The sequence below is a fragment of the Suncus etruscus genome, chromosome 1, assembly GCF_024139225.1.
Source record: "Suncus etruscus isolate mSunEtr1 chromosome 1, mSunEtr1.pri.cur, whole genome shotgun sequence".
Taxonomy (NCBI): Eukaryota; Metazoa; Chordata; class Mammalia; order Eulipotyphla; family Soricidae; genus Suncus; species Suncus etruscus.
This window is the reverse complement of record NC_064848.1, coordinates 193,335,686-193,540,206: the sequence shown is the minus strand read 5'-3', so window position 1 is coordinate 193,540,206 and position 204,521 is coordinate 193,335,686. Positions and strand designations below refer to the sequence as shown.

Sequence of the window (204,521 nt, the reverse complement as noted above, 5' to 3'; positions counted from 1 at the left end):
CCTGAGCACCACTGGGTTTGGCCAAAAAATAAAAATTCAAAGATGAGAGAGTAGTAACCCACTAATATGCCAAAACAAGCCCCTTATAACCTCTTGAGTTCATCTTTAGAATTAAAATGAGAAAACTAAAGCAGAGATTCTTTAAGAGATCATGCTAGTGAAAGCCTTAATACAATCAGATTTATACCATGACCTTGAATCTGTTGTTTATTCAAGACAGTATCCTTTGACTTTTAAAAATATTTAACCATAAACAGGATACAAGCTCTCTGCTTCAAATTTCCAGTAGTTCGAGTCACCAGTAGACTTACTGAGAATTATTGGGTTTAGGATATTGTAAAATTTTAGCTCTCAAAAGGAGATGAATTCTCTCCTGAGTTTATCATAATATAGGTTGCTAACTTTCAGGAATGCCACAATTTTAAAGATCTAATTATGCATAATAAGATGGGAATTTTTGGAACTTCATGATAACAGTTAAAGTCTTAAATTTGTGTATCTCCTCTAATATAATGTATTGAAATTTTAGAGAAGCTTAGATGTTAACATTTTATTAAGTGCCAATGTCAAAATATAACAAATTATAATTTCTTATGAATGACAGGCCTACAGATGTTATTTTCAACTATTGGATGAAGGACAAACTTACCAACTGGTTGGTTACTTGCATTTGTTAGTCAAACTGTGAAAATAAGGTGGATTACAGAAGGTATGGGGGAAATAGTAGCCTGTAGACTCAGTAATTTTCTATCATACACTGTTAATCTGTTCATTTGAACCTGGATTAGATACTATTATAAATTAAGTCAAGTCAGACTTGGCTTAGGTATTGGGTGCCAGAGGTATTTAACAAAAATTTCCAAAGGTGGGGCCCAAGTGATACAGCACAGCGAGTGGGGTGCTTGCCTTGCACGTGGCAGAACCCTCAGCTCAGGAGTAAGCCCTGAGCACAGCCAGGTGTCACAAAAAAAGTTATTTTTAATTCCCTAAGGCTAGTCTAACATATACTTTATTATCCTTTAATTTTGTCATTTTTAGTTTTAGCTTCTTTTACTTTTTTAATTGGCAAATCATAAACCAGCTACTTAACGATATCATATATATAATTTCATAGACCTTTCAACCTGAACTCTCATAATGACTACGGAAATCTCAGAAGCTCAGAAGATGATTTGCTGGTGCATATTTAGTTACATCTTTGCTGTAGGAGTTTCTTTCCTGTGCCAGGGAGCCTCTTTCTGGTACTGCCTTTAAGAACAAGGGGAGAAAGGACAGTGGCAGGAGGCACACCGAGGCTGCGGCTGACAGTCCATCTGTTTGCAAAGTCATTTAGGTATCTGAAGCCTTATTCCCACCCCATAACTTTTTTTCCCATGGAATGGGGATCAAAACAACCAGAACATGACATATATAAATATATATTTTTTTTTGTCTTCAAATTTCAGGAGTTACCTTAAAGAAAAATAAAATACTAAGATCTTTGACATCATTTTTTCTCTTTGACCTTTTCTCCTGTACATACACAAACACACACATACATTTGTGCTCCGAAGTGTGATTTGACATTGGATTAACCCTCTCCCCTTGGAAATGATTCTTAACTCTGGGATTTTAGAAGGTTGGACATATTTTTTCAAGATAACAATGGTACTTAAAATAATGAAAGGTGGTCCCTACTTTTTCTGTATTACATTAATCTTTTTTTTTATTTTTTCAAGAACTACAAGTAACATTTGAACCATGCTGCTGTTGTACCTTAAACAAAAACTCAGTGATAACCAGTATTTAGTCTATTAAAAATGCTCTTTTTGAAGAAACAAGTTTGAACGTCTCTGATTAGCCAGAGTATATAGCATGAGTCTTCACTGAGAGTTGAGGACCTGTTTTCTTTGTGAAAACCTGCAGAATTGCAAGTGTGTGTGTGTGATGTGTGTGTGTTCTGTTTGCATTGAAACAATGTAATTTTTGTCTTCTTTTTGCTTTTCCTGACTTATTTCAGAAATTGTACAGTCTTGGGAGGGTTCTTGTTAATATTTTTGCAATTCATTAAAGGATATGAAAAATCCAAATAAATTACTTTTGAAAGCAGTTTATAATCAAGTTGTTAAAAGCTCTGTCCGAGCAGTGCCATCTGTAGTTTTATTATCTAAGGCACAGCAAAACTTGCAAAAGCTGAAAGATTACAGTTTTGTTTTCCAAGAAGTTAGGTGACCAAAAAAAGGGAGGGCCGGAGAGATAGCATGGAGGTAAGGCATTTGCCTTGCATGCAGAAGGTCCGTGGTTCAAATCCTGGCATCCCATATGGTCCCCCGAGCCTGCCAGAAGCGATTTCTGAGCATAGAGTCAGGAGTAATCCCTGAGCGCTGCCGGGGTGTGACCCCCCCAAAAAAAAGGGGGGGCGGAGTGATAGCGCAATGGTAGGCGTTTTCCTTGCACACAGCTGACCCTGGGTGGACCTCAGTTCGATCCTCGCCATCCCATATAATTCCCCGAGTCAGAATTGATTTCTGAATGGATAGCCAGGAGTCGCCCCTCCCTGAGCGTCACCAGCTGTGGTCCAAAAACAAAACCAAGATGTGACAAGATGTCAGGTGAATATTTCTTTTTGTTGTTGTTGTTTTTGTTTTTGTTTTTTTGGGCCACACCCGGTGATGCTCAGGGGTTACTCCTGGCTATGCTCTCAGAAGTCGCTCCTGGCTTGGGGGACCATATGGGAAACTGGGGGATCAAACCGCCCTCCATCCAAGGCTAGCGCAGGCAAGGCAGGCACCTTACCTCTAGCGCCACTGCCCGGCCCTTTTTTTTTTTTTTAAGACCCTCTCATACATCTTTTAAATGCATTACTTTTTCAGTCTTTTGAAATTTAAAATATTGTGTTGGGATGTTTCTGTTTTTGTTTCTTGGGCCATACTCAGGACTTATTTCTGGCTCTGCTCAGCTATCAATTCCTGGTGGTGTCTGGGAAACCATATCAGGTGCCAGGGTTCAAACCTGGGTCACTGTAGTGCATGACAAGCTCCTTGCCACTACAATATTGTTTTGGCCCTGGAATTCAAAATATTGTTATCAGATTGGTAATATTTCCAGTTCTGGACTATGCAATGATCACTTGTGGTGGAACTTGTGGAGTCATATGGGATGCCAGGAATTAAATCCAAGTTGGTTGTATGCAAGACAAGTGTCCTACCTGTTGTACACGCTGCCCTTTTTGGGGGGTTGGGGGCACACCTACCTGCATTTAGTTTATTACTGATTCTGTGCTCAGGAATTACTCATGGCATGTTTGGGGACCATGTGGGATACTGGGGATTGAATCTGAGTCAACCACGTGCAAAGCAAATGCCTTCACTGTGCTATTGCTCTGGCTCTTAAATGTTTTTGGTTGGTTGGTTTTGGTTTTGGAGTCACACTCGGCGTCGGCGCTCAGTATTTCCTCCTGGCAGGCTCGGAGGACCATATGGGATGCCAGGATTCGAACTACTGTAACCTCCTAGGTTAGTGGCTTGCAAGGCAAACAAACCCCTACCGCTGTGCTATCTCTCCGGCCCCCCTACATTTTTTTTTTAATTGGAAGGGTGCAGTGATAGGACAGTGGGTAAGGAAGGCACTTGCCTTGCATGCATTGACCTGGGTGCAATCCCAGCAATACCTTATGGCTCCCCAAGCACTGCCAGGAGTGATTCCTAATTTCAGAATCGGAAATTGCCCCCTGAACATCACCAAGTGTGCCCTGAAGAAACTTTAATTTTTTTCAAACTATAAAAGCCCCTTGTCAGCAGCTGCTACATTGCAAGTTAATAGTGATTTCTGAAATTTCTTTAAAAATAAAATGAACCTGAGGCTGGAGAGATGGCATGGAGGTAAGGTGTTTGCCTTGCATGCAGAAGGACGGTGATTCGAATCCCGGCATCCCATATGGTCCCCCAGAGCGCTGCGGGTGTGACCTAAAATCAAAATAAATAAAAAATGAACCGGGGCCAGTGGTGCAAGATGTTTGCCTTGCACACAGCTGAATTGGGTCAGTCCCTGGCGTCCTGTATGGTCCCCCTGAGCCTGCAGGAGTGATATCTGAGCACAGAGCCAGGAGTAACCCCTGAGCAAACCAGATGTGACCAAAAAATAAAATAAAATAAAAATCAAGATCTAGGGGCCAGAGAGATAGCATGAAGGTAGGGCATTTGCCTTGCATGCAGAATGACAGTGGTTCGAATCCTGGCATCCCATATGTTCTTTAAACTCTGCCAGGAATGATTTTTGAGTGCAGAGCTAGGAGTAACCCCTGAGTGCTGCCAGATGTGACCCCCCCCCTCAAATTAAGATCTATAGTTTTTGGTTTTTGGGCCACACCCATTTGAAGCTCAGGGCTATGCGCTCAGAAATCACCCCTGGCTTGGGGGGACCATATGGGACACGGGGGGATCAAACCGTGGTCCATCCGCTTGCAAGACAGACACCTAACCTATAGCGCCACCTTCCCAGCCCCAAGATCTATAGTTTATTCTAGTTTAGAAGCTTAGAAAATGTGTTGTGAGACCAGACAGTTAGTACAGCAGATAAGGCACTTTCCTTCCACACAGTTAACCCAGGTTCAATCCCCAGCATCTCATATGTTCTGAGCACTGCCAAGAATGATTCCTAAGTAGAACCAGAAGTAATCCTGAGCATTGCCAGATGTGCTCCTCCCCAAAAAAGAATAAAACATACTTAATTTCTTTTTATTTTATTTTATTTTTGTTTTGTTTTGTTTGTTTTTGGGTCACACCCTGCAGCGCTCAGGAGTTACTACTGGCTTTGCACTCAGAAATAGCTCCTGGCGGGGCCGGAGAGATAGCACAGCGGTAGGCAGTTGAGACGCAGAACAAAGTGGTTCAAATCCCAGCATCCCATATGGTCCCCTGAGCCTGCCAGGAGCGATTTCTGAGCATAGAGCCAGGAGGAACCCCTGAGTGCTGCCGGGTGTGACCTAAAAACAAAACAAAACAAAACAAAAAAAGAAGAAAAAAAGAAATAGCTCCTGGCAGGTGGGTGGGGAGGCTATATGGGATGCTGAGATTCGAACCACTGTCCGTCCTGTGTTGGTCTCCTGCAAGGCAGATGCCTACCGCTGTACTATCACTCCGGCTCCATTTTAATTCTCTCTCTCTCAGTCACTCCCAGGCAGTCGATCCAGTTGGTGTCCCTGGATGCCCATGAGGCCCCACCCAGCAGCTGGGTTCCACAGGCTGCTTTGAGCCTTGCAGCACCAGGTCCTGACATCCTAGGGCCTCTGCAGCCTCCAGCCCTGCAGCCCTCGAAGCCTTTGGCCTCTGCACATGTGGTTCCCTGAATTCAGATCCAGGTGTGACTAGTGGGTGCAACATCCTCCCCCCAAAAAATGTTTGTTTGTTTTGTGATTTTGTGGTCACCCCCAGCAGTGCTCAAGTATTAATCCTTACTACTCAGAGGTCTGACCATATACAGGGCACTCAAGAGCAGCACCTGAACTATCTTCTCTCTCTCTCTCTCTCTCTCTCTCTCTCTCTCTCTCTCTCTCTCTCTCTCTCTCTCTCTCTCCTCTCTCTCTCCCTCCTTTCTCTCTCCCTCTCTCCCTCCCTCCCTCCCTCTCCCTCTCCCTCTCCCTCTCTCTCTCTCTCTCTCTCTCTCTCTCTCTCTCTCTCTCTCTCTCTCTCTCTCTCTCTCTCTCTCTCTCTCTGTTATACCCAGTGGCGCTCAGAAATCACCACTGTCAATTAGTCCTGGTTTGGGCGCATGCAAGGCAAATGCCCCTACCACTGTGCTATCTCTACAATGGACTGTAATGTTTGTTACAAACAAAATAAAAGAGGGCTAGAGAGATAGAATGGAAGTAGGGCATTTGCCTTTCATGCAGAAGGACGGTGGTTCGAATCCCGGCATCCCATAAGGTCCCCCGAGTCTGCCAGAAGCAATTTCTGAGCATAGAGCTAGGAGTAACCCCTGAGCGCTGCCAGATGTGACCTAAAAAAACAAAAACAAAAAAAACAACTAAAGGGGCCCGAGTGATAGTACAGCAGGTAGGATGTTTGCCTGGCATACAGCCAATACAGCCAACTGGGGTTTTAGGGTTTCATACACACATTCCATATGGACTACCAAACACAGTAGGAATGATTCCTGAGTGTCAAGCTAAGTAACAACTCCTCCCCACCAAAAAAAGGGCAAAGACAGATTTGGAGAGAACTCACAAAACAAAACAACAAAAAAAAGAAGAGAAAAATATAGTTCAGTGGGTTTTTTTGTTTGTTTTTGTTTTATTTTTGATTTTGGGTCACACCCAGCTGCGTTCAGGTTCCTCCTGGCTCTCCAATCAGAAATCGCTCCTTGCAGGCTGGGAGGACCATATGGGATGCTGGGATTCGAACCACCGTCCTTCTGAATGCAAGGCAAAAAACGCCCTACCTCCATGCTATATCTCCAGCTCCTGTACAGTCTTTTTATCTCTCTCCTTTATTTTTTCTGGCCATACCCATTGGCACTCAGGGGTTACTCATGTCTGGCTCTGCGCTCAGAAATTACTCCTGGCAGCCTCTGGGACCATATGTGATGCCTGATATAGAATCCAGATTGACTGCATGCAATGCAAACTTCTTACCTACTCTGGCCCCTTTTCCTTTTTATTTTATTTTTTATTTATTTATTTATTTATTTTTGGTTTTTAGGCCACACTTGGCATTGCTCGGGGGTTACTCCTGGCTGTCTGCTCAGAAATAGCTCCTAGCAGGCCCGGGGGACCATATGGGACACCGGGATTTGAACCAACCACCTTTGGTCCTGGATCGGCTGCTTGCAAGGCAAACGTCACTGTGCTATCTCTCCAGACCCATCCTTTTTATTTATTTTTTTTATTTTATTTTTTTTTTTTTGGTTTTTGGGTCACACCTGGCAGTGCTCAGGGGTTATTCCTGGCTCCAGGCTCAGAAATTGCTCCTGGCAGGCACAGGGGACCATATGGGGCGCCGGGATTCGAACCGATGACCTCCTGCATGAAAGGCAAACGCCTTACCTCCATGCTATCTCTCCGGCCCCCCTTTTTATTTTTTTTACCTTATTTTTCCTTTCCCTTTTTTTTGGAGGGGGAAACCTGCACTCAGCAATGCTCAGGGATTTCTGGCTCTGCACTCAGAAATTACTCCTGATGGGATCAGAACCATATGAGATGCAGGAGATCAAACCTGGGTCAGCAGTGTGCAAGGAAAAAGTACTATGACTCCAACCCCATGTAGTTTACTTTTTTTTGGAGGGGGGTCACATCCAGTGACACTCAGAGGTTACTCCTGGCTCTATGCTCAGAAATCGCTCCTGGAAGATTTGTAATCCACTTTGGTCAAAATAAAAATTATTTAAAAAAAAAAAGAAATCGGGGCCCGGAGAGATAGCACAGCGCGTTTGCCTTGCAAGCAGCCGATCCAGGACCAAAGGTGGTTGGTTCGAATCCCAGTGTCCCATATGGTCCCCCGTGCCTGCCAGGACCTATTTCTGAGCAGACAGCCAGGAGTAACCCCTGAGCAACATCGGGTGTGACCCAAAAACCAAAAACCAAAAAAAAAAAAAAAAAAAAAAAAGAAAGAAAAAGAAATCGCTCCTGGCAACTACGGGGAACCATATGGGATGGCAGGATTCGAACCACCGTCTGTCCTGGATTGGCTGTGTGCAAGGCAAATGCCCTACCGATGTGCTATCTTTCCAGCCCCTGTAGATTACTTTTTGTTGTTGTTATTGTTGTTGTTGTTTTGGGGGCACACCCAGCAGCACTCGGGTTACTCCTGGTCGCTCAGAAACCGCTCCTGGCAGGCTTAGGGGACCATATGACATGCTGGGACTCGAGCCACCATCCTACTGAATGCAACCCTACATCCATGCTATCTCTCCGGCCCTGTAGTTTACTTTTTGAAATAGCAGTACTTCCTTTTAAATCTGTGTTCGGGGATCATACCGACCCCTGCTCAGGAAATCATATGTGCTGCTGGGAATCAGGTTAACAGCGTGCCAGGCATGCACCTTACTCTTGTCGTATCTCTCCAGTTGTAATTATATATTTTAGTTAACTATCACAAAAATCTTAGAAAATAGGAACCAGAGAGATAGCGCAGCAGTAGGGTGTTTGCCTTGCAAGCGGCCAACCCAGGACCAAAGGTGATTGGAATCCCGGCATTCTATATGGTCCCCCGTGCCTGCCAGGAGTGATTTCTGAGCAGATAGCCAGAAGTAACCCCCTAGTGTAGCCGGGTGTGGCTCAAAAACAAAACAAAACAAAACTTAGAAAATAAATACTATATTTGTTTATGGGACACACCTAGCAGTGCTCAAGGCTTACTCCTGGTTCTGTCCTCAGGAATCACTCCTGCAGGCTTAGGGAACCCTATGGGGTCTTGGGATTGAACTTGGGTCCACTGCATACGAGACAAAAACCCTTCCTTTTGTACCATGGCTCCAGCCCCTACTATTTTTGTTATTGTTGCCACTTGGGGGGGGGCCACACCTAATGGTGCTCAGGGCTTACCTCTAGCTCTGTGCTCAGGAATCATTCCTGGTGGGCTCAGGTGATCTGGAGATCAAATCTGGGTTATCTGTGTGCAAGGCAAGTTCCCCACACAAAATACTATTTCTCTGGCCCCAATTGTTGTCCCATTTTTAGATATTAGAAATAATGATCATTTTTGGGGGGTTTCTTTTTTTTGGGGGGGGCCACACCCCTCGGTGCTCAGGGGTTACTCCTGGCAATCTGCTCAGAAATGGCTCCTGGCAGGCACGGGGGACTATATGGGACGCCTGGATTCAAACCAACCACCTTAGGTCCTGGGTCGGCAAATGCCGCTGTGCTATCTCTCCGGCCCCAGAAGTAATAATCTTAACACTGGACAAGAACTGAGTGGTGAAAGGGAATAGTCATATGGGTATATACATGGCACCCTTTCATCCAAAACAGTGCAAACCGAGCCGGAGAAATAGCATGGAGGTAGGGCATTTGCCTTGGTGGTTGGAATCCCGGCATCCCATATGGTCCCCAGAGCCTGCCAGGAGAGATTTCTGAGCCTAGAGCCAGGAGTAACCCCTGAGCACTGCTGGGTGTGACCCAAAAACCAAAAACCAAAAACAGTGCAAACCACAGTGTCAGAAAGAAGAGGAGAGAGAGAGAGAGAGAGAGAGAGAGAGAGAGAGAGAGAGAGAGAGAGAGAGAGAGAGAGAGAGAGAGAGAGAGAGAGAGAGAGACAGAGAGAGAGAAGTTTGTTTGCCCCCAAGAAGGGAGGGAGAACGGGACAATAGTGGCAGAAACTGTGCACTTGGTGAAGGGTGGTGTAAACTGTATGACTGAAACTCAACCATAAACAATTTTTTTTTTTTGGTTTTTTAGGCCACACCCGACGTTGCTCAGGGGTTACTCCTGGCTGTCTGTTTAGAAATAGCTCCTGGCAGGCACAGGGGACCATATGGGACACCGGGATTCGAACCAACCACCTCTGGTCCTGGATCGGCTGCTTGCAAGACAAACGCCACTGTGCTATCTCTCCGGGCCCATGAACAATTTTTTAATCACAGTGCTTAAATAAAATAGTTATTAAATATTAAATATTTAAATATTAACAATACCAAATAATGGGGCCGCAGAGATGGCATGGAGGTTAGGAGGTTAAGGCGTTTGCCTTGCATACAGAAGATCGGTGGTTCGAATCCTGGCAACCCATATGGTCCCCCGAGCCTGCCAAAAGCGATATCTGAGCGTAGAGCCAGGAGGAATCCCTGAGTACTGTCCGATGTAACCCAAAAACAAACAAACAAACAAAAAAATAGAGAGAGGGGCCAGAGAGAGAGCATGGAAATAAAGCATTTGCCTTTCATGCAGAAGGACAATGGTTCAAATCCTGGCATCCCACATGGTCCCCCGAGCCTGCCAGGAGTGATTTCTTTTTTTTTTTTTTTTTTTGGTTTTTGGGTCACACCCGCCGGTGCTCAGGGATTACTCCTGGTTGTCTGCTCAGAAATAGCTCCTGGCAGGCACGGGGGACCATATGGGACACCGGGATTCGAACCAACCTCCTTTGGTCCTGGATCGGCTGCTTGCAAGGCAAACGCTGCTGTGCTATCTCTCCGGGCCCCAGGAGTGATTTCTTTTTTTTTTTTTTTTTTTTTTTTTTTTGTGGTTTTTGGGTCACACCCGGCAGTGCTCAGGGGTTATTTCTGGCTCCAGGCTCAGAAATTGCTCCTGGCAGGCACAGGGGACCATATGGGGCGCCGGGATTCGAACCGATGACCTCCTGCATGAAAGGCAAACGCCTTACCTCCATGCTATCTCTCCGGCCCCAGGAGTGATTTCTGAGCATAGAGCCAGGAGTAACTCCTGAGCTCAGCCAAGTGTGACCCAAAAAAAGCCAAAAAAAAAAAATTTTTTTTTTGTTTGTTTTTGAGCCATGGCAGAACTCGGGTTACTGCTGGTTGTGCACTCAGAAATAGCTCCTGGCAGACTCTGGGAACCATGTGGGATTTCGAGAATCGAACCCAGGTCTGTCCTGGACTGGCCAAGTTTAAGGCAAAAGCCCTACCTCTGTGCTATCACTTGGCCCCTAATGACTCCCTCTAAACTTGGTTATGTCTGTCATAAACAGAAGATCCTGTCACTAACCAGGCTTCCTTCAGAGTAAGGTTCAACATAGTAGAAATCAAAGTAGGGGGGAAAAAGGATCACAACTGAAGAGTGCTTTGTGGAAATAATAGCAAAATTGTTAAACCCAGTAGATTTATTTATTTATTTATTTATTTATTTATTTATTTATTTATTTTTATTTATTTATTTTTTGTATTTTGGGGTCACCCCCTGCAGTGCTCAGGGGTTACTCCTGGCTCTATGCTCAGAAATTGTTCCTTGCAGGCTCGGGGGACCATATGGGATACCGGGATTCGAACCACCATCCTTCTGCATGCAAGGCAAATGCCTTACCTCCATGCTATCTCTCTGGCCCCTATTTATTTTTATTTTTTAATTTAATTTAATTTTGTTTTGTTTTTGGGTCACACCCGGCAGTGCTCAGGGATTACTCCTGGCTCTATGTTTAGAAATCGCTCCTGGCAGGCTCGGGGGAACATTTGGGATGCTGGGATTCGAACCACTGTCCTTCTGCATGCAAGGCAAACACCCTACCTCCATTCTATCTCTCTAGCCCCAGATAGGCATGATTAATTTCTGCTCTAATTTTTTTTTGGGCCACACCCGGCATTGCTCAGGGGTTACTCCTGGCTGTCTGCTCAGAAATAGCTCCTGGCAGGCATGGGGGACCATATGGGACACCGGGATTCGAACCAACCACCTTTGGTCCTGGATCGGCTGCTTGCAAGGCAAATGCCACTGTGCTATCTCCCCGGGCCCTCTAAAATATATATATACATATATATATATATATATATATATATATATATATATATATATATATATATATATTTTATCATTTTCTTCCTCCTACTTCTTTGGGTCTTATTTGTTTTTCTGATTTTTCAATATGTAAAGTTAGATTATTAATTGTAACTTTTTTCTCATTTTCTCCTGAAGGCTTGCATTCTATAAACTTTTCCTATGTCACATATGTTTTGAAAGTTTCTGTTTCCACTATTTTCTTTTTCTTTTTTTTTCTTTTCTTTTTTTTTTGGCTTTTGAGTCACACCTGGTAGCACTCAAAGGTTACTCCTGGCTCTACCAGAAGTGACTTCTGGCAGGCTCAGGAGACCATATGGGATGCTGCGATTTGAACTGGGCCCGTCCTGGTTCCAGAGAAATAGTACAGTGGGTAGGGTGCTTATCTTGTATGTGACTGACCTACGGTTATTTTGTTTTTGTTTTTTTGTTTTTTGGGCCACATCTGGTTACTATTTAACAAGCTACACATCTTGATTTTTTGTTTGTTTGTTTTTTGTGTTTTGGGCCCCACCTGGTGACGCTCATGGGGTTACTCCTGCCTATGCACTCAGAAATCACTCCTGGCTTGGGGGACCAAATGGGACATTGGAGGATCGAACCGTGGTCCGTCCTAGGCTAGTGCGGGCAAAGCAGACACCTTACCACTCAAGCCACCACCCCGGCCCCTGACCTGAGTTTAATCCTCAGCATCACATATAATTTATTCTGAGTTTGCCAGAAATAATTCCTGAGCACAGAGCCAATAAACAAAATATTATTTTATTATTTTTCTTTTTGGGAATAAGTGATACTCTATTTTCAGATTTACAATGTACTTCACAGCTTTTTGTTATTCCTATTTGCATAAGACATATGCTATATATATTTATTTATATTTATTCCAACTCTTTTTTTTTTTTTTTTGGTTTTTGGGTCACACCCGGCAGTGCTCAAGGGTTACTCCTGGCTCCATGCTCAGAAATCGCTCCTGGCAGGCTCGGGGGACCATATGGGATGCTGGGATTCGAACCATCGTCCTTCAGAAAGCAAGGCAAATCCCCTACCTCCATGCTATCTCTCCGTCCCCCCCCCTTTTTTTTTTTTTTGGTTTTGGGAACACACCTGGTGGGCACTCAGGGGTAACTTATGGCTCTGTGCTCAGAAATCACTCCTGGCCATCATGGAAACCATATGGGATGCCAGGATTCAAATCACCATTGGTCTTGAGTTGGCCACTTGCAAGGCAAATGCCCTACCACTGTGCTATCTCTCCAGCCCCTTATTCCAACTCCTTTTTTTTGTTTTTGTTTTTGTTTTTGTTTTTGGGTCACACCCGGCATTGCTCAGGGGTTACTCCTGGCTGTCTGCTCAGAAATAACTCCTGGCAGGCACGGGGGACCATATGGGACACCGGGATTCAAACCAACCACCTTTGGTCCTGGATCGGCTGCTTGCAAGGCAAACGCCGCTTTGCTATCTCTCCGGGGCCCCCTTATTCCAACTCTTACTTAAATGTCTCGTTGTTTACTTTTTTTTGTTGTTGTTGACAACCATGGTGTTTAGGGCTTAGTCCTGGTAGGGATCAGGGGCCATATGGGATATCTGGGAATTGAACCTAGGTCAGCTGTGTGCAAGGCAGGCAAACACCTTACCTATTCTACTACCTTTGAGAATAAAGTTGTAAATCTTTCTGGTTCTCTCTGGTCTGCTCCCTTCACTCTTGTTCTTGTTGCTTTGTAACTCCTAAGTACAGGACAACCAGGGCCATCTCCAGAGGTTCTAGGCCTCCAGGGCATGCAAGACATACTTACTGGGCCAGAGCCATAGCACAGTGGTAGGGTGTTTGCCTTGCATGTGGCTGACCTGGGACAGACCTAGGTTCCATTCCTGGCATCCGATATGGTCCCCAGAGCCTGTTAGGAGTGATTTCTGAGCGTAGAGCCAGGAGCAGCCCCTGAGTATGGCTGGGTGTGACCCAAACGCTAAACTAAAAAAAAAAAAAAAAGACATTCTTACAGACCACATAATTGTTTTCCAAGCCCCAAGAATCCCTGTTCTTTAGTCACAGAGGCATCAGACAGAGATGAGGGCAAAAGGCAGGATCTCAGCATATACCATGGGTCAATGAAGGGTAAGAAATATGGGAATGTTGCACTGGTGATGGGTGGTGTTCTTTACATGACTGAAACCCAAACACAATCATGTATGTAATCAAGGTGTTTAAATAAAAAAAAAAATATATGATTCCTGGGCCCGGAGAGATAGCACAGTGGCGTTTGCCTTGCAAGCAGCCGATCCAGGACCAAAGGTGGTTGGTTCAAATCCCGGTGTCCCATATGGTCCCTCGTGCCTGCCAGGAGCTATTTCTGAGCAGACAGCCAGGAGTAACCCCTGAGCACCGCTGGATGTGGCCCAAAAAAACCAAACAAACAAACAAAAAAAGAAATATGATTCCTTTTTTTGGGGGGAGGGGGCACAACCAGCTGTGCTCAGGTTTTGCTCCTGGCTCTGTGCTCAACAATCATTTCTGGGGCCGGAGAGATAGCATGGAGGTAAGGCGTTTGCCTTTTATGCAGGTCATCGGTTTGAATCCCAGCATCCCATATGGTCCTCCGTGCTTGCCAGGAGCAATTTCTGAGCATGGAGCCAGGAGTAACCCCTGAGTACTGCTGGGTGAGACCCAAAAAACACACACACCAAAAAGAAAAAATAATTTCTGGTGTGTTGGGGTTAGGGGTACCACATGCAAGTGCCCTTTCAGCTATACTAGCTCATTCTTTTCTGGGAGGACACACCCTGCAGTACTCAGGAGTTACTCTTGGCTCTGCATTCAGGATTCACTCCTGGTAGTGCTTGGGGGGCTATATGGGATGCTAGGGATTGATCCCAGGTAAGCTGCGAGAAAGGCAAACAAATGTCCTGCTTGCTGTGCCATTTCTTCAGCCCCTGTACTAGCTCCTTCTTTACTTGAAGAATCTTTTCCTGATACTTTCTATCTTCCTTTCACTGGTTGTTGTTCTTTTTTTTTTTTTTTGGTTTTTGGTTTTTGGGCCACACCCAGTTACGCCAAGGGGTTACTCCTGGCTATGCACTCAGAAATCGTTCCTGGCTTCGGAGACCGTATGAGATGCTGGGGGATCGAAACACGGTCTGTCCTGGGTCAGAATGTGCAAGGCAGATGCTCTACCGCTTACTCCACCGCTCTGGCCCTTGTTTTTATTTTTTTTAATTTTCTGGGGGGAATTTATCCTTCAGTACTTTATCCATTACTGTGTTTCTGTGGAGAACCTCACATCTTCCCTCTCACTGACTGTTCTCCCCTCTCCTTAGTGGCCACTCCTTTTGTTTCTGGGACATCTCCACCTGCCCTTCCTACTGGTTTCTGGAAAGAAACCTATAAACACACACACACACACACACACACACACACACACACACACAACTAAGATTCCTCCAATCTGCAAGTCAGTTCCACTTTGCATGAACTACCATCTTGTCTGTCCTCATTCTGCGGCCTTGGACATCCTTAAAAATTGAAATAAGTGGGGATGGAGAGATAGCACAGCGGTAAGGCATTTGCCTGAGACGCAGAAGGACGGTGGTTCGAATCCTGGCATCCATATGGTTCCAGAGCCTGCAGGAGCGATTTCTGAGCATAGAGCAGGAGTAACCCCTGATCGCTGCCGGGTGTGACTCAAAAACCAAAGAAAAAAATTGAAATAAGTTAAATAAAAAAACAAACAACTGTCATCTTGAAGAGTAGGACCAAAATCAGAAGTTTGACAAGGATTTGCAGAGAAATGTTGAAATCTCTCTCCCACCTGGTCCACTAGGCGGAAGCTACTCCCAGAAGCTCCCAGGGATTTCCTTCTCCCCTGAACTGCAATTTCAGACCCTTCCCTGCTGGTCAACCCCCCTGCCCTTTCTTCCTCAGCACCCCCCTGAAGCTTATTTCTGACTGACTCTGGAGTCATTAGACTTTGCCATTCTAGTTACTTTTTTTTTTTTTTTTTTTTTTTAGTTTTTGGGTCACACCCTGCGGCGCTCAGGGTTTTACTCCTGGCTCTGCGCTCAGAAATCATTCTTGGCAGGTTGGGGGAACCATCTGGGATGCTGGGATTCAAACCAATCAATGTTGGACCTGGGTAGGCCGTTTGCAAGGCAAATGCCCTACCTCTGTGCTATCTCTCAGGCCCCTAGACATGTGTCATTCTAGTCCCATAGTAACAAAATCTCCTTCAGTGGCCTTTCAGGCCTTGAGTTAGTCGCTTTCTACATGAGCCAGGAGAGGGGGAATGAGAGAGGTCCGGGGTGAAGGAGAGGTGGATCAGTGGTGTGTGTGTGTGTGTGTGTGTGTGTGTGTGTGTGTGTGTGTAAAGGTTCAGAAGTGTCAGGCCACCGGGTGTGTGGTGTGTGTGTCTGTTTGTGTGTAACTTAGGCAGAGGTTTAGAAGTGGCAGGCCAGCAGTGTGTGTGTGTGTGTGTGTGTGTAACTTGGCCAGAGATTTTAAAAGTGTCAGGCCAGCGGTTTGTGTGCGCGCGTGTGTGTAAAGGTTCAGAAGTGTCAGGCCAGCGGGTGTGTGTGTGTGTGTGTGTAACTTGGTCAGAAGTGGCAGGCCAGTGGAAAGCCCTGAGACAAGGGGAGTGAGAGGGGCCCGGGGTGAAGGAAGGAGGATCATCGGTGTGTGTGTGTGAGTGTGTGTGTGTATATATATGTGTGTGTATATGTGTGTGTGTGTGTGTGTGTGTGTGTGTGTGTGTGTGTGTGTGTGTGTAACTTGACAGATTCAGAAGTGTCAGGCGGGTGGGGAAGCCCTGAGAGACTTCTCATTCTTCCCATCTCGGGCTTCCCCTACCAGACCTCTGAACCCATTCCACCTCTTCCTTTCCCGGGCAAAGAGACACAGAGATGGTGAGAAAAAGAGACCCAAGAGTCAGGGAGGGAGAGAGGGAGAGACTTGAGGCACCAGCATCCCTCCCTCTCTCTCTCCCTCCCTCCCTCCCTCATCCCTCCGGTTTCCCCCACCTCACCCCGGAGTCCCGCCTCCCGCCGGGACGGACAGGCCGAGCAGCCAATAGAGTCGGCGCTGGCATCCGGAAGAGCCAATGAGAGGCCGAGGAGGGCGGACGTTGCCCCGCCCCCACGCTAGGCTTGGTTGAGCCGTGCAGGTAAGAAGTCGGGGCCGGGGGAGCCGCGGCGGTGGGCGCCGGTGCCCGGGGCTGGGGCTGGGGCTGGGGGGCGCGGCGGGCGGCGGGCGTTCGGGGGCGCGGGCCGGGGAGGCGGGGCGAGGATGGCGGTGAGGACGGGGCGGCGGGCCGGGATGCCGGCGCCCGGCGGAGGGCCGGGGACCGGGGAGCGGGCGCCGCCGAGGGCCCTGGACGCGGCGGGGCTGAGGGGCGCGCGTGGTGGGCAAAGCGGGGCGACCCCTGGGCCGGCGCCCCACTTTCCCCGGGCCTGGGCCGCGGGGGTCCGCCGGCACCCCGAGCGTCAGCGGGGCTGCGGAGCCGGCCTGGGCCGACGCCGGGCGCCAGGCCGATGGGACCGAGGTGGGACGGACCGGGAGAGGAGCGAGAAGACGGGCAGCGGCATCCCGGGGGGCGGCGGGGGGCGACGGCCTTTTGGGGGGCGTCCCCGCGCCTCAGCCCCGCACCCGAACAATGGGCCCGGGCCGGCCGAAGGAGTCTGGTCTCCCCGGTGCGGGAGTCGGGGTAGGTCTGATGAAGACTTGGGGGGCCCAGTGGGGAGGGACGGAGGGAGAGCGGGACTCGGGGGGTCTCTCTGCAGCCTCGACTTGGGCTCCGGGGGGGTCCCTCCTCAGGAGCCCCCCCAGATCCACCCGGGCCAGAGTAGTTCGAGACGCCCCTTTTGGTTCCGACGACGCTCGGGAAAGTGATGCCAAGTCTCCAGGCTGGGCTGGGCTGGGTTGACAGGCGCCTCGCGGGGGGCAGAGCCTCTCCTCTGGGGTCTCCTTGCCACTCCTTTTGGGGGACCCCAGGGGGGCAACGGCGCTGGATCCAGCAGCGTCGAGGGTGCTGCTGTTGCTGCTGCTGCTGCTGCTTCTTGTCCCGTTCGGGCCAGCCTCCATTTTAAGGGCAGCAGTAACTGGTTCAGCTGGAATTTCATTCAGGCCCTCGGTTCTCCAGGCCACTTCATCCCAGCCCCTTGCCACCAGGCCGACCTGCACCCCTGCACCCCCAACTCCCGCCTGGCCTGTGACTGTGGCTGCCCGCTGTACTTTGAAATATCTTCCCCCATCTCCACTAGAGCCTGGGCTTCTATTGGGCTTCTAGCACCTCAGTCAAGCAAGACAGCCTAGAAGAGAGCTTATTTCTTCTCTTGGGCATTCGACTGGGAAACTGAAGTTGAATCCAATTTAGGGGCTCCGGGAACCATCAGCCTGGTTCTGATTTAGTACCCCAAAGTTCATGTGGCAAGAACCTTTTTTATTTATTTTTTTCCTTTCCTCAACAGCAAACACCACTTTTCAATAGTTTCGAAAGCACCCTAGGTGCTTTCTTTCTGGGGGACTTTGTTTTCTAATTATATGAGACGCAATTTTTATAATACTTAGCCCCCCCCCATTTTATTTTTTTGGGTTTTGGTTTTTGGGTTACACCCGGTTGCACTCAGGGTCTACTCCTGGCTCTAAGCTCAGAAATCGCTCTTGGCAGGCTCGGGGGATCATATGGGATGCTGGGATTCCAACCACCATCCTTCTGCATGCAAGGCAAACACCCTACTTTCATGTTATCTCTCTGGCTCCACTTAGCCCACGTTTCATGGAAACTATATTTTTGCGTATTTATGAATATATGTCCCGAAAGGCACCCGTGCTTAGTACATCTTTTAGAACAATGAGGCGATAGTACTTGAAATGTTTGTGGGAATAGTTTAAATTGCTTACTCTTGATTATTTTTTTAAAATCTGAGTGAAAGTTTTCTCTTTCAGATACAGTTTTGAAACAAATTTCCTACTGACTCCTACTTGGTGATCTACTGGAATTACTAAGAACTCCCTTCTTCATTTCTGAAAATTTCTGAACTACTCCTGACACTATGAATGCTTTCTGGATGCTTCTCAAGGTAAGAGGTTCAGTTTTTACCATGAAAGGCCTCTTTTTATGTCTTTTCCTTTTTTTTTTTTTTTTTTTTTTTTTTTTTTTTTTTTGGTTTTTGGGCCACACCCGGTAACGCTCAGGGGTTACTCCTGGCTATGCGCTCAGAAGTCGCTCCTGGCTTGGGGGACCATATGGGACGCCGGGGGATCGAACCGCGGTCCGTCTCCTAGGCTAGCGCAGGTAAGGCAGGCACCTTACCTCCAGCGCCACCGCCCGGCCCCATGTCTTTTCCTTTTAAACAGAATATTCTAATTCTTGGACTTGCAGTTTGGCAGCCCTTTGCCCGACGTTCATTGCCCTTCAAAAATTAGTGTTTTGCTTCCTACCATTGATCCCTTGTCATTATGTGGCTGTGTGACCACTGTTTCTGGCTACTGGCTCTAATGGGGCACTTGCTTTCCATGTGGCTGACACAGGTTTGATCTTTGGCTCCCCCTAGATCCTCTGAGTCCTACAGGAGTGATCCCTGAGTGGACCCAGAGGAGTTAGCCCTGAGCACTACTGAGTGCTCACAAAAAGGGAAGTTCTGAAATTAACTTCCTTTATTGTGATGATGATTATAATTTTATCATTTTGAGGGGAGCTCCCTAGCTGTGTCCAGGGTTCTAGCTATCACTGCTGGTCAATGCTAGGATCCAGGATATGTTGTTACTTCAGTGCTTCAGTGCCGCACAGGCATGCTGGGAGCCCCCAAGCCGAACCTGACAATGCTGTGGAGGCTATGTGGATTGAACTCTGCTCGACTGATCCCCACACTCACTACTATCTCCTTGGCTCCTGTCTTTGATTTTGGTGGGGGGATCACACCCTGTTGGACAGGGTTACTATTTCCATCTCATTATTCAGGGGTCATGTGACCCTGGGGTAGAACCCAGGGCTCCAGCACATGAAATCTCCCCACCCTGTGCTTGTTATTTTAGTTTTGAAATTATAATAACTCAGCGATTGGGTATTTGGCTCAGTGATACGGTGTTAGCTTTGCATGCAGAAGACCTGAGTTTAATCCAATGGTCCTCAAACTAAGGCCCACGGTCCATATATTGTATTTGTTCCCGTTTTGTTTCTTCACTTATAAGATATATGCAGTATGCATAGGAATTAGTTTATAGGTTTTTTTTTTTTTTGTGTTTTTTTTTTTTTTTGTTTTGTTTTTGGGCCACACCTGGTAACGCTCAGGGGTTACTCCTGGCTATGTGCTCAGAAGTTGCTCCTGGCTTGGGGGACCATATGGGACACCAGGGGATCAAACCACGGTCCGTCCAAGGCTAGCGCAGGCAAGGCAGGCACCTTACCTTTAGCGCCACCGCCCGGCCCCATAGTTTATAGTTTTTATTTTTACTATAGTCAGGCCTTCCAACTGTCTGAGGGACAGTGAACTGGTCCCTGTTTTAAAAGTTTGAGGACCACTGGTTTAATCCTTGACTTCATTTAAAAAAAAAAAAATCGGGCTGGAGTCGTAGCACAGTGGTAGGGCATTTGCCTTACACACTGCTGACCCAGGACGGATGTGGGTTTGATCCCTGGCATCCCATATGGTCCCCTAAGCCAGGAGTGATTTGGAGCACAGAGCTAGGAGTAACCCTTGAGTGTCAACAGGTGTGAGGCCCCACCTCAAAATAAAACCCCAAAAAATAAAATAAAAAAATAAAGCTCACATGGTTGTAAAGTTCGGTTGCAGTCCCAGTGGAATGGATGGATTGGCAATTCAGGCATCCAGGGCCATTTTCAAACAGGTGCTTAGAGTCATAGGTACTAGGGTGTGGCCCACTCAGTAGCTGATTCATGTGTTACAAAAGATGTGTCATTAACCGTTTGTTTACTCTGAAACTTCATGTAGTATATTAGGATATTATAAGACCTGCTGGTTTACTGGAAGCTGCTCCCAAGGCTTTTGTTTGTTTTATTGTGAGACCTTCTAAGGCAGGGGTCTCAAACTCAATTTACCTGGGGGCTGCAGGAGGCAAAGTCGGGGTGATCCTTGAATGCAAAGTCAGTACTAAGCCTTGAACATTGGGGGGTGTGACCCAAACAACTAAAACAAAGCAAAACAAAGATTCCTCTAGGGCAGGGCCACAAAATGTTGTACGGAGGGCCGAGGGCCGTTTGCGACCCGAGGGCCTCGAGTTTGAGACCAAGCCCAGCTAGAAGTCTAGAACCTTCCAGAAATTCCCAGCCCTGCAGCCATACTGGTAGTGGTTTAGTGTGAGAGCCTGAGGATGCTGTGCTATTAGAGGTCTGTAGGATTGAGGGATTACCTGGCTCCTGTTCCCACCTCCTCCAGCAGTGCTCAGGGAGTTCCAGGACCATCCTTAGGTACTCATGTGGTGCTGGGGATAGAACTGGTGTCAGCCACATGTACTGAACACTGCTCTGAACAGCTTCTGAACATTTTGTTCCCTGCTCCAGTTCCAAAGTCTTTGCAGGAAAATTTTCGCTATTTTTCTCAACAGATAGCACTTCATGTTAAATTTCACCTCACATGGGGCCGGAGAGATATCACAGCAGCGATAGAGCATTTGCCTTGCAAGCAGCCGACCAAGGACCAACGGTGGTTCGAATCCTGGCATCCCATGTGGTCTCCTGTGCCTACCAGGAGCGATTTCTGAGCACAGAGCCAGAAGTAACCCCTGAGCTCTGCCGGGTGTGGCCCCCCCCAAAAAAATTTTTCACCTCACATGATAAGCCTCTTTTGTGCACTGAGGACAGATTGATTTTTAGATAAAAAAAATTTTTTTTTTTTTTTTGGGTGGGAGTACTTAATGGCCTCCCCTTATAGTGCCCAGGAGCTTTCCTGACTTTGTGCTCTGGAATGGCCACTATCAGGACTCAGTGAAACACTGGTCAAGGGATCGGACCAGGTTGGCGACTTGCAAAGCAAATGTCTTATACCCTGTATTGTCTCTCTGGCCCCAGAAAAATCTCAAGGGTTTTTTTTGTCTAGTTGGTTTGGTTTTAGGGCCATATTCAGCAATGTCCAGGGCTTAGTCCTTATTCTATTCTCAGGGATCACTCTTGGCAGTCTTGGGGGACCATATGAGGTGCTGAGGATTGAACCGGAATCAGGTACATGCAAGGCGATTGCCCTGCCTGCTGTACTATCCCTTTGGCCCCCAGAAAAGCAAAAACAAAAAAAAACCCAAAAACAAAAAACTCTTTTTTGTTTGTTTTTTTTGGGGCGTCACACCCGGCAGCACTCAGGGGTTACTCCTGGCTTTTTTTTTTTAATGTAGTCACCTTGGCTTTAATGTTGAGTCACAGATACTAGAAATATCAACACCTGTTTCTTAAGGCGTATGTGACATTTAATATATTACCTCTAGGTCTGGGATGTGACTCAGTAGTAGGTAGAACACTTAAGTGACTCAAACTGACTTAGGTGGCTTAGGTCCTGAGTTTGATCCCCGTCACTGATGAGGTTTTGCCCCTGAGTCTCAAAGCTGGAGTTTTTTTTTTTTTTTGTCACACCTGGCAGTGCTCAGGGGTTATTCCTGGCTCTGTGCTCAGAAATCGCTCCTGGTAGGCTCGGGGGACCATATGGAATGGTGGAATTTGAACCACTGTCCTTTTGCGTTTAAGGCAAATGCCTTACCGCTATGCTATCTCTCCGGTCCCCAAAGCTGGAGTTTTTTTTTATAGGTCAGGGAGTTCCACTGTGATCTCCAGAATTTTACTCAAGACTTGTGGCATGGCAGAACTTCAAAGTGGCAGTCACTTCTGTGCCTTGCAAGTCTCACCACCTGTCAAGAGCCTCAGTGTATAGTCAGTTGACGGGGGAGTTCATGTTAAGTTTCTTTTTATTACTTAAACACTGTTGTTTATAAAGTTATTGGAATTGGGGGGCTGGAGAGATAGCATGGGGGTAAAGTGTTTGCCTTTCATGCAGGAGGTCATCGGTTCGAATCCCAGCGTCCCATATGGTCCCCTGTGCCTGCCAGGAGCAATTTCTGAGCCTGGAGCCAGGAATAACCCCTGAACACTGCCGGGTGTGACCCAAAAACCACAAAAAAAAAAAAAAAAAAAGTTATTGGAATTGGAATCAAAGAGATAAAATTGTGATTCAGGCTCAAGGGACCATATGGGATGCCGAGATTTGAACCATGGTCCATCCTGGATTGCTGCATGCAAGGCAAAGGCCCTACTGCTGTGTTATCTCTCCAGCCCCTTTCTTTTATTTATTTATTTATATATTTATTTATTTATATTTAATTTTCTCTCTCTTTTTTTATTTTTGGTTTTTTGGGTCACACCTGGCAGTGCTCAGGGATTACTCTTGGCTCTGTGCTCAGAAATTGCTCCTGGCAGTTTCCTGGGAAACCATATGGGATGCCGGGATTTGAATTACCATCCATCCTGGATCAGCTGCATGCAAGGCAAACGCCCTACCTGCTGTGCTATCTCTTCGGCCTCTATTTATTTTTCCTTTATAAATTAAATTTTTTTTTTGTTTTTTGGTTTTTGGGTCAGACCCGGCAGTGCTCAGGGGTTACTTTTGGTTCTATGCTCAGAAATTGCTTCTGGCAGGCTCGGAGGACCATATGGGATGCCTGGATTCAAACCATTGTCCTTCTGCATGCAAAGCAAAAGCCCTACCTCCATGCTATCTCTTGCCCCTAAACTTCTTTTTTTATTTCTTTTTCTAAACACCGTGATTACACTAGTGCAACATTCCCACCACCAATGCCCCCTAACTCCCTCATTCCTACTCCCTACCTGTTTTCGAGACAGGCATTCTACTTCTACTCATTAATATTGTCATGGTAGTTGTTAGTATAGTTACTTTTCTTTTTTTTTTTTTTTTTGGATTTTGGGCCACACCCAGTGACACTCAGGGATTACTCCTGGCTAAGTGCTCCTGGTTTGGGGGACCATATGGGAAGCTGGGGGAATTGAACTGCAGTTCGTCCTAGGCTAGCATGTGCAAGGCAGACTCTGACTATGACTTACGCCACCGCTCCGGCCCCAATGTAGTTATTTTTCTTTTTTTTTCTTTTTGGTTTTTGGCTCACACCTGGCAGCACTTAGGGATTACTCCTGGCTCTATGCTCAGAAATCGCTTCTGGCAGGCTATGGGGACCATATGGGATTCCAGGATTCGAACCATTGACCCTCTGCACGCAAGGCAAACACTTTATCTCCATGCTATCTCTCTGGCCCCTGGTGTAGTTATTTTTCTAACTGCACTCACCACTCTTTGTGGTAAGCTTCATCTTTCTTTTCTTTCTTTTTTCTTTTTTTTGTTTTTGGGCCACATCCAGCGGTACTCAGGGGTTACTCCTGGCTATCTGCTCAGAAATAGCTCCTGGCAGGCACAGGGGACCATATGGGACACCGGATTCGAACCAACCACCTTACGTCCTGGGTCGGCTGCTTGCAAGGCAAGCACCACTGTGCTATCTCTCCAGGCCCTAAATCTCAATTTTTTGAAACCAAAAAGCAAAGATTTTGCAGAATTAAATTTTTTTTTTTTTTGGTTTTTGGGCCACAGCCGGCAGTGCTCAGGGGTTACTCCTGGCTCCACGCTCAGAAATCTCTCCTGGCAGGCTCAGGGGACCATATGGGATGCCAGGATTTGAACCACCGTCCTTCTGCATGTAAGGCAAACACTCTACCTCCATGCTATCTCTCTGGCCCCCTCTTTTATTTTTTTATTTTTTTATTTTTTTGGTTTTTGGGCCACACCCGTTTGACGCTCAGGGGTTACTCCTGGCTATGTGCTCAGAAATCGCCCCTGGCTTGGGGGGACCATATGGGACACCGGGGGATCGAACCGCGGTCCGTTCCTTGGTAGCGCTTACAAGGCAGACACCTTATCTCCAGCGCCACCTTCCCGGCCCGCCCCTCTTTTATTTTTTAAAAATTAAATCACTGAGATTCAGAGTTAAAAACTTTTTGATAAGCGGAGCCGGAGAGATAGCATGGAGGGTCACACCCGGCAGCACTCAGGGGTTACTCCTGGCTCTATGATCAGAAATCGCCCCTGGCAGGCACGGGGGACCATATGGGATGCTGGGATTCAAACCACTGTCCTTCTGCATGAAAGGCAAACACCTTACCTCCATGCTATCTCTTCAGCCCCCTACCTGTGCATTTAGTATGTGTACAATTGTAGGTAAATCAATTAATTAATAGAATTTTTTTTTGGCCATACGTGCCACTCTTAGAACTTACTCCTGGTTCTGTGATCAGGGGCCATTCCTAGTGGGGCTTGGGGACCATATGGGGTTCTGGGAACCATATGGGGTGCCAGGTATCTACCTTGGGTTGGTTCTGTGTACAAGGCAGAGGATCAAGTTTTGTAGTATCCCTCTAGCTCCTAAAGCTCAAAGGTTTGTTTGTTTTCTGGTTTTGGGGCCACACCTGGTGGTATTCACGTGTTGGTCCCAGCTTTACACTAAGAAATTACTCCTGGCAGTACTTGGGGGTGGACATATGGGGTGGGGAGGGTGTGGGGTTGGCCATGTGCAAGGCAAGTACCTTACCTACTTTACTATTTTTTTTAGCCCTTAAGTTTCTTTTTTTTTTTCTTTGGTTTTTGGGCCACGCCCGGTGATGCTCAGGGGTTACTCCTGGCTGTCTGCTCAGAAATAGCTCCTGGCAGGCACAGGGGACCATATGGGACACCGGGATTCGAACCAACCACCTTAGGTTCTGGATCTGCTGCTTGCAAGGCAAGCACCGCTGTGCTATCTCTCCGGCCCCGCCCCTAAGTTTCAAAGTTTTTTACTCCTGGTTTTGAATTCAGGATCTCTCCTGCTGAGTTTAGGGGACCATATGGGGTCCCAGGAGTCAAACTTGTATGCAATACAAGTGCCCTATCCACTATATTATCTACTCCAGTCCTCTGTCTTGGTTTTATTTATATTTATATTTATTTATTTTTTGTTTTTATTTATTTTTTGGGGGGGGCACATCCGTTTGATGCTCAGGGGTTACTCCTGGCTATGTGCTCAGAAATCACCCCTGGCGTCCTATGCTAGCGCTTGCAAGGCAGATACCTTACCTCTAGCGCCACCTTCCTGGCCCCTATTTTTATTATTTTTTTTTTTTTTTTTTTTTTTTTTTTTTTTTTTTTTGGTTTTTGGGCCACACCCGGTAACGCTCAGGGGTTACTCCTGGCTATGCGCTCAGAAGTCGCTCCTGGCTTGGGGAACCATATGGGACGCCGGGGGATCGAACCGCGGTCCGTCTCCTAGGCTAGCGCAGGTAAGGCAGGCACCTTACCTCCAGCGCCACCGCCCGGCCCTATTTTTATTATTTTTATTTTTTTGGTTTTTGGGTCACACCTGGTGGCGCTCAGAGGTTGCTCCTGGCTCTACGCTCAGAAATTGCTCCTGGCAGGCTCGGGGGATCATATGGGATGCCGGGATTCGAACCACCATCCTTCTGCATGCAAGGCAAACACACTGCCTCCATGCTATCTCTCCAGTCCCTATTTTTTATTTTATTTTATTTTATTTTATTTTATTTTATTTTATTTTGTTTTGTTTACATTTTTTGGCCACACTTGGTGACACTCAGGGGTTATTCCTAGCTAGGCGCTCAGAAATTTCTCCTGGCTTGAGGGACCATATGGGATGCCAGGGGATCGAACTGTGGTCCGTCCTAGGCTAGTGCGCACAAGGCAGACACCTTATGCCCTGCACCATCACTTCGGCCCTTTATTTATTTATTTATTTTGGTTTTTTGGGTCACACTCGGCAGCACTCAGGGGTTACTCCTGACTCTGTGCTCAGAAATTGCTCCTGGCAGGCACGGGGGTGAGCGGTGGGCACCATATGGGTTGCAAGGATTCGAACCACCATCCGTCCTGGAACAGCTGCGTGCAAGACAAATGCCCTTCTGCTGTACTATCTCTCCAGCCCCTATATTTTTTATTTTTGGTTTTGGTGTTAGACCTGGCAATGTTCAGGTGTTTTCCTTGGCTCTGCACTCAGGAATCAGTCTTGGCAGTGTTTGGGGGGACCATATGGGATGCTGGAGATAAACCCTGGTTGACCACATGTAAGTCAAGCACCCTATTCACTGTGCTATCACTCTGGCCCTGTCTTTTTTTTTTTCTTTTTGGACCACACCCGGTGATGCTCAAGGGTTCCTTCTGACTGTGCGCTCAGAAATTGTTCCTGGCTTGGGGGACGCCATTCTGTCCTAGGTTAGCTGCGTGCAAGGCAAACACCCTACCGCTTGTGACACCGCTCAGGCCCCTACTTGTGATATGTTTAAACCTAGTTCATAATTTAATAAGTGGTACTCTCAGATGGGAGTGAATACAGTAGTAAAAGAATAAAATAATCATTTGAAATTAAAAGCATCTCACAGTGGGGGGTCCTCTTTTAGAAGTTAAAGTAATTGCTTTGCTTATAAAGCCCCCTGGACACCCCACACCCCCTATGGTTTTGACTTTCAGGTTCTAGGGGGCCCAAGGTTCAGGGAAGATTTATCCCCTCTGGGACACCCTGCACTTGTCTGCTGCTCTCACACTGCACCTATTTCCTCGCCTTCACCATCACTGTCACTTGGCTTCTCTCCCAAGTTTGCAGCCTCACAGTCCTTGTAAGCCCTAGTTCCTTTTTTTTTTTTAAAGTAAAACCAGGTTGTTTTTTTTGGGGGGGATTTGGGTCACACCCGGCCGCGCTCAGGGGTTACTCCTGGCTTTACGCTCAGAAGCCGCTCCTGGCAGGCTCAGGGGACCATGTGGGATGCCGGGATTCGAACCACTGACCTTCTGCGTGCAAGGCAAAGACTTTACCTCCATGCTATCTCTCCGGCCCCAGTAAAAACAGGTGGTATTTGGAGGTTCTGCAGAAGGGGAAGGAGAGGAGGGGAGGAGAGAGCTTCACATCTCAGGACAGGAGATACAGACGTGTGCATGGACTGCTGACACATGTGTGCCAGCCCTTGTCTTTAGCTTCTAAACTTAAGCTTTTGTTTTGTCTTTTTCCTGGGGGCCATAGCTGGGAATACTCAGTGGTTACTTATTCTTGGCTCTGCACTCAGGATTCACTCCTGGCAGTGCTTGGGGGGGGACCATGTGGGATGCTGGGGATTGAACCTGGGTTTGCTGCATAGAAGGAAAAAAGTCCTACTTGCTGTTTAATTGCTCTGGTCTGCCTCTCCTCTCACTTATTTTTTTTGGTTTTTGGGCCACACCCGATGACGCTCAGGGGTTACTCCTGGCTATGCACTCAGAAATTGCCCCTGGCTTGGGGAACCACATGGGATGCTGGAATTCAAACCACTGTCCTTCTGCATGCAAGGCAAACTCTCTACCTCCATGCTATCTCTCAGGCCCCAATTTAACCTCTTTGACATGGGAAAATAATGAAGTCCACTCTGTGGGCTACCTCAGAAGATTGCAAGAAGGAAGTGAGTGTCAGACTCAGTGGCTCTGCAGAAAGGGGGCCTGCACGCCTGCTGCTCGCTCACAATCTTAATGGCAGGCAGTCTTTCCCTCAGTTTCAATTGCAAGCATTTTATCTCTGTGCTCTGGTGCTTGCCTTAGCTTGTCCTATGCCCTCATACTGTGTAGATCCTGGGAATGCCTTAGAGAATTTTGTACCTCACCTGCCTTGTACATCTGGTGCTTTCTGCAATGTGTTTTTTCCAGTTCTAAATTGTCTTCTGATGCCTGCTCAGATGGCTCATTCACTTCCTGATGACTTTTGTATCTCCTTCCTAAGTCCAGCTTGCCATTTCTTACAGTGCAAGGAATGGCACTGTCATTCACTCATCCAGTGACTCAAGATTCCTTCCCATGACATAGTAATCACTGTGTTACTGAGGTTTGGCTTCATGTTTCCTTATCCCCCACTCCCTCCCCAGTTCATCACTCCTTGTTTGACCTTCAGTCACTTTCTAATCATTTTTCTTGGCAGCCTCTTTTCAATTTGCTGTCCAAGTGATCCTTTTCAAGCCCTGGTTTTTACTCTACGATCCTATGCCTCCTCCCTCATTGCTAACCCGGGCACTTGATAAGCACTCAAGCTTTCCTGGGGGTTCTGCCGGTGCACTCTCTCCTCTCCTTTTTGCCCCCCCCTCCAGCCGGTTCCCTCTGTTTAAAATGCCCTCCACCCTTTTCTAGGAAGCAGTAAGCTTGCTCTTCTCAGCTTCTTAGTGACAGCCATTGTTCCAGGCCCAGGCACTACTGGTGCCTTCTGTGTGGGTACCTGTGTGGTGTGTAACGAACGCATATGTTTAGCACAACGGTTGCCCAGCCATTACAGGTTTGCTTCTCTCACCCAGAGACTCGGTCAGGTCTTTGCAGACAGAGGCTTTGTCTTGTCTACAGTGTGTGCTCCATGGAGTCTTGGGCTCTGTAGTTTACCCTGTGAACTATAATCCCCAGAGGATAGTGATGGGAGCACCGAGCTTGACGTCCATTTGCTATTCTTGGCCTTCCTGACCCTTTAGAACTTGCTCTCTTAATAGTGAGCAGCCTTGGGCCCGGAGAGATAGCACAGCGGTGTTTGCCTTGCAAGCAGCCGATCCAGGACCAAAGGTGGTTGGTTCGAATCCTGGTGTCCCATATGGTCCCCCGTGCCTGCCAGGAGCTATTTCTGAGCAGACAGCCAGGAGTAACCCCTGAGCACCGCCGGGTGTGGCCCAAAAAAAAAAAAATAGTGAGCAGCCTCGTAGCTGTTTTTTCTTTATATTTTTGTTTTCCCTCCCTTCTCTAGAATGGATGGGAGACGGTCTGGTGCTAGATATGGATGCCTTGAGCATGCCAGCCTCTAGCTCTGGCCTTAGGAGCTCCTCCTACCTCAATTCTGGCAACTTTGTAACTTTGAAATGATTTTAGGGAAAAAAAAATAATCTTTTGGTTTTTGGGTCACACCCAGTGCACTCAGGGGCTACTTCTGCTTCTGTGCTCAGAAATCACTCTTGGCAGGCTGGAGGGACCATATGGGATGCCGAAGATTGAACCTGGGTCCGTCCAGGTTTGGCCACGTGCAAGGCAAGCATCCTACTACAGAGTGTGCTATCACTCTGGCCTGGATTTCAGGAATTGTATCTTGAATGGTTTGCGTTGAAAGATGGAGGGCACAGATACTTTTTTTTTTTGGGGGGTGGGTGGGTCACACCCGGTGGTGCCCAGAGGTAACTCCTGGCTTTGTGCTCAGCAGTTGCTCCTGGCAGGCTCAGGGGAACATATGGGATACCGGGACTTGAACCACTGTCTGTTCGAATCAGCTGTGTGCAAGGCAAACATCTTATTGCTGTGCTATCTCTCTGGCCCCTGCTTTTGTTTTGTTTTGTTTTGGGTCATACCCGGTGATGCTCAGGGGTTACTCCTCGCTCTGCGCTTAGAAATTGCTCCTGGCGGGCACAGGGGATCATATGGGATGCCGGGATTCGAACCACCTTCCTTCTTCATGCAAAACAAAACACCCTACTTCCATGCTCTCTCTCTGGCCTGTGCATTTGTTTTCTTATTTTATATTTGAAAAAGAGTTGGCTTGTTTGTAAGATTTTTTTTTTTGTTTTTTTTGTTTTTTTTTGTTTTTTGGTTTTTGGGTCACACCTGGCAGCGCTTAGGGGTTACTCCTGGCTCTATGCTGAGAAATCGCTCCTGGCAGGCTCGGGGGACCATATGGGATGCTGGGATTGGAACCGCTGTCCTTCTGCGTGCAAGGAAGACACCCTACCTCCATGATATCTCTCCAGCCCTTTGTTTGTAAGATTCAGTGTCATTTGGTATGCATAGTGTTTTCATGAAATTATGAATGAGTATTTGGGCTGTGTTAGTCGAAGAAGACAGTATATTTGTTAACTGATGATGGTTTTAGAATTTGTCATTAGTTCTTTTCTGAGGGGCCAGGGGACTGGGTCCGTGGGCCATACCCATGGTGTTTGGAGGCTATTCCTGGCTCTGTGCTCATAGGACATGAATAGTCCATGATAGATAGGAAATGAGCAAGCTTATAATTAAGCTTTTATTTTTGTCCTGATCATGGTATTAGTTGTTAGGGCCAGCAGAGGGAGCTAAAGCCACTATTACCTGCTTCCTCTACTGGTTTTCTAAGTTTGTCACAGTCAAAATAAGCAATAGTGACAAAGAATTTGATCAGTTCACAAAGAAGAAAAACAAATGACCAACAAACATTGGAAGAACATTTTTATTCTGATAAATAAACAAAATTATGATTTACTATATCTTTTTATTTATTTATTTATTTATTTATTTATTTATTTATTTATTTATTTATTTATTTATTTATTGGTCTTTGGTCACACCTGATGGTGTTCAGGAGTTACTCCTGGCTCTGTGCTCAGAAGTCGCTCCTGGCAGGCTAGGGGGACCATATGGGATGTTGGGATTTGAACCAGGTTCCATCCTACGTTGGTTGCGTGCAAGGCAAATGCCTTACACTGTGCTATTGCTTCGGCCCCCTATATCTATTTTTTTGGGGTGGGGTCACACCCAGCAGCGCTCAGGGATTACTCCTTGCTCTACATTCAGAAATTGTTCCTGGCAGGCTTGGAGGACCATATGGGATGCCAGGATTTGAACCACCGTCCTTCTGCATGCAAGGCAAACACCTTACCTTCATGCTATCTCTCCGGTCCCTGTATCTATTTTTTTTAGGGCTACACTTAGCTATGCACAGGCTCTGAGTACAGAGATATCTCTTGGCAGTGCTTGGGGGATCAGAATTTTGTATAGAGGATCAAACCCTGATCTGCTGCGTGCAAAGCAACCTCCTTACCTACTGTACTATCTCTCAGATCTCAAAGTCAAATTTTTTTGTTTGATTTTTGTCAAACAAACACCCGTGGGTGCTCAGGAGCTATTCCTAAATCTTTTACAAGTGACTCACGAGGGTGCTTGGAGACCATGTGTGCTGGGATGAAGCACTGTACTCTCTCCCACGTTATCTTTTTATATTATTTTTAGCTTGTCAAACTGGTCATTGAATCAAGCTATCAAAGTAAGTAAGGGACAATCTGCAAAAAGTGCTGGTGGAAGTATGCTTTGGACATAGTTTTTCTGGAAAGTATTTTGGCAATGTATACTGAAAAATATCTGTGTTCTTTAACTGAGAAATTCTACTTTTGGATGGAGCGATAGCACAGCCAAAACCAAACGAGCAAACAAAAAGATTTTATGACTATATAATCATCTTAAATCTTTGTTTTATTTTTATTATTGGTTACATCAGAGGTACTCAGGACTTAACTCCTGGCTCTATGTTCAGGGATCACCCTTGGTGGCTTGCGGTTAGCCATATGCAAGGCTTATGGGTACCTGCTGTAGCCACTCTTGTCATCTTAAATTTTGAGCTTCAGAGCCACCCAGCTGTGCCTATCTTCATTCAGCTCCATTCCCAGTGCTCCACGGCATTCCATTCCCTCCACGCCCTACTAAGAGTGGCCCAAAACCAATTCCAAACAAATCATCTTAAAGATGCCATACTTTATATCCATTATCTCCCCAGTAATTCAAATTTATTCTCAAATCTCTTTAGTAAGTAATGCTACTCGCACTCTGACCCCAGTTAGGAAAATTTTCTTCTCTTTTATGGGCAAGTGCTCAGGGTTTACTCCTTTTTTTTTTTTTTTTTTTTTTTTGGTTTTTGGGCCACACCCGGCGGTGCTCAGGGGTTACTCCTGGCTGTCTGCTCAGAAATAGCTCCTGGCAGGCACGGGGGGGGGGGGACCATATGGGACACCGGGATTCAAACCAACCACCTTTGGTCCTGGATAGGCTGCTTGCAAGGCAAACACCGCTGTGCTATCTCTCCGGGCCCTCAGGGTTTACTCCTGGCTTTGCACTCAGGAATCACTCTTGGCAGACTCGGGGACCATATGGGATACCAGGGATCGAACTCAGGTTGGTCACGTGCAAGGCAAATGCCCTACCTGCTGTGTATCACTACAGCACCCCAGTTAGGAAACTTTTCAAAGAATATTCAATATCCGAAAAGGCTGAGTATATGATAAATGACAGATTCAGGGAGGATTCTAAATGTATAAGAAGAGGTAAAGAATGTTTGTAGATTCACAAATACATCTAAAAGGATGAGAAGAGCTATGCCCTCACTTCTCTGTAGCCTCTTAGACCAGGACAACACCAACCAATTGTTTTTCTCTCACTTAGCAACAAGGGATACTTTTATTTTGGGGTCACACCTAGCTGTCCTCGGGGATCATGTCTTGCAGGACTTGGGAGGCCATATAAGGTGTCTGGGATGGGACCTGGGTTGACCCATGCAAGGCAAGCACCCTGCCTGCTGTACTATCTCTTGGGGCCCCACTGGAATACTTTGAGGTGAGCCAATGTTATTTTGTTAACCTTTGAAATTAAGGTCTTAGCTCAGACATTGCTTCTGTACTATTAGTGTGGCCTGTTGTGTGTGTGTTTTCGTGTGAGTCAGCCTGCTGTCTGCCTTCTAAGGTTACTCTGCACACATCTGCCTCATTGAGCTGCCTCTCTTGCCCTTGGAATTTAATATATTATGCTGACATTTGATGTATAATTCGTGTTGACCACGTGACAACCTTTTCTGATTGAGGTCACTGTGTCCTTTGGCCTTTATGCTTCTCAGTTGGAGATGTCTGATTTGAAGATGCAATCTCTTTTGTTCTTGTTGCTTTATTCGTGTTTTGGGGACTTGGCACATAGTGAGTGGGAAGGGGGCATGTAGTGCCAGGGACCCCTCCCAATGCCTTAATGCCTCACCTGGAAGAGGCATGTTCCTCCCTCTCTCCCTCTCCCCCCACCCTCAGTGCAGCTTTCAGTGAGGCCTCCTGCCTCTTGGTCCTTCTACTTAGACCTCTGGGTATTGATCAATATTGCTGTCTTTCTAGATTATTGCAATCAGAACAACCCTTCAAATAGAATGGTCTGTTTACAGTCCCCTTTCTTATTGCCAACATCATTTGTAGTTTTTTTTTTTCTTCCCCATATCTGAAAGTACATGTGCTGTTTCTGGTTTGGATGCTGGGATTGGTTCGCTCCCTACTCTGGGGGGGTACTCAGGGACCTGCTGACAGGGATCAAACTCTCTGGCATCCAAAGCATGCATTAGACCTTTAAACTATTAGTTTTCCAGGGCTACTCTCTGTTGGATTAACCGGTTTCCATACTATTGAGGATATACTTGTTACTCATTTGTCGGAAGCACCTTTAGATGGAAGCATCTTTTGGATTGGTTCCTTAGACCACCTGTTCTCCACCCCAGGTGGAGCTCCCAGTTTCAGGAAAAAACCTCTGGCAGTTGTGGTTTTCCACCTCTGAGCTATCTGTTCCTTAGGAGTGGAAGGCTTGCCAGTGGGAGTTCCTGAACCTGTTTAACCATGTGAGGATTATTTCCTGTTTTGGTGTTTGCTTCCAGATCTGGGTCTCTCCAATACTTTGAATTTGGGCATGAGGCTTCAACACCCCGTTCCCCTCCCCCCGTTTTGTTTTGTTTTGTTTTTTGCTTAGGCTATCACACTGTCTTTAGAGAAAGGTGGTTTTTTTTTTTTTTTTTTTTTTTTGGTGGGGGCAGCCACATCCTGTGATGCTCAGGGGTTTCTTCTGGTTCTGCACTCAGCAGTTACTCCTGGAGGCCTGGAGGTACGCAAGGAGCAAACCTGAGTTCGTTTGGATTGAACCTGGGTTGGTGGCGTGCTATGAAAGTGCCTTAATTTGCTTTTTATTTTTTGGGCCACAACCCACTGGTGGTGCTCAGGTTCAGGGCTAACTCTTGGCTCTGCACTCAGGGATCATTCCTGGCAAGTTCGGGGGACTATTTTGGGGGGTGCCGGGATCAAACCTGGGTTGGCCATGTGCAAGGTGGGCAACGTACCTGTTATACTATTGCTCCATTTCCCCCTTCCATTTTTTTTTTTTTTTTTTTTTGGCTTTTTGGTCCATACCCAGCTGTGCTCAGGAGTAATTCCTGGCTCTGCACTCAGAAATTACTCCTGGTGGGCTCTGGGGACCATAATGGGATGCCAGGGCTTGATCCATGCAAGGCAAATGTTCTTCCTGTTGTATTGTTACTCTGGCCCTCTTTTCCCGAAATTTTATAATTGTTAATTATCCCTTCTTGACTAGAATCTGAATTTCTTAGCTATGACAGTTTTTCTTCCCCTTGTAAATTCTCTAACTTTTTGTTTAGACAGGAACTGCCTCGAGCAACAACAGTTTCTCTTCTGCTTAACAGTCCTTTAGATATTTAGATGACTTTCATTTAGGAAGTATTCTCTAGACTGAAAATAAGTTTTGTTTTTTGCAAGTGTTTCTCATTCTGAATACTTCCAGGGGCTAGGAGATAGCTCTCAGGGCTAGAGCTCTGGCTTTTCTGTCCTCAACACTGGTTCCCTGTGCTCTTGGAGATTAATCCTCACCCTGTACCACCCTGTATTCTGGGTCACAATTCTCTCCATCTCTCTCAGGCATGACTCCAAGGTGGTGGTGCTGAGAATTGCAGTTGGTTTCACCACCTGGAAGGAAAGTACCTTAACTCAATACTGTCTTTACAGTTCTCTTAGTTTTTCCAAGTCATTGTAGTCTTACTGCAGGATGTTTATTTCATCTACAAAGTAGGTGAATTTTCTATTTTTCTTTTGTAAATCAAAATGTTAAATGTACATTTCTGAAACATTATATAAGAGCAGATTGGGGGCCGGAGAGATAGCATGGGTAAGGCGTTTGCCTTTCATGCAGAAGGTCATTGGTTCAAATCCCGGCACCCATGTGGTTCCCCGAGCCTGCCAGGAGCAATTTCTGAGCGTAAAGCCAGAAGTAACCCCTGAGCACTGCCAAGTGTGACCCAAAAACAAAAACAAAAACAAAAGAGCAGATTGTTTGTTTTGGGGTCACATGAATGGTGTTTAAGAATGATGCCCAGGGCCCGGAGAGATAGCACAGCGGCGTTTGCCTTGCAAGCAGCCGATCCAGGACCAAAGGTGGTTGGTTCGAATCCTGGTGTCCCATATGGTCGGTCCCCCGTGCCTGCAGGAGCTATTTCTGAGCAGAGAGCCAGGAGTAACCCCTGAGCACCAGCGGGTGTGGCCCAGAAAACCAAAAAAAAAAAAAAAAAAAAAAAATGCCTGGCTTTGTGCTCAGGAGTGACTCTTGGTAATAATCAGAAGACCTTATGTGATACCTGGGCCAGACCTGGAATTGGCTGCGTGGATGGCAGGCACCTTTTGTGGCCTGTCCTGCTCTCCAACATTTTCTTGTAAGGTTTTAATTGTTTCATCTACATAAAGTTGCTCTGAATCAGCTGGAAAAAAAATGGTCTTCCTGATTTTTCTTTCTTTTTTTCTTTTTTTTTTTTTTTGGTTTTTTTGTTTTTTGGGCCATACCTGGTGAAGCTCAGGGGTTACTCCTGGCTATGTGCTCAGAAATCGCCCCTGGCTCGGGGAATCATATGGGTCAGGGGTGGGGGGGTGGTGGGGGATCAAACCACGGTCTGTCTTAGGTCAGCCGCATGCAAGGCAGACACCATTCACCACTGCTCTGGCCCCTGATTTCCCTTTTTATTTTATTTTATTTTATTTTTGTTTTTTGGGTCACACCTGGCAGTGCTCAGGGGTTACTCCTGGCTCTATGCTCAAAAATTGCTCCTAGCGGGCTCAGGGGACCATATGGGATGCCAGGATTCGAACCACCAACCTTCTGCATGCAAGCCTTACCTCCATGCTATTTCTCTGGCCCCGATTTTCCCTATTTTGAGAAAGGTTATTTTCTTCCGCTTTGCTTTCCTTTCCACGCTCATGTCTTCTACCCTCATGCTATTCAATTAAAGACGTTTAGCTGGAGAGGCTAGAACGATAGTATAGCTGGTAGGGCGTTCATCTTGTAGCCAACCCAAATTCAGTTCCTGATACCCCATTTGGTCCCCTGAACACTCTCAGGAGTAATCTCAGGAGCACTACTAGGTTTGGCCCTCCCAAAAACTTTTTTTGACTGGGCCAGAGAGATAGTATAGTGGGTAAAGCACTAGCCTTGCACCCGGCCAAACCAGGCTCAGTCCCATATGGACATCCCATATGGTCCCCCAAGCCCTCCAGGAGAGATCCTTGAGTTCAGAGACAGGAATAAGCCCTGAACACTACCAGGTGTGCCCCCCCCCCCAACAAATAAATAAAATTTAAAATGTTTTTACTGATGCTTGAATTTGGATATCTTGTACTTAAGTAATATAAGTGTGCCTTGTATTATACTTTGGCTTTTCCTTCCTTCCTTCCTTCCTTCCTTCCTTCCTTCCTCCCTTCCTTCCTTCCTTCCTTCCTTCCTTCCTTCCTTGCTTCCTTCCTCTTTCTTTTCTTTTCTTTTCTTTTTTTTTTTTTTTTTTTTTTGGTTTTTGGGTCTCACCCGGCAGTGCTCAGGAGTTACTCCTGGCTCCATGCTCAGAAGTCGCTCCTGGTGAGCACGGGGGACCATATGGGACGCCGGGATTCGAACCGATGACCTTTTGCATGAGAGGCAAACGCCTTACCTCCATGCTATCTCTCCGGCCCCTTCTTTTCTTTTCTTTTCTTTTCTTTTCTTTTCTTTTCTTTTCTTTTCTTTTCTTTTCTTTTCTTTTCTTTTCTTTTCTTTTCTTTTCTTTTCTTTTCTTTTTTTGGTTTTTGAGAAGTGTAGTGGTGTTTAGGGCATACTCCTAGTTCTTTTTGCACTCAGGTTACCACTCCTGGCAGGTTTCAGGAGACCATATGGAATGCTGGGAATTGAGCCGGGTTATCTCTTGCAAGGCAAATTACACTCTGTACTGTCTCTCTGGCCCCAACTCTTTATTTGGTCTTTTAACTTCCTCTTCTTAGAAGCTTTGCCAAACATTTCCTATTATTCTTTAATTTAGGCAGAATATAATATTGTTTTATTTGATTATTTAAAATTGTGATACCTTCTAGTCTCATCTCCCTATAGCTAATCCTTCCAATAACAGGGTTTAGTGTTCCTTAAATATTTCACTCACTGATGTTTCCATTGATCCTTCTCTGAGATGTTTGACTGCATCATTGACTTGTTGGGTTTCTTCATTCCATTCTCATAGAGAGGGATTCTGAGTAAATGTTGAAACCTAATTTTTGCTTATGTCTTCTACTGGCAATGAATTTGCAAGTGTAATCCAAAGGCCAATAATGTCTCTGGGGGAAATAAATGGCAGAATGTGGCTTGTCTTGTGACATTTTATAAGTGGCTCAACCTTTTTGTTTGTTGAAGTTAAATTGTCTTAAAATTAAGGGCTACTTTTTAATTTTTTGGGGGGGAGGTCTAAAATAAGCATTTGATTTTTTTGTTTGTTTGTTTGGTTTTGTTTTTGGGCCAGATATAGCAGTGCACAGGGGTTACTCCTAGCTCTGTACTCAGAAATTGCTTCTGGCAGGCTTGGGGGACCAAATGGGATGCTGGAGGTTAAAACCAGGTCCATCCGAGGTCAGTTATGTGCAAAAGCAAATGCCCTACCGCTGTGCTATTACTTGTTTAAGATGAAAATAGATACTCCAACAGGAGTGAGGCATTTAAGGGAGGAGTACCTTAAGTGTTTGATGTTTTTGCTTCATCTTTTAAAATTGAGATATACTGACTGAAATCCAACTACCATCATGTTTGTATTCATGTGCTTATATATATTATTTAAAAAATTTTAGACATACTGCAAGTCATAAAATGTATCCATTTAAAATGGTACATGGGTAAGGCCTTTACATGTTGTCCACTCTGGTTTGATCCCTGACAGCACATATGGTTTCCATCACCTCCAGGAGTGACCCATGAGCACGTCCACACACACACACACACACACCCCCATAAAAAGGTACAGTTGTTATTTGTGGCTGATCCCAGTGAACCCTGACACTGCATAAGGTTCCCTGGGCACCACCTGGGTATGGAGCTGGACCCTGTTTTGTTTTTCTGAAAAGGCGACATCTGATAAACCAAGTAAGCTGGGGACCTCTGAGTATCACAATCTAATTTTAGATTTTGACAGTTGAAAAAGAAACCCTTGATCTGTTGGCAGTGCTTCCTACTCTCCCAAGTTTCTCAGGCCCTGGGAACCACTAAAGCACTCAATATTTTTTTGTTTGTTTTTGAATTACACCCTGAAGTGCTGATCAGATCTTACTATCACTCCTGGAGGGCTCAGGGGACCATATGGGGTGCTGGGGATTGAATATTGGTCAATCATACACAAGACAAGTGCCCTGCCTGCTATATTATCGCTCCAGCCCCATACTCAATTTTTTGTGTGTCTGATTTTTTTCTGCAAAAGATTTCACCTGAATGGACTCATATAGTAAACGTTCTTTTTGTTATTGCTTTTGGGACTATACTCAGCAGTGTTCAGGCATTATTCCTGGCTCTGCATTCAGGAATCACTTCTGACAGTTTTTTTTTTGTTTGTTTGTTTGTTTGTTTGTCTTTGGGTCACACCCAGTGGTGCTCAGGGTTTACTCTTGGCTCTACGCTCAGAAATTGCTCCTGGCAGGCTTGGGGGACCATATGGGATGCTGGGATTCCAACCACCATCCTTCTGCATGCAATACAAACTCTATACCTCCATGCTATCTTTCAGGCCCTGCACGTCTGATAGTTTTTAGGGGACTATAGAGGAAGATGGGTGATAGAACCTGGCTGGGTTGGCCACATGCAAGACAAGTGCCCTATCCATTGTGCTATTCCTCCACCACCTTTCTTTTAAAATGTCTCTTATCTACAGGTAGGGTGGGCTGGGCTGGGCTGGATTACACCACATGGGTTACTGCCTTGTTGGTTATTTTTTAGGGCCTCCCAAATAGTGCTCCTGGGGATACCTGGTGTTGCTTCCCTTGCAATGCTTGGGGCCTCCCAGGTGATAGCTATGTAGGAGTTGGCTGCGGTGTTTGGGGCTGGGGATCAGAATTAGAGCTCTTCCAACCCTAACCCTTAACCCCGTGGTTTGTCTTTATTTTGGTGGGGGAGGGTGTCACACCTGGTGCTTCTCAGGAGTCATTCCTGAAGGGCTTAGTGCTCAGGTTTTGGTCCTCCAGGCAGTGCTCTGGGTACCAGAAAGACAAAGGATATAACCTGGGCTTTCTGTATGTGAAGTATCTGCTCTCTTCAGTGGAGCTTTTTCTTCAGTCCTAGGCTGGTCTCACTTTTTTTTGGAAGCAGTGAGTTTGGGGGAAGCACACCTGACTGTGTGCTGTGACCACATCTGGCAGTACTCAGGGCCATATACAGTCCTGGAATTGGACCCAGTGTCTCAGCCGCATGCAGGGCAGTTTTTTTTTTTTTTTTTTTTTTTTTTGTGGTTTTTGGGTCACACCTGGCAGTGCTCAGGGGTTATTCCTGGCTCCAGGCTCAGAAATTGCTCCTGGCAGGCACGGGAACCATATGGGACGGCAGGATTCGAACTGATGACCTCCTGCATAAAAGGCAAACGCCTTACCTCCATGCTATCTCTCCGGCCCCAGGGCAGTTGTCTTAATCTTTGTACTGTCTCTGGATTGTTTGTTACTGAGTTGTAAGAGTTCTGTAAATATATCCTGGTTATGAAGTCCCTTGTCAGATATGATTTTTCAAATATATGTTTTGGGGGTGGTTTGGGGGCCAACATCTGGCAGTGTTCAGAGTTTATTCCTGTTTTTGTATTCAGGGATCATGCCTAGCTGTGCTCGGGGGACCATAGATGGTGTAGAGATTGAATCAGAAACAGCTACATGCAAGGCAAGGGCCACCTTAACCCCTGTACTATCTGTGGCCTTGTTAAACAGGCTTATTTGAAATAAGTTTTTCAAATTTTTTTTCTTATTCTGTGAATCATTATTTCACTTCCTTGACAAATGTCCTTTTCAGCACCATCACCAGAAATGCATGTTTTTTTATTTATTTGTTTATTCAGATTGGCAAAGCTTATGATTTTTTTTTGTTGGTTTTTTTTTTTTTTTGGTGGGGGGGGTCACACCTAGCAGCACTCAGGGGTTACTCCTGGAGTAACCCCTGGGTATTTGTCAGGTCCTGGATCGGCTAATTGTAAGGCAAACGCTGTGCTATCTCTCTGGCCCCATGATTCCTTTTTTTTATCCTGGGTCACACCTGACAGCGCTCAGGGGTTACTCCTGGCTCTACACTCAGAAATCACTCCTGGCAGGCTCTGGGGACCATCTGGGATACCGGAATTCAAACCACCAAAATTCTGCATGCAAAGCAAATGCCCTACCTATACGCTATCTCTCTGGCCCAAAGTTTATGATTTCTGTTTTATATACATATATATATATTTTTTTTTTGTTTGTTTGTTTATTTTGATTTTGGTTTTTGGGCCACACACGGTGACGCTCAGGGGTTACTCCTGGCTATGTGCTCAGAAGTCGCTCCTGGCTTGGGGGACCATATGGGATGCTGGGGGATCAAATCAAAGTCCATCCTAGGTTAGTGTGTGCCAGGCAAATGCCCTACCACTTGCGCCACCACTCTGGCCCTGTTATATATATTTTCAAATTTAGATAACATTGCTTTATAAGACTCTTATAGGGATACTGTTTCGAACCTCTTCAAAATATGCTAATCACTGGGGCTGGAGAGAACTGAAAAGGCTGGAATGCTTTGCTGCAGGGGATCTGGGTTGGTTCCCAGGCACTGCAGATAGTCACTTGTGTGCCACCAGGAGAGTCTGGAGCTCCTCCAGGTTGGCAAATACAACCTCTCTACCCCAATTATATGGTATGATAGTGACATAATAGCAGTATTTAGCTCAAGAAATGTTAATAAATATAGATGAATGGGAATTAGGGTTTTTTGGGGGGCCAGGAGGGCACACCCATAAGTGCTCCTAGGACAGTGTGGTGTTGGGGATTGAATCCTGGATTTCCATAATTAATGCAAATGGTTCAACTCTTGTGCTGTTTCCCTGGCTTAGAAATTCAGTTTTACTCTCTCCTCTCCTCTCTCCCCTCTCTCCTCTTTTCTCTGCCTTCTCCTCTCCCCTCTCCCATCCTCTCCCCCTCACCTTTTCTCTCTCCTCTCCTCTCTCCTTTCCCCTCTCCCCTTCCCTCTCCTTTCTCCCCTCTCCCATCCTATCCCCTCTCCCAACCTCTCCCCACTCCTCTCCTCTCCTCTCCCTCTCTTCTCTCCCCTCTCCCCTTTCCTCTTCCCTCTTTTCTCTCTCCTCTCCTCTCCTCTCCTCTCTCCTTTCCCCTCTCCCCTTCCCTCTCCTTTCTCCCCTCTCCCATCCTATCCCCTCTCCCAACCTCTCCCCACTCCTCTCCTCTCCTCTCCCTCTCTTCTCTCCCCTCTCCCCTTTCCTCTTCCCTCTTTCCTCACCCCTCTCCCTTAACCTCTCCCCCATCCCATTCTCTCTCCTTTCCCCTTCTCGCCCCTTCCCCCCTCCTCTCTCCTCTTCCCTCTCCTCTCCTCTTCTCTCCCCTCCCCCTTCACCATCCTATTCCCTTCTTCCATCCTCTCCCCTCTCTTCTCTCTCCTTTCCTCTCCACCTCCCCTCTCCCTCCTCTCCTTTCTCCCCTCTCCCATCCTCTCCTCTCTCCCCCTTTCCCCTCTCCTCTCCTTTCTCCCCTCTCCTCTCTCTCCTCTTCCCTCTTTCCTCTCTCTTCTCCCCTCTCTACTTTCCCCTCTCCCCTCTCCCCTCACCTCTCCCCCTCTCCCATCCTCTCTCTTTTCCCCTTCTCTCCCCTTCCTCCATCCTCTCTTCTCTCCCCTTCCCCTTCCTCTCTCCTCTCCTCTCTCTCCTCTCCCCTCCCCCTTCTCCATCCTCTTCCTTTCTTCCATCCTCTCCCCTCTGTTCTCTCTCCTCTCCCCTCTCTCCTCTCCTCTCCTCTCCCTTCTCTCCTCTCCTCCTCTCCTCTCTCTCTCCTTTCTCCCCTCTCCCATCCTCTCCCCCTCTCCCCTCTCCCCCTCTCCCCCTCTGCCCTTCTCCTCTTCTCCTCTCTCCACCCCCCAACACACATGCACAAGAAAAAAAAGAAAAAAAGAAATTCAGTTTTATTAAAGCCCCCCAGTTTATTTATTTATTTATTTTGGCCACACCCAGTGGCATTCAGGGGTTTCTCTTGGTTTTATGCTCAGAAATCCATTCCTGGCTTGGGAGATCGTATGGGAAGCCAGGGAATTGAACAGTGTCTCTCCTACCTAGGTTAGCACTTGCAAGGCAAACACCCTACTCTTTGTGCTATCACTCCAGCCCCAAAACCCCCCAAATTTTTAGGGCTGTATATTTAGTTATGTCAAGGGTCACACTCAGTATGGGGAGAAGGTGAGGGGGTGTGTGTATCTGTGTTGGGAGCAGATCAGCAGCCTCTTTTTTTTTTTTTTTTTTTTTTTTGGCTTTTGGGTCACAACCAGCAGCGCTCAGGGGTTACTCCTGGCTCAGAAATGGCTCCTGGCAGGCTGGGGGGACCATATGGGATGCCGGGATTCGAACCACCGTCCTTCTGAATGTAAGGCAAACGCCTTACCTCCATGCTATCTCTCCGGTCCCAGATCGGTAGCCTCTTGCCTACAAGGCACACAGTCTCTAGCAGTAACCATAGCCATGGATGGGCTCATTATTTTTTTTAAATTTTTTTATTAATAGTTTTTATTGTGATTAAAGTGAATTACAAATCTTTCACTTAGGTACAGAGTGAGGGCTCCTTATTTTTATCTTTTTACTTTGCCAGTTGTAGTTTATTTAGCATAAAATTTGTTAGATAAATTCATGTTTAATTAGGTTATGAGGATTGATTTGGGATTTGGTGGCAGCTATTCAAGTTTTGGTTCAGTTTTTGCCAATTGAATTCAGAATTGGAAAACAATTGTTTACTTGTTTTGGTTTTTGGATCATGCCTGGTGGTGCTCAGAGCTGACTCCTGGCTCTGTGCTCAGGGATCACTCCTGAGTGGTGGGGGCGGCATTGGGCAACTACATGGGATTCTGGGAATTGAACCTGGGTTGCCCATGTGCCAGGCAAATGCCCCATCCTTCTCTTCAGTCCTGCCTTGAAGTTTTTCTACCTGTTTACCTTTTTGTTCCATTTGAAAGGCACCAGGTACATTTTAAATTATGGTCAAATTCTGACACTCAAGTTTATTAGATGAAATAATGATTAGATGCAGATTTGGGGCAGGTGGGTACATTTGCAAGGGTGTTATTTGCAAAATCTTTGATTGAGTTATTTATTTTGACTTTTGGGCCACACCTGTGTGCACTCAGGGATTACTTGTAGCTCAGTGCTTAGGGATCATTCCTGAGGGGTTTTGGGGGTCATTTGTAGTACTAGGATTTGAACTGGGGTTGACTACCAGCAAGTCAAGCATTTGCAAAATCTTATAGTACCGGTACATTCCTTCCGTTATATTTACTTTGCTATTATTTTCTTTTTTACTTAAGAATCTTAAATCGTTTTCTATACTAATTGTTATATTTATTTATATTTCTGTATCTATATTGTTCAGAGCATTGGTGAGTTGAAATAAACTAAAATAGTGTCATTTAACTTTTGGAGAATCTTTATTGAAAAATCATCTAGGAGTGGAGAGATCACTCAGAGATCTGAGTTTACTCTTTGCACGTGGGAGCAAACTCTGCTAGGAGTTAGCCCTGAGCACCAAACTAGGAGTAGCCCTCGGCACTGCCAGCTATGGCCCCAACCCTCTAAAATCTTATAAAGTCTTGGTTAAAGTGTCTGAATTGAAAGTCAGTGCTTACAGAAATTGAGATAAATCTTTTTCTCAATGACTAGATCTTAGAACGAGCAGCTTGTCCAAGGGAACTTCCATGTTTCTTTAGGAGATATGATTGGAGGGGCCAGAGCGATAGTACAGTGGGTAGGGCACGCAGCCAACTCCAGGTTTAATCCTCTGCATCCCATATGGTGTTCCAGGACTGCCAGGAATAATTCCTGAGCACAGAGCCAGGAGTAACCTCTGAGCATCTCCGGGTGCTCTAAAAACATCTAAAAACAAAACAAAATAAAACACAACAAAAGATGTGATTGTAGTCAGTTGGCTTTTGGTGCTATCTTTTGAATTATGCCCAAATAATTTATTTCTGAATTGAAGATGCTTTTCAGGTTAACCTGTCATTGTAGTCATTACTGCTTGTTTTTACATCCTGAGGCTTTCTGAGCCTGATTTTTCTTCTCAGTTATTGGATTACCTCTATGGTGAGATATAAGATAATATCTTTATGTGAATTCCAAAGTCTGTATCTCTAGAATGAGGAAGAAAATTACCTAAGTTTTAGATGGTATTGAAATGAAGGAATGCTGTGCATTCTAATAATTCTTTGCAAAAGTGCCTCATGTAGAAGCAGACTGGTGGGAGTAAATGGGGGTGGTGGGCACTGGGGGAGGGTAAGTGGACACTGGTGAAGGGATTTGTGTGACAACATTGTGTGTCTGAAAACCAAACATGGATAGCTTTGTAATTTCATGGTGACTCTACAAAATAGAGAAAAGAAGTAAAGGGAGGCCAGAGTGATAGCACAGCGGTAGGGCATTTGCCTTGCGTATGGCTGACCTGGGACAGAGCTGGTTCAATTCCTAACATCCCATATGGTCCCCGAGCCTGTCAAGAGTGAATTCTGAGCACAGAGCCAGGAGTAACCCCTGAGCACCGCTGGGTGTGGCCTCCCCCCCCCCCAAAAAAAAGGAAGGAAGGGAGGGAGGGATAGAAGGAGGGCTGGAGCCATAGTCCAGCAGGTAGGGCGCTTGCCTTGCATTGCATGTATCCAACCTAGATTCAGTTCCCTGACACTGCTTATGGTCCCCTCAGCCTGCCAGGAGTGAAATCTGAGGGCAGAGCCAGAATTAAGCCCTGAGCACTGCCAGGTGTGGCTTAAAAGCAAAACAAAACAACAAAATACCCAAAACAAAACAAAAGAGAGAAAAAGGACTGCTATTTATAATTTTTTTCATTAATTATTTAATGCAACACTTGACTATTGAAAGTTTACTACTGCTGGATTTAGTATATAATTACAAATTAGTATATGATAATAAATTTTGAATCATTTGAGACTTCTCTTAATTAGGGGGGAGGTCTCCCAAACGGTGTTAGGAGCCTACACTGGGGATGGTGGGAGTTCGCATATATAGGGCATTGTCCCAGAGTAGCTTTATATGAGCAAACGCCTTAACCCTGTACTATTCCTCCCTGGAAACCTTTATATATATATATATATATATATATTTATGTATTTATGTATTTATTTATTTATTATTTTTGGTGATCATACCTGCCTCTGCACAGGATCACTCCTGGTGGGGCTCAGGCTTCACAAAAATACCCTGTTTGCTGTACTAAAAATGGGGGTAGTTTGGATTTGGTATAGCAAGTAGTACATTTGCCTTGTACATAGCTGAACCAGGTTTGATCCCTGGCATCTCCTATCGTCCCCTGAGTAGTTCCTGAGCACAGAATCAGGAGTAACCCCTGGGTATTTGTCAGGTATGGACCACTCCTTAAAGTTTTTTTTTTTTTTTTGATGGGGGAACTCTTAAACAGTGCTCAGGAGGTTCTGGGGCCTCGCTATCAATTATTTCCAGTTGATGAGGGCCCGAGTATGTGAAGCTGCTCCAGCCCTGCAGTGCAACGGTACTCAGCAAACCCCCCACCTCAAGTGATGCAGGCAGCACTTCCAGAGTCACACTCAGTGGTTCTTGGGAACCTCCAGGGTTGTACCCCATGATGCTGGGTAACATGTGGTGCTGGGACTCAAACCTGGGTGGGACAGTCACTGTGCTACCTCCTGGCCCCATGTTTGTTTGTTTGTTTTTGGTTTTTGGGCCACACCTGGTGGGCAGTGCTCAGGGGTTACTCCTGGCTGTCTGCTCAGAAATAGCTCCTGGCAGGCACGGGGGTGGGGGTGGGGGGAACCATGTGGGATATTGGGATTCGAACCAACCATCTTTGGTCCTGGATCGGCTGCTTGCAAGGCCAACACCGCTGTGCTATCTCTCTGTACTTCTGTACTCACTGTCTGTCTCTTCTCTTATCATGTGTTCTCTCTCTCTCTCTCTCTCTCTCTCTCTCTCTCTCTCTCTCTCTCCTCTCTCTCTCTCTTCTCTCTCTCTCCTCTCTCTCTCTCTCTCTCTCTCCTCTCTCTCTCTCTCTCTCTCTCTCTCTCCTCTCTCTCTCTTCTCTCTCTCTCCTCTCTCTCTCTCTCTCTCTCTCTCTCTCACTCTCACTCATGGAAGACTCGGGGTACCACCATATGGGATGCCAGAATTTGAACCACCATCCTTCTGCATGCATGGCAAACGCCCTACTTCCATGCTATCTCTCCGGCCCCCTGTTTTCTCTTTTTATACATGAGTAACATGTTTCTACCTGGAGGCTGTGACTTAGGATGTCAAGTGGCACTGTAGGGAGATAAGAATTACCTTGGGTACCTTTGTGCAGGTTCCTAAATTCTCTCTGGACCTAATTTCCATACATTGTAGTAGAGTTTGAAAGAGATCCCCTTCTGTATTTCATATACATCCAATATTTTTGCTTATTTATTTGGTGTTGGGGGCTGCATCTGGCTGTTTTAAGGCACTTCTTCTGGTTCAGAGCTTGGGTGGTTGCTCCTGGGGTGCTTTGTCCTGAGTTAATGTTTCTTTGGATCTGGGCCCTGGGAGCTGTACCTTGCAGTGTCCTGGTAGGTAACCTCAGGATGCCGAGGGTTGATTCCACGCTTCCTCACTTTGAGCCTGTGCTCCTGCCTTTCCACCTCTTGCCCTGGGCTTTGTTTATGAATTTTTAAAGTGTGAAACAATAGTCCAGTGCTCTTTTGAGATAAATCTTGACATCTGAGGTACTGGATTTGTGATACAATATGCTGCTTAGAAACTTTTTGCTTGTTAGAAAATGGTGGGGGCAGTTAGAGAGAGCCTTTTTGGAATATGATTATTTAAGATGAAGTTGAAATGATGTAGTACTTGATGACAAGTTTTATTTATTTTATTCATTGTTAATTGCAATACTTGATAATGGTTGCATGATGGGATATATTTTGGAGGAGAAATAAGTTGGAGGGTGTTGGGGAAGAATGAGCCAGGGCTGATGGTGAGGAGAGATGGTCCATCCTTCTGTCCCTCCCTTTCTAGGGAGAAAGACATTTGGGCCTGGACGGGACACAGCTGCACACCGGAAGGAAAGACTTCTCAGGGATAAGCAGTGCTCTATAAAACAGACAATGTGAGGAGTCATGAGGTAGCACAATGCCCGCTACCATGAGAAAGAGTGGATTTTTTGACTTCAGGAAATTAAGAAGCCTAATTTAAACCAACGCCATAAAGTTTTTGATGTGATATTGTTCTCATGTCACTAGAAGTCAGAGGTCAGGATTGTTTGATGTGGTTTCCCACCAAGGACAAGTTCTTGGTAGTTCCGTTCTATTCTCTTTGACGTCTAGGCTCCCTGTAAGGTGACTGTGACTGTTTGAGCTGTGACTGTCACGCTTAGCACCATCTGAGGAAGGGCTGATGGGAGCCCTTCTCTTTTCTCTGGGGCACATTCCTGTGGACTCTAGGCCACATGGGCTGGATTCTGCCCAAACTCACCAATCACTGCCAGAGGAAATGTTTGATCATCTTTGTTTTGGGGGACCACATCTGGCAATGCTCAGGTGCTACTTCTGGTTCAGTAGTTCTTGGGGGCTGTTCTGGGCTGGAGTTAGACTAAGCACAGTACCAGGGTTAGAAACAGGCTTTTACTGTGGAAGCTTGTGCTTCCGTCTTCCTTCATCCTCTTGAACCAGCTCTCCAGGCCTGGAGTGATTTTAAATGAACCCATTAGAAGGGAGTGGATGTGGGAGAGTCAAGAATGAGTTGGAAAGTGAATGTCTTGTTGCATCTAATCAGGCTTTACATCTCACTGTGTTTCTGAGGGGAATTTTAAGTACATGTGTCCTAAAGATTCAGGGGTCTATGGCAGCTCTCACATTTGTATATTAGATTTTTTTGTTGTTGTTGTTTGATTTTGTCCCACACCTGGTGACGCTTGAGTTACTCCTGGCTGTGTGCTCAGAAATGGGTCCTGACTTGGGGGACCATCTGGGATGCCAGGGGATAGAAGCATGATCTGTCCTGGGTCAGCGCGTTTAAGGCAAATACCCTACCGCTACAACTGCGCCACCACTGTGGTCCCACATTTGTATATTCTTAATTATAAGCTGAGGCAGAATGATTTGAGGTCAGAATGTAAAATAGGTTGAATGAATTTAAGAAATAACACTGTAAACTCTCGTGATGCTTGGACTAAAAGAAGGGAAAGTGGGAATTCATTCCCCCATTCATTTTTTGTTTGTTTTTGGGCCACACCTGGTGATGCTTAGGAAATAATCCTGACTCTGCACTCAGGAATCACTCTTAGTGGTACTGAGGAGGGGGGGACCATATGGGATGCTGGGGACTGAACCCGGGTCAGCTGAGTGCAAGGCAAACACCCTATCAGCTCTGCTATTATTTCAGCTCCCAAAATTCTTGTTTTAAAAATGAATATTTCCACTTTTCTTCTGCAACGAATTTCACAAATGTGGTGATTTGGGGATCTAATTAAATATAGCAGTTAACTTTTGGGCCACACTGTGCTCAGGGGTTACTCTTGGCTCTGCACTCTGCAATCACTCCTGGCAGGCTTGAGGTGCCATATGGGATTCCAGGGTTCAAACCCAGGTCGGCCACATGCAAGGCAAAGCAAATGCCCTACCTCCTGACAGTTTACTCTTATGAGTTGAAGCACTCATCAGATTGTTTTGTGTCTTTGAACATAATACTTAAGTCTATACTGCAAAGGGCTTTGCCTTATTTGGTGTTTTCATTCTGCTCATTTAGATTTCAGAATCCTCAGATCAGGGCTCTAGCTCGCCATCTATTGGTCTTGGAATTGTTTGTTGAACACCCTTGTGCATTATTTTGTAGAATTGCTGTGTATGTGAAGGAGGTAATGTGTGTACTATTTCCTTAACTAGCTACATTTTCCTCTCCAGGGTCATAAAAAAAAAAAAAACAACAACAACCACCCAAGATTAGGATCCCTTTAAGATACAAAGATATATACATGATATTTACATATATTTGTATTTCGATCTGTGATTTTGCGTGTTAGCCGCTTGCTTTTGATATTTGAGAACCAGAACTGGAGTGTGGTTTTAAGAGCCACAGATGCTCTTAAACCTCCCAGAAATGGCACAGTGCAGTCACTGTAGGAGATGGTAAGTCGGAGTGACTTTGAGGACTGAAGCTAGGAGGATTTTTTTTTTCTTTTGACTAGAAGCGTTGCCTGCACCGGATATCGGTTCTGGGAAACCACAAAACTGTATCGAGCATTTCTCATCTTCCGTTTTGGGAGTAACATCAGCTGAACAGCTCAATGTTGGAACTTTTTTCCCTGTAGTCATCTACATCGTAGCTCTAATTTGGTCCCTCCCAGAGCTCCTCTTTTATTTGTTTGTTTTGGTGTTGGGTGGCCCCACCCCGCGTGCTCTGGAATTGCTCCGGCAGGGGCGGGGAAGGGAAGGGAAGGGCAGGGGGAGGGAGGGCAAGGAGGGGGAGGGCGGGGGCGGGGAGCCCCGGCCAGACCCGTGCTGGGCTCGGCCACGTGGAGGGGGCGCCCTCTGCGGTGCTCCCTGTGCTGTCCTCTGCTCCGCGTGGTCGTTGGTCCGGCCTTTGGCCACACCCCGCGGCGATGGGGGCCGATCCCGGCCGCGCTGGCGGGCCATGTGGTGCCGGGGATCGCACAGGAGAGTCTCCCAGCCCGCGGAGCTCGTATTGGAGCGAAAAGCTTCAGCTCTGTAGGTATCTGCTCCGGCAACCTTTTCTCTGAGGAAGGACGGACGGTGGAATTCTCGTGGGTCTGTGCTGTGGCACTTTGGCACGCTGTCGCCGATCCGAGCTCTTAATTAAGGTCGTCCAGGGCATAAAAAAAACTATCGTTAAGGTTCTGGATCGGGAAAGGACTAAAAGGACCGCGGCGACCAGCCGAACCGGTCCTGAGCTAGGATCAGGCGCCCGAGTGGCCGAGCGTGCTCTTCGGGCGAGGGCTGGGCTCCTCTCTAGGGCGTTCTTTGTTAAACTTTCTTGGGAGCCGCGCGGCGGACTTCCTTCTGGCGGCGACAGGAAGCCTAAACGCTGCTTGTGCAACGCCCTGCGCCCCGCCGGCCCCGACACCCACACCGGACGGGACGCGTGCTTTTCCCCGGGAGGACTACAGCTCCCGGCAGGGGCCGCGGCTGCCTGGCGGCCGGAGGAACTACAGTTCCCGGCGGGCCCCGCGCTGCCCTCTGGCTGCGCTCCCGCCCCTCCCCCAGCCCTGCTGGCCGCCACCGCGCCTGCGCCGGGCGCCGCGCCTCGCCCCCTCCCGCCGCCCCTCCCCCGCGGCTGCAGCGAGGGCGCTGGGGCTAGTGCCCAGGCACGCTGCAGTGGCTCGAGCGGGGCCGCCCGGAGGAGGACAAAGGGCGGCGGGCGGCGCCTCGGGAGCCGCTCGAGCGGGCCGCGCACGCGCGCACACGCACGGCCGGCCGGCTGCTCCGTTCCCTTCGCGGCCACGGCCACAGTCCAAGCAGTTTCAGCCACCCAAAGCTCACGCCCTTGGGGTGGGGTGGGGTGGGGTGAGGCGGGCGGCTCGGCTCGGGCCCCTGTGGCAGCCGGCGCGGGCCGCGTGCGCGTGCGCGTGGTCGGGGTCCGAGGGGAGCTGGGCGACGACGGCAGCCGCGGGCGAGGCGGCGAGGAGCCGCGCCTGGGGCCGGGGCGGGCGGGCGGGCGGGCTCGGCTCTCCTCGGCTGTCTTCGGCCCGGCTCGGCGCGGCGCTCGGGGCGGGCGCCCCCTGGCGGCGCTCCGGGGCGGCGCGGCCCTGCCCGGCCCTGCCCTGCACCGCCGCAGCCGCAGCCGCTGCCGCAGCCGGCGGAGGCGCTGGCGTCCCTCCTCCTCCCCTCTCCTCCTCCTCCTCCTGCCGTGTCCCCGGCGCTCGCCCGCTCGCTCCATTCTCCCTCCGCTTCAGATTAAAGGGGGGGAGGGCGCAGCAGCCCGGCCGCCATTTTCCCAGCGCCGCCGCCGCCGCCGCCGCCGCCACCGCTCGCCCGGGCCCGGCGCGCGCCACTCGGCTGCACTCGCCTCGCCGCGGCGGCGCGCGGGGGCGGCCCGGGACGGACGGACGGACGGACGGGGAAGGGAGCGGAGCGGAGCGAGGCGAGGGGAAGGGAAGGGAAGGGAGCCAGCGAGGAAGGAGGCGTCCGGTGGGCGGCGGCGGCGGCGCGGCGCGGCGCGGACGCGGACGCGGACGGCGGCGCTCGCTGGTGCGGGCCGGGGGGCAGCCTCGCCCTCGGCCCCGTCGCCCGCCCCCGCCGTAGCCCGGGGCCCGAGCGCGGCGGGGAGGGAGGGAGGGAGGGAGGGAGGGGAGAGCCGCTCCCCGCTCCCCGCCGCCTTCCCCGCCCTCCCTCCGTCCCTGCCCTCCCCTCCCCTCCCCCGTCCTGCCCGCCCGCCCGGGAAGTCAGGGCGGCTCCGGGCGCCGAGCCGGGGGAGGAGAGCGGCGGGCCCGGGCCGGAGCCCCAGCCCCAGCCGGAGCCCGAAGCCCGAAGCCCGAAGCCCGCAGCCCAGCCGCCGCCGCCGCCGTTCCCGCTCCCGCCGCCCCGGGCCGGGGCTGTTTGCAAACTGCGCCCATTTTGTGCGCCGACCCCGCCGGCTGCGCTCGAGACTCGCCTCCATCACGTGGTAGGTGCTGCTTTCTGCCGCCGCCGCCGCCGCCGCTCCCGCCGCCTCCGCCTCCCGCTCGCTGCCCTTTCTCCTTTCTCCTTCCCTCGCTCGCGCGCCCGGCTCCCCGGACGCCCTTTGTTGGCCGCGCCGCGGACGGACGGACGCACGGCCAGGGCCGGGCCGGGCCGGGCAGCTCCCGCAACTTTGAGGGCTCCGGCCCGGCCCTTTCCGGCCCCCGGCCCCGGCCCGCGGCGTGCTCGCCCGGCCGGACCAACTCCGTGCCCCTGGCCGCCAACTTCTCGCCCCGCGCCCGCCCGGGCCGGTCCGTTCGCTCCACTTAGTTGTTCTTTCCGCCCGCGAATCCAGGTCACTCGGCGCCCGCTCGCCCGGGTCCGGGCTCCCTCCGGCGGCGCCTCCTGCCTTGCGCTCGTGACAGGGCGCCTTCTCCCCTTTCTTTCAAGCAGCAGCCCCGGAGGAAGCCGCGTCTGCCGCGCTCCGGGCCACTTTGGGGCCCCTTTCCGGCCGCCGGCGCTGGTTGGGCGCCCAGCGGGCTGTGTGCGTGTGCGTGTGCTTGTGTTTTTCTTTCGCGGGCTGAGCGCTCGCTCGGGCTCCGGCTCCGGCTCGGACCGAGGACGCGTTCGTTCCCCGGGCGCCCGCCCGCCTGCGTGGTTCTGCTTTGGGGCCCGCGGCTGCGACCCTGGCGCCCGAGCCGGCCTCGGGGGAGCGGGGTGACATGATGGCGCCACTTTAAATCGCTGCCGCCGTCACCCCCGCTCCGCTGCCGGGGCTGTTTTTGGGGGGTTTCTCGGCAGCACGGCCGCCGCTGCCCGGGACCCGGTGCCCGAGCCGGGTGTCGGGGCCGCGCGCCGCTGTCTGGCGGGTTTGCACCCCGGGGTCCCTCCCGAGTCCCCCCGGCGCCGAGCCGCCGCAGCCGCCGCCTGGCCTCGCCTGCCTCGCCTCGCCTCGCCTCGCCTGCCTCCTCCGCCCCGTTCACGGTCCCGGGTTGCCAGCGCCGCGGTCACGTGGCCCGCGATCATTGTGGGGGTTTTGTTTGCCGAGCTGGTCTTGGGGTGTGCGTTGTGTGTGCTCGCAGCCGCAGCTCCTACGGAGCCCCCGGAGAACTCACGCCGCCACCCCCTACTCCCACCCCAGCCCGCCGGCTAAAAGGGGAGACGTTTGCCTCTGAGCGTTCATAATAAACGATCAAATTACATAATCTTTTTTTTTTTTTTTGCCTTGCATAATCATGATAGAGTTCTAGATTGTTGCCGAACTTCGCCTTTCAGGCACTCACTCTCCAGTATGGAAAGTGGCACGCTGCGCTTGCTTTTCCGTCCCGGCCCCCCCTCCCCTCTGGAGTACCCCCATGGACCGGCCCCCGGGTGGGGGTGCTCCTCCTCCCCACCCCCGCCGGGCTCCCGGACTCGCTCGCTCCTTTCCTGCTCTCTGTCCTGTCCGCCCAGCTCGAAATCCTCAATTGTCTCCAGGCGTTGTCAGTTGGAACTTTTCCTTTTTGCCTAACGCCACTGACTACTGGCCAGTGAGAAACTGTTTCCTACCTTTAGGTATTTCGTTAGTGTTTCTGTTGCGTTTTAATCCGAGAATTTTTTGCTTTTAACCTTAACAGTTTTAGTAGAGGAAGGTGTAGAAAGGCATGTATCCGTTTGTTCGGAGCAATTTTAACTCTTCCAGAGTACATTTCTCTGCCGTGTTTATACGGGTATTACTGCCTTATATTTTCAATTAAAAAAAAAACTTGTGAGTTAAAACAGTTTTATTTTTTTCTACTGAATAAAAGTATCCATGAAATGTAGCTACTCGAGTATGCGGTGATTGGTTTCCTCTTCCACGTATATTTTCATTGGTTCGGGCCATTCTCTCTGCTTATAGTTACATCATGTCATGTGATTTGTGCAATGTGATGGGTATTTCTAAAAATAAGAAAAGGTAGGAATGCACATCTCTTGGGGAATTTTAAAATTATTATAAATGTGCATAGCTATTCTCGGTCATAGAATTCTGATTTGGATTTCTACTGGGTTTATCCAACAGTGTGTCAGTGCTGTGACCTTTAGCATGCCATATGTATTGGTCTGTGTGCTTGTGAGCTGGTTAAGGGTCCCAGGAGCACTGGTTGGAGGGCCACAGTCAGGTGTGACAATTGCAATGAACATCCTTGGTCTCCTGTGACTACCTTGTGGAAACATATGTGAAGGGCCAGGAACCCACTGAGCATGTGTTTTGAAAGTTTGACTCCTGAGTTTAACTCCTCCACCCCCACCCAGGGTCTCTCAGTCACTCTGGGAGGAGCCCCCCAACACCACTGTGTGGTGGCACAAAAGGGGGGCTACATATGGAATCAGTACTTACATGATTTGTGTCTAAGTATCGTTACAAGTGATCATGGAATTGGTGGTGTTGGAACAGTGAATTCCTGAAACAAGTCGGTACTGTGTGGCAGAATACGGTGCTATAATATAAAATTAATTTAAAAAAAAAAAGGCAAAACAGATCAGTTAAGTATTGTATGGCTGTAAGGTAGTTTTGCCCCACCTCTTAGATGAATTTGTTGAAGCATTTTGAAGTGCTGTGCATCTTTCTTGAAACCCTTAGGCATATCAATATTTGGCTTTTGTGTTTTACCAAAGTGGAGTCTTAAATTTTGTCTTCTTTCTACACTGCTATTTCTGTAGTTCAATCTGGTTGGCACACTCTGATTGCTAGGTGACATCATTATCCTGTTGAGGAAAATTCTGGAAGCTAGCTAATGAGTAAACCTTAGTTTCTGGGTAAACGTATTATCTAGGTGAGGAATGGATAAAGGTATTCCATTTTCCCCTTCAAACACAGCTGATTTATCTTTATTACTGTGACACAGTAACCAGGGTCCGTGTGTGTGTGTGTGTGTGTGTGTGTGTGTGAGTGTGTGTGTGTGTGTGTGTGTGTTACGTTCACACCCACTGGTGCTTGGGGTTACTTTACTCCCTGTGCTTCTCCTGAAATTGCCCTTATGTTCATGCTGAACAAGGACCTAACCTCTGTACTGTTTCTCGAGCCCCAAAGATTGTGTTTTTTAAATGAATAACAACAGATTTCAGATTCTTTTCCTGTTAGATATAATTATGTAGACTGTAAACATAGGCCATTATGGTTGATGGTGCAAGTCTGAGAAGTTTTTTTAGTATCAAATGAATTTTTGGCAGGTGCTAGGTGTGGGTGGAGTTGGCTCCTGGCAGAGCTAGGGTGGGGGTGGGCACAACATGTGGTGCTAGGGATTGAACCAGGGCCATACTAGGCAAGAATTTTAGCCCTGGACTTACTGTCTGGCCTGGCATTTTTTAGTAAACTTTTGTTAGTAAAGCTTAGTTGTTACACTGGAAAAGTGATTTTTAGAGGCCAGACCGATAATACAGTGGGTAAGACACTTGCTTTGCACGCTGTCAACCTGGGTTTAATCCCTTGCACCGAATATGGTTTCCAGAGCTGCACTAGGCGTGATGCCTGAGCATAGAGCCCGGAGTAGCCCTTACAACAGCTGGGTTTGCCATCCCTCCAAAAAAAAGAGGTGATTTTGTTTTTGTTTTGGGATCACACCTGATGGTGCTCAAAGCTTATTCCTGGCTTCGAGCTCAGGAGTCACCCTTGGTGGTACTTGGGGGATTATGGGACCGGCGAGGTGGCGCTAGAGGTAAGGTGTCTGCCTTGCAAGGACTAGCCAAGGAAAGATCTCAACAGCAGTTCTATCCCTTGGCGTCCCATATGCCCCCTCCCCAAGCCAGGGGCAATTTCTGAGTGCTTAGCCAGGAGTAACCCCTGAGCATCAAATGGGTGTGGCCCGAAAAACAACAACAACTTGGGGGGATAATATAGGATGCTGGAGATAGAACACTGGCAGGCTGCATGCAAGGCAAATACCTTATTCTGGCTTCCAAAAAGGTAATTTTTAAATGTTTAAAAAAATCTACATGTTGATCTTTATTGGACTTTCTAAACAATATTCATAGGAAACCTTTCCTTGAAAAGAGAAATGCTTATTCTTAAATTCGACTTCCCTAGGGGGCACGTTGGTAGGGGTAATTTTTTTTCTTGGTGAGGTCATTAAGATGGAAAAAGAAGTCACTTCCTGAAGGGATTTTTTTTAATTAACTGATTTTCCCCCCTTTCTAAGAATCTCTTCATTACCTTGAGTTTGGAAGGAGAGAATAATGTAGATTAAGTATGTGGACTTAATTGGTTGCCTGAGAACAAATCTCAAAATGGAGTGACTTATTTAGTTTGTTTTGAGCCACACTTGGTACCTGGGTGTGTGTATTTACAACACCCCATGTTTGAGGGGTTGCTTCTTTAAAGCCCCAGGTACTGTGCAGTACTGGGGGCTGAGCTTGGGATACCAGGCTGGATGGATGCAGAGCCTGTATTTTAGCCATTTGAGCTGTTTACCCAGTAAACATTTTAAATCACATGGATGGGGGGAGCAATATTCAAGGATCATTCCTGGTGGCCTTCGGAGCATCAGATGCTGAGCTGGAAAGCAAACCAGGATCAGTTGCATGCAAGCAACTGTGTTCTCTGTGGCTTCATGAATCACTCACTGTTCCTTTACGTAAGCCCTTTTCTTTTTTATAAGTTTCTTCGTTTATATTGTTTAGAAGTTTCAGGAAACTAGTTTTGCATTGAGAAACCATTTGCTCTATATCATGAAGGTAGGTCTAGAATATAAAAGTCCCAAACAACTGGCCTGCTATGTTGGTACAAATAGTACCGTGTTTTTTCCTTGAAGTAGGATTTATATGCCTATTTCCTGGAAATCTCTGTTAAGACTTTCTTCTTCATATTGCTTTAAAAGAAAACAGAGAAAGAGATAAGGGGTTGGGTGTCTGCAGATTTACTGGAGAATTGTAGTTCATAGAAGAACTGTCTGGTGGCTGGGTTGCCTTGCAGGCTTCCAGGCTAGGTTTCATCCTCAGCACCCCATAGGGTCAGGAGAGATCCTTGAATGCAGAGCTAGGAGTAAGGCCTAAGCACTGTTGGATGTAGTTGAGTAGAGTTTTTATTAGTTGTTATGAATATTTTTTTTCTTTTCATTTTGGGCCACTCCTGGTGGTGCTGAAGGGTTAAGTGGTGTTCTGAGACCTCATGTGATGTTGGGGTTTAGAACTGAAGTCACATTGTGCTAGACAGGCTCCTCAACCCAGTGCTATCTCTTTGCATCAGTGGAGACCTTTGAATTTTATTTTTTGTCTTGTTTTGTTCTGAGGCCACACCTGGTGGTGCTCAGGGGTTACTCCTGGCTGTGAGCTCAGGAATCATCCCTGATGGGCTGGGAAACCATATGGGATGCTGGGGATGATCCTGAACCTTTGCAAGGCAAATGCCCTACCTGCGCTATAGAGCTCCTGCCCATCTGTCTCTATCTCTCTCTCCCCAACATATGGGGAGGGCCCACACCCAGTAGAATTCAAGGATCATTTTTTGTGTGCTTGGGCACCATTTGTGGTGCCAGGTTTGAATCCAGGCCCATGACAATGCAAGGCAAGCACCCTACCTGCTGTGCTCCAGCTTGACTGTATATTTCTTTCTTTTTTTTTTTTTTTTTGTGGTTTTTGGGTCACACCCAGCAGTGCTCAGGGGTTACTCCTGGCTTCCATGCTCAGAAATTGCTCCTGGCAGGCACGGGGGGGACCATATGGGACGCCGGGATTTGAACTGATGACCTTCTGCATGAAAGGCAAACGCCTTACCTCCATGCTATCTCTCCGGCCCCTTGACTGTATATTTCTATCAATTTATTTTCAAGGCAAGTGCCCTCTCTACCCTCTGTACTATCTCCATTCCAATATTTTTTTCTTACCTGTAAACTTAGTCTTTCCCTCAAGTTCTTTTATTTTTTCAGAATTACTTTTCCTCCCCAAGATTTGAGAATCAGGAAATGTAAGATGGAAGTAAACTCATTGCAGTTTTATCTAAATGTTATCAAAAACTCTGGTTCTTGTTACTTGAACCAGTACTCCCAAATGAGATCTCATTCTGAGTTTTTTTTTTTTTCTGGGGTGTTTGGGCCACATATGGTGGTGCTCACTTTTGGCTTACTTTTTTGGCTCTGCCCTCAGGGATCACTTCTGGAGGAGATCAGGGGATTACATGGTATGCCATGGATTAAACCGCAGTAACCTGTTTGCAAGGAGGTGGCCAACCCACTGTACTGACACTCTGACCTCCTCACTTGATATTAAATACAGCATTTCTGCCTTTGTTTGGAGAAGTGGCTTCCCTAGCATCCAACTTAATGGAGATTCTTACCTACTCATTATTTTTTTTTCCTAAGGGTGAAGCTTTAGGTCAATCCTGGTTTAATCCTGTTGAATAGGATAAGTAGAGAAATTAAAAAAAAACTTTGGAGCCAGAGAAATAGTCTACTGCGAGTAGTAGACTTGCAGGCAGAATTCCCTAGCCACACCTGGAATGACCTGAATACAAAGGCAGGAAGGACTAAGTAAGCACTGCCCTGTGTGGCCAAGAACATTAAAACAAAATTACTAAAAACTGGTATCCAAGTCTGTCTTGTCACTTCCCACTTGGCCTTTGTGACTGCTTATTAGTATTTCAGCAATATGAAGGGAATAAGGTGAAAAGCTAGGCTAGTTACTGATAGTTGGTTGTATAGAGACTTTTGTTGTATATGATCTTTGTAGAAATATGGTCTGATAATTTGAAATAGAATGTTTGAAATTATTCATATGTTGCCAGGCCAGAACTATTTTTGAATACCTTAAGCATATATATATATATATATATATAACGTAATATATATATATATAAAATATAAAAATTATACTACTTTTTAGGGTTACTGATTTACTGCTTACTTCCTAGTTTCTCTTTTGGCTTTCCCAGGAAATGAAAACAGGATGTTAATATTAATTTAATATTTCTTTGCCATCGGAAACAATATTCTAAAGAGACATGGTTGATATCCATGAGATCCCTGAAGTTTGGGCCAAGGAACCTCTCAGCCCCCATCTCCAGGATAGCCTATAGGTTTTCTTAGAAAGAGACCAGATGAAAGTACATTCCTTTCCTCTGTCTTTTGTGAGCTAGACTAGAAGGAAATTTGAATCCAGTGACATGAAAGTAATAGGATAAATGCCAATAAATCATTTGATATGCAGTCATTCTTCAAAAACAGTTTTCTCTTTTGTTTGCTTCAGGGATTTTATCCAGATACATACTATATGTTTATGTATATTTCTGTTTGTTTCTAAGTATATGAGGGCTTCTCCAGTTTAATTCTGGATGCCTGGAGGCTCCACTGCTATTATGGCCAGTCAGATTGGTTCAATGTTTGGTTTTGGCCATGAGACTTTGCTCAGCCTCAGGGGTGCTACTAGGTAGGGCCATGCTAGAGGTCATGTGGGGTGGGGTTGCAGTTCCAGGATCGAACCTGGGGCATTAACTTTGTAAGGTCTGTGCTCCAGCTAGCTTTTTGACCTATTTAATGTACCTCTTAATTTTATTCTTTCCCCTCACATTTTTTAACACAAGCAGGCTCATGCTTGTAAGCCTATTTTTTCTTTCCACTTAGCTGTGTATCTTAACAGATTTTTTGCACTAGCATGTACAATTCCTTTAGTTTTTTGGAGGGTATTCGTCAATCACTTGTCTATGATAATATATATTTATGTTGAATAGGTACCTAGAAATGCAGTCACTGGGATGAGGTTGGGCAATTGCCATCTACCGCTTTGTTAAATACTACTTTCAAAAGACTGTGACCTTTTTTTTTTATTAATTATTGATTGATTGATTTTGGGCCACACCCAGTGGTGCTCAGGGGTTACTCCTGGCTCTGAACTCAGAAATCATCCCTGGCAGGCTGGGGGATGACATGGGATGCCAGGAATTGGATCTGGTCCCTCCCGGGTCGCCTACATGCAAGGCAAATGCCCTACCACTGTGCTCTCTCCAGCCCCTGTGACCTTTTTCCCCCCTTTTAGTTTGTGTTTTCGGGCCACATCCGTCAGTGCTCACGGCTTACTCCTGGCTCTATTCTCAGGGTTCACTTCTGCCAGGAATCCAGGACCATATTTAGTAGCAGGCCATGTACAAGCCAAGTACCCAACCCATTGCACTTTCTCTGGCCTCGTGACCGTTTTTTTTTTTTTTTTTTTTTTAAATTTTCTAACTTTTTTAAAAGGTGGTAGTCTGAGGATAGATTCTTGGCAATGTAAATGACTAGATTTTGAGATAGGTGAAGTCTGTCCTAGATTTGATTACTGTCTGTTTAGATCAGGAGTCCTAAAATTTTTTAAACGGGGCCAGTTCACTGTCTGTCAGACGATTGGCAGGCTAGACTATAATTTAAAAAAGATGAGAATAGTGGCCCTCGGGCCATAGTTTGAGGCCCCCTGCCCAAGACTAAGAGGAGTCCTCGAGAGGCTTGGAGTAGAGTCGGGGAGCATGGCGCACATCCCACACATGCGCACTGCAGCCCTGGGACAGGCAGCTGTGGCAAAAACACCCTGTGGGCCAGATAAATGCCCTCAGCGGCTGCGTTGTAGTTTGAGGGACCTGGCTTAGATCATAGCAACATCATGCTTGGCACTCCATCTGAGGCACTCAACCTAAATGCTCAGGTTTGGTGACATTCAGCATTCCACTGTCTGCTGGGTATGGAGATAAAACATAATGATAACCATTTTAAGTACTATACAATCTAGGAAAGAAGGGACAGACAAAATTGGGAGTTTGTATCTATGAGCTGCTGTTTTCTGTTGGCTTGTTGCAGATAAGACCCTAGAGAATTGTTGGGGAATGCTTGTAAAAGCTCCTGATATTTAACATCTGAAAGAGTAACAATAGTAAAGGGGTATGAGGGTTTGGAAAAGCTTGTAACTCTGATGGACATGAAGCTGAATGTAGAAAGGGAGTCGATAATGCTGCGTGTGGAGAATTTTGGTTCAACCTTAGCCTAGAGTCACTGAAGGATTTTAAGCCAGGGACATGAAACATGGTCAGATTTGTTTTGATTTGGGAACCACACACATCTGGCTATGCTGTGGAAGGGGGATATGGTGATGAAACCCAGAGCTCTTGCATGCAAAACGTTGCACTCCAGCTCTTTGAGTCATCTCCTTGACCTAGCATGAGCAGAGTCTACCTTCCTTCCTTTACTCTGCCCTTCTTCCTAATAATCATTTTGATAGTGGAATCTAGATAGATTGAAGGCTTGCTGAGACAGGAAGAACATTTTTTGGAGATCATTGCAGCCTGGAATACTGCAGTACATAATGGGGTTCTGAACTGAGGCAGTTGCAATTATGGGTGGAATGAATGTGCCTCATCATTCTGCCTATTGAACAGCCTTCAAAATTCAATCAAAATGTCATCCTTTTCCAGAAAGCCGCCACGATTGCTTTAGGTAAAACAGTGCTTTCTGATCCATCCCTGTTTACATTTGTACTTAATTTCTGTCTTCTTCAGCATTAATGAAACTGTTATAGTAATTCTTAGTATTTTCAACAATGGTCCATGAACTCCTGTAGTTGATCACTCATGTCTGGCATTAGTAAAGAGATCTGTGATATACCTTAAATCGGGGACAGTAGTTAGAATCAAGATCACTTTTTTTTTCCCCCTCTAAAGATTCACTTTTACATGTTGAATGTTGTGGGGGCCGGAGCCATCCTGAGTTTGGCGTTCAGATTTGCGTTGGTGTGGAAGGAGTTTTGAAGTTGAGTTAGTTATATGACTTAGGTGTATGGACAGTTCTAGATCCTACTCATTCTTTTGGTTGAATTTCTGTGTTGTTTACCCTGTAAACTCTTTGTTAAGATTCCCATCCATTTCTCTGCCTGTATGAGGATTCTCAACTCTGATTCCCAGAGATTCCCTTGTAATGGTTCTTGTCATATTTGTAGACAAGAGTACTTTTGACTGTTACTGGCATTACATTTTAATGACACATTTTTGTCTTTTCGGCATGCCCAGGATTTTCTCCCAGTTTCATCCTTACAAATTGAACCTGGGTCTCCTGTATGCAAGGCAGCTGACCTTAACTCCTCTCTTCTCCAGCACCTAGCCTTTTGCTTGTTTGTTTTTGTTTCTTGGGCAACATCCGGTGCCAATCAGGGCTTACTCCTGGCAAAGTGCTCAGAAATCATTCCTGACTTGGGAGAGCCATATGGGATGCCGGGGATAGAACTGTGGTTCGTCCTAGGTTAGTGCATGCAAGGCAAACATCCTACTGCTTGTGCCACTGCTCTGGCCCCGCACCTAGCTCATTTTTGGTTTTGGGGTTCTTAGGGATCCCTTCTGACAATGCCTACGTTTCTGTTTTCATTGTTACAGTATCCAGAGGTTGCACACTTGGCTCTGGTGCTCTGGAGAATGTTCTCAGGGATGTGAAGCTTTGCTGATACCAGCCTTTTGGCCTCATGCCTGCAAGGCTAGTATTTTATTACTGAGCCGAAGCACCAGTACTGTTGTTGTCATTTTAATAAAACATTTATTGGACATACACACAGTAGGCAGTTTGTGCTCCTCACTGACTTTCTCTAAAGACTATAAAATGTGAAATCTATACTGCCTAGCAAATGAAGAGCCCTTCTCATTTAAACCTAGTCTTAAATTACCTAGTATAGTAGTTACAAGCTAGACTTTGAGATAAATATTTGGTTTGATTTGGGCCACACCCAGTCTTTCTCAGGGCTTCCTCCTGGCTCTGCACTCAGGGATCGCTCCTGATGGGTTCAGGGGACCAGGAGTATCAGTGATTGAACCTGTGTTAACTGTGTGCAAGGCAAGTGCTCTATCTTTCGGGTTCCTGAATTAAAGATTTGGATTAGAATTCTACTTCTGCAATTCACATTTATGTGCTCTTAGGCATATTAACTTTGGGACATCAAAAGTCTTCATGTATAAAATGAGAATTTGTTTACGTAGTTTTTTGTGAATATTGAATGAGAGGCAACGCATAGAACTTGCATAGTGGCTAACCATAAATATTGATGGGAAGATTAATAAAGATCTATTCAGTCGTTACTTGTATTTGGGTTTTGGGACCATGTTCAGCTGCTATGCAGAGTGCTTATTCCTGGCTCTGTATGCTGGGATCACTCCGGTGGGTTTTGGGGACTGACCATATGTGCTACTGGGGATTGAACTCTTATTGGCCATTATCCACTGCACTATCTCTCTAGTCCCACATCATTTCTTTTTTTTTTTTTTTTGGTTTTTGGGCCACACCCGGTGACGCTCAGGGGTTACTCCTGGCTATGCGCTCAGAAGTCGCTCCTGGCTTGGGGGACCATATGGGACGCCGGGGGATCGAACCGCGGTCCGTCTCCTAGGCTAGCGCAGGTAAGGCAGGCACCTTACCTCCAGCGCCACCGCCCGGCCCCGTCCCACATCATTTCTTTTGTGTGTGTGTGTGTGGGGGCTTGGATCAGATCCCATCAGTGGACTGTACTTCAGGCTGTGTTCAGAATTGACCTTTGGTGATGCTTCAGATACCTTACATAGTGCCAAGGGTTAGCTGCATATGTGGCAAGTGTCTTTGCCCACTTTGCTATATATATATTTTTTTAAATTTTTTTATTTAAACACCTTGATTACAAACATGATTGTGGTTGGGTTTCTGTCATGTAAAGAACATCCCCCATCACCAGTGCAGCATTCCCATCACCAGTGTCCCAATTCTCCCTCATCCCCACCCCACCCCTGCCTGTACTCTACACAGGCTTTCTATTTCCCTCATACATTCTCATTGTTAGAATAGTTCTCAATGTAGTTATTTCTCTAACTAAGCTCATCACTCTTTGTGGTGAGCTTCATGAGGTGTGCTGGAACTTCCAGCCCTCCTCTCTTTTGTCTTTAAAAATTATTGCAAGAATGTCTTTCATTTTTCTTAAAACCCATAGATGAGTGAGACCATTTTGCGTCTTTCTGTCTCTCTCTGACTTATTTCACTCAGCATAATAGATTCCATGCACATCCATGTATAGGAAAATGTTATGACTTCATCTCTTCTGACGGCTGCATAATATTCTATTGTGTATATGTACCACAGTTTCTTTAGCCATTCATCTGTTGAAGGGTATCTTGGTTGTTTGCAGAGTCTTGCTATGGTAAATAGTGTTGCAATGAATATAGGTGTAAGGAAGGGATTTTATATTGTATTTTTGTGTTCCTAGGGTATATTCCTATATACTCTAGTGGTATAGCTGGATCATATGGGAGCTCGATTTCCAGTTTTTGGAGGAATCTCCATATCGCTTTCCATAAAGATTGAACTAGATGGCATTCCCACCAGCAGTGGATAAGAGTTCCTTTCTCTCGACATCCCCGCCAACACTGCTTGTTCTCATTCTTTGTGATGTGTGCCAATTTCTGTGGGGTGAAATGGTACCTCATAGTTGTTTTGATTTGCATCTCCCTGATGATTAGTGATGTGGAGCATTTTTTCATGCACTTCGCTATATTTTTGACCCGTATTTCTTTGTTGTGTAATAAAACGTTTGCTCCTAACTGATTGTGTTGACTGCAAGCCAGTCTACATATATGTTAAAAATATTTGCGTTGCTGTGTGTTTTTTTTTAAACTTTATTGATTGGTTGGTTGGTTTTTGGGTTACACCCAGTGACAGCTCAGGAGTCACCCCTGGTTTCAGAAATTGCCCCTGGCAGGCTGGTGGACCAAATGGGATTGCAGGAAGAGAATCAAACCGAGTCCCTCCCTGGTCAGTCCCATGCAAGGTAAAGCCCTACCTCTCAGGCCCTGTTACTTTGTTTCTTAAGGCTGCTTTCAGCACTTTATCACTTCTGCTTTCTTTCTCCTGAGAAAGTAAAGTATCACTTGATTTATCCAAGTTACGTGGGTCGTCTCCTAAATCTTCCATAACTTACATTAATCTCTTTTTTTTTTTTTTTTTTTTTTTTTTTGGTTTTTGGGTCACACCCGGCAGTGCTCAGGGGTTATTCCTGGCTTCACGCTCAGAAATTGCTCCTGGCAGGCACAGGGGACCATATGGGACGCCGGGATTCGAACTGATGACCTCCTGCATGAAAGGCAAACGCCTTACCTCCATGCTATCTCTCCAGCCCCACATTAATCTCTTGATTGCTCTCCTCATCCTTTTCTGCTTACTCTTTTGAAGACTCATTCATCCAAGTCTTGACTACTCTAGAACTATCAGTGAGTGTCAACATCACTTACTATAAATAAAGCTCTAGATGAATTTAGCGAACAAGCAAAAGAAGGATGCTAAGAAACTTAGCCTGTACTGGAAACAGTCCACCTACAGACAGCATTCATATAATTGAAACCAAGTTGACGATGTCTTTGTACATAATCAATGCATGGTACACTTTAAATGGAAAGAAATTGTGAATCTGAATAAGTTTGGGGGAGTGTTCATGAAGATGCTCTATTTATTGAAGAACTAATTTGGGGCTTTTCTAATCAGAAGCTGCTGCCCCATAGACAAAAATGATCCAATTGGGAATCTTGAGAGGATATTTCATGCATAATATGCAGTTGAAATACGCTGTCTTAAAGTTTTGGTTCATCAGGTTTTGTATTCAAGACACTAGACCAACCTGTAGAGTAGGGAACTACAGTGTAATTAATAAGGTAGGCACTGTGGAGGCTGGAGCAACAGCATAGCTGGGAAGACATTTGTCTTGCATGTGACTGACCCAGGTTTGACATCCCCCCACCCCATCCTATACGGTCCTCTGAGCCTGCCAGGAGAGATTTGATTTCTCCACGCAGAGCCAGAAGTAACCCCTGAGGGCAGTCAGTTGTGTCCCCTCCCCCCAAAAAAAGGGTAGGAACTGTATTGGAGAACCAAGACACTGTTTTCTGAAGCTGCTGATCTAGATAGGAGTTGATGCGGACTGGGGGGGTGGGGAGTGGGAAGGTGGTTGCCATGTTCAGAATAGAGATGATGCACTGAACAAACTTGAATTTTCAGAGAACTAAATGGAAAAGATTTCATCATAAAGGAGATGAACTTGTGAAGGAAAGGGGGAGCGTTTTCTTCTCTTAAAGATCCTTTATGTGTTTTCTGTGTTTTGGTCCTTGTGTTATTGTTACAGTCTTCAGTTCCTTCTCATTTCTGGATTTAAGCTGTAGAGGAAACTTTGGCCATTGTACTGGTGTGACCAGCTGAGTTGAGGTTCTTGTTACATCCTGTCTGGTTTGTTGCAATAATTCCTTCATGGGTTGTCTTTTCTTTCTTTCTTTTTTTATCCATCCTACCCAACTGGTCTCTGCAGTACAGTTCTGAATTGTCATTCCTTGTTTGAAAAGCCTTTAATGAGCTTCCTGTTAAGTCTGGGTGTTGAAGATTTTCCATTAATGATCTGATTTCAGGCTGCCTCTCCACCTTTAATGCTGCCCCCCCCCCCCCCGTTTTGTTTTGTTTTGTTTTTGGGGCCAGATCTGGTGATGATTAGGGTTTGCGATTACTCCTAGTGGTGGTCTCTGGGGACCTTGGATCCAACCCACTTAGTCAATGTGCAAGGCAAACACCCTACCTGCTGTACTGTTGCTTCAGGCCCCTGGACTGCTGCTTTCTTTATTAAGGGTCTGGAGTAATAGCACAGTGGGTAGTGGTGTTTGGCTTGCACATGGCAAACCCAGGTTCAATCTCTGGCATCCCATGTAGTCCCTAAGCCAGCCAGGAGTGATTTCTGAGTGCAGAGCCAGGAGTAAATGTCTGAGAGCCACTGTGTATGGCCCCAAAACTAATAGACAAAAAACTATTCAAGCAAAGTCCTGTCTTTATTTTTATTTTTATTTTTTTTGTTTTGGGGCCACACCCGGCGGTGCTCAGGGGTTACTCCTGGCTGTCTGCTCAGAAATAGCTCCTGGCAGGCACGGGGGACCATATGGGACACCGGGATTCGAACCAACCACCTTTGGTCCTGGATCGGCTGCTTGCAAGGCAAATGCCGCTGTGCTATCTCTCCGGGCCCCTGTCTTTATTTTTTAAGTTGGAGTCTGCCCGCACCTGGCAGGCTTGGGGGACCATATGGGATGCTGGAGGCAGAACTTGGGTTGCCTGCGTGCAGAGTGAGCACCTTCCCCACTATACTATGGCTTCAGCCCCCAAATATGTCTTTTTATCCTCAAGCTGCCTTGTATTTTTCTATAGCTCTCCTGTTTTCTTTCCTATGTCATTTCACAGTATTGCTATTCTCTTATTCTAGTCTTTCACATAACAAAAAATTAGCTTATTTTTAAATTTAGACTGCATTTTGGACAATTTAATGGGCACTTCTGTAATCTACCTTCTTCCTTTTTTTTTTTTTTTTTTTGGGTCACACCCAGCGGTGCTCAGGGGTTACTCCTGGCTGTCTGCTCAGAAATAGCTCCTGGCAGGCACGGGGGACCATATGGGACACCGGGATTCGAACCAACTACCTTTGGTCCTGGATCAGCTGCTTGCAAGGCAAACGCCACTGTGCTATCTCACAGGCCCCCCCCCTTTTTTTTTTTTGGGTCTCACCCGGCAGTGCTCAGGGGTTACTCCTGGCTCCACGCTCAGAAGTCGCTCCTGGCAGGCTCGGGGGACCATATGGGACGCCGGGATTCGAACCGATGACCTTTTGCATGAGAGGCAAACGCCTTACCTCCATGCTATCTCTCCGGCCCCCCTTTTTGTTTTCTTTATGCAAAGTATTAATTGCAGAGGAGAGGTCAGTAAAAGTCTTATAAAATGCTGTTGCCTTTCCCCTCTTGTCTTCCTGGTTCAACCCTTCTGTTTGCAGTGAAAGCATGTTTGTTGACCAGCCAAGTACTAAGGTCTTTTGCCTTGAGTTTCTGCAGTTTAATCAACACGTTTCAAGGTTATTCTGTCTCGATAGTGTACCTTGAATTCTATGTCAGGAATTTAAAGAGGAATAAATAAATCTTTGATTTGTAGCTATGGATTTGTGATTTTTTTTGCAGTATCTGAAATTAACTGGAAATATATATAGGGAGAGAAGCTGATTTTGTTTTCTAGATATTTTTTCACATGTAGGGAGGCATTTTGCTTGTCAGAGACAGACAGATTCCAGGACCAGAGAGGTAGCACAGCAGTAGGGTTTTTGATTTGCATGCAGTCGATCCAGGAGGGACAGTAGTTCGAATCCTGGCATCCCATATGGTCCCCCATGCCTGCCAGGAGTGATTTCTGAATGCAGAGCCTGGAGTAACCCCAGAGCGCCGCTGGGTGTGACTCCAAAACAAAAACAAACAAAAAAGACAGATTTTCCTTGCTGTAAATATCCTACAATACACTGGATAAATAGTTCCCTTTGGGGCCCTCAAAATTAGTAAGCCAAAGAGGTCTTCCAGTACTGGGGGGACTGCAAGTACTGTTAGTACTGAGTATTATCAGTACTAAGTACTATTAGTCGTAAGAAACTGCAGTAGAAGTAAACATTTGTTTTCTACATGCTGCTTGAGTGTTAGATGGAAGCTGGTCTTTCAGCCCATGTTGCAATTAAGAATAGGGGGACCTGAGAGATACACAGGGGCCCCTAATTTGCTTCTGTTTGGTTGGTTTGGGTTTGGGTTCTTTTTTTTTTTTGCTACACCTGCCGATGCTTAGGGCTGCTTTCTTCTGGTCTCTGTGCTCATAGATCATTCTCGACAGGACTCTGAGCACCGTCATGTGGTGAGAAGCAAGTGTCAGGCTTACCTGCTATACTGACTGTCCCTCTGTCCCAAGGGATGCATCATTGCATGTGCCTGACACTGCATGCCCCTGAGCACTGCCAGAGTGGCCTTGGGGAGGCTCTCAGCACAGCAGGCATCCTCACTGCACTACATCCCCCACGCCTCACGTTGAACAGGTCATCTGGCTGCCTAGCAAATATTGCCAGGAACATTAGGGCCCTTGCGCCTCCAGATCATTGTGTGGAAGCCTGCCCACTTTCCTCAAAAATCAGAAGGGATCCTATAGGTTAGCACGTGCAAGATAAAAGCCCTACCACTGTGCCACTACTCCGGCCCCTCCCTTTTTGTTTTGTCTTCTTTTGGAGGAGGTGTGGGGGGCCAAGGCCTGATTGTGCTCAGGGCATTTTCCTGGCTCGCACTCAGGGGTCACTCCTGGTCGGGCTTGGGGGACCCATGTAGGATGCTCGGACTGAATTCAGGTCAGCTGTGTGTAAGGCACGTGCTCCAGTTCTGGTCACATATTTTTGGACTGGATCTGAACTTGTTCTCCTTAGAACTGTGTTCTGCAAGATTACCTAGTTAAGTATGAAGGCCAAAGTTGGAGACAGGATTTCGTGTTAGCAAGGTGTATTGTGAATCGCCTTCAAGGAAGTTTTCTCCAGTTGTTTGCCCGCTGAACCTACTTGGCATCTACCAGGCCCCAGATTGCTTTTCTGAACCTGGGAGGGGCATCTGTGAATGACTTAGCAGGACCTTTGAAAGGACCATGATTAGATGGCATTTTTCTTTTGTCTCTGCAAATTTAGTGCAGAATCAAGTTATGAGGACTGGAGTGGTGGTGGTGGTAAAGAAGGGAGGGCATTTCCCCTTGCAGGAGGCTGACCCAGGGTCAACCCCCAGCATTCTGTCTGATCCCCCAGAACCATCAGAAGTGATCCCTGAGTGCAGAGCCATGGGTTAGCTTGAGAACCTTCTGGTGTCACTTCTAAATCAAAACAACTGAATCTTATGTCAGTGACATGTACATTAGTTTGATCTGTATCTATCTATCTATCTATCTATCTATCTATCTATCTATCTATCTATCTATCTATCTATCTATCTATCTATCTATCTATCTATCTATCTATCTATCTATCTATCTATCTATCTATCTATCTATCTATCTATCTATCTATCTATCTATCTATCTATCTATCTTGGTATTTGGGCCACACCTGGCTGCGCTCAGGGGTTACTCCTGGCTCTGTGCTCAGAAATGATCCTGGCTCGGGGGACCATATGGGTCAACTTTGTGCAAGGCCAAATGCCTTACTGCTTGTGCTATTGCGCTGGTCCCTTGATCTGTATTGAATGTTAAATTGTGGTTTATTAGATGAACTAAAAATAGGGATTTTAAAAATTCTGTATATACAGTATAGCTTCTAGTCATCAGTAAGTTGGAAATTATAGTTTCAATCCAAAATTTGTTGCCCAGCTTGTTTTTAGACTGAGTTTTATAATCATCACTTTGAATGTATTACCTTGGTTTCGTGTCTAGCATTGATTTTTGGTCACCCAGGCACTGTCCAGTGTGGCTCTAATCCCCCTCTCCCACACCAACTTTTTTGTTTGTTTTGGTAAAACTCTAAATTGTGGGACCTTAAGTGATGGGAAGGAGCCTGCCTTGCCTTGCACACTGGTACTATTACTCCAACCCCCCAGTCCTCCACAAAACAAATCCTCTAAATTGTGAGGAGATTTTGGGATTTCTGTAGGGTGGAAGTCATTAAATCAACTTTTTGTTAGATTTAAGTTACCATAAGATTTTTACTTAGATTTCTTTTCGTGAAGGACTCTCTTGGTGATTGGTGCTTCTTGGCCAAAGGGCCTTTAGTTCAGTGTGAGGACCTGAGGATGCAGTGCCCTGAACACCCACCTCACTCGGGGACCATGTGATCCAGGGATTGAACTGAGGTTGGCCGCATGTGAGGCTGCTGTGCCTTTAGCCTCTGTACTATCTCTTCGGCCCTTTAGATTTTTTTTACTAGTAACACACAATTACAATAGAGACATTACATAAGCCAGAAAAATGAATCTTTTTTGTTTGTTTTGGTTTTGGGGCCACACCTGGTGGTGACGCTCAGGGGTTACTCCTGGCTATGCACTGAGAAATTGATCCTGCTGTGGGGGACCATATGGGATGCTGGGGGATCGAACCACGGTCCGTCCTAGGTCAGCACAAGCAAGGCAAATGCCCTACCGCTTGCGCCACTGCTCTGGCCCCAAAACAAATGAAAACAAATGAATCTTACCACCTGCTTTTTTGTTTAATTTTTGGGTCACACCCAGCTGTGTTTAAGGCTTAACCCTTTTTTTTGTTTGTTTTGTTTTTGTTTTTGGGCCACACCCGGTGACGCTCAGGGGTTACTCCTGGCTATGCGCTCAGAAGTTGCTCCTGGCTTCTTGGGGGACCATATGGGACGCCGGGGGATCGAACCGCGGTCCGTCCTAGGCTAGCGCAGGCAAGGCAGGCACCTTACCTCCAGTGCCACCGCCCGGCCCCAAGGCTTAACCCTTGACCTTATGCTCGGGGGTCACTAGAAGGGCTTTGGGGACCATGTGAAGTGATGGGGATTGAACCTGGGTTAGCTGTGTGCAAAGCTGTGTGCCTTACCTACTGTACCATCTCTCCAACCCACCATCTTTTAAAAATAAAATGGGTTATAGTATACCTTTCATTTATAACTAAAAACACCCCAATAAACTTAACAGTGAGGCTGCTTAATTATTTTTTTGTTGTATATAGTATAACATTGTATTGTATGGGCATGCTAAAGTTTTAAACATTTGGTGGTGGTTTATGGTAATACCTAATAATGTGCTCAGTATTAGAGATGTTCTTTTTTTGGGGGGGGGCGGTCACACCCGGCAGCACTCAGGGATTACTCCTGGCTCTATGCTCAGAAATCGCCCCTGCCAGGCTCTGGGGACCATGTGGGATGCCAGGATTCGAACCACCGACCTTCTGCATGGAAGGCAAATGCCTTACCTCCATGCTATCTCTCCAGCCCCTAGCTGTTCTATTTTTAATATTTATGTTGCTTTTTTATTTTTCCTATGTGCCATTAGTTCTTTAGAGATTTTTTTCTCTGCATTAAGATTCTCTCCCATCTAGCTGTACTCAGGATTTACTTCTGGATGTGATCAGGGGACCATATGTGGTGCAGGGGATTAAACTTGGGTCAGTTTGCACCTCAGCTGATACGTACTACTCTTTGGCTTGTGTGCATTAAGTATTATAAACATTCCTTATATATATTTATTATGTTATATTTATATATACTAAGTGTATACTTTAACAGTGCTAATGCTGTTTTGTGTGTGTGTGTGTGTGTGTGTGTGTGTGTGTGTGTGTGTGTGTGTGTGTGTTAGTAGGATAAATAGGTTTTGTTTGATTGCTTTTGTTTTTGGGCCAATACCCAGCAGTGCTCAGGACTTATTATATTACTGGTTCTGTACTCCTGGTGCTGCTTGGGATACCATGTGGGATGTTGGAAATTGAACCCATGTTTGCCATTTGCAAAACTAGCACCCTATCTGCTGGACTATTGATCTGGCCCATAGAATACGTTATTTTATATATCTTATTTAATTATCATAGACTGTGAGCAAGACCAGTGATGAGGAATTTGAAAAAGATTGGCTAACGGGTATCAGGGATTAAACCCAAGGTTTGACCAAAGTAGGGCAGAAACTGTATGAGCCATTGAGCCACATTCCTAGCTTAGCTCTCAGTTAAGTAATTTAAACAGGAGTTGAGTCATTGTTGAAATGAAGCTGGCCATTCTATGCTGTACCTCTGACAGCTTTTGGGGTAATGCTGAATCTCAGCAAACGTTAGTGTGGAGAGATGTAGATTTTGATCTTTTTCTTTTATTACAGTTTGGTATATGGGAAGTTAAAGATTTAAGAGTTAGGAAAGGTCATTTTCCCCTTTTACTTTCCCTGCTTACTTGGATGACTTTTAGTAACTACTATTTGTAGTGCTTCCCATGGGGATATTGAGACCAAGGAGAGGGTGTAAACAAAATAAACTCTTGCCTTTGAAACGTATGTGATTAATTTCAAGTTTATAGATGTGCTTTCAGAGAAGGTCAGAGGAATTTTATTGAAAGAGGTGGAATTTGAGCCAGCAGTTTTCTTTGAATTGTGAATGTTAAATAATCCTTTGAAAAATTTGGAACGTTCATTGCTTAAGTATTTTCTCTATGCTAGGTGAGCCTGAATTTTCCTTGCAAAGCATGTGTAAGCTGGAGAACATCTATGCTCTTGCCTGTATCCTCAGGGAGGCTGTCCTGAAAGCCTTTGCTGAGACTGCAGTGCTTTGCAGTAGTAGGCTACAACTATTCACGGTTTATTTATTAGTCATCTGAAACTGAAAATATGTCTCTTGGGTTGCTACTATCATCTTTTCAGCAGGGGTGGTGAGGGGGTTGGCCAGACCTGGTGGCAGTGCACAGGGGCTGCTCTCCTGGCTCTGTGCTAAGGGGATCATGTGGTGCATCAAATCAGGCCTCTGGCATGCAGAGCATGTGCTTCCAGCTCTTTGAGCTGTCTCACCAGCTCTTGGGATCAACTTTGTATTGATCTTAGTTCAAAGGAGGAGGACATTGAAAGGGGAAGATCTGAGTGTGGTGTTTGTTTACAGAAGAAAATGCTTTGTGAATTGTAAAACTGATTCAAAGTATTTCACATTGAAATTACGTTTGTTCAGCTGCCAGTTAGCCTATCACAGCACCATTTCCTCCACTATGTTAGCAATTACTATTAAATTAAAAACTAGAAATACAAAAAGTGGACAAAACGAAAGCTATGTCACAGAATGACACGTGCATACAGACAAAACTCTGGGTGCCCCACGAGATCGTACCGCGGGTTAAGGCACTTGTCTGCATGACGCTGACCCTGGTTCCATTCAGCATGGCTTACGAGATTCCCTAGTAACAGCCAAGAGTAAGTTCTTGGCACAGCTGGGTGTGGCCCAACAATCCACACACAAAAATAAAAACTGCAAACCTCCAGAGATCTAGCTATTTCATAGTATGTTCATTAAAATACAATTCCAGGGTGAAAACTTTTGGCAGTTATTGTAGGGTAGAGGTTCCCAACTTACTTGGCCTACTGTCCCCTTTTCAGAAAAAAAAAAAAAAAAAAGTCCCTCAGTGTCCTCCTCTCCCAGACAAGTTGGCATCTTTATGGGAACAAACAAAGTTCCACCTACACTCCAAGCTACACTGCCCTTGGTCATTTCATGGTTCCTCCCTCCTGGATCTGCCCATTCCAGAATGGGTTCAGGGATACAGAGCAATCAATTTATATGTTTTTGATGTTTGTGTGGATGTTTACATAGGAATCTCTTGAATATCTTGAAATTGATGTTTGATTTGTACTGTGAAGAATTTTAGTGTTGGGCTAGCTAGAGAGAATAGTGTTCTTGCCTTGCACATTAGTGATCCAAATTTGATCCTTGGCACTAAATATGGTTCCTGTCATGACTTCTACCAGGAATGGTCCCTGAGTGTATAGCCAGGCACAAGCCCCTCAGCACTGCAGAATATGGTCCCCCCAACAAAACAATTTTTGGCCAAACTGTGACATTAATCCTTCCCTTTTTCTAGTAGGACATTGGTTTAGTATAGTGATAGCAAACTTTTTGATCTTTTAGAAATTGAGAATCCAAGAAGAGCCCCCCTTTTATGTTTTTGGACCATATCTGGTAGATCTCAGAAATTATTCCTGGTAGGCTCTGGGGGTTATATGGGATGTTGGAATTGAACCCAAGTCGGCAGCATGCAAGGCAAACACCCTGCCCACTGTGCTATCGCTCTGATCCCCAAGAAAAATTTCTGTGAATTATTAATAGTTGATATATTAGAAAGTTTATGGGTATTATTTGTTTATGGACTAATCTGGTGATGCTGGGGTCCTTTAGGAATTTTTTTTCACATGATCATTTACTTGGTTATTATAAAATGACAAACGCTTTAAATTCCATAGAAAGGAACTTTTTACTAGAACAAATATTTATTTTCCTTTCGTTTCCCTTCCCCTTCCCTTTACCCCCTACCACCTTTTTTCTCCTTTCCTTCCTTTCTCATCCCATTCAAGTGCTGGAGCTCATAACAATTGACATTTCAGCCTCAAATCTTTCTAAATGTGACTTAGAAGATAGTTGGATTCTCATAGTTGCCTTTACATCCATTCAGTTGTAATTATGGTTGCTTTGAAGTATATAAAGGAAATCTGGCCTTATACAAACATGTTCTTGGAAGAGAGAAATATTTTAATATTTAGTCTTTTCAGATTAAGTTTAGATATCTTGGCTTCTTTACCTACATCAGATGTTTTTATAAAGGTTAGTTGCAGTCTGCAGTCTAAAAGTAATAATTTTTCATATTATCATATAAAAAATTAACCTGGCTAGCTATTTTTCCATCCCTGAGATACTTCCAAATAACAATGAATTTCAGTAGATTGTTTTTTTTGTTTGTTTTTTTTTGTTTTTGTTTTGGGGCTACATACCTGGTGACTCTCGGGTTACTCCTGGCTCTGCATTCAGAATTTGCTCCTGGCTCAGGGGACCATAATGGGACGCTAGGGATCAAGCCCAGGTCTGTCCTGGGTCAGCCACATGCAAGGCAAATGCCTTATTGCTGTGCTATTGCTCCAGTCCCTTCCGTAGTTATATTATATTCAAGTTTGATATTGATTTATATCTGTGCTAATCTTCATAGTAAGAAATAGCTTTGGGTGAGAAGGACCCATGTGGCAGTGCCATACTGTGCCAGTGATTGAATTGGGGCCAGTCACACTCAATGCAAGTTCATTACCCTCTCTTATGTTTCTGGCCTAGAAATGGCTTTTAAGTATTGGGGAAACTTTGATTTTATGGTGAACGGACACTTCATAAAATTTTTTTTTGCTTGAAAAATTCAGATTTTTATCATTGGCAACAGATAATCATTGGTTTTTCTTAAAGTGATAAGTTCATTTTACTCATGTAAGAAGATGGCTGCTAAACTACTCAAACCTGAGTCACTAGGGATTGTGGGTTGGTCATTCAAGTAAATACAATAAAAGTTCTTTAAAAAAATAAATAAAAGTTCCTGTCCTTTATTGCTTCATCAAGGGCATGGCTAAAGAAAATTGATTGGGGGGGGGTGGTGGAGCAATAGGACAGCGGGTAGGGCATTTGCTTCATATGCTGCTGACCTGTTTTTGATTCCCAGCATCCCATATGGTCCCTGAGCCTGCCAGGAGTGAGTCCTGAACATAGAGCCAGGAGTAAGCCCTGAACTCCACCGGATTTGGTTTTGGTCCCCCAAAATACCCCCCAAAAATTGATTTTTGAAATAAACCCTATGAGGGCTGGCGAGATAGTACAGCGGATAGGGCATTTGCCTTGCATTTGGCCAACTTGTTCAGTCCCCAGCACCCCATATAGCCCTCCCAATTACTGCCAGGAGCAATTCTAATCCCTGAAACCAAAAAGGAAAAACAAATAAGAAACCCTAAGTGAGTTGAATGTGATGACTGTTTTGGTACTTGTGCTTTGAATTGTGCTGGCTACCAATGATTTTGGTTACTTTGTTTTTTTTTGTTTTGTTTTGTTTTTTTTGTTTTTTTTTTTTTGGTTTTTGGGCCACACCCGGCGATGCTCAGGGGGTTACTCCTGGCTGTCTGCTCAGAAATAGCTCCTGGCAGGCACGGGGGACCATATGGGACACCGGGATTCGAACCAAACACCTTTGGTCCTGGATCGGCTGCTTGCAAGGCAAACGCCGCTGTGCCCTACTCTGGGCCCTACTCTGGTTTTTGTATCTGTATTGTAAGTGTCGTCAGTCCTGAAAAGGGGCAAATGATATTTTAGTCTTACTATAAAAATAGTTTGGATCTTCTAGACCCCCCTCCCTGTGATGTTCTGAGATTTCCAGAATTTCATAAACCATGTAAGAACGTTTCTCAAGATAAGATTTCTTTGACTATCTGACCAGATCAAAGCAAGGGTGTAAGAAAATAGATGATTGAAGATCTTAGTTTGGTTATTAAATGAAAACATGGAGATGTTGTAAAGGGTGAAGACTTAGTGTTGGAAGAAAAAAGTGAAATTTGAATTTCAGGGAATTTGAGGAACACAGAGGTGGGATGTTGATTAGGGAAGGACCGCACGTTTTTTTCTGCATCAGTGGGGCTCACCACGACAGTGGCGACTGCCATGGAAGTGAATTGAGAGCAGGAGGGATTTGAAAAAGCAGCATTCAGGAAGAGATGATTGGAGCTGGCTAGCCTGTGCCACCTAAGTTCTCAGAGAAGCCAAATGAATTGGACACTGAGACTTGACTATTGCATTGAATCAGAAGAGATCACTGCTGCCCTTTGCTGGAGCAGAAGTAGACACCGGATTAGAGCAGGGTGAAGTATACAGAGGCAGTTACTCATACCATTCTTTGAAAACCTTTGGGGACAAAGGGAAAACACATTGGGCAATTAATTGAGGTATGATGCACTCAGTGAAAGAAGAAAATTGCTGAAGTAAACTTACTACAACAACTCTGGTACTGTTTGAACTTGGTGGGGGGAAAGGGAGATGCTGATCCAGATCCAAGTTCTCTAACCAGAAAAATGTACAAAATTTATATGACTTAATAGTCTTACGGGTGGGCATGGCAAGTTCCTTACTAATTATTTTAGGATATCTTTTGGGGGAGTGGGGACACCCCCTGGTGCTCAGAGGCTGCTTTTGTCTTGATGGGTCAGTTGGGGGCATTGTTTCCTGAGCTTAAAGGCCCCTGAGTTCTAGCATGTGTTCTAGCCCTTTGACTCAACCTCTATGCCCCAAAATGTAAAGATTTGTTTGACATGCAGATGATTGAACTTTAGCAATCTGATGCTCTCAGAAAGGAGCTTTTTTTTTTTGTTGTTGGTTTCTTTTCAGTCTCTGGTAACTAATGTCAAAAATGAAGAATGGAATTATTTGTGCAGAGATTGTGCCCTTACCCCTTATCATGCTTTTCCCCTAGATGCAGGAAAATTGAGTCTCCTGAATGTTTGAGTGTTTTTTCTGGAAGCAGAATTTGGGCTGCAGCTTCAAATAGTGTTTTTATTAAAAACGTGCGTTGTTTACTAATGTGATTGTATTTCTAACTTCCTTTTCCTTTTTCTCTTCTAGTCTGTTCTCTGGGGAGGCAGTAAGGGGCCGCAGAGCTGGCCTCGGCACCGGGAGAGGCTGGACTTCCTGTCTCTCTGTGCTGAATGGCTGCGATGGCGCCCGCTCTCACTGACGCAGCAGCTGAAGCACACCATATCCGGTTCAAACTGGCTCCCCCATCCTCCACTTTATCCCCGGGCAGTGCCGAAAACAACGGCAACGCCAACATCCTTATTGCTGCCAACGGAACCAAAAGAAAAGCCATTGCTGCAGAGGATCCCAGTCTAGACTTCCGAAATAATCCGACCAAGGAAGACCTGGGAAAGCTACAACCACTGGTGGCATCTTATCTCTGTTCTGATGTGACATCTGTTTCCTCAAAAGAGTCATTGAAGTTGCAAGGTGTCTTCAGCAAGCAGACGGTCCTTAAATCTCACTCCCTTTTATCTCAGTCCTATGAACTCCGAGCTGAGCTGTTGGGGAGACAGCCAGTTTTGGAGTTTTCCTTAGAAAATCTTAGAACCATGAATACGAGCGGTCAGACAGCTTTGCCCCAAGCACCGGTAAATGGCCTGGCTAAGAAATTGACTAAAAGTTCAACACATTCTGATCATGACAATTCCACTTCCCTCAATGGGGGGAAGCGAGCTCTCACTTCATCGAACTCTCTTCAGGGAGGTGAAGTGGTGGCACCTGATTCTGGGGACTTGAAGGGGGGTATGACCAATTGCACTCTTCCACATAGAAGCCTTGACGTAGAACACATACCTATATTTAGCAATAATAGCACTGCAAACAAATCTTCTGTCAATTCCGTGGAGCAACCTGCACTTCAAGGAAGCAGTAGGTTATCACCTGGCACGGACTCCACTTCTAACTTTGGGAGTATCAAGTTGGAGGGTAAGAAGCCTCCCCTGTCTTCCATTCTTTTCAGTGCTTTAGATTCTGACACAAGGATAACGGCTTTGCTCCGGCGACAAGCTGACATTGAGAGTCGTGCCCGCAGGTTGCAGAAGCGCTTACAGGTCGTGCAAGCCAAGCAGGTGGAGAGGCATATACAGCATCAGTTAGGTGGATTTTTGGAGAAGACTTTGAGCAAACTGCCCAACCTGGAATCCCTGAGGCCCAGGAGCCAGTTGATGCTGACTCGGAAGGCCGAAGCTGCGTTGAGAAAAGCTGCCAGTGAGACCACAACTTCAGAGGGACTTAGCAACTTCCTGAAAAGTGATTCCATTTCAGAAGAATTGGAGAGATTTACCGCTAGTGGTATAGCCAATTTGAGGAGCAGTGAACAGGCATTTGATTCAGATGTCACTGACAGTAGTTCAGGAGGAGAGACTGATATTGAGGAGGAAGAACTCTCCAGAGCGGATCCCGAGCAGCGCCATGTACCCCTGTGAGTAAAACCCACAAATAATGTCATTGGAACAAGGGGGAGACTTCGTGACTTCATTTATGGGGAGAATGGAATGGTCTTCCATTTGTTTTCCTGATTTTAGTTTGCCTAGATGCATATACCTTCTAGTAAAGAAATGGAAAGTATTCTGATATAATGTTTCGTTTTGTAGGCTAAAGGCTCTTCATTTTCTTTTGAAGTAAGAAAATTAGAAGACATTGCCCCTTTTTACCTATACTCTTTTCCGAGTGAATACGTAGATTATTTTTTTTGAGATTCGTGGTTTTAGATTTTTGTGCCTTCAGATTCTGTTTTATCTACTCAGTGGAAATAGATGGTTCAATTGAGGAAGTTAATATCTCTGCAATATATGGTTGCTTTTAGTTGTACATTTATGCTAAAAATTTATAGTCTTAATTTTTTTTTTTTTTTTTTTTGTGGTTTTTGGGTCACACCAGCAGTGCTCAGGGGTTATTCCTGGCTCCAGGCTCAGAAATTGCTCCTGGCAGGCACAGGGGACCATATGGGACGCCGGGATTCGAACAGATGACCTCCTGCATGAAAGGCAAATGCCTTACTTCCATGCTATCTCTCCAGCCCCTATTGTCTTAAATTTTAACACAATATCTTATTAGATTTTAAGTACTAATAGGAAATGTTACAAGATGCCTCCAAGCACAACTCAGTTTTGCAGCTTGAGTCACAGCATTAAAAAATACCCATCTTTTTTTTTTTTTTTTTTTTTGGTTTTTGGGCCACACCCAGCGGTGCTCAGGAGTTATTCCTGGCTGTCTGCTCAGAAATAGCTCCTGGCAGGCACGGGGGACCATATGGGACACCGGGATTCGAACCAACCACCTTTGGTCCTGGATCGGCTGCTTGCAAGGCAAACGCCGCTGTGCTATCTCTCCGGGAAATACCCATCTTTTAAATTTTTTATTTTATTCTTTGGCCACACTCTGTAGTGTTCAGGGCTTACTCATGGCTCTATGTTTAGGGATCATTCCTGGCAGGGACTAGATAGGGTGTCAGAGATCAATCCTGCATGGGTCATGTGCAAGGCAAACTCCCTAATCACTGTACTATCTCTCTGGTCCCTTGGATTTCATTTTCTTAGGCAATTTTAATGTAGTGACACATCTGGGATAAGTTGTTTTTTCAAGCCCAGTTACTCATAACTCTGCACTAAGGGTTTGGGGGGTTGGTGGTACTATGTGGGACACCAGGAATCGAACTTGAGTCAGTTATGTGCTAGACAGGTGCCCTAGTGTCTGGCCGCAGATAAGGGTTATTTTTTTTTATTATTAAAAAATTATTTTTGAACCATACCCAGCAAAGCTCAGTGCTCAGTGCTCCTGACTCTGCATTCAGTAGTACTTTTGACAGTGCTCTGGGTACCATATGGAATGCTGTGGATTCGACCAGGGGTCGGTCCGTCCTACGCTAGCTCCGTCCTACGCTAGCGCTTGCAAGGCAGACACCTTATCTCTAGCGCCACCTTAGATTCCTCTATGGTTTAACTTCAGAAATGCTTCCCCATGGCATTTCTTCCTTGTATGCTTCATTCTCATTGGAAAATAAGACCATAAGGGTTTGTCTGCAATGCCAGGAGGAGGACTCATTTCCGCAGATTCTTTTGACAAATTACTTTTTGCCAAAAAAAAAAGAGTGTGAGCATTATGTGAAACTTTAAGATAAATTTGTCCCAGTTAATACTTAAAAAGCAGGGAGCAGAGCTATAGTACAGTGGGCTGGATGCTTACCTTGCATCCTTTTGTGCAGTGAAATGATAGTTCAGAGGAACAAGGGACATTAGACCATGGATTTGACCCCCAACACTGCGTTCTTCCCTCTCCCTTCCTGCACCGCTAAGCCGAGTTGTGCTTAGCCATTCATTACTTACATGTTCAAGACATCTGAGAGTAGAAAATTTTATACGTGATTGGAAAAGAGCTGGGGTGAAAGTAGATGTTTAGTATACCCCCCCTCTTGTCTGTTTAGATTACTAGAAAATGCTGGAATGAGTAAATGTGTTCAAGTTTGTTTTTCTTTGCGATGAGGGGCCTCAAGGCATCCTCAGGGGACCCAAAGCTCACTTCTGGGGATTTTTGGCCCACAAAGCTGGCCAGTTAAATGTCCTTGCCCTAGGATGTAGTGCTACTTGGAACCTGTGTACTACCAGGCCTGCCCCAGAAATGTTTGGGATCTTTAGGCTTGGCCTGATAATGTTCAGAGGCCTCTCCACTATCCTCAGTGCCTGAGTGTTTTTAAAAGAGGGGGTTCAGCAATAGGCCACACAAAATTAATGGAAGCATTGGTTTAATTAAGAGAAATATGGGGTGCATGAGGCTGGAGATATAGCACAGTGGTAGGGTTTTTGCCTGACACGCAGCTGATAAAGAACGAATCGTGGTTCGAATCCTGGCATCCCATATGGTCCCCGTGTCTGCCAGGAGCAATTTCTGAGTACAGAGCCAGGAGTAACCTTGAGCACCGTTGGGTGTGACCCCAAAACAAAAACAAACAAAAAATAGAAAAATATGGGATGCAGAGATAACATTGGAGTTAAGCTGCTTGCAGAGGACAGGACTGACTTGACTTTTGATCCCCTGAATCACAGCCAAGCTTAAGCCCCGAGCACTACCTGATGAGCCCAAATCCTCCCCCATAATGAAAAGGGGGTGAGGTGCTTTTAGGGCAGTGAAAGAACTTAAGATTTTTTTACCCCCCTTTTGGTAATGCTGAGGGTTTGTTCCTGGCTGGGCTCTGCACTCAGGGATCACTCTTACAGGGCTCGGACCATATGGGAGGCTGGGGATTGGACTCTGGTTGGACTCATGCAAGTGTCCTACCAGCCCTGCTATGGCTTTGGCCCCCTGTTGTTTTACTTTTAGTCTCATTCTTAGTTTCCTTTACCCCCTCTAACGAGTTTCATTTTCATTCTGTTATTTTTTGCTTAGCCCATGTTTTGTCTGATAGTCTCTGAAATCTGTTCCAAATCAGGGATGTATAAAAATAAACCCGATGCAGTCAGGGAGGCCTGAATTTGATGTCCTGCACAGCATGGTTCCTGGAGCACACCAGGTTTGGCCCTAGTGACCTCTGAGCACCTTGATGTAGGACTGAATGCAGTAGGAAGTGCCTTCCCTCCAGGGCCCCTTGGCACTGCTATTTAACTGAGCTAGATGCTTCCTTTAGTGACAGCAAAGCACAGTCTCCAGTTCTTTGAGGTGTCTTTCTGACTTTTTTTCTTTTGGGGCCACACCTCTGGGGTTACTCCTGGCTATGTGCTTAGAAATTGCTGCTGGCTTGGGGAACCATTTGGGTTGCTGGGGGATCAAACCGAGGTCCCTCTAGATTAGTTCCTACAAGGCAAATGCCCTACCGCTTGTGTCACTGTTCCAGACTCTCTTTCTGACTTTAATTGTTTTGTTTTTGTCATTGCGGAGGATGGTGCTTGGGCCACACTCAACCTTGCTCAGGTTTGAACTTGGGTCATACCTGTATGCAAAGGCAAGGCAAGTACTTTAACCCCGTAGTGCCTTTATGCCTATGCACGGAATGTTTTTTAAGACTCCTTAGGTGAGATAGAGGACCAGTGGGCTGCTGTGATAAGTAAGCCTGTTAAGAGAATGGGTGGGAGTCTGTCTTTGGCAGGGAAGAGTGAGATGAGAAAATTGGATAAAGCCAATAAGGTGACTAGAATTCGGGATTGAGTGGGAAGATGTTTGTCCCCATGATTTTGTTATTTTTTGTAAGTTTATTTTGGGTGGAGGGCTACACTCAGTGTTGCTCAGGGCTTACTCCTGACTCTGCTCAGGAATCATTCCCGCAGGAGTTGCTGGGGATCGGACCTAGGTCAGCCACGTGCGGTGCAAATAAGTAACCAATGCACTGGACTATCTTGTCACTTGGGCCCCAGATTCCCATGTTTTTTAACAGGAATGGTGAGTTTGGATGAGTTTGTTGAGCTGGATAGAAACCAGATGGCGAAGTCTGTTGACTGATGGGCATTATTCTTTGATGTTCACGTAAACATCTTTGGCTGAGTGTAGGCAGAGGTTTACAGAACACCCAGTTTGATTTTAACAGCATGCTAAAACAAGTGTTTTACTAGAAAAGGGGAAACCTTGGAATATTTATTTAAAGTGAATGTCAGCTTATTTTGCCTTTATCATTTGCCTGTGCAAAAATAAAAATGGAGTAGATTGTTTTCACAGACAGGGCAAATGACTAAAGATCCTTTCGTTTGGGGCCAGAGAGAGAATTTCTACAGCAGGTAGGGCGTCTGTCTTGAAGGTAGTGGATGGACATGCTGGGTTCAATTCCCAGCATCCCATGTGACCCCCAAGCTTGCCACGGGGATCTCCCGAGTGCAGAGTGAGTGGTGCCTGTGGGTGGGGGTGGGGCCCTCCCCCAACGAAAGATGGGGGTGGGGCCCTCCCCCAACGAAAGATGTCAATGAAAGATGTCATTTTATGTAGACCAGTTTGTTTTTTCCTATTTCTCGCTCAGCGGAAATGCTCAGTGAGTGTTAAGCTTCTATTAAGTTGCTAGTCTCAGTTTCGATCTCACTAGTTCATACTTTCTGTCAGCGTTAGCCTTTTTTTGGGTGGGGGGATTCTCCTGCCAACCTGGCTAGCACTTTAATGCAAAGGCTCAAGGATGCAATGACGTGCAAATACTGGGGATTCCAGGGCCACATCCATGCTGCTGGGGTTCCCGGGGGCTGAAACTGGGGAGACTAAGAAAGGTCTCCTGGTGCTTGGGGTCAAATCGGGGTCGGCAACCTGCCAAGCGTGTACATTTTATAACTCTTGTACTATCATTGGCTCTACCGGTTTGATTTTATGTTTGATCATATTTTGCATCAAAGTGGTAAATACAGTTGCCTTGAAATCAGTATTTTTAAAATCGGTTTTAGTGTGATAAAAGTTTTCCTCAAGCACAGTATACTGGAAGTTGTTAATTTGGTAACTATGTAGCAAGCAGCCACAGTTTTGAAACAGTGTGTCAGTGACAGGTTGTAGTTAGGACTCAAGTCAAGGACCTGAGAGATTTTACAGCAGATCATACAGAGAGGAGATCTTAGAGCTGCCTTGCATGCTGCAAACCTGCCTTCAATCCCCAGCACCCCATATTGACCTCTGGGCTGCTTCAGAAGTGGTTCCTGAGCACAGAGCCAGAAGTAAGCTTTGTGCACTGCTGAAAGTGATCTTAAAGAGGTGGGAGGAGTGGAGCCCTATCCCACTGGGTAGGGCTCTTGCCTTACGAGTGACCAACCTAGGCTGATCTGAAGCATTCCCTATGATCCCCTGAGCCTGCCGGGAGTGATTTCTGAGAGTGGAGACTGAAAGGCGCCCTCCCCCCCCCACCCCAGTGCTGCTGGGCGTGGCCTCAAAACAAACAAGCACACAAGCAACAACAACAAAATAGACAAAACTAGAACTCCGGATTGGAGAATTTGGAAAAACGATTTTGAAGGATGGAGATTGAGGAATAGCTGCCATGAAGAGGAGGTTATGTTACATTTGAAATCACTTTCTTTTGGGGGGGGGGGGCTCACACCCAGCACTCAGTACTCAGTACTCAGGAGTTACTCCTGGCTCCACACTCAGAAATCGCTCCTGGCAGGCACGGAGGGATTTGAACCACTGACCTTCTGCATGAAAGGCATACGCCTTACTTCCATGCTATCTCTCCGACCCCATCAAATCACTTTCTCATATATTTCATTCTTTTGGTGGGATAAGGAGCTTCCTAGTCCATGTTCAGGGATCCGCGGTGACTCTTTCCCTGGATATATCGCTTCTTAGGCCCAGCAGTTCTAGGGGTCACTCACTGGTGCCTAAGGGGTTTGTGATCCAGGAATCCATCCATGCATGTGCTCCACGCTTTTGAGCTCTCAAGCCCTAAATTGTTTTGGTTTTGCCTAAAAGAATATTGAGCATAATTAAATGATAGCAAATATGTTTAGGGATCATTTTCTTGCTCACCCTTTTATTCAGGCGTTTCCTAATTTTTTTGTTTTGGGGGGGGTGGGGTAAGTGTTTTTGGGTTACAGCACTCAGGGTTTACTCCTGACTCTTTCCTCAGGGATCCTTCCTAATTTTACTTGAGACCTTATGTAGTGCCTGGGGCAAGTGCCCACCCACTGATCTATTGCTTCAGACTCACTGTTTCTTATTATTTGGGAGAGGCATCTTGGGAAGACAGAAAACTGAGGGAGACAGTTTAGGACCTTTGAGATTAATCTGAACAGAGCCTCAGGAGAATTTGAACTCAGCTTGTGCTAAGAAACATTTTTAACCAATTTAGCCTAAACAGACCACAGAGTTAAGACCTTAATAGGAAAATAACAATAGCCAACATAAAAAATATGTGTGTGTATATACATATACACACACACACACACACAATGTTGAGGTAGGCAACATTGTATGTGCTTTTATTCAGTTCTCACAGCGATATAAGAAGGTAGATATTATCCTTGTTTTTGGGAGGGTGATTTTTTGGTTTTTGGATTTTGGTTTTTGGGTCACACCCAGCAGTGCTCAGGGGTTATTCCTGACTCTATGCTCAGAAATCGCTCCTGGCAGGCTCTGGGGACCATATGGGATGCCAGGATTTGATCCACCGACCTTCTGCATGCAAGGCAAATGCCTTACCTCCATGCTATCTCTCCGGCCCCTTCTTTTTTAAATTTTATTTATTGATTGATTGATATTTTCCTAGTTTTACATGCCCATGCTAAGGAACGGAAAGTTAAGTTTTGTTTAATGCCCCACAACTAATAAGAAATTAAGATAGTAGGGCTGAAAGGCTGCAGAGAGAGCTCAATGGGTTGAGCATATGCTTTGCCTGCAGGAGGCCCAGGTTTAACCTGGGAAATCACCACTGATATCAGTCCCCCACCCCACCCTAGAAACCAAAGCAAATAATAATCTAGGTTATTTTCATGTGTGCATACACCTTAGCTACATTAATGAAAGCATCACATCCTTGAGAGACTCATGATGAGAGCTACCCAACATGTAAAACAGTACATTTAGAGCCAGAGGGACCCCTACAGAAAAGTTAATTTCATAACATGTTTTGAGGAACCATAAATTGGTCTGGTGTTTTGGGGTGACAGGAGGGGAATTTGTCCTTGACTTGGAGGACTTAACCATGCATTGTTGGGCCCAGAGATACAGCACTGCAGTAGGGCATTTGCATTGCACACGGCCAACCCCCACACAGACCCCGATTTGATTCCTGGCATCCCATATGGTTCTCTGAGCCTGCCAGGAGCAATTTCTTTTTTTTTTTTTGGGGGGGGGGGTGGTGGTGGTGGTGGGTCACACCAGGCTGCGCTCAGCGGTTACTGCTGGCTCTACACTCAGAAATCACTCCTGACAGGCACTGTGGGACCATATGGGATGCCGGGATTCGAACCACCATCCTTCTGCATACAAGGCAAATGCCCTACCTCCATACTATCTCTCCGGCCCCACCAGGAGCAATTACTGAGCCCAGAGCCTGGAGTAACCCCTGAGTGCGACCCAAGTTCCCCATACTCCCCCCCCCAAAAAAAAGAACTCAAAGAAAGAAAGAAACTAGGGCCTGCTGTGTGACGCATGTACTTCATCCAGCCCTTTGAGCTGTTGCTACCTGAAGTTATTAGGGAGGGAATCCATGAACCACCATATGTGTCACTGTAGCATACTGTCTGCATGTTAGATGTCTTGCATATAACTCATTCAGTCTATTTTTTTCCTTCAGTTTTTGGGGCCACACCTGGTAATGTTCAGGCATTATAAACTTCTGACTATGCGCCCAGAAATCACCCCTACTTTGGGGATCATATGGGACACTGGGGGATCGAATCACGGTCTGTCCTAGGCTAGCACTGGCAGACGCCTTACCACTCCGCACCACTGCTCCAGCCCAAGTCTTTAAAACATTCATATAGACCAGGGGGTATAGTCTGCGTCGATTTGTCTCATGGACTGCCAAGTATGGCAACAAACAAAAATAACATGAATATATGTTATTTTTTATTTTAGCTGCGAGGCAAGATAAATAGGTATGTTAACTTGATTGAGAGCATAATGAAGTCCAAAGCTGGGCTTCTATATTGCTCTTTTTACTATTTTTGTCTAGGAATTGATTGGGAATGAGTAGAAAGAAAGTTCTTTTGAGAAATGAAGTGACCTGGTGCATGTAGCTTTGCTGTGTGCACACACAGAACTCCTTTAAGTTGTGTACAACATTGGGCAAAGCATTAACCATGAGAGATAAATACATAAGCCTAAGAGTGACTTATGGCCAATATTTTGAATGAATTGGTTAAGATAAATGAGGGTTGTTGGTTTTTTTGTTTTGTTTTGTTTTGTTTTTTTTTTGGACATTCTAAAGGGCTGACTTAGGTTTTAACTTAGTGAAAAACTTGATTTCCCCAGTTACTAGAAAAATCTTTTTTTTTTTTTTTTTGTTTTTTGGGTCACACCTGGCAGTGCTCAGGGGTTATTCCTGGCTCCAGGCTCAGAAATTGCTCCTGGCAGGCACAGGGGACCATATGGGGTGCCGGGATTCGAACCGATGACCTCCTGCATGAAAGGCAAACGCCTTACCTCCATGCTATCTCTCCGGCCCCCTAGAAAAATCTTTTAAGATGTGAAAGTATTTGTTCTTTCTCGGTTATTCCTCCCTTGTGCTTCCAGTTGATAGATGAATCATAAGCTCGTACTTAGTGCTTATTAAAGTATTTTCTTTGCTAAGTCTCGTCTTGGCAGATCTTGTTACTGTGAATATTTGAAGACATAAAATAGCAATTAAAGAATATCTTACCCAGTGACTTGGATTTTTGTCATTTCTGATTTTTTGTGAAGTTTATCATTAATATTTTGGTATTTTATTTTTATTGCTGTGATTCTCAAACAACTTTTTTGGTTTTGTTTTTGAGTCACACCCGGCAATACTCTGTGGTTCAGGACTCACTCCTGGCCATACATGGAGAATGATCCTAGATGCTGGGGATGGAGCTGGGCCTGTCTCACGTGAAGGCCCCATATCTGGTGGACTACCTGTACCCTCATCAAAAAACCTGCAACATTTAAACAATTAGTGTTTGAAGCGTGACTAATGTACTGAGAGAGAATTCCAGCCTAACACTGAAAATTGTTTTGTTTTTGGGTTGCACCCAGCTGTGCTCAGAAGGTCACACCTGGCTGTGTGACCCATATGGCTTGGGACCCATATGGGTGCTAGAGGTTGGAACTGGGGGTCAGCCACATGCAAGGCAAGTGCTTTAACTTCTGTACCATCACTGATTTTATTTTTGGGACTAATCTTCCTAAGCTTCAATTTCTCTCCAAAAACCCTAGTTATAGGGGACAGACAGGACTAGGTAAAAGTGCTTCCCTAGTTTGAGCCCCCAGTACCAAATATGGTCTGCTGAGCCCAGAGGCTGGGATAAGACTGAGCACACTGGGTTGGGTGTGGCCCTAACTTCCCTCACTCTACCCCCAATAAAACCCGAATTCTCGCTTTTGGGAAAGGTGGCTTGTTACCTTGTTACACTAAGACCCATGTTGGCATGGGAAAGGTGCTTGTGCTGTTTTAGAAGGGTGTTCATCTTGCTGAGGTTTGCCCAGTGGCCTCCCCGAAACTCATTCGGCCACATTTCCACAGGGAGTGGGCAGACTGGCTCCCTCCAGGGACTCAGTGCGAGCTGCCACTGCTCACTCACTCGCTTCTCTTAGGAGAGACAGCTCGAGCGAGAGTGTGTCTGGGTAGTTGTTTAATTTTTTTGTTATTGTTGTGTTCTACTTAAAACAATGAAGAAATCTGAAAGTGAGTTACAGGGTATGGACCTGAGAAGAGGATGTCATGAGGGCGAAGGGAAATCCTTTACCAGATGTGTCCTTTTTTTTTTTTTTGAAAATAAAACTCCTGAAAATGTAATGTAATAAACATCCCTAATGGGAAACAAGCTTCTCCCCACAAACAAACAAAAAAAATCTCATCTCTTTTTAAAATCAATTTTTAAACAATTACATTTTATAATGTATAAATAATTAATATATGAGAACTATGGGCCCTGATGATTTTGCTTTTAGGGAAGGTGGTGGGACTTGCACCTAATGGTGTTTAAGGATCTAACTCAAGGCCTAGCACAAGCAAGGCCCAAATCTTAAGCTCTACCACTTGAGCCACATATTTATTAGCCCTAAGGGCCTTTGTGTGTTTGTTTGGGGAACCATGCCCAATGGAGCTCAGGATTACTCCTGGCTCTGCACTCAGAAATCACTCCTAGGAGGCTCGGGAAACCATATGGGATGCTGGTGATCAAACCTGGGTCTGTCGTGTGGAAGACAAACACCCTACCAGTGTGCTATCGCTCCAGCTCCCCTGGGTGCCTTTAACACAGCCAAATTTCAACATTTTAGTTACTGCATTTCAATTTATTTTTTAGGAACCACACCTGGCATCGCTCAGTTGCTGCAGTGCCCATACATAGCATTGATCCCAGGGCTACAGAATCCTAAGCACCAGCACTGTGCTCTAAAATTTTAGCTGATCTACCTCAGCTATTGGGGCTGCCTGTTTGGGGTTTTTGTTTTTGCCACACCTGGCTGCTTGCAGGAGCTTACTTCTAGCTCTGTTCTGGAATCACTCCTGGCAGTGTTTGATGCTGTATTGGGTGCTGGGCATTGAATTTTGGGACCGGCTGGCTGCATGCAAGAAAAGAGAGCCCCCTACCTGCTGTACTGTCTCTGGTTCCCTAATTTTTGGCTTCTCAAATGCAGAATGTTAATGTAGTTGATACTTTACAGTGCTTTCTATAATTGCATCTATAGAACTTTGAGAATAAAAAGAATGTTTCCCTTTAGGTTTTTCTGTGCATATCTTTAGTGTTTCAACTTGGTGATTATAGTTTTCTCCTCCAATAAGTATTTGGGCAGAGTGGTTTTTTTGTAAGACCTTTATTTTAAGATTGGAAGACTGGCTAACTCTTCTCTTTGTTAAGAATGAAATTAGGGCCCGGAGAGATAGCACAGCGGTGTTTGCCTTGCAAGCAGCCGATCCAGGACCAAAGATGGTTGGTTCGAATCCCGGTGTCCCATATGGTCCCCTGAGCCTGCCAGGAGCTATTTCTGAGCAGACAGCCAGGAGTAACCCCTGAGCACCGCCGGGTGTGACCCAAAAAACCAAAAAAAAAAAAAAAAGAATGAAATTAGAGAGGCCAGAGAGATAGACAAGATAGCTCAGTGGGCTGAGCACATGCTTTTGCATACTGGAGGCCTAGGCTCAGTCCTGGCACTTTTGGTCCTCTAAGCATTGCAAGAGTGTAACCCCTTTAATACCATCAGGTATGAACCCAAAAAGATGAAAACAAAGAGAGGCTTGCTTCAAACCCTTTTTCTTTCTCCTAAGCTATGTTTGAAATTGATCTCTTAAGCAAATGCACTCAAACATTCACACAAGTAATTTGACTTGGAAGCTTTAAGTGGAAAGATTAATTCAGGGGTGGTGGCAGCTAGAGTAATAGCACAGCAGAAGGAGCACTTGCTTTGTACACAGCTGACCCAGGCTTGATCCCTGGATTTCCATATGGTCCCCTGAGTTCCGCCAGGAGTGATTTCTGAGCTGGTTGTGCTCCCCTCCCCCTTCCTCCCACAGGATTACTTTTGTATTTGTTAGAAGTTCATTTGGTGCAGTCATTGTCCTCCCATTTGAGAATTCTCTTGTTTGTTTTTTAAATTTTTTTTAAAATTTATTTATTTATTTTGGGGAGGGTCACACCTGGCAGCACTCAGGGGTTACTCCTGGCTCTATGCTCAGAAATCGCCCCTGGCAGGCTCGGGGAGACCATATGGGATGCCGGGATTCAAACCACCATCCTGCATGAAAGGCAAAAGCCTTACCTCCATGCTATTTCTCCAGCCCCCTCTTACTTGTTTTAAATGACAATAAAATCTCACCTCCAAAAGTTAAGAGGTATGAAGTTGCTATATTCAAGACACACGACTATATATAAATGAGAGATGTAGATTTATATACTTGCACAAAAAACATACTTGGTGTTGTACATTCTTTTAGGTATAGTATTTGCTAATATATAAAATACAGTTCTCAATATAATGGTAATTATATAATGGTAATATAATGATAATTGTTTTTAATTCTGCTGAGAAAATTTTGCTGAGAAGGGTGAGGCACAGAATCCTCAGGAGGCTGTGGATATGACTCAGCAGTAGAGCACATGCTCAGTGGGCGAGGCCTGTGTTGGGTTCCTGACACAGGAAAAAAGAAAAGTTGGATGTTTCCTCACAGGCCAGCCTTCCCTTCAGAGAGTGCAGTGTGTGTGTTTCTTCAGTTAGACAGCCCTCCAGCCATGATGGGGGTGTTGCCATACTTGATCATCTTAGTAGGAAGAATAATAAATAGGAAAATATCTTTGAACTCCTTAATTATTTGAATTCTTTGGCATTAGCAAAAATCAATCAAGATTATTCTTGTCCCTCGGAGACATACAAATGCTTCAGTTAGTCAACTAAGGATTGATGAAAAACACTTAAGAATTGGGAATCTTGTTCCTACCTTCAAGAAATGGTCTAAGAGGAACCAGGTTGATGGCTCAAAGGCCTGGAATGTGGTTTTTTTTTTTTTTTTTCTCCTCTTTTGGTGGAGTTGAACCACACCTGTCAGTTCTCAGGGGTTACTCCTAATTCTGCAAATTTCTCCAGGCAGGGTCGGGGGAATCATATAGGATGCCAGGGATCAAACTTGGGTTACTGGCTGCAAGGTAAATGCCCTACCCAACTGTGCTATCACTCCAGCCCCTAGAATTGCTTGTAGGAATCTGGGATTTATCTCCTGGTACCACATAATTTCCCTTATTACCTCTAGGAGTACCTCAGCTCTGAGTCGGAGAGTAGCTCCTGAGCATCACCGAGTGTGGTCACAAAACAAAACAAAGAGCAAGTGGTTGGTTCTCTGTCCCCTCTTCAAGTAAAAGGAAGTGTAGAATCAGAGCATCCATTCCAGCGCTTCTTACAGAGTATAGGTATTGAGTGATGACATTTAAGAGGAAGGAGCAGTTATTTTGGGATTGACATTATCAGACCTGGGTTGGAACTTTAGTTTGGATCAAGGATGACAAGAAATAGGGTATTTTCAGATGTAAGGGTGAGGGAATTCATGTGTTGTGGTGGAGTAACAAGAAAAAATTCTGACAGATACTAAGGTTCAAGAAAGTGGAAGCTGAGCTTAGAATTGTATCAGGGTAAGTAAGTGGTTTTGGATTTATCCCTAAGAAGGGAGGAGAATAATGTGAAATGTCATGAGTAAAATGTATACAGAAGAATCTGTTTTGTTTTGGGGCCACCCCCAGCTGTGTTTCTTCAGGCTGACTAATGACTGCACTCAGGGATCATATGCAGTGCTGGGATCGAACCCAGTCGTAAGGTAGGCACCTTCCCCCACTCTGCACTACTCTGACAGTGACATGGACTGGCTAAATTGAAAGTGTGCTCAGTTGAGTACAGAGGAGACTTAAAAGTAAGTGCTCTCTGTATGTAAATAAGTTGCTTGAAACTGGCAGAGGACATGGACTAGAAAGGTTAGATGTAAAACATGAAATCAAGAGTTCTGCAGCTCACTTTGGTTGTAAGCGCACATTTGTCATTTACAGATGAGACTCATGGCCACAGAGAGGCCGGGAGTCATGGCTGTTCCAGGACTCTAGGCTCCAGAGCTAACATCTTTTGTTGTACACACTTTGGAAGCTTGAAACTTGGTGACCCAACTGGATTTTGATCCCAGAAAGTTGGCAAAGTATGGATCAAAGTACGAGAAGCGAGAAAGAATTCTCAATATTTGGAGAGCAAAATTGGGGTGAAAGGCCTATTTTTAAATATATTTCTTTTTGTTTAGGGTCATGCCTGTTGTTATGCAGGGATCACTCCTGCTGGGCTCAGGGGACCATATGGGGTGCTGTGGAATCAAACTTTGGTCGGCCTCATGAAAGGCCAGTATCCTACCTGCTTGCTGTACTATTTCTCTGGTCCCAGCCTATTTTTAGGTATGTTTTTCTGTGAGTAGTACGGTGTTTATGTTTGAACCTCCCAACCTTTTCCCCTGTGATTTTTGAGGCCCCACACATCTGTGGTGGTGGTGGTGAGAATTGGCAGTGGTGCCAATTCTGGGTGGATCTCCTGTAGTTGTTGTGCTCATACACTCCTGGCTGTGGTTCTGCAGTGCCTTAGCAAGCCCCTGGCTTTTATTTTTAACCCCTATTAAAATTTTGTGTGTGTGTGTGTGTGTGTGTGTGTGTGTGTGTGTGTGTGTGTGTGTGTTTTGGTCACACCCGACAGTGCTCAGGGGTTATTCCTGGCTCCAGGCTCAGAAATTGCTCCTGGCAGGCACGGGGGACCATATAGGACGCCGGGATTCGAACCGATGACCTCCTGCATGAAAGGCAAATGCCTTACCTCCATGCTATCTCTCCGGCCCCTAACCCCTATTAAATTTAAAGTGTATGTTTACGTATGTTTATATGAAATCATACTAAAGTATCTAATTTGAGGTAAGATTATCCCCATGGATACCAATTGTCCTAAACTTAGAAAAACATTCTTCGTCTTTGACTTGAAATGCAAAGCTAAATGCATATACATTTAAAAATGGTTTGGTTTTGGTTCGTACTGGGCAAGACTCAGGACTCAGCTCAGGGCTCACTCCTGGTGGTTTTCTAGGTGGCTTGTAAGGCGCTAGCATTGAAACCTGGGTCTGTCACATGCAAGGTGACCTCACCCCTGTTTTCTCTCCTGTTCTTTTTCTGGCCCCTCTAAGTTTTGGTGCATCATGTTTTCTTTTTTTCTTCATTTCTTCTTTTTTTTCTTCTTTTCCGGTGTGGGAGGGAGGGAGGAAGGAAGGAAGGAAGGAAGGAAGGAAGGAAGGAAGGAAGGAAGGAAGGAAGGAAAAGAAAGAAAAAAGGCATGTTTTCTAAATAGAAGAGCAATCTTGCTTTCTGTTCAGCATAATTAGATGAATTAAATTTTCTAGTCTAATATTTTTTAACCGATCTTTTAAAAGAAATTGTTTTCTAGTTTCATTGGGTTAAGGAAATGAGGTCTGTAGCTTTTGACTTCATAATTTGAGCAGTGCATTATGACTCACTACAGGGTCAGCTGTTAATCTCTTATGGGCTTTTGAAAGGGTTCAATTTAGATAGACAGTTCTGTATGCTATATATTGAAATGGTTATTTTGTTTGTTTTTGTTTTGGGCCACACCTGATGTTGCTCAGGACTTACTCCTGGTTCTGTGCTCAGGGATCACTCCTGGCAAGTTTGAGGGACTCTGTGGAGTGTCAGGGATAGAACCTGTGCTGGCTGTATGTAAAGCAAGTGCTCTGTCCACTCCACTCTACTCTCTCCAGTTCCTGTATTGGTTTATTATTATTATTATTATTATTATTATTATTATTATTATTATTATTATTATTATGTTATTGTTTTCGGGTCACACCCGGCAGTGCTCAGGGGTTACTCCTGGCTCTACGCTCCTGGCAGGCTCGGGGGACCATATGGGATGCCGGGATTCAAACCGCTGTCCTTTCGCATGCAAGTCAAGTGCTCTACCTCCATGCTGTTTCTCTGGCTATTCTCTCTGCAGAATTAGGGGAAATGGCATGATTCCAATTTTGGGGGGTTACGCCCAGCAGTGCTCAGGAGATACTCCTGGCTCTGCATTCAGAAATTGCCCCTGACAGGCTCGGGGAACCATCCTGGATCCTCTGAGTGCAAGGCAAACATTCTATCGCTGTGCTATTTCTCCCTCTGGCCCTGGTTTCAAATTCTTGCATTTGATTTAGAGAGGATAGTTTTGAGTTCAGTGTCATGGTTGTAAGGAGAGAGAGAGGGGGAGTGAAGCAGTGAATGGAGCACGCGCATGTCTGTTTGTCTGTCTTTCTCTGTGTCTCTCTCTGTGTCTCTCTCTCTCACTCTCCTCTCTCTGTCTTTCTCTCTCTGTGTCTCAGTCACATACCTGATGGTGTTGGCTCTGCACTCCGTAATCTCTCTCGGTGGACTTGTGTGTTTCTTTTTAAACCCTTCACTTCCTTGACAAGGAGCTATTATTAGACAAAATATCATAGCATTGTCCTGAGGAAGCTAAGCCAGGGCAGATTGAACCCACTAGCTTGAAAGTCCAGCCTTCTTTCTAAAAGGTCTTTTAAGATGTAAACACTGTTTCACATTTTTCATATTCTGTGTCATGAGGCTGAGGGCCTGATGCTTCTGTCTTAGGCTGAATGGGTTTAGTAGTTTTAAGTATCATCACATTAAAATTATTTACTGCTAGGTACCCAGCTTCTCTGGAGTTCTTTATTCTTAAAATACTTAGCATTTGGGGCCGGGCGGTGGCGCTGGAGGTAAGGTGCCTGCCTTGCCTGCGCTAGCCTAGGACGGACCGCAGTTCGATCCCCCGGCGTCCCATATGGTCCCCCAAGAAGCCAGGAGCAACTTCTGAGTGCATAGCCAGGAGTAACCCCTGAGCGTCACAGGGTGTGGCCCAAAAACCAAAAAAAAAAAAAAAATACTTAGCATTTCCATCCTGCGCTCATTCTGCCAGTAATTTTTAAAATGGTGCTGCTTGGGTAATGGTATAAAGCCTCATAATCCGTGACACTCTAGCTAGGTGACAGCAAATTGACTCACTATGTAATGTTTGCTTGTTGCACTAAAACAACAAGCAGCTACCATCTGTGTCAGTCCGATTGTCACCAGCTCTTTTCCAAATATACCTCTAAAATTATATGTGCCTCTTTTAGTGTGGATGCTAGTGTTAGTTACCAAACTGTACTCTCTACAACAATCGAACACTTAAAAAATATTTTAGATTTAAGTTGTTGGGTTTTTATTTGTTTGCTTGTTTGTTTGTTGCCTCACCCACCGCTGCTCAGGGTCAGCTCTGCGCTCAGGGTCACTCCTGGTGAGGCTCAGGATTGAACTTCGGATGCCACGTGTAATGCTAGCACCCTCTCTACTATCTCTCCAGCCCTCAGCTGCCTTTGTTTTTGTTTTTGTTTTTGTTTATGGGCCACAGCTGGTGGTGCTCAGGGATTACTCTTGGTAGGCTCCTGGCAGGATTTCATGTGGGATGCCTGGGTTTGAACCTGGGTTGTCCTCATTCAAGGCAAACACCTTACCCTCTGGAAGCTATTGCTCAGGCCCCTTTCAGCTGCTTTTAACCACTGAGTCAACCTCCTAACCCTCATGTTTTTATTCTGAATGTTGCTGAGCACATAAGATGGTCAGCTTTTTTGTTGACTGAATAAAGGACCTATTTTTCGATTTTAAAAGGTATTCCTAAATTTATATGAAAGCTACAGTGCAGAATATTTTCCTAGATGCTAGGTGCTCATATATTACTAGACCCTCCAGGTAATGTTTAATATCTGTGTTACAAGATTTGAATTTGGGTCTTTATTATTCCTTACCATTGTCATTTTGCCTTCTGATAAATAATACTGAGTCTGAATTTTGAAACCACAATTTAAGATAATTAATTTTCAGAGTGTATTTTATTCTTGTATTTATTCTTGTTCTACAACAAGAGAGCCTCTGGCTGTAGGAAAACGTCAGGGACAGTGCTAGAATATGAAGCACTTTATTCATAGAAATATTTTCTTTGAAATATACTTGTTTTAAATATTGTTTAGTGTAAAGCACTATTGGAAAATATAGATGATGCCCAAATCCTATCTTAGGTTTAGGAGAACTAAAATATTTACCCAGTCACTGGGCCTATCATGCATGCATCAAGGATGTAATTATTAAAAGAGCTGTTATACAAGTGCCTTGGAAGTCCTCCGGACCTTTCCTGGTCAATGGAGAGGGACCAAAATTTTGGAGTGAGATCTAAAACAGGGTGGTGTAGGTGCCGAGCTTCTATAATTGTGGGCAGTAATCATACACGGGGAACTGATTGTGGGGTCTGCGTGAATGAATTTCTTGGTGATTTGTTACGACACTTTTGATATGTCTTATTTATATACCTTTATACTTGGAGTGGCATATAGATAATTGGATAGAAAAGGACTGTGAGAAAGCTTTAAGAATACCTGCTCTAGGAGCCGGAGAGATAGCACAGTGGCATTTGCCTTGCAAGCAGCAGAGACCCAGGACCTAAGGTGGTTGGTTCGATTCCCAGTGTCCCATATGGTCCCCCATGCCTGCCAGGAACTATTTCTGAGGGTAGCCGGGTGTGGCCCAAAAACAAAAACAAAACAAAACAAAACAAAACAAAAAATCCCTGCTCTAAAGGGAAAGGGTGGGGGAAGGAGGGCATACTAGGCACAGGCTGAATAAACACGAGTCACGACTTCCTTAATCTCACCATTGAGAAAAAGAGGGTTCAGGGTCATTGCTCAAATTAGACAATTCTCAAGGTTAGAGTTTCCATCCTACTCAATGTCTGGCACCCCATTGGTCCCCTGAGCATTGCCAGGAGTGATTCATGAGTACAAGCCAGGATCCCATGAGCTACACTGCTAGGTATGCCCCTCCCCTGCAAAAAAGATCCCAAACAAACTAAAACTCATCTCAAATTTGTACTCTCTTGACCTCTTTTAATTTTATGTTCACTAAACTACCCAGAACTTCAAGTTTAACTTTAACATAGAAAATAAATACAAGATTTTTGCCTCAATAGATAATTCATATATTTGTGTCACATCGTCAATGCCAAGCAGACTTTAGTTACTATATTTTCCCCAGTGAAACTGATTTTTGAACTGATCCTTAGGCTGATCAACAGTTGTTTTTCTTTCTTTTTTTTTTTTTTTTTTTTTTTGGTTTTTGGGCCACACCTAGCAGTGCTCAGGGGTTACTCCTGGCTGTCTGCTCAGAAATAGCTCCTGGCAGACACGGGGGACCATGTGGAACACCAGGATTCGAACCAACTACCTTTGGTCCTGGATCGGCTGCTTTCGAGGCAAACGCCGCTGTGCTATCTCTCTGGGCCCTGTTTTTTTTTTTTGTTAAACTAACATTGAGATGTTAGTAAATAGAAAAAGTTATTGTTAAGGTTATCAGTTAAGGTTTTTTAATCTTTTTAAAAACAGGCTAGAATTTTTATTTGTTTTTTTTTGGGGGGGGCACACCTGGGTGATGCTCATGGGTTACTCCTAATTATGCACTCAGAAATCGCTCCTGGCTTGGGGACCATATGGGATGCTGGGGGATCGACCCACGGTCTGTCCTAGGCTAGTGCAGGCAAGGCAAATGACCTACCACTTGCACCACGGCTCCAGCCCCCAAGCTTGAAAATTTTTTATTGAGGTAACTTTGGTTTATATCAATGGTCCTCAAACTACAGCCCGCGGGCCACATATTGTATTTATTCCCATTTTGTTTCTTCACTTCTAAATAAGATATATGCAGTGTGCATAGAAATTTGTTCATGGGGCCGGAGAGATAGCACAGCAGCGTTTGCCTTGCAAGCAGCCGATCCAGGACCAAAGGTGGTTGGTTCGAATCCCGGTGTCCCATATGGTCCCCCGTGCCTGCCAGGAGCTATTTCTGAGCAGACAGCCAGGAGTAACTCCTAAGCACCGCCGGGTGTGGCCCAAAAACCAAAAAAAGAAATTTGTTCATAATTTTTGTTTTTACTATAATCTGGCCCTCCAACAGTCTGAAGGACAGTGAACTGGCCCTCTGTTTAAAAAGTTTGAGGACCCCTGGTTTATTTAAATGTAGATTTCCAGGTACAGCTTTATAATTTGACATCTATATGCTGCTGTGTTAAACCAAGAATCTAGTTTCTACCACCTTTGTGACCTCCTTAGCAGGAATCATCCACTCGCTTCCCCATTCTTATCCTCTGCCATTCTAATCTCACCATCCCAGAGTCTGTTGTTGTTGGGGGAATGGGGGAAGCGGCTGTTATTTGCTTATTTTCCTTTTTTTTTTTTTTTTTTTTTTTTTTGGTTTTTGGGCCACACCCGTTTGACGCTCAGGGGTTACTCCTGGCTATGTGCTCAGAAATCGCCCCTGGCTTGGGGGGACCATATGGGACGCCGGGGATCGAACCGCGGTCCTTCCTTGGCTAGCGCTTGCAAGGCAGACACCTTACCTCCAGCGCCACCTACCCGGCCCCTGCTTATTTTCCTTTTTTAGGAGTTTCTAAAGCATTCAAATTTTAATGTCCGTGTTACACTTGATTTCTTTCATATTGCACTATGAACCTGTTAATTTTAATTGGATTGTAGTATACATACAAATATACCAAGTTTTTCTTAGGTCAAAGAGTCATTGAATTTAAAAAAAATGCCAAGGAAATCATTCTAAAGGGCCAGAGCACATGATTTCCACGAAGGTATATGTACCCTGCCTGTCTCCTGAGCATCGAGCCAGGAATAGCCATTGGGTACTGCCAGTATGGTCCCAAATGCACCCCCTCCCACCACACATAAATAAAAAGGGAGAAATATCTAGATTGAAGAATCAGGCCTATAAAACTCCTGTGCTGTATTTTTTTCTCCCCTCTCCTCCCTCCCTCTTCCCTCCTTCCCTTTCTTGGCAGGAATCACTCTGGAGACATACAGGATGCAGGGAATTGAACCCGGTTCAACCTCATGCAGGGCAAGCACCTTACTGTACTAGCTCTTCAGCCCCTGGTTTTCTTTTATTTGTGGGGGAGGGTGGTTGCTCCATATGCACACTCATGGCTGTGCTCTGGGCTTACTCCTTGCTCTGTGCTCAGGGATTACTCCTGGAGGGGCCTGGCTTATCATAGGGTTACTGGGGATTAAACCAGATTGGCATCATAAAAGGCAAGTGCCCTACTGGCTGTATCATCAGCCTCTGTGCTTTTTATATTTTGTGTCTAAGAGTAGATAAATTTAGGTTTATATTAAATGTTTTCTTGTGATAAAACTTTGGTTTGGATCCTGTTCTATAGAGTTGCCTATATTTCTGGATCTTCTGGGTTTACTTCTTTGTTTCACTAGGCATTGAACATTTATAGGTGGACATATAAAGGTATTTTTGGGGGGGGGGGGGGTCACACCTGTTTGGCGCTCAGGGGTTACTCCTGGCTATGTGCTCAGAAATCCCCCCTGGCTTGGGGGGACCATATGGGACGCCGGGTGATCGAATCACGGTCCATCCTAGGCTAGCGCTAGCAAGGCAGACACCTTACCTCTAGCGCCACCTTCCCGGCCCCATAAAGGTTTTTAATGTAGAGAATTAGGCAGCCCAGTTTTCAGGTTTTGGTGTGTGTAATTGACTCAATTTAGTCTTGTAAAGAGTATACTTAAGTACTTAAGTTGCACTGCAAATAGTCAGTTTTTACAAACAGAGAGAATTGGTCCACTGGGAAAGCAGTATCTGAACTTTTGCTCCTTGAAAATATCTTTAACATTTAATGCGTAGAAAGTTAATGATCCAGAATGATGAAGTCGAATTGGAGGTGAAGCTCCGTGGGGTGCGACTAAGCAGTAGAGCACTTGCCTTGGATGCTAAGACCCTGGATTTTGATTACTGGCATGCACAATGCAGGGTTATAAATGTGCTCTTGTTTGTAAATTCATCAGACTTTGTTTAGAAGAAGCTTTTTTCAAGATAAAATTTTCTTTTTCCCAACTAACTTGACTGTCTCAGTGAACACTTGCGTGTGTTAAAGGACCCCCTTTTTTTTAACCCACCCCCAAGTCGTGTTAAAGGACTTTTGAACCATTGTCAGTAGGAAAATGACAATGGGGGCAGGGAGAGAGATGGATATCAAGTAGGGATGGCTGAGCCACCTACTAGGAAATGGAATGTTATCAGAAACTAGCTATAAATCAAGAAATTCTATGGCCCAGAACTGTGTCCTAGCCCAAATAATGCGTTGTTAATTTTACATATGATGTTGATCTAATTATGGTGCAGTAATACCAATGAGTGGGTTGCTAGCACCGTTACTGAGTTAATAGTAGTAGGTAGTTAGAACGTTAAGTTAGATGGTATGAAAAGAACTGGGAGGAACTTAGAATGCTTTCCTCTTGTAGATTGTGGGTCACAGCCCTAAGTGGAGTCATGTACAAGTATGGAAGGGGTTAGTGTTAATTGCATTTTTTTTTTATGATTTGGACCTGTTTTATATACCTGTTTACTGGAGTCACATAAAATTCTCTTGGCAAGAAAGGTGGTTCACAAGCAGAAAAAGTTAAAACAGCTCTGATTTAAACTGTAGGAAAGATACTTGTGTTTGTGTTTGTTTTTACTTGGAGCCACACCATGTGGAGTTTGTGGGGTATTCCCAGCTCTGTGTTCAGGGCTTTCTTCTGGCACTGTTCTGGAGACCACACAGGTGCTAGGGATCCCAGACCTCTTTGTTGCAGAACATGCACATAGCTTATTGCACTGTCTTTCTTTTCTTTTCTTTTCTTTTCTTTTCTTTTCTTTTCTTTTCTTTTCTTTTCTTTTCTTTTCTTTTCTTTTCTTTTCTTTTCTTTTCTTTTCTTTTTTTTTTTTTTTTTTTGGTTTTTGGGCCACACCCGGTAACGCTCAGGGGTTACTCCTGGCTATGTGCTCAGAAGTTGCTCCTGGCTTGGGGGACCATATGGGACACCGGGGGATCGAACTGCGGTCCGTCCAAGGCTAGCACAGGCAAGACAGGCACCTTACCTTTAGTGCTACCGCCCGGCCCCTTGACTAATTCTTTAAGGGGATTTCACCTCCCTTACTCTTCTTTTGGTTGGCAGCAAACTTAATTGCATTGTCATGGTATTCAGGTAGAGTAAGAGGGGGCCAACCTTTTAGTTGCAATGCTTGTAACACAAACTGTGGGTTAAACCCTTTTAGCTTTGTTTGTGAGTGTTCTGATTTTATAGTGTTTCCAGGGGTCACACTCCCACTGAAGGGCCCATGTATCTTTTAGTTGCGATATCTACACCAGAGATTGCACTGTTGTTGCTGATGGTAGAACTGCTGGGATTGTGTTTGGCTGCTGCATATGGATAAGTACTGGGGATTGCACTTAGTCACACTGCTTGGTCCCTGAGATGGTAGGAGGAAGAGTCTCACAGATGCGCACACACACAAACAGAAGGGCAGGAGATTAGCAACACTGAGTAACCGCATCCCAGAACTGTGTGTGGCAATGTCTCTTGAGTTGCAGAACTTTGTACATTTCTTGCTCTTCCTCAAGTTGTCTTTCCCATAGCTTTTCTTCCTTCCTTTTGGATATTGTGATGACTGGGGATGGCACATTTTTAGCTGGAAGTCACACATCAAGTTGTGGTGTTTGCACGTTTGCTCTAGCTGAGGGTCTCACTCTTGGTTGAGGCATAATTGCTGGGCTTGCATCTCCTTTTGTGGTTCTCACACTTACCTAGTTGTGGTGTCAGAAATTGCTTGCAACAGAGCCCCATGGAAGGCTAAGTGCTTTGGGGCATCCAGGCTGTAACCAGACAGGACAAGGCTCAAGGTTTAATTCTTTGGGCCCTGCATTACTCTGGTATTTCTGTGAAATACTTTCCGTAATGAGAACCATTTGTTATTACTATGTGTAAGATCTCTAAAATAGACACCAATGGAATCTTTTCCTTTTATATCAAAGTTAGAAATGCCACAAGACTACTTTCCATGTGTACAGCACTGCAGCTTTGTTTGTTTTTATTTTATGGCCATATCCAGCAGTGTTCAGGGCTTAACTCCTGGCTTTGAGCTCAAGAATTCACTCCTGGTAGACTGAGGACCCTATGGGCTGCTGGAAATTGAACTTGGGTTGGATGTATGCAAGGCAAATGCATTACCTACTGTACCTATCACTCTGGCCCTAAAAGTCTGTTTTTTAAAAACAATTTTAGATTGAGATTTACTTAATCACACCATAACATTCATTTTAAAGCTCTGCTTTTCTGCATTCCCTGCTCATTCTATATTCTAAGTGTGCTTTTCTGTTATTGGAGTGTCTGGTGCCATTGTTGGAAAGCAAAAGGGGAAAAGTAACTCACTGAGTGACTATTATGCTTTATATACTTATTAATCCCTCATGTTTTTATAGATAGGAAAAATGAAGTAGAAGGTATAATGATTGACTTGCCAGGGTGATGCAGTTATCTTAGTAATTAATTGATGAAAAGCAAGAAATAAAATCCAAGGTCCTATCACTCTAAAGTGTAGGTTTTTTTTCTGTGTCTGTCTTTGCTGACTAGTACATAGTGAAAATTTGGCTAAATGTTTGGGATAAACACACACATAAATAGAAATGAATGTATGGTAAAATGACTTCTGAGTTATAGGGCTTTTTTTTTTTAAGGTCATCTTTGGGGCACATCTGGCAGTGCTCGGGGTTACTCCTGGCTTTGTGTTGGGGAATCACTCCTGGCAGGCACAGGGGGACCATATGGGACATCAGGGATCGAACCCAAGTTGGCCACCAGCAAGACAAGCGCCCTGCCCACTGTGCTTTTGCTTTAGCCCAGTTCTAGAGCTTTTTGATCTTGGTGACTGGGTTGTTTAAGCCACAGTACCCAAAGCTTGTGTGGCATTACAGATTTCTCTAAGAAAGATTTCTAACATTTGACTCAGAGCAGTGAGAGAAAAGCATATTGGTAATTCTATGAATTCACATTAATGAAAGTGAGCAAGCTTTACTTTTTGCTGGGAGCTGTCATACCCAGCAGCACTCAGGGGTTCCTCCTGGCTCTCTGCTCAGAAATCGCTCCTGGCAGGCGGGGGTGGGGGGTGGGGGTGGGGGGGGAGGGAAACGACACTATGGGATGCCAGGATTCGAATCACTGTCTTGCAGACAAGGCAAACGCCTTACCTCCATGCTATCTCTCCAGCCCCAAGCAAGCTTTCCTTGATTATTTATTAAGGGCTTGTTATATTCCTATCAGTAACTTTTTTTTTTTGAGTCATACCCGGCACCACTGGGCTTGTTATATTCCTGAGATGTCCTTGATGTTCTAGATTTGAGGATAGAACAATAAGTTTAGAAAAATATAACATTTTTCCCTTTTGTTGAACTGGTACTAATTTGTTTCTTTGCAGAACTTAAGGTATCATAGCAAATTAGGAACTTTTCAGAGGTTTTCATTCTTTCTGGTATCTTTAGGATTGAATTGTAAGTTGTTGGACAGTTTAATGTGAATACGTTTAATAGCTTCTACATAGGGATTCCTGGTTAAAGGAAAGATTGTGTGTGTGTGTGTGTGTGTGTGTGTGTGTGTGTGTGTGTGTGTGTGTGTGTTGTGTATATATATTCAGATTCTCTATTTCTTTTACTTTGGGTATTTTCCTAACCTTGTAAGTAAGGAACATTTTGGGGCACCTTATTTTTGCATTTTGTCTTTGAAGCAAGAAAGTTTTTACTAAACAAAAACTTAGAAGTGAGGGGCCGGGCGGTGGCGCTGGAGGTAAGGTGCCTGCCTTGCCTGCGCTAGCCTTGGACGGACTGCGGTTCGATCCCCCGGTGTCCCATATGGTCCCCCAAGCCAGGAGGAACTTCTGAGCGCATAGCCAGGAGTAACCCCTGTGCGTCACCGGGTGTGGCCCAAAAACCAAAAAAAAAAAAAAAAAAAAAAGAAGTGACTGAGAGAAAGAAAATATGTGTTCAAAACAAAGCACATGCTTTGCCAGAGTGGAAAAAGGCCTCAAAGAAACAAAAGCAAGTAAGAAAGATGCTTGTTCAAATAAGAGCATGGACTTGAAATGCAAACCTTATTTATTTATTTATCTATTTATTTATTTATTGGTTTTTGGGCCACACCCGGTGATGCTCAGGGGTTACTCCTGGCTTGGGGGACCATATGGGACACCGGGGGATTTAACCGTGGTCCATCCTAGGCTAGCACTGGCAAGGTAGACACCTTACCTCTAGCACCACCACACTGGCCCCTTATTTATTTATTTATTTATTTATTTATTTATTTATTTATTTAATGAAACCTGTCCCAGTTTGGGGACCAGAGCTATAGTACAGCAGGTAGGATGTTTGCCTTTTGTATACTGACTACCTGGGTTCAATCCATGACATCAAATATGGTACCCGACCCTTCGAGGATTGAGTGCAGGGCCAGGAATAAGCCCTACACATCGCCAGGCGTGGTCCCCAAATCCTAAATAAATAAACTTGTTTGAGTTTTTGTTTGGGCCCACATACTGGGCTACTCAGACTTATCCTAGCTCTGTGCTCCAGGTCACTTTTTGGGTTGCTTTGATGATCATGTTAATGTCAGGGTCTAATGCATGCAAGTGCCTTAATCCCTAGATTCTCTCTGGCCCTGTGATAGTCCTTCAACTTTTTTTTTGGGGGGTGGGGTCACACCCGGCAGTGCTCAGGGATTACTCCTGGCTATCTGCTCAGAAATAGCCCTTGACAGGTACTGGGGACCATATGGGACACCAGGATTTGAACTAACCACCTTAGGTCCTGGGTCGGCTGTTTGCAAAAATGCTGCTGTGCTATCTCTCTGGCCCCATAGTCCTTCAACTTTATTTCTTGCTGTTAGGTGTAGTCTTGGAATAGGTGGGGAGAAAAATACCACCGCTTCATCTTTGTATTCAACTTGGTATTCTTAGTGATCTTTGAATCTTCTGGTAAATACATATCCACAATATTTTAGAGATTAGAGAACTGAAAACTCGTGCTCACTTTGCATATGTGAAAGCTGTGTTCTTTGGAAATCAAGGGCAGAAATCAGGAAATGAGGATTCTATTCCTGGAGAGCCTGGTGGGCAAAGGGGAGCTCACATGACCTTGGTTCTGTTGCACTCGACCACTGAAAGAGGCTGGGAGCTAATCATCAGATTTTAGCTGGAGTTTTCCATATCAGTTTTCCTTGTCACTGTTCAAAATAGGAATATGGAAACCACCTTGTCATTGTTTAATGTGTACATTGAAAACAGATTTTTGTATTTTTGGGGGGTTGAATTATCTCCCTCCTCCCATTAATATTTGGTGTCTCCAGGTTATTTCTTAAGGACCAGAGAGAGAGTTCCTGGGGGCTTTTGTTTTGGTTTGTTTTGGTTTGGTTTTTGGGTCACACCTGGCAGGCACAGGGGACCATATGGGATGCTGGGAACCACCTTCCTTCTGCATGAAGGCTAACCTCCATGTTATCTCTCCGGCCCCCTGGGGCCATGTTTTGTATGTAAACAAACTCCAGTTTGATCCCTGAACATAGAGCCAGGAATAAACACTGAGCATCATCAGGCAGGCACAAAGACCCTCACCCCACCGAAAGAAAGACGATTTCCTAATCTTTTGGGGTTAATATATTCTACTTTGCTAAACAAAGTAGAATTGTACAAATAAATACAAAGAAAGATATGGTTTCTCAAAAAAAAAAAAAGATGTAATAAAAAAGGTTTTGACCTTTTGTAAGGTTTAGAGAACAGCGAGAATCTCTGGAAACATTTCAGAGTGCTTTAGTTTGAAGTATGCCTTTTGCCTACAGGATACTAGAGCACTCGGGGTAGGAAGCTACTTGGTGGTCAGAGCAATGGTGCTCACCCTCTCCTGACTTCAGTCACTTGTTTTCCTCACTTTTCACTTTCTCCTGTGGCCCCATAGTCTTGTGAACTGTCCCTCTCCCTCCCCAATGTGATTTTCACCTGGGGTTCCTTGCAAAACTGGTCAAGAAATGCTGGACTACAAGCATAAAGTAGAGAAGAAAGGAAAAGAAGCAAGCAGAAATAAGTCAAGTGAATATGAGCAGAACCCAGATGATGATGTTTGGAAGGAAATTGGATCCCTGACTATGGCATCTGCTTTCTGTCCCTGTGTGCTTCAGTTCTGCTGTACTCTCTCACACACCCCGCCCCCCCCTAGAATGAAAGCAGTGCTGAAGTTTCTTTTTGTTTTTTTGGGCCACACCCGGTAATGCTCAGGGGTCACTCTTGGCTATTGCACTCAGAAATTGCTTCTGGCTTAGGGGACCATATGGGATGCCGGGGGATCGAACCATGGTCTGTCCTAGGATAGCACAGGCAAGGCAGATGCCTTACTGCTTGTGCCACTGCTCTGGCCCTAGTGCTGAAGTTTTTTGTTGTTTTTATTTGTTTGATTTAGAGTCACATCTGGCAGTGCTCAGGGTTTACTCTTTGCTCTGTGCTCAGGGATCACTCATTGTGAGCTTGGAGTACCAGGTATCAATCCAAGTCAACTGTATGCAAAGCAAAACTCTACTCTCTAAGTGCTGAAGTATCTGGAAATTATTGGTCTATTAGTGAGCCTTACATCTTCTAAAACAGTGTTTTTCAACTATTTTACATTTGTGGGCTGACACTGAAAATCAGTGTTCAAAAAAATCTTTTTTACTTGATTTGGGGCCATACCTAATGCTGCTCAGGGATTACTCCTGATAGTGCTCTAGGGGGGACCATATAGTTTCAGGGGTTGAGCCTGGGCCATCTACAAGGCACTGAGTACCATAACCCCTATACTACCTCTTTTGCCTTTTCTAAAATGTCAGCCTTTCTCTTGATCCAAGTGATTGGAACTTCTATCCACAACTATTTGTACTGTTTAGTGTAGGCTTATATTGTGTGTATTTTCACTACCTTGGGTTTCAGCCTTATCTCCATCAAGTCAGTAAACTAAGGATATATTCATGGGAAGAAAATTTGGTGCCCATAACAGTATAGTCAAAGCCTGGCTTTGATGATTGTTTGCAGTTTAATGATTTCATACTGTAATGCTTAAGATGAAAAAGATGGATTGTCATCATAATCATTTGGGCAGATAACCTCTTTGACACTTGAGTTATTAATTGATCGAAGTATTTTTTGTGGTGCCAAGCCTAAGGTTTCACACACACCCAGCACTTGATGCTGAGCAGCAACACCCTCCAGCCTCAAAACACTTAATGCAGTGGGAGTACCAGTTTTATTTTGAATGTGTTATCACGGCCAAGTTCTTATTGCTTTATTGCTTGTACATGACTAATGTAAGACAATACTTAAGCAATTTTTTTCCATTTTTTTCTTGCTACCAGGGATCAAAACCAGAACCCGCAGCATGCAAGACTTACCTCTGAACTATATTCCTAGCCCCAGAGACTTAATTTTACCGAGGAAAATATCTAGCTGCTTATCAAACCTGAAATTAATAAGAAAATATCCTGTGATTTTAGGTTTCCAGGGGTTGCATATATAAAGGAAAATTTGGCCTGGTCTGTTCCATGGAATGTTTCCTATATTTAATTATATTCTTATCCACCTTTCAGATTGAATCGTCAAAACTGAGGGCAATTTTAGATGTCTACAATGATTGGAAGATCAGTTTATGCTTTTAAAATTAGGGCAGGCTTTTTAGTGTAATTGGAAAAGAATGTATGGTCTTGCTTTTGTGCTCTGTAGAATTGAAGGAAATTGTATTTTTTTTTTTTTTTTTTGCAGCAAAAGAGCTGGGAATTTTACTCTCTTATTGTAGGTACAGTGAATCTACATAGATTCTTTGTTCAAAGTTAAGTATTGATAAGGGAGGTGGGAAAGGGTAATTTAAAATCCTGTGGTGTGGGGCTGGAGAGAGTGAGGGTAGGATTCTTGCCTTGAGTGTGTCTGATCTAATAGTCCTGATTTTTTCAGGAGTGATTCCTGAATGCAAAGCCAAGGTAACTACTGGATTGTGCACCCCCTCTTCCCCCATCAGAAGCCCTCAGAACTAAGTTTACATTGTGATTTGTCTCAATGAGCTGTTTTGTTTTCATAATATAGGCTCCATTTTTCACATAGCTGCAGCTTTTTGTCTTTTTGGTTTGGGTTTGGTGATCCCATCTGGCTGTGCTTGGTGATTATGGTTACCCTTGGCTCTGGCTCTGTGGCAAGGAAATCCATCATGCATGCTTGGCATCTGCTCTGCCCATTGATTTCACTGGCCTCAGGCAACCTGAAGTTAAATGAAACCCACCTTATATTGCTCAGGTGCTGCTTGCTGTTCAGATTGGAACTTTCTTTTGTTGTTCTGGGGACCACTTGAAACCCAGGCCTCTTATCACAAAGCCTGTACTAGCCTGTTGAGCAAACTCTCCTCCCTTATTTGGGACTCTTTTTTTTTTTTTTTTTTTTTTTACTCAGGGGTTCCTTCTGGTTTTTTTTTTTTTTTTTTTTTTTTTTTTTTGCTCAGGGGTTCCTTCTGGCTCTATGCTCAGAAATTGCTCCTGGCATGCTCAGGGGCTAGTGAGATGCTGGGATTTGAACCACTGTCCTCCTGCATGCAAGGCAAATGCCTTATCTCCGTGCTATCTCTCCGGACTCTCTTAACTTTGGACACCCAGCCAGTATTTGTCAGTAAAAGTAATAAATGTTTTTGCCTTTCTTATGTTGAAAAATGTAGGGCATTGATCGATTCATTCATGCACAACACTCTGCACTGTTGGACCTAAATGAATCGAACACAGCACAGCCCCTGTTCTAATAAGGTCATATACCATCTGGAAAAAGCTCAGTTTTTTTTTTTTTTCCCCATGCCACATTCTGTAACTATTGGGAAAGCTTTCTATTTAGGGGAGGGATAGAGAGAATGCGGGGAAGCATATGACAGTGCCAGGGAACCATGTCGACTTGAGGACTATTACTGGTTCTTACAGTAATAGTACCAGGTGGTACTAAGGGGTTTCTCCTGGCTCTTTGCTCAGAAATTACTCCAGGCCTGGGGGACTATATATGGGATGTTGGGGATCAAAGCCAGGTCAGCTGCAAGCAAGGCCTAAAACAAAAGTATCTTGATAAGACCAGAGAGATAGTACACTGGTAGGGTAGGATGCTTGCCTTCCATGCCGCTCACTTGGGTTTAATATCCAGCATCCCATATGATCCCTCAAGTATACCAGGAATGATCCCTGAGTACACCCAAGTGTGCCCACCCCTCAATAAAAGTATCTTGAAATAAATTAGTCACCAAACCATAAAAATTCATGAGTTACACTGGTCTTGTAGTGGAAGCTCTGGGCCCCCCCTTGGGGTGTGGGCTGAGTCCTAGCCCTCCAAAAGCCCCAACAACCATACTCACATCCCACAGTCTCAGCCACAGCAATGGCCCAACTTAACTGCTCTACCACTGATTTCTGCAGAAACACCTGACAAAAACTTCTTGGTCTGCCAGTTTTGGGAGCTGAAAACTCTGGGATCTTCTCAGAGCGGATCTGGGCACCCCCCTCTTTCTGTACTTCTAGAAGCCTCAGCAGACACAGCCTGAAGACCTGGTTTAATGGGGGAACAGGAAGGGTAGGGAAGCACCTGGGTAGAGAAGGACCGAGAGACAGACTGAGATTGGGACCTCGGGGAAATTCAGTCAAAATTTGGGAGAAATAACAACCAGAAAACGACAGACTGACACACATACACTATCTGCACTTGAGCTGGAGGGGTTATTAGGTCCCCACAACTGCCTCTAAAGGACAGTTTCCAGGGGATCTTTTTCAACTGATTTTCTCTGCCTTTAAAGAGACAGATCCCATTTATGGCAGTAATCCAAGAACACCACAACATTACCATATTCTGGAAATTCTGGAGCAAATTCCTCAGCCCTGACACTCCAGTAGGAACAGTAGATGTGAACCAAACTGGATGTCTAACCAAACTAGACATGAAAGTAGCATAGAAGCCACCTAAACTCCGCAAATAAAAACAAAAACAAAAACAGAGTGCCCAAACCAGCAACAACTTAGTAAAAGCACCAGACAATAGTGACCCCAGTGTTTGTTTTTGATAATTCCATTAGCATTTAGTTGTAACAAGCAATGTATAGTAAATTATTTTGTGCCTGCCAAGGGGGCACACTAGGGGATGGGTGGGAAACTGGGGGCAGCAGTGGGGAGAATGTTTCACTGGTGTAGTTGAAACCTTGAAGGCCAGAAACAACTGTATTATGAATAGAATTTAATATCTTACTAATATCTTGTAATATATGAATATATTATTATATAATATATTATGACTAGAATTTAATATCTTATTAATAAATTAATGAATCATAGAATTTATGTAAATTAAAATTTCAAAAGGAGGGGCCAGGTGGTAGCACAGTGGTAGGGCATTTGCCTTGCATGCTGCTGACCCAGAGTGGAGTGGACATGGGTTCGATGGGTTCACCGGCATCCCATATGGTCCCTCGAGTGATTTCTGAGCACAGAGCCAGGGGTAACTCCCGAGCACCGCCGGTTGTGACCACAAAACAAAAAAGGCAGTTTGATGTAGCCATTCAGGTCGGTAATGAAGCCAGCTGAGATAGGAGTGGGGCAAGAACTTACAACCCTGTGCTGGCATCCCATATAGTCCCCCGAGCCAGGAACGATTTCTGAGCACAGAGCCAGGAGTGTAACCTCTGAGCTCCCGGGTGTGGCCCCACAAAAACAAATAAGATAAAATAAGTATTTTTTAAAAAAATTTTAAAAAGGAAGTAAATTGGTTATCAAAAAATGCTTGAATCAAGTGGTACGGATAACGGTGGTGATAAATAATAGCAAAGGAAAATTCTTTGAAAGGGACTGTCAGGGAATTTTCCTTTGGACTCTCCCAGTGTGGCCATGGCATACAAAGAGCAGATGTTTTGAGACTATTTCAGAAAGACTATGATGATGATAGCCTGATGATAAATATATGTAGAAAGCAGATGAAGCACAGCCTTTTTGTTCCTGATATGAATTAGGAAAGGCTTCCCTTCCCCCTTTTTCTTTCTAGTGTCTCTGATGTAGGTGTTGTCCTATTTTAAATTCGTAGTTTTAAGAGAGTGAAATATTAAATCTGCTCTTGCTCATTAACGGATACTTCAGTAACTAGCTTGGGAGAATGCTTTCAGTTCAAAATTTGCAGCTGTAAATTTGTGGCCATCATTATTTCACATTCTCTTATTGAACTCCCTTTAAAAACGATAATACAGGGCCCAGAGATATAGCATGGAGGTAGGGCATTTGCCTTGCATGCAGAAGGAGCCTTTCATGAGCGATTTCTGAGTGTTAGAGCCAGGAGTCACCCCTGAGCGCTGCCGGTGTGTCCCAAAAACCAAAAAAAAAAAAAAAAAAAAAAAGAGGCAGGAAGGATCCTGTGAAAGGGCTAGAGACATGTACAGGGGTTAAAGAGCTGCCCAGTACTACATACAGTCCCGAGATCCCCTCCAGCTGTGATCTCTGAGCTCAGAACCACAGTAAGTCCCAAATAAAATTAGGTATGACTCCCAATTAACTCCACCCCCCAAAAGAAAAGAGAAAATACAAAAAATAGAACAATAGGGGCCGGGCGGTGGTGCTAAAGGTAAGGTGCCTGCCTTGCCTGCGCTATCCTTGGACGGACCGCGGTTCGATCCCCCGGTGTCCCATATGGTCCCCCAAGCCAGGAGCAACTTCTGAGCACATGGCCAGGAGTAACCCCTGAGCGTTACCGGGTGTGGCCCAAACCCCCCCCCCCCAAAATAGAACAATATAATACAATACAAGTTTTGTTTCTGTAGTACTTATATTATGTTTGAAGCACCAGACATAGTATCCCATTGAATTCCTGATACAACTATTTTGCAGTTTGATCATTTTTGACTTTTACTCCATACCTTGGAGTATTCAGAAGTTGCTCCTGGTTCATTGTTTGGGCGTACTCCCATCAGTGCTGGAGGGACCTTGCATTACCTGAGATCAAACTTGGGACTCCTGCAAGTAAAACATGCACACATATCTGCAAGTAAAACATGCACACATATCTAATCTATTTGTCACCTTGTCCCAATTCATTTCTTTTTGGAAACAGTCTTAAACTAATGGGTAGGTGGAATGGACATTCAAATGTTCCCGTTTACATCAAAGCATTGGAGCAAATACTTAAACACTTTTCTCTATTTAAGGCACAGGTTATTGCTAAAACTTTGTGTTATTTTAAGAGCTTGGCAGCCCACTTCTGGCTTTGGAGTGAAACCTGCATTGGCTTTCAGATTTTGTTGTAATGCTTCCACATTTTTATATTTTCCCCTCCCGGCTTTATGAAATATAGTTGACATTTAAGTATGTCTTAAGTGTAAGGCATACTTAGAATTCTTTGTAAGCTGTTAGTGGCTCAATGAAAGGGGTTGTACATTTGATTTTAAAGTTTTGTTATCCTCATAACTAGTAGTGATACATTTTCAATAGAGCATTGTGTCTCTGGAATTTTATTCCCTTCCATCCTTTCCTTCCTTCCTTCCTTCCTTCCTTCCTTTCTTTCTTCCTTCCTTCCTTCCTTCCTTCCTTCCTTCCTTCCTTCCTTCCTTCCTTCCTTCCTTCCTTCCTTCCTTCCTCCCTCCCTCCCTCCCTCCCTCCCTCCCGCCCTCCCTCCCTTTTCTTCTTTCTTTCTTTCTTTCTTTCTTTCTTTCTTTCTTTCTTTCTTTCTTTCTTTCTTTCTTTCTTTCTTTCTTTCTTTCTTTCTTTCTTTCTTTCTTTCTTTCTTTCTTTCTTTCTTTCTTTCTTTCTTTCTTTCTTTCTTTCTCTCTCTCTCTCTTTCTCCCTCCCTCCCTCCCTCCCTCCCTCCCTCCCTCCCTCCCTTCCTCCCTTCCTTCCTTCCTTCCTTCCTTCCTTCCTTCCTTCCTTCCTTCCTTCCTTCCTTCCTTCCTTCCTTCCTTCCTTCCTTCCTTCCTTCCTTCCTTCCTTCCTTCCTTCGTTTTTTTGGGCCACACCCAGCGATGCTCAGGAGTTACTCCTGGCTGTCTGCTCAGAAATAGCTCCTGGCAGGCATGGGGGACCATATGGGAAGCCGGATTCAAACTGATGACCTTATGCATGAAAGGCAAACACCTTACCTCCATGCTATCTCTCCGGCCCCTCCATCCCTTTCTTATCTCCCACAAAAAATAGGGAAACTTTTTTTTTTTTTTTTTTTTTTTTTTGGTTTTTGGGCCACACCCGGCAGTGCTCAGGGCTTACTCCTGGCTGTCTGCTCAGAAATAGCTCCTAGCTGTCTGCTCAGAAATAGCTCCTGGCAGGCACGGGGGACCATATGGGACACCGGGATTCGAACCAACCACCTTTGGTCCTGAATCGGCTGCTTGCAAGGCAAACACCGCTGTGCTATCTCTCCGGGACCAAAATAGGGAAACTTATGCTGTGTGTTAGTATGTTTCCTGTGTGTCTTATCTGTTTGCAGAAACATTCTGAGCAATGAGCCCAGGAGGAGGTAAAGACCTTGAATTGAATTCCTCGTCAGTTTATCTGGTCCTGGAGCAAGAAGAGTAAGGAAAGAGAAACTTTGGTTGGAAGGAAAACCCAACTACAGAAATTTAAGTTATTTTAGAGAATAAGTTGAAGACAGCGAAAGAACTTTTACATCAGAAAAGGAACAAATGTAAAATAAGACATCATTATTGTAGGAATTTTATGTTTTGAGCTAAGAACCTGTTGAGACACTTTGGCAAATTAATAGAAAAAGCTAAGTTGGGGAAAACTTTAGAATTTTGACATCCTGGATATGGATCATGAAAGTATAATGCTGTGGTTGAAATTGCAATTTCTGGAGCAGGAGTAAATTTCAGTGCAGGACTTTTTTTTTTTTAATTCTTTTTTCTTTTTTTAAATCTCATTATTTTGTCAGTCTCTTAGGTGCCTCAGATTCTCTGACTGCAGTTTGGGAATCAAAGGATGAAAATACATGTGAAGGATGTAGCAATGCCCAAGAACAAAGGAAGCATTCAACACTTACCAGTCACTGTGTAGAGTTTCCAGCTAGAGAAAGAAACTGAATAGAAAACAGAGGACTAAGAATTAACTCTGGCATCATTTCTAAATTTAGTGTAGCGCAGTGCTTTTCCACCTCTGATAATGGTGGGGGTTGGGTTTATGACATATATAGCTGTTGCAGTTGGTGGATAAACACGTTTTCCTGTTCTTTCTCCTTTCTCTTTCAGATATTCTATTCAATGTAAAAAAATTTTTTTATTTAAGTGTTGGGAAGATAGTACAGGAGTTAAGATGTTTATCCTGAATTTGACACCAACATATGACTCCCCAAGTTATTCTTAGGAATCATTTCTGAACGTAGTCAGGTAACCCCAGAGTGCAAGGCATGAGCCAAATCTTCACTCCCAAATGTTTGAAGTGCTAGCAATCTATAGTATATGTATCAAAAGTTCAAGTTGTTCACTTTTGCTTTAGGGCCACACCTGGGTCAGTACTCAAAGGGGACCATATGTATTGCTGAAATTTTAAGGAATTTGAACCCGGGCACAACTCAATGGTAGGCAAGAATCTAGGCAAGGCTCATTACAGTTTCTTTATTGTTTTTGGGCTACTCCCAGAGGTACTCAAAGTTTACTCCTAGTTTCTGTGTTCAGGGATGACTCCCTGTGGTTTTAGGGAACTGTATGTTGTATCAGAAACCGAAACAGCAAAAACGATGTTCTAAACAAGCATCTTACTACCCTCTGTACTATCTCTCCAGCGCCAACTTCTCCCCATCTGTTCAGACAGTGTTTTTTCTTTACTGATCTCCACACTGACTGGGAGAAAATATTTATGTATATTGGACATTAGTACTTTGTATGATGTACGTGAAAATGTTTTCTCCCAGTGTGGTGTCTTTCTTTATTTTGGACTCATTTCTTTCACTGGGAGCTTTTTACTTTGCTACAGTCTCATTTGTTTATTTCTGCTTTTGTTTCCTTTGCCAGTGAGATCTTATCATTGAAGACTCCTGAGGTCAAGGTCTTAGAGAGTCGTCCTGCCTGTTTTCCTCAGTGTATTTTATAGAGACAGGTTTGATATCAGGGTCTTTAATAATTTAAAATCTTTGTGGATGACATACATCAATTTTTATTTATTTTAAAGAATTGGTGATTTTCATTATTAATTTAAACTAAATCACAGTGAGATAACAGCTACAAAGATTTTCATGATTAAGTCACCCATCCTTTCACCAGAGTGTACTTTTCATGCTACCATTATAACACTTTCATCCCGCCTGCCCTCAGTCTTTCCCCCTTTGCCCCTAAATGAAGTTTTCAGTGTTATTACTGAAGAAGTGTTTTGCATATGCTTTACTTCCTCCTTTCAGCATTCAGCTCTTGTCCAGAGTGATCATTTCCAACTACCACTGTCAAGTGGTCCTTTTTTTTTTTTATCCTAATTGTACATTCCCCCACTCCTTTGTGGCAAGCTTCCTATCGTGAAACCCCTGCCCCTGATCTATATTGTCTTTGAGTATTTACTATATACGTTTTAATGTTTCATCATGAATGCAATCATTCTATTTTTATCCCTATCCCTCAGACTCATTCTATCATTGCATAAGCAAATTTCATGACTTCATTGTTTCTGTCAGCTCATAGTATTCCATTGTATACATGTACTGTAGTTTCTTTTGTCCAGTTATCTGTTCTCTGGCACTTGAGTTGTTTCCCGATTCTGGCTATTGTGAATAGTTCTTAGATGAACTAGGAGTGTGGAATTCCTTTTCTGCATTGTGCTTTTGGGGCCCCTAGGATATAGGCCCACGAGCAGTATTGCTGGATCTTAATGGGCCTTCAATTTCTAATATTTTGAAGAAAGTCCACATTTTCCAAAGTGCTAGACCAGTTGACATTCCCACCAATAGTGATGAGAATCCTAACACTGGTCTTGTTCTTTTTGATGGTACATCAGTTTTTATAATTCCCCCTTTTACTGGTTAATTGGATTATTTGAATACCTATAATTGTCCTTTTCTGGCTCCAATAAGGAATGTTAGTTAGTCTAAGATGCTAGAGTATGGTCACTGGACCAATAGCATTAATTGGAATCCTATTGAAAATGTAAATTCTGGCACCCTACTCTACCACCTGCAGAAACTTTGGGGCTAGGGAAGCAGTCTAAAAATAGTAGCCAAACGTAATGCCTGTAGGACTTAATTTCTTAGTTCATAATGCATATCAAAATATTTTCTGCCCATGTTCTTTGGAGAATGTTGGGGTTGGGGCCATACCGGTGTCCTCGGGGACTATCTTCAGCTCTGTGCTGGGAGTGATCCCCAATGGTGTTCATTGAGGATTTGTGATTCTAGGGGTTATAAAGAGGTTGTTGGGATTCAAGGTTCTGCCTCAACTCCTATCCTCTTATCCATTTCCTCAGTTTTTTATTGGCCACTTAATTTGTATATGTCTAATTTAAATATCAAATTTTAAAGTACATCAGTCTGTCAAATTCCACCAAAAAAATCCTACTGGGATCTTAATTGGAATTAGATCAGATTTATAAACTAATATAACCATCAATAAAGGTTTTGGGCTCATTTCCCAGGCCTGCACATGTTTGGTACTATGAACCATAGCCATTGAAATGTATGTACTCTTTTTCATATCTATCTCTAGTATGTATGTGTTTACTGCATTAGAAGACACTTAAGGAGTGATATATTAATGAATAAAACAAATATTCTTGTGTTTCTGAGGCTTTTGTTCCTCCTCAATGTAGTAATAACTTACCTTGTATGTGAGACTCAATTTGATCCCTCAGATTCTTGGTATGGGCAGGGGTAGACTTCTTGCTCTCTGTGGAGAGATAATATATACTGTGTCAAGTAGTATGTGCTGTGGTGAATAGTTAAGACAGGCCTGGGAAGACAGACACAATACAATTTTTGTATTGATTAAGGCAGTTGGGAGTGCTAAAGAGATGGTACAATGAGTAAGATGTTTGCCTTGCAAGTGGTCAGCTCTGGTTTGATCTGAGCATGGAAAGTGGTTCTCTGAGCATCAATGGATGTGATGGGAGCACAAGGCTCATGGGAAATAAGAGAACCATTGCCCAAAGAAAAATGGGGGAAGTGTTTCTAAATCAGATCAATTTAAGCCAAATTTATGGAGTGATAAGATAATTTGAGTTTCAGGGCCCAGAGACCTGTAATAATAACAGGTAAGGTACTTGCCTTGTAAGCAGCTTATCCAGGTTTTATCCCTGGCACTCATATCGTCCTCAAGCCACCAGGAGTGACCAATCCCTGAGCACAGCCAGCTGTGGTTCAGAAACAACAACAACAGAAAGTATGAGTTTGGAGACATTATTCTGTATCTGGCTGCTTTTGTAGCCTCTGTTTCTGGTTGTTTCTCATTTGTTTCATTTTTGTGGTCTCAGGGCTTGGATCCATAGAGCCATACAGGTAAATAAGTGCTGTACTGCTGAGCTTTTATCCTATTTTCTTTTCAAATTTGAAAAATAAAGTTACATTGCTTAAGAGGAAAGACCTTTGCAAAGAGATCTTGGTATTTGCAGTTAAATGGCATGATAGATTTTGTTGTCCTTAAATTCTTCCAATTTGTGGGCAAATTATTAGTACAGTGAGTGCATCCTTGACTCATCCACATTACAGTTTTCTTGCTTGCCTTTCTTTTTAGTTGTACAATAGACATGTGTTTGCCTGAAAAAATATAGGGAGGGGCTAAAGATTGCTCAAAAGGTGGAATATGCAGGGCTAGCCTGCTCTCCGGCACTGAACCCCCACAATCTCACCAGGTACGCTACCCCCACAAGGCTGTTAGGTGTGGCCTTGACTGGCCCAGACACTTGTCAGACCTGGCTTTGCTGAGCAGGTAAGCAGTGCTGGAGAGACCCCCTCCAAAGCAAATGTACAGGGAAGCTAAGCAGAATCTTTGGAGGGCAGGAGTTTTAAGCAATTAGAAAATGTGCACATCTCCCAGGACTCTAGGTTATTACCTTTTTTTTGGTTTTTGGGTCACAAATGGCAGCGCTCAGGGGTTACTTCTGGCTCCACGCTCAGAAATCGCTCCTGGCAGGCTTGGAGGACCATATGGGATGCCGAGATTTGAACCAATGACCTTCTGCATTAAAGGCAAATTCCTTACCTCCATGTTGTCTCTCTGCCCGCCCCCCCCCTTTCTTTACACAACTGTTTTAACTGTATCATGTAATGACTTTCTACTCTTTTGGGGGGGGGGGGTTTACACCTGGCAGCACTCAGGGATTACTCCTGGCTCTATGCTCAGAAATCACTCCTGGCAGGCTCTGGGGACCATATGGGATGCCGGGGTTCAAACCACCGACCTGCATGGAAGGCAAACGCCTTACCTACATGCTATTTCTCCGGCCCAGACTTTCTACTCTATTGCTGCTTAGCAAAAACAAGTTTCCTTAGAATATCATGAGACACAGTTTATTTTCCTGATTATGCGGGTCAGAATTTGGGAAACAATTGGAACAACTTGACAGTGTTTGGGGTCTCAGACCGTTTGGGAAAATTCAAAATCTGAAAAAGACTGGACTAGAAACTCACGTAATTTAGAATCCATCCTTGAAAGAATTAGCATTTCTCTGAAAATGTTGAAGCAGTTGTCCTGTGAATCTTGATTGAAATTTTGTTGTCGTTGTTGTTTGTTTTAGTAGCATCTTACCTACTCATTTGATTGTTAGCTGCCAGGCCTTGTACCAGGCCTTGCTGGATTTGAGCCCTGGCACCACATATGGTCCCCCAGCAAGGCCAGTCCGGAACCAGGGCTTGAGCCCTGAGGGTCAGACAGGTGTGGTTCAGAAAACCTGCTCCCTCAGAAACTTTGTAAAATAAAAAAAATCATTTGAGGGGCTGAAGAGATAGCACAAGTGATAGAGCACATTCCTAGCATGGCAAGGCCCTGAGTTCAGCCTCTGATACTACACACAGCCCTCCCTCCCAGCGAACCAAGTGGTGTAGCTGTTATACCATGAGATGACTCATATTCCTTTTCCCCTTAAAATTCCCCTTAAAACACTCCTGTATCAAGAAGTCCTGTTGAGGATTGGGCTTGCAGCTTTGCAGTAGAGCACTGCCTTGCATGTGGTTTGATACTTGGTTTGATCCTGGTTTTGATGCTAGGTTTGATACTTGGCATTGCCCAGAAGAAATATATATAAATTACTTTAGATAAAATTAAATATAGAACAACAAAGCCTGCTAGTTAGTAGGCACCTTGTTTGAAGACACATACTTTATTTTAGAAACTTGTTCCTGTTAGGAGCAGTAACAGTCTTACTTTTCAGTGCTTGCAGTGCTGCTGTGCTCACCTTCCACCACACCCAGGGTCGATGGGGTCGCTCTGCCCCAGGTCCTGGCCGTAGGGTTTGTTTCCTTGGAAAATTGTCTAATTCTTGGCTCCATTTCTTTATACCCCAGTTTGAATAGTAATCTGGTATTTTCCTTTCTGACTCCAGATCTATCCTTCCAAGTTGAAGCAAACTGCAGTATTTCACCTTTTTCACAGTTAAGTAGTATTCCATTCTTTACCTCAGTCCCCCTTACTTCTAATCCATTGCTAGGCACTTGGATTGTTTCCAGATCTTGGCTATTGCAGAACATGCTTTAAAACCCCCGAGCACTACTGGGTCTGACTCAAAAAGAAACAAAAATTTGCTTCTATTGGGGCCAGATTGTACGCAGGCAGTGCCCTTACCTTGCACAATGCCTTACCAAGTGTCACTCACTCTGTGAGCACCACTGGGTGTGGGCCAAAACCAAACAAATAATTGAAATAAAACTTTTTTATTTCCTTGGTTTTTGGGTCACACTCGGCAGCGCTCAGGGATTATTCCTGGCTCTATGCTCAGAAATTGCTCCTGGCAGGTTCAGGTGACCATCTGGGATGCCGTCCTTCTGTATGCAAGGCAAACGCCTTATCTCCATGCTATCTCTGCGGTCCCCAAAACTTTTTTTTTTATTTAAGATTTTTAGTTTTACTTTGTTTTGAGGCTACACCTGGCAGTGTTTGAGGTTTTGAATCAGTTAACTATTCATGATTTTTAGTTTGTTTGGTTTTGGGACCACTCTTAGCAACTCTGTTTAGAGATCACAACTGACAGTGCTCAGGGACCATACATATCAGGTACTGAGGGTTGAACCTGGGCCTGCTGTATGTAAAGCAAGCACCTTAATTACTGTCCTGTCTCTCTGATCCCTGATTTTATTTTTATTAGATAGTATTATATGCATATAGTTTATATATGCATAATACTCATCTTGTATTGTGACCTTGATACTACCCTACAAAGCTCATTTCTATTCATTTACTGCCTCAGTCCCAACCATTATTTCCCCCTATTTACTCATGTAAGTGCAGCTTATGACATGAAGCTCACCACATAGAGTGCAATTAGTGTAGCTGTTGCTTTATCATAACAATGTGAATGAATGAGAGAAATAGAAAGCCTGTCTCGAATACAGGTGTGGATGGGGTGGGGAGGAGGGATATCTGGGAAATTGGTGGTGGTAATCTTGCACTGGTGAAGGGGGGTGTTCTTTATACGACTGTAATCATACAACTACAATCATATTTGTAATCACGGTGTTTAAATAAAGATAAAAAAAATGTGGGGAAAAATAAAGAAGGAAAATGGTAAACCTGGCAGTTTACATCAGGTAGTCTTGTTCCTGGATCTGTAGAATAGTTACTGATTGATTGGTTGGTTGGTTTTTAGGCCACACCCATTAGCTCTCTGGTTACTGGTTTCTGCATGCAGAAATCACCTCCAACAGGCTGGGGGACCATATGGGATGCCAGGAAATGAACCAGGTCCCTCCCAGGTCCACCGTGTACAAGTAAACGGTCTACAGCTCTGACCCAGAGTAGTTAAATTTATCTATTTTCAGAATAGTTAATTTTTAAGGTTGTGGTGCCTGTACACAATCGCAGGTTTTAGTCGTGCTTGTTTGTTTAGCTATTGTAGTGCTTGCTGGCAGTTGAGGAGCAGGATGATTTGCATTTCTGGGTTTGGTGCTTCTATATCTTTCTAGTTATTGTAATAGTGCTCAAGTGCACCCACCTATAGGGCAGCCAGAAAGGGGCTTCACCAATGGAACCTCCAGGGTCTCACTTTGTGAATGTTCTACACAAGGCATTAAACTCATGAGCCTGTAAATCAGGCACTCCAGCCACTTTCTGCTAATACTTGAGTTATCTTCTGGCCTAAAACTGCTTTTCTTTCTTTACTTGCATTATTGCTGTTTTGTTTTGGGGTCACACCTGATGATGCTTCCTGGCTCTGTACTAAGAGATCCTTCCTGACCATGCTTGGGATGCATAGAGGTATAGGGCATAGGCATAGCCAGGGATTGAGCATGATGGGCTTGCTCCAAGACAAATATGCCCTGCCTCACCCCTTCACCCATTGCTGTGATGGTAGTGAGGGGGGGGGGAGAAGAGGGAGGGAAAGAGAGATAAACTTTATTGATTGATTGGTTGTTGGGCCACACCCAGCAGCTCTCAGGGGTTACTCCTGGCTCTGTACTCAGAAATCGCCCCTGGCAGTCTGGGGAACCATGTGGGTTGGCTGCATGCAAGGCAAAAGGCCTACCACTGTGTTATCTCTCTGGCCCCACACCTACAGTTTTTTACTATTTAATTCTTGAAATTGCATCGCTTTTGGCAGTCCAATATTTCTATTTCATCCTCTTTCCTTATTAAGCACCCTCTTCCCTTTAGACATAATAGAGAAAATTAATAAGAGAATAATACTCTTAAATGTATGTGTCTCAAACTTTAGAAAACAGACCATCTGTGTCAAGTGTTAACTCTGCTTTCAGCAGAGTGACTTTTAGTAAATTAACCAATTTAAGTTTCTAGGACTGGAGAGATATAATAGTACAGTGGGTTTTGTCTTGCCCATAGCCATCCACGGTCCAGGGTTCGATCCCTGCAACCCCCATTTATTATATATAGTTCCCTAAGCACAGAGCCAGGAATAAGCCCTGAGCACCATTTGGTATGCCCAGAAATACACAAGAAGCAATTTAAGCTTTAGTTACATGAATTCATATATGTAATGTACATTGTTGCACAGTAAACACTGTATTTTCTGATATTTGTTATTGTTTAATTCTCAGAAAACTTTAGTATAAAGTGATGTAAACTTTAAAACAACTATTGCCTGACACTGCTTTTCTTTTTCTCATACATTTAGACCTCACAAGTTGAAAATTAGAGCCCATAACTACATTGTACAAGAGAATTTTTCCACTAGGGAGTTTTGTGAGTAAGATTGGGTCATTTCTCCCACTCCCACCCCGTGAGAGCCCTACTGCAAAATAATCCACCTCTAAAGCAGTTCTCATTTTCCATCCCTACAGGCACATACTACAGAGTATGCATATTTGACTCAAAGAAAAGATGCTTAGTTTTGGGTTCCTAGTCTAAGGAATTCACATTTCCCAAAGCAGAAGTGTGTTTTGAAATAAGACGGCAGAAATCGACTAACTTGCAGATGGATTAGTTCAGCCAGGTAGTGTAGTAGGAAGTGGTTGGTAAAAGCAGTGATAGTAGCTGCCGTATTCTGAGCACGTTACAGAGCTTGGTTTCCTGCGTAACCCTGTAAGACGACATCTGACTATTCTCTCCTAATTATCAGGAGCACAGAGATGTCTTCGTTCCTGGGCTGTTTGTTTTGGGGTCATACCTGGCAGTGCTTAGGCACTACTCCTGACTCAATGCTCAGGAGTCATTTTCAGGAGGTACTCTGGGACTCTGCAGTGCTAGGAACTGAAGCCAGCTTTCCTGCATGCACAACATGCACTTAGCCAGTGGAGTCATAACTCTGGTCCCTCAAAGCTAGGTTATTGAATTTTTTTTTCATTTTTTTTTTTGTTTGTTTTTGGGCCACACCCAGCAGTGCTCAGGGGTTCTCCTGGCTGTCTGCTCAGAAATAGCTCCTGGCAGGCACGGGGGACCATATGGGACACCGGGATTTGAACCAACCACCTTAGGTCCTGCAAGGCAAACGCCGCTGTGCTATCTCTCTGGGCCCGGTTATTGAAAAGTATTATTTTTTTATTGTGGGGGCACATCTATGAGCTTTGTGCTCATAAATCCCTCCTGGTGGGTTTGGGGAACCATCTAAAATGCTGAGGTTTGAACCTGGGCCAGCCTGTGCAAGGCAAATGCTCTACAAGCTATAATATGGCTCTGTCTCTATCTTTTTATGTTTTGGTTTTCAGCCACACCCAGAGATGCTTCAGGAGTTATTCCTGGCTTCTGGCAGGCTGTGGGACTATATAAAGTGTCAGGTAAACCAGGTTGATGCCCTACCAGCTATACTATCAGGCTTAAATGTATGTTTTAAGGTTTTATAGGGAAGGGGTAAGAGGTGGGATGCAAGCAGATCTGTTAAATATTTGGGAAAAGAGAGCCTAATAGTATTTAACTTTGTATGAGGGAATGGTCAAAGGTCGCTATAAATAAATACTTTGCGAATATCATACTTAAAGACTCTAGCAGTGGCGAAGATACTGAAAGAACATGGGAGCTGAATTGTTGCAGAATTTTGTTTTATTACCTAGAACATTATTACCCTAGTACTGCCAGTAAACATCTATTCAAGTTATATGAAGTTAAAATATATATACACATCAAATACCTTGCTTTTTTTTGGTAGCTTTTTGCTTTGTAGTATAGTTTTATTTTCCCAAGTGTAGGTTTGGATTGAGAGTGTAATATAATTTTTCACCTACTTTGGGTAAAAAGGATGGAGTAGTTTACAACATCTCTTGATACCAAATGAGAAAAAGTTTCATTTTATTTGGAATTACTTTGTCTTTCTTTCTTTCTTTCTTTCTTTCTTTCTTTCTTTCTTTCTTTCTTTCTTTCTTTCTTTCTTTCTTCTTTCTTTCTTTCTTTCTTCTTTCTTTCTTTCTTTCTTTCTTTCTTTCTTTCTTTCTTTCTTTCTTTCTTTCTTTCTTCTTCTTTCTCTCTTTCTCTTCTTCTCTCTTTCTCTCTCTCTCTCCTCTCTCTTCTCTCTCTCTCTCTCTCTCTCCCTCCCTCCCCTCCCTCCCTCCCCTCCCTCCCCCCCCCCCCTCTCTCTCTTTCTTTCTTTCTTTCCCACACCCGGCGGTGCTCAGGGGTTACTCCTGGCTGTCTGCTCAGAAATAGCTCCTGGCAGGCACGGGGGACCATATGGGACATCGGGATTCGAACCAACCACCTTTGGTCCTGGATCGGCTGCTTGCAAGGCAAACGCCACTATGCTATCTCTCCGGGCCCTTACTTTGTCTTTTATCTGTTCCATGGAAAGTTCTCTTAGTTCCCTCCCTCCCTCCCTCCCTCCCTCCCTCCCTCCCTCCCTCCCCTCCCTCCCTCCCTCCCTCCCTCCCTTCCTTCCTTCCTATTTTTGTTTCCTTCTTTCTGTTTGAGTACTTAGCGAAGACCAGATGTTGTTAAAAAAATACCCTGGATATGATTCGGAACAGAATTTCTGCTCTTCCGGTGGAGAACACAATATGTAAGACAGATAATTAGGCTGTTTCATATGTACCAGTCAATAAAGCCAGAAATGAGCAAGAAGGAAGTTGGCGTGTGTTCACTGGAAAATATGTGAAGTCTTAGGATTTTTTTTTTTTTTTTTTTTTTTTTTTTGGTTTTTGGGCCACACCCAGTGACGCGCCGGGGTTACTTCTGGCTATGCGCTCAGAAGTGGCTCCTGGCTTGGGGGACCATATGGGACACCGGGGGATCGAACCGCGGTCCGTCCTAGGCTAGCGCTAGCAAGGCAGACACCTTACCTCTAGCGCCACCGCCCGGCCCGAAGTCTTAGGATTTTAAGGTAGAATAGTCAAGGAGAAAGTTTTCACTGAAGTTGACTTTTGAGGAAATAACCTGAAAGAAATGAGCTCTAGGGACACGGACTAAAATGGACCTGAGATTAACAACCTCCTGACATGTCTGTGGAGGAACAGTAAAAGCAGTGACTGAATGGAATGAAACCAGAGATGTGGCAGGGATAGGATATTGTGTGACCGTTTTGGAGCAAGTGATAATTTGGGGCTTTTTTGTTTGTTTGAAAGTCACAGTGCTCAGGGTCTGCTCCTTTCTCGCTGCATAGGGCACCATTTACAGAGTTGGAAAATGAATATGGGCCTCTTAAGTGCAAATCATTTTGTACTAGTCTGTTGAACTGTTTCTGCCCTCATCCTTTTCTATGGGTGAGGGGCACCATAATTGGCCATCTGGAAGGAAATGTTGAATACTGTCTGTATTGGAGGGGAAAAAAGCCAATAAGATTTGCTAGTAGACTAGATCAGTGGGATTATGTGCAAGATGTGTGTTATGTTTGGGCCTTACTGACAGATGAGAAGCAAATAGACTGCGTTGGAAGGTACAGTACTAACCTGTTTTTAGGCAGCCTCACTGTGCTGAATTGAATGCATGTCATTCTGGAGGCTTTGAGAATAATCGGGGCAGTTTCAACTAAAATATTTGTTGTTTGGTGGCAGGATGGGTTTAATAGGGTCCAGGGAGATAGTACAGCTGGTGGGGTGTTTGTTTGCTTGCTTGGCCTCACTTGGTTTCAATCCCTGGCATCCTATATTGTTCCCTGAGCACAGCCAGATGTAGCTCAAAACCACCAAAAGACAAGTGGTTGAATTCTAGATCTATTTTGGAGATAGTGTTAAGATTTTTCTGGTGTACTAAATAATGGGATATATGAGCATACCTTTGTTATGTGTACATTTGAAAAAATTATTATTGTGGGTCTACACCTAACAGTACAATGCTATGGAGTGCTGAAGGTTAAACATGCAAAGTATATGTTCTGTTCGAATCACATCCCAGTATTTGTGGTGTGTTTTGAGAGAGGTGGATTAAGGATAACATGGGGTTAGTCATAAGGTTTAGAGTAGCTTAAAGACTGGAGGAAGGAGAATCACTATATTGAACCATACATATTTGAGATGTTATATTAAATGTTCAACATGAATATGATTTCAGTACGTAGGAACCTGAAATTTAGGGGAGTAGCTTCAATTTAAGATTAAAAAATATAGGTGCTAGTCACTTGGAAAACTGAGATGTTAGACCAAGATTCAGAGCTGTAGCCCATTGACAGAAAGAATATTGAATGTCATGGCTGGAGCAATAGTATAGCAAGTAGGGAGTTTACCTTGCATGTGGCTGACCCGGGTTCAATCCCCAGCATTCCATATACTGTGTGTGTGCGTGTGCGTGTTTTCTCCCCTGATCCTGCCAGGATTGATTCCTGAGCACAGCTGGTTGTGGCCAGCCTCCAAACAAAAAAAGAGAATTGAATAGGAAGTGAAGAAGGGAGCAAAGAAGGCGGTTGCCTCCATACTGACCACGTTGGCCCTGGCACAAGAGTATGTCCCCAAGTTCTGCCAGGAGTGATTCCTGAGCACCGAACCAGGAGTAAGCCTGAGCACCGCTGATGTAGCCCCTCACCCAGCCCCTCAAAATAGATAAGTGAAGAAAGCAATTTAAAGAAGTGAGAATGATATATACTTGGTCAACGATAATTGGAACTAATGATGTCCTCCCACTTTATATCATTTACTTAGAGGATAGCACCCTTCACTGCTGCTATAGGGCTTACACTTACCTTGGCATTGTGGTATTGTGAATGATGTTTCCAGTCCATGTAGGGGAGGGATGTTGCACTGTTGGAAATAAGGAAACTCTAGATTTGGTTTCTGTTGGATGCAGGCTTAAATGGACTACTTTTGTTTTGGTTTAGGGCCATACCAGGCCTTGCTGAGGGGTCGCTCATAGTGGACTTTGGCCATCAGAGATGCCAGAGTGTGAAGGCAAGAGCCTCTCTGGCTCAGGTTTTGTTGTTGTTGTTGTTGTTGGTTTTGTTTGACTTTTGGGTCACACTCCGCAGCGCTCAGGGGTTATTCCTGGCTCTACGCTTAGAAATCACTCACCACAGGCTCGGGGGACCATATGGGATGCCAGGATTTGAACCATCATCCTTCTGCGTGCAAGGCAAAAGTCCTACCTCTATGCTATTTCTCTGGCCCCTGGCTCAGTTTTAATACTTCTGTGTATGGGTAGTTTCATATATCGTAAAGTTGGAGTTATCAGTCCTGGAGATTAAGTATTGGTAAGAACTCATTCTTTTATTAGGGCCAAGATTTGAATCTGTTGGGCTAAACACATTTCTTTGTTCTAGAGACAAATTCTTCCATGGGTGGAGATTGGAGATGCTGGTGTACTTCAACCTTCCCTCCTTTTTTCTTCTTCCTGCTAGGATGTTGGGCTCTCCTGCTCCTTCACTCTTTCAGAGCCCATAGCTGTAAAGTTGGAGGATGATGAAAGAGGAGAAAAGTTCCTTGTAATATGTGAGAAGTTTCTAGGTCTCCTGATGCTTACAATAGGTACTTTTAAGAAGTAATCTTTGGCATTCTCACTTAGGTGAGTAAGCTGAATCAGATAGTAAGCTAAACGGGTTTTGAGTGGTTTCTTTAACTATTTCTGATCTTGGTTTATTTGACTTTTGGGCCATACTCAGCAGTACTTTGGGATCCATTTCTTGGCCGGGCTTGGGAGACCACATTTGGTGTCTGGGATCAACTCAGGTTCATGTGCATGCAGAGTCAAGTGCCATTTTTTCCACTGTACTCTCTCTCCACCCCTATTTAGGATTTTTGCAGGAAGACTTAGTAGCACAAAACTCTAAAAATTTTGCCTGTTTGTTTTAGACAAGTTCTGAAATTTACTGTACTTTAAATTATAGAACTCTGCACAGAAAATAAACTCTGGAATAATTGAGGGCCTTTCACTATTAACTTCATCATTTTGCTTGAATCTTTCAAAATAACAGAGTCCTATTCTCTTAAAGTAACTAGGCCAGTGTTTTGTTCTTAATCTTCATGCTCAGAGCCTGTGTCCAGTGCTACAGCTAGCCAAGGACTGTGGGCCACTTCCACCTTTGTGCTTTATTTTTCTCCATTGGGCTACTTTTATGTTTCCCAGGCATTTTCAATCATTCGGGCATTTTAGTTGTGGGACAGAGGTTAAAAAAAAGAAACAGGTAGCACAAGCAAATATTTAGAGAGTGAAGTATGTGGATGTATGTTTATTAAGGTGCTTTCAACCAATGTTCAAGTATCATGTTCCTGTCGCCCCGTACCTTTGGTTATGCTTGCCCAACTGAGCTGGATAGTTCAATGTTAAGCCTTGAAAAGGGGGAGCTCGGGCCCGGAGAGATAGCACAGCGGTGTTTGTCTTGCAAGCAGCCGATCCAGGACAAAGGTGGTTGGTTCGAATCCCGGTGTCCCATATGGTCCCCCGTGCCTGCCAGGAGCTATTTCTGAGCAGACAGCCAGGAGTAACCCCCTGAGCACCCGTCTGGTGTGGCCCAAAAACCAAAAAAAGAAAAAAAAAGTGGGGGGGAGCTCTTTGGGCCCTGTGTTATCAGGGTGACGCCACACCCTGATATCACCCCTAGGGTGATATCCCCATTGCTGGGGTAGGATGTAGGGACTTAATGCTTAGGTTCAAACTTAGTCCCTAACACCTCAGGGTAGGCTCTTGTGCTGATCTATCTCCTTCACCTTTTTGAGAGAGATAAATGTGCACATATTGTGGATGTGATAAAGATTAATTACTTGGATATGGTAGGTAGATGCTAAAGAAGAGATAAGATTGGCCCAGGGGTTGATACTTCTGAAGTTAGTTGATATGTGGGAATTTATTCTGTTTTTTGTGTGTGTGTTTTTGGGCCACACCTAGTAGTACCCAATACCGTACCTACCTACCTCACTACAACACCACACACACACACACACACACACACACACACACACACACACACACACACACACACACACAACACACACACACAACACACACACACTTCTACACACACATACACACACGTGTATTTGGGGGGTTCTGGTTGGTCTACACCATTGGTACTCAGGAGTTACTCCTGGCTCTGCTCAGTGGACATGTGTTGTGTCAACGCCATTTGCAAGGCAGGTGCCTCACTCACCTGTTCTGTCTTCCTGGCCATATGCTTTAACTTCTATTCAAAAATTTTTTTATTTAAGGAGTTCAAACAAAAGTAGAAAAAGGGCCAAGACCAGGCCTGCTTTATGCTGCTTCATTAAATTTAATTAATGTGGATTACATGATGGCCCTCAACTGTCTACAGTGATAACTCAGACCATTCTTCCCTTTATCTGTTGTCTGAACTCCAGATACTTAGCCAGTTTGTTCTTCCCTAAAATATACCATCCCCCCCGGGTCTTTTTTAAACTCAAATTCCCATAACTCGCCTAGTCCCCACAAAAACTGCCTATTCAAGTTCTAATAAATGCTTTGGAGCTTGAGTTAAATGTTTGTACCATATTGAAATCTTACCAGATTCCCCAATCCATATGTGGTGTTATGTTGTCTCACACTTGTATGATTATTAACATTTTTTGGGGAAGTGGAGTGTCAGCTATGCTGAGGACTTAACCATGGCGCTGCATTCAAGGGTCACTCCTAGTGGTGCTAGGATTGTACCTGGGTTGGTTGCATGCAAGGCAAACACTCTACCCCTCTGTACTACTGCTCTGGATCCTATTAACTTTTTTTTTACCAGTAAATTATTTTGGAGGGTGAAGGGAGGCCCACACCAGAAGTGTTCAGACTCACTTGTTCAGACTCACTCCTAGCTCTCCTTCAAGACGACTCCTGGTGGGTCTTGGGACTATATGTACAAGGGCAAATGCCTTGTACCAGACTTTGTAGTGCTATCACTTTGGCCCCCTTTTTGGGGGGGGGGGTCATACCCGGTGGCACTCATAGGTTCTGGCTCTATCTATGCGCAGAAATCGCCCATGGCAGGCTTGGGGACCCATATGGGATGCTGGGATTCAAACCACGGTCCTTGCAAATGCCTTACCTCCATGCTCTTCTCCAGCCCCCTAATTTTTTTTTTGACTAATTATGGGAGGAGGGGAAAAACACTTATCTCATGCAATGTTATTCATTTTCACTTTCTGACTTATACATAAAATACAAATTAGTGGACATAAACATTATAAAACAGTGAGAGCCAGGACTTAGCCAAACGGTTCAGAAACACTACATCAAAAAGAAATTGACCAGGGCCTTACGCTATTATATAGCACTGTGCAATACCTTATATTCCTGTATGGTCCCCTGAGCCTGCCAGAAGTAATCCCTGAGTGCCTGCCCATTAAAAAAAAATGACCGGTAAATTCTTCTTTTTGTTTTTTGTTTTTTGGCCTTACTGTTTGATGCTCAGGGTTACTCCCTGGCTAAGCGCTCAGAAATTGCCCCTGGCTTGGGGGGACCATATGGGACGCCCGGGGGATCGAACCACCGGTCCCTTTCCTTGGCTAGCACTTGTAAGGCGCTCTCCGGCCTCAGTAAATCTTTTTTTTTTTTAGTTGTTTTGTTTTGTTTTTTTGGGCCACACCCGGCTGTGCTCAGGGGTTACTCTGGCTATCTGCTCAGAAATGCTCCTGGCAGGCACGGGGGGACCAAATAGGACTTGGGGATTCAAAACCATCACCTTAGGTACTGGATTGGCTGCTTGCAAGGCAAATGCCACTATGTCTCCGTCGTCCGTCCCCCCCCCCCCCAAGTAAATTCTTAAGATTTATTGAGCCACAGGTTTATTTTGGAGAGGGGCATACTTGGTGATGCTCAGCGGTTACTCCTGGCTATACACTCAGAAATGGCTTTTGGCTTTGGGGATCAAACTGCAGTCTGTACCTGGGTCGACTGTGTGCAAGGCAAAGGCCCCTATTGCAGTGCTACCCGCTTTGTCCCCCATAATTAACGAGCCACAGGTTTTGTTACATTTGTCTCCAAAGTAATATCTGGGTTTTGCTATTGTTGGCTTTAGGGGTGGTTGGCATCTGAGGGCCATATGTGGCTGTGCTTGGGGGCTCATGTACAGCCCTGGAGATGGGGCTGGGCATGCCATGTGCAAGGCAAGCACCTCTTTTCTTTCCCTTTCCCCTTCCCTTTTCCCCTTCTCCTCCTTCCCTTCCCCTTTTTATGTTTTTGGGGTTTTTTTGGGGGGGGCACACCCAGCATAGTTACTCAGGGGTTACTCCTGGCTTTGCGCTCAAAAATCCGCTCCTGGCAGGCTCAGGGGAGCTATATGGAATACCGGGAATAGAACCAGAATTCGTCTGTGGTTGGACGTGTGCAAGGCAAACACCCTACCACTGTGCAATATCTCTGGTCCCAAAACCTCATTTCTTAAACTATCTTTTGGGCTCCAGATTTCTTTAAAGAGATGTTCTTAAATATTTTAAATGAAAGGTATGGGGAAGAAGGATTTGTGATAAATTGAAAATTTAAATGTCACCGGGTGACCTAAAAAAGAAAAAAGAAAGAAAATTTAGGCAGTTAGACAAAAAGATTAAGTGTTCGTCCCTGAGTTCTTATCAGGGTGAACTGTAAGTTTTATGATTGGCTCTGGTATTTGGTTTCCTGTTTCTATATATAACTTTCAAGAAAGCTGATGCCACATCAGTGATAGATACAAACTTTCAACTTGTTGTCATTAAACTTCTTTCTGTGTTTTGTTTTACAACTAAAACATGTAGGATGTTTAACTTAACTCTGGGCAGTTTGATTTTATTTTCCCCCTTATATTTATTCTATCTAAAAAATTGGGGGTATTGACACAAAGTTTTGGTTGACTGCGTTGTTTATTCTAATGAACTACTCTGGTTTTACTATTTAGAGTGGAACTTCCTTTTGACATCAGTTTTTCTCAACTGGCAGCCATGGGTTCTTGATATTCAAGGTGGGGCTAGAGGTGAAAAACCATTAGGATGGGGGGCACAGGATCTGGGGGAGGGAAGGAGTGGGAAATGTTTAAGAAGTACTACCTTAGATCACTGGAACACAGCATTCAAGAAACTCAGAATTACACCTTATATTTCCTAGATTGTCTGCCACTTACAGATTTCTTTTCATCTTCATTTTCCCTCCCCTATCCACCTTTTCTATCTTATATAAGATATATCTTTTATATATAGATCACCACTTCTGAATGGCCAGGTGGCACAAGTTATTTGCAAGGTGAATTTATATGCCCTAGGTTTCATAAAAAGTAAATAATAGGGCCTGGAGAGATAGCACAGCAGTGTTTGCCTTGCAAGTAGCTGATCCAGGACCTAAGGTGGTTGGTTCAAATCCCAGTGGTCCCATATCGGTCCCTCGTGGCCCTGCCAGGAGCTATTTTTTTTTTTTTTTTTTTGGTTTTTGGGTCACACTGGCGGTTGCTCAGGGGTTACTCTTGGCTGTCTGCTCAGAAATAGCTCCTGGCAGGCACGGGGGGTGGGAGGACAGACGGGGGACACCATATGGGACACCGGGATTCTAACCAACCACCTTTGGTCCTGCATTGGCTGCTTGCAAGGCAAACGCTGCTGTGCTATCTCTCCAGGCCCGCCAAGAGTAACCCCTGAGCACCGCCGGGTGTGGCCCAAACCCCCCCCCCCAAAAAAAAAAAAGTGAAATAATAGTGAGAACTTGGCATGACTTTATTTCACACTGCTTTGAACTGGGTATAGGTGTATATCTATTTTGTTTTCAGTGGGACTCTTAGGAATGTATAAAAATTTTCATTTTTGCCCTGAACTGTGATTGTGGCAACTGTGTATTCTAGATGCAACACTCTGAATAAGGATATAATTGTCAAATTTTACCATTTTTATTGTTATTGAATATAGCATTATGAGACTTCTTGTGAGCAATTGTTTTACTTTTGGTTTGTTAATAGAACCTCTTTGCCTATGACATAAGAGCTGAAAACAGGATAGAAGTTAGAGTTATGGGTTAGCCATCATTCGGTTCATTCCAGCATATTTAATTTCAATTTATAGAATTAAAAAAATTCTAGGTTATGAAAAAGTTCTAATGTGCCTATGTAGTTCTATTGGAATTAGAGATATTTTCCATCACAGGGTAGAATTAGGCGACTTAATTGAAGACAGCAGTTATTTCTGCTAGTTCAAGTGCTTGGGCAGATTCAATGCTTAACTTCCATAGAGTTGCTATCTTTTATCTTTTATTTACTTACTGCTTTTTTGGGGGGCAACACATGGTGGTGGTTCTTTGTTCTTTGCTCAGGAATAAAGAGTATTTGGGGGGATCAGGACCATATATTATGCTGAGAATTGAACTGGGTTGGCTACTTTGCAAGGCCAGTACTTTACCTTTTGTACTATTTCTTTGACCCTATAGTTTATCTTTGAGGAGAAAAAACAGTATTTACTGTTGCTGTCTGGGGAAGCCTTGGAGATCAGGTTTATTCAAACTGATCAATAGATAGCCTCTTTTGTTTAGTGCACTGGTGACAAAGTCACCAGTGGGGTATTGTATTGTAAGCATTTATTTTTCTGTTAGCAGAAATTGCATTTGCTATGCCTTTATTTTATCAAAAGTAGTGATTACAGCCTTTGAATAAAGGATCCAGATCATTAAGTCTTGTCGGGTTTGTTTAGACCACACCTATTGGTGCTCAGTTGTAACTGATGTGCCAGGAATTAAACCAGGCCTTCTACATGTGAAAAGCTCCATTGAGACACCACACAATCCACTAGATATGTTATTCATATGATGCAACAGGAAAGGCTCTATCGGGAACCTCTTGGAGGAATCAGTCTAGTTCCTCAGTTTTTAAAAAAGGGTAAATCTTCTTACATAAAATGCCTATCTATGTTGATTTACTTGGCTCTTCTGAATGTGAAGGATTACGTTGTTACCATTTCTGTTCAAGATTAGTTTTATCAATGGTCTTTTGTTTACTACATTGGCTGAAGAAGCCTAAATTAATTTTATTTCTTTTCATGTCCTTATATTTGTGGAGCCCTTAGACATGTGAAGTGTGTACTTCATCATTAAGCCACATTCTTGGCCCTTACCACTTGATTTTCTAATACTACTGTATTACATCATTTCAAAGGCTTTTAGGAAGGAATTATTTTTTAAGTATAATAAATATTTGGTGTTCTTTATCCATAGACTGTCATGAATTCTGAATTTGTGGTAATCTATCAACAATGTAGACAATTATTATTTTTCCAGGACCGGGGAGAGTCCAAGCAGGGGTCTCAAACTCAATTTACCTGGGGGCCGCAGGAGGCAAAGTCGGGGTGATCTTTGAGTGCAAAGTCAGTAGCAAGCCTTGACATTGGGGGTGTGACCCAAACAACTAAAACAAAACAAAACAAAAAAAGATTCCTCTAGGGCAGGACCACAAAATGTTGTACGGAGAGCCGTTTGCAGCCTGAGTTTGAGACCTCTGGTCCAAAGATTAGTACATGTCTTGCCAGGTCCCACCACCTTGAGTCCTAGCACAGAACTGATCAGGCCAAGTATGAGATCACGGGGGGGGGGGTGCACAGGCTCCTCAGCACCACTTAGGAGGCAAAAAATTAAAAGTTCATATTCATGTAGCTTTGGGGGGTGTGTTTTGGGCCACATCTGGTTATGCTCAGGGGATACTTGTGACTATGCCCTCAGAAATTGCTCCTGGCTTGGCGGGGGGTGGGGGGACCATATGGACGCCTGGGATCGAACCCAGGTCTGTCCTGGGTCAGCCACGTGCAAGGCAAATGCCCTACTGCTGTGCTATACTCTATTCCCAATATTCATGTAGCTTTAAAAAAAATAGCACATTCAGCACTATAAATTATTGCATACACACAAATGCTGATGCATCCTGTCAACATTGAAGTTAACTGTACTATAAAAACAAACAATAGAACTCCTTCTTACTATGTAACCAAAAATTTTATAGTGTCGGGGGGCTGGAGAGATAATAGGGTTTTTGCCTTGCATGCAGAAGGACGGTGGTTTGAATCATGCAGAAGGACGGTGGTTTGAATCTCGGCATCCCATATGGTCCCCTGAGCCTGGGAGGAGAGATTTCTGAGCCTAGAGCCAGGAGTGGTCCCTGAGTGCTGCTGGGTGTGATCCAAAAAACAAAACAAACACAAAAAATTTATAGTGTCATTTTTTCCTTATACCTTTAAAAATGTAGTTATTTCTTTTGCCTTTGGGATTGGAGATTTGGGCCACACCCAGCCTGGCTTAAAACTTAGTCCTCTGCTTTCAGGGATCACTTCTGGTGAGTTCGGGAGACCACCTGGGGTGCCTGGGCTTGAACCTGAGTCGGTCATATGTAAGGCAAATGTCTACCCATTGTAGTATTGCTCCATTTTTTTTCTTTTTCTTTTCTTTTCTCTCTCTCTCCTTTTTTTTTTTTTTTTGTTTTTTTTGTTTTTTTTTTTTTTTTTTTTTTTTTGGGCCACACCCAGCATTGCTCAGGGGTTACTCCTGGCTGTCTGCTCAGAAATAGCTCCAGCAGGCCCCGGGGATCATGTGGGACACTGGGATTTGAACCAACCACCTTTGGTCCTGGATCGGCTGCTTGCAAGGCAAACACTGCTGTGCTATCTCTCCAGGCCCCTTTCTTTTTTTTTTTTTTTTTTTTTTTTTTTTTAGATTTTGGGTTACACCTGGCAGCACTCTGGTTACTCCTGGCTCTGTGCTCAGAAATAGCTCCTTGCAGGCACAGGGGACCATATGGAATGCCAGGATTGAATCACTGTTATTCCTAGATTGGCTACATGCAAGACAAATGTCCTATCGCTGTGCTGTTTCTCTGGCCCCTATTGCTCCATTCTTAACTTATAATTATTTTTTTTTTTTTGTTTTTGTTTTTTTGGGCTACACCCTGTGACGCTCAGGGGTTACTCCTGGCTATGCGCTCAGAAGTTGCTCCTGGCTTCTTGGGGGACCATATGGGACACCGGGGGATCGAACCGCGGTCCGTCCTAGGCTAGCGCAGGCAAGGCAGGCACCTTACCTCCAGCGCCACCGCCCGGCCCCTAACTTATAATTTTTAATGTACCTATATACCCTTGTATAAGCCAACACACCCCCCCCCTTTTTTTTTTTTTTTGGTTTTTGGGCCACACCCAGCGGTGCTCAGGGGTTACTCCTGGCCCTCTGCTCAGAAATTGCTGAGGCACTGGGGACCATATGGGACACCGGGATTCGAACCAACCACCTTAGGTCCTGGATCCGCTGCTTGCAAGGCATACACCGCTGTTTTGCGCTGTTCTATCTTTCCGCCCCCCCCCCTCCAATTTTAAGCTAAAAAACAGGAAAACTTAGTGATTCTAGTATAAGCCGAAAACGCAGCAGCCCCTGGTAAATTCCAAAAATAAAAATATATACCCAAAACAATTAAAGTAATTGAGGAATCAGAAAATAAGTAGATGATTACATTTACAATACATGATTGTTTGATATACTGTATACCATTAATATGCCACATTAACCCATAGAATTTAATGACAACCCTGGGTTGGCCGCGTGCAAGGTAAACATCCTACTGCTGTGCTATCGCTCTGGCCCCAGTTTGTCTTATTTTTTATTCTTGACAAGAATGAACAAGAATAAGAATAAAAACAAAGGGGCCGGCGAGATAGCATGGAGATAAGGCATTTGCCTTGCGTGCAGAAGGACCGTGGTTCAAATCCTGGCATCCTATAGGGTCCCCTGAGCACTGCTGGGTGTGACCCAAGAACCAAAATAATAATAATAATAATAAAAAAATTGGGGCCAGAGCCCAAGCCCAGCAGCGAGGTGCTTGCCTAACAAGCTGCCCCACGCAGTTCCAGGCTCCGTAGCCCATGTACTGGTGCCTTGTGAACCTCTCGGCATAAGGGAGGATGGGTTGAAAGCTTCTGGCGCCCCCCCCCCCCCAAATTATGCCATGCAGCTTTACTCATGGGTGTTAGGTGGTTTGTTTCCGTTTGTTGTGATTGCAGTTATGTCTTGGACTTAAGCATTTGGCTGTGGTACAACTGGAATCGCATGCTCGTGCTATGGTTTGTACTGGGCCACATTTCAGCCCCTGGTGTGCTGGCCCTCAGCACTGTTTGCTGTTCCTTCTCTCTGTCCTAGGTGGTGTGATCTTTACAGTTCCCTCAGACTTCTAAGAGATATTCCTAGTTGCTAAAAGTCTTTGACCCCAGTTGATGGTGTTTTGAACAGAAGATGGCTCTGGTGAACTTGGAGTGAGGGTTTCTGTTTTTCACTCATTACATTATGCTACTGTGGCAATATTCTACTGAAAATCATATCTCGTTCTGTCACAACAGTTGTGTTTGGGAAATAAAGCCTGTTCATCAACTGGGGTGCTAATAGTTTACTACCATTTTTGTTTGCTTTATTTTGGGGACACTCGCCATGCCCAACCATGGTTTACTCCTGACTTCCCTTAGGGATCACTTCTAGTATTGCAGGGGAATATAATGAGGGGTGTAGGGGGTTTGAACCCAGGTCAGTAGCATGTAAGCCAGGTCAGTAGCATGTAAGCAAGTGTTCTATCTATCTGTTCTTCGATGGTTCTTGCCCCCTAATGTGTTATACCACTTATCTTTTTATTCTTTATTATCTGGTCTTTAAACTTTCAAACAAACCCCAAAAAGTATTGTCAAGAAACTGAGTTGGTATTTAAAGCAATACTTGTTGAGCAGGCCTGTTAAGTTTTGATCTAGGCAAAGTTGAAAAAGGAGGATGTTTCTAATGTCAAAGGGGCCATCAAAGTTCTCTCAAATATTTTAAGTGGGGGCCGGGCGGTGGCGCTGGAGGTAAGGTGCCTGCCTTGCCTGCGCTAGCCTAGGACGGACCGCGGTTCGATCCCCCGGCATCCCATATGGTCCCCCAAGAAGCCAGGAGCAACTTCTGAGCGCATAGCCAGGAGTAACCCCTGAGCGTCACAGGGTGTGGCCCAAAAACCAAAAAAAAAAAAAATTTTTTTTAAGTGGTTTTTCTTCCCATAATTTTAACCTTTCAGTTTTTATTATTATTATTATTATTATTATTATTATTTTTCCTTGACATTTAACAAGAGTGAAATTTTTGATTGAATAAAATTTGTGATGTCTAAATTCAGGGTGACAGATTCAAGCTTTTTCTTTCCTGCGAATGTCGACTGTGGTGTCCTTGAATACTGTTGTGGAAGTTCTTTGGGATCATTGGAGCCTGCCAGGATTTTTTGTCCAGTCCACCAAGGATGACTCAGGGCAGAGAGCTGTGAATTTGCCAAGAACTTGCCTCTCCTGCTTGCTTTGGTTTTTCAGTACTCAAATTTTACTTTGGCTAACTAACCATTGCCATTTACTACAACAAATTTGGTGAATGACTTTGTAAAGTAGATATTGCATTCGTCTTATTCTCATTTTGACTTCTGTTTGTTTTTGCACCACACAAGAAGGAGGAGAGATTAGGTTTGAGAGAAAAAAAGTGTGTGACTTAGTAGGTGCACAGATGGGAATTTGCTGTTGTACTTTAGCTTAGTACTGAAATAGCCCTGGGCATCACTGGGGATGGCCCAAATAAGAACAAAAGATAAAAGAATGAACCTGTAAAACTACCTTTTGCAGAATAGAAAGATAATAACTTAATGAAAGCTGGGAGTGGGTAGTGGTAAGGATGAGATGGCTTTAGTTTTTTTTCACTTTTTAAAAATTTTTATTTTGGAGGCCCTAGCATAGCAGTAGGGTGTTTGCATTGCACACAGCCAACCTGGATTGAATTCCCGGCATCCCATATGGTCCCCATAGCCTGTCAGGAACGATTTCTGAGCACAGAGGCAGGAGTAACCTCTGAGCACTGTTGGGTGTCGCCCAACAAAACAAACAAAAATCTTTTATATTTTGGTTTATTGGCAGGCCCTGTGGTGTCTATACTACTGGGTTGTGTTGTCTTGAGTCCAAGGCAAGCACCCTTACACTGTGACTCCAGCTTTCTGGTTTTTGTTTTTTAAGAAGAGGGAACATTTTTATACTTGACTACTGGAGGATTTTTTCCTAACTGGGCTCAAATTAAAACTGCAACGAACACTAAAGCAGTTTACTGCATTTTAAAGAACTTCAGGCTGGAGTGATAAAACCATAGGAGGTAGAAGTTGGCTTTGCACATTTTTGACCTGGATTCCTTTCCCCACATCCCCGGTTTACCTCCTGATCATTGACAGGTGTGGCCTAAAAATTAAAACTTAAAAATCTTTTATCTTGTTTTATTTCGGTAGGATTAGAGAACTTTTAAGATATTACTATAGGGGCCAGAATGTTAGCAGGGTGGTAGGCCTTGCATGTGGCCGACCTGGGACAGACCCAGATTTGATTCCGGGAATCCCATTTGATTCCCTAAGCCTGCCAGGAGCAATTTCTGAGTGCAGAACAAGGAGTAAACCCCTGGGGCCAGAGATAGTATGGAGGTAAGGCGTTGCCTTTCATTCAGAAGGTCATTGGTTTGAATCCAGGCATTCCATAGTGTCCCCCAAGCTTGCCAGGAGCGATCTTTCTTTTTCTTTTCTTTTCTTTTCTTTTCTTTTCTTTTCTTTTCTTTTCTTTTCTTTTCTTTTCTTTTCTTTTCTTTTCTTTTCTTTTCTTTTCTTTCTTTTCTTCTCTTCTCTTCTCTTCTCTTCTCTTCTCTTTTTCTTTTCCTTCCTTCCTTCCTTCCTTCCTTCCTTCCTTCCTTCCTTCCTTCCTTCCTTCCTTCCTTCCTTCCTTCCTTCCTTCCTTCCTTCCTTCCTTCCTTCCTCCCTCCCTCCCTCCCTCCCTCTTCCCTCCCTCCCTTTCTTCTCTTTCTCTCGCTCTCTCTCGCTCTCCCTCTCTTTCTTTCTCTCTTTTTCTTTCATCTTTCTCTTTCTCCTTCCTTCTTTCCCTCCCTCCCTCTTTTCACTAATCACAATGATTGACTTGGTCAAGCAACATTTTCTGGTTAGACAGAGCTAAAATCTCAACTTCTTTCTTTTTGTGTATTTATTTTGGGGCCATACTTGCTGTTCTCAGATGTTACTTTTGGGTCTTCCCTGAGGTGAATCACCACTCCTGGTGGTGATTGGGGGAGCATATGGAATGCCAGAGTTTTAATCCTGCCTCTGACCACATTCTAGGCAAGAGCCCTACTTGCTATATATCGCTCTAGCCCCATTTATATTAAGTTTTTATGTGCTTTTCTGTTGTCTTGAGATTTAGTTATGCCAACTAGAATAGTTTGTTTTTATTACTGTAGACAAATCATTAAAAGAATAAATTGTTAGAGCTAGAAAGATAGCATAGCAGATAGGGTAATGTGCCTTGCATGTAGTTGACCTGGATTTGAGGTGTCCTGAGCACCTTCAGGTGTGGACCAAAAACAAGCAAAAGGAAAAAGCAGTGGTTTATTTATTCCCTACTGTAGCAAATCACATTGTAACTATACGATAAGCCTATGCAGTGAAACTATTTCTTCATGCAGTATACAGGTTATGATCTCAGAAACAAAGTTTCATAAAGATTGGGTATGTACTATTTCATCTAGTCAGGTATTTTTGAGTTACTCTTCAGAAATGTTGTGCCAGTTATTATTGTTACCAATTATTACTTACTTTTAATTAGTATTCTTCTCATTATCTGTTTTCCACATCTTACCAACAATTTGTTTTTCCAATCTTTTTTTGGGGGGAGGCCACACCCGTTTGACGCTCAGGGGTTACTCCTGGCTATGCGCTCAGAAATCGCTTCTGGCTTGGGGGACCATGTAGGATGCCGGGGATCTGTCCTACGCTAGCGTTTGCAAGGCAGACACCTTACCTCTAGCGCCACCTCTCCAGCCCCAGTTTTTCCAATCTTTTAGGGTTTGAAATGATTCTGTATTTGACTTGAATCAAAATCTACTGAGCCATGAGACATTTTTATCTACTTACAGACATTTTAAATCTCTTATGTATATTTTCCATTCATTTTTCATTAACTTATTTGGTTTAGAGACCACTCCCAGCAGTGCTTGGGGCTACTCCTATCTCTAGTGCTTAAGGGAATGAACAAAAAAAAGCATGTGTAGTGTGAGGAATTGAACCCAGGCCACCTGCATGTAGTTTGCACTCTTGCTTGCTAGTGATTTCTGTAGACACTTTATTCAGGTTTTAAAGTCATTCACAAGAGCCAGAGAGATAAAGATAAGTAAAGGACTTAATGGTGTTTGTCTTGCACCAGAGCTGGCTGGCCCTGGTTTGAGCCCTGAGTATAGAGTTTTATCCAAAAGTCCTCTTTTTGACATTGGGTTTAAGTCTAAATATATGGGCCTTCAGATGTTGCAGCCTGTCCACCCTCTCTTGGTGTCTTCCTGTGACACTTGGCATTTACTCAGCTCATTTCTTTTTAGGAGGCGAAGGTCTGAATGGAGATGGGCTTCGGACCGAGCAGCTATTGTCAGCCGCTGGAATTGGCTTCAAGCTCATGTTTCTGACTTGGAATATCGAATTCGACAGCAAACAGATATTTACAAACAGATACGTGCTAATAAGGTAAGGGATAAGTGTCTGGTCTTTTTCAACACAGCTAAAAGTAACCATCATTCCCTTTCTCCCATCCCCCAGTAACTCCTAACAATGTCAAAGAGATGATTTAATATGATCTAGTTTAATTTGTTAGAGCCTGTTGTTGCTTAGTATAATACAAACAACACTGTTAGAATATAACGGGTAAATTAAACATGTATTTAGAACAAAACCATTTATGTATCAAGGATAACAGGAAACATGGAAATGAGACTAAATAATGTGAGCCATTGGCTAACTTTAATACTGTTGTATTAAAGAGGTGACGAGGATTTTCATCTATTTTCTTTTGGGGGTGGGTGGGTTACTCCTGGCTCTACGCTCAGAAATCACTCCTGACAGGCTCAGAGGATCATATGGGATGCTGGGATTCGAACTACCATCCTTCTGCATTCAGGGCAAACACCCTACCTCCATGCTATCTCTCTTTGTTCCTTCATTTTATTTTGTTTCACTATTAATGTTTTTCTTTTTCTTTTCTTTCTTTTTTTTTTTTTTTTTGTTTTGTTTTGTTTTGTTTTTGGTTTTTGGTTTTTGGGCCACACTCGCTGATGCATAGGGGTTACTCCTGGCTATACGCTCAGAAATTGCTCCTGGCTTGGGGGATCGAATCTTGGTCTGTCCTAGGCTAGCTCAGGCAAGGCAGACGCCTTACCACTTGCACCACTGCTCCAGCCCCTGTTAATGCTTTTCTTGCTTTCTTGAGGAAAAGTAAATTTTTTTCCTAAATGTTAAACATTGGGGTTTGGGGGGCGGGGGGCAAAAAAAAAAAGTTAAACATTGGCAATTAGATTTTTTTCCCTCTTGTCCTCCTATCTGCAATAGACTAGTTTTTATCTCTTATTGCTTTCTCATCTTTGATAGTTCATTGTGAATAGTTTTTCCTCTTAAAAGTCAATTTAGGAAAAACTGTTCTCCATTTGGATTTGACTGAAGGATAAATGTGTGTGTATAATAAATGTTTGTATGTGTGGCTTTGTTGTTGTTGCTGCTGTTTTGGTTTTGATTTTTGGGTCACACCCAGCAGCACTCAGGGATTACTCCTGGCTCTACGCTCAGAAATCGCTCCTGGCAGGCCCCGGGTAGCATATGGGATGTTGGGATTGGAACCACCGACCTTCTGTATGCAAGGCAAATGCCTTACCTCCATGCTATCTCGCTGGCCCCAATATGAGTGCCTTCTATATGCTGGTACTGCTCTCCAGAGTGGTGAATACAAATCCTGCTTATTGTGGTGCCTACATTGTTGCAAGCTATTTTTTTCCTATTAGTTCAATGTAGTTAAGCATCTATAAAGATGCTTATGTGACTGGATACATAAATCTAGATGGTAATCCAGCTGCTCCTGAAAGTGTATGTTACAATATTTCTGTTCTTTCTCAGTGCTAACCATATCCTTAAGAAAGTGTCTGTGTTATGAACTGGATGTATTAAGTCAGTGAGTAGGCCAGTACTTAAAGTCTGACCAGCTGACATGATATAGAGGCGATGATTCAAACTAAGTCTTGTGGCTTTTATTTAAAATAAATTCTCTTTGCATGTTCTTTCACCCTCTGTCCAAAATGGGTTTGTGTGTAATTCTCCAAAAGCCAGTCTTTTTATAATTGAGGGTAACTATATATATATTATTATTATTATTTTAATAATTTGTTCCATTGGGGGTAAAAGGGATTCGGTAAGTGCTTACAATTAAAATATATACTAGGAATGGTGGATATTTTATCTACCTCAGCTCTTCACAAAAGTTTAAAGCAGGGGTCGGAGAGAGGTAGCACAGCGGTAGGGCATTTGCCGTGCATGCTGCCAACCCAGGACAAATTCCAGCATCCCATATGGTCCCCCGTGCCTGCTACCTGCCAGGAGTGATTTCTGAGTGCAGAGCCAGGAGTAACCCTGAGCACTGCTGGGTGTGACCCAAAAACAAAAGTTTAAAGCAATCTTTTTTAATTTTGTGTTTTTGGTTTGTTTTAGTTCTGGGTTCTTTTTCGTTTTTTTTTTTTTTTTTTTTTTGAGGGGTGGTCACACATCTGGAGATACTAGAGAGTCCCTCTTGGTTCCTGGGCTACATTTAGTCTTTGAGGGACCATGAAACAGTAGAACATAAATCTGGATCTCTTACAGAGCAAAGCACATGCTCCAGCCCTTTGATCTAGGTGGCCTACAGAGGAAAAAACATGAAATGAGACTTGTAAAATATGGTCTGGAATGGTGACAAGAACAGCCAGGGAGGAATGTGTAGGGCCTGTCAGAAGAGGAAAAGACTTTCTTCAGTATTTGTAGGTTTTTATAGTCAATAAATTGTAATTTCCATGTTCGAGAGATTTAGAGTCTCTTAGTAACAATTGAGATTAACTGGTATAATCATTTGTAGCTTTTTCTGTTTAATATGTAATCATGAATTTTTTAATTTCAATTTATTAAAACCATCATGACGAATAAATCACAGATGCTATTGATTATAAGGTATATTATTATTCGCTACTAATCCTCAGTTAAACTCTGCTTGTGAGAGCCATCCTGATTTAAAGATACTGACATATCAAAAAAATACAGGGGCTGGAGAGATAGTACAGTGGGAAAGATCGAGCACTGCATGGGTGGCCCCTAAACCAAAAAATTATTTTATACTTATTAATTGATAAAATATGCATATCGCTTTTTAGAAAACATGGATTCAGAGAATCCAAAACTATTCACAGAAGTGTTTGATGGTAAAAATTACTCACTATGGAATGGACTTTTTAAATTTTATTTTATTTAAAAATTTTGTTTTGGGGGTTTGGGACACACTTGGCGATGCTCAGGGGTTACTCCTGGCTTTGCATTTGGGAATTACTACTTGCAGTGCTCAGGGGACCATATGGCGTGCCAATGAGCAAGCCATGTTTAGTCACATGCTAGGCAAACTCAATATCCCTCTGTACTGTCATCACTGTGGCCCTGGAATGGAATATTATCTGACATTTCTCTCAATTTTGCTATGAATTAAAAAAATCCTGCTTAGTTATGAAGTAAGAAAATTAACCATTTATGAGCATCTGCTATAATTTTTCCACCTATTTTTTTAAGCCATACCTAGTCATTCTCTGGGATTACTCCTAGCAGGCATGGGGAACTATATAAAACGCCAGGGATCAAACATGGGTTGGCTGTGTGCAAGGCAAGCACTCTACTCTGCTGGTGCTCTTGCTATTATTTTTTTATGTAAATAATTTATTTAAACACTGTCATGTTACATATGGGCCATGACCATTTCTCAGTCTTTTGGAGACCAAAGTCTTTGTTTTTGTTTTTCTTGTGGTTGAAGATCAAATCAGGATCTCAGATATGTGAGATCTCTGCACTATGTCCTTGCCCTTGAGAAAACATTTTATTTTATTTTTATTATTTATTTATTTTATTTATTTTTTTTTTTGTGTGGTTTTTGGGTTACACCTGGCAGTGTTCAGGGGTTATTCCTGGCTCCAGGCTCAGAAATCGCTCCTGGCAGGCATGGGGGACCATATGGGATGCCAGGATTCGAACCAATGACCTCCTGCATGAAAGGCAAATGCCTTACTTCCATGCTATCTCTGCGGCCCCGAGAAAACATTTTATTGACAATGTTCTGTTAATATCTGCCTTAGCTGGCTGCTTCAATGTTGTTCCTTTTTTGTTTGTTTGAGTTTGTTTTGTTTTTTGGTATTTGTTTCACAACAATCGGGTTACTCCTGGCTCTGCACTCAGAAATCCCTCCTGCCTTGCTTGGGGGACCATATGGGATGCTGGGATTCGAACCACCACCAGTCCTGGGTCAGTTGCTTGCAAAGCAAGCACTGTACTTTCTCTCCGGCCCCTCAATTATGTTTCTTATTAAAATTACAGTATAGAGGCTTGACTGATAGTACAGTGGTTATGGCATTTGCCTCACACACAGCTAACCCAGGTTTCATCCGCCGCACCCCATAGTCTTATGAACACTGCCAGGAGTAACTCTTGCACATTACCAGGTGTGGCACAGAATCAAATAAATAAACAAAATTAAATTATATAGACTTGGGCCCGGAGAGATAGCACAGCGGCGTTTGCCTTGCAAGCAGCCGATCCAGGACCAAAGGTGGTTGGTTCAAATCCTGGTGTCCCGTATGGTCCCCCATGCCTGCCAGGAGCTGTTTCTGAGCAGACAGCCAGGAGTAACCCCTGAGCACTGCCGGGTTTGGCCCAAAAACCAAAAAAAAAAAAAATATATATATATATATAGACTTGCTTTTCTGTTTCTTTGCTTATCTATTTCCATTCTGGATAAATCTGTGTTCTTTCTCAAACATGTAGTTCTCTCTTTCTCTCCATCTCTTCCCTTACAACTTTCTAAATAATTACACAAAAAGTTACTTTATAAGGCCTGTCATAAGTAGTCAAGTCATAATATTGAAGTCAAAGTGTAGCTATTTTTAGGTTCTGGATGCATACCTCATTACATTGTTTTGATAATATGTGTTGGTTTACGATCTAAACTGAGAAGAAATTCTGAATTTCATTTTGGTTTCTGCTTGATTTTGTTTTAGTTTTTGGACCACACCCAGCAGTCCTCTGTTCCTACTTCTGGGTTTTGCACTCAGGGATCACTCTTGGTGAAACTTGGGGTCCATATGGGTGGATACTGTTGATTAAACTGACTTGACTTCCTGGATGCAGGGGAAGTGTCCTGCCCACTGTGTTATCTCTGCAGTTCCTCCTATTTTCTTTAATAATTCAACTGTAATGATAGCTGTTTTAGGAACCTTTCAGAAGGCCTAGTTATTTATAAGTTTTTGGAAAGTACTTATCAGTTTATGCCTATATTATCTGAGAACTTTTTCAATCAGAATATATAGTTTATTAGAAGAAACAGAATTTGAACTTCATGATTTTTGTGTTTAATTATGACTTTGCTGCTAGACAGCTGTATTGCCTTGGGGAGAAAATTTCTGAGTTGCATTTTTCGTGGTCTATAAAACAATCATTTTAGGTAATTTTTTTTTGTTATTGTTATTACAATAACGCTCAGGAGTTGCTCCTGGAAGGCTCGGAGGACCATCTGGGATGCCTGTGTTGGCCAAGTGGAAGATAAACACCTTACCCCTGTGCTATTGATCGGTCTGGCCCTTAGGTGATCTTCTTTAATGTTTTCTTTTAAGCTTAGTTGTTTGTTTTTGTGGTGTCAGGGATAAAATTTGGATCTCAAGTATGCAAGCATACATTTTACCATAGAGCCCTATTCCTGCCCATTCATTATAGTCTGAATTCGTCATGTCTGTTAAAAACTTTTGACTTGGCAGAGTAAGAATAGAATGGCAATTTCACTGAATAATGTAGCAAGACTTTATTAAATATGCACATTTATCAAAAGTCATTTAAGGGGGCTGGAGCGATAGCATAGCGGTAGGGCGTTTTCCTTGCAAGCAGCCAATCTAGGATGGACCTTGGTTCGATTCTTGGCGTCCCATATGGTCTCCCGAGCCTGGAGCGATTTCTGAGTGGATAGCCAGGAGTAACCCCTGAGTGTCACAGGGTTTGCAACCCCCTCAAAGTCATTTTAAAATAGATATATTCGGGGCTGGCGAGGTGGCGCTAGAGGTAAGGTGTCTGCCTTGCAAGTGCTAGCCAAGGAAGGACCACAGTTCCATCCCCCGGCGTCCCATATGGTCCCCCCAAGCCAGGGACTTAGCCAGGAGTAACCCCTGAGCATCAAACTGATGTGGCCCAAAATAATAATAATAATAATAATAATAATAATAATAATAATAATAATAATAGATGTATTCATTTGGGAGGCTACTTTCTTAAAGTAGCGTAAGTTTCTTATGATGCTCCTAAGAAACAAAGGTTTTTTTCTTTAAATCTTGAAGACTGGGGCTGGAGTGATAGCACAGCGGTAGGGCATTTGCCTTGCTTGCAGCTGACCCAGGAAGGACCTGAGTTCAATTCCCAGCATCCCATATAGTCCCTTGAGCCTGCCAAGAGTGATTTCTGAATGTAGAACCAGGAGTAACACCTGAGCACCCCCCAGTGTGGCCCAAAAATCCAAAACCAAAATGAAGCAAAACAAAACCTGGAGACTAAAAAGTTTGAAACCTAAGATAGGTGTTATTGCATTACAGTCTTTGAGATTCTCGGGGGAGGGGAAAGATTCCTTCATCCCATTTTTCTGGCCTCCTTCCCTCTTTAAGTGGTTCCAGCAATTCTTGGTGTTCCTTGTTTTATGATGTAGCACTGAAACTTCTGCTTCTGTCTTCATGTATTCTCTGATTTTCCCCTTATAACCATAGCAGCCATGTTGAGGGCTTAGGCCATTACTTAGGACCTAATCTTGGAGTTGTTACTTCTGCAACGACTCTAAAAAAGGTCACATTGGCTCTGGATAGACTTAACTGACAGGACTGGGTGTTGGAACAGGATACCTGTAACATATAAACAGCATAATTTACCACAAAGATAGTGGGGGCAGGACAAAGGAGGAAAAACAGGTAAGGTGACATCTTTGGTCTTGGGCCACACCCAGCGATGCTCAGGTGTTACTCCTGGCTCTGTGCACAGGAATTCCTCCTGACAGTGCTTTGGGGACCTTTATGGGATGGAAGCTGTGTCAGCACATGCAAGGTAAAGCACCTAGCTCTTGTATTTGTTCATTATTTGGCACTATAATAATACAGATACATTTTTGGGTTTTGGGGCTAAAGCAATAGAACAATGTGCAGGGTGTTTGCCTTACATGATGCTCACCCTGGTTCAATTTCTGGCACCTCAAGTGGTCTTCTGAGCACATCTATGTGTGACCCTTGTGAGGAAACGAAAAGGGAAAATATCTCTGAGCTTTTTACTATGTACCAGGAACTGCGTGCTAAGTACTTTACTGTAATCTTTACATTTAAGAACAAAGGGTCAAAGAGACCTGAGTTTGTTCATACAACCGAGTGTCCTACTGAAGGTTGACTGTTCACCCCAGAACTGTTGTTCAAGTCATTTTGTTCTGTGACTTAAATTGAGAGCTTTTTCATCCCTCATATTTTCATTTCCTGGCACCACAGAGATTGTGCAGTGGGTAGAAAAGCTTACTTGCTGCTGACCTGAGTTTGATCCTATGCACTACATTTGTTCCCCTGAGCACTGTCGGGAGTGATTCCTCAGCACCACCAGGTGTGTGCCCCCCCCAACAAACAAACACAATTTTCCATTTTCCATCCTCTAAGATTTGCCATAGTCACCTGTATTGTTGGGCCCCATGACTTTGATGGTCAGCTGTAATTATAATCTCTTTGGAGGGGAAGGCTAACTTTAAGTTAAGGGAGTGTTTCATATTAATACATAAGTTTCAGTGTACAGTTTCTTTGACATTTATAGATAAAGTATTATGATTAACAAATGCTGGGGAGACTGTAAAGCAGGTAGGGATTTCCCTTGCATGTGATTGACCTGGATTCAATCCTCAGCATCCTATATGGTGACCCAGTGTCCTACCAGGAGTTAATGCCTGAGCATCACTGAGTGTAGCACGTGCGGCCTCCCCACCAAGCCCCAGCCATTTAGGGGGTATGTGTCATATGCTCTGATGCCAGATTTTGGACCCATGATCTTCAGCCTTTGAATTATCCTGTTGTTTCCACAACTTTTTTTTTTTTTTTTTTTTTTACAGTCCACATCCAGCAGTGCTTAAGGATTGCCGATTATGCCCTCAGTCACATATTTGGGGACTACTGAATTGCACTGAGGAGGGCCAGTCAGAGCAGAGACACGGTGATAGGTGGAGTGAGAGAGTTTTTTCTCAACATGCTAGTGTGCTCGGAGATGGTGGGGTTCATACTCTCAAGACAGCCATCTTCTCTGGTCACGAGAAAAGAGTTTTTATAGAGCAAGGGAACAAACAAGCCCATTTTTAGGAAAGCCAGTTACAGGCTGATGCATGGTCAATTCACGCAGAGCTGATCCCCTGAGGCTCACTTTCCATGTGACTGCAAATAAATATTTCCCCTCTATTCTTTAGGAAGGGCCCAGGGAACATTTCTTGGAATTTTTATTTTTTATTTTTGTTTTGAGCCACACCCGGCAGTGCTCGAAGCTATTCTAAACTCTGTACTCAGGAGTGATCCCATATAATTTATTTTATTAATATGTTTAGGAGAGAAGGACAGTGGTGCTCAGGGCCTACACCTGGTTCTATGCTCAGGTATCACTCCTGGTGGGTTGTTGGGGATTGAAGATTGCCTGGCCCCATGTGTGTAAAGTGACCTATCCACTATACTGTCTCTAGCCCCTGAAAACTAGCATTTCCAGCTAGAGAAATATTTGAGACCTATTACCAGGTGATTAGCAGTTTCTGTTCTTCCAGAAGTTCGGTGTTACTTTTTGGTGTGACTTAGGGGGTAGGGGTTGAGTCCCTTTTGGGGACCGTGATTCTTGTTTTTCTCTGGAGAAGGGATATTCCAAGAGGTTCTCTCTGCTCTTCTCCATACAATAGTGCAGGACGGATAGACAGACGGACGGACACGGATTTGCCTACACATGATAGTACACACAGTCTTGTGCTCATCAGTGCCCCCAGGCCTTAGAAAACAAACATTGCACACCTTGAGTGTGACCTTTTCACAGGCCCGCTTATTATGTTCAATGTCCTGAGCAAATCTTACAGTTTATATAGGCTTGGAAGAGCATTTTTCTGCTTAACACTCATTGCAGTTCTGTCCTCTTTATTCTCCCTCCCACCCCCCAAAAAAAACAAACTATATTTGTTCATATTCCAAAATAAGGAGGGTAGCACATGGATCAAGTAAGTTCTGTTGCAAGAAAACTTGTTTCTCTTAACAGCCTTGTCTGGAGCAGAACATATTCTTTTTCACACTTGATGTGAAATGACAGGAATGGCTAGGGATGGGAACATTAATGAGAATAAGAAGTGGAAGACTGGATAGAAAAGGGTTGGGTGAGAATAACAAGTCTAGCACTCTTTTGTCTTCAGGTGGATGTAAAGCGGTTGAAATTTTCATCCTAAATTATAAAGCATTTGGTCTTTTATCATATTTATCATATAGCTGTCTTGACCAGACAGCCCAAGATGGTTCTTGTAGAATTGGTCTGTAGTGAGGTTAATGAATTATTTTAAGAGGTTTAGGGACGATTGACCTACTTACAGTGAAATAGAATAGTGAATATATGTAATTATCTTAGAATTCTGAGATGGTGTTCTTTATCTTGGATTTTTACTCCATGTGTTATCTGGAATGGGTAAAGTGGAAGCAATTAACTGAAGAACACAACTCAATTTTGTGTTCCTTTTTTGAAGAGGCAGAGGAGAAACCTGTGTTACATAATCAGGTTTAGCACAATTTTTCTCACTAATTACCCCCTTTTCATCCTTTATTCCCCATCCCTTTCTTCCTTCTCTTAAAAAGAAGAAAATTAGGGGCCAGAGTGGCACAGTGGCAGGGCATTTGCCTTGCAATCAGTCGACCCAGAATATGGGTTCTATTCCCTGCATCCCATGAACCTGCCAGGAGCGATTTTTGAGCTCAGAGCCAAGAGTAACCTGAGCGCGGCTGGGTGTGGCCCAAAAAACCAAAAAGGTAGGAGGGAGAGGGAGGAGAGAAGAGAGAGAATACGAAAGAAAACCTTTACTGAATGATAGCATCATGGTAGGGTGCATCATGGTAGGGTGCTTGTGTGTGGCCAGTCTGTTCATCCCCACAGCACCATGTTCCCTTGAGCACTGCCAGGTGTGACTCAAAACACCAAAGCAGTTTTTTTTACTTCCATGGAGGAGTTATTTGTAAGGACATGTTCTGTGTAGCTGTTGACATCCACCAGTTCCTTTGATCTTAATGTAGGTGTTCTCTTGGCAAGGACATCCCAGGCATTATCTGGGTGTTGACTTGAGCCATGGTGAAGGCTGTTGGCCTTGCCGGCTGTGTGAAAGTGCAGGAGTACTGCCTTATTGCCACAGCATTGCGTCACTGACCAGTGTCTAGCCAGAATGTGAGAAAACTCGGCTTGGGGTGGCTATCATGACATGGGTGTGGGGCAGCGCTTTGTGCTGTACTCTTTGCCGTTATTAACCTTTCCTTTCATGCCTATTAACTATATTGGTTGAATTTGGGGGAGAATTTTTAAATAAATAGGTAGACTCTTTTTCTGCTTTAGCTGCATCTTCTTTGACTTTTGTAACAGCAGTTTAACAATATATTTTATACTAAGCTTACCCATCTATCCAACCTCCTTATGAGTGAGATATTTGTATTTTTAGTTGGGGACATCCCCAGTGAGTCCACCAGGAATCTAATGGGCAGTACTGGAGGTATGGAAGTAGATCAAACACATGAGCTCAAGTATGCATTGCATTCCTTTGTGCTGTGTCTTCAGCCCTGGAAAATCTTTATCTCCTCTCCGCCTCCGCCACCCCCCCCACACACACATGTGGTATATTCAGCGAGTGTTACCTGAATTAACGGACTTTTGTTATTTGACTACTTTTTCTTGACTTAGAGATTTCTCTTTTTTCCTTTTTGGAATAACGTATAAAGTATCTAATTTCTCTTATGCTATTATGAACTTAAATATTGAGACAGTCTATAAATTGGGTGCATCTATATAACACTGAAGCATATGTTTTGCAAGAGTAGGTTTGTCTTTTGGATTTTTGTTTTTGTTTTTGTTTCACACCTGGCCACGCTCAGGGGTTACTCCTGGCTCTGTAATCAGCAATCGCTCCTGGAAGGTTCTGGGGACCTACCTCCTGGTATTTGAACCACTGTCTTTCCTGCATGCTAGGCAAACGCCCTACCTCCATTCTATCTCTCCGGCCCCTGGATTTTTTTTTTTTTTTAAGTATTTTATGGGCTGGAGAAATGTTACAGTAGATAAGGCACTTGCCTTGCAAAGTGCTGACTTGGGTTCAATCTCCAGCACCACATAAGGTCTCTGAGTACCTCCAGGAGTGATTCTAATGTCACAGTGGATTTGATTTTTGATATGTAATAGTGGAGAACAGAGACTGTTTATATTAGTAAAGCCAGTTAATTACCCAGGCTCAACCCCAGTTCAGTTTCTGAGATCACATGGTTCCCTGTGCCCAAAGCCAAGAGTTATTGCTGAACCCTCTCACCTCCACCCCTACTCCCCCAGAGAGCCCCAGATAAATAGAAACATCATTTTTCCTTTCTTGGTAGTTTGGGGAGCCATGCCCAGCTCTGTGCTCTCACCTTAGTATAGAGCTAGGCGTAGGGCTACTCTAGCTAGGCATGTGGGATGTAGGCGTTCCTGGCAGTACTTGGGGTAGACATGTAATGCCAGGGATCAAAATGGGAGCTCCCATATGCCCTTTGAGTATCTTTCCTGGCCCTTTAATTCTTCTTGACACAAAGGCAAGAAATATTGACCAAAAACCTGGGTCCCTTAAGAAGCAGTAAATCAAAGTTGACTGGTCATTGAGAACCACTTTGTGCCAGCGACTTCTCTGTTTACCACCCACCCATCCATCATGTCAGTGAAGTAGCCAGATGAAAACCTTTAAGCCATAAATCAGGCTCTTTGCCTCTTGTTCTTGAAACTCTCCAATCTTTGAGTCGAAACCTAGATGTTCACAGTGAATTAACAAAGCTCTGCAAGGTTACCCTTCTGCCACCACCATCTTCTGTTTTTAATTCTTCAATACAAATTTTACTGCATTGCCATTAACACAGTATAATAATAACAAAGTATATGCTACTCTGATGAAACTTTCTACATCTGGGCCCAGAGAGATAGCACATCGGTGTTTGCTTTGCAAGCAGCTGATGCAGGACCTAAGGTGGTTGGTTCGAATCCCGGTGTCGCATATGGTCCCCCGTGCCTGCCGGGAGCTATTTCTGAGCAGACAGCCAGGTGTAACCCCTGAGCACCGCCGGGTGTGACCCAAAAACCAAAAAAAAGAAAAAAAATTTTCCACATCTGGATGATAATAAAATGATAGCACATGCAAATAATATAGCTCCAAGCACTTGTGGAAGAAATGGGACACTTGACTCTATGTATCAGCCTTATTCATTGCTACTGCTTGAGTTTCTACTAAAATAGTTCTTAGAAAGCAAAGTTGCCAGTGCTGTATTTTATTTCAGAATCATAAAATAAAGGGGCCTCTGGTAAACCAGTCTCCTGCCCCTCACTCTTTTGAGACAAAGTCGTAAATTAAAATTTTTTTTCATTTTTCCACATATTTATTTATCGATTAATCAATTTTTTGACATCTTTATATTAGTGTTGAGATTGAAGTTGATGTCTCCAATATTATTTTATTTTTTAAATAATTATCTTTATTTAAACACCGTGATTACAAATATGATTATAATTGTATGATTACAGTCATGTAAAGAAAGCCCCCTTCACCAGTGCAACATTCCTACCACCAATTTCCCAGATCTCCCTCCTCCCCACCCCCCCACACCTGTACTCGAGACAGGCTTTCTACTTCCCTCATTCATTCACATTGTTATGATAGTTTTCAGTATAGTCATCTCTCCAGCTGCACCTACCAGCCCTCATCTCTCTTGTCTCTAAGATACTGTTAAAAATGTCTTTCATTTTTCTTAAAACCCATAAGTGAGTGAAACCATTCTGTGTCTTTCTCTCTCCTTCTGACTTACTTCACTCAGCATAATAGATTTCATGTACATCCATGTATAGGAAAATTTTATGACTTCATCTCTCCTGGCGGCTGCATAGTATTCCATTGTGTATGTACCACAGGTTCTTTAGCCACTCATCTGTTGAAGGGCATCTTGGTTGTTTCCAGAGTCTGGCTATTGTAAATAGTGCTGCAATGAATATAGGTGTAAGGAAGGGATTTTTGTATTGTATTTTTGTGTTCCTCGGGTATATTCCTAGGAGTGGTATAGCTGGATCTTATGGAAGCTCAATTTCCAGTTTGTGAAGGAATCTCCATATTGCTTTCCATAAAGGTTGTACTAGGCGGCATTCCCACCAGCAGTGGATAAGAGTTCCTTTCTCTCCACATCCCCATCAGCACTGCTTGTTTTCCTTTTTTGTGGTGTGTGCCAGTCTCAGTGGCATGAGGTGGTACCTCATAGTAGTTTTGATTTGCATCTCCATGACGATTAGTGATGTTGAGCATCTTTTCATGTGCCTTTTGGCCATTTGCCTTTCTTTTTCTTTTTCTTTTTTGTTTTTTTTGTTTTTTTGTTTTTTGTTTTTTTGTTTTTGGGTCACACCCGGCGGTGCTCAGGGGTTACTCCTAGCTATCTGCTCAGAAATTGCTCCTGGCAGGCACGGGGGACCATATGGGACACCGGGATTCAAACCAACCACCTTAGATTCTGGATCGGCTGCTTGCAAGGCAAACGCTACTGTGCTATCTCTCCAGGCCCACCTTTCTTTTTCAAAGTGTCTGTTCATTTCTTCTCCCCATTTTTTGATGGGGTTAGTTTTTTTTTTTTTTTTTCTTGTATAGTTCTGTCAGTACCTTGTAAATTTTGGATATTAGTCCTTTATCTGATGAGTATTGGGTGAATACTTTCTCCCACTCAGTGGGTGGCCTTTGTGTTCTGGGCACTATCTCCTTTGAGATGCAGAAGCTTCTCAGCTTAATATAGTCCCATCTGTTTATCTCTGCTTCCACTTGTCTCCTCCTTAAAGATGCCTTTAGTCTCAATGTCCTGGAGTGTTTCACCTACATGTTGTTCTATATACTAAATTAAAATTTTAATTTATGATGTCATTCACAAACACTGTTTTTCTCTCTGTTCTGCAGGGATTGGTAGTTCTTGGGGAGGCTCCTTCCCCAGAGCATGCAACAGACTTATTTCTTCCACTCAGTACCGAGGTGAAGACAGAGCATGGGAATGATAAACTGGTACGTAGAAAACAGATACTGCCAACATTGATGGGTACAGGCTCTTAACCTTGTATATCCAACCTAAGTTCAATCCTCAGCACCATATGGTTCCTTAAACATGACCGTGGTTACCTCAACAAAAAATGAAAGGAGCGAGAAATCTGGAGTATAGCATTCGTACATGTCACATCTCTGACAGGGACCCCTGTGTTGGGTGAAGGAAGCAAGAAGACTGAAGACTGGATTCCCTTTTATCACTGCTGCCCTTTGGAGATTTGAATTCCTATGTAGAACCTGCACGGGGTTCAAGAGTGTAACTCACCTTATTTTTGTTTTAAGTTTGGGGGCCACACTGGCTGTGTTCGGGCAATATTCCTGGTTCTGTGTGCAGGGATCACTCCTGACAGGGTCTAGGGGATCAAGTGGGGTGCCAACAATTAAGCCTGTGTTGGCTGCATGCGAGGCAAATACCCTACCTGCTGTTGTATATCTCTCGCCCAAATTTACTAATTTTGATTATCCTGGAACTGATGCACGTGCACACACACACACACACACACACACACAAAATCTGGTAGTGCAGAGTAGGGTATGTTTTATTCTGTGGTGCTAGGGGCAAGCTTGAAGCCTAAATGTTAGTGCTATGCCACTGAGTTACATCCCTAGCTCATAACATAGACTTTTTGGATTTGGTGCTGCATACTGTGGTGTTTAGGGTTTAGTCCTGGTGGGGTTCATATGGGGCAGTGGGGATTGTACAGTTCAAGTGCCCTACCCGCTGTGCTGTCTCTACTCTCAAAGCTCTCATTTAACTTATCTCCTAAGAACCTAGTTGAAATTTTGGGGATTTTTTTCCCCTTGTTTCTCTCGTGTGTGTGTGTGTGTGTGTGTGTGTGTGTGTGTGTGTGTGTGTGTGTGTGTGTGTGTGTGTGTGTTTGGTTTTTTGGTTTTTGGGTCATATCTTCTAATTGGGGATTTTTTTCCCCCTTGTTTCTCTCTCTCTCGTGTGTGTGTGTGTGTGTGTGTGTGTGTGTGTGTGTGTGTGTTTGGTTTTTTGGTTTTTTGGGTCATATCTCCTAATTGGGGATTTTTTTCCCCTTGTTTCTCTCGTGTGTGTGTGTGTGTGTGTGTGTGTGTGTGTGTGTGTGTGTGTGTGTGTGTGTGTTTGGTTTTTTGGTTTTTTGGGTCATACCCGGCAGTGCTCAGGGGTTTCTCCTGGCTCCATGCTCAGAAATCGCTCCTGGGAGGCTCGGGGGACCATATGGGGTGCCGGGATTCAAACCAATGACCTTCTGCATGAAAGGCAAACACCTTACCTCCTTGCTAGCTCTCCGGCCCCTGTAATGTGAACTTTTATTATCACTATTATTTATTAGTAGAGTAAGCCCTGCCCGTTGTGCCCAGGGATGGGAGACTACATGTAAGGCCTGATGAGGGGTCTGTTGAGTCAGAGTTGGTCATATAAGAGGCAAGTACCTTAACTCCTGCACAGCTCTCTAATACCCTGCAGAATTATATTTTAAAGTTAGTTCTGGCATTTTTTATTTTTGAGGGATGGGGAGCCCACACTTAATAGTGCACTAGGTGTACTCCTGGCTCTGCACTCGGGACCATACAGGGTACAGGGTATCAAACCCCGATCAGCAGTGTTCAAGGTAAGTGCCCTACCCACTGTACTCTGACCCCTGAGTTGCAAAACTTTGTTAGTGGTTGCTCTGGCATAGTGTTATAAATAAGAGAGAAATATAGATAGCTGGTGGTGGTGCTGTAAATGTAGGGAAAAAATGTTTGGTCTATGGGATCGAGGGTAACATTTATATTAAGGATTCCAAAAGTTTCGGGTAGTCTATTAACCATGTTTTATTGTACCTCACTCAGTATTAGACATTTTTGTAGACATGTGCATGCCCCTTATTGAATTTTTTTCTCCACCCATCTTTTCCTTACACATGTATGATGTCTAGTTGAGTGTTAAGTTTCTTAGCAGTTTAGACCATTTTCCTCATGTTAGCCACAGTAGATCCTGCATTGTACAATATTTTTGGGTTGAGTGAAATAAATCCCAACACAGTATATGGTCATATTCAGGGAAATTAACCACTGTCTTATGATTAAAACACACACACACACACAGACACACACACACACTTTCTGAATTAAACCACAAGATGAACAATGCAGTACATTTTCTTTATCAGTGGACAAGGCTACAAAGGATATATTCCTCACAAGTTATTGTACAATTTCCTAAAATGTAAATAGTATCCGTAGAACCTGAGTAGCACTGCATGCATTTTCAGGTCCTTGCACTGAGTCCCTGGCATGGTTGGCTGAAAATCAAGTAGAGGAGCCCTAAGTCTCTTGAGTGCCACTTGTTAAGCCCAGGGAAAAATACTGAAAAGCCACTAGAGACTATGCAGATGAGCCTTTTATTACCAGAGAACAGTGGGGGAAAAGAAGAGCTATGAGAGAACTCAGACATGCCCCTACCCTTTTTTAACTTGCTTGTAAGGTAAGGTCAGGGGAAGATCATAGGGAAGGGTGTCCACGTGCTGAGTCATGTGTATGGGAGTGATTTCAAGCAGGGAACATAATTGCATGAAGAGTATAAAAGAGGCTTCTGGGAACCTAGGATTATCAAGGAACGACAAAGAGGGTTTTGTGGAGTACTAAATGATTAAGCCAGTTCATAGTAGATTTTGTCCTTAGCATCATGAACATAAATCTTCCTACATTTGACAGAAAGCAGTCGACTAATTTGTATATCATTGAATTTGCTTTATTTAAATGTTAAGAATGGTTTTAGGGAGCCAGAGAGATATTACAGCAGTAAGGCATTCGCCTTGCAGGTGACCAACCCTGGATGGAACAGGGTTTGATTCCCAGCATCCCCTATGGTCCCCTGAGCCTGCCAGGAGCGATTTCTGAGCGCAGAGTCAGAGCTTCACCGGTGTGGCCCAGAAACAAACAAGAAGAATGGTTTTAGACTGACATAAATATTGCAGAGAATAGTATACAGTATCCCAATACACCCTTCACCCATTCTCCCCAAGTGTTAACAACTTAGGAAGTCATTGTACAATGAGCAGACATATAAGTGGTAACTACTACTGAGATTTTAATTTTAATTGGGGGGGGTCATATCATCAGTGCTCAGAGCTAACTCCTAGATCTGTGCTCAGAGATCACTGTTGTCAGGGCTTAAGGGATTGTGGACTACTAGGTCAGCCATGTGCAAGACAAGTGCTGTACCTGCTGTCCTATCACTGCAGTCCCTTAAATGACTATTTTATGGAGAGATATTTTGCAGTATTTATTTGTATTTTGGGCCACACCCAGCAATGCTCAGGGCTCTGCACTCAGAAATCACTCCTGGCAGGTTCGGTCCACTTGCAAGGCAAATACCCTGCTGCTATGCTATTGCTCCAGCCCTCTCTTCCCCCCCCCCCTTTATTATACTTGCAATCCATGTTTCACTGTGGTTTTTAGCCTACAATAATTGACAGAAGTATTTACCATAAATGGTCACTTTATATGTTTTCTGATGATTGGAACATTTTTCTCCAGTTTTCTTGGTTAGTCATTCGATTCTTTATATGATTCGATTATATTATTCGATTCTTTATATTTAAGAATATTGATTTTTTTAAATGAATTATGATATATTGCTGTTAACTCAGTTCCATCATTCTCAACCTTTGGCATTGAAATCTTCTAATTGACTCCTATGTCCTTGCAAGCCAATGCACCCACATTTTTGGAATATTGCTTTTTTTCTTTCTGGGGGGCCATCTCCAGGGCATTTGCCCTACCCATATTGTACTATCTACTGCTTCAGCCCCGAACACCACTAGATGTTCTAAGACTTGTCATTTCATTTACCTGCTTCAGTCTAGGTTCTTTAAGGGAGAGCTGAAGGGCTTAGAGGGTGGGCAATACTTACAAATGTTCTGGAAACCCTGTGCTTCAGGCATTAATTTGGAGTCAGCCTTATACAAGCCAAGCTCTTTATTCTCTATACTATCTCTTTGTTCTTGGTTCTTTTTAAGAACAGTGTTAAGACTACCTGGGGTCAAAGTGATAGCACAGTAGTAGGATGTTTGCCTTGCATGCGGCAGACCTGGGATGGATCCAGGAGTGATTTCTGATTGCAGAGCCAGGAGTAACCCTGAATGCCACTGGGGTTCAAGAACTTAAAGAAAATAAAGGAAAAGGGGGGTCCGGAGAGATAGTACAGCGGCGTTTGCCTTGCAAGCAGCCAATCCAGGACCAAAGGTGGTTGGTTCGAATCCCGGTGTCCCATATGGTCCCCCGTGCCTGCCAGGAGCTATTTCTGAGCAGACAGCCAGGAGTAACCCCTGAGCACCGCCGCCGGGTGTGGCCCAAAAACCAAAAAAAATAAAATAAAATAAAGGAAAAGGGTATCTGGCTATAGGCTCAACTCAGTATCTGAGTTGCATTCATTGGTAATTAGTGTCATTGTTTCTACTAGACCTTTAAAAAAAAAATAACAGGTAAATCTAAGATAAGTATGAAACCCATATATCTTTCATTGAGAGCATACAGTATGGATTTTCCCCTCCCTCCTTTTTGGAATATTACTTGAGTTTTTAGAGTATAAGTTATCTCAAAAAAGATATCTGGGGGCCTGAGAGATAGCATGAAGATAAGGCATTTGCCTTTCATGCAGAAGGTCATTGGTTCAAATCCCGGCGTCCCATATGGTCCACTGAGCACTGCTGGGTGTGACCCAAAAACCAAAAAAAAAAAAAAAAAAAAAAAAACCACTCCTAGGGGCTGGAATGATAGTGCAGCAGTAGGCCATTTGCCTTGCACGTGGCTGATCCAGTACAGACCTCTGTTCAATCCCCAGTGTCCCATATGGTCCCCCAAGCCAGGAGCGATTTTTGAGCGTGTAGCCAGGAGTAACCCCAGAGCGCTGTTGGTTTTGCTCAAAAACCAAAAAAAAAAAAAAAAAAGTGGTGGTGCCTGGACCATCATCATCTGGAATCCTGCTGCTTGCGAGACAAGCACGCTACCCACTGTACTATTGTTCCATGCCATCCCCTAGTGAAATTGTTAAAGAATGAATGATTCAGAATTGCTTTCACATATTTGTCTAAATTTTCTTCTCAGGTCAGAGACATAGGGACATTATTTTTCCTCTTCTTTTGTCTTTGTCACCATCCTTGTTATTGTAGTTACTGCTGCTTCTCCTGTGACCCAAAATCATACAATCCTGGCTTTGAGTTGTACACTAGGCATCGCTGCCTAGGTTTGCGCTCCCATAGCGACAATGCCTGTATATGTACTTGACAGAGCTCACACCCTTAGTTAAGGCTCACTGGTAATGATTGTGGTTCCTGTTAGGGCTCCCTGTCATCTCACACACATGCATTTCCTGCCCCCCGCCATCCAGCACCTTTTTATATATCTCTCTGTTTACTTATTTTTGTTTGTTTGATTGTCTTTGGTGGTGCTCAAGGCTAACTCTGGTCAGGGATCACTCCTGGAGTGCTCAGGGTAACCATACAGGGAATCGAACCAGGATTGCAGCTGTCACTCTGGCCATATCACATGCCTTCTTAATTGCAGTGCACACCAGTGATCACACCACTTTCTATGGTGCTAGTGGGCTAGGGGGTCACAGCTCAAATGGCAGAGCTGCCAGATTGGTGCTTGGTACATGTAGGACACTGGGGACATTGATCTTATGACCATATTCTTGGCAAGGCAGGCCCTTTACTCTCCTGTACTACTTCTCTGTGCCTAAGTGGTCCCATTTTAATATGCAGAAATTGGAGATTAGTAATTTCATAGCAGTGAAATTTTTAGAATATTCTGCTCCGAAAGTACTGTTGATGGGCCAGTAGTACTCTGGTGAATTTAAGAAAGACCGCATTGAGTGGCGTTAACATGAGGGGCTTGAAACACAAAATAAGAAAATTCTTTTGGCACACAAGTAGGAGCTGATCTCCTTATATCTAATAAGGCCCTTTCCTTTTCCTCTGCCCCCTTTTGGTGTTTAGGCCTCACTTGCTGTCCTCAAGACTTAACTCTGTTTTGTGATCAAGAATCATTCCTGGCAGTTTTCTAGGGACATAGGTAGTGCCAAGGGATCAAACTTGGGTCAGCTGTGTGCAGGCAAGTGCCTTATCCACAGTACTATCTCTTCAGTCTCTTCTTTCCATTTTAATTGATTAAAAAAAAAAAACTAACAGACTGGACTATTAAATGTTCTAGTCAAATAAATATGTTATGTGTTTTTACAAAAGTAATATTTCCTAGACCAAAGAGAGAATACAAGATTTACAGTACTTGCCATACACATGACTGACCCTGGCTTAATGCTTCACACTGCATATGATCGCCTGAGCGCCACATAATGATTCTTTCTGAGCAGAAACAAGAGTGAACTCTGAATACCTTAGGGAGAGGCAAAAATAAAAAACAACCTAAAAAATACTAGGAAGTACTATTTCTTTAAGCAGTTATATCATTGCCTGAATGACAATTAAAATGTTTTTGCAGACATTTTTATATTTTGCAGATTAGATTCCGTTTTACTTCGTGTTTTTCTAAGTGTGTGCCTTTTAGTCACTTTATTTTTTTCTAGTTTTTGATAGAATAAACTCAGTGGTTGGCCAAGAGTAGAAAAATTTACCCAGTATGACCTCTAATTTCATCGAGACTTTTATTTATTTTGAGGTGCTGTGGATCAAATCCAGATCTCATGCATGCAAAGCATGTACTGAGCTATAACCCCACCTCTTAGGTTTTGTTTGTACTTTTATAGGAGCTTCACTTTTAATTGTTTTGTCCAAGAGAACAGTAATAAACCAGATACCTGCTTTATATTGATGACATTTAAATGTCTTTGTTTGCTATATTAATCATTTTCTCTTGTACATGGTCCTTTAAGTGGATGCGAGTAGAGGAACCTCATTACAGGTTCTTGCTATCATACTTTAGAGCAATGGCTCTGGATCCATTGTCAGCCTTTTCTATTCTTTCCTATTGCTTGTATTCATGTGTTTTCAGATTGTGGCTAAACAGCAAATGAAATTCAAGAAGCGGGGGGGTGGAGAGCTAGTACTGAGGGTAAGGTGCTTTGCCTTGCACATGACCCACCTGGCTTCAATCCCCAGATGGCTCCCCAAGCTGGTTATGGTCCAAAAACCAAGACCAAAAATATTTCAACAATGAGAACATTTCAGATTTTGTTTATTTTCTTTAACTTTATTTATTTATGGATTGATTGGTTGTTGGGCCACTCCCAACGGTGCTCAGGGGTCACTCCTGGCTCTGCGCTCAGAAATAGCCCGTCAGGTTGGGGGACCATATGGGATGCAGGTTATCAAATGGGGTCTCTCCCCGGTTGGCCGCATGCAAGGCAAACACCCTACTGTTGTGCTATCTGTACGGCCTTATAGTAACTTTTTTTCTGAATAGAGAGTCTAATTTCTTTACTTAGTCTTTTTTTTTGGGGGGGGTCACACCCGGCAGCACTCAAAAGTTACTCCTGCTTTACACTAAGAAATCGCTCCTGTCAGGCTCAGGGGACCATATGGGATGACGGAATTCGAACTACCATCCTTCTGCATGCAAGGCAAACGCCCTACCACCATGCTCTCTCTCTGGCCCCCTACTTTTCTTACTCTTAATTAACTAACTTCCTGATAATATTTACCATGATAATAATGACCACACTTAACATCAGTATGTGGGGGCAAGTGTTAATGTTCCTTTCCTGTCTTTGCAAGCTTTTCAACCATGATTAGGGAATTGTTTGCATAAGGCAGTGTGAATTCAGTAAAGAAGCTCTCTATAAACTCACACTTTTGTGAACTGTTTTCTTTATCCTGGTGGAACAGTATTAAAGGATTAGATTAGTATTTTGTGTCTGGAAGGTATCTGACCTGGCTTGGGACCCCAGTGCCATGCAGGCAACTGAGCACTGCCAGAGGAACCCTAGTGGGCTCTGGCATCACAGGTTATAAGAAGTGCCACATTGGGGCTGGCGAGGTGGCACTTGAGGTAAGGTATCTGCCTTGCAAGCGCTAGCCAGGGAAAGATCACGACCGTGGTTTGACCCCCCCCTCAAGTCCCATATGGTCCCCCCCAAGCCAGGAGCAATTTCTGAGCGCTTAGCCAGGAGTAACCCCTGAGCATCAAACGGATGTGGCCCGAAAAAAAAACAAAAAGAAGTGCCACATTGTTTTGGCTTTGATTTTTGGTGCTGTGCCCAGGGCCTTCTCCTGTGTCTGAACTCAGGGATCGAGCCCACGTCAGCCTTATGCAAGGCAAATACCCTACCCACTGTACTTTCACTCCAGCCCTCAAACCACCACATTTTTTGGAGGGGGAGGGGCATACCTGGTGACGCTCAGGAATTACTCCTGGCTTTGCACTCAGAAATTGCTCCTGGCTTAGGGGGATATGGGACGCCAGGGGATGGAACCGATGTCCGCCCTAGGTTAGCGTTTGCACCTCTTACACCAACCAACCCCCTCCAGTCCCAAATGACCATATTCTTAAACCCTAATACTGAGTCTTTGATCCAGTTGACAGCATTTTACCAGAAGGGGCCCCAGAGCTCCTGGCCACACTAGTCAGGGGTTTTCCCACAGACACCCAAAAAGGAGAAAAATAATTTAAACTCTTTGAATTTGAAAATGAGCAGTGAACCTAGTTGCCCCAGCACCCTCCTTTTGGATCTCAGCAAGGTCATCTCAAAGTCTTTAAGCTATATCTCCTACACAGTTAATAGGTCAGTGGTAAGATTATGATAGTGTCTACGTTTCTTTAGATTTTCTAGGTTTTTATTTTATTGGGGGGGGTATTTTGTTGTTGTTTTTGGGTTACTCCTGGCTCAGAAATTTCTCCTGGCAGACTCGAGGACCAGGAATCGAACCGGGGTCTGTCCTGGGTTGGCTACATGCAAGGCAAATGCCCTCCCACTGTGCTATCATTCTGGCCCCTCTTTAGACTTTCTAAAAGAAAGTGGTTTTTGTTTCTTTGTTTTGCTTTTTGGGCCACACCCTATGATGCTCAGGGGTTATTTCTGACTATCGCTCAGAAATCGCTCCTGGCTTGGGGGATCATGTGGGACGCAGGGAGATCAAACCACGGTTCGTCCTAAATTAGTGCGTGCAAGGCAAACACCCTACCACTTGCACGTCGCTCCGGCCCAAGTTAATTTGTTTTGAAATGAGACTTAATTAAATATTGGCAGTAGGTGAAAGTGTCCTTGCATTTCTTAATTCCTAAAAAATAAATCTAAATCAAATGGATCAGCCTATTACTTAAAATAGCATCTTATAGGACATGTAGATATGCTAATCAGTTGTCTGCCACAATTTAATGCTGTAAGCTCTAATTATAAGTGAAACAAGTAATTTGATGTGCCCTTAAAATTGGTATTTTAGCAAAAAGATTCAGTCATAGCACCTCATATTAGCAGGAAGCAGAATTTCTGGACTCTGACGAGGCTCAGTCTGATGTAACACACCTGTTAGGATGGTGTTTAGATTTATTGATAAATTTTTATCAGCTCTTAAACTTGATTTTTATATTTAAAATTGCTAAATAGGGATTGCAGATATAGATAGTACAGAGCAGTTGACCCCAGTTTATCTCCCAGCATCACCAGGAGTGATTGCAAAGCACAGAGCCAAGAATACTAGGAGTAAATTCTGAGCACTCTTGGTGCAGCCCAACTCCGAGTCCCCAAATCTAATGATAAAATTTATTTCAAGATACTTAAAACGATTTTTGTGCTTTCATTATTTGTATATTTTTTAATCCATTCGATTGTATCAGAATAATCAAAATAGGCTTATCCTTTCTCCCAAATAATTTATCAATAAAAGATGGTGCTACTTTCTGTCCTTAAATATTGTGACATAAATGTAGAAGGTACTTTTCTTTTGCACAGTAGGATTGAACACAGGTCTTGTTGATGTAAGTAAGGCACATGCTACCCTGCTAAGCCAAGTCTCTAATCTAGGGAGAAGTATTCTTCATTGACTACAGTGTCAGGGATTGAACATAGGGCTTCAGGTATACACTCTATGACTAAAACCATAGCCTGAGCCCTGAAATTATATTGTTACTATTAATTTTTTGGTTTGTGCCAGAATTTATCTATTTATCAACTATCAGGTATTAAACATATAGGTTAGTGATATTGCAGTAACCCCATTGATGTTGCAACTTGAGGGCTGTGAGGGTGAGCTGAAAGAACTTGAGCAAATGTTTGTCATGTCTGAATCATGGCTGCAGACCCATCCATCACTGAACTGTCCCCTGAACACTGCCAAGTGTGGCTCAAAGAGGAGAATTTGGGAGGCATATGTTTTTGAGTAATCTTTTTTTTTTTTTTTTTTTTGGTTTTTGGGTCACACCCGGCTGCGCTCAGGGGTTACTCCTGGCTGTCTGCTCAGAAATAGCTCCTGGCAGGCACGGGGGACTATATGGGACACCGGGATTCGAACCAACCACCTTTGGTCCTGGATCGGCTGCTTGCAAGGCAAACACCTCTGTGCTATCTCTCCGGGCCCGTTTTTGAGTAATCTTTAAGATGAGTTTTTAGATTTGTATGCAAAGCTTTGTCAGAGAATAAGAACATCTTATGTTCTTCTTATTATTAATGTTTTCTGAGAGAAGAAAATTGATAGAGTTCTAGGCATGTGTCCCAGGTTTACCCAGGATTCTGTCAGCATTCACTAATGGCATTTATGATGTCTTAATGAGCACAGGCAGCCTCACAAAGATGATACAAGTTTCCCAATGCTCACTTGAACTTTCTCATATCTTTGCTTGGTTCTAGCATTTGGAGTAATTTGGGGAAGGGAGTAACATCTGTTTTTGGAATTAGTTGTTTTTAGACTAGGAACAGATCAGGGGCTGATCCCAGAACCAAGAGATAATAACAGATGCAACTTTTTCTCTTTCTGCATTTGGACCCACCGGGCAATACTCTTGCTCTGTGCTCAGAGATCACTTCTGGTAGGGCTCAGGGGGACCATATATAATGCCAGGGCTTATGCCCTCGTAGGCTGTGTGCCAGCCAGGTTCTCTAACCCCTGCATTATTTCTCCAGCCCCGTGACCAGTTTTCTTTATTTTGGGCCATACTTCATGGTGCTCAGAAATCAGTTCTAGCAAACTCAGGGTACCATATTAAGTTCTAGGTTTGGAACTGGTTCAGCCACAAGCACTTGACCCACTCGGGCCCAGATCTAAGTTTTGGTGTCTTACCTAGGTCAGCTTGTGGGTTGCTCAGGGGACTCTACTGGAGATTGAACCCAGACCTCCTGCATACGAGCTTGTGCTCTGAGCCATTGAACTCTCCAGTCCTCTTATATTGACAATAGGTGGGGTTGGGGTGTTCCAGAAGCATAATCAGAGGTGGTAGAAATTGAACCCATGCCCTGTGCATGCAGAACATGCACACAGCCCATGAAGTTATCTAGTTTGTCTTAGTTGTCTTGATATTGAATTTGTGCTTCCTTTTTTGACTCTTGAAGACTCATTATAGATTTGTATTTGCTAAGCAGTTGTTCATGGAGTCATTTCGTCATTTTCCTGTCAGCCTCTAGTATTTGTTTTAGTCTGTTAAATATTTTGATTTCTCACTTCACTACTCCCCAAAACAAAAGCTAATTCTCTTAATTTTTCTTCCTTCAACCATAGGTTGGTTTTTCATATTAGTCATCAGAAATAACTTTTACTTCAATGATAGGGCACTGCTTTTCAGACTGGGTGTTGGTTAAATATTGACAGTATTTTATTTTTCTCCTTATTCAGATCGAGTCTGTTACTCAGTCACTGGAAAACCACGGTGCCTCTGGTCATCCTTCAGAGTCATTAACTACCAAGTCATGTGGAGCATTGAGACCTGTCAATGGAGTTATTAACACGTAAGTTTTATTTCCTCTTCTCCTTACTTAAAAGCCTGAATTGGGCATTCTTGATAACCCCTACTCAGGACTAACAAATGCTTGTTTTAAGAGACGGAATCCCAGACCTAGAGAGATAGTACAACAGGTAGGGCACTTGCCTTATATGCAGCTGGCCTGGGTGGCACCCCATATGGTCTCCAGAGTATTGAGCTGGGCATAACCCCTGAGTACCATCAAGTGTGTCCCAAAAACCATAAAAAAGAGAGACCTCATTACTTACTAACATTTTGCACATTTCCTACTAAAGTAGGTATATTAATTAGTATTAGCTAATGATTTTATTTTTAATACAGTGCTGTTATCGGTGGGTTCTTATATACATAATTCCAACACCATATTCATCGAACCAGTCTACCCTCATTTCCAGGACTTTGACAAAACACACACACACACACTTTCTTCTTCAACCCCTCTCTTCTTCAACCCTCAATTCAGTTTTGTGGACTAATTCTTCTGTCTTGCTGCCTTTGCCCTGTTTTCCTTTTATTCGTATAGCCTTCGCTTAAAAAGAGTGATTTGTGACTGACCCTAGTTTTGGTCACATTCATCAGAAGTGTTTATGTAAATTCCTATTCTGGATCACAGTAAATCCCTAATGGCTGTATTTGTCCTTATTGATCTGATTCAATGTCCAGGGAATGCCTTTGAGAAGAGAATTGTGTGTTCACATCTCTGAAAGTGCCATTTTGCAGGACTTATTCTTGAGCAGTTCTGATATTTGCATAACTCGTCGTTTTCTTACCTATTGTTTTCTAACCTTTGTTCTGTATCTTTTGTAGAGTAGAATTTAATTACTACAACCCAAGATTGTTTGCTGATTCTTAGTTTGTCAGACATGTTCAAAATCCCTAACAAAGGAATAACCATAAATGCTTTGTAAACACTTAAGTTTACCAGATGTCAGCATCAAGAGGTGGCCTATTTCTGCTATAGAGCTTCATCTCTTACGCCTGGGATTGTTAAAAATTTTTTTTAATACATCTATGGGCTTATTCTTCAAGTCCAGGCTCTTCCTTGAACACATGTCTTACATATTTGTCTCTGTGTTTCTTTCCTTATTTTCAGTCTGAAGAAGCTCGTGTTCTCTCTTGAACCCCTCTTTTTTATTTTTGGGCCAAATCTGGTAGTATTCTAGTTATTCTTGCCTCTGTGCTCAGAAATCATTCTTGGCAGGCTTACGGGGCCATAGGGGATGCTGGTTATTCACCCTGGGTCTGCTGTCTGCAAGGCAAACACCCTGCTTGCTCTGCTATCATGCTGGCTCTAAAACGACTTTTTATCAAGAAATGTTTGTGGGGCCAGAGAGATAGCACAGCTGTAGGGCTTTTGCCTTGCAAGTAGCCAACTCAGGACCAATGGTGGTTCGAATCCCGCCATCTCATATGGTCCTCTATGCCTGCCAGGAGCGATTTCTGAGCACAGAGCCAGGAGTAACCCCTGAGCGCTGCTGGGTGTGGCCCAAAAACCAAAAAAAGAAAAAAAGAAATGTTTGAATTGGGGGCCTGAGAGGTAGGGCATTTGTCTTGCACGGGACCTGGTCCCCCCAGGCTTGTCAAAAGCAGAGAGGGAGGGAGGGAGGGAGGAAGAGAGTGGGGGAAGAGGGGAGAGAGAGAAGAGAAGCTGGGATCAAGTAAACATTTATTGGGTGAAAGGAATCACATCTAGAAAGTTTGAAGAAGCCCTGCTAGAGAGTACTTGTTTTTATCTGTGGACATTTGTGAGTAAAAGAGGTGATAGAGACTTGGTTTCCTTGCTGCTTCTGAGAAACGAATTTTCTTTCTTTCCCTGTATAGTCTTCAGCCTGTCTTGGCGGACCACATTCCAGGTGATAGCTCTGATGCTGAGGAACAATTACATAAAAAGCAACGACTGAATCTAGTCTCCTCATCAACGGATGGCTCCTGTGTGGCAGCTCGAACACGACCTGTACTGACCTGTAAGAAACGGAGGCTTGTTCGACCCAGTAGCATCGTTCCTCTTTCCAAGAAGGTAGGTACTAATGGCATTCGGCCACTGTCAAAAGAGTGAACCAGTTGCTGTAGAGAAGTACAGAAGCTGGAGAGATTCTATAGCAGGGAGGGTGCTTGCCTTGCACATGACCCAACCAAGCTCTCTCACCGTCATCCCATATGGCCCCCTGGCCTAGGAAATGTGTCTCCTATAAGGCAGAGTTAGGGACTATACATTCACATTGGAAACGAGGTGTGTGAATTTAGTCTCTGTCATTCCAGGATAGGAGAGAGAGAACGCCTAGGGAAGCATTGTCTAGTGGTGGAGGAGAAGGGAATTGGAGAGAGCAGTATGTGGGAGGGGGTTGATGTCTGTGGTCCATGACCCAGATGAAGAGTGAACTGAAAACTGACTTTGCTCTTGGGTGGGGTCAGGGTGAGGGATGTGCATTATTAGAGGGAGACCTTTGAAGGGATGATTGGATTGGGTTTGGGAAAGAACAGAGGTATATAAATGATGTGCTCTGTGCAGATTATGCTTTCCAACGTTGTTAGAGAAATAAGCTTATATGATGGGAGCCGGGGGAATCTTCTTAAAAGACTTTATTTGTGGGGCCAGAGAAATAGTACAGCTGGTAGGTAAGGCTCTTCCTTTATACATGCCCAACCAGGGTTTGATCCCAACGTCTCATATCCCCAAACCTCGCCAGGAGTGATTCCTGTGTACTACTAGGTATTGCCCCCCCCCCCAATAAAGAATAAAATAGAAGATTGATCATTTACAACTCCAGACAAGAGAGGAAAAAAAAAAGTTAAACCATTAATGCTTGGACAGTGAATTTTTAGTGCTTATTTTGTTACAATATGGAGTTGTACTGTGAAACTTTGTGGTGGTCTTTATAAAGGAAGATATTAACAAATGAAAATTAACTATCAGTCTCTTCTGAGGTTTAGAATTTAGGGTGAAGAATTTAGAATAATTTCTCTCAGATGTTTCTCAGACTGCCTCTGAAATTCAGTCATTCCAAAATAACAAGCCTCAGACATCTGGCAGATTTCATGTTAACTTTTTGTTTTGTTTTTGTTGCTTTTGGCATTTGTTTCTTTGTTGCTTTTCGCATTTGTTTCTTTGTTGCTGTTGTTGGTTGGTTGGTTGGTTGGTTTTTGTGCCACACCCTGCTGTCTGTGCTCAGGGGTTACTCCTGGCTTTGCATTCAGAAATCGCTCCTGGCAAGCTAGGAGGACCATATGGGATGCCGATGATCAAACCCGGGTCCATCCAGGTCTTCAGCCCCCTTGTTTTTTTTTTGTTTTTCGTTTTTTTGGGGGGGCCACACCCGGCGTTGCTCGGGTTACTCCTGCCTGTCTGCTCACTCCTGTCTCTGAGCTCAGGGATCAAATTAAAGTCCTCCACATGCAAAGCTATTCCCTACCTGGTGATCCATCTCTCCAGCCCCTCACATTGACATTTGAGTTGATTTCGTTTAGCAGTCATATAAACTTGGACTGGGAGATTGAAGAGTTGATAGTGGGAAAAGCAACAGTTTTCTTTTTTTAAATTTTTATTGTGACCAAAGTACATTACAAGTCTTTCACTGCATCATTTATGGTACATAGTGACAATGAATGAGGGGCATTCCCACCACCAGTGCTGTCCTCCCTCCGTCCCTATTCCCAGCATGCATCCCACATCTCCCTCCTCTACCCCCCAGTATGCCAGTGCAACTGGTCTCCACTTTACAGTTTGTTGTAGATTGAGCATTCATTCCACCGTCATTGGAGATAAAATTTGGTGGCAACTACCAAAAAAAGAAAGGAGAAAAGAAAAATGGAAGAAAAAAGAAAAAAATGGACCCGGCAAATAAAAATAAAAATAAATCTCTAATAACCGCAAGTGTGAAAAAGAAAGAAAAGTGGAAGAACAAAGAGAAGGAAAATAAAGTCAAAAACTAACAAATCAAAACAAAACAAGAAAAAGTATGGGTGCTGGAGTGGTAGGGTTTGGGGTTCCCCCCACTTTTTTTTTTTTTTTTTTTTTTTTTTTTTGGCATAGGCACAGTAAGCATTGGGGAAGAAACAGAATTCCTGTGGCCTAAGAGATTCAGGGTTTCTCCATCCTTGAAACATACCATCATGGGATCAACTCCTGGCTCCATATTTACTCATTACCCCATCCCAAAGGCTTTTTTGTGATGCCAGGAAAGTTTCCTCTCGGTTGTGTGTGAGAAAATCAAGCCACTGTAGCTAGTGATCTTGGTATTTGTGCAGGTTATAGGTCAAGGTCTAGGATAGAGTCTCTAGGTTCTAGAGGTTCCTATCCATCGTTGTGGTGTTCAGTCTTCTGTAACACTGGCTCCCTGTTTTCGTTAAGTCCCTAAGCCGAAGCCTAGGTAGGATATTAAGGATTTTTTTTATGCGTTTGTTTTTTTGGGTTTGTTTTTTGTTGTTGTTGTTGTTGTTGTTGTTTGGTTTTTGGTTTTTGGATCACACCCAGCAGCGCTCAGGGGTTATTCCTGGCTCTATGCTCAGAAAATTGCCCCTGGCAGGCACGGGGCACTATATGGGATGCCAGGATTTGAACCACCGACCTTCAGGCAAATGCCTTACCTCCATGCTTTCTCTCGGGCCCCTGCAACAGTTTTATATTAACGTCAACTCTAAAATTGTAGATTTTTATCATACTTTTGACAGACTTAGCTAAAATAAAATAAACCTCATGCAGTAAAAGCTTCAGTTTATCTTTTTTGTTTTGTTTTGTTTTTGTTTGTTTGTTTTTGGGCCACACCCGGCGGTGCTCAGGGGTTACTCCTGGCTGTCTGCTCAGAAATAGCTCCTGGCAGGCACGGGGGACCATATGGGACGCCAGGATTCGAACCAACCACCTTAGGTCCTGGATCGGCTGCTTGCAAGGCAAATGCCGCTGTGCTATCTATCCGGGCCCTCAGTTCATCTTCTAAACTTAATGGTAGTGTCCTTATATTTTAACAGCTTGCTAACAACTCTGTCATGGCAAATCTAGATGTGTCATAATTTTTTTTTTGAAGTGTGGGTATGACCTTATGGTGGATTTTTGTTTGTTTGTTTGTTTGTTTGTTTTCCCTTGGTTTGGTTTTTGGCTACACCCTGCACTGCTCAGCGGTTGCTCCTGCCTCTACTCATGATGGTGCTCTGGGGATCATACAGGATGCTGGGATTGAACTGGAGTCAGCTGAATCCAAAACCTCACCCTGTTTACTATCCCTTCAGCCCTCTTTCTAAATTTAAAAGTAACAAATTTTGGGAAGGGGAGTAACACACTTTTTTAATTAACTTGATAGTACCTTCTCATCTATACCTAAAAATGTTTTTTTTTCCCCCAAGGAATATAATCAGTAGTAGAGCACATACTTTTGGCACATTTTGAGATTCTGGGTTTGAATCTGCAAACCACCCCTCACACAAAGTTCTGAAAACGAATGTGCTTTTGAAGAAGGTATATACTGAATCTTTAAACGGTATTTGAGGGCCAGAGGGATAAAAATGGGTTAAAGCGGGGCCGGAGTGTTGGTGCTAGAGGTAAGGCGTCCGCCTTGTAAGCGCTAGGACGGACCGCAGTTCGATCCCCATATCGGATGCTGGGAATAGAACCCAAGTGGGCCACATGCAAGGCAAACGCCCTACCACTGTGCTTTCTCTTCGGCCCTCCTGAGCACTCTTGGGAGCCCTTTCCCTCACCCACCCACCCAGGACAAAAACAACCTCCTATACCTAGACTAATGGTGTGCATGTATCCTTCAGATTTTAATTTTGAAGAGAAATGTCTTGGAGTATTTTTGTAGGTTTTTGTTTTTCCAAATTGGAGTAATTGGCATAAAAGAGCTTGGTGGCAGGTCCTATTCAAGTCTGAGTAAGCATTTATACGATTTCAGAATGTAGGGCGAGCATGATGAAAATAAGTCCCAAGGGCTAGAGTACACACTTTACTTAAGGAGCCCAGACAGGTTTGATCTCAGCACTACATGGTTGCCTGAGTACCAAGCTAGTACACCCTGAGCATGCCCAAAACAAACACAAATAGTTTCAAGAAGACTCACTAAAGCACCAGAGAGAGAGCACAGCAGGTAAAGTTCTTGTCTTGCATGCAGCCAACCCAGGTTCTATCTCTGTATCCCAGGTGGTTCCCTCAGCACTGCCAGGAGTAACCCCATAAGCATCACAGGATATGGCAAAAAGAAAGAAAGAAAAACTGGGGAGACTTTAAGGTTCATCTTAATATTTTTAATTCTTTTAATATTTCCCCCCCCTTTTTTTAAATGAAGGCTCGTGATTCACATTTGCTCATGATGGTGTTTTTTAGGCAATATTCCAACACCTATCCCTCCACCACTGCTCTCAGGTTCTCTCGAATCTCTAGCCTACTTCTTTGACACACACATTAAGTTTAGTTGTAGTTTTTGGATCTCTGCTTTCAGTGTTGTTGGCTCTATGTACATAGAATACACCTCTACCCACCCATCTGCCCAAGCCCTTGAACTTGGGTTCTTGTTGTTAGCTTTTCTGTTTGTTTTTTTTTTATTTTTGTTGTTATTGTTTGACACCTGATGGCACTTGGGTTTCTCCTGGTTCAGAATACATTGTACATTCTGAATCACTCCTGGCAGGCTCACCATATGAGATGCTGGTGATCCAATCTGGGTCCACTACATGCAAGAGAGTTATTGGTCTAGCCTCATGTTTGTATTTTTTGTTTGTTTGTGTCACACCTGGCAGCGCTCAGGGGTTACTCCTGGCTCACGCTCAGAAATCGCCCCTGGCAGGTTCGGGGGACCATATGGGATGCCGGGATTCAAACCTATGACCTTCTGTATGAAAGGCAAATGCTTTACCTCCATGCTATCTCTCCAGCCCCACATATTTGTATTTTTCTAATGATATTTATCGCCACATGTTTTGGCAATGTGGTGGCATGACGTTAAATTCAAAAGGGGCTGGAGAGAAGTACATTGAGAAGTACGCTTGACTTGAACGTGACCAACATGATTTTTTGGGGGGGAGGGGCACCCCCGACGGTGCTCAGAGGTTACTCCTGGCTTCTGCTGAGAAATAGCTCCTGGCAGGCACGGGGGACCATAAGGGACACCGGGATTCGAACTAACCACCTTTGGTCCTGGAACGGCTGCTTGCAAGGCAAACGCCGCTGTGCTATCTCTCCGGGCCCGATCAACATGAATTTTATTCCTGTAAACCCATATGGTGTGCCTAGCATCATCAGGAGCAATTTCTGAGGGCAAACCAGATGTAACCCCTGAGCACTGCTGGGTATGGTCCAAAAAGCAAAAGAGGGGCCAGAGTGATAGCACAGCAGTAGGGCATTTGCTTTACACGCTGAAGACCTAGGATGGACTGGGGTTCAATTCCCACCATCCCATATGGTCCCCTGAGCACTGCCGGGTGTGACCCAAAAAGCAAAGAAAAAAACAAAGTATCATTGATGTAAATGTAATATCTTGGTTTCTCACAGCTAGCTCCTATTTGCCTGTGTGCTACTTTTCTTCTTGCTATTATTGTATTTTATGTACTTTCCTCACTATTTGTCTTGTACTTGTCTTCATATTAATGTTACAGTGTGTGCATTTTCTTATCGAATTATTTCCTTTAATTTTAAACATGAAGCTGACAGGTGTGCATGCTTTTATTTTCAGCCCTCAAAAGTCTTTTAATGCGAGTTTTGTCGGTCTGATTTTAAATTTTGTATTCAATTGAACAAGATTTGGGTTAGTTTGGCTTATTTTGACTACATTTTATTGTCCTTTTTGTTTGTTTGGATTAGGATCTTGATCACACTTGGCATTGCCCAGAGCCTCTTCACACTCAGTGCTTGGGGCTGTAATCCTTGATGGAGAAGAGCCTTAGTGTGAGGGCTCAATTTTGTCCTATCAAATCCTCCATCTTACGTAGGATTTTATTCTGCTACTGTGGTTTTAAGATTCTTTTCTCAGGACAGGAGAGGTAGTACAGCCTTACACACAGCTGACATGGGTTCAGTCCCTAGCACTAGCACTCTATTCAACTCAAGCCATGTACTGTTGTGTGGTCCCTAAGCACAGAGCTAGGGAGATGCCACTGTATTGCTCAGGGATATTGCTTTCTTCTCCCTTATTTTTATGCCCTTTCTGCCATCTGTCTGGTTAAGTGACGATTGTTATATCTCCAGCTGCTTCTGAAACAATCAGACTTCCTTTTGGGGTGTGGTTAGAGATCTGTGGCCACACCCAGCTGTGCTCTGGGCTTACTCTTGACTCTATGCTTGGGGATCAGATCCGGATTTATGACATGGAAGGCAAATGCCTGGACCCTTGGAAGAGGACTTTTGAATCTCTCTGGAAATTGACTTTTGAAGGCCTCTTTTGAAATGGTATTCTCCAGGGCTGGGGCTATAGCTTGGTGTCCAGCAAATTCATTGCTTGTGTGAGACCCTGGATTCTTATTCCTTGCACTGCACCTTCCTACTCACACACACCCCAGACCCAAAAAACCCTTGTACTCATCTTTATTTGAAATACCTCCAAAGAGTAACTTTTTTAGGTTTTTTTTTTGGGGGGGGGGCCACAACCCAGTGTTGCTCTGGGGTAACTCCTGGCTCTGCTCTCAGGAATCGCTCCTGGCAGGCAGGCTCAGGGGACTAAAGGGGGTATATGGGATCGATCCTTGGATAGCCACTTGCAAGGCAAATGACCTACCCTCAGTGCTATTGCTCTGGCCCCAATGAGTAATTTCAGAGTTTATATTTCTTTACATTTGCCATCATTGCTTTTGCATTCATATATATATATATATTTGCATCCTGCTTTATATGACATATATCCTGCATATTTCATTCTTTAAGGAACCTTCTAGCAATAGGCTCTGAGTTGTAAATAAGTCTCTTAACATTAAAACATGTAAATTTTGTGTAATTTTACACACATGTGTATTTGTGAATATGCACACAATATTAGGTTGTCTTTATTTAATTTTTGTTCAGCAGTTTGAAGACATTTCATTACCTTCCAGTGTTGGCAAAAATTCTTGTCTCAGTTGTCACTATAGGTTAACTCTTCTCTCTGGTAACTTAATTTCATGACTTCGCCCTATTTTTGGTTTGTGTTTTGCAATGTGCAGAGATATATTTAGATGTATGAATTTTTTCAACCTCTTAGACTTAGGTGTAAAACCCTTGTTCTAAAATTTTTGTCTTGAATTTTGAAAATATTCTTTTGTGTGTGTGTGGTTTTTGGATCACACTCGGCAGTGCTCAAGGGAAACTCCTGGCTCCATGCTCAGAAATTGCTCCTGGCAGGCACGGGGGACCATATGGGAAGCCTTACCTCCGTGCTATCTCTCCATCCCCTCTATATTCATTTCTATATACCCATTTCTCTATGCTCTGTTGGAACATCAAATTCTAAGCCTCTTTTCCAGAAACACTTGTATGTTCCTAGAAAGAAAGTACTTTATGTTTCCATGTGTCTTCTCTCAAATCTTGGTTCCTCAATAGATATTGTTAATTGTTTCAGAGTCTCTCAGATTTAAGTTTTGTTTCAATCTAGTCTTTCTAGGTATTCTCAGTGGGAATGCTGGTAAACACCTTACCTCCATGCTATCTCTCCCGTCCCCTTGAAAATATTCTATTGAAAGTTGTTTTTTTTTTTTGTTTTTGTTTTGACACATTAAGTTATTGGGGTGTTTTTTTTTTCAGCTTATGTTTATTCTGTATAGTTTTTCCTGAGTTTTCTGTTTAGAATTTTTTTCCAAATTGTGTTTTAACTAATTTAAATGTGCTGGGTGTTTGGGTTGTTTTGGTTTGAAATTTCAGTGTGTGCTGGTCATTTATTTGTTGTAATTACGTGTAGCAATATCTTTTTTTTTTTTTTTTTTCATTTGTCCACATTTGGGGGACTCACACCGAGCAGCAATCAGCTTCATGCTCAGAAATTACTCCTGGCATATGAGATGCTAAGGATTGAACTCAGGTTGGCCATGTGCAAAAGGCAATACTGTGTAATTGCTTAGGCTCTCATTTTCTCTTTCCTCATTTAGTGTTTGTTCCTCTTTTGCACAATTTAAGTGTTTGGGTATTGTTTGTGGGTCCCATACTTGGCACTGGTACTTGGTACTGTTCTGTACCTGGGATCAAATGCAACACACTGATATTTGACTAGCCTTTTAAATCTATCTCCCCAAACCTTTTTTTTGGGTTGGGGTTGGTTTTTAATTTTTGGTCACACCCAGCAGCACTCAGGGGTTACCCCTGGCTCTATGCTCAGAAATCGCTCCTGGCATTCGAACTACCATTCTTCTGTATTCAGGGGAAATGCCTTAGAACTTTTTTTGAGTGGGGGAGAGGGCCTTAGGGCCACACCCAGCTGCCTTCAGAGCGTATACCTTTCTGCGGTGCTCATATATAGTGTTGGGGATCAAACCTGGGTCAGCTGCATTCAGGGCAAGCTCCTTAAAAACTTGCTTACTACCTCTCCAGCCCCTCATTTTGAACATTGTGAGAAACTGATTTATGGTGCTGGAATGGAATCAAGGGTCACACATATGTGCAAGTGGTCTGGCTCTGAGTTACTTCCAGAGTTCTGTATAGTAGGCTTATTTTATGTTTGTTTCTGTTAGTTTATTTCATGTTATTTCTCTCCTTATGGTCTTTAGTGGCCTTTGCAGTGCTAGGGATCAAACCCCAGGACTCGTGCATGCATTCTGGTCCTTCAAGCCATCTCCTTGGTTCATAATGAACTTATGTTTTGGTTTTGGGGGACCATACCCCATGTCACTCAGGGCCTAGTCCTGGCTCTGCACTCATAAACCACTCCTGGAAGGCTCGAGGGACCATATGGGATGTCAGGGATCGAACCCAGGATAGTCCCTAGTCAGCAGCATGCAAGGCAAACACCCTACCTGCTGTTGTACTATCAGGCCCTCATAATGGACTTTTAAAATTGCTTCTATTTCTAGTTGGGTGGTTTGTGGGCCATACCCAGGGGTGTGCTGGTGTTTTCTGATAGTGTTGAGGACCGGACAGTGCCAGGGATGGAACTTGGGGCTTCCACATGCATAGCCTATATTCATGCCCCTACATTTTCAGTTAAATAAACAATCTCTGAACATTCTACGTAGGAACTTGAACGCCACATAAGAAGTGGTGCCATACCCTTGCACATGTGCACACGTCTTTTTTTTTTCTCTTTTTTTTGGACCATACACAGCTATGCTCAGGGCTTGGGGGATTATATTTGGTGCTGGGGATCAAAGTTGGGTCAAATCAAATTTGGGTCTGCTGTGTGCAAGGCAAGAACCTTTCCTGCTGTACTGTTTCTTTGATCCCACCTTATTTTAACCATTCTGTTATTTATTTTCCCTCATGTACAAAGAGAACCATGAGTGTTTTCACACATACTTATTATTATCTTAATAAAACATGACAATACCTTTTAAATCCTTGTCTGCTAACTCTAAAATCTGTACCTCTGAGGATTGTGTATTTTTTGGGGGTTGTTCTTTAACAGAAGAACCAGTATTACTGTTAGACATGCAATTCTGCTGCACCAGGCCATCCAGCATCATGAGCTTGGATGCTGTCTCTCTCTAGAGAAAGATGTGTTATTTTTCTTTGCCAGGCATATGTCCTAGAGCAGTGGTGGGCAACCTTTTTTTTTTTTTTTCAACTGAGCCAAATCTCGCCAAAATCACGATTGAATTTTATTTTGAGAGCCACACAGGGTGCGCACTGGCAGAGGCTAGGAGCAGAGTCCTGACTCCTGGAGCGGCCGCCCGGCACACAGAAGAGCCACATTAAAAGTGTAAAGAGCCACATGTGGCTCGTGAGCCGCAGGTTGCCAACCACTGTCCTAGAAAATTGGGGGAAAAACTGATCTTGTTTGTGACTTGATCTGACTGGTTTTTTAGGTAGCTTTTTTCTCCATTCATTATTTTGGAGTAGCCTTATTTTATACATATCAGACATATTACAGTTTTTTTACCTGGGAATTTAACACTTAACAGACTCTCCAACCATATAAGCCATTATATACTCGTTTCTGTGTGTGTGTTTTCCCTGGCTCCATGCTCAGAAATTGCTCCTGGCAGGCACGGGGGACCATATGGGAAGCCGGATTCGAACTGATGACCTTCTGCATGAAAGGCAAAAAGCCTTACCTCCGTGCTATCTCTCTGGCCCCTCTATACTCATTTCTATATACCCATTTCTCTATGCTCTGTTGGAACATCAAATTCTAAGCCTCTTTTCCAGAAACACTTGTATGTTCCTAGAAAGAAAATACTTTATGTTTCCATGTGTCTTCTCTCAAATCTTGGTTCCTCAATAGATATTGTTATTGTTTCAGAGTCTCTCAGATTTAAGTTTTGTTTCAGTCTAGTCTTTCTAGGTATTCTCAGTGGGAAAGCTACCTATCAAACTTCTTTTCTTAGTAATTTATTTGTTAAGAAAACTGGTCTACTTATCCCTTCTTATGCTATGCCTTAAGATTTTTTTCTGATTACATTCCTCCTAGTATCCAGAAATTTTTGTTTTGTTTTGTTTCAGGTTTTTGTTTGGTTGGTTTTTTGGTTTGGTTTGGTTTGGTTTGGTTTTTGTGGTCACACTCAGTTGTCCTCGAGCTACTCCTGATTCTGTGCTCAGGAGTGATCCATGGCAGTGTTCAAGAGAACAAATGGGGTGTAGGGGATTTGGGGGGTCAGGTTAGACACATGTAAGGCAAATGCTAGCTCCCTGCCTCTGGTGCTAATTGTTTGATTTTATGTGGCAAAACATAGATTGTGTTACTTTCCTTTCAAGGGTGCTGTGCTGTGTTGGCCCATAAGTTGAGTTTTCCTGTCCCTTCATTAAAGAAAACACAAGGTGGTCCTCTTAATGCAATCTGACTGGTAGATCAAGGTCTTCTGAATTCTTACTTGGGTCCTGCGTTGTTGCATTGTTGGCTGCAGCTGTGGGACTTCCTACTGCGCGAGACTTGATCCTTTCAGCTTGCATCTCCTCAGTCCTGTGCCTAACTAATGGAGTCATCGTGTTCAGGAGTTTTTTTATGTGTAGCTTTTTCAAAACTTGGTGAAACCATCATGATTTTGGGGGATTCCCTTTACCTGCAGTACATTTCACAGACAGAAAGTCAGGGGTTGGGGGCCAGCAAGGAAAGATCATGACCGAGGTTCGATCCCCTGGCTCCCATATGGCCCCCCCAAGCCTGGGGCAATTTCTGAGCACTTAGCCAGGAGTAACCCCTGAGCATCAAACGGGTGTGGCCCGAAAAACCAAAAAGAAAGTCGGGTGATGTGGTTTGTTTGGTTTTTGGCTTTGTTTTTTTGTTTTTGTTTTTGTTTTGGTTTTTTGGTTTTTTTTTTTTTTTTTTTGGGGGGGGGGCCACACCCGGTGACGCTCAGGGGTTACTCCTGGCTATGTGCTCAGAAGTTGCTCCTGGCTTGGGGGACCATATGGGGCACCGGGGGATCGAACCGCGGTCCGTCCAAGGCTAGCGCAGGCAAGGCAGGCACCTTACCTTTAGCGCCACCGCCCGGCCCCGGGTGATGTATTTTCAATGTTATGCTACTTTGTTACCCAGTGATGTAGATAAATCCTGAATATGACCACTTGTTACTCCATCGAGGCCAAAATAGTCCAATATATCACTGTTTCCTTTTCCAAAGTTTCATTCCAGAACTGTCCAAATAGTGGGGCCAGAGCAATAGTACTGCACGTAAGGTGCAGGCCTTGCATGTAGCTGATCTGGGATCACCAGTAATCCTATACTGTTTCCCAAGCCCACCAAGGATTCTTGTGTGGCATACAATCCACAGTACAATTGAATTAATATTTTGGTATTGGGCTACACCCAGCAGTGTTGGGGGTGGAGCTGGTTAACTCATGACTGCTTAGAAATCACTTCTGGCTCAGGTTACTTTAATAGAATGCCAGGAATTGAAACCAGTTGACCCCATAAATTTTTTTTTAATGCCATCAGGACTTAGAGCTCACTCCTGCCAGTCCTTGGGGACCATATGGGATGGTGGAGATCAAACTAAGGTCAACCACGTGCAAGGCAATGCTATTGCTTCAACTCAAATTAATTTTTATGTTAATACTCTTAATATTAAATTATATTTTTTGGACCATGGCATGCTGAGAGCCATGCTTTTCTTTAACAGGAGTGCTTGCCTCACCCCTGGCCCTCTGGTTACTGGTTCAGTACAAAAATAGAGTTTTTAGAAAGTGCTCTTTCTGCTGTTAAAGCCCAGTGTCTGAGGGGCCAGAGCAATAACACACTGACTAGGGCTTTTTTGTTTATTTGTTTGTTTTGTTTTGGGCCACACCCTGTGACGCTCAGGGGTTACTCTTGGCTATGAACTCAGAAATCTCTCCTGGCTTGGGGGACCAGGTGGGACACCGGGGACCAAACCCAGGTCTGTTGTGGGTCAGCCGCCTGCAAGGCAAACACTTCACCACTGTGCTATCACTCTGGCCCCCAAAATAGAGTTCTCTTAGTTTCCCTAATTTGGTAGTTGAAAAACATACTTTTTGTGTGTTTTATTTGTATTATAGTGGTGATGGGGTTTGGGCCACACTCATCTATGCCCAGAGATAATTCTTTTTTTTTTTGGGGGGGGGGGTCCACACCTGGCAGCACTCGGGTTACTCCTGGCTCTGTGCTCAGAAATTGCTCTTGGCAGGCTCAGGGGACATATGGGATGCCATGATTCGAACCACCGACCTCCTGCATGCAAGGCAAACATCTTACCTCCATTCTATCTCTCTAGCCCCCAGAGATAATTCTTGGAGATGCTTAGAGGACCAGTGTAATTTCAGGGCTTGGAGTGGGGGGGGGTGGCCACATGCAGGGCATGTATATCTCATCTCTCCTGTGCAACCCCCTCAAGCTTATTCACTTAGAAGTATCATTCTTTGTTTATGGAGTTGATCGTTTGTGGGCCACACCTGAAAGTGCTCAATGGGTTTTCTGGCTCTGAGCTCAGGAATCATTCCTGCAAGGCACAGAGGACCACATGGGATGCTGTGGATTGAACCTGGGTCTGCCGTGTGCAAGTCAAGCACCCTATCCACTGTACTCCAGTCCCAAATATTACTTGTGTTTGAATGGCAAACTCATATACTCACTAATCAAAATTTTTGTTAGCATTCACACAAATGCTAGAAAAGGCCTTTTGAATCAAGGGTGTAATGCGTGGGAAGCAGGACTTACATGAGATGTTGAATTTGTGGTTTGTCTGACTTTTCGCAGGTTTACCGGAGCAGCAGCATGCGCTCAGGCTGTGATGTGAATCCGGCCTGTGCACTGTGCGGCTCAGGCAGCACCAGCGTGATGCCTCCGGAGATCCACTACGCGGCCCCATTGCTGGAACGCCTCTCCCAGCTCGACTCCTGTGTTCACCCCGTCCTGGCATTTCCTGATGGTAAGAAAAGCCACAGAATCAAAAATAATAAGAAGACAGCCAGCATCCTGTGTAACCCAGCTATCAAGATGACACCTTTTAATTTTATTTTTCCTTTAGTTTTTTTGTTTTGTTTTGTTTTGATCTTGTCCACACCCAGCGGCGCTCCAGGGGTTTCTCCTTCCTGGCTTTGCACTCAGAAATCGCTCCTGACAGGCATGGGGGATCATATGGGATGCCAAGATTTGAACCACTGTCAGTCCTGAATCGGCTGTATGCAAGGCAAATGTCCTACCGCTGTGGTTTCTCTCTGGCCCCTACTTTAGCTTTCTTAATGTTATGGGCTGTGTGTGTGTGTTGGCCACTACTGGCTCTGCACTCAGGGGCTCGCGTGCGTGCGTGCGTGTGTGTGTGTGTGTGTGTGTGGCGCTCTGGACCCTCCATCTCTCTCTCTTTTTTTTTTTTTTTTTTTGGTGGTTTTTTGGGTCACACTCTGAAGCGCTCATGGGTTCCTCCTGGCTCTTTGCTTAGAAATCGCTCCTGGAGGGCCCGGAGAGATAGCACAACGGCGTTTGCCTTGCAAGCAGCCGATCCAGGACCAAAGGTGGTTGGTTCGAATCCCAGTGTCCCATATGGTCCCCTGTGCCTGCCAGGAGCTATTTCTGAGCAGACAGCCAGGAGTAACCCCTGAGCATCGCTGGGGGTGGCCCAAAAACCAAAAAAGAAAAAAGAAAAAAAAGAAATCGCTCCTGGCAGGCTCGGGACCATATGGGATGCCAGGATTCGAGCCGCCATCCTTCTGCATGCAAGGCAAATGCCATATCTTCATGTTATCTCTCCGGCCTCCCATCTCTTTAGTGACTTTTACCTTTCCCAAAGTGAAATCATTCTGGGACTGGAAAGAGAGAGTTTGCCGAGCTTAAGCACTTACTTTGCAATTCAGGGCATTTCCAGTTTAACCCCCAGCAAACACTTTTCCTGCTCGTGTTGCCCCCAAACCAAATAAAGATTCTTCTTTTCCATATAGTCTTTTAATTTGGGCAATTAGAACATCAACAATTTATGACTTCGGAGGGGGATTCCCTTGGGTGAGATCTCAAAAGGTTTGGGTCCAAGTTCTATTTACTGCAACATATACATGGTAGCACAGAGCCCAGAGTGACCCCCAAAAACGATTTTTAAGTTTTGAATAAAAATAATGGGAAGCCAAAACAAAACAAAAAAATAATGGGAAGCCAGAGTGATAGCACAGTGGTAGAGTGCCTTGCACATGGCCAGCCCGGAATGCACCCAGATTTGCATATATGCATCCCATATTGTCTCTCAAGCCCAACAGTAGTGATTACCTTATTATTTAGAATATAATTTATAACCCAATTCTGTGCCCTATTTTTTCAGAACAAGTATCAGGTGCCCTAAGGATATAAGTTCATTGGATATAACCCTATTCCCTACAGTTGTCATAAACCTGGGGGCTCCTACATGCAGTTTGACCTCTGGCCTTTTGTCCTAGCTCCATGGCATGGCTGTATTTTCAAGGCATGTGTAGGTATTCTACCAAATAACCTTTACAATTTACAGTGATCTTTTTTAGATCACATAAACTGTTTGCCTTTTACTACAGTTGTCTGTGGTTTTGGTTTTTGAGTCTTTTTTTTTTTTTACACTTTATTTCAAATAGTACAGTGCATGAACAAAAATATTGATTACTCCTTTAGATAGAATCCAGAAATTAGGGGCCGGGCGGTGGCGCTGGAGGTAAGGTGCCTTGCCTTGCCTGCACTATCCTAGGACGGACCGCGGTTCGATTCCCCCGGCGTCCCATATGGTCCCCCAAGAAGCCAGGAGCAACTTCTGAGTGCATAGCCAGGAGTAACCCCTGAGCGTCACAGGGTGTGGCCCAAAAACCAAAAAAAAAAAAAAAAAAAAGAATCCAGAAATTACAGCAATCTTAGGATTTGGGTTGGTTAGTTTATACAAGTTTATTTGGGGCGGGGCACACCCTGTGACACTTGGTTACTCCCGGCTATGCGCTCAGAAATTGCTCCTAGCTTGGGGTTCATATGGGACGCTGGGGGATTGAACTGCGGTTGTCCTAGGCCTTACCACTCCGGCCCCCAGTTTATACTAGTTTCTTTTTTGGGTGGAGGGTCGCTCCTAGCAGCCTGGGGGGACCATATGGTATGCCTGGATTCGAACCACCATCTATTCGAATCAGCTGCAAACACTTTATCGCTGTCTTATCTCTTCTGCCCTTATACAAGTTTTCTTAAAGTGGTATAATTGAAATAGAAGTCTGAAGAAAGAGAATCAATACCAGATAAAAGATTTATTTGCGGGGCCAGTGTTATAGCACAGCAGGTAGGACATTTGCCTTGCACACAGCTAACCCGGGTTTGATCCCTAGCATCCCATATGGTCCCTTTGGGTGCAGAGCCAGGAATAACCCCTGAGTACTGCCAGCTATGGCCCAAAAAATTGGTTGTGTGTGTGTTTTATGATGGGAAGAGCTTTAGCATGTTATATATACTTGACTTTGCAGGCAAAACTCTCTTTAGTCTCCATACAACTTCTCAGCGGCCATTGTAGTACAAAAATAACTTAGACGATATGTAAGCAAATTGTGGGTTGGAGAGCTGGTACACACACTACTCTTTCCTTTCAACTCCCCTTAGTTCGAATCCTGGCACACATACGGTACTCTGAGCACAGAGCCAGAAGTAATCTCTGAGCACCACTGGTGTGGCTTGAAACAAAAAGTAAACCAATTGTTTTTTTAAAAAGAACAGTTCCTTTTGACAGCAATTCAAGGGAATCCTCCTTTTGTCAGCTGAAGGAACTTAGATGAACTTTAACTCCCCTAGTCTTCAGTCCATTGAATTTTATACTGGCCTCCTAAACCCTTAACTACTTATCTTACTCTCAAACTCCCTTCACTGTATGAAAAATGGCTTGCATCATACTCTAATCCTGCTGTCACGTCACTTCTGACAATTTGTGGCAAGTATGGTTAGTCAGCTAGTAGTCAGGGGCAGGGATTTAGTCAGGAACAACTGGGGGTGATGTGAGAATAAAGAGAGTGTCCGGAGAGCTCAGGAAGGCCAGCAGGCAGCCCTGGACAAGCAGGAAGGCAGCACAGCCTTCCCAGTGCTGGTGAGAAACCTCTGTGCTAGGACACTGCAGCGCTTCTCTGTGACTTTCAGGGTCTCTTGCCAAGTGGGTTGCAGCTTATGTAACTTCCTTGTAGACCATGTTTTACCTTGTAGACCATGTTTTACCCTGCTGCCTCCTGCTGTTCTCATTTACCTTATAATGTGTTGCTTTAGTTTTCGATCTGTTACTTTGGATCAAGAAATAGACCTAAGGTTCAGAGCGATGGCACAGCAAGATTGCCTTGAACGTGGCACACCTGGGTTTGATCCCTGAGCACAAAGCCCCAGGAGTCATCTGTCTGCTTACACTCTCTCTTCCCCCTCCTCTTCTCCCCTCCCTTTCTCCCATTCCTTTGTTAAGTATTACCAAGTAGAGTTCTTAACTTCTGGTCAAATATTCCCATTTGTCTGACAGCTCTGGTTCCATCACTCAACACCTATCCTATGAAGTACCTTTCCCTGTTAATGCTTTATTTCTTTGCCACTACATCATACTTCAGATATGCTTCCGCATTCCATCATTTCCTAACAGTTAGATATAGGAGCGAGGGGGAAGAAGACCCACCTTTTTCTCTGGTCTCTAATTTCAGTTTGTTCCTGCCTCTGAATTCCCACTTTCCTTCCTCACTGTCATTTCCACCCTCCTCAACAGTGGGGTTTAGATGAATTGGTAACTAACTGAATTCTCCTTTTTAGTCCCAAACTGAATCTATGAACATACTTGCCTAAAAATAAGTTAGGCTATCTTAGAGTTAAAACTTGGGGCTGGTGTTCCGCTTGTGACCATTGTGCTTTGAGCCAAACAGTGGCATAGACACTATGCAGTCTTATCTATTGACTGGAAAATCCCCAGAGCCACAGAGAGGCCCAACTTCAGAGGGCACCATTGCTTCATGTATCATGCCTTCTAAAGTAGTGAGGTCAATGACCCCATTGTGTTAGGATAGTCCTAAGCATTGAAGATGACCAACTGCCTTGCATGCAGAAGGAGGAGGGTGGTTCGAATCCCAGCATCCCATATGGTCCCCCAAGCCTGCTAGGAGCGATTTCTGAGTGTAGAGCCAGGAGTAACCCTGAACACTGCCAAGTGTGGCCCAAAAACAAAAAACAAAAAGAAGATGACCAACTAGCATAGCGCAACACTGTGGGCCAGACGTTGTGTACCAGAACTAACTGTGGCTCCAAAAAGAAATTTTAAAATGGCAGGGTTTCCAACTTTGCACTTTCTCCAGTCCTGAAGACTCGAGGGTTTTTTTTGGGGGGGGGGGGGGTAGGTTTCATATCCAGCGACGCTCAGGGCTTACTCCTGGCTCTGTGCTCACAAGTCACTCCTGGCAGGCTCCAGGGACCATATGGGATGTTGGGATTCAAACCAGGGTCTGTCCTGTGTTCGCTGCGTGCAAGGCAAATGCCTTACTGCTGTGCTATCGCTCCAGCCCCTAGACTCAAAATTATTAGCAAATTTTTACTCCTATTCCAAGCTGATTTGCATAGGCTATTACATACATCTCTCAATACTGTTCTTGGGGGGGGGGGATGGAGCAACTCTAGGTTGTTCCAGAAGTGCTTTGGGAACTATTTGGCTGGGGATCAAAGAAGGGTCAGTGGCTTGAAAAGGGAAGCACGAGCCCCTATTTCAGCCCCCTGTTCAGCCCCCAGTTTACTGCTCTCAGTTCTAGAAATCTGACCTAGTCTTGACCATGCTTTAACCACTCCCATAAAACGTGACTAGAGTTGATAGATTTTGAGGAACTGTATGCCTGAAGTAACGCATTAGGGTGTGGTGACTCTTCAGTGTTCCAGAAGCTGGAACTTGTTTCCCTATCTGTTCAATCGCTCCTTGAAGAGGATGTATGTATAACCTTGGGAAAAAAGAATGGAACTTGGATTTGAACTGAGTAATAGCACCACCTGCTGGCCATGGCGACCTGCGCTATTTTGAGAGCCTGCTTGTCAAAACAATTAACTGTAGGTAGGCAGCTAACACAATTTACCAGTAGGAGGAGGAAGAGAGCATGACAAAACTCTGAAGGAAGTACTAAGAAAATGGAGGAGGGCTGGAGAAAGTACACCAGGTAGAGTGTTTGCCTGCCTTGCGTGTCACTGACCAGGTTACATCCCTGGTATCCCATATGGCCCCCTAGCCCACCAGGAGTGATTCATGAGTGCAGAATCAGGAGTAAGACCTGAAAACAGCCCAGTGTGGTCCCAGAACAGCAAGGCAGTTAATTTGTGATGCTAAATATTAACAGCTAACAGCAACCTCGCGATGAATGTCGCAGGGGGAGGTGGGAGGGAGGTGCAGAGGTGGGACTAAGTTGTCATGCCACAAGGCAAAAGAAAGGAAGGATGGGGAGAGCCAGTTACTTTATGGGAGAACCTTTGTTTCGTGAGAGAGGAGCTGAGGCCAGGTGTCTGGATTAACCTGCAGTGTTTTACTTTTCTTGCAGATGTTCCCATGAGTCTGCACTTCCAGAGCATGCTGAAATCCCAGTGGCAGAACAAGCCATTTGACAAACTCAAACCTCCCAAAAAGTTTTCACTTAAGCACAGAACACCCATCCCAGGCGGCCTCCCAGATCCAACTCGTAGTAAAGACAGGCACAAGTTGGTCAACTCCTTCCTGACTACAGCTAGTAAGTTTCAGGCGCTCGGAGGAGCCTCTGGTTACTGTTCTATTTTTATAGTCTCAAATCTCAAAATGGTTCGCTGTGGCATTTTGTAAGTGAATCGGACTCACTTAAATGGACTTAAGAGAATTTCAACTCACTGTCTACAACTCCTTCTTGGATACTCTCAGATGGTCTTTGAAACCCATTTTGAACTGAGTGGATGTTGGGCCGAGAGCCCCGAGTACCCCATGAGCAACCAGCAGTAGCAGGCATGGTGCTGGGTCCCCCTGTGGGCAAGCTGTCCTGGCATCATTATTTCTCATTCACGCCCCCAGGGCTCCCTTGGTCTGCCTTGGCCAGTGTGCTATTTGCTAAAACCTTCCATCCCAGAGGACTGTCTAGTCTAGCCTGCCATTGGTGTCTTGTCATTGGCCTAAAGAGATCTCAGAGCTTGGAACTCAGATAGGAAAAGACTGAGATCTTTCTCTGTTCCCCTCTTCAGAGCTGTCCCATCACCAAACTCGGCCTGACAGGACCCACAGGCAGCACTTAGACGATATGGGGGCCGTGCCTATGGTGGACAGAGTGACAGCGCCCAAAGCAGAGCGCTTGCTCAACCCACCGCCACCTGTACATGACCCAAACCACAGCAAAATGAGATTGCGAGACCATTCATCAGAGAGGAGTGAAGGTAGGGCCAGGCCCGGCACCGCTACCTGCATTTGCAATTGCTCAGGGCTTTCTGGGCTCCTCGTAATTGCACCCAGCTTTGCCCTTCGCTTTTCAGGAGGGCAGGGTCAGGGGACCTTGCTGCTGCACCAGCTTCTGCCCAGGGCCCTACCGTGTGTTGGCCTGTTTGCTTCGCTTTTTTTTTTTATCTTCTAGGCTTAGGAAGCATTTTTGTCTTTAATGTGTGTCGTTGATATTGCTGGACTGTGCTAGAAGGGAAGCTGGGCGAGGTATCCGCAAAGCCATCCCTTTTCTCTGTTGACTTCTGCAGTGCTGAAGCATCACACAGACATGAGCAGTCCCAGCTACCTGACAGCCTCCCACCACCCACCACACAGCCCCTTGGTGCGACAACTCTCCACCTCGTCTGACACCTCTGCAACCACCAGCTCAGGCTCGCAGGTCACAGCCAGCACGTCTGTAAGTACCTGTGGACTTGACCACATGGCGCCTCGTTGATTCAAGTTGCTTTGTGGAGGGTAGAGGTGAAGACGTTGGCACTTACGGGGTATAGGGGCTTGATTTATTATGATATCTAATCGTTAAACAAAAGAGGTGTTTGATCCGAATTGTTTTTCATGGTAGAGAAGTAGCTATGCATCAGTAACTCATAAGCTGGAGGCAGAGACAAACTTTGGGATGGGGAAGATCGGGAGGTTGTCTACATCTAGCAGTCTTCAGTGCTGATTAGTCCTAGCAATGCTCAAAGTGTCATATGCAGTCCCAGAGATAAAAACGGGATCAGTCAGATGCAAGGCAAGTCCTTTACCTCTATACTATCTCTCAGGCAGAGACAAATTCTTATTTGGGGGGGGGTGGGGAACATACCTTGTGGCACTCGGGTCACTCCTGGCTCTGTTCAGTAATTGCTCCTGGCTTGAGGGACCATATGGGATGTAAGGGGAATCGAACCAAGGTCCGTCCTAGGTCAGCCACATACAAGGCAAACGCTACCACTGCGTCACCGCTTCAGCCCATGAGACAAATTCTTTTTTTTTTTTTTTTTGGTTTTTTGGGCCACACCCGGTGACGCTCAGGGGTTACTCCTGGCTAGGTGCTCAGAAGTCGCTCCTGGCTTGGGGGACCATATGGGATGCCGGGGGATCGAACCGCGGTCCGTCCAAGGCTAGCGCAGGTAAGGCAGGCACCTTACCTCTAGCGCCACCGCCCGGCCCCGAGACAAATTCTTAAGGTGATTCTTGACTTCAAGACTCTGGACTGGAACTGGAGCAATAATACAGCGGTAGGGCATTTGCCTTGCACGCTGCCAACCCAGGACAGACTCCGGTTCTATTCCTAGAATCCCATATGGTCCCCTGAGCCTGCCAAGAGCGATTTCTGAGTGCAGAGCCAGGAGTAACCCCTGAGTGCAGCCGGGTGTGACCCAAAACCAAAAAAATAAATAAAAGGTGAGGGCCAGAGAGATAGCATGGAGGTAGTCCGTTTGCCTTGCCTTGCATGCAGAAGGACAGTGGTTTGAATCCTGGCATCCCATATGGTCTCCCGAGCCTGCCAAGAGCGATTTCTGAGTGCAGAGCCAGGAGTAACCCCTGAGCGCAGCCTGGTGTGACCCAAAATAAAAAAAATAAAAGAATTTTGGCTAGAGAGAGCGCTCAAAGGTTCTAAGCCACATGCCTTGCATGTTAGAGACTCAAGTTTGATCCCTAAGCACCATTTAAAAATAAAGCAATTTTAGGGACTGGGCAGTGGTGCTAGAGGTTAAGGTGCCTGCCTTGCCTGCGCTAGCCTTAGACAGACCGTGGTTCAATCCCCCGGCGTCCCACACGGTCCCCCAAGCCAGGAGCGACTTCGAGTGCATAGCCAGGAGTAACCCCTGAGTGTCACCAGGTGTGGCCCCCCAAAAAACAAAAATAAATAAATGAAGTAGTTTTAAATTGAGGGGGATACTAGAAGAAAGGACTGTGTAGTGCCTCAAAATGCCAGTGGGTGCATATGAGTCATTTTAGTGACTTGCTTGTTTTGTTTTGGGACCACACTTGGCAGTGCTCACCCTGGTGGGTTTAGGGGAAGTTGCAGATGCTTTAGATCAAACTCATGCAAGGGAAGTGCCCTTCCTGCTGTACTATCAATAACTCTAACCCTCCATTCAGTATAAAATTTCCTGGGAGGTGGGGCCGGAGAGGTGGCACAGTGGTAGGACATTTGCCTTGCACGCTGCTGACCTAAGACGGACTGCAGTTCAATTCCCCCAGCATCCCATATGATCTTCCGAGCCAGGAGTAACCCTGGAGCGTCACCCGATGTGGATCGATAGCATAACAAGTAGAGCATTTGCCTTGCACACAGCTGACCCAGGTTCAATTCCCAACACCCCATATAGTCTCCCGAGCACCACCAAGAATGATTCCTGAGTGTTGTTCCAGGAGTAACAACCTTAAGCACTGCCAGATATGTCCCCCCCAAACAAAAATAAATTCTCGGGGATTCTGATTGGTGGTCAGAAGTGATGCCCTACAGAACCCCAGAGTGCAGGGGGTGATGCTTGGGATGGAACCCAAGACTTCACACCTACAAGGCAGGCTTTCTGTCAGTTAAACTACCTCCCTGCCCTCTTATTTTTGTTTCTCAAGCACTCCACATCTTCTGATGAGCCAGCAGTGTGAGACTGCTTTGCATTCTCAGCACCTGATCTGCCTCTGAAGAGGCAGGAGAGAGAAGTTAACTCAGAGGTCAAATGAGCAGTGCCCGCTAGGCTGACAATGTGCAAAGAACAGTGTTCAGTCCAGATGCCAACCCACCAACATGCTTTCACAGCAGGCCCACAGGGCTCTACGTATAATACATACGTGTTTCTGCCAGATTTTCACATTTGTTCTTGTCTAAGATTCCTGGGAAGCTATCACTCGAGGCCTTGCTTATGTAGTGAGATGTATCAATTCAGCAGAGACCTCTGGCTATGAAGTCTCTAATCCTCAGCAGAACTCATCCCGGGCAAGATTTGCAGATGTCTGTAACAGTCTATTCTTATTTGATGGATAAAAATAACTAAAGTAGGGGCCAGAGAGATAGCATGGAGGTAAGGCGTTTGCCTTTCATGCAGAAGGTCATCGATTCGAATCCTGGCGTCCCATATATGGTTCCCCGTGCCTGCTAGGAACAATTTCTGAGCATGGAGCCAGGAGTAACCCCTGAGCACTGCCAGGTGTGACCAAAAAACAACAAAAAAAAAAACCCTAAAGTAAAAAGATATTATTGTGCTAGCCTGAAACCGTTGGTCAGGAAGGCCTGACCCTGACCTAGGAAATCCACTGCCTCATAACATTCTCGAGGAGTGTCCTGAATGATCAGGATTAGAGAGTAGAGGGCCTGGCTACAGGGATCTTCCTCTGCCTCCTCTCCTTCATCAACCCTTACCTGCTCTCTGCTCTGACTGTGGCCCAACTCTCCCAGCTGTACAGCTACATCGTCGCCATGGCAGCATGTTTGTCATCCACTGTTTCTCTCTGGCCTCTCACAGCTCAGTGCCACCCTCTGTCTGAGGATAGACATTTGCTCTCTGGGCACAAACAGCTAGTGGACTTTTTGTTCCATCTAAGAAACCAAGCCCTATCCCAGCTGTTCTTGGCCCCTGGTCTTGCAGCTGCTGTACATGCCCACCTCTTCCACTGGTACTAGATCCTGGTTAGATCCTGGATCTTTCTTGAGAGTTCAATTTTCTCAGCTTCCAAGAGAAGTGAATCTCCTTCCTCCGAAACCAGCTCATTTTCTTCAGTTTCCCTCCCCTCATCTTTGTTGATACAGCTAAAAAAAAAAAAAAACTCAGCCCTTTCCCTCAGAATAATAACCAGAAAGAGGAACATCAGATAAGGCATGAACAAATGGTGGGTATGATACCGCTGAAGAGTCCAGATCTACCTGGAGGAAGTGCTCTCATGACATCCAAGGTTAGGTGGTCTGTTGAGCTTATGTCTGTGCTTTATACGTCTCAAGATAAGGAGTTCATAACATAGCTTCGCCTGAACTTTAAACACGGATCTTAGAAGCCATTATGAATTTAAGTCATTGGGATTCTATGGAATTGAAGAACTTGAGGTGGGTAGGGGGTGCTATGTACAAAAAGACGTGTGTATTGAGCAGGAACCACAGTTGACGCAAAGCCCCTTATAAAATTCAGCAGAAACTGCTTCATGTGGGCCTGTAAAGGAAGAGGGACTGGTCACTGGGGCTCGTGACGAGAAATACTTCTAATACCCACTAATGTTTCTGCTGAGGACTTCCTCACGAGACCCATCTCCTAGCTGCAGGCAGCTGAGGTGTGTCTTTCTGACCCCTACGCAGGTCCTTTGTGTATATGGCTCATTGTTGGTGATCGTGAGTTACTTGTCTTGTGTCTGATTTGATGTTTGCAGAATCATGCAAACCTTTTAAACCTTTTGTCTTGCAGCAGCCAGTACGGAGGAGAAGAGGAGAGAGCTCATTCGATATCAACAACATTGTCATCCCCATGTCTGTGGCTGCCACAACCCGTGTTGAGAAACTTCAGTACAAGGAAATCCTCACTCCCAGGTAGAGGCCATGAGAGAATTAGAGCACTGGCTTGGCTTCTTGGACGCCTTGTTGCTTCTCACTGAGCTTGGGGTTCATTCAGTCTTCAAGAAAAGTCATTCAGGGGCCAGAGAAATAGCACAGCGATAGGGCGCTTGCCTTGCATGTGACCAACACAGGACAGACTCAGGTTCGATTCTTGGCATCTCATAGGGTTCCCCGAGCCTGCCAGGAGTGTTTTCTGAGTGCAGAGGTAGGAGTAACCCCTGAGCACCGCCGGGTGTGACCCAAAAACTAAAAAAAGTCGTTCAGGGGTGAAGTTAGTCCATGTTGTCCATGTTTTGTTGGGTTTTTTTTTGTTTGTTTGTTTGTGTGTGTGTTTGTTGGGGGCCTCCCCTGACTCTGTGCTCAAGGATTACTCCTGGTGGGGCTCAGAAGACATGGGGTGCTAGGGATGAAACTTGGGTTGGCTACATGCAAGATAAGTACTGTGCTGTCTTTCTGGCTCCTGGAATTATTTCTGTGCACAGTTCTCTTTTGTTTTATCATTGGAGCAGTCTACATACTGTCCATAGAGTGGCAGAGTATTTCTTTTCTTTTTTTTCTTTTGGGAGGGGGGCACATCCGGCTGTGCTCAGGGTTACTCCTGGCTATCTATCTCTCCAGCCCCAGAGTATTTCTTTTCTATAGACTTTTGTTCTGTTTTGTTTTTAGAGGCTGCTGTCAGCATGGTGTGCATGCTCCAAACCCAGTGGCCTCAAGTACTAGTGGTTGCACTCATGGGTTGCCAGCAAGGGATGTGCTGGTTGTTTTGAGCTTTTTCTGGTCTTAGACATGCTTCATTAATACCTTTGTGTGTTTATTTGAGGGGTGGGACTGGGCCACACCTGGTGATGCCAGGACTTACTCCTGACTGCTCAGGAATCACTTCTGGTAGTGCTCAGGAGACTATATTGGGGTACTGAGTATTGAACCTGGTTCGGCCACATGCAAGGCAAGTGTCCGTTCTTGTTTTATTATTACTCTGATTCTATTTGTATGTTTGAAAGTGATGAAATTTTTGTGTAATTTAACCAGGATTTCACATACTAACCTTTATTTTTAGATTTTGTTGACAAATTGGGGTGTATTTTATTTTCTGCATTGGAATCATTTCTGGTAGTGCTTAGGGCACCCTGTGGTCCATAGTTTAGGACAGGTTCCCCACATGAGAAGCATGCACTCTTGTTCTGTCACTGCCTCCTCACCCAGAAGTTTGTTTTGAGCATGCTCAGGGGTCATTCTTGGCTCTGTGCTCAACAGTTACTCCTAGTGGGGTCTGGGAGACCATATGACATTGAACCCTGGTCATCATCATACAAGACAAATGCCTCCTCACTTGTACTATACTATCACTCTGACCCTGGAATTTTCCTCAGTAGAAGTCAGCTGGTGCTGGAGAACAGAGTGACACTTAAAGATTTTTCATGGGTTTTGTCCCTGTCTTGCCTGCTTTCCTTTTCTGTCCCTAGACATTTGACACTGGGATCCTTTTATTTGTATTTATTTATTTTAAAAGACTTGACTTACTGTTAGTTTGTTTTTAACTGGTCACACTCTGTTGTGCCTAGGGGTAACTGTTAGCAGGCCCAAGGAACTATGGGATGACAGGGATCTAATCTAGGTCTGACACTTTTAAGACAAGCAATACTGTCACCCAGCCCTGAGACCTCACAGTGGTCCTCAAATTATGGCCCGTGGGCCACATACTGTATTTGTATCTGTTTTGTTTCTTCATTGCAAAATAAGATATATGCAGTGGGCATAAGAATTCGTTCATAAGTTATGTTTTTACTATAGTCAGACCCTCCAATGGTCTGAGGGACAGTGAACTGGCCCCCTGTTTAAAAAGTTTTGAGGCTCAAAACTTCAGGGAAGTCAGGCTATGAGGAAGCAGAGCCTGTCCTACTGCCAGCCTCCTGCCGTCTTTTTTTTTGGGGGGTGGGTGGGTTTTTATTTATTTATTTATTTATTTATTTATTTATTTATTTTGGTTTTTTGGGTCACACCCGACAGTGCTCAGGGGTTACTCCTGGCTCAACGCTCAGAAATAGCTCCTGGCAGGCCCGGGGGACCAAATGGAATGCCAGGATTTGAACCACTGACCTGTAAATGCCTTACCTCCATGCTATCTCTCCGGCCTCCCTCCTACCGTCTTAACAAACCATCCCTTGGTTTTGCAGCTGGCGAGAGGTTGATCTTCATTCTCTGAAGGGGAGTCCTGACGAGGAGAATGAGGAGGTAATGTCACAGTCATTCTCTTTTGTGAAAGTTGTGTGGGAATCAACCCCAGGACCTGATATACGGAAGGCCAAGTGCCCTCCTGATGCCTCTCGCCACACACACATGCCTGCTACAGCCTTGGAAGGAAGCGCCCGGGGCGCGTGGGCCCCATCTCCCCTGCTCCTCTCATCCTCCATTCAGCTCACTTTCTTCGGGAAAGGAGCTTCCATCAACTCTTTTTTTTTGCAGATCGAGGACCTCTCTGATGCAGCCTTCGCCGCCCTGCACGCCAAATGTGAGGAGATGGAGAGGACTCGGTGGCTGTGGACCACGAGTGTGCCACCCCAGCGTCGTGGCAGCAGGTACTGTGGGGCAGGGAGGACGGGGCGAGGGTATGGGCCCTGACCCCTGGAACTGCTTTGAGAGTCAGTTGCTTTTCCCAGTCATCCACCCACTGGCCAAGGTTCTTGGTTTGTTAGCACTAAGCAGTCATATCTTTACTAGAGCTTTGTGGAGTTGCTCTCAGGAGTTAATACTGATATTCTAGTAACCAGCTCAGTCCGTAGAGCAGCCTTTCCGTCCTCTGGAGGCTGGACAGTGGTGTGTGGTTTTGTTGCCTTAACAGTGATAGAGCCAGTGTGTTTCTTCAGCATAGATCATTTGAGCTCTTGGTTTTGGTTTCTTTCATTTGACTGCAGTCTTTTATTTATTTTTTGTTTGTTTGTTTGTTTGTTTTTGGGTCACTCCTGGCAGCGCTCAGGGGTCACTCCTGGCTCTACGCTCAGAAATCGCCCCTGGCAGGCACGGGGGACTGACCATATGCGATGCCGGGATTCGAACCACCGTCCTTCTGGACACAAGGCAAACGCCTTACTTCCATGCTATCTTTCCGGCCCCAACTGCAGTTTTTGAAAATCTAGACTAATTTTGAGCACCAAACCCTGAGTACTCTGCCAGGTCTTATTGGCACTGGTCAGCCATGTCACCCGACTTCACTTTAGTATGATGGGTATAGGCCATTCTTGGAAGTGGGGACTCCTCTCTGCACAGTGGAGAATGGAAACAAGAGATTTTGCTGGTTGTTTGGGTAAACTGCTTCGAGTGCCCTCAGCTCCTCCACTCGCCGTGCGTGTTGTTTTAAGGATTCCCTCCCACTTTCTACTGAGACACTCAAAATTTGTACTCCTTGGTGTGCAGGTCTTACAGATCATCAGACGGCCGGACAACCCCCCAGCTAGGCAGTGCCAACCCCTCCACCCCTCAGCCTGCCTCCCCCGATGTCAGCAGTAGTCACTCTCTGTCGGACTTCTCCCACGGGCAGTCCCCACGGAGCCCCATCAGCCCAGAACTGCACTCGGCGCCCCTCACACCGGTGGCTCGGGACACTCTGCGACACCTCGCCAGCGAGGACACGCGCTGTTCCACACCAGAACTGGGACAGGACGAGCAGGTAAGAGGTGCTGTGCTGCATCTGCAGAGCCACTCCATCTTTGTCTCCTCTCCCCTTTGGGGGAGATGCAGAAGGGATTCGAGGGGCAGGGTTGGAGCTAGGACCTCTGACTTGGGAGGTTTGGTGGGTTTGAAATTCAAGGCTGGGACAGGCTACTCACCACAGGGCTCCTCTCCCCACAGTCTGTCCAGCCCTGGGAGCGGCGGACCTTCCCCCTGCCCTACAGTCCCCAGGCCGAGTGTGAGGACCAACTGGACGCGCAGGAACGGGCAGCCCGCTGCACGCGGCGCACCTCGGGCGGCAAGCCTGGCAGGGACACTGAGGTGGCGCCCACTTCCCCTCCTGTGGTCCCCCTCAAGAGTCGGCATCTATCAGCAACGGTCACGGCTCCGCGTCCAGCTCACAGATGAGCGGATACAAGAATCTAAACAGACTCACTGATTATTGGCATTAAAGCTTCAGAAATCTCTGCGTTTGATATTCAAACATCATGTGCCGGAAATTTTCACAGTTTTTAGTGAATTTAAGGAATTTAGATTCTACTGTTTTTTCTTTTTCTTTTTTTTTTTCTTTTTGAATTTGTTTTGTTCTCCATGTTTTGTTGTCACACACCTGAGCACTTCCTCCAGTTGACAAACAGCAGTCTGGGGCTCTGCCTGCGGGCCTAGTCCCACGCATCGCCTACACTGTTTGAATCACTGGGACTTAGCCCATGTTCCCCCGCGGACCTGTGGGCCCCGATGTGGGAAGCTGCAGCTCAGTGTTTGTCTACCCCAGGGTGGCTGAACGGGGGCCGGCTAGTGCCCCGCCCTGCCCCTCCCTCGTCCCATGTGTGTGGCTCTGCTCTGCCCTTGGCTGGCACCTCCCTGGAGCCAGGCTTGGCAGTGGGCTTTCCCGTCCCTACCTGGATCTCGGCCAGCTGTTGCAGGATCCTCTGCCTTGGCTCCTTCGCTGCAGTAACCTGGCTGCGACTGCTCAGTCCCCACCCCACCCTGGTCTTTCTCCCTTCTCCTGGGTCTTGTGTCTGTCTTTCAGGCTCCCATAAATCAGTTCCCTACAGTGTCTGCCCCCCTCGCCCTGTCCCAGCCCTGGAACATTGTTGGAACATTGTTCCCGCCCTGGCTCCCTTCACTCCCACAAACCCTGTGGCCGCCCTTGTGCCTGTCTCATGTATGATTATCACCAAAATAGGGGGGGCAAAAGGACTCTTTTATTTTTTTCTCTTTTTTTTTCTTGGCCATTTTGTAATCGTATAAAATAGTAGGAAAACTGCTTAATGGTTGGAGGTTTTTTCACAATTTTCAACATTAGTGATCTTTTTTTTTCTGTTTGCAAGTTAAAGGGTTTGTCATTGTTTCTTTAAAAAAAAAACAATAATGCACCATATCCCTATGCATAAAGTGCTTCTTCTATTTATAAGGTTGAAAATTCTGAATAACCCTTTTAGCATTGTAAAAAAAGGAAAAAAATTGTATTTTGTAAATATTTTTCTTTTCCTGCTTTGAGCTGTGTATTGGCAGCGAAACATGTAGCTGTCTTTGTTCTATTGAGAATGCTTTTCTTCAGAGAAGCTGACTCTTTGTAATGTCTGATTCTGTTCGCAAAGCACAAACTAGTGCTTTAAAAAAAAAAAGGAAGGAAAAATTGAAAAAAATAATAAAAAAAGTACAGATATATTGTCTACCAAGGCTTTTCTCGATATCAAGACACTGGTTATTAGCAGCTCAGGCCTGCCTACGTGCGTGTTGAGCAGCTCTGAGGCCATCCAGGCCTCTGAGCACCTGTGGAGGGCAACTAATAATGGTGGGGGGTGGGGTGAGGGTAATGGGGAGGACAGACTGCTTTCTGATGGTGAAAGTCATTGGGTAATTTATTGAATACCCTTGAAACTACCTTCCTCAGCAGTATCAGCAGTATAATATTTAACACTGATATTTTGAGTTTTGGGAAGGGATACATGTGTTTTCAGGGACCACACAAGCACCCCACACTTCCATACTTGCTCTGTGGCCCAATGTTTCTGTTTAAATTTTTTTTTTTTTTGGGGTCACTTGGCAGTGCTCAGGGGTGACTCCTGGCTCTACGCTCAAAAATCGATTCTGGCAGGCTCGGGGGACCATATGGGATGCCGGGATTCAAACCACCGTCCTTGGCTCTACACTCAGGAATGGTGCTCGGGGACCATAGGAGGTTGAAAGCAGACCAGCTGCATAAAAAGCAAGGATCTTACTCAGTATCCTATCACTCTGGTTCCCTAATGGAGTTTTACTATCAACTTCCTGAGGGGTTTGGGTCAGGGAGAAAATATATACATATATTTTTACTTTTCTTGGAGCCAAATTTGGATTTCACCTACTTGACAAGATCATAGCCTTTTCTTTTGGTTTTTTGGGTCACACCCGGCGGTGCTCAGGGATTACTCCTGGCTGTCTGCTCAGAAATAGCTCCTGGCAGGCACGGAGGACCATATGGGACACTGGGATTTGAACCAACCACCTTTGGTCCTGGATCAGCTGCTTGCAAGGCAAACACCGCTGTGCTATCTCTCCGGGCCCGATCATAGCCTTTTCTAGAGTTAGAGCCTCATTTTCTTGATACAGATGAATTAATAAATTAGTGCACTAGCATGGTCCTTTCCTTGCTTGATGAAGAGACAGGGATAGAAGCATAGGAAGGCAAGTGCTCCATGGCACAGATACCTCCCTGGGCTCAGAGCCTATAAAACGCTTCTATCCAGGGCCGGAGCGATAGCACAGCAATAAGATATTTTGCCTTGCACTCGGCCAATACAGGACGAGCTCTGGTTCAAATCCCGGCATCCCATATGGTTCCCGAGCCTGCCAGGAGTAGTAACTCCTGAGCACCGCTGGATGTGACCCAAAAACAAATAAAAAAAAAACACTTCTATCCCAGCAAGCACCTGGAGACAGCACTTCATTGATCATTGAGACTGTCCTGACATGGTAGTTCAAGTCAAGCATATCTAGGTTCTGCCTGCACACATCGGGAAAAGCGGAGGAGTGTCCTAAACCTTTGTGTGGAAACCTAAGGATTTGCAGTAAAATGTGAGCATAAACTTGATGGATGCTTCAATTTCCTCTGGGGCCTGTGCAGTGTGTCTACTCATGAATTTAGCAGACACTTCTCCGAGCTAGCAAAGCTAAGGAGAGGACAGCAGCTCTGTAGCCTGAAAGGAATCTAAACCAGTCATTCAGCTGGTCGGACAATGCTCTGCTTCAGTCTTGGGCCCCTCCACTGCATCTCGGGAACAAAAAAAGATCTCATGCCCTCTCCGCCACCCCCACTCCCACCCCCGCCCTGGCCTTCTCAGGTTTGAGGACACTGCTAAGGGTCTCACAAGAGCCTTCTTGTGAGTTCAGCTAAGAGTGTTGCCCTTTGGGGAGTCAAGATGATCTGCCCACACCCGAATAAGAGAAACTGGAAATAAATGAGCCTTCGACTTGCTTCCACCTCAGGGCCCGAGAACAAGCTGGGCAGTTCTGTCAGTCGATTTTGAGGCACGTTCCCTAATGCTGGGAAAGGACTCGGCAACTCCCACATCCTGTCATGTTTTCTTTTTCTTTTTTTCGGTTTTTGGGCCACACCCGGTGACGCTCAGGGGTTACTCCTGGCTATGCGCTCAGAAGTCGCTCCTGGCTTGGGGGGGGACCATATGGGACACGGGAGATCGAATCGAACCACGGTCCATCCAAGGCTAGTGCAGGCAAGGCAGGCACCTTACCTCTAGCGCCACCGCCCGGCCCCATCATGTTTTCTTGACCTTTAAATCCATGCACAGAGACCTCATTTAATCAGTAATAACTTTTATTTCCAAATTCACTTCAACAGCAACAGTCGGTGTAAATCATTTGTTAAAACACACAGTACATCATATGGACATTCACAGACAGGAAGCTAAGATGGTTTCATGTCCCTCCCCCCACCCTCAAATTCACCAAAGAAATTCATGGGACTAGCAAGTGCCAGAAATTGTCCTGCCAACACTGCAGATTTGCGGAGCTAAGTCGATTAGGAGATGAGACGGGGTCAGTGCCCAGGGTAACCCTTTTCTGGTGGAAGAGAAAACAGAAGTCTCATGAAGCTACACGGGTGTAGATGGGACAAGCTGCTGGGGGTCTCCACCTCTGTCCTCCTCCCCAGGGCTTGGCTTTACTTGGAGCTGCAGGAAGAGAGATCTTAGTGGTTGCTAGAAGTATGGGTTGCACGTCGAGTCTGGGAAGAGATGACTGTAGGTGGTGGCAGCTTAGAGGAGAGAGTGCCAGGAGTCTGTTGTGGCAGACACGGAGACTCACTACGAGGAGAGCCGGCCAGACCAATTGCAAACCCTGCCTGCCCAGTCTTAAAAAGGGAATGCAGGGGGCTTGCTTTCACTGGTCACACTGAGATGTATGTTGGGGAAAAAGAATTGAACCCATGCCTCTAGCAAGCGTGGCTGACATAAGTAAAGAAAAGGGTTACAAGGCTTATTAACTGCCGCCTCCAAGACTTGGCTTTGCCCATGGTCCTATCTTACAGGTTCCTCCCCCCACCCCTATAGTACAGCGAGCAATGGCAAATGGACACGGTCTCGATGCTGAAGTCAGCTGACAGGAGCTACTGAGAAGAGGGGAGTGCTTGAAGGAAGCGGTGGATAGTGGTTCCTATCCAGGCTGCCCATGGTAGATTGGTGGAGGTGGGGCAAGGTGGCTGCCAAAGATGGGGACAGTCCTCATTTTAGGTCTCAAGCCAACAGTCCTTGAAAGGTTTGATCTGATCAATCTTGGACCTCATGGCTTTCAACCATGGTCTTTGCTCCCTCTTCATGGCTCCTCCAGGAGATCAGTTTCAGAGCCCACTGCAAAGGCCCTTGAAATGGTGAGAACAAAATGTCAGGGGCAAGGGCAAAGAGGAGCTACCCAACTTGAATCTTCCCTCGAGCTCTCCTTAGCAACAGCCAGGGCTCAAGGGCAGCTTCCTGGCAGGTTCAGATCTGCATGGAAGCTCTGGGTGGCCCAAGCCCAAAGGGGATGCCCTGCACTCCTATCTTCCAGCTCCCCAGGTTGCCTCAAACTGCATAAGAAAGTTCTGCGCTGAAAGTGGCAAAACAGCCTGAGGCTGGAATTTAAGCAGCATGTTCTGCAAAGTGCTTCCCTTTCCTGGACTAGAAGCAGTCTTCCCACCAAGGCTTCCGGAACACAGAGCAGAGCCGGGCAGGGATCTGCCATCCATTCCTGTGGCTTGGTGGGGAGAGGTGGGCTGGCCTGAGAGAGGGCTCAGGCTGAGAGGTGGGTTACTAATAGGGTGCTGCAGGGCTGCAGCTTTGGGGCCTTTCCTAGCTGTATCTCACCATCAGAGACACTCTAACAGGGATCTAAAGAGGACTTGAGGCTTCAGACATCCCATCCTTATCCTGTGCTTTGGGCCTTTGCAGCTAGGGTTTCTTAGATGTACGATCTGGTCTCTACTGGGGTCCCAGATGCTGATGAAAACCTTTCAAAGCCAAGACCTCAACACTGCAAGAGCAGCATGGGGCCCTCCTGAAATTGAGCTCCGGCATGGAGGAGATGTGGAGCCCCACACGGTGGATGAGAAACCCTTTAAGAAGCGTTTCGAGACACATGCGTCCTTTTTTTTTTCTTTTTTCTTTTCACTATCATAGTCACTGGTGACCCCAAGCATAAACAGACAATCCAACTACAAGGTGACGGGGGAGGGGGGGCGACATCTATGTATATGTTCAACTTCCAGCAGGACAGAGGACAGAGCATGGGGCCCTCCCTCAGCTGGGACAGGGGGAAAGAACCATTTCCAGGGGTTACTGTTTCATTTTTTTGGGGTGTGGCAGGCTTGATTACATGCACTTGGGCTGCAGCTGGGCTCCGGAGAGAGGCTTGGGCAGTCACAAGCGGGGATGGGGGGGCTAATGTGGGGGGAGGGAGTGTGGCTGTCCTCCCAACCTGCTGCCAGCCCAACACAAGGAGGGGACCAGGCCTCCCCAAGACACTGCCAAGCCCCATCCCGGCTCCATCTATACTGGAGTGTGGGGGGCAGGGCCTGAGGAAGGTCCTGGGGCTCCTTGTGAGGGGCAGGCAAGTTGGGTGAGAGACGGGGAGACAAGCCCACCTCGTGCCGGACATGGCCCTTTTGTAAGTCCCCCTAAGTTTCCAGCAGGGGCCTAAGCAACGTCCGCCACTGAGAAGGGCGTGGAGGG

At 44.6% G+C, this 204,521-nt stretch overlaps 1 protein-coding gene across 3 annotated transcripts; it reads left to right on the top strand.

Annotated features, from left to right (window-relative positions):
* Positions 1-17,091: 17,091 nt before the first annotated feature.
* Positions 17,092-199,977, top strand: KANSL1 (KAT8 regulatory NSL complex subunit 1). 3 transcript variants are annotated; one of them, XM_049779018.1, is made up of 16 exons: positions 17,092-17,109; positions 18,351-18,484; positions 77,989-79,363; positions 142,255-142,396; positions 156,180-156,281; positions 168,074-168,186; positions 170,022-170,217; positions 183,449-183,620; positions 189,202-189,387; positions 189,866-190,054; positions 190,364-190,512; positions 194,498-194,619; positions 196,821-196,878; positions 197,110-197,222; positions 198,058-198,310; positions 198,493-199,977. In XM_049779018.1, the coding sequence occupies exons 3-16, from the start codon at positions 78,072-78,074 to the stop codon at positions 198,718-198,720; spliced, it is 3,315 nt and encodes a 1,104-aa protein (XP_049634975.1). In that variant the 5' UTR covers positions 17,092-17,109; positions 18,351-18,484; positions 77,989-78,071; the 3' UTR covers positions 198,721-199,977. The 3 variants fall into 3 exon arrangements, with proteins under 3 accessions (XP_049634975.1, XP_049634991.1, XP_049634983.1); XM_049779034.1 differs by lacking the exon at positions 189,866-190,054; XM_049779026.1 differs by lacking the exons at positions 17,092-17,109; positions 18,351-18,484 and adding an exon at positions 52,101-52,131.
* Positions 199,978-204,521: the final 4,544 nt, after the last annotated feature.

What these genes read in the sequence shown, in the direction of transcription:
- KANSL1 (XM_049779018.1), top strand. Translation starts at nt 78,072, where the DNA reads ATGGCTGCGATGGCGCCCGCTCTCACTGACGCAGCAGCTGAAGCACAC. An exon ending in AACAGATACGTGCTAATAAG is followed by an intron (nt 142,397 to 156,179) that starts GTAAGGGATAAG and finishes TCTGTTCTGCAG; the next exon opens with GGATTGGTAGTTCTTGGGGA. An exon ending in CTCCTTCCTGACTACAGCTA is followed by an intron (nt 189,388 to 189,865) that starts GTAAGTTTCAGG and finishes TCCCCTCTTCAG; the next exon opens with AGCTGTCCCATCACCAAACT.